Below are 210,868 nucleotides of genomic sequence, written 5' to 3' on the forward strand. Positions count from 1 at the left end.
TGTGCGAAAAAATGCAGTTAAAAAATGCATTGGTAAACTAATTTCTCCACGAGCCTGCAGCACATCTGCTGTCTTGTCTGCATCCTGACACAAAAGCACAAGCTGTGTTTTGCTTTACTTTAAATATATATCATGCAATAAATAAGTCAAAGCAAGAACAAAGTAAGGATGATGTAATAGAGTCTGACTTTTGATGCCAACAAATTGCTGATTAGGAGCGAGGTCTGTTTGTTTCTGTCTCTGTCTGATTAGAGTTTTAGGGGCTGATTAGCACCATCGCACCAAAGCGAAATAAAACACATCACAGAGCTTGGTCTTGGTCAGACGGCGCTTTAATGCCATCTGGTTTCTACCAACAGAAATTTCTCTTCAGTTTCAGGATTAGGAGAGCATTCAAAAAACACATAGCGAGATATCGTTACGAAATATAGGCTGGATCACGTGCTTCCACGTGTTTACATTATCTCGGTGTCATAAATGGAAACATTCGGTATGATTTTGAAAGTTTGGATGAAGAAATAAAACAAAGAAATTAAAATAAACAAATGAAAAGCCAGCAGTGCTGACTGATGGCCATATTGTAAATGTAAATGCAGTAAATGCACACAAGCCACATGCTTTGTCTACGGTGAAAAGTTGATCAAATTTAAGCAGCAAACTGGAAGCGCACCATAGACTCCCTGATCAATCATCCGCACATAATCTTAGCCCCTCCCAATGTGCTCACATGACTTGAAATAATACAAACATAAAAATGAATAAATACATCCAATAAAACAGAGCAGAGCCCCCTCCACCACCACCCCCACAGCAGTGCCTCTTTTCTGCTCTTTTTTGTCTTTTGCCAAACCCACAGTCAATATAAAATTACCCAGGCCACAGAGTGAGCGAGTGAGAGGGTTTGGGGGGAAAATCCACATTTTTAAAACATATGCATTTCCAGTTCCTCTTTTGTTCTGTTATTAAAAGCAGCATTTGCACCAATCACAGGGGATGCCTCCGCCCGCCGAGTCTCCGAGGCCCGCATAGCTCCACACGCTTCTACTATCTCTCACGCGAACCCATCGCTCAAACAACAAACAACCTGACAGGACACATCCTGAGCAAATATCATAATGTGGCTCAAATCAGTTTGTTCACATATTTTTATTGCAGGAGGAGTAAACAGTCAGATCCAACACTCTTCATTTCAAAGCAAAAGTATCAGTTTGAATTTAGCTAATTGTAATATTTAGGTTGAACACTGTATGCAAAGTGCTACTAGATGAGAAAGACAGTATTTCACATATTTACAACAATATATTTAACTTAACATTAGGAATTTGCACTATTAAAAATAGAAGACAGATTCAAATTAGTAAAATAAGGGTTGCTCTGACACTACAAAGTACTATTTGGTAAAAAGGAACATTTTCTGCCTTGTTGGCACATTCATCCTGCCACTGAATTCATGCTTTTACTTTTTTTTCCTTCGAATAAACCCTGCAAAAATGGTGGAGATGTGGGCACCTGTGCACGTCTATCCAGGCAGGATCTGTCCATCCTTGTTTGAAGAGGTGCTGGTGCATGTGTTTTCACAGTGAGATGGTTTCGCCAAGTTTTGTTTCAGTGCTAGCTTAAGACACATTCCTCCTCCCAATCCTCGATTATTACCAACTGAAACACGCTAGCAGGACAGGCTGGAGAAGATTTATCGCTTTTACGGCTTTTTATTTATCTGGATCAAGTCTGAAACATCAAGGAAAAGTGACAAGGAGGCGTCTGTTCCAGCAGTGAAGTTCACCGGGGCTGGGCTCCACATCTGCAGTCAAAGGCACAAGTACTGGAGCTAAAATTGGCTTGTTTTACTATTATTGTTTTAGCATGGCTTTATATGGACGCCAGATGTCATGATTAGCAGCTTTCTGTCCTGGTTCTTTTTAACCCGTAATTATCTTTTGATGTGAAATCCATTTTACACCATATGAGTCAACAGGCAGGGAAGACAAATGCTCCAAAACTTGTGCTTTTGTCTGATGTCAAGGAGCAAAAGATCAAGAGAGGCCTCTCGTTCCGAAGATGTGGTCAAATTCGGTGAGGATGAGCTCCACTGCCTGATTTTGGTAAACCATGTTCACTGCCATGTTGCCGTTATCCCGCTCTGGGCGCATCAGGGTCGGCCCGAACACAATGCCGATGTTCTGGGTGGTCATTCTGTTCGTTTCAGATTGCTCCAACACTCTGCGGGAAACGAGAGAGTGGACAGCGCAGGTTAATAACTCCTTAAATATTAAATTTTGCCGACAAAAAGGATTTGGAATCGCTTCGGCTTCTGAATTTTTAGAGACACGTGCTCAGTGATTCTAGGGATGTCATCCATTCCCACCACATTAGCTCAGACTGAAATATCCCAGCAACTAGTGGATGGACTTTACTGACTTTGGTGATCCCTGACATTTCCTTAAAACCAGCATGAGGTTGACATTTGTGGTTTTGAGTGAAAGGTCTCAACCGCTGTTGGATGGAGTAGCACTGAAGTAGCTACACATGGCACAGCTCAGGATGGGCGTGAAACATTTTGGCTGGAGTCATGATCAGATTAAAGTTTAACTAATCATCAAGTGTTATCCTGCTAAATCCCTAAACTGAGAAAGTGGACGCGGCTATAGCAGCGTTAGCACTGCTCTTGTGCTCGTGTTGGCATACATCCATTAGCATTTACTTTCACAGAGTTGCAAGCACAACTGCAGACTCGTGTCAAGTTATAGAGCAAGCATAGAGACCACAACTAACCTTCCCCTAAAGGTTCATGTTTGTGGTCACGATGTGACATCTTTATAATTTTTACTTAACTCAGGAAGTCAGCTACAAGAATCAACTTGTATATCCATCTGTCACACCTTGCTTTTGCATCTATTTTCACGTACATGCATCTGGGTTTTATAACGTGGATCTGTGCACAAAAGTGTTCTAAATCCGCTGCTTGCATCCACCTATGCTAGCGTATGTGTGTGTTACAGTGTGTGTGTGTGTGATTAGGGGGGGAACTAAGGAATGGTTAAAGCCACAGCATGAGGCATTCTTCTAAAAATGCCATTCCCACCAAGCCACAGAAGCAGCCAGCAATTGCTCAAAACTTCCACATTAAAAAGAGAGGAGGAAAAAAGGGAGAGAGGAGAGGGAAGAGGGGAAAAAAGAAGCGAGCGAGGAAGAGGGAGAAGAGAGAGAACGAGAGAGAGGTTCCAGTGGTGGCGGCGGTGGTGTTGGTATGCCTTCCAGCAGACGAACCACAAGGCTCCCATGGGACCTTCGAGGCAAGTAGGAGAGCGAGGGGGGGGGAGGGAAGAGCGAGCAGGAAGAGGGAGAACAAGGAGAAAGGGATCAAAAGAGGAGGACATAAGGAGGAAGAGGAAAGGGAGAGTGAAAAGAGAGAAAAGAGGGACAAAGAGGAAGTCAGGAAAGGTGGGTAGCGTGCCAGGAAAAGAGGAGGCGAGGGACCTGATTAAGGAGCGAGATAATAAATGAGAAACAGAGAAAGGAATGACAGCGGAGAGAAAATGAGAGAAAGACACAGAGTTGACAAATTCATGGGGCCCACCACACCCTGGCACAAATATCGTCCTCAGAACACGAACACTCACCCCTGGAGTGGAAGGAAAAACCATAGGCGGTAAAAAACACACATTTTATGTACTGTAAAAGGAACTGGCTCGCAGAACATTGTACACCATTCATCTTCCTCCAGCCTTTTCATCTTCACAGGGACCCAAAGTTAACAACAGTGTGATCCCGGTTCAGCGCTGGCATACTTTGAGAGCTGTGGCCAAAGAATCCCCGACAGAAATTTCGGAGACCAACGAGGGAAGTGCCCCCTCTTGTGGTCAGGTTTTAAAAGAAAAGGAAGATATTTTCCTTTCCTACCAGGGCATCTGGTTCATTCATTTGTCCCTAAATGCCTCGAGGAAATACCCAACATTATGAACTCTACCCATTTAAGGGCACTGGAACCATTACAGGCAATAAAAACAGGCACAGACTAAAGAAAAAAACACGAAGACATCAGTAGAATAAACACTAGACGTGGGTTATTCTCACCGTTTGAGGTGGCGGCACATGAACTGTAGCGTGTCGTGGTTTGGAGGAGGCATGTTGAGCACCAGACACTTCAAGCGATCGATTTTGTCCATATAGTCTGACATTTCTGCAACACAGAGCAAGATATGCATCAGATCAGGCCAAGTGTCATCATGCATTTTATTAGCATTTTTAGACACATCCCCCAACTGATATCATATTACGAGCATCCGCTATCTAATCGGATACACTTTATCTGCAGATCAATCCATGTGCCCACAGTCTACAAAAAGTGTCCAATGCATCGATGACAAAATGCATTTTTAAAATATTTTCCTGATCTTTAATATGCTAATGTTCTACTAAGAGGAATTACTGTAAGATGCCAGATTGTCTGCCTGCCTGTCTTTAAGCATAAGTAGAAGATAATGAGATAAAGTGCCATATCATGTAAGCGCAGGAAATCTGAACATAAGTAAAGGAAACGCAACTCTCACTGTCAGCAAATTCTCACAAAAGATAACAAATAAAGTGAAACTAATAATAAGTGTTTGCTGGAGTCGATGCAAAAAACTATTTAAGAGTCATTCTGACACATCACTGGCCTTTTTTAATTGAATATTTGTGGCTTTTTAAGATTCACATTTTAAGGAGGGAAAAAAATGTAGTGCATGTGAAAGTAAATTGTAAAATTGTTGATCGTTTTACGGCGTCTGTGACAAGTTTCCAGTTCAACTCAAACAGAGCTTCACAAAAATGCCTTTCAACACAGCTGTGTGAGAAAGTTTGAGGACGTAAAATGTAAAGATTTTTATTTATTTACACATACAGTGGGGCAAAAAAGTATTTAGTCAGCCACCGATTGTGCAAGTTCCCCCACTTAAAATGATGACAGAGGTCAGTAATTTGCCTTTACCAGGTTTGCACACACAGTAGCTGGTATTTTGGCCCATTCCTCCATGCAGATCTTCTCGAGAGCAGTGATGTTTTGGGGCTGTCGCCGAGCAACACGGACTTTCAACTCCCGCCACAGATTTTCTATGGGGTTGAGGTCTGGAGACTGGCTAGGCCACTCCAGGACTTTCAAATGCTTCTTACGGAGCCACTCCTTTGTTGCCCGGGCGGTGTGTTTTGGATCATTGTCATGTTGGAAGACCCAGCCTCGTTTCATCTTCAAAGTTCTCACTGATGGAAGGAGGTTTTGGCTCAAAATCTCACGATACATGGCCCCATTCATTCTGTCCTTAACACGGATCAGTCGTCCTGTCCCCTTGGCAGAAAAACAGCCCCATAGCATGATGTTTCCACCCCCGTGCTTCACAGTAGGTATGGTGTTCTTGGGATGCAACTCAGTATTCTTCTTCCTCCAAACACGACGAGTTGAGTTTATACCAAAAAGTTCTACTTTGGTTTCATCTGACCACATGACATTCTCCCAATCCTCTGCTGTATCATCCATGTGCTCTCTGGCAAACTTCAGACGGGCCTGGACATGCACTGGCTTCAGCAGCGGAACACGTCTGGCACTGCGGGATTTGATTCCCTGCCGTTGTAGTGTGTTACTGATGGTGACCTTTGTTACTTTGGTCCCAGCTCTCTGCAGGTCATTCACCAGGTCCCCCCGTGTGGTTCTGGGATCTTTGCTCACCGTTCTCATGATCATTTTGACCCCACGGGATGAGATCTTGCGTGGAGCCCCAGATCGAGGGAGATTATCAGTGGTCTTGTATGTCTTCCATTTTCTGATGATTGCTCCCACAGTTGATTTTTTCACACCAAGCTGCTTGCCTATTGTAGATTCACTCTTCCCAGTCTGGTGCAGGTCTACAATACTTTTCCTGGTGTCCTTCGAAAGCTCTTTGGTCTTGGCCATGGCGGAGTTTGGAGTCTGACTGTTTGAGGCTGTGGACAGGTGTCTTTTATACAGACGATGGGTTCAAACAGGTGCCATTCATACAGGTAACGAGTGGGGGACAGAAAAGCTTCTTACAGAAGACGTTACAGGTCTGTGAGAGCCAGAGATTTTCCTTGTTTGAGGTGACCAAATACTTATTTTCCACCCTAATTTACGAATAAATTCTTTACAAATCCTACCATGTGGATTCATGGATTTTTTTTTTCACATTCTGTCTCTCACAGTTGAAGTGTACCTCTGGTGCAAATTACTGACCTCTGTCATCATTTTAAGTGGGGGAACTTGCACAATCGGTGGCTGACTAAATACTTTTTTGCCCCACTGTATGTGTGTGTTTACGCAAATGCTGCATCAGTATAACGATATAACATTTTCTAAACATGGAAAGGGAGTCGAGTGAAGTGTGAAAACAAAGTGAAAACGATTTAAGATTCTAACCAAGCCTACGCTGGTTTTGACTCAGTAAGACCACAGTCGTGTTGTGTGTATTCAAAATACTACAACAGAGGAAAATAATATGTGAAATTAAAAAGTGGGCGTCCTGGTGGTCTAGACGTTTAAGAAGCTGACTGTGCAGCTGCATCGCCTGGACCATTATTACCAAGTAAAAGGCACGAAATGACAAATATCTTCCTGAGCCTAAATATATCTCACCTCAAACACGAAGCACATTAAAAATTGACTTCATGCGCACGAGGCAAAAGGTTATGAGAATCTATTTGAGTTATTTTCAAGATGGGGGTGGGCGATTCATTTTCCCAACGGAAACAGGGACTGTGGTGGAGGGCAGTCCCAGTTTTCCAGTCGTGTGGGAAAATTAACTTCACACTCCTAATCTAGAATATTTATACAGATTACAAAATAAACAGTCCGGGGCTGAAACTGGTTACTCACTGACTGTCTCCACAATGTCGGTGAAGAAGCCGTACGGCACGAGGGGCTCGGGAAGCTCGCGAAAGAAGAGTTTCAAAGCTCCCGTGATGACATGTATGTCCTCCCACTCGCTCTCGTCCAAATTCAACTTCTCCTCTGAGACAGAGAGGGAGAGGAGGAGGATGAGGAGAGATTCAGCCAGACGGGGTCAGGGGAAGTAAAGGAAAGGCGAGAGGGATACGACATACAGAGACAAAGAGTTTAAATTTAGAGTCACAATTGTCACAGGATTGGCTGACATAAGCAAAGTGTAAATTCACTTCAGCACTGAGGCGTAACATGAAGGCTTGTAGCTGCAGGAGGGAGATAGAGATGCTCTGTAAAAGTAACAAGCACAAACACACTGGCGCACAAGTACACACACACTTTAAAGGATAAAGCACACTTGTTTTTTAGACACAAGCCAGACTAATGCTTCTCATGTTGGATTATAAGAGGCACTGAAACGAATTTGAGGCTGATATTGATATACGGCAGTCAACAAATCTCTATTTTCTTATGATGTGAAACATCAGAGATGTTGCTGGGGGAGTAGAGCGCTTCACGAGCAGCTGATTCTCTGTTTCAGCCACTTGGTGGCAGCCACGGACTGTGTGAGAAGCCGCTGTACAACCTGCTGCACATTATTACATCAGAAAACTTGAAGCACAAAAGCCTAAGGGACACACATACATTAAGCAAATGGTAACACACACATCCACACAAAAAAGAGAAAAGTTTGCTGCCCGTCTGCGCCTCGGATCGGCTCTGCGCTTCAGTCTGTGGGTGAGTATTTTTGGGAGGTTCTGACTGAGGTGTTCACATTATGCAACACATAATGCACAAAAACCAAGCAGGCTGAGTAAGATGTGAAAACGGCGGTTTGCCTTGTCTGCCCGAATGTACCTTGTACCAACTCCGCTGGGAACATGTAACGGCCATCGGTAGTCACCGCTCGCTCTGCAAAAACCAACAGTTACTCAGGCAGCTTTTCCCCGTGTCTGTTATCATAAGGATGTCGTGTAGTGTGGGACAGTGACTGATTTCAAACATTATGTTACGCACTCTGAAACAAAACATCATGAGATAAATTTAGTCTTGGTTTTAAGCGACTGAAACAGATCATTTCTGCTAAAAAGGAAAAAAAAAAAACAGGCCAACTTTGATCCTCTCCTAAATTTCTTCATATTTCCCCCCCCTGTTATTACAGAACAGTTATCGTCAGTAGTTTCCCACCCTCCCCTGCATCCTTACCGTGGTTCACCAGAAAGCGCAGTTTCTGTATCACAGCCAGGTTTCCTGATACTCTGTAGATGCCGTCGGTCTCCAGACCTGCAACACACCAAACAAAGCATGCTAGACAAGGGGATCTCCACCGCTGCCTAAGATAATCAAAGTCAAAATGAAAGTATCACATGACCATGTTTTTTAAGATTCATGAGTGATAGAGATTGTGTCTTCAGTTGTGAGCCGGTCTGAGCTCACTTCATTGTTTTGCTGTTCTTGGCAGCCAAATCTTCTGCAAATCAATAATTCAGTATGCAGAGGTTATGCAGTTTGTTATGTTGCGTAAGTGGAGACGTAAGTAGAGCAGTTTTCAAAACCTTAAAAAAAAAGTCTGATCATGTGCTCATGCAAAAGCATAATCATGGATATGACCAGGCCTATGAATACATTTAAACTTCCTCTTCGCGTTTCACACCATGCTGCTCGATGAAGCAGTTACAAAGGAGTACTAATGCTCTAAGTTTCAGCTTTCCTCACACTGCTTTCAGTATTAGAAGCTGTAAAACAAGCCTGACATTTTAATCTTTCGGACATATTGATTATAAGTATCCTGCGCTGACGCTGCTATTGAGCATTTTTCTTTCTGTAAAACCATCACGTGAAATGGTTAACTGTAGCGTGACCTTTAAATAAGGCACACCGCTTCACAGTCACTCGCTAACACTTAATGTTTCATGTTGCTGGAACTGACTTCACTCAGTCACATGAAATCTAAATCTGCAGCTGGTTACTGGCTAAAGCTGGCCTGGTGAACGGGATACATTTCTAAGTTAGAAAAATATTTTTGTTATCCAGCAACTTATTTATTCAGATTAAACTATAATCCAAAACCACACATTGCTTTACAATCTGTTTTAAATATGAAGAATCAGTTAATTATGTAACCACTTAAAATAATCATCAACTGGTCCAAGCTTCTCAGATGTGAATAAATTGCTCATTATAATATCTTAGTCATCTCTGACATTCAAATGAATTCATACAGGCTTTGAAAAGTTGGTAAGATGAAGAAAAAGGTGGGTATTTTTCATCCTGCTTTAACTAGTAGTATGGCAACCTGTATACCTAACACTTGGGAAAAGATCAGATGCTCTTAATTTCATTATTATATATGATATGTGCAGAAATTATCAGTAAAGTTTGGCTTACTTTGTCCTAAAGTTTGTTCCATACCCTTAAACATAGTTAAAAGTCTTGATCTGAAAGTATTGCTCCCAAGAGATCTTTATTTATTCATCACAAACTGGTTTTTAAAGCCCTAAAACACACACATTTTCTCCCGTGTCTTAAATATTTATCGCTGCATTGTTTCTTAACAGCCTCTAAACAACTCAATTTTCTCTCATTTAGACCTTTTTCAGGCTGCCAAGCTGTCAAGATCTCTTCTGCGAATCTGAACATTTCGTGTCTGCTTTCTGTCGGGCAATCAGTGACTTTGTGTTTGGTGAGTTCTGCCAAAGAACTGTGAGGACCGTGAGCTCAGAGTTGCTGTCAAACTGCGCTCAAAACAGGGCTGAGGGTGATTTCTCATGTGTTCACTTTGAGTTGGGAATCAAATTAGCAGGAGGTGTGTTTGCAGCGACTGTACCTCTCCTTTCCACAGCTTCAGTACAAAGTCTGACGAAGCGAGGGACGGTGCTTCTCTCCCTCTCACAGAGCATCTCCAGACTGCATCCAAACACCTGATCTGAGGGCCGATGACAGGTGGACACAAACATGCTTTTTATGTCTGTTTAGACGTGTTTCTCAGATGATTGCATGCACATTTTTTTTTTCAACCAAGACATGATGTAAGAGCTCCAAGTTAATTTACTGATAAGTTTTCTGTTCACTCTGGGAGAAAACCTTCATGTTTGACTCCGTTCCCACCAGAAAAGTTAACTCAGACTGGATGATGCAATGCAACTCATGCCCTGTGCTGTATACTTGTATACTATCGTTGGACTATAGATAAATGCTGAGACTTCCTGGCTGCCTATCTCTGATGGAATTCAGTTAAAAGGCAACAGTTTCTGCTGTAAGAGCACAGCCGTGTAATATTAATAACTAAGCCAAAGAGAACATGTACTTTGTGATTCACCCTGTATACTGCTGAATAAAGGATACTTGCATTTAAATGGTCTGCGACTTCAAAAAGAAATCTCACCTTTAATGAGCCCTTTCTCCTGCAGGGCCTGTAGAGGAGGTCTCTTTAGGATCAGCTTCTTCAGCCGCGTCTTCACTCTTTTCCTCTCTGTGTTTTCCAGGTTGGACGTCGAGCGAGGGACTGCAGAAGGAGGGAAGCGGGAGGAGGAGGAAGGGAAAGAGAAGGAAGAGGAGGAGGTCAGTGTGGGGCATTCGGCTGTGGGGCAGGAAAGCAGATGAGAGGGGATGGTGGTGAGAATGAAAAGCGGGAGGGCGGGCCGACGGCGGAGGTGGGAGAGGACGGACGAGGGGATTATCTGCCAGGGAGGATGGGTGAAAATGTAAGTGGGCTGGATAGAGGAGAGGATGGAAGACAGGATGGAGGGATGCAAGAAGCCTGTGTGGAAGTTTAGAAAAAACAGGGATGATGATGATGATGGAGAGAAAGGATGTGATTAAAGTGGAGTGGGGGGCAGGGAGGGCTTTTAGATGGTGGCATCAGGGAAAGAAGCGAGGCATCAGGTGAGGATGGCTTACGAGATGGTCGCCTGTCGTCCTCGTCACCGCTTTGGTCCAGCATCTCCACGCTGCCCGCCCTCCTCAGAGAGTACAGAAGGACGTTGTCTAACGGATTCTCACGGTCCTGAAAAGCAGCCAGAGGGAGCAGTGTGTTAATGACATTACAGAGATGCACGTGCAATGTTCCCTCTAAGCTGGGCGCAGGCGCAATTGCGCACTGCTGGCACGGTCTCTGCGCACAGAAAAAAAAATCTAACCTGAATTGAAATTAAAATTAAAATTTCAACAATTCTGTTTTGCAGTGTGAGTCAGTCAGTGACTGGCTGCTCCCGTATGGGATTAGAACGATGCCACCTTATCCCATAGTCCAGCCAATGATGCGATTCACATTCGTATATACGCAGCTAATCAACGTCGTTGACAGGCTATGACAGCGTCCTTGTGTGCCGACACCGGTGTTTTAGCTGGCAAAGCGGCGTGGCTGATGTGGAGTGAAGCCACGTTAATGACAACGTGTACAACCATTGGAGATGTGAGCAGGACAGACGGAACAACTGACGGGAAAAGTGTGGACTTTATACCAGTTTTTAAATTGTGTTGATCGGCCACGTAAAACCAGAGTTATGATAAAAATATTTGCAATGTTTGGTTTTCTTCCTGAATACTGTCGTTGTTTATATTTACTGCGGGAAGAAACGGTAAAAACTGCGTTTTATAAGGAAAGCGCTCTCCACCTGTGAGCAAAGACGAAACCAAAACACCCCCACCCTTTCCTACTGGTGGAAAAATGTACCATGTCGACCAATCAAAAAATGATATGGCAACATAGCATTTAGTTTTTTAGGAAGGGGGAAGTTTTAGAAGTGACGGCGGTGTTTTGAGATGTGAGAGATTTGTGACGTTTTACGCAAATATTGTGTAGTTAGTGTGTAGTGTAGTCAATAGTTTTGTTGTGTGTCAGAACAATGAGGCGACTGCTGAATGTTACAGGTGTTACAGCAGTGATACATCTGCTGTTGTCAGGCCTGCAGGTATCAGGCTGTTGTTCTCCTTTATCTCATAGTGGACAAATTATTTTTTGGAGCGGCACAAATAATTTGTGTGGCATCAGATTTGATGCAGAGCAGCTGATTGTTCTGTAAATAGTTTGAAATGTTTATTTAAAAAACCGCACTTGGCTGCATTTTTAGGTAAACAGCTGCAAAAAACTTTGTTGTTTGCAAAACTCAGTAACTTTTTTTGAAGAAGTAACTGTATAATTAATTGCCCAACATTCATTATTATATACTGTATTTTGCAGACAGAGAGTTACAGGATTCTCTCCCAGACCACAGACTCATAATACAAGTCAGCGCTTTATAAAAATAAAATAAAATAAAATAAAATAAAATAAAAGAAGAAAGTTGTGTTTTCAAAATTGGAGTTCAAGTGATTTTTACTTCCAATAGTGTTAACATACTACACAGGTCATGAACAAGATTGCTTTTTAATTTTCATTGTAAGTGGGCTAAAGCAGTTAATTAAAAGTAGTCTAACATAAATGTAAATGCTGTAATTTGATTACTTTAATAAACCATGTAACTTGGATGGATTCGATGCTGGCGTGACCACAGTGCACACGTCTGCTGTTGCTCACAGTGGTCCAAGGGACCACTTGGAGTTTGTGTGTTCGCTCAGACACATGAAAACATTGCACATAGGTGTATTAGCCCACTTAAGTAGGTTTTAGAAAGCTCACGGAAAAATATTTACGCACCGACAAATATAGAACAGATGATTTTACTAAACGCAGAATGGAAAGTCAGTCATTGTTCAAAGGAAACAACTATGTTAGCACACATGAATCATTAAAAAAAAAAAACATTTTTTGCAGAACTTCCCGCAGTGAAGCTTTTCTACAAGACAAAGATTATTTTTAAGTGCTTTACGTAAGTCATAAAAGACCAACATTTAGAAATGGAACAGAAGTATTTAACCTCTTCAGGCATGACTTCTTTCTTGGGATACATTTTCAGTTTCTCCTATTTAAAAGTTTAAAAACTAACCATCATCTTTGAACAACAGGGTTTTTTTCCTTTAAAAACCTTGATGTCCTCATATGAGACAGAGGGTTTATTAAACAGCATAACACAAAACAACACCATTGTTTAATAAAGTAAAAAACACAGGAGGTTATTTAAAATCTTTTACAGAGTTTTACAGGTAAAATTTTCCAAATGCATGAGCAAAGTGAGCAACAGCATGCATATTGTAGCTAAAGGCAAACGACAGACATACTGACAGTAATATTTAAACCCACAGGGTTGTGTTGTCCAGCTGTGTGTGTCTGTGAGTGAATGTGTGTTTCTCACCAGCCTGTCGATGACATTCTGGATGGTGCTGTACCACTCTCTGATCAGCGAGTCCGTCTCTGACTGCAGAAGAAACTCGTTGCCTGTCACAGTCCTCAACTAACAAAACAAAACAAAACATTTGACCCATGTTAACTCCAGACACACTGTCCCACTCTCCACTGGCTTTCCCACTCATCTGTGTGAATCCACTTTAACAAAAGTTGACATGTAAGTTAATTATTTGGACGTGTTGTAGTAGCTTGACCGTAATGTTATAATTAGCTCATCAGTTTATCAGATTTCTCTTTAAAAATATTTTTACTGCTTCCTCTTCGTCAGAATGGGTCACCGAGCTGGCGAAAGAAAGCTTCCCATTCTCGCTTCCCTCACTGCTGACAGAATAGCCCCAGTGTATATTCCCAGTGTATCAGCACAAAGGAACATTTTGCTAAGGAAACCGACGTGTTTCGTTTCCAGGATCACAGAAATAAAAAAATTCTTGAGAAAGATTTTAAGAGGATGAAACCACAGGTCTGTCAAAGTTTCTTGCAGGTTTTGCAATCTTTATTTCACTTTTTGGGGGTTTTGTTTCTTACCTTGAAGACGTTCTTCTTGCTGGACAGCTCGTTGGCCCAGTGCAGTTTTGCTCCTCTTAAATCCACACTGCTCTCAGGACGACTGTTTCCCGGTTTCTGCGTATAAGAAACACATTTTTCTTTTACTCTCATGACTCAGTTGCCTGAATTGACCACTTTTTGTTTCTAAAAATTGGATTTTGTTGTGCAGCCTGTATTGCCCAACCTTCACATATAACACCTGTAACTGGTCTGCATGACCTCTTTAACTTTAACAGCACAGTGAACAAAAATATTAAAAACTGCTCTTTAACACAGGAGGCTACAACTACCAATGACTGTTAGAAAGAGCAGGCTTTTACAAGAATGGGATGAACATAAGAAAAACCAAAACATGATGGCAACTGTGGAGGCTTAAAAATCCTGGCATCTAAAGAAAACAGAAAAAATATTCATAAGTGTTGGATAACTGGGAAAAATCAATAGTAGGAGTGCTCCTGGTGTTCCCTAAACCACCGGTGCTTGTAGAAAGGAATAATGGTAAAAAGAACGAATGAATCACCAAACAATGCCATGAACAAATCCACATCCAGGCACTCAAGCCAGGTTTAGACAAGCAATAAAAGGCCTTCTTTTTGGTGGGCTAGGGACATAAAAAAAATATATACCAAGGCATCAAAAAATTTGGCCTCTATAATATCTTGTTCATCTAGTTATACAAGCTTTTTAACCCCCAGGAATACAACATATGCGTTCTTATGAAACAATAACTAATAATAGTATTAATTTTCTAAAATACTTAATTAAAGAGTCTGTCTGTGCTCTTACCCAACTAGAAGGTGTCTGTGATTTGGGGTCCTTGAAGAAAACCAAACTGTTCCCCACTAACACCACCCAGGAAGGGCTCCAATTTTTCCTGCAACCCAACAAGAATGCATGTACTCATAAGCTGGGATTCACTTAGCAAAATCATACTTGCTGAATTAATCAAAAAAAATGATTTTTTCATCTTCTCTAAGAGCCGCCTCACCTCAGTTTTCGGCCACCTTCTGCAATTTTTGTCTTGTTCAGCAGGCCCGCTTTCTCCAGCTCCTAGAAACACATTAAAAGGGTTTAAAAGCACATTAACATCTGCAGTATTCAGAGATATTTACAGTGTCACGTTGGCAGCATTGCTCAGAAAAAGCAGGAGTGGAGTAAATAAAAAAAAGAGCACAAAGAAGTGTGTGAGGGCAAGTTGAATTTTAACATTACAGCACCACAGCAGGATTTTCCTCTGTGTAATATTACAGCATCCTTTGCAAACGCATTAAACTTGGCTGTTGCATCATTCAAGAAATAGGAGGAGGGGAAATGCTTTAAAATCTCCCACTGCGGTATGGCCCCGTTTAGGGTAAAAGAACAAATTTACTGGTATTGATGAACTTACGGCTCATAAGTGTTGAATATGGTATGCGTATAAAAGCAGTGATGACCTACAAACCTAAACTTCTTCTGCAAATGAACTGTGGTAGAAAAAAAATAATACTCAAAAATTAGAATTGCTCTGTTTTATGAGAAAAATGTTAGTAAACCAAGAGAACACCTGCAAATAAGAGCACATGCACCTGATGTGTACAGGGTGCACCCCACCCCTCACACTATGATGGCTGGGATAACCTCCAGCTACCTCACATGCAGTAAAAGAAAAGGTTGATTGTCATTAAGGCAAACAAAGGAATGCGTTATGGAGAACCACTTTTTAAAAAATCAACCTGTTATTATTAGAAAATAAGCATTGCAGTTTTACGCTTTAGGAAGAATTATTTGGCTGACAGCGCTGGATTTCTTAGAGCCTCGTTGTCCTGTGAAAGCCAAAACTTCAGCGCTTGCTGCGCTGAGAGAAGCAACTAGTAGCACGTTCTCCAAGTCCTTAAAAAAATATAAATATATATATGGAAATATGCTTTCACTTCAGCTTTAAATTAACAGGTGGAGTTTTCTCACCGGTGTGCAGCCATCACTGTCCGGCGAGCTCGCAGGAGACGGAGGCTCCACAACGATGTTGGTCACATTGCGGGAGTAATCTCTGCACTGCTGGACCAGCTGAAAAACAGGAAGCAGTGGTCATCTGCTCAGCTGTCCGTTTGTGTATGTGCATATGTTTTGTGCGATAACTATTTGTTGACGGGTATCTCCGTTTCCTCTTTCTCTCTGTCAAAACACTTTATGAGCTTGTGTGGAGCGTGTGCTCGGGAGGCAAATACCTTGTTGTCGGGCAGGATCATGGACTGGGAGTGGTTGAGTTGCTGCTTGACATCATGCAGGGGTGCAGAATCATCGCACTGGGTTCTGGTGTCACTAAATGCCATCGTGCTCAGGGTGTCAGAGGAGGCGGCACGCTGCATGCTCTTCAAGGTCAAATGTTCAGGAGAGTTGTGAAAGGGTGGAACATACAACCAAAGGAAAGAGCAATTTGCTGAACTATTATTTTATTTTTTTTCACATCTGTAAATGGTGTACTTAAAGCCTCTGAGAGCTGATATACTTGTGTAGTTCTGAATAACTGAATGTGCAACCACTGTACAACAGTACAAAGGCCCTGAAGGGCTTTTCAAAGGTCAACTATGACTCTTTATTAATGCTTAGTAGTTTAAATAAAACAGAAAAACATCAGCCACACAAAGCCTGGAGTCGCAATCAGTCAGCCTGCTTCATCACACTTCTGATCTTCACTGTTCATAGGTGCTATGATAAAGATATCTCTTTATTGGGTCTTCACCTTTAAAGTTTAACCATACTGACACTGAAAGTAGTAATTCAAGTCAGCTGCAGTGGGCTTGTTTTATGGGGGGCTTTTTCGCTTTTATTTGAAGCACAGTGAAGAACAGACAGAAATGCAGGGAGAGAAACAAAGAGTTTGGACAGACATGCAGCAACGGGTGTCAGGTTAGGGTCACACGGCTGCATTTAACCCATTCAACCTGTGAGCTGGGCTGGCACCCACAGTGGCCTTGTTGACAAATATATTTTGTCAAGATAACGATTCTGATCTTTGCACTTTTCTCTGACAGAGATGCATAAAAGTCTATAAAAAGATGTAAAATAGATATTTTATTGCCATCATTTGTCCATTTGCATATCCTTCACCTCACTCTGCAGCAGCAAATTATACGGATGTATCCCAGCATCAGCTCTCTGAGAGGTTTAGCCTTTGACTCTCAGTTCTCTCTGTTGTGTTAGGTTGAGGTCAGAATTTAATTGTATATAGTTTAATCAACTGAGGAAGAACAACGTAGCAGTAGCTCTACTTGCACAACAGTGTCACATACACATTTCTATATTTACACAGCACTCCAACACAATGAGCATCCACACTGAACTTTTTACACAGATGGGGACAAATGAGTTTGCCAGAGACACAATGAGGCACAATACGTGCCTCTGCACTTAACAGACAAACTGCTGAGGCTTACAATCCCTTGTGTGTACAAAAACAACGGATGCACAAATTCACACTACTTTAACTTTTCATGCAGCAAAAGCCACAATTGAGTTTACTTCCCAATCCATGTAACCTAGTTCCAACAATCAGACTAAATATCCCTCCTAATGTTTGCCATCTCCTCATGTGGAGGATTAGCACTAAGAGCCAAATCTGCTTCTTTGCTAAGAGTAGGCCTTTAAAAGGGCTTTAAACCAAGTGCACCCACACCCCACTGTGATGCAACATGTTGCAGTAAGACCTGCTTGGGTAACAGCTTTTCTTTTTACACCAAGAATTGCTATTTCACCACCTTAATATGCATAAATGCTGATCTCTGAGAATCTAAAGAGCATAGCTGGCAATAACTTTAATATATTCTACAGTAATACAGCTCAGATGCACTTTTTGCAAATCTAATGACTTGAGTTCATTGATTTTCATGAGGAAAACACCCTCCACCAAAAGCCCTTAAAACGCTGACAAAATGCTCAGGAATATGTTAACAGTCGGGCCTGCAAAGGAAAAGCACAAGGCAAGGAAGGGCTGTCATCTAAAGGTTTCTTCTAAAGACGAAGAGTCAGGCCAAGCAGATGCTGTATGCACGCAAACCATGAAGCAGGATTTTATCTCACAAAGTGACAAAGTCGAGATGGGAGACAAAGTCACCAAAAGTTCTATGATGTCCCATTTTGTTAACCAAATGCATCCTGTTGTGCAGGGAGAGTATGTAAAGCAAGTAAAGGGCGCTTTAGTCTTTGACTTGTTTTATAATGTGAAAGTCAAGGTGAAATGCATTAGATACCCTCTGGTGAGTGCAGCAGGTAGAGAGAAGTTTTACCTGTTTCATCTGCCAGCCATTGTCAGCATTCCTCTGGTGGCTCCCAAAGAGGAAATCAGGTGACAGCTAACGAGAAACACAAGGAGAGAAAGGAACGAGATAGAGGGAGGCAAGAAGACAAAGGCGGATTAGTATAGTTACCATATGTATACATATATATTTAATTTCAAATAAAATAACAGCCCATTTTATTTTCTGCAGAGAATGATCAAATTAAGAATCAATAACAAAAATGTAAAAACTGAGAAAACTGTACTTGTCACTATTGAAGAGAGGCAACCAGCAGTTTGGGCAAATATCACACCCATGTTAAAAAACAGGATACCGATACGATCGTTCAGTTAACTGTACAAATGAACCCAGGGCAACACTCATCTAACCGCACTCAAACTATTTTCCTCTGCCCTGCTCACATCCTGCCAGATAAAACACATAAATGCTTTTTTACTATCGCTGCTCAGACGTATTTACAGGCACACGTGTCCCTGTTCATTTTACGTTAATAAGAGGCAGATATTACTCAGTAAGAGTTACACGTTAATCGTGTAGCACTCATTTAACTCAGACACAAAGGCTCCTAGATACTGAACGGGGTTCACACCGACCCAAAAAAACACAGTCAAATGTGCTTTTTGTGAGTATAACAAAATCAGAACCATCACCTCTCATTAGGATAATATGAGTAAGTGATATCGCCACAATCGACAATTGGGTAACTTCACATGAGCTGCCAAAGCTCCAACAGTAGAATGTAGAACACACAGAAAAGTAACTCACAGCGTAGGTGCTCATTCTGACTGGATGACTGTATCCAGCTGTACCGTCCGGGCCAGCTCGTGTTTCTGTGTCTTATCTGTCGAGTTAAAGCTCTCAGCGTTCTGTCCTTTCATACCGTGACGCTCTTTCGCCTGAGTGTAAAAATGTGAAAACCATTCATCTGTCCCTTGTGCCTCAGCTCATGACTACTTCCCCATTCTAGAGGGAAGCTAGCTTTATCAGGCGATACAGACAGCCTCGTTTATAACAGCTCAGACAGGAAGGTGTGTTCTCAGCTCAATATTCATACCAGGACTTTGCTAACTTTGACACAAATACAGCTGCCCAACAGTTTTTGTTTGCAAGATCAGAGTGTGGCTTTTTCAGCAAGAAGCAACAACCATGTGTAACAACTCTCCATTATATATGAAAAAGTACAAAGAGTAAAAAAGTTCACAGTTCTGTGGTTTCTTGCTAGTTCTGCATATTTGGACTTATAGCTTTATAGTATGAGTCTGACAGTTGTTTAAACATTTTACAAATTAATAAGAAATTAAAAACAGTAAGTGGAACTGTTGAAAGTGATACGTGATGTGCCTCAAGCCAAACAGACACAGTATGCAACACTATAATTACAAAAAACAGTTTCTCGCATCACGACTCATGGCATTACAAACGCAACCAGAAGCAAACAAACGAACACTGAGACGTAGCTGGACATCCACCACCCTAAATGTTTAATTAATGTTCAATAATGTTCAGTAATCTGTACTACATTTACAAGACCACATCTGACATCTGTGACATGACAGATAGTGCTGTTGAGGAGATGTTTGAGGTCTGCCTTCTGAAAACTTTGGTAACTGCTAGTTTTTATCAATAGTAATTCATCACATTTCATAAAATGTTTTGTGCAACCTGCGAAGACACAGCAAAAGAGTGTATCTGCAAAATGAAGCAGTGAAACGACCATCATCACCCTGAAACATCACCCTGGGATTTTCAAAATTCCCAGGGTGATGTCATCAAATTAACTATTTCATCTGACTCAGAGAATTCACATGAAACAACGCAGAAGCAAATCCCTACAAGCAAGACTCAGAAAATCGTCATGTGTATAATTATCTTCATCATTTACAGATTTTTGTCAAGGTAGTTAGAAAGTACTAGGGGAAAAAAAGAAAAAATACACGTAATGCTTCTGTCTTTAACAGATGAGCTGTGTTAAAAAGGCTTTTAAAAATTAAAAGACTAGACTTTTAGAATGATCTGGGCCAACAAATAATATGGGCCACTTGGCTTTTAACACCTGGGTCATAAACCTGTGCGGCATGCAGTATGCATTGACACGTGTCACGGGTGCAGTTCCTGTTGGGTTGTATATGTACCCCAGAATAAAATGTGACACATATAGGTCAACAGTATGCATCTCAAACTGACTTGAAGGGGGGGGGGGGGGGAATCACTGCTTTGATCATGTGGGTATTTTTTTGATGAGCAACATTAAATTTGAAACACTGACGCAACAGTGAGGCAACGCAACCTTTAGATGCAAAATGCTTATCTCTAATAATCTGCATCAGGCTGCTTGCCTTGCTTCACCACGTAGATGTCGTCACAGATCCAGGGAACATGTCAATTTCAGACACTGACATCTGTTGCCTAAACTGAAAAAAAAACCTTTGCTATAGACAACAAAGTTACTTCCTCATTTGAACAGTATAAATCCTCCTTGTGTGTAACATGAAGATGAAATGAATGATGCCCTGAAAGTTTTTACTCTGACGACATCTGTGAGTTCAGGAGGTGGTTTAAGGCAGATGGTAAGTTTCACTGAGTGGTTTAAATTTAGTCCTGTTTTGTAATGTTTTGGGTTGAAAACGCTTTTCTGTCTGTCTCCGTGCGGCCCTAATAGCATGTGCTCATTTGCGGCACATCAAGAGGCGTTAGCTTGTCATTGCCTTCAGAGTTGAGCCCAATGAAACACATCATTTGAGAGAAAGGGTGTGAGAGGGCATGTAATAAATAGTTAGACAGCTAACTAGATAGCCAGATATCTAGATAGACGGACAGATTTGGTCAGTAACAATGAAACAACAAGAAAGATATAATCTCCTTTTTATGACCTTGGGGGCTGCCTATGGCTGCATGTCTGCCTGCTTTAATCTGGAGCACGATGCTGATCTTGTGCATTCTGGTTGACGCATAATATATCCATGTGAGAGAGGTGAGAGCGGTGTGTATGATATACAATCCACATTCTCCGTGATTCTGCTTTTAAAAAACTAAAATTAATAAAATAATACATGATTTAAATTTGGCTGACTGTCCCTGGATAGATGTCTCACTGTGCACCTCACATTCCAGCTCTCCCTCTATTTTTGGATTTCTTCCTGGAAGTTGCTCATTTGCGATGCTCAGTGGATCACATCCACAGTATTAAAACAGCAAAGCTTTAAGTTGGATTTCCTTTTTGAAGTTTGAGACCCACTTTCTGGTCAGTAGGGCAGACCGTGGTTCCATCCATTTTCATCCACTCAAACAATTCAGATTTGCAGGGTTGCTGGAGCCTGTCCCTGCTGACACAGGCCGAGAGGCAGGGTACGTGCTGGACAGGCCACTGGTCAATTGCACATATACACCTGCATGTTTAAATAAGGGCATGCAAATTCCAAAGTTGAGGTCCATGGTCAAATCCAAAATGTACATGTGCAACTGATGAGAAATTGATTTCCAGGAAGCTTTCTAAAAATAGCAGGAGCCGAGTAACTGGGAACAAGCCGGAGATGTGCAAAACATGAAGGCATAATTGGCTAAACTTAAATCAACCCCTTCTGCTACCATAACAGGCTGTACTCCTGTCAGCTAAGAACAAGAAACTAAAACTGAGTTTGTGTAAACTCAACAATTTACATGAGCTCAGCAAATCTGGACAGTAGAGAATTGGAAAAGATTGCCTGGTGTGATGAGGCTTAATTTCTGTTGTGATATTCAGATAGTAAGGTCAGAATGTAGTATAAATATCAGCAGTGACTCATCCAGCCTTGGATCAATGATTCAGACTGGTGTCGGTGGTTGTGTAACGGGGTGGGGAATATTTTCTTAGCACACTTTTAACCCTGAAGTACCAACTGAGCACCGTTTATTGTTGTTGACCATGCCCAATGATTTATTTATTTTCTTCATTGCTCAGCATCTCAACTCACAAACCTACTCTAGGATTACAAGCAGCATCAAAGTTGTGTCACTATAAATTAAGCTAATAGGTTTTAAATGAAATGGCTTCAATATACTTGGATGTTACTGCCTCCCCAGAAGGACAGTATACTTACCCTGTGCGTTGTTCCATTTCCTGCTGCAGTAAGGGATAGTGACAGATGGCTGGTGTCCCTGGGTAACGTCTGAGGTTGTCCTGGACCGGCCTACCAAAGGGGCAAAAAAGTATATGATATGAAACAGGAAGGGCCTTTCTTAAACTACCTATTATGAATATTAGAAGATTGGCCTCCAATGTTATTATAAATACCCATTCACAGTTTTAAATAATGATAATAAAATGTAATAAAGTTGGGACCTTTTGTCAGACTGCTCTCTACGGCAAGTAGCAAATGGTATTTTCTAATTTTTATTTATTTATTTATTTATCTTTTGCTATATTTTGAAAAATAAACGTGCTGAGGATAAGATTTCACAACTGAAACTACTTAATGTAAAAATTAAACTGACAGCAAATGCTGTTTCATGCAAAGTGAAATGCTTGACTGGTTAAAGGGAAAAAACAAAGGACATTTCCAGGAAATAAGCCAATAAACAGCTGAGCAAATAATCCTCATAAACATTCTTTTTAATTTACTGCACAAAGTGAACAAACAAAAAGGTGTGTGGACTTTGTTACATTTAGACAGAGTCAGGTTCACAGTGTCATTTGGCTTCTTCTTGTTTTCTCGTGTACATTATTCCAAGCTAACCAGTTAGTTGCTGCGGCTTAATATTAAACGTGCAATTCCTCATTTCACTTTCAGAAAAAACTGCATAGTTCTGGAAAGCGTTTCTGGCACAGTTTCAGTATGAAACACACGTTTACCTGTGGAGACTCTGCATGTACTAAACAGTTTTTCACTTATAGTATTTCTACAAGAAGAGACAAGTAAACATGAATGTAACCAAAATTTTCTGCAGAGCTTGTCATGTTGAAGTTAAAGAAGTTAAAGGCAGAGTTCAACAGCACAAAGAGAGCTGCTTATTTAGTTGATTAAAGTCCAAAAACTAAAATCTGAAACAGAGGCAAGAAGACCCCAAAATGTTACAAAATCAAGGTAAATCAGGAATCAAAGAATTAACGAGAAGGAAAAAGAAACAGGTGAGTCTGATCGAGGATAATGAGACGGGAAGTAAAACGAAAAGCAAATCACAAGACATAAGTTGTGCTTTCCAAGAAGTACGTTTTATTTTGGTGACAAAATAAAACAGGAAGTAGCTGAACACTTATTTGAGACACTAAGGGCTTTGTACTGTATACCCACGCAACGTGCGTATCATAAATGAATGTAGATGAGTGATGTGTTACCAGCAGGGAAACAACCAATGGTGGGCATGCTGGGGTCATGCCACAGGGAAACACTAGCAAACAAGCAATGGAACTCACAGAATCCTAACCAAGGTACTGAGCAAGAAAATCAAATGTAACAATAAACCTATGAACCTATGTAAAATTATAATTTAAAAAAAAAGAAACAAAAAACCCTCAAAATACCCAGCACAATGCCACTGCTTCTGTATGGGGAAAAGGACTTCTGGAAAGTTTTTGGATCACAAGAAAACACCAGATAATTTTAAGTTCAATGTGACCCTTTGCCAACGAGAGAACATGCATAGTATCGATCTCTCCTGCTGTGGATGTGTGATCGCCGTGTCTTCAATGCTCTGTCTACGTAAAAAGAAAAAATGACAACCAAGCCTTTTTTTAATGAAAAGGTCCCTTTTAGTGCTGATACAGTCAAACCATTTGAGCATATAAATGAGCATTCTCTTTCATTTGTACACCCTGACCCTCTTCTATGGTCTCTCTTATGAGAAGACACTTTCATTAAACTCTGGAAACTGGATTAAGGGAGGAAGAGTGAACACTGAAGGATTTCCTGTTGAGATGGATATTTTACCTGGTTGGTATATTGACCACGGGCCCGGCGAGGAGGTTTCCAGGACCTTTCTTTGGTAATGCTGTTGACATAGTACCATCTGCCTGTGGTCGCGTCACAGTACTGCTCCCATAGGCCCAAGATCTGAAGAGGCTGCTCACCTGGAGCGGGGCTAGGTGGCTCTGGCTGTGACTGACGCTTCTCTGTCTGCTTTTCAGTATAAAGTGGAGAGTCCTGCCAGGACAGCTGGGAGAGATAAGACTCTGTTGGAACCTTTTATGTATAAATAATAACAAGGGAAAGGAGAAAAGATAAGAGGGAAGGAAGTAGAGAAAGAGAGCCAAAGTGAAAAGTGTATAAGAAGGAAAAATGTGAAATTTAAATGTAAAAGTTGCTCAGGAAGGAATAAATATTGCATTATGAAGGAACTTGAGGAACTCTGCCTCAAACCAAAACACAACCTTCACAGACATATTGTGTACAGTAGTTGAGTTTATCTGGCAGGAGGATCATATACAAGTACCACATCGCACAGGATGCTTTATGTAAGACAGAAACTGCCAAAATCTGCTAATGAAATTAAAGATTAATATGCAAAGATTTAAAATGCAAATTAATAAAAACATGAACTAAATAAATTAATCAAACGGAAAATAAAATAGTAAGAAAAAAATAGAATGTAATGTAAACGGTTCCTATGTAGCACTTTTCTACCCTGAGCACTCAAAGTACTTTATACAACTTGCCTCATTCACCCATTCATACAATCACTGTTTACTCTTGTTTTTCTACACAAGTCTTTACCATTTAACATTAATTCCATACATTAAAGGTAAAATGGTAAATTCTCAGGTTTTACATATCGTGACAAAAAATATTCAAAAATTTTCTAAATACAACCTCAGATGTAATACAAAACCTGACATGTTAGAGTGGGATTATTCTTTTAACAAAAGCTAAACTAAAATGCAGAAGTAGTGTGCACACCCTTCCCATTTTCATAGGAATTAAGAGGATAAGTCGCAGATAGGTGGTGCTAATCAGACACACTTGATTAAGTGGTCATCGGCAAGAAGGTCTGGAGCATTCTGGTGAGTGTTAAAACAATGCTACAATCTTGGTGCACGTCCCAGCAAATTGTCCCCAAAGCTCCACACTCTACAAGCCTCAGTGACGGTCGATAAAACCACAAGCCTCTGCAACAATGTCCTTCGAACAGACAAAACAAAAATTGGAGATGTCTGGTCATAATGCACATAAGTGCCACATGTAGAAAAAATCAAACACCTCATACCAGCTGTCAGCACAGTAGTGGAGGCGTGGTCATTTGGTCTTGTTTTCAAGTCACAGGACCTTCACACCTTGCAGTCACTGAGATGACATGAAAGCTTCTGAATACCAAAGCATGCTTGAGTCAAACGTGAGGCCATCTGTCCAACAACTAAATGTTCACTGAGACTGGGTCAACAGGATGATGACCCCAAGCTCACCAGCAAATTATAACAGAATGTCAGAATGTCAAAGTCAAGAGCGCAACCTGATTAAAATGCTGTGGTGAGACCTTAAGAGAGCTGTGCAAAAACGAATGCCCACAAACCTCAACAAACTGAAGCGATGCCCTAAAGAAGCGACGGCTGAAATTCCTCCAAATCATGTGAGACACTGATAAAGTCATACAGAAAACAACTACTTCAACTTACTGCTGCTAAAAGTGGTTCCACAAGCAACTGAGTCATGTTTTTTTTTTCCCCACACACTGCTTCTGTATTTTGGGTTAGTTATAAATCATGACATAGCACAATACGTCATATGTTGTTGATCATCTCAGGCTTCATTTACCTCATTTTAAGACCTGGTAAAAACATTTTTTTTTCATGATGTCTTCGTATGTAAACCTTTAAAAGAACTTAAAGAAATGAAAGAGGGTATGCTTTCTTTTTACCATGACTAGTATGAAGTTAACTGACTTTTGGAGGCATCCTTATTTAACTTTTAATGCCTAAAATGTCTGCATTTTACTCCAAATTGTTACTCAAGTATTCTTACTCAACAACTCAACTATGGCGTATGAATAAAAAATAAGTGCACAGACTGGAAACGACTAACAGCAGATTGTTGTGGCTTCAACAAAGGCAGTCAGAAATCCCATACAGAAGAGACGAGAAGAGACTGAAATCCCATATAAAGCAATAAACAGAAAAAAATTAATCCTCTTATTACAGAATAACCTGCCATTGTAATAATCTGCACTCACCCTGGCAGAGAGCACTAAAGAAGCAGTTACAAGAGAAGGAGCTCTATAAATCCACTTAAATGAATTTGAAGCACTAAAGATCATTTTTGTATCAAATATAGCTGAAGCATAATTCAGAAACTGATTGACTTACAAGCTGGTTGATCCCTGTTACGTAACACTGCCTTTCAGTTATTAACTGAAGGAGCATGGTGTGTGTGATGGGCAACGTGATGGTAGTTTACTCCAGGGGGCAGTAGTGAGCCTTTGTGTCACCCGAAGCTTCCTGTCCCACTGCTTACTTCTGTCTACCTCAGCAGATATAGCAAAACATCTTTCTTAACAAAGTCAAACAGAGCCATGTTTTACTACTGTGATCCTGTGCTGTAGCAGAAGCCTGAACATGCACATTAAATGTATTCAGCAAGTAAATGAATTCTCAAACAAGAAAATCAAGAATAAAGACAACATGAATCCAATCCCATATTCCCAAAACACTTTTTGACATTTTGTTTTGCCTTAAAATGAAAAGTAATTATATCAGACCTAATTGATTTCTCTCTCGTGTCTCCTACTTGCTTGATTTATAAACTGCACAAAAGAAAGAAAGTATACTTTATTGATCCCCGTGGGGAAATTCCTCTCTGCATTTAACCCATTCACTCAGTGAAGCAGTGGGCAGCCATTGGGCGCCTGGGGAACAGTGTGGAGGGACGGTACCTCGCTCAGGGGTACCTCAAGATCAGTTCGGTGGATTCAGTGGATCATGGGGCAACCACTCTACCTACTGAGCTATCCCTACCCCAAAAGAGCCGTTATCAGTGTTATTAATCATAAATATGTTTTGCAACCATTGTTTTTATCTATTAAAGTGAAACTGTCACACCAGTGACATCACCTGTAGTGTATATTGTTGAGCTGTTTGAACATAAGACACTGTTGTGCATCATTTCTTTCTCTCTTTCTCTTTATTTTACACCACCTCCTCATCATCATCTCTAGTTATACTCAGTGGACAAATATTAAGAGTTGGTCGCTCGCTATGACGCTATCACAAAATAACATAACCATGAAAGAGAAGTAAGCACTTGTACTAAATATATAAGGACTGACGTGTTGTAAAAATGTGCTTGGTGCAGCAACTAATTTGTGTAACATTTAAATTTTGATGGTTCGTTTCTGCGGCTGGGAAAAGTTTCGGGAAGGAAATTGTTGCAGATGTGAATTTATGAATGCAGTTAAATGTAGGAACGTGGTATAATTTGTGCACCCGCGCTTTGCTTGAACGGTCGAGTTTCTGTGGGTACAAAAGTCTAGACAGTGGATGATGCAGCTGTGCATGACTGTATGTGGTGTTCAGACTATTGCTCCTTTTCCTTTTCGGTGTTGTTGTAGATTTGCTGGTGTGTTTGGAAATCATCTTCCTATTGCATGAGCCAATTTCAGCCACATTTTAGCTGTCAGACAGAGGGCCTCACGTTTGACTCGAGCATATTTTGGTAAACAGATGAGTTCATCTTCAGCTTAGTAACTGCAAGATCCTGTGTCTGCAGAATAAACCCAAATCATCACCTCTCCACCGCCATGCTTGACACCTGCTATAAAGTGTTGGTGCTGATATGCTGCTTTTAGTTTTTACCAAATGTGGTACTGTGCATTATGGCCACCACTCCAAAGTATACTGATGCAGAAACCTTGTAGGGTTATCAGATGCAAGTTTGCAAAGCAAAGCTGCGCTAACATGTTCCTTTCTGCAGACGCCCATATTTTTCAGTCGTTTTGTAATTATATTGCCATGAAGTTCTGCTTTTTATAGGGGTGTTCACACTTGCTGATCAAGTGTATTTGGTTAGCAGCAGTTGGCTCCTACTTGCCCTGTTATTTCCTATAGAAGGAAAAAGGGCGTACTTAGTTTTTCATGGGACTGCATAGAGTGGTGTGAAAACGCTCTTTTCCACATGATTGCATGTGGTAAGTTGTATTTGACGAACAATCTCATAACAGAGTTTTGATCTTATTTTATCTCATGTGCATTATTTTTTCCAGCGTGTAGCATCATACGAAATCTCTTATTGTTGCCTCTGCTGACCCACTGCTTCTCCACGTATGCAAATGACCTCTGCTGAGCCCTGACCATAACACCATGGAACACATATAGGCTAAATGTGACAGTGAGTTTCAGCTTATGAGTCAGCATCACTTCAAAGGCTTGCAGGCACATTCCACAATTCTCTGGAAAGCCTACATACATGTGGAAAGCATTATGGCACCATATCAATGCCAATTGCTTTTGAACACCATGTACAACAATCAATCACAGTAATTATCTTGTGGTTTGTAATGAAGCAATATCTAATGCCTCAAACAAATTACCATAAAAATACTGTTTAAATAGATTTCTCGCCCCTGCAGGACAAAAAGATAAATTAAGCTGAAATTCATCATCACTGTGGCAGCACTTACAAGGAGGCCTGGCAGGAATGTGTGGTTAGAGAGTGTTTTCTGGTTGATAAACAGGGAGTTATGACCTGAATGTGGCTGCAATAATCCTGCTTACTGGTATTAAAGGCTCGAAAGAACATGGTCCTCAGAGAGTGAGAGGAATAGACACGGAGACAGACTGGCTGGAAGAGAGATTGGAGATAAAAAACAAAAAAGGGAGGACTGTCATTTCCACTGAGATCACATGTACCCACAGTTACAAGTGTCTTGTGGAAGCACGGTTCAGTCGGAGGAAAAGTCTATTTGGACAGACAGTTGGGATGCTAAGCTGTGGGAGTTTCCCACTTGCAGAAGAATAACCTTGAGTATTTGTCTCACCAACAAGGCCTTGTGTAATACCTTCTGATGTAACACTGGGAAGCTCTGGCGTCACCACAACTTGATTGCTGCTCTAGGAGGATTATTAAGGTCAAACACTAATATAAATAAAAACCAGCCACTGTTGCCGCAGCTGATCTTAATCATTATGTGGGATTCAAAAAAGACGCATTAGGATTTTTCTATTTTTATCGTCCTGTGGTATTCCTGTAGTTGTTTGCTTCTACTAATATTGAAATCATATATTTTATCAGATGAATTCAGCTAAATGAAAAAAATTCCAACAGTATAGTACAGACATCAGTAATTACCCCATACACGGGGTCAAAGTTAAAGGTGCCGATGCTGTCCTTTGCTACACTTTATCCAGCTGTCTTTAACATTGATGGAAAGAATGTAGCAGACGCAGCTATAAATCTTACAATTTGTCTTTTAATCTTTTATATTGTTGTGTTTGATTTATTCCAATTTTACTTGATTAGTCACAGCAATAGCTGGATCCTATCCCAGGGATAGGTAGGGTACACCCTAGACAGGTTGGCAGCCTGTTGCAGGGCCAAGACAGACAGAAAACCAGTCGCGCGCACATTTACCTATGACCCATTTAGAATCACCAATTAAACGGAGATATGACCTTTGCATGAGATTAAAGACTTTGCCAATGACAGGAGTTTAAAATTACATCACTTCATTCAATCTGAGTTGCATGTCATTTTCCATCATTTACCTTCACTGTTTAATCCAGAAGTATGAGGATGATAAGTGACAACTGTCCAACAGCTAGCTGTGGGCTATCAGATTTAAAGAACTGCTGCCTTTAAGTTTAACTGTTTGCTGACAGAGTGCTTGATTTATCCGTTTTGTTGCCTCGACCTTCTTTTTGGCAAACTTATACAAACGTCATGTGGACTGCTTTTCAGAAACGTACAGTGCTGTGGAAATTAAATGTCTGTCAAAGTTAAATACGTGATTTTTTTTAAACAAGCATTCATCATTTAAAAAAAAACTTGAGTAGAGGTTCAGAAGTCTGAGTAGATGAGTACCAAATGTCACCTATGACCCCGGGCCTCGGACCGGTACCGGTCCGTGAGTCGTTTGGTACCGGGCCACGAGAGTTGAGGCTCAGGTGTGAAATGTATGGTTTTCAGGGTTATTTTGTTATCGTTTTTATCGTTAACTCAGTTTTCCTGGGTCTTTCACGTGTGTTATGAATAAATCTTCATTTTTTCGGTACCGGTACTGGTTTTATTTTGTTGTATTTATCCGCGACACCTTAAAGGCCGGTCCGTGAAAATATTGTCGGGCATAAACCGGTCTGTGGCGCAAAAAAGGTTGGGGACCGCTGACCTATGATATCATTACAGGGTTGTGATCTTTGCTTTCCTGTGCTTGTCCACTGTGTATCACTCTCACAGGGCCAAAGTGTCTAAAAAACCCCAGTCAAATAAATCTAAACAAAACTACAGCAAAGGCCAAAAACTACTAATATATACTAATACAGTCAAACTTGGTGACAGAAAGATGAGAGAAAAAATCATTTCCTTTCAACACCACAAGAGCAAAAAACTAATGTTTACATCTATATTCAGGGGTGCACTTAGGTGGGCCGCAGGTGCGCATTCGCTGTCAAAATAAAAGACGCGCACCAGATAAGACGTTGCAACGCGCGTTTGCGTCCATATAAAAAGCACTGTTTTTGTCCGCTAGAGTGGGATTTTCATGGCACATTCTGCACCACATCTCTGTGTGTTCATCATTTGTTTGAAGCCAGCTCACCTCCTGCAACCACTTTTCTGAGAATACGAGCTTCTTTTGCGGTTCGGACTCCTTCTGACATTTCTTTGGAGGTGGAGGAACACCAAAGTAATTGCTTAAAGGAGCTTGCTTCTTCGACATCTTTAAGAGTTCAAAAAACTTTTGTCCTCCTCCAGAAAATCTTATGTACGCAAATGCGCGTTGCAACTTCTTATCTGGTGCGCGTCTTTTATTTTGACAGCGAATGCACACCTGCGGACCACTTATGTGCACCCCTGTCTATATTATTGATATTACCATCTTTGCTGCCAGGATTTATGAAACTGTCACTAAGTGTAAAAAAAGTGAATTTTTCAAAGAGCTTCCTAAAATACAGCACAACAGAAATCATAGCAGACAAACTAGTCGCAAATACAGTGCTGCAAAAGTCTTCGCCTTTTCTTTTTTGTTGGGTTTTTTGACTCGACCTACCTGCAGATGGTTGTTCTTGCCTGAAGCTCCTGCTACGTCCCATTGGCTACAAGACTTCTTGGGAATCCTGTGGTTTGTGCGACTGCTGAAGCCACCGCCCACCTCATCATACGGATTCTCCATCAGGTTTTCAGGCAGGTTGTTTGAGCTCTGGCTCCGGGTGATTGTGGGAACTACCCTGGAATTTGTAGGTGCTGTTTCTGCTGTGGAAGTAGCTTGAGACCCAGGGACCATAAGGTGGCCTGATGAGGAGGTGGGTGAGTTGGAAGCAAAGGTGAATCCAGAAAGGGGCAAAGTTGGGAAGTGACCTCTATCCACGCTGGTGTTGTTTTTCAGACCTTGGAAGACACTGTTGGAGTTGAGGTTTTCCATGGAGTGATAGAGGAGTTTGTTCACTGCAGGAGAAGATGAAAAAAACGAATACTTCCACATTTGTTCTAAACTTATTTGTCTGTAAGTGCAAAAGCGACACAGCCAGCTTTGTAACTAAAAAGCCTCAACCACAGGTAATTTTAGTAACTGCCTCTGACATACTTTAACTTGCACTTTACCTTGGCGCTGTTCATTATTTGTAGCTCCGGTTGCGCTGGGAGACAGCGACACTCGCGGCAGTATCCTAAAGTTGGTGTTCAGTGAGGCAGTTGCAGTCAGCCGCTGAGGGGAGGGCATGGGCGCGATAGGTACCTCGGTCACATACGTGGCAGGAACATACAGCGGCTTTGCTTTACTGGCTGCCCCGATCCTCCGCACCTGTCAGAGAACAAACAGAATTCCAAAGGCTTTCTCTCTTTTCTGCTACATAAATGCTTTCAGTCCAACCAAGCGGCAACAAACAGCTGAAGGCTGAAGGGGTTGCGGAAATGTTTAATGATACAGCTCATTTTGACATCAAGCACATGCAACGAGTATACCCGCAACTTCCTTTTTAAAAAAATAACATCCTTTTTCTCAGCCCACATCATTTAATGAGCTCAGTGGCTAAAGTGAACAATAACTGAGTAGTTTTTCCAGTGTAAGAGTTACATCTGAATAGCCAGTGTGCAGTATTTTTTCCTTTGATGTGACCGGATGTGCGTTACAGTTGTGAGTACTCTTGCCTCATAGAGAGGAGGTTCTCGGTTTGAATCATGTGGCCGGCTGGGGCTTTTCTGTGTTGAGTGTGCGTTTTCATCCGTGCTTTGAAGTCATCGTGGTGTCAGTTAAATACATGTGTACATCGTTCATTCATCGTCGGCTCACTGTTGTGTTCCAGTCTACTGCTGTATTTTATGCAACAGATGACCATTTAAATATTTAGAGCTACTTTTAAATTCACAATGTAACCCAATGTGACAAAGCATACCTTTTTTAAGAAACACACACACGGACACAACTTTGATCTTGGAGTTAAGCACCTTAAATAACTAAAGCGTGAATACAAATGAGCCGTATTTTGTAGCCCATCATCAACTGTATCTTTTTATGCACAAAAGGTAAAAACACTAAAGTTGTATCCTCCGCCATAGCTCCTCTGGCAGGCCTCCTTTCTCCTCGGCCCTCACGCTTCTGGGTTCATTTTACGAACAGAGACATCCTTCAACACGGCATACCAAGACTGATTTCTAGGTCACAGACAGGAAGATGGAGGAGAAAGGAGACATACAGGCACAAAATAGCTAAAAGGAGAAAAGTCGCTAGACTGTGGTGCAACGTTTTACATGTAAATCTATTGTAGTTGTACAATATAGGACAGGCCTGCCATTGTTGCTATTTCTTAAACTAAACAAATTTCACAATTTGGACAGAAGTCAGGATTGAATTTAACCTACAGGCAGTTTATTTTGAGGCAGTTCTAGATACACGGTGCCCACAATGTAAAGTTACTCATTAAAATTTGTTTTTACTGTAAAAATATTATTGTTATGTATATGAAAGATGGACATAGGACTATGATGCCCCCCACTGGTTTCTAAAGTTTCAACATTGGCTAGAGTGTTGTCATTCAATCCGATATCACAGGATATCACAGCAAAGAGTGTAACTGAAAAACTGGTCCACTGTGTGGATGTCATATTTTATCAGACATCTAGTTTAATCGTTTCTAGCATAAAAGGAGCCTGGAATGTCCTTCATACCCACCTTGGTCACGAGCGACTTGTTGGATTTAAATATATAATCTCTCCCTGATGGTACTGTAACGTAAGCATGCGTGTCCGTTTCACATTTAAGGCAGCCAATGCATGATATCCACACAGTGGTCCAGCGCGTCTATCACACACTTTTCCATTAAAGTGTATGCATCAGTTCATGGTTAAGGTGCATCACTAGAGACAGACATGTATGCTAATTAATGCTAAATATGTTTAATCTTTACAGGCTTGGGGAAACCTGCAGTCAGCTGAGACTGAAGAAGTCACCTGGATGAGTGACGAAACGTTTCTCCCACTGAAAATGCTACATCCAGATGAACAGAATCAACCTTTTGGGATTTACCTACCTGGATGATTGAGTATGCATCAAGACACCCCAATGTTAAGGCTTACTAAAGTTTGAAAGAATGAGTTGTAACAAAATAACCTCATGCAAATGTGTTCTATAGGACCATATAAGTGAGAGACCCAATCTGTTTCTGTATCGGGCTGTAAACATGTTTCTTTCTACTGTAAAGGAAGGAAGTCTTTGTCACTTATGTGTTGACATCCTTTTTTAGCCCTGCAACATCTTCTAAGGCTTCTAGTAAAATATGAATTTATCCTTCTCAGAAACCTACAGTATGTTGCTCTATTTATACATGTTTTTGTTTTCATGACATTTATGAGTCCACTGACGCAAAAGACAGAGAAAATGAAAAAAAAATTCTCACCTGCCACCAATCAGCGTTCGTCTTCTTCAGGAGAATGAAGCGTTCACCTTCCCGTATGCAAACCTGCCGTCCGTCTGCTCCACGGTAGCTGTAGTCATACTGGGCCTCGAGGACCACTGTACCACTGGGGACTCCACACACCGTCATCCCCCTGCTGTTCACTACAGATCCTGCAGCAGGCTGCTGATGACCAAAAGAGCGCCGCCAAGAACCAGAGAGCATGGCTTTCCCACAGTCCTGTTCAGCAAGCTTTGCTGGAAGTATGCTGATCTGTGATTTGAGTTGGGACAGTGCAGGGTAGGCAAGACAGGAGCCAGGACTTTGCCATGCTCTGAAACAGGCACATGGACAGACAAACACAGTGTGAGAGAGAGGGAGAGATTACCACAGCTGTGAGAGAACAATGTAGAAATGTCACCTGGTGCTGTGCAGGTTCAAAGAGAGCGAATCTGAATCCTTTCAGAGCTAAAAATGGAAGTCTGCATTAAGCTGTTGAAAATCACCAAGCTATAAAAAATATCTCTATTTTAGAGTTGGCAGGGTTTTTCTCTTTGTGAAATTTCTCTTTCAAGTCATCTCATCCAATTGTCTTTTCTGTTTTGCATCAATGTAAAATTTATATTTTTACATTTTGGAATTTGCATTGGTCCTTACATTAAGCAAGACTTTATTTTGATCTTTAGGCATTTATTGCATTTTTTTTATTTACTAACAACTGGCTTTTAATAATCCACCAACTGCACAAAAATAGCTCAGTGACGGCATGGATCACTGCAATAACATTCACAAATGAATAAAATAAACTTTTCTTTCCCACTTCCTATTTTGCTATATTTAGTAGACAAGCAGGAGGATGAAGTGCTGATATTTGTACACAACCACAGTGCACCACTTTTCTATTGTCCTTTCATCCTGTTAGAAGAGACCCATGTGAGTGAATAGCTCATGCGTATGGAAGATGTAAGGAGCGCAGTATACCTAAAATAGCATCTGTCTCCATCTCTCCACCTGAGCCAGCATCCCTAAGCTAAACCCTTGCTTTATGCAGCCAAGACCCGCTTACATAAGAAAACATCTAACTTTCTGCCAGACACATAGAAATACAGCCTCACACACTGACAGTAAATACACCCACCATCCCTACAAGCAAATCTGCAAACACACGAGCATGAACAGAAGGGGAACATCCCGAGCTACGTAGCAACAGTCAGACCTGCTGTACCTCACGTCACTGAGGATGGGAGAGTCCAGGGATGCTGGACAAGACGAGAAAGGAAAAGGTCTGGAAGCTGGGGATAAGCCAAATGATACAACAAGACCACATTGTTAGAGCTAGGTGAGAAAATAATAAAACCAGAGTAGTAGAGGAATGGAAGAAGCTTAACAGAGCTGTGAGTTGATGTGAGGGTGGCCAGGGATAGCTGGCTGAACCTTGATAATCCGACTGTTATTAAAGCACGGGAAAGAATATGTAACCCCCCACGGCTATAGAGAATTGCAGTAAAACCCGTCTGTAACAGCATATGGGTGGAAGAACTGCCTGCCTGGAAGACAGTCTGGCTAACACTAGCAGGAAGTGCACTGGAAGGCACACAGGAGCATTTCATCAAAATGTAATGAATCTGAATAAAAGCCATACCACGTTATGAATAGAATAGCTAAAGAGACATCGGCTAACGTCCCTTTTGCACATTAGAAAAATGGGAAGCAATTTAAATTGCGAAGTAGCTATTACGCATTGATTATCACATAAAACTATTTTGCACGCCTTCAAATTAATATTCTTTTACTATATGAAGCATTTTATGAAAAGTGCAATACAAGAGATGAGAATTGCTGAAAAATAGAGTTTTACTGTATACACAAGCTGAAAAATAAATCATAGCTGTTGTTAATATTCACTCACCGACCACTTCTTTAGGTACGCCTGTTCAACTGAAATATATGATAAGCCAATAACATGGCAGCAAAATGCATTTAAGCATACACACATGGTAAAGATGACCTCCTTAAATTTTAAATGAGGATGACGGAGGATCAGGAAGTGATTTAAAGGACTTTGAGCGTGGAAGATGGGCTGATCCGAGTGTTTCAGAAACTGCTGATTTATTGAGACCATCTCTAGTGTTTACAGAAAATGGTTAGGAAAATAGAAAATACCCAGTGAGCTACAGTTCTCTAGGTGACAATACTTTGTTGATGCCAACGGAGGATGTCCAGACTGCTTTAAGCATATAAGAAGGCAACAATAGCTCAAACACCTGCTGACTGCAACCAAAGTATGTAGAAGAGATCTTTCAGAATACACAAAATATTGAAGTTAGAAGCAGATGGGATACAGCAGCAGAAGACCACACTGGATGTAGGTTAACAAGAGGAAACTGAGGCTACAAATCATGTTGGCTTTCCTGATTGTACCAGTGGTTTAGGCTGTTGGTGGTAGTGTGATAGTGTGGGGGATATTGGGGCCCCTAATACCAACCAGTCATTGTTTAAACACCACAGTCTACCTGAGTAATTTTGATGACAAATCTGCAGCAACTGTGTGATGCTATCGCATTGATATGGACCAAGATCTCAGAGGAATGTTTGCACCTTGTTGAATCTGTGCCACAAGTAAGACAGTTTTAAGGACAAAAGGGGATCCAACCTGATACTAGAAAGATGTACCTAATAAAGTGGGCAGTGGAGAAATATTTAGAAATATGACTGCGTTTATAAATCTTTTTTAATTGTCTGGTGTTCATAGACGTCTTTGCTAGAAAAAGCAAACACTGATGCTAGAATGTATTCTGACTGGTAATGCAGTAATTTCATCTAAAAATACACCTGGGAGTAGGGCTGGGCCATATTATACCGTTCACGGTAATACCGGTATAATGTTAGGCAACGATAGGAAAATGAAATATCGCGATAGAATATGAGTAAAACGCGCATGCGCAGTGCCTTTGTGTTCATACGCACATGGCTGATTGTTGAGTGAAACAGATGAACCAGAATTGGTTTGTAAAAATGGTGCAACTTCAGTGATGTGGAACTGGTTTGGTGTTTGTCCGTCAGATACACAACAAAGCACATTTTTTTGCAGAACATGCAAGCGGCCGTTGTTATTGTTGTATTTGTCGGACTAAGATGCTCTTAAATCTGGGAGTAATCTGGGTCCTAAACTCAGTACACTTCAGGTCAAACAAACACTGCAGCATCACTGAGAGTTAACTGTCTAAATTCTTTCATCTTTAATAAAACGATCAGCATTGCTGCTTTACCAGGTGTAACAATTCAGTTTAACTTCCAGGCATCCATGAAAACAAAATTTATTACATTTAACGGAGTTAGAAGTTAGCAGGAAGCTAGCGGAAGTTAGCTCGCTAGTTTCGCTAGTTACCTAAGCATGATATAGCATGTTCTGACTGAGAGATTTCTGAAAAAATTCAAACGTACAGCTCTGCTATCACTTCCAACATAAATGAAGGCAGGAAACTAAACAGCAGTGACGTTTGTAGGGTTACTGAAGTTGGGCTAGCTGGTATATAATGATGTGCTACGTGATCGCTAGCGACACAGCTATGTTAGCATAACATAAACAGTGAAGCTGGAGGATGAACACTAAGGTTCCTCATGGTTAGAGACAAATGCAATCGCATGGCAGGATGCTGTAAACGGACCAAACGTCAGTCAGGAGAACAACTGAGATAATCCATCCACAATAGAAGGTTAGTCATTAATATACTGCAACAACATGGGAATAGAGCAGCTGCCAGAGAATTCAACATTAATGAATCAATGGTACAGAAGTGGAGGAAGCAAGAAGAATGAGTTTAATAAAGTTTGATTTATCTGACTGCTTTTTTTCGCTTAATGTGCCTTATAATCCCGTGCACCTTATGGTCCGAAAAATACGTACTGCACACTGCAGTTTAATGTTGCAAAGCACCTCTTTTTAACTTCAGTGGATATTATATATGGTTATGCCCTGGATATGTCAGCCCATTTCTACTGGAAATGCCTTTTGGTTAAACTTTCAGCAAGGAATTTGCATTTGCACTGTTACATTTTTATAAAGCTTTAATGTAGATAAAAACCAGCTTCTTGTTTAAGTGAAAATTAATGGAAGGTTGTCTTTTTGCGCTAGTAATGTTGTGGAGTATTTTGTCTCGCATCAATTATATCGTCAGTTATATCGTTATCGCAAATTTTCAAATGTATATCGTGATAAATATTTTTGGCCATATCGCCCTGCTCTACCTGGGAGTTTGTTACAGGAAATGATAGTGTACTAAAAAGTTTTTCTAACAACAAATAGAGTCATAACCTTGGTGGCTCTGAAGTTAAAACCCCCCCAAAACTTAGCTGCACTATTTAAAAGTGCAGCTAAGTTCAGGAGGGACAGAGGCAGAAGTCAGAGGCACGAGGCAAGCAAGCAAACAGGAAACAGCATGCACGCAGCAAGGTTCAACCACAGTTTGGGTCATATCCTTTCCATCTTGCCATTTGTTTTTCTGACTTGCCATATCACTGGGAGTTTTAGTTACAGTTTGTAAAATCTAACGGCCAAACAACTGCTACGTTTCATGCAAGTGCTGATGAGTTGCACTGCAGTTACACAAAACTAAGCAGAGAGTGGTAGTTGTTTTTAGGCTTAACAATCTTGCTGCACGGCTTCGGTAATGTGTAATTTGCTATTTACATAAGCCAAAATTACAACTTACCCTTGGCGTAAAAAAGAAGATAAAAACAAACAGTAATCATATAGAGGGTCCAGGATGTGCTCTTCTCCACACACAAACAGGAAGAGCTTTAATGACGCTTCTGCACACCTGTTTGCCTTTTCCTGTCTTTACTCTTTGAAATTACTAACTGATAAGAAGACATCAAAAAATAAAGTAAAGGAAAAGCAGATTAGACTATCCACACGCTGCTACAACAGAGCCTGCATGGTTTATTATACTGTGTGCAAATTAGGCTGCTACTGCAGGGTTAAAGTCCTTGGTTGTATTAATCTGGATTTCAGTATGACTCTCCCAAAGGGCGATAGCTAAGACAGTTTTCAAAGTGGAGACAAAGTATCTCAGCAAATTCTTTATAATTCCATGACTCAACATTTTAATTACCGTCACTGTGTATTATTCACATCGGCTATTTACTGAAATAATCCAAAAAAGGGTTACAATCTCAGTAGAATTTCAGAATTTTTTCACCAATAGCAAAATAAAAATATTTAAGATCTCACGTCAGCATCTACAAAAAGAAAATAAGACCAGAGTGTCTATTTGCAGGTCACATAGCAGCAGAGCGGGCACTGGCGTCATTCGCCCAAACAAAACAGTGAAGACCATATGGTGTCAGAGACAGACACAGGCACCCTGTCAAGGCTGTTGAGAGGCACGAGTGGTTTGTGCCAGGGACTGAGGGCTCAGGGATTATGACGCGGTATCAACAACCAAATATGAAGGAATTTAGGAACGAAATAAAAATAGATGAAAATAAGTGAGGAGGGAGAAAAACTCAGTGAATGCTGCATTTGTCTGTCTGCCTTTGCTTGAGTGTTTCCACTTTAACTCAGACTCTGTGTGCATGCAAGTCAAAGTGAGTTGAAGGAGTGGAAAGTATACAATTTGTGCATGCATGCGAAACAGCCAGAGAGAGGGAAAGAGAGCAGGAGAGACTCACCGTGGTCCTGAAGTAAGAGTTTGTCTACATCAACAACATCACCAGCTCACTCGATGTTCAGAGCCACACATCTGATAAGCCTTAAACATACAACGTACAATAAAAATTAAGAGGCATAACCTTTTTCCGTGTATTAAAAAAATGGACACATACTAGCAGCTCCTGCAGAAAATCAAACAGAGGCTGTCTTTATCATTCATCCATGCACAGACCATACAAAACACAGTTAATCCCATGCAGGCAATTATCCTTCCTCCACTCACTGAACCCCTGCTGACCCTCCCATCCATCATTTAGCCAGCATTTTGCCCGTGCACTGAAAGCAACGAGAATGAAAGAGACAGAAGGAGCGTGAGCTGGATGTTACTCATTCATGCAAATAAACAATACTTAAACTTGAGAAGCAGAAACATAACAAGGGGAAGAAACCATGTGAGAGTCGTTCTGCGCTGAACAAACAAAAGCAACCAGCAGTCCAGCTGATTGATTGAGCTATTGATCCAACTGGAAAGCTGGCTGGTCAACGCTTTCGCTGGACGTCAGAAATACTCTACACACCACCACACAGTCGTAAACACTGAAGCAGAGGAAAATGCATGCCTCGAAATCGTCTCAGGTTTCCTATTTAATACCTGGATAAGTTTCAGATAAGTCTAAAATGTTTCACATAGCACGCTGAACTACCAGTAAGAAGGACGTGGCGTTATACCATCAGTATGTTTCAGTCAAATCAGCAATCCGGAGAGGCCACTGGATTAAGTACTTTAGGGATTATACGCCTCCTTGGTAGCTGTGCATGTTTTAGTCAAACATTTTCCAAAACATTCATTCATATTTAAAATGACTTCTTCTGAAATGCATATCTTTTCAAAAAATACACATTTTAAAACACACACACACACACACACATGTATATGTAGTATGTATATCATATGTACATGATATATGTACACATGACATATTACACAATATGTAACTATTCGAAACCGATATATCAAGGGACACAAGATGCATCCTCCTAAAATCCAAAGAGTAAGTATCTATAGTGTCAGAACACAGTGCTTCAGTATTGCCCCTTCAGCAGAAATAACCTTGTGATATCCTTTTTGTATAACTGTCCACCATTCTCTTGCAGCTACTTGATGAATTTATGGCCACTCCTCAGTTGAAGATGATTGGGGATTTTCTTGCATGTACTGTCTGTTAATCCCGTAAAATATCTGTGGGATTCAAATGTTTTCGACAATGTTATAACCTAACCCCGGATTTCTTCTTTTGGAGCCATTAAAATGTGGATTTATAGAATCATTATGAAAGGTCCACCTCCAATTCAGCGTCAACATTTGAAGCGCAGATGGCCTGACGTTTATTTTCAGGCACTCTTTGGTATGATGCACAATTAATAGCTGAATCACCAACTGCAAGCTGCCCAGTCTCTGAAGCAGCGAGGCAATGCTAAGTATTTCCACCATCATGCTTCACAGTGGTTTGAGGTACATCTTTCAAAATCTATCTTTGGTCAGCTATGGCCAAACAACTATCTTCAAATCATCTGTTCAAAAGACACTATTCTAACAGGCATGCAGGTCCTTTACCTACAAACTGTAGCTATAGGCCTATCCAGCTAAGCCGTGCTATAGAGAAGCCATTCAAAACAAAGAGCCTCTTTTCAGTGCCGTGAAAGCAGTCACTGATAACACATTTAAATTTGCCCGATAAAGACAACATCTGTTCTTTTTATTCATGATTTGTTCTCGTTGACAGTTTTTTTGCACTTCTTCCTCTTCTTCATATGATTACCTTTAATGTTTAACCTAAGCACTGAACCAAAAAAAACAAACATCTACAAGTGATTCATTTACTGTTGCACGTGATGATGATTTTGTATGGCAGCACACCTGCAAGCAACTTTTTTGGTTTGTGTTTTTGAGGGCCCGCTACAATCGAAGGAAGCTGTAAATACATATGATCTGGAAAAGCATTGGTGTGAAGTATAAATGATGTGTTGTTTATGTTTTAAGGGATTCATGCAAACCCACATGCCATAACGCTGCAGAAAACATCCTGAGGCTACACAGTAAATGCAAACTACAATGTCATAAACGATATATTTAGACGAGAGATAACAGATATTTAAAAGCACATGAGAAGTAAGACATGGTTTTAATAATTTTCCCCAATTTTCATATCATTTCCAATAATCAATGTAATAATTGCTCCAAACAGCTCCGGCGTCTGAAAGACAAGACAGGTTTATCTCCCACGGAGACGATTTGAAATCGCTGGGCCAATCAAACTTCACCACATGGCAGGACTGGAAAGGAGTAAAGGGTGGAGAGCTTGGTGTCATATCATATCCATATTCATTCCATACGTTTGAAGTGGAAAGAAGGCGGCTTTAATAATCATGGCTACACGGTGTTCAAAGAGAGATGAGACATGAGGAAGAGGAATATAGACTGAATGAGGAACTTCAAAGGGTTTCCGCGTACACTGCCATATCTGTATACACACAGAAAACACACACTCACATGCACGTACACTGTACTGTATTTACATATAAATGTCTATAACCGAAGGCGTCGCAGGAAAATAAGACAAAAAGTTGCTGCATGTGAGACACGCAGCTCAGTAACATTAATTACCACAACAATAAGTAAAAAGTAAGTCACTGTAAGCAAACAGGGCTGCTGAATTAATAACTGTGTCAGCCAAATAACTTTTCATATCTCAGTTCTTCACAGTGTCATCACTATATGCAAACAAGCATCCAAGTTTGCCTGCTACACTGGCAGCTGGAGCTCCAACCTTTAGTCAGGTAAGTATTGCAATCAGTGAGATATTGCATTACTTCCTACATTAAAGGGCTCTGTAGCACAGCGCTGTCTTAAAATAAGCACAGGGATGCCTCAAATGTTTCCTAAAATCAGTGCTTAACCAAACCGTATGTTGCATTGCCTAAACTGCACTTTAAAACTGCTAGCATTTAATGCTTGCTTTCAGCAGTGAGCGATAAACATAATTAATGTAAAAGCTGCTTCAGCCAAAGTCAAATCAGATTTTCTGTATATTTCAAAACATGGTCTGTTTCAATGTCTTCACAATATAAACAGCAATCAATCCTTATCTTTAAACTGTCAATTCAGCAAAACACCCTCTACAGCAAAAATGAAGACAAAAGAAAAAACACCCTCTTTAATGAGCTCATTTACACATTTAGCTGGAAATCGGTCTCCTCGCTGTCTGATGAGCAGCTCTGCTGACGACAGCCACATGAAGGAATGCAGTGTATGGATGTACAGTTATAACTACTAGGGCTGATGTCTCTCTCTCCATATGAGACACATGCCTCAAGCCAAAACAGCCTTTCATCCTCGCAGAGCCATGCATTATTGATGATTAGACCAGAGAGAGACACTGAAACACACACTGTGTTTCCCAGTGTGCTGGCAGGATGACGAATCTGTGTATGAAAGCATGTATGCGCTTATATGTGACTAAACAGGTGGGCTGGATTCTTTTAATGATCAGCTGAGTAAACTGTTACTGAGCCAATCAGAAAAGCAGAAAGTGACAGCGGAGCAGCCATTGGCTCAAGCCCGCTACTGTCATTGTGACAACAACGTCTGTGACCGACTGCGATCTCCAGTGTCTCCAGTGCGTGTTATCTTTTTCTTGTTGCGCATCGCAGCATTGCATATGTGTGATGCCATCATTTCAAGGGTTTGCTGATGCAATGCTTGTGTTTACAATGAACCCTGCAGCCTGCATCGACACATAGCAAACTTCTTCAGAGACTTCACATGTATACTACTCAACTTCCCATTTCCCACATTTGAATATAAACAACAACCAGACAAACCAGTGTGCCAGTTCGGCAGAGTAGCGCATGATTGCCCAGGGGGCAGTCTTTAAAGAAAGTATCACGTTTTTTTTAATTAGCTTTTGGATTTTACAGAAGAAAACAAGGTAAAAAACACACTGCCAACACACTTCTAGCTTACGTACCAAACAAGCATGAAAATGCTTCTTATTTCAGTAAGCAGCTTACATATAAGAAACAGCACTAAATGTTTTGGAAACACTAACATCATATTTTAAAGCCAATAAAATTACACCATTCAAAACTGTCTTCATAGAATTATTTTTAATCTGATTGACAATGTTATCGCTTAATCTATGAGCACAACTTATGAGATACAGCAGCAACATTTTTCTGCAACATTTCATTTTCAAATGTAAGAAAATACGGGAAAAATAAACACAGAGACCTTCCAGTCCAAGGCGACATGTTAACCGCGCTTGATTTATCTCCTGAACATTTAAACCCAAAGATCATTTTACAGCTTTTCCTTGCTCAGAATGGACCAATGGGGAGTACATGTGTAAACATGGTGGCTACATGTTACCTTGCTTGACAAAAATAATGTTTTTGTATGTTGGTGACATTCCTTTGGCTCTGCAAAACCTCTTTGTCAGGAGTGCCAATAATTCACTTTTAAGGAGAACACATAAAAGCAGCAAATCTGCATTTGAGAAACCAGAACCAGAATATATGTTTCTGATTAAAAATGACTTGTCAAAATTGTCACTGTGAGTGGAATGACTGATTAATGTGAGGAGGGACTTTAGCACTAAAACAAATTGTGATAAGGAACTAAAGAGACTGATTTATTTTCTCGATAAAGGTTGATAAAGCAAGACATCGAGTCTGCGGAGCCCTGATTTTTGATTATTTTTTTTTTGTCTGAAGCACAACATGTGTGCCATGTGTTATTTTCTATACTTTATGAAGTAAATCAAAATAAATAATGAGCTTTTTTGGTAGGTAGTTGGTGACTATAAAAAAATTTATTATTGCTAATACTCGTATATTAAGTATCAGTTAATGACGAGCAAACAAGCTAGCCTTCTTTCACCGTATTTCCCAAACCAAATGTCATATGGAAGTCAATATTTATTATTTACAGAATAAAAAATGAATCTTCTCTGACTGGGCTGGTGAGTTGTTGCCGAGCCTGTGGGAATGTGAGGTACATTGATGTTTCTAATGAAGAGCTCTGAGCTCCATTGATCCACCGGGGATGAGAGTGAGCTGTCAAAAGCTATCAGGCAAGTCAAAGACCCACTTTTAGCTGTGTGTAGCTAAAGTGAGCACGATAGTGTTGAGGCGCAAGGAAGAGCAGCTAAACATCCCACGGCAAAGGGTATAGAGAGGAGACACACACACACACACACACACACACACAGAGGCACAGCTGTGATGCCCTCAGAGCGTTCAAGCGGTTATTTGTTTAGTAAAGGGGCATTGCACAGTTAACAATAAGGTTTACAATGTGTCAAGTGATCAGTTAAAGTGTACGACCTTCTGGTCCAATATTTAGGTTAGATTTATTTTTAAAAAAGAAAAGCAGCAAATACCAAATTTTAATCAATTTCCTTTAAGAATGGTTAAAATTATTGCTGATTATTTTTTTATCTGCAGCTTTTTAAATTAACAAGTCATCTCAGCACTAACGCAATCTTAGCACGTCTGGTTCCTGTTGTCACATTAACATCTACATGTGCATGACACAGCCTAGTGAAAGCAAAAATGACTGCATTGATACTTTAAGTACAAGCAGGATTAAATGGGATTAAAACACAGCACAAATGTGAATGTAAGCACCACTGCTATATTACACCGTAGCTGCTAGCACTGCTTTCATATAGACACTGTATAGCAGGTAAATCAGGACCTGTGCTGTTCTCCAATGGGATGCAACAATATGTATCATGAAAATGTAATGAAAAGATGCCAAAAGATGTGCGTACGGGTGGGTGAGGATAGGAAGTGAAAACAGTGGGAGGTGTGGGCGACCAATGGCATAATGTCACCATGAGCCAGCGTGATTTTGTTCTATTCAAGCAGATGAGACAAATTACTAATGACTGTATTTATGGCATGCACATACCACACACTACACTGTCACTGTAACTTAAAGAGAACCCAACTGCCACTAAAAATCCCACTATTACAGTATAAGTACAAGTAATTTATTTAAAAAAGACCGCGTGTGTGGGGGGGAGGCCAAATACACCCTGGACAGATCACATCTATATCACAGGACTTATTTACATCACATTGGTAATTCTTTAAGCTCATCAAACATAAGAATATGCTTTAATTTAAAAATAAATGAATATAGAACTTAGCAGTTTTGACTGTGTGACAGTTGGCAGACTTCACTCTTTCATCTCCGAGCAGCTGTGAGTGGTATTTATAACCTAAACAATTAATCAAAGAATAAGCAAGAAAAATGCAAACTGATTAAAGTTTAAACTACACCTGCTGCACGACTTACGTCTGATTAAACAGCTGCTCTATGTCATGTTTTCCTCTGCAAATACATTAAATTCAACATTTTCTACTTGATATAAAAAGGCTGGACAAAACAGAGGCTGGTTTCTCTCAGGGAAACAGTCAACGACCACTCTATAAAATATATTTTCCACACAAACATTTTAAGTTCAAAGCTAAAACAAGTTAATCATGGATAAAGTGCTTTATAACCAAGAGACAAACCAATAAACGAACACCAAAGAAAGAACATATGGTAGATTCGGGGGCCTTTAGGGCTGCTTTTCAGGACCAGATGTCTTCAGGAACCGGAGATAGAGAAACAGTCCGCACAGCAGAAAACACAAACGTGAGTTGAGGTCTTTCTGCACCAAATGATCTGCTACTGCAAGGACATGTATGCTCCGCATGTTGCATATAAGCAGCTATACATTTCTCACTGTGATAAAAACAGACTGCCCACAGACTTACTGAGATATTAGAGTGCAGCAAGAATACTTTGACAAGTAACATACCACAATGTGAAAGGCTCGAGTCCCTCAATCTTTTCTTTGACACTGCATCCACAGCAGTCTGTGGAGCACAGCAGTAATTAGAGTGAACTTGTAGCCCTCATCTTAATGCTGGTACGGGGGCGCTTTTAATCAGCAAAGTTGCAAGCAGAGAATAATCTTTCAGCCTGTTGTCGTCACAGGCTGGCGTAAAAGGGAGCAAATCTCCTGCTTTGCGCGGACTTAAGAATGATTATGAAAGAGCGAAAATGCAATGCATCAGTCAAAGTGTTTCCATCACACCCTGTGGTTAACCCATCCATGCACTTGTATGCACGCATGTAGTGTCAGAAGCAGGATGCAAATATTTCTGTATGAAAAGTGTCATATGTAAAGTGATGATATGAGGATTTTTTATCAGCGCGACCTTTAAAAAGATGATGAGATGGCCAACAGAGAGTCGTGGTGTCTGCACAATCGTAGTAATGAAATTAGTCAAGAAAACAGAATGAAAAATGGAGAGTGAGAAGTCAATACTGTGTGTATAAGGGGAGGGGAAAAGGAAACTTTGAAGAGTGGAAAGTGCTCTTCAGCAGGAAATGGTTGGAGGTTGAAAATCTGCTTTTGTCTTGGGCCTATAAGTTAGCCGTTTGTGGGTTTGTTTCAGTTCAGCAGTTGTAATAACTGTATATACAGCATGTGGTTTCAAAGTCTCATGTTCTGAGATGTTTGTTTTGGAAAACGTAGGCATGTAAACTATTTATAGAGGCAGAATTGACAGGGCCTGCCTACATATTTTTTTGACAACAAAGAGTAAAACTTTGTTGTCAAGGTGGAATAATTCTCATATTGTACCTACAAAATTAATGCTTGCATCCAAAATACATAAAAATGAAGCATAATCAATGTAAAGGTGCAGAAAGGAAATCAGTAAATAAATAAATAAATAAAACACATTACACAAAAATCATTTGTCTTTTGTATGTTTGAGTGGGAATGAAAGTTTCAATCTATAGCCAAATGTGGCAACAACAACTCCTACAAATGAAATTCGAACATCTCGTGGTTCAGTGTTTCCACAAATAACAGTGAATTCAAACTGGATCACAAATAGTTTTTGCAAAAATGTATAAATATTTTTGCGGAAAATGAGTTCTCTCTGCAAACAATTCAATAGTGATCAATCTTCGTGTGAGGGGCACAACTCACCTTGCAGCGACGTGATGACTGCTGAGTTATGTCTCCAGAGCGCGCTGTAGATATATAAGCACTTGCGCCTCGGTAAGTTTGCTTTGCCTCTCTTGTGGGAAGAGTAAAGATAACTTCACATCATTCGTTTAACGGGAGCAGAAGAAAGAACTCCGAGGTGCACTTTTCCTAATTAATAGTCATGCATGGACACTAAGTTACCCCTGCAGCCCATGATGATGGAGACTCCTCGCTCTTTAAGCGGATGGAAAAATAGTCTGAGCTGGACGGGTTTGGTGTTTTAAGATTGGTTACAGTGGCCCAATATGATTGTACGCGTAACCAATCAGCTCTGCTGAAAGGTGGCGATGGAAGGCACTCGTTATACTCTGCGGCGTGTTCCGTCAGAGAGCGCACAACACGAACAGTGTACTCCGCCCGGAGATGTTGATCTATTAACAAAGCGCAAGCACACCTCGTTACTGCCAAAATGACTGTTTGGGAAAGGGTTTATGGGAGGTGTAGTCAACTAAACAGGGAACTACTGCTTCTCTGAGCGGCTCGTTAAACATCCTAAAACTACATCCCCGTCATTTTTAACGGCGCCGACAGTGTTTGCATCAGCGTGGTCAGCACTCGCCGGCGAAGTTACTACTGAGCAGCGGCTTGTCTTGTTTAAAAGTGATAAAAAATAACAACCAGTCTTTAGTTTGTGTGGCAACCAACGGACAAATGAATCTGTTCGTAAGTGAAGGCAACCCGCACTGCCTGAAGGCGCTAGCAGCGTTAGAAGCGACGGGAGTGCAGTGCGGCGTCCAGTTTGTCAACCACGATGGTAAGAAAACCTAGTGAGGTTAGCATTCCTCTGTGTAATTACCTGTAATTATAACTAATAACGACAGTGTTTTGGTAAAACATGCTAGCCATTATGCAAGTTTTATGCAGGTCTGAGCTAAACTTGTCCTTTAACGGTTGTGACTGTGTACTAGCGAACTAGCTGGTTAGCCAGCCTTCTTCTGGTGGCATCTGTCTGTGAGTGACAGTCACAATGAATGTAGAGAACAATATCTGCGTCTGAGAAGCGGCTAGAATTAGCTTTACTGGAAATCACCGTTCGTTTGTCATGTTTTAGACTTGTTTGCTTGTCCAGCTTCATGTCGGGGTGTTTGTTTGTTTGTTTTTTAGCCAGTGTGCAGCTACAGCTACCGTCTGTTTGAATTAGCTTACCATTATAAAGTTAGAAGACTGTGTTGTTTTTATTAATAAAGTACATATCTATATATAAACAGTGTGAGTTTATCCTAGGTATGATTATGTTTTGTAGGATATTTCACTGTCTCAGAATTAGAAAAGCCAACAGGTAGAACACGTTTGGAGAAACATGTTTTTCTTTATTCATTGCTTTATTGTTGCTGTGAAACGGACATATTTCACCAAAGCTGACACAAGGCAGACTTAAGTGTGCCAAAATGTGATGTGGCATACATGTCCAGCACTGTTATTCCTGTTTGGTGGGTTTTGTCTACACCCAACAAAGTCACAGTTAGGAATCCAGGAAGCCAAAAAGCCTTTAGCACGGCGAAGTCAGACAGAAAAAGCAGCTGTGTACATGTTCTTCCCGTGTCCGTGGGTTCTTTCCTGGTACCCCGACTTCATTCCACAGTTGAGAGAGGTTTTAGTAGAGTATTTGGGACTCATAGTTCTGACCTATACTTGACAATAATGGCCCTTTGGAAAACTTGCTTAGGTTTAGCAGTAAGTTTTAATTTAGTATTCTGTGAAATAGTTTCTAATAAAATAGTAACAAACTCCAGCTTCATCCTAACCCCAGATGGGTGCTAATCTTGAATCACAGAGATGAATACCAAGAGCCATCTGGCATGTGACTACTCGCATATAAACTGTCTTAGAGACAGTGAAAAAAACCCACACAGTTTAAAAAGCATTTTTATACCAAATTCAAAATGTTGCTCGTTACTTCAGGTGAATGCAATAAAATATAAATGTCTGCTGTAATAATGCCGTATAAAGAACCACCATTCGTGAGCCACTATTAAAAATCTGTGCTCTGACTGAAACATGTGACTACATTTTCCGCCTAGATTTAATAAACAATATTAATCCAACTAGTCCAGGAGTATAATATTTGTTAAAAGGTTTTGTCTCTTTTTCCATTTTCCCAGAAAGGGTGGTGCCTTTCCTCAGCCGTCCAACATTGCCAGCTTTGGCCCTGCCCAGTGGACAATACCTTTTCAGTTCCAATGCCATCTGCCGGTCAGTAAACTTCACATAGGCCTTTTTGCTTGGCTCTTTATGAGTGGTAGTATACAGTTAGGTCAATAATTTGCTTGAAAAAGATGCAAAGTTTGTAGTTTGTCTTCTGTACACCCCCACAGTGGATTTTAACTTAAATAAATAAATAAATAAAATAAAGATGGCAACCAATAGAACCAAAACTATGTTTTTATGCTTTACCCATTTTAGCAGCAAGTATAAAATATATCTCTTACCATGTGTTTTGAATCCCTTAGATACCTGTTTGAAGTAAATGGACAAGAATGCAGTGAGCTTTGCGATCAATGGCTGGAATGGGAGGCCACAGTTCTTCAGGTATACTCTACATAAATAAGCAGACCTTTTAGTTTGGTGTTAATCTGCTGTGTTAAAACTATTTTCAGTTCATGCTTTTGTACGTTCTCTTGTGCAGAATCCTCTTACTGTACTTCTATAAACCTCATGGAAAAGCGGATATAAATCCATGCTGCTAAATTATTAAAACTCACGCTATCAAAAGAACAATGTACGGAAACAAGCGTTAAGCAGTCCAAGTAATTCTCTGACCTCAGTCACACTTGCTTGGTAAATTGTTATTAATCCTGTTTTGTCCTTTTTGCGCAGCCTGCATTGCAGCAGGCTCTTCACATGGCAGTGCTGCAGGGGAAGAGTTCAGAGGTGTCCAAGGTTCTCCAGGGTCCCATAAACGTCTTGGAACAAAGCTTGAGCAAAAGGAACGCACCTTATCTAACTGGGGTACAGTATGGTCTCCTGTGTATCTTCTTTTTTCAGTGCATGTTTACCTGTAATATACCCCAGTCAGGCATAACATTATGACCACTGACAGGGGAAGTGAATAACACTGATTATCTTTTCATTGTGGCAGCTGTTGGTATGTGGGATATATTAGGGAGCAAGTTCACATTTTGTTCTCAAAGTTGATGTCTTCAAAGCAGGAAAAATGCTCTTGTGGGATTTCCTTGTCTGAAGTGGTCAGTAGCTATCAACAGTGGTCCAAGGAAGGAACAGTAGTGAACCAGCAACAGGGTCATGGGCTGCACAAGTTCACGATATGTGTGGGCAGTGAAGCCGGCCCATGTGGTCCAATCCAACAAACAAGCTGCTGGTAGTGCAGATTGCTGAAAAGGTAATGCTGGTTCTGAATGAAAGGTCTCAGAATTGTCAGCATTGTTGCAGACTATGTACACCATTTCATGGAAACGGTATTCCCCAATGACTGTGGCCTTTTTCAGCTGTGGCCTCTTTTCAAGCTCTGCTACAAAGAAACGGTGGTTTCCACAGGAATGAGTTTGAGGTGTTGACTTGGCCTCCAGATTCCCCAGATCTCAATCCAATCAATCATCTGTGGAATGTGCTGCACAAACAAGTCCAACCCAAGGATGTCCTACCTCGCAACTTACACGACCTAAAGGTTTTGTTGCTTACATCTTGGTACCAGTTACCGCAGCACACCTTCAGGGGTCTAAGTGGAGTCTGTGCCTCGATTTGTCAGGGCTGCTTTGGTAGCAAAAGAGAGACCAACACAATATTAGGCAGGAGGTCATAATGCTATGACTGAAAAGTCTATTGTGTGAGTACATTTAGAAAATAAAGAAAACACATTTTCAGGCTTTTTCAATCTACAAAATATATACTTGATAGAAGTCAGTAAGTCAAAAGTTCAAAATATCTCTTAAAGTTTATCTGAGCTTGACTGAGCAACTCCATTGGGCCAGATCTGGCTCCTCTGGCAACATTTTTCTATAAAACTAAAGAAAAAGTGCCGTAAGTGCACACAGCAAGGAAGTCTTAGCTGTAGGTGTAGTACTTTTTTAGTGAGATGCAAGCACATAAAAGCTGTAAGTAGTCCCCTTCATGGTTGTTCTCTATATAGAAAGTTGCAGGTGCAAAGATGAATCCCTCTTCTCCTTTGCTTGGGGATTTCAAAACATTGTTAATTCAGAAACAGTATTTAGCAATTGCTTTAAACTAATGTTGAATTAACTGTGCTGTGTTTCAGGATTCTGTTTCCGCTGCTGATCTTGTTTTGTGGGCCGGATTCTTTCCTGTTTTATCTGATTCTTCACTAACACTGGGTAAATATGAATGCATTTTAAAATCCATTATTATTTGACATGTATTGCTGGCTATTTCCCTTTTGCTTTGCTTTATTTAACTTACTTTTTCATTCAATTTAATCTTTGAATGTTTAATTTCTGATTTCTCTTTTTCACGTATTTTACAAAATTTCACCTTCCATCTCCTGATCTCTTTTCAGGTGAACACAAGTCTTTGAAGGCTTGGTTTGACCGTGTGGCTGCTATGAACGCTTGTCAGTCTGCTGCTCAGAAAGTGCTACAGGGAAAAGGTCTGCAGGGCATGAAAAGCTATATGCAGAAGCAGCCTGCTCCTCAGAGCAGCCAGTGCAGAGAGACACAGCCATGTAATAGCAACTCTGCTGAGGTACCTGCAACAGTATATCATCGAGATAACTATTAGACTGAATGTGTTCTTACTGAGAGGCATAAATTTAGTGCCTTTCTTCCAAACAACACATTAGGTTTCTAGGAAAACTTATCATTGTTGGTTTTCATTAACCTATAGACGCATGCACTTCCACAAACATGGTTTATACTCTTTGAAAGCACAGTATTTTAAAAGTGTCAGTCAGATTTAAGAGCAAATGTTAGAACACACATTTATAGGAAGTCAGTGAATGTGTGGATAGCAGATGATGCTATAATAGCGGAGAATATGTCGTGGATAATGATTGTCTTTGTTTCCTGGTTTGATTAGGAAGAAGGAGGTGAGCGTGTTGTTTCAGAGGAGGAGATGGAAGCAGCAGCTCTCACTTGGAGTAAGGGTTTGAACACTTGCCCTCCAGCTACAAAAAAGCAACACCCCATGTAAGTTATTAATGGCACCATCATTTCACACACATGTATACTGTTAAGGCCAGCTAAAATTTAGTTCTGTTTTTTTTCCCACTAGTTTGCCTCAGGAGGGCAAGCGAAATGTCCTGGTGACCAGCGCCTTGCCCTATGTCAATAATGTTCCTCACCTGGGTAACATTATTGGCTGTGTCCTCAGTGCTGATGTCTTCTCCAGGTAGGAATTACATTTTGTAATCTGTTGGAAAAACAATCATTGTTCCTTTCAGCAAATGCAGACTTTACAAACAGTACCTGAATACACAGACATTCTTGTAGATGTGTAATGGAAAGGCCTGTGTATACTTGTTCTATGTTTTTTCACTCATCATCTTTGAGTCATAACTCTTCCACACCTTACTCCATCTGCTTCTGCTAGGTATGGCCACCTACGAGGCTGGAATATGTTGTTTGTGTGTGGCACAGATGAGTATGGCACTGCTACAGAGAACAAGGCCAGAGAGGAGGGCCTGACACCCCAACAGATCTGTGACAAGTACCACGCTGTTCACTCCAGCATCTACAAATGGTTCCAGATTGACTTTGACTATTTTGGCAGAACCACCACCGAGAAGCAGACAGAGTAAGTGAGAGGGCCTGTCCAAGGACATGGGTGAGAACAAATGAGTCTATTCTTAAATTGGTACTTTAAGACAAGGTTGTTCTTTCAAGAAACACAAGTATCTTTTACCTCCTAGGACCTGGCGTCCACATATGTGGACATCACATTTTGGGTTATTTAGACCAAAATAATAAATTTTGCTCAACAATGGCCTGATATCCACTTACGAGGACATTGTACTGCTACTGTTCTATCGGAATTTTAAACGAATATCCCCATATGTGGCTCTGATTTTTCTTAGAAACAAAAATCGGGGGGAAAAAAATCTGGTAATTCTTTTTTTACATTCATCAGGTCCCAATATGCCCAGATATCAAAGAGAAATTAAAAATGCATGCCGTGGAAGAGTTCGGGTCTTAGGAGGTTAAACAGAGAAGCCAGCAGAATATAAGATCATGTTTTTTTGACCAGAGTCCTGACATAGGCTGGATGTGGGTCTGATGAATGAAAACATTAGTGTTTCCGTATACTATAAAATTATCTAACATCGGATTAGTATAATCTTGCCCTAGATACCAGTAGTGGAAGTCTAACCATAAATTAACCATAAACCATAAACTGTACTTCTCTTAATCTCAGAGATTATACAGCATGGCTTTTAAATGTAGGTTACTACTGCCTACTTCCCAAGGCTTTACTGAATTCTGTAATTAGAAATGTCTGTAAAGGGTGGAAATATGCGTTGACCTGGCGACTCATGCATCAAAGGTTCTGCAGAGGGACTAAGTTCAAGTCCACCCCAGACCATTTCCTCCATTCGCCCTCTGTCCCTCTGTCTAGTCTCCTAAATGCACTAACAACACAAATTGTTTCTTTTTTCTGTGTGTTTAAATAATACACAGAAATGCTGAGTTGTATATTATTTTGCCAAAAGCATTTGCTTACTCATCCAAATCATTGAACTCGAGTGTTTCCAAACACTTTCATGGCCACAGGTGTGTAAAACTCGTCAGCTGGTCGTGCAGACTGCTGCTAGAAACATTTGTGAAAGGATGGGTGGCTGTCATGGGTGGGGATTTTTTTTTAATTTATTTTTTTGACAGTTTATTGCTGTGTTAATTGCTGTGTAATCAGAAACCGGTTGTATGTAATTGCCAGCTCGATTAGATTCAACTGGAGACTGGTAGCAGACTGACTCCATCTTATGGCAACATTTGGGAGGCTTAAAACGTTTTGTAGCAAAAGCATTACCAAAGAAAGATCACTTCAACTTTGTATCTATTGGATAACACAGATATTGACAAAGTTTAACTCTGAGGAGATAAATTGCAGTTAAAATGGATAAAATTCATAGTAAGTGTTATTCCAGTACTCAGCATAATGCAAAATGTCCACAATTTCAGTAATATCACGTTATGGTAACATCGTATCGTGGGATCTCTGAGTCACACCTCTGAGGCATGGCCTTTTCTTCACGAAAGATTAGTCCTAAATTCTAGTTATTGCACACTGACAAGGACTACAAAGATAAAAACTCTTGTTTTGGGACCTTAGCTTTGATAAAGTACAACATAAAAGACATCAAGCACCATGCACCAGTGCAGTGTGCTTTGAGAAATAAACAGCCCACAGATTAAAGGCTTTTGACTTGATCCATTGAAAGGAGGTTAGGCCTTAGATTTTACATTTACCAGCCCACAGCTGAATTGTCGTTTTTTTTGGGGGGGGGGGTTTGTTGTTTGTTTGATTTTTTTGTTTTAATTCTTTTTTTGCTTCATATTTTTCTTATCACTCAGTAGTATCAACCAACCATCTTCTCTTGATTTTTTTTCTTATGTATTTTTTTTTCCCTGGCCATATTTGCTGAGAAAGTTTACGTCCATTTCTAACCAACATAAAAGAGCAGCATTGATCCATGCTGGCAAAAAAACTCCCCAAACTGTGATCAGGCTTTAATAAATGATCTCAACATAAGACCGTATCGCTGTATCTAACACAGGTCATTGTCTATAATCCTAAAGAAACCCTTTTAACCATCTTGTTCCTCTGTTAATCTTTCAGGATAGCTCAAGATATTTTCTGGCGACTTCATGAGCGTGGTTTCCTAATAGAAGACACAGTGGAGCAGCTACGTTGTGAAAACTGTCAGCGATTCCTGGCTGACCGCTTTGTAGAAGGTATCTGTCCACACTGCAGTTACCCTGAAGCTCGTGGTGACCAGTGTGACAAGTGTGGACGACTCATCAATGCTGTGGACCTCAGGGTGAGTGTGGAAGAGCAGCCTGTACGTCTCATATCATTGTAGAGGGCATAACTATTGATGACTATAGAGAGAATTGTGGTGGAAGAAAGTTCTTGACAACTCACACATAATTACTATGTTTTTGTTTCTGGTAGTGTTTGTGTGTGTGGGATTCTGTCTGTGAACATGAAAGCTTGAAAATCTTTGATTGTGGTCTAAGAAGGCTTTGTAGGGGAGTGGGGTCATGTTAGCAAACGTTCACTACGTTTTTTTCTAGGTTTTCAATTACCGTAATTGTCGGGCTATAAGCCGCTACTTTTTGCACAAGCTTTGAACCCTGCGGCTTTTAGTCAGGTGCGGCTTTTCTATAGATTTTCCATGATTTTTGTGATATCGTAAGACGATTTGTTTTGTTTGTTCCGCTGTTGTACGGCACTACGTTGCCTGGCGGAAGGATCGGGGTTCAAGAGTGGTATGTTGGTCACATGTCCATCCGCCAGGCAACATAGTGCCGTACAAGTAGCGCGAAAAACAAACTTCAAAGTAGCGCTATGCGTTCAGCGGGAGTCGTGGATGACGAGCGGCGATAAACTTGCAAAAAGCAAGTTGTGCTCAACTCCACCGGTGGATTCTGACAGCGTGGAAAAGTGTGCAAACATCCACGATCACCAACGGATTTCGAAGGGCTGGACTGCTGCATGATGAAGAGGAGGACACCGCCACGGCCCTTCAGAGGGTGTTCGACTCCGACACTGACAATGACAATGAGGATTATCTTTGGTTTTGAAAGTGACAACGAAGGAAAGAAGCTGAGAGTGGATGACGTAGCCATCCTGAGCCTGTTCGTATCCGACACTGGAGAAGAGGACTTTGGTGGTTTTAGTGCGCAGGAAGATGGTGGTGAATGACTGACTTTTCTTCTTGTTAAAGCCGTGTCACTGCACCTGAGCCTAAAAGGTAGTCTGAATCTATTTTTCTGGTGTGCTGTAGGTTACTGTTATGTACTACATTTGTTACTCATTTATGAAGCACAGCACATGTGCAAATATGTACCCATAACTTGATTTTCAAAATATTAATAAAAGGGGTGTGTCTCCAAACAGCCATCTCTTTCCTGACAATTCGCTTTGTGCATATTCTCTTACATATGATAAGTCAATATTGAAACACCTGCGGCTTTTGGTCAGGTGCGGCTAATGTATGTACAAAACAGGATTTTCCCCTGATTTTAGCTTGTGCGGCTAATATTCAGGTGCGCTTTGTAGTCCGGGAAATACGGTATTTATTTGTCAAAAACTGACAACAAAAAGATTTTTCTGTGGAACGTAACTTCAAATTATTCGCGGAAAATTCGCCTATTCAACAACTATTTTTTTCTGGCAAAAACATGACGATAACTAAATAAAAACGAATGGATGAAGAAAAAAAAAAGAAAAAAAAAAAAGAAAATTCGCCTATTCGAAAAATTTTTTTTTTTGATTTTTTCTTTGTAGAGCACATCTAAAACATTTTTTTTTATAAATTTTATTTTCAGTCTCATCTAAAACATTTGAATTATTTTCACTTTATTTTTATGACCAAATACATTTTTTTTTTATGATTTTTTTTTTTAAGTGATAGTTTAAGTCATATTTGGAGTTTCAATTATTAAAATAGGTAAATAAGTGTTTTTAGAAGGGGTCTAGAGGGGAATTTCAGCTATTAGCAGACGTTTGTGAATACTGGGGATCAACTGTATGAGGACTCTAAATATCACAATACTTTGGACCTCTGATCTCTTCTTCAAGGTCAAAGAAAGTCAAACTTTCATAAACTGTCTTTTGTCTTTAAAACTATTTAAAAATTCTACTGCCTTTGTTCATATTGGCAACATTTGGAAAGGATACTGGTATATGGGCATTATATATGTCATCATTCTTACAGCACCTAAGAAGCCTCACATTTATATTTATATGTATACATTTTTGCAAATACTTTAACAAATTGATATAGTAATTTTTGTCCTTTTATAGTCAGAGTTTGGATTCATTTGAGTAACGTTAGTGCTAAGGATTTGTGCGATATTGTGTTGGGAACTAAAAATATGATATAATGATGTAAACTGTTTCTGGTTTTCTTTTGTTTTTACTCATTGCTAATATGAAAATATAAATATTAATGGAAAAATAATCTCCTAGTACTTCGGGAATGTACTTGGAGATTATAGTACCCTTTCTAAAATATGCCAGTATGCATCACTTGTGTTTCTGGGCTTTTTAGATTGCCGCTGGAGAACGCATATTATGCCTCTGTTACAATATTTATTTTCCCCTGTGGTAGAAAACTGTAAATCTAGAAGACTTTCTAGAGTTGTTAATGTACTGCTGCGTTCACACTCATAAAATTATTTTTGTAAAATTAAATTGGTAAATTCAGAGTAAAAATTCTTGTCAAATGTTGCTATAATCAATGATTATCGGTGTTGGCCGTGTTTTCTTCCAGGAACCTCAATGTAAGGTCTGTAGGCAGACTCCAGTCATCCGCTCCTCTAAGCATCTTTTCCTGGACCTGCCAAAGGTATGATTTTCACACTTCATTGAATGCCCTGAGCCGTCCATTCTCAGTTCATACAGTGCTTCTTTGGTCACAGGGATGGAGGCAAAGTAATCCAGTTTAGTAAGTTTAAGGTATCATTGAAAGACAGCTTGTGGAAAGCAGTTATCCCTGCGGTAATGTTATTATATAAACAGCTTTAGTCTTTCAAAAGCTGTGCTTTAGAGTTAAGACACTGGGTGTATTTTGTCAGCATTTTCATTCTCCTCTTTCTCCTGTGCAGCTGGAAAGTCAGTTGGAGCAGTGGCTGGAGAAGTCAACCAGCACAGGAGATTGGACAGCAAATGCCAAACAGATCACTCGCTCCTGGCTAAGAGATGGACTCAAACCTCGCTGCATCACCAGAGACCTGCAGTGGGGAACACCAGTACCTCACGCTGACTTTAAAGAGAAGGTCTGCTTCTATTTAAAAGGAAATGGTTACATCACAGATCTCGTTTTCTTGATGTTTAGTTTGGTATTTCTGCAGACTTTGAAAACATGCTTAATCCAATCAATTTTTTCTCTTTGACTTCATATCTAAAGTCGTGTTTTTAACAACTAAAATGACTTTGTGCTTCATAACCTCGTCACAAAAGCTGCAGTGACTGAAATATAATACATAATATCAATATGTAATATCAGATTTTTTTAGGTTTGGCTTATCAAAACATATTAATAACTTTTAGCACACACTTCTGGAACTTTTTTTTTTCTTGCACACAAATACTCCAAGGATGCCATTTCTGATCAGGTCTCTGTGCATCCTTAGAATTCATTCTTTCAATTTTTTTTCTATTTTTCCTTTTGTCATCATTATTAGTTTCTGTAACAAAACAGAAAATTTGGACTCTTATCATTTGGTACTCGCTTTCTGTCTTTGTAGGTGTTCTACGTGTGGTTTGATGCCCCCATTGGTTATCTGTCCATTACGGCCAACTACACCAACGAATGGGAAAAGTGGTGGAAGAATCCCCATCAGGTACCACCCCCCTAGCCCAGACCCCAACAAATGTCAAAATTCATGAGCCGTAGACAGTACTGATGCACAAGCTTGGCACAGATTTTTGTCCCCTTTTCCACAGTGAATGGATCTAATAGCTTTTTTTACTCCCCCATCTGGTCTTTTTCATTAGAACGTGGTGTATTTCCTAGCTCCATATAACTCTGATGTGCAACAGAGAAGGACATTAGCGTTTAGTTTTACTCCCACGGCTATCATTTGTACACAAGAGATTGTGGTGAAGGATATATACGGCTGATCAAGATTTGCCCTATGAGATGTAATGCACAACATGTTCAGTCTTAATATAGTTTTCTAGATCATTTTTATTTAAGGATCGCCCTTTGTGTTCTAGTTTTGTTTTTTTTGTTTTTTTTAAAGAGGAACCATTTAACATTTATTTTAACCTTACACACAGTTAATTACATATCTAGCACAAGCGTCAAACAGGAAGCAAGTACTCTTTAGTTAGCTTCTTCATTTGCATGTCTGCTCAATGGACCTAAAATCTGATAGCTAATCAAAGTCAGGCATTTGCTCACATAAGCATCACTATCTTCTTCACTCACTGGCTCATCTCTCCATCTAAAACTCTGGGATTGATCCCGTTTTATGAGTGTGTGATGCTCTGTATTTGCAGAAGGAGAGAGAGAGAGGCAGAGAGGGGGGTTGGGGATAGCAGATAAGTCCTCTTTGAACTGGATGATCTCATGATGATCTAATATGATGTCACCCTCACAGTGCACTGTATTTTCTTTGCCACCAGGTGGAGCTGTACAACTTCATGGCCAAAGACAATGTGCCTTTTCACAGTGTGGTGTTCCCCTGCTCTCTACTGGGAGCCCAGGACAACTACACTCTTGTCAACCACCTCATTGCCACAGGTAAGCACTTATTATAACTGACTGATTTCGCCGGCTGATTAAGTATTTGTGTGATTTTGGTTTTCTCAGCAGATGCTTGAAGTTGTTTTAAAACACATGAATGAAACATGGGTGCAGTGTTACTGGATGGGTAATTATGCGTTTTGGTCAAAGCTTTGGGTTTTGACAGTAACCTGTGCTGTAACTTTCACTCAGAATATCTGAATTATGAGGACACAAAGTTCTCCAAGAGCCGCGGTGTGGGTGTGTTTGGAGACATGGCGAAGGACACCGGTATCCCTTCTGATGTGTGGAGATTCTACCTCCTGTATGTGCGTCCAGAGGGACAGGATTCAGCTTTCTCCTGGGCAGACATGGCTCTGAAGAACAACTCTGAACTGCTCAACAACCTGGGCAATTTCATCAACAGGTTGGTAAAAGCCAAGATGTTTTAAAGGGACTTCCTGCTCTTTTTTATGTTTTACAAATAAAATGTACTTTAGAGAAATTTAAGAATCTGAAAATGGTCAGTAAACCTAACAAACTCGAACCAGTCTCATGTTAGGTTATTACATACAAATACTTGTTTTTCTGGGTCTTTTTTTTTTAAGCTGTCTCTTATAATGTTATTAGTTCATCTCAACCACTAGCGATATAAAAAATGGGGCAGTCTACATCCTCAAGTTGCTCACAGTCTCTGCAGAAGTTTCACTCAGAAAGTAAATATGCAATAAAACTGTCATCCAGTCCAATTAACAACGAACTTTTCAGATTGTTGTACTTTAACTATTACAAGAGATTCACCCAGTTTTCCAAATTTGTTTGGGATGGCGTAATTTAGCCCCAATTACATCGCCTCAAATGATTTTTAAAAGATCAGGGTTAAATCCCACATCAAAGATTTTTCTCAGCAGCTTTTTTTTCCCAAAGTACCTTGATCTTCAAAATTGGTCTCGGGCAGCAATGCTGATCCCTAATTGGTTCGAAAATATCTTGTAGATTGCAACCAGCCTAAGGTGTTGGAGGAGTAAGTGTTCTGCTTCAGAAAAGAAGTTCTGTCCTGCCTGGATCCAACCCCTGAATCACAACATCATTAGTGACAGTGGGTCCATCTTAGACACGCATACAAATTTATAGAAGACTTTGTACCATGTAAATGCTGTTTATTAAAAATATTTTGATGCCAATTAACAAACAAATATGGCTAAATGCCCATATTTACTAGCAAAAATACTGCTGTAGACTCACTCATTTTACCAGTAATAATATTTTTCTTTATTCCCCCTGAATGAAAACCCTTAGGACACACAAAGTTTCTGTTCACACATCAGAATCTCAGTTCATTGTAAATTTGACATTCTTGTCAAAGCATTTTGGTCTCGCAGACCTTCCTCAGAGGCTAAGAGACGTGTAAAATATAGAACAGTGTGTTGCATCAGCCACGACAAAAACTTTCTCACCACGAACGTCCTCCTGATGCGCACATAAGACTCATATCAAAAATGACATGTTCCAGACACAGCTACAGTTTAGAAGCAAACAAGGAACTGAGAAGCGACTCCACGCAGTGCACTGTTGTGTTGGTTTAAATAAGGAGAGCATTGCAATTACATATGGCAACAAAATCTATAATTTATAAACAATTAGCAAGTCTAGCAACCTGCCCTTCCCTCGTTTTGCTCTCGCACCCCCTCCCCAAGTCTCTCGCTTCGTCTCTCTTCATTCCAGCATTTTCCTCTGACCCCTGTTGATTATCTGCTTTGTAAAAAGCCTCCTCTCGCTTTCTTCTCCAGAGCCGGCATGTTTGTCACCAAGTTCTTTGAGGGCTGTGTGCCTGTGATGGAGCTACAGGAGGAAGATAAGAAGCTTCTGGCTCTGGTGAGCTGGGAGCTGCAGCAGTACATCCAGCTCATGGACAAAATCAAGTAAGAATCACATAGCAGTGACAAGCAACAGCAGTGGGGTGATGTTAGCATTTAGACAGAAACATGCCAGCTTAATTAAAATGACCTTTTTAGAGCTGCTGTTGTCTTGAATTTGTTTTACACAGTGATTTAAAACTCAAAAATGTACAAATAAATTATCAAATAATTTTCTGAACTACTAGTTAAATTGTCAATTATATCACAAGCTGAAACTTTATGTGAGTAGACTGGGCCTCGAGTATTGATGAAAATCGTCCTGCTGTCATTGTCGCGCTCTTAATGATCGATATGATATGTCACAGAATCCGCGATGCGCTGAAACACATCCTGAATATCTCTCGTCACGGCAATCAGTACATTCAGGTCAATGAACCCTGGAAGAAGATCAAGGGAGGAGATTCAGAAAGGTGAGGCCTGTACCTGGATTTGTGTTACATTTTATTAGTCACAAATTTTTATTTTATAATAAAACAGAGACGGGAAAATGACTTTTTTTTTAATAGTAAACATCTCTGTTTAGAGGAGAAATTAATTTGATTTATCTCAGACAAAATGTCTTAAATTGAATTTTTTGTAGAAAAAATGTATTTAAGATCTAATTTCTGTCCATTTTGACCTATAGATGTCGACTTACTTATCCTCTGTTTGCAGGCAGCGTGCAGGCACGGTGACTGGTGTGTCTGTGAATATTGCGTGCTTGCTGTCGGTGATGCTCTCCCCGTATATGCCAGCGGTCAGCCAAACAATCAGGGATCAACTCAACGCCCCTCCATCTTGCATCAACACCATGTTAGAAGGCAATGGCACCTTTGTATGTTCCCTGAGTGCAGGCCACCGGATTGGCGCGGTGAGTACAACCGCGACACGTATTACACACAGGTTGTACATGTGTAGACACAGGAACGTATCTGTTAATGCTGGGTGATACAATGAGGATGCAACAGTGTGTCAACTGAGCAGAACAATAGAATAATAAAGAATAATAGCCTAGGCTGTGTTTGGAGGCCTCAGCCTTCGAGCAAGCAGCAAGTTTCTCTCAGGCCACTTGTCCCTTCAGGTATAATTGTGGTGATCTGTTTGTGCCTACTGAGGCTCAAGTCCAACACTACTGCTATAATGATTTGCAGTTGTTGTCCTCGGATAAGTATCTGGACGCTTACATGTACACAAATATTCTCATTTGTTTGAAGTGTAACGCTATTCACCGTGTGGTGGTCGGCATCACGGAAACGCTGCCGATTTCTCATACATAGTTATGTACTTACTTACTTGCATAATCCTCTTTGTTCACTGATGAGCACAGAGCCTCCAGGTTAAATTTTCAGATATACTGTCCTTAGGCTGGATCGACGATTGCAAACTTTTGAAAATTCCTGCATATATTTTTAATTTTTACCTTTTTATTGCCTCTGCCAACTCGTTTTTCCCAGGTCAGTCCGTTATTCCAGAAACTGGAGGCGGATCAGATTGAAGCTTTGAAGAAGAAATTTGGTGGACAGCAGGTATTTGATGTTTATGGTACCTAATGGTCTGTGCATGAGTTCATTCGGGTCTCGTAGTAATATAGGTTCAACATATTAATTAATAATGAAATAAGAAAGAATTGATAATCTAAATCTGTTCACTGGTGTCTGTGAGACTGTCATAAAAAATAATTTGTACTTAATTGAGCTGCCCGCTTTTTAAAACACGATATAGCGCAAACACACCGCAAATGTTTAAATTATGTATTAAGCATCAGTCATATAGATAAAAAATAATCCCTTTCTAAACCCTCTTGCCTCTAGCTTGAAGACGAACCACCTAAGAAGAAGGTATTGAGTGGTATTTGTTTGTGAAGAGTCAGTCCACAGTAGTTCTCGAGTGTCAGCGCTGATTTACCGCATGCCTTCACTAACACTAGCTGCTAATTTCACATCCTCAAATTTTGTATTTTTACTCATCATCTCGTGTCTCCTGTGATTCATTGTCCATTCATTGACTCATACGATCCCACTTGCATTTTGAGTGATGAGTAGTGTTGTTTGAAATGAAGTAATTACTGTGTAGAAATAATCCTCAAAATGCCTTCGATTCAAACATCTTCTCTCCGTTTCCACCTTCAGACAACAGTTCGTAACGCTGCCAGCGCTCAGTCTGTTGCTGTGCCAGCTCCTGCTGTAGCTGTTGAGGTGGGGACGGTGAACCAAGTGGACCCGGAGAAAGCCAAGCAGCTCACCCAGGCTGTGGCGGAGCAGGTGAGAGCGCCGGCCGCCTTAAATACGCTGCTGATCTAAGAAAAGCCAATGCGGTTCTTCCATGTTAAGCGGCGTTGTAATCAGTATTTTTGAATAATTTGAAATAAAAATTGAATGTAGCGTTTTATTCTTCATTTTTTTTGATAACTGGATAACAAAGCGTACTGTATTTTCCGCAAAAGAACAAAAACGTCTAACATTCCGGAAGTAACGCACATACACCAAACATTTGTTGCACATGCTGAATTTATTCGTTAAGTATAAAATCTGTTATTTCTTTTTTGAAAATTTTTTTGTAATTTGTAGATTTCTAAAAAAAAAATTATAATAGAATTTTTTTTTTCATATGTTACAAGATACTTTCAGTCACGATTGTTGCTGTCAAATATTTGGAAATTCGTTTAGGGCGACGTCCTTCTGCAGACAAAAACGCACATTTGCAAAACTACAAATCGTTGCTTTTGTGATTTCATTCTGAAATTCTCAACAACTGTTTAATTTTACTCATCACAGGGGGAGAAGGTCCGAGCACTCAAAGCCCAGAAAGCAGAGAAGGCCGTGATCACAGCAGAGGTGGCCAAACTGTTGGACCTTAAGAAACAGCTAGCCCTGGCTGAGGGGAAGAACCCTGAGCCTGCACCTCAAAAGGGCAAGAAGAAGTGAAATTTAAAAAGGGAAAGAAAAAAGGATGGAGGTTAGTCTAAGTATGGGTCGAGGTATGATAGTGGAGAACGGGAATAAGATGTACACAGAGAGAGAGAGCAAGATGGGTATTAGCTTAAGGCAAAGCCGTGACAGGATCTAAGACAATGTGGTATTGGCACTGAGGACTAATGAAATGCTGGATTGGCCGACGGGGAAATGAAAACCGACAAAGAGAGAGTCAAATGAATACAGCTACAGAATGGAGGGATTTTTTCCAAATCCCTACACCAAAAGAAACTGATTTTATACTCTCCCTGTGATAAAGTCAGCATACGATATTAGTGTTGGAAGGTGTGTTGTGCATCTAAAGATGTTTTTATATATATATAAATCCTCTGGAAATTTGTTTTGCTACGAATACCATTTTTTTAGATCCATAAAATAAAATGATTAACTTCAGAAAAAAAATGTCTGTACTCTCCACCTTTCTCATTTACCACACACACACAAAGAGCACAGATCCTTAAGACAAATAATCACAGACACAGAAAAATATTCTAGTTTTCTTGTTTATTGCAAATTGAGTGTGTTACAACGCAGGATAAAATGAATGGTATGGTAAAATACATAGATTTAATGCCATCAGTGACAAAAGCCATGCATGCAGTATTCTACAATTAACAATTTAAGTGACTACAATGAGAAAATAACAGCGGATATGTTGGTATATTACAGTACAAGCCTTTACAGTACAATTGTATATATTACAGCATTATATAAAAATAGTAAATAAGGGTAGAAGAGCTCTTAATAATTCTACCCCAAATTCCCATAATAGAAAAGGTCAGCTTAGAAAGTAGAGCCGGTTCCTACTTGCTTTATCTAAATACACATACACACAAGCCATGGGTTATACAAAAGTAAGAAAATGATGTCTTTTTTTTTTTTTCCTCCCCCCACAAATAAAAAGCATTCTCTCATACTCACACTGCACTGGGCACTTTCAGACTTTTCCTGAGCTCCTAAACTCTCCACAAATTGGGGCAAATAATCTCTGCTAGCCAGATTGCAGCCCTTAAAGTAGGAGTTACAATTTATTGCAAAATGGTGGGAAGATCTATCAGTGAAATGCTCTTTAAATGAAGTTCCTTTCTGTCCTACATGCAACTCAAAATATGGATCTCATTAGGCATTCCTCAAAATGACATTCATTAAAACCTCTGCATGATTTGCACTTAAGAGCCGTCTGTTCTCCTTCATACATGCTGTGTCTTTCGAAAAGCCGCAATGCTGTTGCAGCCCCTTTTCTCTCTGTACCCTTTCATGTCTTGACTTTATCACTTTCCTTCTTCTTGCAATCTTTATCTGTCTTTTACAAGAAACAAAATCCTCACTTATAAAAATTTATCTTTGGTTTCCATTCTTCTAAGAGGCATTTCATGACCACCCTGTTACACCTTTCCCCACCACTGCTTGTTCGAATTCTGTAGGACCTGACATATTTTATTCCCGTCTTCCTTCACCACCTCCCTCTCATTTTCTGGTGTTGACTAGTCTCTCGATAAGGGCTCTTCGTGTCCTCTGTACCTCCTCTCCCAGCCTTTCGATTTCTGCTTTAAGACGCTCGTTCTGCTCTGTCAGCTCCTGTACCTTACTCTCGTTCTCCTGCTCTCTTTCTTTGCGACTCTTTTTGGTAGATGAGTAGGATGAGCGCTGCGAGGAGGAAACAAAAGAGGACAAGGCACCGTTGGCCCTCTCGCTGGTGGTCCTCTTGCGTTTTCCCAAACGGGAGGATGGGTAAACAGAGGGAGAAGACACAGGCGAAGAGGGAGAAGAACAAATTTGAGATGGTGACTGGGAGGCTGAAGAGGAGCAAGATGGCGAATCGGGGACACAAGGCAGTTCCTCCTCGCTGGCTGAGGGAGATGCAGGATGGACATTAGCCTGGTGGTGCTGGTGGTGGTAATAATAGCCACCGCTGATCACTGCTCCACTCGCATCCACCATTCCCACTCCTCCATCACTCAGCAACTCGAAGAACTCGGGAGGCAGCAAGTCACTGCCACCTCCTGCCGAGCCATCTCCACTTCTCCCACCCTCAGCCTCCACCTGCCGTTCTTCTGTAACAGCTGGACTCATGCAGGAGGAGGAGGAAGAGGAGGATGACGACGAGTTGTGATGCAGGGTCTGGGTGCTGTGGATCTCCTCTGTGGTCCTCTGGACACCGTCACCCCATGTCTGGCTGCCATCAGTCAGCCACGTCAGAGAGCAACTTTCTAGGACATCCATGAACTCTGGCTCCTTCTGGAAGCACAAAATGTAAATGTCAAAACCTGTCGAGAGTAAAAAGTGCAAGTAAATTAAACGTCGTCTGGCACACGAGTGAAAATTTTCACAAAAATTAAAATAAAAGAAAACAGAAAAAAAAGTGCAATGAACAAAGACTCACATTCATCATGGGTATGATACCATTTCATTTTTCAAACTACTGACCTCGGTGCATGTAGGGGCTCGTGCCAGTTTTGCCCCTCCTGTGTCAGAGCCCAGAATATCCTGCAGGTCCTCATACCACGCCTCCAACTCTGCACCATACAACGGCCCCACACCAGGGGGGTACGGCGGGGGCAGGTGTAGCCACTCGGCAGTCATCTCGCCAATCAGTCGCAACGCACAGATACTCGGCCACACAGTTCACACTGGACCTGAGAGGGGAGGGGAGGGGAGGGGAGGGGAGGGGAGGGGGGGTGAAAGGGAAAAGTGCAAAGCAGCTGCAGGTTAGATGACTGACATTGTGTTCAATTTAAAAATAACTGTAATTAGATATGTAGTCCGAGTACACAGGGATTTAGGATGGTCTGTCTCAAAACTGAATACTATAGTCAGGCTTTGTCTACTCAATAATTAATCAAGTTTAAATAAAACAGAGTAACACAGAGAAAAATGCATTATTGCACCAAAAAAATGAAATCAATTTAGGATGCCGTAATTCCACAATTAAATGGATGGAAAAATAAAAAAGATCACGTCGAAATCTTAAAAGATGGAATGAATGTTAAATATTACCTTTAGAAAGCCTCCTTTAATCAAGTCTGGCAATTTGTTGGAGATAGCTTGTCCCAATAATTCTGCAAAGAAACATACATATTTAGTAGGTTAGTAAGAAAAAGAATAGTGTTTTTCCCCCCCTTACTGATTGAAATTGCTGAGATTTCAAAATCAAAATAGAGATTTGGCGAACACCGAGCCTGCTGTGAGTGGAAACAAAAAGGTGCCCGAAACGCCACTGGTTTAACTGATGAAATAATAAAGAAGAAGAAAGAAGGCAAAATTCCCGTCACATAATTATTGTAAACAAAGACCAAGGTGCTCTCCACTGCGCCCCCTGCTTTTGACGGTCCTCAAAACACGCCGGAGTCGATAAACAAGTGGTTAAAACGCCGAGGAAACTCAGGAGTCCAGCTCTGACTGTCTGCTCTGCTTACAGTCGTCTTAAAGACCAGTACACAAAAGCCATCACAATGACTGAGTTTTGTCATAAAAAGGTTTTTTAATGTGTAAAGAGAAAAAATAAAATACTTTGACTTAGGCAGTGATATAAAATGTGAGCGGTAAAAAATACAAATAAAGAAACCCTGTTTAGCTTCCTCCTGTTAAACGTCAGATGTGAACGCAAACGTACACGCGTTAAAACTGTGGTGACCAAAACGCGTGACATTTTTCCTTTTTAACAGTGTTTTATAATAACATGCGTATATACGTTTTTCCTGTTTTAGTTACATGACCACTGTACGCCAAGACAATTACGTCATGGAAACCCAAGTCCAGCCGGGGGAATGGGCGAAACAAAAGGAGACGTAGAGAGAAAAGAGAAAAGCAAAGAGTGGGATGGGTGGAAAGGAAAAGTAACGAAAACAGCTGCTCATTCAGCGGTGAACGTTTCACCCTAAACGGGACTGTCAAAGCGCAAAAAACAAAAATTAAACACGTCCAATTTCATGTCGACAGCTCCACCAATTACTGTCAGACGTTACGGCGCAGTATAGACTCTGTTATAAACGCTCACAATCAATGACAACTGAAATTTAAAGCGGTGCATGCCTTTGGTGCTACATTCGCGGAATTGTGTCGGGGCGTTCGGCACAGTCGGCTGCCAAAACATCGAAACTTCCTCGGCACAAGTCCGTGAGAGCTTGACAACTTGGAAAACGAAGCGGACAACACCTAAAAACAACTCGAATAAAATTATGGTCGATTAAAGCAACTGTTATTCTAAAAATGGCTCTGAAATATCGGCCAAAAAACATGCACAGTGCTTTTTTCGTTTTCCACTACACCGATGGAGCACTCCGAGAGTGTGTGAAGTCGCCGTTAGTTGTTCACTGAAAGATTAAAAACAGCAGAACTGCTAACAGGAACATCCGCTTACCCTTTTTCTTTTATTCGCTCGCCTTCTCGACTGTCTTGAATTCGAATGTAGATATTTTAGTAAAAATTGGTGATAGCTCATGTTAACCATTGTTCAGTCTTGACGGCTGAATGTGATTTTACGGAAACTCCCGGCGGCGTTTATATTGTGGGAGACGCCAACCGAACTATGCATGGGAAGGTAATTTCGGCGCAACCTAACCAGAGCGACGAAACCTGACATTCCCGTGGACCAATAAGAAGAGCAGAGTTAACATCTTTTCCTTGGTGACATCCAATAGAGTGACCCGAAAACAGCTCGGGGCGGGGGAAATCTGCGGGTTAGCTGGTTGTTCACACTAGCGTGTATAGTTTGTGCGAGCAGCAATTGTGATGCAGTCATAAGACGGCCAGGACGAATTTGGGGCGTATGGGAGTCACATGAAAGGAATGATGCAATGCTTGGCAACCAATTTCTAGCTGGGGATAACACCAGCAGAATCAGAACATGTTTTATTAAACAGTGTTGGCTCTAACAAAAATCTAAAAATATACATATATGCATGGATCTAATGTCGAAGAATTGTTTGTTTCCGGAACACAAAAGCTGAATCGATTTCCCCCCCTCTACTAATTGTTTTATCGTGAATTTTTTTTTAAAAATCTGTTTTCTATCCAATCCGTTTAGCGCTTACTTGCTCCCGTGACGTGTTCATTTATTGTGTTGCCATCCGCGTGCGTTTACCTGACTTTTGATTCCATGTGTTTGTGTAAAGTTTGTCCGTGGCACCGGCAGTCGCCGCACACCTGCCTTGTTTTGGTTTGGGTTTTTTTGTTTTGTTTTGTTTTTTTACCCCCGTGGCATGTCCGAGGGGGACAAAAACCCACCTGCCCCCACCCAGACTAACGTCGAAATAACGCGTTTTTTGGAGGCCATGTGTTAGGTGTTTGTCAGGTAATATTTGCAGCATAGCACACACTTGCACTCTTGCTCGTATTCTCAGCCATTTCATACCGCGCGCTCTGCTGCTGCTGCTCCGCGCGAGATATGAAAACACATGCCCGGCCGGTGGAGCGTCTGTGGCGCGAGCCCGCGGAGCTGGGTGTGATCCAGCCGCAGACTAATGCTCCCGTGTTTTAATCTGGCAATGATGAAATTTATCAGTTCTTTGCTAAAAGAAATTCTGGTTTTGTAGGTATGTTACTTATATATACTTGTATAACAAAAACATCTCTCTCTCTCTCTCTCTCTCTCTCTCTCTCTCTCTCTCTCTCTATATATATATATATATATATATATATATATATATATATATATATATATATATACACACACACAAAATATATTTGTCGCATATATATAGTAAAACATCGGGTGCTTGTTGACATATTTGTGTAACTTGCACTTACAGAACAACATAAGTTCCTGGGGTGTCACTCTTCACATGTAAACATCCTCTTACAGTATACTGTAAACTTAATAATATGAATATCGTAGCGTTTCACCTCTACCTGGACCTATATAACATATTTTTTAGATATTAATAACACATGAAAGTTGTTTACATAATTTATAAAAGTCTAGTTAAACTCCCACAGACTAAAATACAGATAATAAACCACCTGCATAAATATTTGTTGTGGGTTAAAGTTCAACGAGGTCATCGCCTCAGACGCACGGGGAGCCATGCTTCACTGTCCTGCGGTAGTCACAATGTTGGATCGTCGACATTAAAGAAGGTAAACAACAATAACAACAGCAACAATAAAAAAAAAATACAATTAAAAGTGGCGGAATCAAATCTGGTTTCATCATGTTTATGCTCTCGATGCGGTTTCTTTAACCTGCTCCTGACACTTTCTGCCCCAACCTTAGACTCTCAGTCAGCACACGCAAACTGTTTTCCATGCACGGTGCAACGTGCACGCCTCAACATGCACAGCCCCATAGCAACAGCGCCAAGTAGCGAATAGAAAGCTCAAATACTGTCTCTAGGACCCGGGTTAAAGCGCTGCAGGAAGCACCGTGAACACGTCACGACTTGAGTGGCTGTTGCTGAGTAGTTGAGCATACTTTCGCTACACCCCTCCCTCTCCACCCATGCCGTCTGTTTATTTTGTCAGTCCCGTCGTCTGTGTTGTAGTCATTATAAAACACTGTTTACAACCCCAAATCTAGGTTGCATATTTTTTAGACTGTTATTACGCTCTAATGACGATGACCCCTGCTTTCTAATCGATTGTCACCTTTTTAAAAAATATATATAATTTCAAAAAGTAAAAAATAAAACAAAGATAAAGACTGGTATAGACAATGCATTTGTTTTTCTGTTCCTTTTCATGCTCTGAGGTAACAGAGTGTAAACAATTCCTGCAGAGTCTAAATTGTCTGCTTGTGTGGATCAGCTTTTGGAGATGTTGGCTGAATATGTTTTTGCCTTCTTTTTTTAAAAACTATTTCTGTGAAACCAACATAATAACAACACAATTGTGTTTCACAGTTCACACAAAATAAAGCAAGAAACAGCCCGGTAAAGTAATATTATGTTTATATTTATTTATTAGAAATATGACAAGTGAAAGAACCCAGCCTTTACGGGGTTATCGATGCAGAAAATATGGTTCTTTGTTGTGCTGCCACACAGATTTAAAAGAAGCCTTTGTGCTTGAAATGTAATAAACAATCAGCAAGGACAGCAAAATAAGGTAAATGAAATTAAAGGGACAGTGGTTGTTATCTCTTGAAAATAAACTCTTGACTTTTGTTTTACAGGCAGAAAGAGTCTGGGGAATTTTCCAGCCACTATACCACGCTCCCCTCTTTCTGTCCTATGCCCTTGGTCAAGACTCCACACCCAGTTCCTCCCGACAAACACACACACACGCACACACACACACACACACACACACACACACACACCAGCTGTCGGAATCCCTCTGAACTGAGACCAACTGATACAGTTGTTAACAAGTGCTGGTGATACAGTAAATCCCTTTTTTGTATCCTGCCTTGCTCTTTCTCATGGTGTGTTTTAACTGTTTTCTTGGTCACCCTGACAACAAACAGAGAGACCTTCTTGTAAAGTGTAAAATGCATTAATCAAATCCTAAATTAGTACACAATAATCAGTGGTTCTTAGACAAACATACACTGGTTATACTTTTTAAGGCAAATTTTGCCAACAGATATATATATTTTTTTAGCTTTGTCATTAAGCTTCGAGGCCTCTTTAGTTACTACATTCATCTCTCTTGTCAATGCTCATCTCAGCTGAGACCAATAATGCAATTCTCTATTGTGTGCTGATGCCCATTAATCAACTAATTTGCAGTTTTCCCCTCAGGAACTTTCCCCATCTATCATTTCATTTATAAATACAGGACAGCCAGCATTCACGCGAAGCAGCAAACTATCTCAGAGCTCTTAAAGTTTGAAATGATTTCAGCACTCAATCACAGTTCGTCCAGATTCATCAGCTATGCATCACATCTGCCTGGTGAGATTTGTGTGTTCGGAGCTTTGGGATGACTTCGCAGACAATCTTGTTAGCGTGTTTAGCCCTGCTTACCTCTGAGCCTCACCCATCTGTACCCCGTCTTCAAGCCTCATTGTGCCGCACGACTGTAAAACCCGTAAAAGCTCTTCTCCACTCACCTCTTCTCTCCTTCAAACCCATTCAGGTTTTTGGACTTCTTTTATTAATTGTTCTATTTGTTATTTCTGAGGTGGAAGTAACAGGGTGGTAAATTAAATTAAATTAAAATTTCACGATTATATCGAAAATCTTTACAGCACGGCAGAGCTGTTATTATCTACATGCATTATTCTGGATTTCTTCATTCATATGTCAAAGATAAAAGAGAAATTGAAAAAAAGGGATAAAAACAATAACAACAACAAAAAGCTAAAGCGAAAGACTGTAGCGCATTAAACTTTAAACGCCTGTCTGAACAGGTGGGTATTCTGGCAGCGAAACACACACTCCAGGCTCTTACACCATCCTTTTCTTCCTCTCATTCTAGTTTTTCCCATATCAGCACCAGAAACAGAGATTTTAGAGCAATTGGTGCTCCCTTCTGCCTCCTCTGTGTTCAGCTGCTCTGTGCTGCCAGAGGACTTTAATATTTACTTTGTCCAGTAGAGTAAAAGCTTCTGGTGCTGACATTCAGTATTTAAGCAGCTACATTTATACTGCAGAGACAATATTTATTGTTTGTGCTTTTTGGATTTAAACCTTTCTCTTAAAATGTATTTAATCATTCCTTAAATTTCCACATTAAAAGATAATACAGCTGTTCAATAAATACTTTGTGCTCTTGCTAAATAGTCAGTTTGTGATTGTGTTAAAGTGTCTCTTAACAGATGGGGCTGAGCTGACCCAATCTAGCGCACCCGAAATAGAAGGACAAATGTGGTATAACATGATATACAGTACACTGTACGTCTCTGTGCTCATCTGTGGCATTCCCTTCTAAGTTGGATCTGTGGAACTAATTCCCTGAAACTTACACTTGATACGTCTTGTCCGAGCAGGCAGCTCTCCCACATGTAAGGGAAACTGGTAAGCTGGAGTCCACAGTCAGCACATAACTCTTTGGAATAAAAGGACAGATGTAATATAGGCTGAGAGACACAGACATAATAATCAGCTAAAGTAAAGAAATGATCCACAGGCTTGGTAACAGAGGCTTTATCAAACGTCGTATCTAATTCAGGGTCAGGTTTAAGTACACGAGTCCAAAAATGGAGCGCATGTCAAAGGCATGAAACCTAACTTCTGGCTGCGTGTTTCTTTTGGGGCAATGTTCGTAGCTCAGTAAACTATTAATCCACTTGCGAGAGGCTCGCTGTTACCTAACTCGCAGGGGCTGATGTATCTGAATGACTCACCACAAGCACCTGATCCTCGCCCTGCTGTATGCTATCTGTCGGCCTTTGTCACTAATCCCATCACTTGACTTCAGACAGGAGCCAGCTTTTTGAATAAATGCTTTTTACACACGCACAACTACTAGATGGATTTGAGACTGACCTTAAATTCATTTAGTGGCTCCTGTTTTTACTTGTCAAAAGGCAGCGTACAGAAATAATCCTTTTACATTTAGGTTTCTACTCGACTGGGTGCTTTCTGTTCCTGCTTTAACTTTGCTGTTTGCCTTTATTCTAGTGCAACAGTTTCTACAATACTTAACCTTTTAATTTTTTTTAAAATAACTGTCCTGTGAAGTTTTGTAATACTGCCCTGTTATGACAAGCAGAATGCTATGAGAGACAGGGAGGGACATGAAGTAAAGGTCAAATAACATAACGATTTGTAATGAAACACGGTTTTGTGTTAAATAACTCTTAAGTTTTTTTCCTTTTTTTCCCCACCAACTTAACCCCAACTAGTTAAAAATATCAAGTTACGATTTACGAAATTAGAAAGTAAACGTGAGCAAGTAGAATGTATTTCTATAAATCCCATTTACACAGCTTTCGGTGCTGTACAAAGCATGTACATTTATACATACATACTTATATGAATATGAAAATTAGAAGCAGCAAGCAGAGACATGCTGACGACAACAACAAACAGAGAAAAGCAGGAGACAAACAGAGTTACAGGCCACAGAATGAGGGTGGATTTAGAGTCTAGACCTAAAAATCAGAGTTGGGGTATGTGTAATAAAATATGGGAAGCTTAATTAGAAACAAATATGTCAAAGTGGGTGACTAATCTGCTTTTATGGGTTTATTTGGCCTCGTCCTAGGATTCTGTTTGGGCTTGATGCTATGCTGCCACCCAGTGGTCATACATATTGAGCACAACCACAAATGAAGACTTTATTTTGACAGGTCAGTTTAGAATTCAATTAGCCATCTGTGAGTCTCCTACAGCTTCTTATTAAAAGCATAACACCAACAGCTAATTACTGATGACCAGGATCTTTTTGTTTAAAGGGTGGACAACATTTGATCATCAGTATTTCACAAAACTTAGTTTTTCAGACAGGAAGCTAGGTCAATAATTACATGTTTAAAAAATAAAAGGAATGAAAGGAGGCGGGCCTTACAGCACTTTGTTTTATTGATCAGTTTCCATGACCACAGATGAACAATACAGTGAACTTGTAGGCAATGACAAAGCAGATTAAAAGTTTGTCTGTGGTGTCTGCTGTCTCAGTCATAATAATATAGTTACAAGCGACTGAGCGTGAAGAAACAATAAGGTACACAGGCATATTTACAAGCTGTCCTTCGGTGACACGGCCCTGATGCTCGCACATACGTGCTTCAGCTACAACAACTTAGGACAATAGATCTTTATTTCTACACCGCTTTACACCGTTTTTCTTTTCATCCATTTCATTTTACCAAAAATTGCATGAAGGTCCAAAAGGAATGGTAGAATTTTCTAATCTAATAATTATAAAAACAACCCGGTCTCTAAAACTCTGCCACCGTTTATTTTGAAAGCTTCTTCATCCTCTGGTCTAGTGCAGCAAAGTTCTCCTCTATAGCCACAAGATTTTCCTTCATCGTTTGCTGAACCTGGTAAAAAAAGAAGAAGAATTAGAGAGAATGCTAACTCCAGAAGTGCGTGCGAGAGACTGATGGGACGGGGAGAGAGGATGTAAGGAAAAAGCTAAATAATCGGTAAGAGAAAAGAAATGAAGGTGCTTAAATATGGAAACCTTTGCCATAATTCAAACAAAATACCAATCAGGTGCAGCCCTGTTAAACATTCATATACCTGAGTCATGTAGGAAAAGTGCTAATGATGATAAGGTTGGGCGATATGTAAAAATTTTCCAATAGACGATACATGATATATTCACGCAGGTGACTTTTTGATGGGCGGAGCAATGTAATATTTTACATTCTTTTCTTGTTTGGTTCAGAATTAATATAGCTACTTTTTGGATTAGTCATTTATTTATATGTGTTCGCTGGAAGAGACATTTTGATTTTTAACTTACTTTTTGTTTAATTTTGGATTTGTTGCTTGGTTTAGTGTGTAAGACAAACACTGGAACGGCCTGTAAACACGGTTAGAGTGGAAAAAAAAGAAGACAGTTTCTCTTTGTTTCCCTCCCCACCGTTTTGGGGTTTTGTTTTTTTTTTTAATCTAAATAAAATGTTTTTGTTTTTTCTGAACATGGGCTACCATCTTTCTTTCTGTTATGAGTTTGAGTAAATGAATCGCTGCATTTGTTTGCAGCTGGAAGAGGGAGCTGTTAAAACACTGCTATTATTTCTTCTATTGACTGCTTCTCTTAACTTCAACCAACATTATTAGCAAACTCACTCATGGGCAAATAAATACATAACATTGCTCTTGTAAAAATGATCGGTGAAAGACTCAGCCTATCGTCGATATATTCGTCCGATCGCCCAACCTTCACTGATGACAATTATTATTAGACAATATTGTTTCAGAAGGCTACACAAAAACCAAAAACAAACATTTCAGTGTTGATAAGAAACTGAAATGTCAGACTTAACTAGCCTCTGTGACACCAAAACATTGTAAAGAAAAACAAAATACATTTTACTGGATTGAGGCACTGGTTGGTCCCTCCTGCCAGAAGCCTTGAACTGTGAAAGCACAGACTGATTATTGCCTGAGAGGCTTTACAGAGCTTCTGTCCTCGTAATGGGAAGCTGTAGTTTGTTAGATTGTTACTTCTAGCTGTGAAAAGCTGCCTCGGCTGTGCACTCTGAAGGGTATTAGAGGACACTTTTTCCACTCATTCACTACACATACAAAGAGGTTACGGCCAAGTGTTTGAACATGTCAAGTTTTTCTTTCACACCAAATCTAACATTTTCATCTGCTATTGTGAAAAAGTGGTTCACAAAGTTTCTACCAATTACTGCAGAAACGTTCGTTTCTATAAAACGACAGCAACTGTATAACTGCTGGCGTCTTTTTATATCGAACTGTGACACATTTCTGCTGGCCAGTGCCAAGTTTACCATGGCTGCAGTGGCTCATTCAAGCTGACCGTTTAAGTGGATAAAACTGCTGAGTTCTACTCTCCCTGCAGCGCTTAGAAATTATTTATGTTGCTACAATTGTTCAACAGGTCTATGAACTTCTCACCTGTGTTAGCAGGGTATTATTGTCCTTCAGGGAGTTGTTGATCATCTGCTGAGTGGTATCCAGGTGTGTCAGCAGCTGGCCAAACTGCATGGCTGTGAGATAGAGGGTTGAAGTGAAAAGGGAGAATTAGATAAAGGACAGGAAGTAAGTAATCCTTAAATTCAAAACATCTGCTAAAAAATGAAATGTCTTTGTTGTCAGCTGAAGGAGAAGGGCAAAGGAATTGATGCAAACCTAATCTAACAGTGATGAACGGCAGCTTGAAAGATTAAACTAAGTATTTTCTTTTTCAAGTTTTCCTTTATTGGTAAAGAAAGATCAGAAGAAAAAAGGTGCAGCTAAGCTCTGTCGAGCAAAGAAGCTGCAATGTGTGACAGATCGGTGCAGAGAGAGGCTGGATGATAAATGACCTCCTTCAGCTCTCAGAACTGAATTATCAATATAATCTATTAATGCCAAGGTTCCGCTTTCATGTGCTAAATAATAAAAAGATGATAATGTGATATATATAATATCATGCATCTCTGTTACCCCAAGGGGGTGTTTAGCAGTATTGCAAGATTTAGTTTAATTCCGTTACCATTTTGAGTCTCCCCTCTCAGTGATTTTTTGCCCTTTGTTATAATAGAACGGCACGGTTTAGGCTAATTCCATTATCTATTTGAATCCCGTTTTCCCTTAGTTTCATCTTATGTCTCGCTCTCAGACGTTTCCACAGTGGATGCAAATGTTACTCTCCAACACATATGCTGCCTGGAACGTGATCTGGGTTCACACCCTGTTATGTTCTGTGGCAACACCCAACATATTTTCAGCCTTTAACGCCACATCCCATCCCCGCTAACCTACATACATTCTCTCCTTGAACTCTCATGGGTGTCATTTCAAGGTTCGTCTCCCCTTACATAAAGGAAGAGCACATAAATTATCCATGTTTCCATTGTGATCCTTACCGGGGGGAAATTTGCCCCAAGAGCAACATTATTACAATATTGGCCAATTACTGGCACACACTAACCAAGTACATTCATCTAATGTTAGAGTTTTAATAAGCTCCTACACCCCTGAAACACCTCAGCACCTTCTGCATTTCATGGTTTTGTGTGAATGGACGGAGCAGTTTCAGTTCCTGCGTGTTACCTTGCTCATGGAGCTCCTTCACAGCAACGAGCCTCTGCACCACCTGAGGTATGGAAGTGGACATGGCATCCCACTTCTGCACCACATCATACAACTTTGACACCTGGCAGATAAAAAAAAAACCAAAACACATTTAATGATTTTTATAGAAGCTGTCAGATGGTCAAATACAATATTTTTCTAAAACACCAATATACCTAACACAAACCAACCATTTATACCGTTATTCATAGAAATTATATAATTAGCATAGCCTGCCCTCTGCTGGTCAACTACATATACAACACGTGAATGCATGAAATCTGTTAGTCAGATCCTGAATCGATTCATTATTTAGAAAGAACAAACTAAAAACAAACTATTCAATTACACTTTGGTTTGGCTCTTATGAATGTTTGGCTATGAATGTGGGCAGTTTGAAATATCAGCATTAAGCTGAAATTGTATAAACAATATTCTTCCCACTTGTTACCAGACTTTTGTAAATATACACTTATTGGAACGAGAACCTTAACACTGATGAAAACATTTCAGCTCTAATGATTGCAAATGTCTGTCCAGAAGAAACATTTACTGAAACAGCCTCAAAGTAGACAAATCACATGCGGTCAGTTTGAGCCTGGAAGTTGTAAAGAAACAGATCTGCAATTATTACAGCCTTTATTCGATACTGAAGGTGGTCAGGGGTCACTAACCTTGTTTTGTGTTTCAGCGTCTTCAATCGCTGCCTTGTGTTTAGCAATCTCATTCATCTTCCCGAGGACACTCTGCAGGAGAGAAAAAACACATTATACGTATACGGTAATCTATTCTAATTTTGCAAGAGGTACCACTCAGGGGCAACTAGTGTTTCACTGCAAACTATGTCACAAGTAACCCAACATCATGGTCACTGTGGCATATTTTAAAACTAAAGATATTTATCAGCTGAGCAACAAAGTAGCCAAACATTAAGGCACAAACTATAAAAGCACCGACTCAAAGCTGGACCGACCTAAGCTTTGTGTAATACCCTCCATTCTGAACGTTCTCCTTAGGTTTCAGGTATATGTTGTTCTTAAAAAGCAAGCAGTGACCTAAAGACATCCTCAGAGTGACTTTTTGGGCCACAAAGGAACTGCAGCTGGGCCGCAGTTTGAAATTACTTACAAGTATGTACAGTTACATATTTATATTAATTTAATTACATAAAAACTGAATGAAAACTGGTGCTAGGCGGTGGTTAGTTTGTGATATTACTCTTTATTCTGGGCAAAAACTGAATGCTCTTGTATTGAAGTTTGTGTCCCAGTGGCAGGTGGGCTACACTGGCCTTAACAATATGCATATGACCGGATTAGCATTAGGAATTTAAAGCCAACCATTTGTTGCTATTTTTTTTAAATACAATTTTCAAAGAAATACATAATTTTCTGCTATATTTTGATTAGACTGAAGATTTAAGACAAATTTAAATTCCGGTTGGATTTTATAGTTTTTAAGTGGGCTGCAGCGCTCTTGATTTTGTGAATAACTGCTATAGAGAAATGGGATGAGTTCTTGCAGAAAAGCAAAATGTTTTTTAGTTTTTGTTAGATACAAAAGCTACAGTCCAGATGCCCCTCCAACTGACACATCCAGGCCTGCTTCTGTACTAAACGCAATGGATGAAACTCAAAAGAGAGCAAAATATATACAAAAACCAAAACCCACTACCCTTTCAAACCAAAATGCATCTAGGAAAAAAAACTGATGTACGAATGTAATCAAGATGCAACTGTCTTGTCACTTCATATGGAAAGGCTGCCTCCTCCTAACACTGTGCTGTAATGCTGTACGGGGAGTAATCACCTGCAGTCTTGCCTCCACTTGATCCAGAGTAGCAGAGTCCAGAGCACTGACCCTTGCCTGCAGGAGCTCTATGGTGTCCTGATACAAAGGAGGACAAGTTTATATATAAGATCAAGCACAAAACTTTAGGTTTTTGTTCCTCCTACTGGCACAGCAGCAATAAACAAACTTGAAGGAACTGATGTCACCTTTGAAGTATGACCCAGTTCTCTGGCTGCACATCAGATACCCAGAGTTTTGAATAGAGAGACAAACTCCACAGTGTGTTCTTACCATCAAACTGGTTCCTTGAGCACCAGCACTCAGAGGTCCCTATAAAGTAAATGTGAAGAGGGAAAAATGCATTTTAACAAGAAACAACAAAGCCACCGCTTGAATTTACATAAATCAAGTGGAATATTTTATTTTACTTGAAAACAGAAGCAAGAAAATTCTGTTGTGAGTGTGACATAGAGACAGGCACACAGAATTAGTGCGAATGAGAGCAAAGACCCATGAAGACAATGTGTGTGTGTGTGTGTGTGTTTGAGAGAGAGAGAGAGACAGCGGGACTGTGTGTGTACCTGCTTGTCTGATCCTGAGCCAACAGCCATCTCCAGCTCAGCTAGACGCTTCTCCACTTCCGCCATCTACAGAGACGGAACAGGGCAACACATGGCTGGCAGTGACAACAAGCATCCCACAAGAGACACACAAACACCCACATGTATGCCTTCCTCCTTTTGTCCTGCTTATTGTCATCTAGTATTCTGACATTCCACTCAGAAGAACAGAAACAAAGCAGGCCGAGGAGACCATACAGCCTCATTTTATGTGTGCATTCATCACAGACATTTATCCACCTCTCTTTCCTCTTTACCTTGGCAGACTCATTAAATTTCTCCTGCTCTGGTCTGCTGTGTAACTCGTAGAGTACCACTCCATCTGGGCCCTTAGTTAATGCTGTCGGCTTGCAGTCTCCTGCAGAGCTGCCACGGCTGCCCTTAGCGGCTTCCAGCTGGGTGAGCAGACGCCTATGAGAAGGGAAGAAAGACACAAAGGGATAATATGTTCACCATTGTTACCAACCCCATGTGCTGCCATGAGTGTGGTCCTCCCTCCCTCTCAATCCTTTAAGTCAGTGTTATTAACTGCAAGTGAAGGTTTGTGAAGGTGTTTTCCTCACTTTCTCTCATTTGTGTTTTCCCCTTTTAAGCCCACGGCTTCCTTTGCTTATGCTCAGTTGGGCGCTGGCATTTTTCAAAGATTTCTGTGTTCTTTTAGTTAATTTCCCTCCCTCAATCATCTGTCACTTAGTTGTGTTGTGCTCCTGGTAGCTATGCCCTTTGAGATCAGCAACATTTATGTGTACAATTAATCTTATTTCCTTACTACTCCATCTCATTATATCTGGTTAAAGCTTGGAAAATCCAATTCCCATATCAATCACTCTTATTCTCTCCATTTCTCCAGAGCACCCTCTTTCTTCCCAAGCATTTCAGTTTCTCAGATCACAGTGCTGGCACGATCTAACAGACTGTGGTGTTAAGTTTCAGGTTCCAGGTGCTTGCCCTCGTTTGTGCTTCATTGTCTTGTTAACTCCAGCCAACTCACCTGGCCAGTGCGCCATCTGGGTCAGCCAGGTTGATGTGTGCCTGTGGTCCAAGCAGTGAGTCGAGATGGGCTGAAACCAGCTGCTGTTTGAGCTGGGCTGCCTGCTGGGCCAGCACCACTGGAGTGAGGCGCTCCTCTGCATTACTTTCCTTTGTGGCAGCCTGGACGCAGAGAGACACATACATCTTTGATGCCAGGTAATACAATCTGTGTGTAGTGCAGTATCAAACACTAATATTTTTGCATTATTATTTGATCATATAATATTTTTGGATTAGCTTTTGTAAATAAAGGCATATGGATCTACTTCTAGACCATATTGCTCGCTAACCAATCAAAAATACAGAATTGCAAATAAAACTTAATGTGAACAATACAGAAACATTTACTGCAATGAGCATGAACAGTTGTCAAATTCAAATTCAAATTCAAATTTTATTTGTCACGTACACAGTCATACACAGTACGATATGTAGTGAAATGCTTGGACAACTGCTCGTGACCTAAAGAAAACAAAAAAGGAAAAGGCTATGAATAAGATAGGAAATAAATATGAAAAATTAAAAAGGGTAAATTTAACTAAGAAGGAATAAAATATAAATTAAGGTTAAAAATGAAATAACTGTACAACACAAATTAGAATGAAGGGTAAATTAACTGGGAAGAATAAGATAAAATATATAAATTAAAGTTGAAAATAAAATAACTGTACAACAAAATACACAATATAGAACTATATAAGAATGTATGAAGAAATCTAAATATAAATAAATATATACACAATAACAGCAGCTGTACAAGTATTAACCGGAAATGAAGAATGTAGTGACCAGTGTTGTGCAAAAAAACAATGTGTGCAAAAACAATGTCCAGAAAGTCCAGTGTGTGTGTAAGAACCATATGTGTGGGTCAGTACTGTGTGGTGGTGTGATTGAGAGACCGTATCGCCTGTGGGAAGAAGCTCCTCCTCAGTCTCTCTGTGTTGGTCTTCAGGGAGCGGAATCGCTTTCCTGACCTCAGCAGAGAGAACAGTCTGTTGTTGGGATGGCTGAGGTCCTTCACGATCTTCCTGGCCTTGGTCCAGCACCGCCTGCTGTAGATTGAGTGCAGGTCAGGGAGCTCGGAGCAGATGGTGCGCTCAGCTGACCGCACAACCCTCTGTAGAGCTCGTCTGTCCTGCATGGTGCTGTTCCCGAACCAGGTTAAGATGTTTCCCGCCAGGATGCTCTCTATGGTGCACGAGTAAAAGTTCCTGAGCACCTTGGAGGGCAGTTGGAAGTCTCTCAAGCGTCTGAGGTGGTAGAGACGCTGTCGGGCCTTTTTCACCACGGTGTTGATGTGACAGGACCATGACAGGTCCTGCGTGATGTGAACTCCGAGGTATTTGAAGCTGTCCACTCTCTCCACTGGGCACTCGTTGATGACGGGGGTCTGGTAGTTCCTCTCCTGCTTAGTGCTGAAGTCCACTATCAGCTCCTTTGTCTTACTGACGTTTAGAAGGAGGTTGTTCCTCTGGCACCAGTTCTCCAGATTCCTAATCTCCTTCAGGTAGGCCGTCTCGTTGTTATCAGAGATCAGGCCCACCACGACGGTGTCGTCAGCAAACTTGATGATGGTGGTGGAGCTGGTAGTGGCCACACAGTCATATGTGTACAAAGAGTACAGCAGGGGGCTCAGAACACACCCCTGGGGGGCTCCAGTGCTGAGAGTGGTGGAGGCTGAGACATGTCCGCCCATCCTTACTGCCTGTGGTCTGCCAGTTAGGAAGTTGGAGATCCACTGACACATAGATGAGCTGAGTCCCAGATGCTCCAGCTTGGTGGTGAGTGTGGAGGGAATTATGGTGTTAAATGCAGAGCTGTAGTCTATGAAGAGCATTTTAACATAATTCCCCCTTCTAGTGTCCAAGTGAGTGAGTGATGTGTGGAGGAGATGAGAGATGGCATCGTCTGTGGAACGATTTGGACGGTAAGCGAACTGTAGTGGGTCCAGTGTGTCTGGTAGTGAAGAAATGATGAAGTCTCTGACCAGGCGTTCAAAGCACTTCATCACTACTGAGGTGAGGGCTACAGGGCGATAGTCATTGAGAGAAGCAGGGTGGGGTCTCTTCGGGACAGGAACAATGATGGACCCTTTGAAGCATGTGGGGATCACCGACTGAGATAAAGAGATGTTGAATATCTCAGTGAACACAGGAGCTAGCTGGTATGCGCAGTCTCTTAGGATACGACCTGGGATGCCGTCTGGTCCTGCTGCTCTCTGGTGTTCACTCTTTTGAAGGCTCTCCTTACTTCATGGTCGGAGATGACGAGCACGTTTCCGGTGCTGGCAGTATCTTCCTGTCTGCAGCCGTTAGCGCCGCTAACACTAGCATTGTTGGAGACCAGAGGAACAACCTCCTTCTAAACGTCAGTAAGACAAAGGAGCTGATAGTGGACTTCAGCACTAAGCAGGAGAGGAACTACCAGACCCCCGTCATCAACGAGTGCCCAGTGGAGAGAGTGGACAGCTTCAAATACCTCGGAGTTCACATCACGCAGGACCTGTCATGGTCCTGTCACATCAACACCGTGGTGAAAAAGGCCCGACAGCGTCTCTACCACCTCAGACGCTTGAGAGACTTCCAACTGCCCTCCAAGGTGCTCAGGAACTTTTACTCGTGCACCATAGAGAGCATCCTGGCGGGAAACATCTTAACCTGGTTCGGGAACAGCACCATGCAGGACAGACGAGCTCTACAGAGGGTTGTGCGGTCAGCTGAGCGCACCATCTGCTCCGAGCTCCCTGACCTGCACTCAATCTACAGCAGGCGGTGCTGGACCAAGGCCAGGAAGATCGTGAAGGACCTCAGCCATCCCAACAACAGACTGTTCTCTCTGCTGAGGTCAGGAAAGCGATTCCGCTCCCTGAAGACCAACACAGAGAGACTGAGGAGGAGCTTCTTCCCACAGGCGACACGGTCTCTCAATCACACCACCACACAGTACTGACCCACACATATGGTTCTTACACACACACTGGACTTTCTGGACATTGTTTTTGCACAACACTGGTCACTATATTCTTCATTTCCGGTTAATACTTGTACAGCTGCTGTTATTGTGTATATATTTATTTATATTTAGATTTCTTCATACATTCTTATATAGTTCTATATTGTGTATTGTGTATTTTGTTGTACAGTTATTTTATTTTCAACTTTAATTTATATATTTATCTTTATCTTATTCTTCCCAGTTAAATTTACCCTTCATTCTAATTTGTGTTGTACAGTTATTTCATTTTTAACCTTAATTTATATTTTATTCCTTCTTAGTTAAATTTACCCTTTTTAATTTTTCATATTTATTTCCTATCTTATTCATAGCCTTTTCCTTTTTTGTTTTCTTTAGGTCACGAGCAGTTGTCCAAGCATTTCACTACATATCGTACTGTGTATGACTGTGTACATGACAAATAAAATTTGAATTTGAATTTGACCTTAGCTGCAGCCTCGAAGCGAGCATAGAAAGTGTTCAGCTCGTCTGCCAGAGTCACGGCCGCGTTCGTCATACCGGTTGTTGGTGCTTTATAGTCCGTTATTGTCCTTAGTCCCCGCCACAGGCTCCTAGAGTCACTCTGTTGGAGTTGTGACTCTAGTTTCCTCCCGTAGCGCTGCTTCGCCTCTTTCACCGCCCTCCGCACGTTATATGACGCGGCTTTGTACGGGTCCATGTCCTCCGTTGTGAGTCCCGTGTTGTAGGCAGCGGTGCGGGATCTCAGAGCGTTGCGGATGGTTTTATCCACCCACGGCTTCTGGTTGGGAAACGTTGTGATAGTCTTTGTCTCCACGGTATCATGCGCTAGTTTCCCGATGAATCCCACAACCGCTTCCGTAAACACGTTGACGTCATCGTCGGAGCTGTTTCTGAACATGCCCCAGTCTGCGTCATCGAGTGCGTCATGTAACGCGGCCACCGATTGATCCGTCCAGCACGCGACCTTCCTCTGAACCGGAACTTCCTGTTTCAGCCTTTGTTTATATTTTGGCATGAGGAAGATGGCGGCGTGATCAGATTTGCCAAACGGAGGGCGGGATTGTGCCTTGTAGCCGTCCTTGACCGTAGTGTAGCAGTGGTCCAGTGTCCTTTCACCCCTGGTGGGGCAGGTGATGTGTTGATAAAAGTTCGGCGCTGCGCGTTTGAGGTTGGCGCTATTAAAGTCCCCCCTCACAATAAGCGCAGCATCCCGGTGTTGTGTCTGGTGCTGTGTGAGTGCCTCATGCAGCTCGCATAAGGCGGTGACCGTGTCCGCTTGTGGTGGAATATAAACGGCACTTACAATGACCGATGTAAATTCCCGAGGTAGATAAAAAGGACGACACATGATGGACAGTAGTTCCAGATTTGGTGTGCAGGAGCGTGTGAGAGGAACAACGTTCGCACTGTTGCACCAGTTGTTGTTCACCATTAAACACACGCCGCCTCCCCTGTCTGTCTCCATTGTCAAGTTTGCTGACGACACTGTTGTTGTGGGCCTGATCTCTGACAACATCGAGAAGGCCTCCCTGGAGGAGATTATGAACCTGGAGACCTGGTGACAGGAAATTAACCCCCTCCTAAATGTCAGCAAGACTAAGGAGCTGATCGTGGACTTCACTACAAAGCAGGCGAGGAATTATAAGCCCCTCATCATCAGTGGCACGCCAGTGGAGAGAGTGGATAGTTTACGGTATCTGGGTGTCCACATCACTCAGGACCTGTCATGGTCCTGCCACATTAACACTCTGGTTAAGAAAGCCCACCAGTGTCTCTTCTTCCTCAGAAGACTTAGAGACTTCCACCTGCTGCTGAGGGTGCTCAAGAACTTTTACTCCTGCACCATCGAGAGCGTCTTGATGGGAAACATCTGCACCTAGTTTGGGAACAGCACCAAGCAGGACAGACAAGACCTGCAAAGAGTGGTGCGTTCAGCCGAACGCATCATTCGATCAGAGCTTCCTGACCTGCTGTCCATCTACACCAAGCGGTGCAAGACCAAAGCTAGGAAGATTATGATGGACTAGGGCTGGGCTATATCATACCGGTAATACCGGTGTAATTTTGGGCAACGATAGGAAAATGACATATTGCGATAGAATATGGGTAAAACGCGCATGCGCAGTGCCTATGTTTACATATACACATGGCGGCGACGCAGAATGAGTAGAGCGAAAGTGGATCGTTAAATGAAACAGATGAACCAGAACTGGTTTGTAGAAATGCTGCAACTTCACTGGTGTGGAACTGGTTTAGCTTTCGTCCGTCAGATACACAACAAAGCACTATTTTTGGTAGAGCATGCTAGCGGGCCGTCGTTATTACCGTGTTGTTTGGAAAATACGGCACACTTAAAATCAAACCTTTGATTTTTCTGAAAATCGACAGTGCCCCTTATAATCCCGTGTGCCTTATGTATGAATATGTATGGTTGTGTGTGCGACAAATAAAATTTAAATTTGAGGGTGAGCCATTTCTTGCACGATGACAGGAAGGAAACTTTGTTAATCAACATTGTTGGTTGTAATCTAGCAAATTTTCACAGTGTGCTTTAGCTTTAGTGCATTGTTACGCCCCTCTGCAGCCCCTAATCTCCTCAGTGTGTTCAGCTGGTGCTAATTGGCCACACCTAGTCAGGTGTTGATAAAAGCATACCTGAGGCAGGCTTTCAGGAAGCTCACTAGTCTTTGCCTTGGTGGCACCAGCCAGTTTAGCCAACCTGCTATGCCATTTTAAGATGAACCCTCTTCTCACTAACACTCAGGTATTCATCAGATTAGGCTTTGGATTAGATTTGCTGAAATTGTTCCAACTCAATGGTTGATCTTCCCTTCAATAAATGCAATACTAAATGATCTATGAGCAATGTGGAGGAAGGCTACTAACATTAAAATACAGGTAGAAGAATGATCATCCCTCACACGCTCTTTTGGACGTGTGTACACGTCTGTTGCTTGCAGGTTACCTGGATGGTGTCCACCTCCTGCGTGAGTTCCTGGATCTCATTCACTAGGCGCTGATACTTCTGCTGAGGCGTCTCCTTCACTCCACAGCCCTCTCCAAGCTAAGCCACAGAGCAGAGAAACTGAATGAATATTACTCAATATACAAAAGAGCTGAGAGAAATGATCACACCACTAGCATCACATGCTCTCTGACTTTTATCAGAAATGACAAACACAAGAGTGAACAAAATAAAAAGTCTTTTTGTGAGAACAAAGTAATGTTCTTCTGCTGAACAGAATATACTCACAATCTCAAATTCTCCTGACTCATAGCCAACTCTTCTGCTTTTACTGATTCTGTCTGAAAAGTCTGGAAAAAGAAAGGACAAATATGTTGAGAGAGAAAGTGACAAACACGACATTAAAAGCTGAAACTGATGTTTCTAAGAATGCAAATCTATTTGTTATAGCACAAACTGAAGGAATAAAATATTTTAATTTGTTTTACATGTATTTATTGATGTTTGTTTTCTTTACACTAAAGAAGAAATTTATCTTATACAACAATTAAATACAAATGACAGCAGATGAAAATTTTAAAGACAGGGCAGCCAAAGAAGCACTGAGAATAAATGACAAAGCAAAGGAATGTGTGTCATTTACTTTTCTTTTTTTTATTACTTTTGCCAATTTTAGCAATATGTTAACTTTATAGGCTTTAATTCAATGAACCAATTAATAATCTCGTAACTAACTGAAGCCAAAGCAGCTCTTCTTCATTCTGTACCTTAACGAGGTAGATATGTTAGCAACAGACTAAAGTAACACTTTGTTTTTTGTCTACAAATGTGACATGATAATTCACTAATTTCCAGTCAAGTCTGTACATTTTTAATACCAGCCACAAATATATAATTTCATTTTAATAAAGGATAAATACTTTCTTAAAACACATGGATGTTGTAATTTGTAACTCAACTCAGGAGTAAATTGGTGCATTTGACAGACACAATGGATGTAAAATGTAATAAAGAAACATGTGACCTAATGCAATGATGTGGTATACCACCACATATTTTGTTATTCAACTTAATACGTCGTTATTAAATTAAAAGTGAGAAACTGACCAAGTCCCTTGGTGCTGACATGCTTGTCTTTGAACTTGTCATAAGCAGCATTGGGGTTGACCACAATCCTCTCCACGCTGTCACTGCAAAGCTCCTCCTGCCATTGAAAAACCAGGAAATAAAGTCAGCTGAACATCAACAAACTCACACAGTTATATTAGCCGTACTGAATCAGTGAGCCAAAAGACTCAAAGCCCCAGGTACACTTAAAATACATTGAAAGGTTGGTAAATTTGGACAGGAAACCTTGGTCTGATCACTGCCCAAAAATATGATTACCGTATTTTCCGCACTATAAGGCACACTTAAAATCCTTTAATTTTCTCAAAAATCGACAGTGCGCCTTATAAACCAGTGAGCCTTATGTATGAATTCTGGTTGTGCTTACTGAGCTCGAAACGATTTTATGTGGTACACGGCGCTCAAAAATCGGTCAAAAAATGTTTTAGTACGACTTTGGTAAGCTACGAAGCTGCAACACTTAATGGATTGTCTGAGCATTACGGCTACTGTAGTCAGGAGCCTCGAGGAGAAATCTGGGTCCAAAACTGTGTCCGCTTCAGGTACAACAGTCAAACGAACACTGCGGCATCACTGAGAGTTAAAACTGTTTAAATTCTTTAATCTTTAATAAACTGATCAGCGTTGTTGCTTTATCAGGTGTAACAATTAAGTTTAACATCCAGGCATCCATGAAAACAGAATTTATTAAATTTAATGGAGTTAGACGTTAGCAGGAAGTTAGCTTGCTAGTTTCAACCTAAACATATAGCATGTTCTGACTGAGAGATTTCTGAAAAAATTCAAACGTACAGCTCTGCTATCACTTCCAACATAAATGAAGACAGAAAACTAAACAGCAGTGACTTTTGTAGGGTTACTGAAGTTGGACTAGCTGGTAGATAATGATGTGCTACGTGATTGCTAGCGACACAGCTATGGGTGTTGTGCTAATGCTAACTTTTTTCCACTCGATAAAAGCTAACATGAGGGTTCCCGATGGTTAGGGACAAATGCAGTCGCATGGCAGGATGCTGTAAACAGACCAAACTTCAGTCAGTAGAACAACTGAGATAATCCATCAACCGCAATGAGAGGTTAATCATTAACATACTGCAACAACATGGGAATAGAGCAGCTGCCAGAGAATTCAACATTAATGAATCAATGTTACGGAAGTGGAGTAAGGAAGAAGAATGCGTTGAGTAAAGTTTGACATATCTGACTGTTTTGTTTCGCTTAATGCGCCTTATAGTCCGGTGTGCCTTATGGTCCGAAACATACGGTAAGATCATGAATTATGTGTATTATTGTCAACCAAGTCCAGACACCCATAGAAATTAAAACCCATTTTAACCATGAATCATCAGAATCTGCAAGAGTTTCACATCCATTATTTGGTCCAGCTTTTACACAACCAGATAATTTCAAGATCATTCATAGTTTCAGCAAAGACTGGTTGTAGTGTCATCTTTACAAACAAATATGTCATCCGTGTGCTACAGGTTTACTATGATAAAACGATGTGGAGTGAATGGAAAAGGCAGAACCACAGCTGGAAGTAACTAACACTTTCTTTTCTAAATGACAGGTTTTGATTAGTGATTGGAAATACCATGGATCATTTGATCAAAACTTTTTAGTGATCAATTATGATGAACCACATGCAATGGGTCGAATTAAAACAGTGCTGACACAAACACAAAGGTGCTATGAGTGGGCTCACAAACATCAGGATAAAAAGAGACAAAACCTTAGACAAGTTACACATATGACATGATGGAGGAGGAGGAGGAAGAGGAGAGTTAGTCAGGCTCTTACCAGCTCCTTGGGTTTCCAAAGAGTTAGAGAAAATAACAGAAGAGCAGAGGGAGAGAAAAAAAAATAGGGGGGAGAGAGAGAGAGACAACACAGATTAATGTGGTTATCACATGCCATGCACACAACAGGAACAGTTGGCCAAGGTCGGGGAAAGATAAGAAAGAAAGCAGTGTTCTGAGAGTAGCTGCCAAACACCCTGGAGACACTTTGCTCACACAGTTTATGATGGTCTCAGAGTTCTTTCCGTCTTTCCCAATTCACCGTGATAATGTGGTCCTTTAATACCACCAAGTTTCTCTCCCTCATGATACCTTTTATAGTAATGAAGAGCCTGGTGTTTCAAAACATTAATTATGATTCAGAATGGAGGGTGAGGATGTCTAAAACAAGTCAAACCCCCAAATGCATGTATCCTCAGCTCATTAAACTGGAGTAAGTTCTTAGTTAGTCACATGCAGTTTATCCTAAATGAATCTGCTAACCTAAAACAAAGCACATGGTGAACTATATCAAAGTTAGAGCCCCAGTACAGTGTGTGATTTACAATGTTTTAGTTCAACTAAAGTCTGCAAATCAATTCATCAGAAAAAAAAAAATATAGCATCAAATTGGAGATTACCTAATTCGACAGATTTTTCTTGGAAGCTGGCTATGGCACTACACAATTAGTATGTAGTTTGCCAAAAGGGAAGAATTTTATAATGACAGCAGCAAAGAAGCAGTCATCTCAATGTTGATCTGTGTTACATGCCGCATACATTCCATTAGTCAGTATTAGTACAGATGCTAATTTGCTGCACCCCTAGGTGAAATTATGTATAAACCAGTGGCCAACACAACCACATTGTTTTTGCCTAAGGTAACCAAAAAGGATGGTGACAGAACAAAAACAAGCTTATGGAGCTATGGCTAAGAAACCACTTTTGTGGAGCACACAATGCTAGAGCCATTTCCAAAGCTTCATTTTTGTCTGGCTACATTACTACAACATGAGAACAACATAGGTGTAACGCGCACTTGACATATTTCTGCTTATTTTATGTAAAGCACAACAAACTATTCTCAATAGGCATTCACGAGTCTCATTATTGATCATTTAAAAGGTCTACTGCAGACTGTGAGTGACTTTCTTTTATATCCATTTTGCTCAATGAACCTGTAAGAAGTTATCACGCATTGTAAAGAGGCCGTTAAAATGTCCAGTTAGTCAGAACAGTGGAGTTAGCCAAGAAGCAATTATTAGAACATGACAGCAGGTTAAAAAGAGAAATCCCTAGAACAAATAAACACATTTATTCTGCCGAAAGCTTCACGCTCACACAGGCACACAATTGAACCCTCACTGCTTTGTCAAAGCATGAAAGAGTAAATCAGTTCTGCTGAATAACCACCAACACCATTATCCCTTAGAAATTTTTAAAAGAGCAGCAAGAATAGGAGGAAAAGAATCAATTCCTTCCACTTCACAACAATCAAAAAGGGTTGAATTACACTGCACAAAGAGAGTCGCTGATCTATTTCTCATATCATTCCAATCATTAGAGGCAGAAATAGTGACTATGGGAATTTAAAAAAACAAAAACATGCATTAAAAAAAAGCATTAAGCTCACTGAGAGAAAAATTGAGCCAGTCTTACTTGTACAAACTAGGGTCCCAGGAGGGTGGGGGAAGAGTCAAAACAAGGGCAAGGGAATAGGAAGAGCAAACATGAAAACATGGAAGGAAAATGCCAATTAGCATTCTCTCAGCTGGTCTGAAAAAATAGCCCAGACATGGTTAAAACCAAAGTCAGACCAGCTCACCAAGAGCTGTCCTGATAAACAAGCCTGAACTCTTGCAGTCACAAGAGTTCGATCACTATTGATGACAGCAAAAGAGATTTCTAAGACAACGGCAGTGCCTGAATGTTTGGTTTGCTGATATGCTTGAAGTGTCTGAATCCAATTTTAAAATGCTTCTACTGACATTTTTGTTTTTATTATGCACTTGTGCCTTAGTTCTGTCAACATATTAAAATAATTTAAAAAAGAAACATACATAACAGGGACAATGTGTGGAAGTCAGCTGTATGTATTGTATAAAATATGAACAAAGTTCACTACTTCAACTCTATATTTTAAACAAGAGCATCAACAACGGGGTATTTGTACACGTCTTACAAATAGTATTTCACTCGCCCTGCAGAGTTGGTAAGGACAGGAAAGGCACAGGGACAGATTATTTACATGCATAGTACCGCTGACATATCCGCCCTTTGCCATGTAATTTATACAGTAAAAGTGAGAAGCTGTTATTCCGTACTGTCAATCATAAACCTACGTGTAAACACTTGTTAGCTAGTTAGCTGAATGTGCAGAAAATTAAAGAACAGGGAACTTGGGGGGAAAAGGCGCCCACTTACCGACTCAAACTGAGCCTGGTCATCCTCAGGAAGGTCACCGGTTTCATACACGTCCGGCTCGTTAAACGCCTGTGCAAACAATTAGATAAACAAAATAAGGAACAGTTAGACATCCCGGTTATTACAGCTTGCCTGGCCAACGCCCCGGCCCATTCAACAACAACTATCTCCTAACCCTTGCTTCTGGTGTTCCGTAGCACAACTCGGGGAATTAGCTGAAAAATAAAGCAACTACGGGATTACAACTGTAAATGCCAGCTGCGCGGTGAGTGAAAACAAAAAGCAGACAACGAAATAAACGGCAGAGATGTTAGCTAACTTAGCTGTCAAAGCCTGGAGATAGCACTGCCAGTTAGCAGTATCTGTCTGCTAGCGTTAGCCACTTACAATTCCTGGCAAATTTGCGTATTTGGGATCAGCCATGGTCACCGGGAGGGAAAAAAGAAGACCAACGAATCACAACAGAATGTAATGAAACGTGCAAATTATCGCTGGATAGAGTCTGACTATGACAAAAGCTAACGATGGATGAGCCAGCAGTCTCCCAGCCGGCGGAGCTTTCCAAGCCGATGTGGTCACTAGCTTGATGTGACGGCGTGTGCCCTTGATTTGTGTACAGGCACCGGCAGGTGGACTGTCGTGCGACTGCTGCGTCAATTGAAAAGAGTTCGCCGGCTTACCGAAGACAATAAAACAATCATACCCGAAAACGAACACCGCTTTCACGCATGCGCGCCTTTTATCCAATAAGACTCAATAAGGCTTTGGTCTTTTTATTTTATTTTCCTATTAAACGCGATATTAGCTGTCGCATGCATTATCTTAAATTCTTCAATAACATTTTTTTTATTAGTTTTAAATAAAACATGTAACTGTGTTGTAACATAATGCCGTCACATGATGGCGCCAAAGAGTTGTTTTTTGGTATTTGTTTTTAAGAACAACTTGATCAATGGGTTCAAAGATCCTCGATCAACACGCCTCGATTAATAGGATGATTCACGATCAGGAAAAGAACAAAGTTGTCGTGTTTTCCCCCTACATGTTATTAAATTATAAACACACATCTTATATTATGTCGTTGCAGCTTCTCCCTAAAAGCTGTAATACTTGCTGTGGTCGATCTGTCAACAACTTATGAATAACCCTGATGTGCAATATTCTTCTGCTCAAATCGACATGTTTGAAAATAATATTTATAATTTACGTCATATACTTATGTACATTTCACAATATGTAACTAACTCATTTACAGTGCATATGCAGTGGATGCTCCTTTACAAGTGCAGTCGGTATAGCCGACTTTAAGAAATTAATGCACACAGAAAGATGCTCACTCATCATGAGGGGTAATTGGCTTGCTAAGACAGCTGTATACATTCCCGCTTAGCTCTTGAATATCTTATAGAAATCTTTAAAAAAAAACCCTCTGATGATGATGTCTGGGTTGTTTCGATTTTCATGAATTTTAATAAGCATACCAAAAAAGTCTGTTGCAAGCCTGAAGGCACGGAGTTTGAAAGACATGTCCATTTACCAATCGGGGTCTGATACAAGACACGTGCACTGCGGTAACTCCCCCCAAAATAACATCTCACCCGTTTACTGATATATGCGAATCTGATTATTCTGACTTTTTGTTTTGTGTCAAAGGCTTCTCATTAACTTCACAGTGCACTGCTTAAGACTGGAAAGCCTCTGGGGGGAAATTACGAACCCTCTAGTTCCCACATGACTACCCTCTCATGCAAAACAGCATTGCCATGACGACCAGACTGGTGCAGCCCTAGACCCGCTCCTTACAAACTACTGTTTTCAGAAATGCCTCCGTAAATGCCAGAAATACTTCGTGCTTTTGCAACAGCTGCTGCATCTGAAACATTGAAGAAGTTTCCACGGAGGCTAATTCATGTATATATGACAGAGTTGGAGCGCTCCTCCCTGCTCCTCGGTCCCTCTGCCCGCGGTGCTGATGAGAGAGGATTTGAGTCGCTACCACGCCCCGCCCACAGTGAGAGAGCAGGGCTGACAGTGATGCAAGGCATGCCTCTGAGAAGCCTGCAGCCTATCCAGACCGACCGGACCAGTTTGGACTCTACTCCCCATTTACAACTCTCCATATGTTCTCCGCCGCCGAGATGCAGCTCAGCTTTGATTTGAGGGCAATTTAGTAAACACCCAGGAGCTGCTTCTGTTTTGCTTTTATTTTACATTTCTTTTAATATTTTGCAACCCCAAACTCCAAATGCTTCGCCTGCCAGTCTCGCTTTGCATGTGGCTATATCCGGTGGTTCCAGTTTGCGTGCAGGTGCTTTAGGAGAAAAGGTTGCACAGGGGCTTTTTTTTTTTTTTTTTAAATCAGGCTATTATTTTTGTTTTTAAACTCCTCTTTATCTCTTTGGAAGCTAAACCACAAATTTTATTTTCACAATGGCCGATGCGAACGGTGAATGCAATATCAAGGTGTTATGTCGATTTCGTCCACTGAACCAGTCCGAAATTATCCGCGGAGATAAGTTCATCCCAATATTTCAAGGAGAAGACACTGTCATCCTCGGGGTAAGTTTTTTTCCCCCACCTTCCTTTCATTCTGCCACATCTCCGTGCACTTGATGAACGCTAGGGGTTACACTTATCATCTTACTCACACATCTGATAGGCAAGCGGCCAGACTGAAGACTGGAAGCTTAGAGGCTTCTGACAGGGATCAAACTAAGTATAGCCTCTGTCAATAATATCGATACTGCGATTAGCCTGCAGCATTAACCAAGTGTGTGATGCTGCTGTTAGTGGGAAACAAGGCTTTCCAAAATCTGTCATTAGCCTAAGCCCAAGATCAAAATGATGAAGAGCCATTCCCCAGCATCACCTTTCTTCAGGATTACTAAACTCCACAAAGCAGAGCGCTTTGCCAGCCTTGTGATTAAAACCATTTTCAGAAATGCCTCTAAATCTTGACCCCACCTTTGTAATCCAAAGCAAGTTCATTATTTGCTCCTTCTCCTGTATTGATCTGCTGACATTTGGTGTGTTTCCCCTCTCAGAAAAATTTTGCAGTACTGATTGATCTCCTTGTTTATGCTTCTTGTAGTCAGCTGTTAAGAGCACTGTTGAATGATCAGGTGGTGCAACCCTAATGAGAGCCTTAATTATGATCTGGGGTTGATTCTGTTCAGTGAATGGATTTTGTTTCAAGACAAACTTAATAGAAGCTGATGATTACTGTCATGGCTTTGGAGTAGCAATATAATGAACCAAAGCATAAAATATTTATTTGACTTATGGATTTGTATGTAAGGGTGTGTTTACTATTGCGACTGGGATCCCTCCACCACTGACAGCTTTGCACAATCGCTGGCATGCACGAGGAAAATTAGAGTCTTCTAAATGCGATTGGTCTTTTTGTGTAGAGCACATCTGGACTGAGGCTATCATGCACAAACATACACACACATAGATGCATAAATGCACGCCTATAATTAAATATGGACACAGACATTCATTTTTCACTCCTAACACCCACATTCTAGTGGAGCACACTCTCCACCAGAATGCACACGTGAACAGACACACAGAGATGGAGAGAGTGAAATCCACACCCATTTGGCCTGAAGGTTGACTTTAAGTGCCAGAAAATCCCTGTCTGCCCACTCTGTTGCCACACACACACAAATACATATACACATGGATTAAAATGCAAGACATCTTTATTAGGGTTGACATCCTGGCACGTCTTTCTTGCGGGAATGTCTTTCTTTCTGGGTTGCAGCAGCAGGACATCTCGAGAAGAACGAATGCTTGTTATCACATAATTTTGATGCTGTTTGATGATGGCAGGTTGGCATTATAGCAGCTTGAAATCATATAATTCAAGCATCAGACTTGACAACTGTATTTAAATTAAGGCTGGGCGATACGGCTTAAAATCCATATCACGATATAATTTGAAGCACGTGCGGTAACGATATATATCACGATATATTCTTTTCTTCGGTATAACATATTTTCCACACTATAAGGCACACTTAAAAACCTTTAATTTTCTCAAAAATCGAGAGTGTGCCTTATGTATGAATTCTGGTTGTGCTTACTGACCTCGAACCGATCTTGGCGTGCAGAAATCTGTTAAAAAATGTACAACTTTGGTAAGCCGCACTGCTTGATGGATTGTCAGAGCATTACGGCTGCTGTGGTGAGGAGCTTCGCGGAGTAATCTGGGTCCAAAACTCCATCGACTTCAGGTCCCAAAGTCAAACGAACACTGAGAGTTAAAAATGGTCTAAATTATTTCATCTTTAATAAAATCATCAGCGTTGCTGCTTTACCAGGTGCAACAATTAAGTTTAACATCCATGCATCCATGAAAACAGAATTTATTAAATTTAATGGAGTTACAAGTTAACAGGAAGTTAGCTCGCTAGTTTCCACCTAAACATGACATATCACAGGGGCGTCGAACTCCAGGCCTCAAGGGCCGGTGTCCTGCAGGTTTTAGCTCTCACCCTGGGTCAACACACCTGAATCAAACGATTAGTTCATTACCAGGCCTCTGGAGAACTTCAAGACCTTTAAATCAGCTGTCTTGTATCAAGGTTACATCTAAAACCTGCAGGACACCGGCCCTTGAGGCCTGGAGTTCGACACCTGTAACATACCATGTTCTGACAGAGAGATTTTTGAAACTAATTAAAACGTACAGCTCTGCTACCACATCCAACATAAATGAAGACAGAAAACTAAACAGCAGTGGCGTTTGCAGGGTTACTGAAGTTGGACTACCTGGTATATAATGTTGTGCTACGTGATTGCTAGCGACACAGCTATGTTAGCATAACATTAGCACAGTAAAGCTGGAGGATGAACGCCAATTTTTTTTCCACTCAATAAAAGTTAACGTGAGGGACTCTGGTGGTTAGGGACAAATGCAATCGTATAGCAGGATGCTATACACGGGGCAAACGTCAGTCAGGAGAACAACTGAGATTAGGGTTGCCAACCGCCCCTTAAAAAACGGAATCATCCCGTATTTAGAAACAAAAGTACACGTCCCGTATTGAGCTAATAAGGGACGCACTTTGTCCCGTAATACAGTGAGAATCAAAAGTAGTCTATAAATGTTAATGGAATTAACGCTTTGTTTGAAAACATAATTCCCAGCCCCTCTCCTGCTTTGTGACCAATGAGCTGACAGCACACTTATGACAATTCGAGTATGACAATTCAGATTACCGCTTATATCATTGGTCGAGGAAAGGTCGCTTGCTGAGAAAATACCGGAAGACAACAGATGACCACAACAAGAAGCATGGCCAACAGGGAAACAAACGCCGACACTGCGGTGCAAGTCTCGGACAACAGTACACCTAAAGCTGGGCAGACACTGTGCGATTTTTTCAGTCGCGTTATTCAGCTCCTGCTCAAACTGCACGATTGACTCACAGGGGTTAGAAGTTGGTAGGTCACGATGCAGGTCTCACACTATACCGCCCGATGCTCTGATGCGACCTGAGTGCGCACACTGTGCCTCCATAAAATGAAGGTTATAACAGAAATTCTGTCGCTCGCTCGCTCTCTCTGTCTTTCACTCACACAGACACACCACCACCATCAACTTTGCTAAATTGCTAATGAAAAACATTGATCGGGCAGCTGTGATTGAGCAACAGTGTAAATCCAACTATTTTCACGGTTGTTGTGGTCGTGATAATTTTGTGAGGCCACATCGAAAAGGCTCGGATGAGCTTTCCAAAGTTCTACAAGTTGTGCCTCCATCGCTTGTGTCCAGATCACACGCTGCACAGCCGTGCTGCGCCGTCTTTTTCACCGATGTTTACGTGTTTGCGCATGAGCAGTGTGAGCGGCTGTGGTGACACCCTCACGAGCGATTGATGATCGGGAGCTGCTCGAGTTGTTAATCGCTTCTCGTTACCCCACGTATACTACACGATGCACGATGAAGGCCAAAATCGGGCCGATCACCAAATCGGTCGCACGACTCAAAAATCGTCTCAAAATGGGCCAAAAATCGCACAGTGTAAGCCCAGCATTAGAGCAGCAATGTTTGTTCCCCTCAGAGAAAGAAAAAAAAAGGCTGCAAAAGTACAGGGAGGAATGGGAAAAGGAAAACACCTGGCTGGGAAAGTGCACGACAAACACCTATAAAGCGCACTGCACTGTGTGCCGGCGCACTTTTTCCATAGGCATGCTTCTAATGGTGGGCACATGAAGAACATGAGAGGCGTGAAAGCTCGGGGAACCCTTAACCAATTTTTTGTCCACCAGGCCACGGCAGAAGCAGATATGGTATGTAAACATTGGGGTTAATATGGGCATGTGCAGTGAATATCAGCGCTATGTGGCCAGAAGTGTGATAATATAATTTATTTTGTGTAATAAACAACTGCAAGGATAGATGATTACAACAAATAGATGACTAATATGTAAAAGTAATACATAGATTAATAATGATGATGAGTTAAGATGTGTAATCATGGGAACAAGCGGGTTTACAAACAGGAGCAGCTGATTAGCATTAGAAAAGCTGAAATAATACCTCAACTGAAGCCAATTGTACTAAATGCACTATATAATAATAATAATAATAATAATAATAATAATGGATACTTTATTGATCCCCATGGGGAAATTACTTGTTTTTCTCTGCATTTGACCCATTCACTCAGTGAAGCAGTGGGCAGCCCACTAAGCAGGCGCCCGGGGAATGTGCACAGTTACAAGAATATTTTTCGTTCTATTGCTTTCTATTAATTTATATAATTTTACGTTAAGCAGGACAGAGTTCTTTTAAAGAAAGATTTACTTATATTCTCAAAAGCTAAGCATGACAGGCTTCTGTTTAAGAAAGAGACCTGTTTTATTCTGTTAATGTTGTCATTTTGAGCTAAAAATAAATGGCTAAATGATCATTTGTTTCCCATATGGTCATATCACAAAGAATATGCATCTGCTTAAATCAAATTCAAGTCAAATGGTTAAAAAATATTTTCACACACAAAAACAAGAGCTACCACACTGGGAAGGGTGAAGACAACTGGGTTGCCCGGCCCTGGCCACGAGGTGTCCCTTATTTATTTTTCAGGGAGTTGGCAACCCTAACTGAGATTATTCATCCACAATACGAGGTTAGTTATTAATATACTGCAACAACATGGGAATAGAGCAGCTGCGAGAGAATTCAACATTAATGTATCAATGTTACGGAAGTGGAGGAAGCGCAGTTTTTGGATTTCCCCATATTTCAAAAGTGCTTCATGTCTTTGCTGTGACTGTCGCCCGGCATAATTTGCAGATGATAATGGTTGTAGCCGCTGCAATGCTTTCGACCAAAACAGGCGCAGCTTGATGACATCATCAACATACGCTATCGCGATAGAGCGGTATAGTCAAAATCTCTATCGTTGGCCAAATTTATATCGTTTCTATCGTATATCGTCTATATCGCCCACCCCTAATTTAAATGTGTTTGGGTTGGGTTGGAAGACAGCAGAATAATAAACACATAATTCAGATGTTAATTCAGATGATGAAGAAATGTGAAAGGCCATGTTTTGGTTTTAAAATTCACAAAATGTGTTAAATGACTGTATGTCTTTTGAAATGAAAGGGCAGTACTTTAGCTCCATTTAGGCTACTTAATATTGAAAAGAAGCAACGCATGCTTCTTATTAGTATATAGATGGCAAAGGTTGAAAAAAAGGTTTGAGGAAATGAGGTAACATCATGTTGCCCACTTAAGTTGAACTGTACTCCGTCACTATGGTGAGAGCCTGCTGTTGTTCCAGTATTTGTGGCAGAACAGTGCAGTTTTCTGCCTATATTTCCTCTCATTTCATGCACCAACCGCCCCTCAATTGCAGTCAGTACACCATGTGTGAAGTTTTCATCTTTGTGAATGTAATGCATGAATGTAAGTGGCTTTTGGTGCATAAATGCTTTCAGTGTGTGCGCTGTCCCTCTAGTATCTCAGAAGAAGCTGTTAAAAAAAGTACATGTCTCCTGTGAGCTGAAATGCCCCGGCCGTCAGATTGCATCAGGATTTAAAATATCAGGACGACAGGAAAGCAGACCTGCTGCGAGAACCCTGTAGTGACAGCTAAGCACCCACATTTTGTCGGCTGATAAAAACAATTCGCATCTGGGCAGTGGTGATGACCCTTCATTTGTCTGTTCGAGGATGACTCCTTCCCACAACTTGTTAACTGACAGAGGCAATGATTTAGGCTGTAGAGTGATGGTTTGACTGCACCTGGATGGCAGACAAGGGGGGACCCGGAGAGATTTAAAAATTGAAGGAGATGGCCTGTCGGTACACTGTGAATTGATATAGTAGGGAACATCTCTGGCACTTTCAAACAGTTTGTGTTGGTGAAGTGCAGAAAAAACTTCTGTGCAAAGGAACAAACAACGAAAGACTCAAGGATCAAATTTGATATCGGTTTTAATGATGAGAACTTTGACACGTTCACATCAGTGTGCACAGTGCACACTGATGAAGCAGTAAGAAATGAAAAAAGAAGTTTTCATCGATTCATTTGAACCGAAGCAGGACTCTGTAGCTTATGAACTGTTCACTTCAAGCAAGAAAAAAGTGTTTTTGTTTCTCATCAAACATCAGCTTATCTTTCATAAATGATGTTTGGCTTCTGCTGTTAAAGTTGTTGAAACCACTGGCTGTGTGACAGTAATAATTATTCTATGCTAATTGTGTCTGCGTGCAGCTAGGTGTTGGGCAAGATGCCTTTCACCTTGAGAACTCGGGGCTTTAATTGAACCTTGTGTTTGATGGCTTCCCTGCTGTTATAGAAGATATAGGCCCATCCGTTTGACATCAGAAGCGAGGAATCGGTGTAATTTATCTGAAGTGTGGTGCAGCAGCAGAACAGGAGTGCAGTGTGTTTCTTTGATTGTGTTGTTTGTCTCACTAACACAGGCAGAGAGAGTTTAAAAGCTGAAAGAGTGCAGAGCAAAGTGGCTAAATAAAACCTAAAACTAGCAGAAGAACAATGCGATCATTTATCACAGATCATACATCAAAACTCCAGTCAGCCTTCTTATCAGTTCCTCAAAGCACTTTCAGACATTATCATCATCAGGCTAATTTTGATAACAACGGCAGTATGGCACATTATCTTCTCTGTGTGACCCCAAAATGAATGTGTTTATTATTCATAGTCTTTTATTGTCTTTTTTTTCACCGTCAGATTTGCAGCCACCTGTGGAGCTAAGCATCACTCTGTGGCTGGGTGACAGTAATAATCACTCTGGCTGTACTGCCCCAACGAATGGTCTTTGTGTTTGCTCCACAGTGGAGTGACACAGCTGTCTCGAGTATTTCACTGCCTGCAATAATGCAGCATCAGAAAGGCCAGATTGTCCCTCCTAATCTGTTAGTCAAAAAAAACTGTGACGGTGAATCACGCTTTCAGGTCTATGAATAAATAAATGATGGTTGCAGCCTCGGGGGCGAAAAGACATGGAATTTTTTCTTTCTTGCTGTCCAGTAGTAACAGGCATACTAAAATTGTATCATATTCATAGCAGGAGCAGCGTGTGATAAGAAGTTCTGAATTAAGATGCTTATGAAAAATGTTAGAACTATTATAAGCATGCCACATTTGTCAAATTACTGTAATTATTACTGTAATTATTGTTATTGTAATGTAACGGTGAAGCTTTAAGATCATTTATAGGTTATGAAAGTGATCTCAGTAAGTCACATGATTGGGTCTCACAATAGTTTCACCTGAAACCTCTGCTGATAACGACCCACACCCTTTTTCACACCTTGGCTCATGTGATTAGCGCATGAGCCAAGGGGGGCATTAAAAATATGGTTTGGTAAACCAAAAACACAATTTCCAGTTTTATTATGCTGTAGTCACATATAGGTAACTTGGAAAATGCGATTAAAGTTGATATCACTGAAAATAGGTACATATGAAAACCAAGAAAGATTTTCAAATCCACAATAATCTGTTTAATTAATTGATTGATTGATTGACTGGAAGTCCCAACCATTGCTTTAAAGATTCTCAGCAGCTCAAGATTCACTCTCCCAGAATGGAGTTAACTTTAAGAGCAAACCTGTGTAGGAAAGACAAATAAGTATTAGATTGTGTAAGAGTGTAAACTGCTGCCTGTCTCTATCTCTCTGATCTGTCCAGCTTTTCTGCAACCCTATTACATTGTTACCAACACAGGACAGTGTTGCCAGTGGGGGCCATCACCATCTTGGTTTTTGGAGATATAAGTGAATATATTTGGAGAGGGTAGAGTGACTGGAGAACGGTAAATCAACTGATTCTTATATAGCGCTTTTCTACTCTAGTGCTTTATACAACACAAGCACTCTCTTCTATGCTTTGTAAGTGCATTCTGCATAACATGTACACACATGGATGGATGGATGCATTGGAGAGCATCTTGGGGTTTTTATGTTGCCCTTTTAGTTCTTTTTAGTGATAAAATTGTTTTAAAATCACCACTATCCAAGAATTCACCAGAGTAGATCATTTTTTGGATGGGCATCTGTTGCAGACAGATTTTTTCACATTTATTTTTTGTGGAGCCAGCACCCAGTGATACTCAGTTGAATTGGATCTCAAGGAGCTTCTGCTTTGGCTTCACTTTTTTATACCCAGCGGCTGTGTTCATCTTCTAGAGTCTGCGGGATAAGCACTATCACTTTCATTCCCTTTGTCCAGAAACGAAAATATTTTCCATTTTGTTTGCTTTCCTTGTGATTATTTTTAGCCGAACGCTGAGTTTAACTTGAGGGGGTAAGAGAGGATGAAAGAACGTATCAACAAAGATTATTAGGTCCTTTCCCATTTCTAAGTATTACAACGAAGCCAGAGGAAAAGCCTCCACCATGGATCTACCCTTCAGTGTCTCACAAACTAGAGGTCATTGTGTTTCCATACCTGTGGGCCTGTTTTATCACGGTCCGTTGCTTTCCAACATTAGAGTTACATTTTAATGAGCCGGCCTCGCAGTGCAGGTCCACACTGATTTAGATTGAACCAAAGTACAGCAAATAACAAGAAACATTTCAAACACTCATTATATCAAGTTTCGAAGTTTCGTAGCACCACGCTGACCTCCATGTCATCATTACATGGAGCAGAGTGACCTTTGCTTTTTTTGTTGACCGTAACAGATGAATGAAAAGCAATGTGGCTCTCTGCCCCCGTGTTAGTAAAACCAAGTAATATGTGTGGACTAAACAACTATTGATTTTCTATTTTTTGCACAGCATTTATATATCCCATGGATTATTCTTCCATGGCTGCTGTTCCCTTAAGTGTTTTACAAGACTTCTATAGAAATTGCAGTGGCTGCTGTATTCATAACAGTGAGCAACACCTTGTTTACATTTTTGGGAAGAATAGCGGATTAGAGGTCTTATAACAGTCTTAGAGAGCTCACAGAGAGCGCGTACCCTGCACTTCAGCTCTCAGATGTCATGTGGGCACATGAGGTAGCTTTTACTTTTTCTGCTACTAATAAATTAAGGTCAAATGGTGTGCTGCTGCAGAGAATAGATGTAACATGGTTAAAAACTAGCTGATTATTAACCAGCAGCTTCTTAGTTGGTGGGATGGCTGTGATTCTGATTTCTGATGGGCTCTTTTTCTTTAATCTCATCTGTGAGCCGATCCTCCCGCCTTCTCCTGTCCTTTTCTTCATTAGGCGCCAAGGTAGAAAAGATGCAGGGGAAACAGCTGCTGTTGAAACAAACTGTTGACAGAGCATGTCGGGCGCCGTGTAAAGTCATCTACCTGTCTTGTACCTGTTATTTATAGCTCCAGCAGAACCATTTCTTCTCAAGGATATTTTTTCGCATTACCGTTAACTGTCTGGAAACCAAGCAGAATCACAAGTGGTGATCTAAGGCGTGCTCTTCCTTCGCTCGCACACTTTGGCACTCTAATTCTATCAGCGCAGAGCTCACACCCTTTCCAATTAGCAGTGTGATGGGACTGCTGTGCGGGGTCAAGATCTGGACTCTTTTCTCCATGTTGGATATCGGTGCGAAAGCAGCCACCTCTTGGGATTAGACCTCGTCTGCTTCTTCCCTCTCTCGTTCTTTCTGTCATTCTCTTTCACAATAAATGCTTCACAGTATTTTTCTCTGTCTGGCTGGATTTCATGGTGTAATGATTCCGCTGCTCATTTCCTCATGACTCAGCAGCAGTTTAAAGAAGAGAGAAAAAAAGCTCAGCTCATCTGTCATCTCATTCATTTTGGCAGATGCTTCTAGCAGGTTTTAATAGCGTCAAGAGGGGAAGCTCCCGTCAGTCAGGAGCCAAAATATTAAGGGATCTGTTGACTTTGGCGGAGTTTACGTCCCTTTATCCCTCCTAGAAATGTGAGGAGGTACAAAATGATAAAAGGGCTCATTGAGATCTATTTTGCTTTCCTCAATAAAGAAATCAACATTTAAATCATCACCGTATTAAAGCTAACTTGTGCAATTTTATAATGTCAAGGATCAAAACTATCTACCCCATACCAATAAAGACTCTCAGCACGCCTTAATACTAACATCACACTGACATCAATTCAGTCAGCAGCCACACTGAACAGGATATTAACTCCAGTTCCTTCAGCTCGTCTTTATTTTTACTCAGTGTGCATGTGTGTCAGGGTTAGATAAGCTCTTCCAGTTCGTCAACACTTTCCTCATGATTCCTCTGCCTTTGTGACACAAGTGGGTTGTGACTACCAAGCTTTTAGCTCTGGGGAGTGTTAATGGAGCGTCCTCTTCTCATTAGCCACGGCCATGCCCAGGATGCTGCCCAGGCCGCGTGTCTGCCCTCAGTGTATGCGAGCAGTACCTCGTAAACCAGCTGCACATGCTCGTGCACGTGTCGGGACATGCTAGCACCCCTGGTGTTTTGTTGTCTTGGGAATAGGAAAGCAAGGAAATCCCAAGGAGAGAAAAGGAATATCCCAGCCATCCAATGCCCAACACTTTGTTTCCTTTGGTTAAACACGGCACAGTTAATCGAACTGACATTTAAGAATGCTGACATGTACTCCAGCATTTTTTTTTATTATTTCCCAGGAGAGCCATGCTTTAAAGCACATTTTCCTTTTCTGTGGATAATCTAATTTATCCCGATTTTAGTAATTAATTTAAACTACATCACATAAAAGAGACTTGGAAAATCTTGGCAAACATAAATATCAGGCTTATTTTAATCTTTGAATGGCCAAGGATTGGCCCCAGCTCAGACTTTAAAAAGCATTTCTCTCCAGGCTAAAGCAGCACGATGCGATTTTTGTTTTGGCTTCCAGCAGGTACGTCGATAATCATATCAAACTTTTTTATTTATTTTGGTTTGCTCTTTTACCTTACCTCTTTTGTCTCCTGGAGTTTCTCATTAATTCCATTTTATGCAAAATCTTAATAAAGTCGCTTTTTTTCTTCCTGGAGGCCTTTATTATCCAAATTACCTCGCTGCATGTTGCTGTCATTAGTTGTGGCAGAATTACAGTGAAAATCACCATAACCATGTTGTTTTTACAGGAAATTTAAATCATTGCTCAGTCCTAGTTTGATTCAGTCTAATTGCTTGCAGCAGAAGCTGATTGAAATGTGTGCTACTTTTCTGAATCTTCTTCGTGGTCTAATTTTTTATTCGTTCTCGGCCACATTAATGGGCCTTATACCAGTGGTGTGGTGCAGAGCTGTGGCTGGTTGGTGGGGTACTGTGAGTGTCTTCCTTTGAAACGTGCTGTATGGAGGATCAGTCACAGTGTCGAGGCTCACATTTAATCTAGACTGTGGCCCTGTACCACACAAACCCTCTATTTTAATTTGGCCTAGAGTTGTAAGCTGGTTGCGTTATCGTTACATTGGAGCATTACTTCTTGGCTAAAATCAACCAGTAAAGTTGGCTCGAAGGTTTGTGTACTAATTGAATTAGTCGTAGAGAAGGACCAATGGCTCAGTTGAAAGATTGCTTTCTATAAACCACTTTTTGGGTGACATATTTTTCACCTTTCAAAACGTTTCATATATTCCTTTTAAAAAACGTGATAAACTGATGCGCTGTCTGCTCCCGTAGTGTTAGAAGGTGCTGCGTGAATTACTTTACACATTTTAAGTTATATTGGCACTTTGGCACAGGGCGTTTTAAGGTAAAGTTGCTGCCTGAAAAGAAAAACACACACATTTCTTCAGCATTAAATGCTAAATGTGTTTGGCTTTTCCCCCAGTGTGCTGAAGTGCTGTAGACAGAGACAAAGCTGCTGTCACGAGTAATCCTGTATCCTGTGTGAATTAATTTTGATTGCATTAACTTGTACGCAGGTAGAGCTGAAAGGAAGAGACTGCTGGCTGAAAAGGAGATAACAAGTGTGAGGCCGCAAGACCTTAGATATGCCTTTTGACATCAAATATTCCCTTTGAGAGGGAGGACAGCTATTAGCTGGGCGCTCACACTGTCTCGGGCTGTGACTGAAAATCTTTGCTTCAGGCTGACGCGGCTGATCTCGCTTCGTGTCAGACAACTCAGTTCTTCCTCAAGGCTCATTTCTGTTTTCTAGGATTTTTATAATTCTACAACATCAATAAATGGAAAATGTGTGAAGGCAGGGGGGCCAATCAAATGTGACATTGCAGGCAAGCGCTGGAGCCGTCAGTGTCACATAGACGAGGAGGCATCTTTGTCATCTCTGCCAAGTGTTTCCTTTCTTCTCCTTGCTCCTTACCCCCTCTCCTTCTGAAACCTTTTCTCCTTTGTCTCTCTGCACTGTTTGCAGTATCTGAACAAAATTTAATTTTCTGTGTGCTTTGCACTTACAGAATGCTGAGGGCTCTCCTCAGTGTGTGCTTGAGCTTTTTTTATGCTCAATAAAGAGAATACGGTTGAATTATTTGAAGTTTCTGGAATCATAAAGGCAACATGATGCACAGCAAAAACAAATAAAGCCTCTCATGAAACAACATAATTAAGTGTTATCAGGTGGGACGTTTGTGTTTTCTAAACAACACAAAAAGGGATTCAAGAACTTTGTCAACATTTAATTGACAAAATTGTTTTCTAGAGGCTTTTGTTTTTTATTGCATGCTCTTCATCAGTAGAACTGCTAATGATAATTTACCCTTTTCACTTTAAGCGTAATAGCCTGATATTTGGTGAAACATGCTTGTTTGCCTTCTTGCAAAGGGTGAGATGACAAGAGAAATGCCATGCTAATGTCCTTATGATGTTCTATATTAATCTTAGCTTAGATTAGCCATGAACACCACAGACAAGGCACAAATAAGCACATTATGAAAAAGACATTTGAAGTGTTTCTCAAAGCTCGGTCATATAATTTCCTATTTGTAGATCCTATTTACACCAATAAACCGGGAATATTGTGTGTAGTACCTTCTCACACAGTACATGGGGCATTAGAAACTCTAATATGGTTGTGACACATCATGTTCAGGCCGGGTGCAATGAACCAGCCACGCTGCTGCATAGACTGAATTATTAGGCGGCCAACTAGCTTGAGAGCATGAACAAATATTTGAGTTAATCTATGTCATCAAGTGACGTGAAGCTAAAACCAGCTAAATCAGGGTTAGAAATATGAGGCGTTTCTTGGAAAATCTGCCCCACGTGTTAGAAATCAGAGTCCCTGCTTCCTTCCAGGCCATGTGAGGAATTACTGTTTAGGTAAATGCTATTCCCACTTTCACTCACTTGTTAAAATTTGGAATAAATTAGCTTTCAACATAAACTGCAAGTCATATCAAAGATTATGATATAGTAAGTCCATAAGCGCATTAGGAGGAATGTTTAGTAAGGTTATAAATCACGTAAGAAGTAGGGTACTTTTTCCACAGACTCATAAAAGACTTATAACCACTGGTGCTGCCTCCTGCTGGTCATTTAAAAGCACTTTTTAATGTGCTTTCACTTTGACTTGACTATTCAGACCTGGAGGGTGGATGCATCTGTTATGTGTGTGTTATCTCTACAATCAAGTGTGTACCAAGCAGAAGAAGGCTCGGCTGTGGTGAGTGTTTCAAGTGTGTGACTTTCCCGGAATATGAAGAACAGGATGAAATATTTGCTTTTGGCATTTTATTGCCTTTATCAATCTATCATTTCTGCTCATTTCTTTTCTGGCTGTCGTTGAAGTTCATCCGTCATGGCTTGCATTATAACAACCAATTAGTCTGTCTCCATTTCCTCATTTTGAAGTCACTCCAAGTCTTTCAATTTCTAACTTCGCTTTTTGTCCACTGGGAAGCTGCTGCTCCCGTTTTCTGGTCTGAGTCCCGGCGAACAAAGCCCAGTCTTTCCTTCCCATCTCCACTCCTCTGTCTCCCGTTTCCTTCATTCATCTTGATAAATTATGCAGAGTATCTCACTTTGATTCAGGAATAATTGCTCCACTTCTATCCGTGGATCTTTTATAAGCAACTTGATGTAGGAAAATAACTGATTAGAAGTGTGTTAACAAAGTAATGTTGGGTGGTAAACCTCAGTTCCCCGAGCTAGCGATTAAGTGAAATTGCTACAAAAATGGCTCTGATGAGTACAAGATAGCTGAAAAAACAAAAAAATGAAGAAGAAGAAGAATACAACGCCACCACTGCATCTCTGCATCCAGACTTCACTACTGTACATGTGAACCTCACAGCCACTTTGCCCTCGAGGCACTATGCCAGTCGACTCTGCGAGTTGTCAGCCCAGTGAATTAGGGAAAACAGCAGTGATAGATAATATTGTGTGACTGGAGCTTTTGCAGTTGTGAGGGGTTTTCTGTTGTCGAGAAAAACGCTAATGATGCTGTTATCTGGGGCTTGAAGCCTGATTAGCCTGAAGAATGGTGCAGACATTGGCAGCTTGAGCTGCTACTCTCTCCTGTCATTCTCACTGTGCCTGTTTTCGCATTTCTGTGGGGAGAGAGAGGAAGGTTGATGAATTTGTGGGTAAGACTGATGCAAAGACTGACAGAGACCAAGATAAACTCTCACTTTGATTAGTGGAAATAGGACTTCCTTTGCCTCTGCCTCCTCTCTGCCCCCAGTCAAGCCTACACAGGAAGACCAAACATCTACAAACGAGCCAAAAAATGATCTCAATGTGTTGGAGAAGGAGAAACACATACACGGCCCAATTTTTCCATCATCTCCTCCAGCTCTTTCTGTCAATTTTTTACTAATGTCTCTCCTGGTTAGTGGAAGGGAAATGCACCCTGTGTTGGAAAACATTATTCCCTCATTGCGAATGTTGGCAGTCACTAAATATTCAGCACAAGCAGAAGGTGTTATTTCCAGAATTAGCCTTTTCTTGCAGAAAGGTTGCTGTTTCTTTGAAATGCTCCTCACCAGAAACATAAAGGTCAAGTGACAGACCTCCATAAAGCAGTTTCCCATCAAATGACCTTGTGTGACCAAGCAAGTAATGCGTGTTGTCTGCCAGGAGCAAAGGTGGATGTAGCGTTGGGTAATTACGGAGCTGAAAAACCTCTCAGGGAAGAAGTGGATGTTAGGCACGATGCAGTGAAGCGTGTTACTTTCTCACGGTGAAGCGCTCTGTGCAGACTTTCTCATAGCAGCTGCTATTGTTGGTTTTGTAGCCGTGACTGAGTTGCTGTAACCTCGGCTGTGATTTCTCCTTAAAACGAAGCCCTGCAGAGTTTACTGTAATCAAAGTATTAGCTGTGGGCGGTTATCTTTTCAACTCTGTCGTTTTTAGCCTTTTTAACATGTGGCAAAGGGATTTGGTGCATTACTACTGTCTGTTGTCAGTAATTGAATAGCTGCAAAATTTAAACCACCTATCTAATATTGTGCTCGTCCTCCAAGTGCTGCCAGATCAGCTCTTTATTGGCTGCTTGGGAGTTGAGGAATAAAAACTTTAAACACAACTCCAAACATATTAGAAGTTTCAAGGTTAACTTGGTAATTTTGCCACCACTCCCTTGTCTTTAGACCCTCTGCAGGTTTTATGTGGATATACGTAGGACCGTGCATGAATAGATTCCCTTTCAGTTAGGTTTGCTTGACTATGATACAATTCAGTGTCGTAGTTTTGTAGACAAATACGTGGGCCAAAAAGTTAAACATGTGTAAAAAGCATCTTTGACTCTGCTTTTCCTTTTCAAATCCTGGAAAAATGATTACATCACCATTTTTGTTCATTCAGCTTTATGATCTGGAAACTGTAAATGATTTAATTGAAATAGTTTGAAGCACGTTTTACAAAGCCAGAGTGTTCAGCTGTTTAGCGAATAGAGTCTGAGTCATATCTGTGATTTGTTTATCTGATATAAAATTTATAAAGAAAATATAAAGTTGAATGAACATCCTCAGTGTTGTTTTTCTGCTTTCTTTACTTGCTGCTTCATAATTTTGTGCATCTGCCAGATGGCTCTGGTTATGGTATAGTACGGATTTATCTGTGAAAACATCTGCTGTAGAAGAAGGGTTTGACAGTTCTATTGGTTTATCAGCATCGGGAGCCAGTTTCAGGTTGCCATTTAAAGCTGCTTTAGGGGGATGCTCATTTACATGGAAATTCCACGTTTTTCTTTTGGCTGGAACATATTGTTCTTCATCTTGTTGTTTGCACAAGGAGTTAGGAAAAGAGACTGACATATGCATGAGAATCAAAAACCATGTATGATATATATTTGAATGAATTCAAATTGAATCACGGATATGGATTCTTGGTCTGAAATGTGAGGCCAGTGTGGAAGTGCCTTTCTGACCAGTACGCAGCTACTTCTCATGTTGCAAAAAAAAATTAGATTGTGCAGAAATCTAGCAGAATTTATTATTTGTACATGCATTTACCTAGTGAGATGCATGTATTGTCACTGCCAATAGTTTTAAGCCTTTTTCCAACACAGCACAATTTTGATTTTATAAATTGTGGTCTAAATTATGCTAAAATAAGCACTAAAGCAGAGTTTGGCTAATTTTTGACTGGCAGGTTGCTTTTGTGTGAGCGAGTGGCGCCCTCGGTTCCTTAGTCAGATGCATCAGCTCACTTGTCATATCTGGTTTTAGAAAACAAGATGGCTTTAAATGCTCAAAACAGTCCATAAACTGATGGTTGATGGCAACACGGTTGCTATGTTTCTTTCTTTTTTTACATAAATATGATTGTGTGATCCCTGCCAAGCCCTCAGGTTGCTCTACAGGGTCCTAAACTCTGCCCCCCTCACATAATAATCTAAATTTGTCACTGACTGCTGCAGCCCTGTATTTCTCATTTCTTTGTCTTTTTAATGTATATTCTTTCATTTCCTCTTGTTCTTGTTGTCTGTTCTGCACCTCCTGGGTTTGTCGTTTTCTATTTTGATTGTATTTCTCTCTCTGTCCTTTTTGCTGATTATATAGCTTGATTTTACTACTTTATTTTCTGCTCTCTGATTATTGTCTCCTTGCACAGCTCGGTCTTGTAATTAATTGTCCATTCTTTGCCCGCTGGGGAAAAGTCTCACAGTTTCTGTTTTTTATTGCGGTTTTTGAACCTTTGTGTAACTCTCTCTTTGTCTGCGTCTTGGTGTTCCTCTCTCTCTCTCACTCTCGCAGCCCACTGCCTCTTTGTTTCCTGGCAGACAGCAGCAGATTGCAGGCTGGATAGGCCATGTGGGTGTTTAGCATGGCACACAGAGCTGAGGGCCATAGACAATGTCTGCATGTACAAATTTAATTGGATATATTATTTGCACGCATGCACATGCACACAAACACACACACTCACATATGCACACAGTATGATTCCCACGCTTGCATTTTTAACAGCGTCCACTCACGAAATTGAAAAGACATATGTTAGACTCTGCACTGAGGCAAACAAGCAGATGTAACAATACCTAACTGGACCAACAGGCCTGACAGAAAGATGGACGTGTAGATAGAAAGCTTACAGAATGTCTTGTATGCCGGTGCTATTATCACATTCATGCAGCACAGGAGCAGATTAGTGTTTTAGTGGAGACAGCATAACAAATGATGGGCAAAGGGCTGTTTTTTACCCAGCTTACATAACAGATTCATTTTATTCATCCCGATGAAGACCACATCATGACTCCTCTCCCTTCCCCTGTGCCTCCCTCCATAGTATTTAGCATGTGTGTAGTATATTATAAATGGCTCATTCGGAAGAGAGTCGGGGTTAATCAGTTCTGATGTGGAGCTTGTTTGTACCTGCAGCTGTGATTACAGCACAACAGCTCAGCTTATTGAGAAGTAGAATAGAAATAAAAAATTGAAGCTTGTGTTTTGCCAAAGTGTTCCTGCAGTCTGTCACTAATAAAAGATAAAAGTGTAAAGTGGGAGGTCATTGCTGAAACACTCTGTTATTGTTACTCTGCAGTAATTCAGCGTGATTTTCACTGACCGTTGTTGGGGAGTGGCACAAATTGTATTTTTTTCTCCTCTAGTGCGACAACTTTAAAAAAATATATAGATTGAACAGAGTTCAATCTCTTGGCAGGTTGAAATAATACGTTTTATATAACCTCTATAAATTGTGTCAATATACTAGATTGGCCTAAGGGTTTTTGCTTATGGTGTTTATTTTTTGATTTATTTATAATTTTTCTTTTTATTGAAGTGGATTATTTTAATGCACGCCGCAGTGCCAGCTTCATGTCACACCATAGCAACACTGAAAAGGATCACAAGCTGTTGTATAAAAAAAACACCCTACACATTTTCATTGTGATAAACCCATCCATCCATCCAGCCACCCATCCGCAGCAGCAGAAGGCTAAGGAGAGTATTCCAGACGTCCCGATGACCTTATAACCACAGCTCCTGCAAGCAGTGTGGGTCTTGACCATGACTCATTTGTCCCCAGCCTCTCCCAGGATGCAAAAGAAATAATGCTGGACATGGGAGTTTAAGACCTTTCGTTCACAGGCTTCTGCCAGATGTTCACTTTTTGTTTGGCTTTGCTGTCCGTGAGCCTTCTCTTCACCATCTGGTCCAACTTACAACTAGGTGGTGGTCACTTAATACCTCCACTCCTTTCTTCATCTGAGTGTCCAAGACAAAAAAGTAAATCACTGTTTTTCGACCTAAGCAAATACACGTAAGAGCCACCTTATATGCAAACATGGTGTTTGTAAAGGCCAGCCCATGCCTAGCATAGAAGTCCAATAATGAACCAACACTCTGCTTTAGATCACTATGCAGTTCCTTTCCAAGAAAATGGAAAAACGCCACAATGATGATGCACAGCCGGGGGCTTGTAAGTGTCCCCACACCAGCATGGGCCAGTCTTGAAAAGGAGAGACCTGCTTTTCTCCAGAATCCTGGAGAAAAACTAGATATCACTGTGTGCACCGGTGCACACAATGATATCTAGTCCCATCCTGCGCTAGCTCAGGTCCTCGTTGAAGAGGTGACATTCCGCATCTCAAAAATGAGTCTGCAATCCTGAGGGTCCACAGGTCCAGGCCCCTTCCTTTTCCTGTCCCCATGGGCACTGGACCCACAGGGTTGCAAATCCATGTTATTTTTTGTGCCTGACCAAACCCCATGAGCACAGGCCTGGTAGTGATTGTGCTAAACCGTGTAAATAAAACTGAAATGCAAAACTACTGCACTGTCTAGTTGTTTGTCAAGGCAAAGATTCAGATTCTGTCTTTAAATGTCTTTTTAAAAAAGTAAGTGGGAGAGAATCAGAGCAGAGGTAAAAACCACACAGCATCATCTACATTAGCTCCAGCTACCTTAGAAACATCCACTTTTTTCCAGCTTCCTTAATCAAAAGAATATTTCATTGTAAGCAAAATATCATAACTTATATGTCTTATAGACTACTTAATTAAGTTAACAAGCTTCAAGCATTTTTTCTTCTGTGGTGGTGCAGTTTAATCTAACATTTCATTATTCATCATCACTTCCCTTTAATTCTTTAGCGATCATTAAAAATGACATAAATTCGTCGACCTATCCTTTTTGCTTTATTTTTTTCTCTTTTCTTTCCACCGGCCAAAGCAGAATACATAAATAGATATGACAAATAAATAAAATTTCATCTTAATGGAACTTTAAAACCAAATAATAAATGTGCTCAAAAGCCCAAAAAGAAAAACCATAAATTGTGAGTCAGTGAGCCATGCATCTTTGACAGAACTTATTACTCAAGCCACTGTAAACTGGAGCGCTGTGGGGTTTCGAGTTTATCTTGCTGTCCCATTTGGAACCTTCAGGAACAATGGGGCCCATCTGTAAAATTTTGGCGAAATTATTGTTGTATTTTATTCACAGTTGCTGATAGTACGGATAGTATGGATCACCGGGGTTTTTCTGATACAGCAATAATCATAGTTTAGATCATCCTCACAGGTCATATGCAATTTATGCAAAGGGCAGACATACATTCTTTATAGATCGTCTACCACTAAAACACATTTACATGATATGCAGGTTTGCAGCCATCCAGGTCATGGTGATCTAAGGAGTTGGAAAGAAAAGCAATAATTTACACGATCAATCGAAACAAACAAACGAAACAATAACCTGCAAGTTTCTGCTTGTGTTTTTCAGCTTTATTGCCACATCCTTGGTACGTGTCTTCTCCTTACAGTGAAGGTATGCCGTATTTGTGGGTGGTAGAGAAGGTCCTCGAGGCAATCAGCTGCTGTGAATCTTGTATACATATATAGTATATGCACCACGCACAGAAGCACAAGTGGGTCTGTTAGCAGTCAGGCATGCTTTTTGAAGGAGGCAAGACAGCTCCCAGTCACTGGATTTACATCAGCGCTTGCTCAAAGTAGAATAAACCCCGATCTTATTGACCACTTCAAGTGGTGTGTGTTACTAAATGTCCTGCACTGGGAAGATGAATCAATCCATTTAGCTGAACACTGAATGTCTTCACTTTCAGTCCAGACATGTGCGTTGAATTAGCTCATGTCTTCCCGTCTATGGGTAGTCGCAGGCTGGTCACCATGTTGACTTATTTAGCCCCACTGATGGTTCAGTCAGAGAAACAGGCTCTTCTTCCTTGCAGTCTTTATGCATTTTTTTTTAATTCTCCTTTTCTCAAATGCTGATTTCAGGTCATCTGCTGTCTTTCACTTTTTCTACACTGCCACTCGTTTTCTCTACGCCTCCACTCCATTTCTTCTCTCATCTCCATCACTTTGCTCTTGAAGTCCTTGAACGCTGCCTCTAATAGCCTTACCTCAGACGTGGTCTCTTTCTGTCTCTCTGTCTCTCTGGGTCAAACAACCTTTTGCTCAAAGCTCTACTCTACGCTGCGGTGCACTCATTCGAAACAACCACTGCCTCCATCAAATATACTCAGGATGCATATTGCACTAATCAAAAAGAGACAGATGGGCCTCTTAATGTGATATACACCCTGCTATTTCAGCCTACACACAGATGGACAGAGCATCCATAAACCATGTTCACTCTGCGTATAGGAAATATTGATGTGGCACTGCTTTATAGTGGCAATATGGGTTTACATAAATGTTTTAGTGAAAAACATGATGTGTCTCCGTCACGTGCGCTCTGCTTCGCAAAGTTCCCAAGATGCATTTTACAGCACATCACAGAGGAGGATGAGGTGCTGAGTATGATCTAAAGCGCGCTCTAAACTGTCTTTGTCATAGCTGACTGTGTTTGTGTTGGCCTCCACAGGGGAAGGCGTATGTGTTTGACCGAGTCTTCCCAACTAACAGCACACAGGAGCAGGTCTACAGCACCTGTGCCAAGCAGATAGTCAAAGGTGAGTCACATACATGGTTCTGTGGGGTTTTTTGTCTCCATGACGTATGAGTGACACAACAGCTGAGGGAAAAAACGACAGAGCACCTTGAATTACCATAATCGTGATATCCATGTTGGTGGTGTCACTTCACACTGAAAATTCACTGGTGCATCCATTAGCACCTCCCTTACAAGATGCAAGAAAAAACTATTTCCATGACATGATGTAGTCACACGGCCTGCATGTAGGAGCATCACAATGCGCTGATTAATGACATGCATGCTTATCATTGCGCAGAAGGACCGGCATATCCAAGGGGCATATAGTTCAAACAAAACCATTACCTTCAACTTTTGAATCTTTTTTTCTTTCCCTTCCTTCTGTCTGCATCTCTTTATGTCTGTCTGCCTCTTTTTTCCCTGTTAGGGGCTCATTTTTCTCCCACCTTCAAAGTGAGTGTGGAACTCCATTGAACTAGTTCTAGATGGGGCATGAAAAAGATTGATTGGGCATGCAAGATTACTTGTAGGTGAGATTACCATGCAGGCTGAGAAAAAAAGAAATAAAAAGGCAGGATTGCTTTCACTGCGAGGTTGAAAAAAAATTCAAGGCAGGCAGTTAACGAAAGGAAGGCATGCGATAAGAAGTTAGATTTGAAATGCGTCAGGGGGAAAAGGTAACAGAGGGGGCAAGCTTGGTGAGAGCAAAGAGGTTTGGAAACCATATCCATATTTACACTTTCTCAGTTTTCTCATCTTACAGTGTCTTTTTTTGCCCTTTTCGTTGTTTTTTTCTTCACACTTGTGCCGTCGGGTTCTTTGCCCTTTTCAGTGTCTTTGTCTCAGACTCGTGCTGACTCTTCTCTTCTGTGTTTCCCTTTGTGAAGGTCTCTGTAGTTTAGCAATCTAGTGTCCCGCTGCCTTCATTTCCTTTCAATAACACATTCTTTAGTGTTTGCTTTTTTTTGTGCCACACTTCTGCGTTGTTCTCACTATGGTCAGCGTGGAAACAAAGGAAGACATGAACGAGAAGAGGCAGCAACACATGAAAACAGGAGAGAAAGAGGGTTCTGCATGGTTACAGCTGAGAGCCTTTGTGATGTGTCTGTGGTCAGCTGACCAGTGGCTGCTGGACTTCTGGGATGATATGTTTTTCTTTATCCATGTTTGACTTTTATCGCAGAGGTTTATTGGCCTCTGTCAGCACTATAACATCCAAGGGTGTATTTCTTTATAACCTCAGCTGGAGTGGAGGCGTTCTGCTATGGCTTCCACTAAGAAAAAGGGAAATATATCTGTATTTGCTCTGTATTTCGCTGACTGCCTCCTGGTGACATTAATGCTGCAGGAAGTTGTTGTTTATTGTGTGTAGCCACAGAGGTCATTCGGCACCTAACCAAGCTTAAATACCACGTACCCCACAGAGCCAACAGGCTTATGAGGCTCAGATCAATCTACCTTTGCAAAGGTCAAACATATTTGTATTTCTCTGGGAACTTCCTGTCTGGTTGTTTTTGTATGCCGTTTAATTTCTGTCGCGATAAAACACGTTCACAAACAATTTTATCATTTTATTTTTTCATTCACTGCTACTCACACTGTAGAAACCTTGTGCACAGATTTAACAAATGTGGGTGAAGCAGTGAGAAGCCCAGAGCACAAAGCGCCGCCAAAGCTTACAGAGTTTCTGCTTGCTGAATGCTGGAGGGCAAACTGGCTCTTTTAGGCAACTCTGCTTCAAGGTTGAATTCAAATCAATCCGACTTTTTTCACGGCTGAAACAACAGGCCCTCTTATAATTGGTAAGAGGGCCTGTTGATAAGGGTATAATTAGTTTAACTGGTATGCAATCACACAACCTCTTTGACTGACACCTTGAGGTGCACAGAGTTGGCAGGTTTATTTAGATTTTAGCAAATTCAGTGTGATAATCTTACTATTAAAGGGGACCTACCATGTTTCTTTCCACATTCATATTTTCATTTCTGGACTCTATTAGAGTAGCTTTTCATAATTCATCGCTCAAAAATAATCCTTTTTTATTTTACAAAGGGTCTTGGTGACTCCTCTCCGTTCATCCACCATCTGAAAAAAGCCTTTTAGGATGACTCGCTTCATATCAACTCCTGACAGCCAGATCTTTGTATCTGAGATGACCATATTACAGAGTCTCCCTCTCTGACATCATGTAGAACTGAGAATAGAAAACCTAACAGTTTAAAACAGTGTTTAGAGCAGTGTAAAGCCTGGCACACAGACACTAATGTCCACATGAAAAACGAAGTAAAAATACTAAACTATATGTCACAAACCAGTCGTGTGGTCATGTGAGCATAAAGGTGATGCACATAGTGACGCCAATTAAGAATTTGAATTAATTAGGCCTTTATGTCTTTCAGACATGTAATTGGTTTGTGTCATCTGGATTCATTAGATAAATAAAGATGGATATTATCTGCATAGCACTGAAAATATATGCAGTTTTTTTGCCTAAGGGAACTCCATGATAAACTTTTGTAAGGGAAGAAAAGGCCTCATTTACGTGAACAAATTAGAATCGATTGATGAGATTCAAACCCCTGCACTTTATTTTCTTCAAGATCAACAGTTTGTTATAGTCTCTGTATTAAAATGTTCAACAGTATCAAGTGCACTGAGGTCTAACAGGACACAGAGATGAGTCCACTGTCAGCGGTCGTAGGAAGTGCCTCTGACAGTGTGACATTGTAACTAGTAACTAGTGCTGTTGATGAATTCTGAAACCTAATTGAACCTTTTCAGATAGATCATTCATCTGCAAATGGCCATGCAGCTGTTTGCAGGTGCTCTTTTAAGAATTTTTAATATAAGAAGCGGTGACCCAAAAACGCAGATGAGTGACTTAGGGGATGGGGGGAGGGGCACAAAAGCTGAGCTCCACGGCTTTTATAGGGCACTGGCACACTGGGCCCAGGTGTTCCCGATGTTGCTGACAATGAACAAACCGTGGTAGCGGGCAGGGTGAATGGACCTGGGGTGGAGAGGGTCCTCACAATACAGCTCCCTTTCTTTGTGTACAACAGTATACACTTCCAACCACCAGTAGATTACTTTGGCACTGAGGATTTGAAGGGTAAGCCAGGCATAACAGGCTGCTATCATTTTTTGGTTTCCACATATGTGACTCAGGATAGAAATTTATATCTGTTTATATTTTTGCACCTGTTCTCTCCTGCCATTCTTTATTTTCACACTCTTTACCTATTTTCTTTTCCCCCCTTGCGTCCTTCTCTAACGTGCTTTTGTTTCTTCTTCCTCGCTTCAGATGTACTGGGAGGATACAATGGGACTATCTTTGCCTATGGGCAGACTTCCTCAGGAAAGACACACACCATGGAGGTACAGTGCTGCTAAAAAATTCAAAAGGTAGCCCTCGCAATGTGGCACGTGCGAGCACAGAGATACACGCACATTTTCCTCCTTTTTAAACACCGTCTCCTCCTCTGCCTGTCCTGACTTTATGTCTGCCTCCGTCATGGCCATCATTCTCTATCTTTCTTTCTCAGCCTCATGTGGAAACTAACCTTCTTTACAACTCTCTGTGGGAAACAACCCTGTTCGCTTTCAAGTCAAAAGCCTCGCTGCTCTCCTTTCTTTTACTGTTCTATCGACTTTATTCATCCCAGGGTCTGCATTTATCCTGCTCTTCACTTACATGTCTCTGTCTCATTTCAATCCTCCTTTAGGGGAACCTTCATGATCACCAGGGAATGGGGATAATACCGCGGATTGCTGAGGACATTTTTGAACATATATTTGCCATGGATGAGAATCTTGAATTCCACATAAAGGTTGGTGTGGATTCTGACGTTTGTGTGTTCAAGTTTGCATTTTTACCACCTTCTTCTTCTTTCTTTCTTTTTTTTTACGTTTGCTGTTAGATGGAATATATTCAGTAGAAATACAACTTGAAGCTCTGATGTAATCCTCACATGGATGGGTTGAGTGGAATCAGCCAAGCATCAATAAATCATGATAAATAAACCATGATCATCCCACAGCATTTTCCCTTTTACATCACGGTCTTATAATAGAGGATAATACCTCATCAGAGCCACAGCAGATTATTGCAGCATTTTGTATTTGCACAGTGAGCACCTATCATCCTCCTCATTTATCTGCATTGAATTCTCTTTCTGTGTCCCTGGTAAAATATTTGCTATCAAATGTTTTTTGTCTTTGCTGCAGGTCTCCTACTTTGAGATCTACATGGATAAAATCCGGGACCTGCTGGATGGTATATAACTGAAATACAGCTCAATTTTGTTAATGCTTCGTAGTTTTCTGTGTCACAACACAGATTTAAAAGCTGTCTGCTCACACACAGATGAATCATGTTTAACCGTTGACATTTTAAGACCTTATTACTTAAAGTGTTTGAACCCTATGCAAACTGACAGGCACATCTATAGCGATGAGCCACAGCATTAAATTTACTTGCCTCTTTCTGAATGAGATGGATATGTGACCTCTGAGGGTGTCCTGCAGCGTGTGGCACTGGGATACAAGCAGAAGAACTTTCAGGCCCTCTGGGCTGGTCGACCTCAGTGGTTGGGACTTATTCCAATGCATCCTGCAGCTGCTTGATCGGATTGGGATTTGGGGAGCTTGGGAGCTGGTCAATACCATGGGCTCTTTATCATGTTCCTCCAGCCATTTCTAAGCAGTTCTTGTTGTAAGCTGTGGAAATGTGGTGGTGGTAAATTGGTGTGAGACAACGATTAGTTGGGTGGTATTTATCAAAGCAATAATAAAGTGAATCTCAGGAACCAAGGTGTCCTAAATTATCAAGGAGATAATCTGTGCCAGGGTTTTTAATCTTATGGCTAATCACTTTATATTTATGTTTAAGATATTATTCGGTTGTTGTCTCCCATAGGAGAAAATCATCCTGGGACAGGCAACTACTGCATCACGGAAACAGACAAAAAGAAAATATTACAACAAAAACCCTTAATGGGCACATTTTTTAGTAAATACAGATGTAATTATAATAAATACCAGTAGAAAAATAATAATAAAAGAGTTACCTCAAAGGCTCCCAACTTCTCTCTGTCCTACACAGTAAAAAAAGAAAGAAAAACAGAAAATATTCTGTGACTTTTCTGCCTGTATTATCATTTTTATTATCTTTTTTGAGTGAATTAATAAGGGAAATTTTTGAGAAGCTAAAAAAAGAAGGCAACTGGACTTCTTTCGGTTTGTGATGTGTTTTCTGTGTTTTTTTTTTTTCAGAGTACTTGAGTTTTTCATTACTCAGTTTAACTGAGTGAGGGTCCACTGAGTGCTTATAGCACAAAGTGACCCTAGATCTCCTAACAGAGGTCAGCTAAAATCCTGTTAGCTGAACAGTGGACCGTATTAAAAATGTCTTGGGGAGTGAGGAGAGTTGTACCCGTGATTTCTCCTGATGTTTTAACTACATAAAAATGTTGAGGTTTACACTTACAGTCTTAGGTTTCAAAACCAGCTGATAATGCTACAACATAAGATGGACTTTGCAGTACTAATGCTGCAAACACTAAATGGCAATGGCAAATGGCCTGCATTTGTATAGCGCTTTTCTAGTCCATAGGACCCCAAAGCGCTTTACACTACATTCAGTCATTCACCCAGTCACACACACATTCACACACTGGCGATAGCAAGCTTTATTATCACGCCCTCCCCTCCTCGCTTTTCATGGCCTTTTAATTTAAAAAAGCGTAAAATTAAACTGATCTGTGAAGTTAAATTGAAAAAGTAAACAACCTCACTGGCTTCCTTTATATCTTCGCTTTGTTCTATTTTCTGTATACACCCAGAGTCAACTCAGCATTTCGGCTCATAGTCTTATCACCCATATACAACCCGTGTAAAATGATGGAGAGGCCAGGATAGAGGGGTGTGATTACATCTTTAATGGAGCCAGAGACAGTGGTGAAAGCCTCCATCTGTATGCAGGGGAGTCCACAGTGCCTGTGGAACATTTAGGCTCTGAACAAAAAGAGTCAACAACAAGCCAGATGAATGGAGGCAGGAGAATAACAACCTATGGGGGGAAATGGCTGTAGGATGAAACCACACAAGCACACACTAACAGTCTCAAGGGAGAAAACGGCCTCCACAATCTGGTGAAATTTAATTACCGACATGATAAGACTTTCAAATGTGCAGTGACTAATGCAGGAATTTGGGCCAGTAAGTGCCCTTGCCAAAAATTGGTATTTTGTTCATTGACACTATCAGAGGCACGTGCTTAACCTCTCACTTTGACTTTATACAAAAAATAAGGCTTCAGTTCTTTTGAAAATATTCATAGCCAGGCCCTCGAGTATTTTTTCACGCTGCACACAGTGGATAGAGGCTGACTCACAAATATGAAGGGAACATAGTCAGGTCTCATTATAGTTGTGCTGAAAGGAAGAACACTTCCATGCAGATGCTTATTTGCACAAACACACACATGGGCAAACATTTACACTCATGAACACACACGCTCAATCCTCTAGGTAATAAAAAAAATGACATCTTCCATTTTTTTCTCCTAACACAGTGACAAAGACGAATCTGTCAGTGCACGAAGACAAACACAGAGTTCCTTATGTAAAGGTGAGTCACCTACAGACGCGATTCAGTTTGCATTTTTCTCTATTATAAAGATGCTGTTTTTGTTGTTTATGAGTATAAGAATAGATCAGCGTGAGAAGATTGACATGTCTGAGACTGACAGCCAGTAGCTTGCTAGTTTTCTCAGTTCTGGCTTAATAAAATGATAAGAAAATAAAGTTATCTGCACACCTAGGGCTTGTTAAGGTTCAAAATTGAGGAAGGAGAATACAAACCACCCTCTTTTACTGAGACACTTTTGCAGTTACAACCAGACATGACTAATCTCTCCTCTAAATAAATCTAACTAATGTGTGTGTATGTGTTGACCTCACATGCTCTTTGTGTCACCTCTTCACCTACTGTCTGTGTCTCGTCCTCAAATGCTCTTTCTCAGTTCACCTGTTGCACTTCTGACCTTTCACTAGACCAGAAGCTCACTGAGACTATGTGTATGTCTTCTACTAAATAAATGTTTTAACCAAGAACTTCTACTAAAACCTTAATATGAAATGACCTGATATATAAGTGTTTTGTAAGCATGTACTGCAATTCCTTCTATGTTCTAGTTTTCCCTCAGCATGGATCATCTAGACACTCTCACTAGATGAAGCTTAAGACCATTAATGAACCTGAACATCAACTCAAATAAGCACAGATATGCATTGTGTATAAAATAGTCATAACTGCTTAAGGCCTTCTTAAAGCTATCTGTTACATTGTTAAAGCCTCGTCTTAGCCTGCTGCTCAAAATAACTTCCACTTCTGCAAAACTCTCCAAGCCTGTTTCCTGTCCTGTTACTTTTAGCCTTTCTGAAAGACACACTGTTCAACCCCTGAATGCAATATAAACTCCAGATTATATTATTAATGCAATGGTAATGATGACAATTATTTAACAATAGCAGTAAAATAATTTCCCTGCTCCACAGGCTCTATAATGCATCATCACACTTAACTTTACTGTGTTTGTGGAAATGACTGCGCTCTGGTTGATCTCGCTCAAAACCTGGAGGCTGTCAACATGGCAAACCCTCAAAAAAAGAGGGAAAAACAGACAAATAGAATTTTTATGTAGGTACAGAGGAACAACACTGACTCTTTCTACTGTTTCCTGACATGATTGAGAGTGTTATCGATGTTCTCATCTAAGCTGTCTTAGTCCAAGTTAAAGAAACCACAATTATTAATTCTGGCTCTGCACTCATGATGATCTGTTGTATGTTTAGCTAATATTTGTGCATATTACTGAACGTATATTTGATTTCCTGCTTCACTAAGGGCTGCACTGAGCGCTTTGTCACAAGTCCCGAGGAGGTGATGGATGTGATAGATGAGGGGAAGGCCAACCGTCACGTTGCTGTCACCAGTGAGTCACACTGTTGATCTTCCTGATGTTGTGACACTCACTCCGTCAGACACTTTATGTCAGACTTTTTTTCCCCCTTCAAAGTTTCAAGATTAATGTGCAAAGGGGAGAAATGCATGGCGAGGTATGAAGTGAAGACTTGAACTTGAACTAAATTGAGTGAACTTTTGTTTGTTCTTTAGACATGAATGAGCATAGTTCCCGCAGTCACAGCATCTTCCTCATTAACATCAAACAAGAAAACGTGGAGACTGAGCAGAAGCTGAGTGGGAAGTTATATCTGGTTGACCTAGCTGGCAGTGAGAAGGTAGGAAGAATGGGGATTTTTCTTTCAAAAACATTAAAAGGAGGGATATAAACTCCAGACGTTTGCTGTTGACAGGGGTTTGAAACACTGGGGGCTTTGAAATGGTGTTTTCAGACATCAAAGAAGCAGATAAACAATGCATTAAAGCAACTAAACCTGAATCTTTATTGCTTTGGATTGCTCTGATTTTTAAAAATTCCACTTTATAAAAAAATTCAGAGGCCGAGAGCTGATTCCTAATCTGTAGGGTTGTTTCAGTCTGTCGCAGATGCATTATCAGGGTTACTGTTTATTCTGAAAAATAACAAGTGCTAAATGGAGCTTTCAGACAAGATAAACATCAAACTGATGGGAACCAAAGAACAACAAATTCATTCCACTTTTAAAGGTCTTCTAGGTGAAATCTGAGTCAGCTCAGCCCCATCACACCATCTATAAAACAATCTATCACTGGGACATAGTTCAAACGCTGGAAAGCAAATAGAAAATACATTAGAGGCACCGCTAAACCTGGCCCTTGGCTCCTTGTGTTGATAGTATTGGTAGAAAACTTAGAGCGTTAGATTGCAGTAGAGTCTGGATAGATGTTGATGTCTGTGGTTTGTAGCTGATAAGTGCTGATAGTGCATCTGTAAGTTGTCTTGGTCCTCCCTGGGGCTCAATAAGTAAAAGGTTCTACTCCAGCAGCTTTTTAGGCTTTGGTACAAAACGTTATTGACTGGGCTGAACAGGAGCCTGACGTATGGTCCACAGAAGGCTTTGATAGGACGACTTGCTCTCCTCTGTAATTAAGCTCCTCATTATTTTGCCGTAAATAATTGCATCCCATGGCGATTATGACAGAATAACGTGTGCCTTTCCTTTCAAAGTGTGGAAATCGTCTGGGCTTGTCAGTGTTCCTGTCTGTTAGCAATTAGCTGTGCATGCACAAATTCTTCATTCTGATGCTGTGGAAGTGCTTTTTATTGCAGTTTTATTGCAAGACAGATTTCTAATAATTATTTCTGTGTATTTCTTTAAAATAACAGTTACATTTAAACAAATTTACTCATATTTGATTTTTTTTATTATTGCAAATTTGATTTTCTACAGTTTGTGGAGCTGCATGCTGCCATTTGACATTTTTGCCATGCAAAATGTCAATTATTGCAACAATTCACTGAAACAAATTAACTGAAAATGCACAGAGTGAACCCTCTCACTGCTAAATTACACCACAGTGTCAGTGCCACCAGGAAAATAAACATAATTTCCCTGCTGATAATGTTCTTTACGGACTAATTCCTCCTGTCTGCGGGTGTATGTGTGTCAGGTCAGTAAGACAGGCGCCGAGGGAGCGGTGCTGGATGAGGCTAAGAACATCAACAAGTCTCTGTCGGCCCTGGGGAACGTCATCTCAGCGCTGGCTGAAGGAACGGTACGGTGGAGATTTGTTCCGAGGTCTATCATTAGCTTCATGTTGTTTAAACATTTTTTCCCCCAAACCTGGGTTCAGGCTGCAGTGAATTAGCTGAAAGTATTAGATTAAAACAACCTAAATTTCACAAATTAGGTAATTAGTTTAGTAGCTAGTCAAGGCCAAATTACACACTACAATAAATCTGCTGTGTGTATCTGAAGATAGCTCTACAGGATGGGCCATTTATATGGATACACCGTAATAACATGGGAATGGTTGGTGATATTAAAGTCCTGTTTGTGGCACATTAGTATATGTGAGGGGGCAAACTCCTCAAGATGGGTGGTGACCATGGTGGCCATTTAGAAGTCGGCCATCTTGGATACAACTTTTGTTTTTTCAATAGGAAGAGGGCCATGTGACACATCAAACTTATTGGTAATGTCACAAGAAAAACAATGGTGTGCTTGGTTTCAACGTAACTTTATTCTTTCATGAGTTATTTACAAGTTTGCCTTTGTTCACAGCCATTGACATGTCGAAGAGGTTAACACGTGAGGAGCAGATCGAAATTGTGTTGATATCTGGTGAACGCAGTAACCGGGTCATTGCAGCAGATTTCAATGCAAGACACCCTACGAGACCACCCATCTCCCATGCCGCAGTTAGCAAACTGCTTGCTAAGTTTTGTGAAACTGGTTCAGTGTTGGATTTGCCAGAATGTGGACGCAAGAAAACTGTCACTGATGAAGAAACATCAGTGGCTGTCCTAGCTTCATTCAGCAACACAGCGTAGCACTCGCCGCATGTCCCTGGAGAGTGGCATTAGTCGAACATCCCTTCGGCGGATATTAGCTACTCACAAATGGCACCCTTACAAACTCCAGCTACTGCAGCATCTCAGCGAGGATGACCCAGATCGGCGTACAGAATTTGCAGAATGGGCAAAACAAAAATTGGAACAGGACCCTCAGTTCACGCAGAAGATTTTGTTCAGTGATGAGGCAAACTTTTATGTGAATGGTGAAGTTAACAAACAAAATAACAGCTATTGGTCTGACACTAACCCACATTGGATGGATCCCTTCAAGACTGTTGGAACAACAAAAGCGATGGTTTGGTGTGGTATATGGGGCACAACGATAGTGGGTCCATTCTTCATCAAAGGAAACCTCAAGGCCACTGAATATTTGAAATTGCTACATGATGATGTGTTTCCTCTCTATTCACTGAAGCTGGCACATTCCCTAAGTTTTTCCAGCAAGATGGTGCACCACCACATTATGGGTGCCAGGTCCGAGCATTCCTAGATGAACAGTTTCCTGGAAAGTGGATTGGTCGTCGTGGGCCAGTTGAATGGCCCCCAAGGTCTCCCGATCTGACCCCCTTAGACTTTTATCTTTGGGGTCATCTGAAGCTAATTGTCTATGGTGTGAAGATACGAGATGTGCAGCACCTGAAACTACGGATACTGGAGCCTGTGCTGGCATTTCTCCTGCGGTGTTGCTATCAGTGTGTGAAGAGTGGGAGAAGAGGGTTGCATTGACAATCCAACACAATGGGCAGCACACTGAACACATTTTATAAGTGGTCAGAAACTTGTAAATAACTCATGAAAGAATAAAGTTACGTTGAAACCAAGCACACTATTGTTTTTCTTGTGACATTACCAATAAGTTTGATGTGTCACATGGCCCTCTTCCTATTGAAAAAACAAAAGTTGTAGCCAAGATGGCCGACTTCTAAATGGCCACCATGGTCACCGCCCATCTTGAGGAGTTTGCCCCTCACATATACTAATGTGCCACAAACAGGACTTTAATATCACCAACCATTCCCATGTTATTATGGTGTATCCATATAAATGGCCCACCCTGTACATCCAATATAAAGGAATAGCACGCTTTGACATTTTAGGAAAAGCATTAGTTAGATTAGCAGTTTTGTATTCATACTGCAAATACTATCAGCATCTGGCTAGCTAAGCTTGAGATTAAAACTAGGAACAAGCTGATATGGCTATGTCCAAATGGGTCATAAGCACAAGTTTTAGCGAAACCTATGTATTTATTATTATTGTGTCACTGCCACATTCTACTTTTTAAAGTACTCCCAAACCCCAGCTGTGTAACATGTGAGATGCAGTTACACTGAAGTATTTGCCGCTGGAAATCACAGCAGTGCACCTTGAATGAAATCCACACTGTTGTCTTGCAGCTGGGTTGGATGAATGCTTGTAGAAACATGCTAGCTTGTTAGCAGATATCCGTCCCTCCTCACCCATAATTCCCACCGCTGCTACAGCTGGTAATACAATCCAGTCTACCCACTCCTTTAAAGCTCTGTCGTTATAATTAAAAAAACTCCCCGTCTTGTGTTATTATACGCCTCTGAAGGCTTTAAAGAAACAAGCTGAAAAGGCTTAGGGAACTCTTGGTAAACTTAAAGGAAAGGCTCTCAGGCTGTAAATGCCTCAGAAATCTGTTAGAAATGCTGCTGCTATTCAGTCTTCTGAGCAAGGACAAAGTCTTTTTGAAAACATTTCAAGTGTTAAAAAGGTTATACTGTCAATTATCTACCAGAGAGAGAGAGAAATCACCTTTTCCTTTGTTTTCTCCCGATGAAAACAACACATATTTTTAGTTTTTCAAAGACAGACGTCACGTCTGTCTTGCAGCAATTCAGTATTTCCTTCAGCTTTTCAATCCTCTCGTTTGTCTTTTTCACTGCCCGTTGCTATCTTTAATCCTCTTTCTTCGCTTCTTTTTATCTCTTTGTAGAAATCCCATGTGCCATACCGTGACAGTAAAATGACTCGCATCCTACAGGACTCGCTGGGCGGGAACTGCCGCACCACCATGTTTATCTGTTGCTCTCCCTCTAGCTACAACGATACAGAGACCAAATCCACCTTGATGTTTGGCCAACGGTAACGTTCTTCCATGCTAAGTAGCTATGAACGTCTGCGCTGCGAAACACAGCACACATTTGCGTCTCTCTCAGCTGCAGTCGCGGGGATGTTTTTGCTGAAATGTGCTCACCTCAGATATGCTGTTCACATATTACTTCCTCTAACTTTTCCTTTGACGAAGTTGCTTTAGAAGCAGGCTATTTTTTTGTAGTTTGGGTCTTGTTTGTTCAAAATCTGTTTTACCCCACTCTTCAGATAGGTAAGCTGCATTCATGGAGTCTGATTTGGTTTGCTTGCCAGATTTCCTCTCTTTACTTGCTGTCGACTTAAAAAAAAACCACAGATTGAAAAGAAAGATCCTGAAAAGGCTTTTTTGTGGACATCCAGCCTTTCCCCCCTACCAATGAATTGAGACTGACATTGGAGTGTTGGTTGAAATAAATAATGTATTACAGAGCAAAGGCAGTTAGAGAATTCACAATGGATGTTTGAATGTAAAGATTTGGTCTCTTTTCTCTTTTGTCAGAAGCACTAGCTGTACAGTGCCAACAATTATCTATTTTAAAGATTAATAGAATGTATAAGAAATACTGTAAAACGACATTAAATACATCTGCCCTGTAGAATTCAGCATATTTTCTCAGAAAAGCCTTTGAATGGACATAAAAGTCAACAGTATTAGGTCTGCAATCCTAGCTTAAGCTCATTATTGTTGTTATTGTTGTTTCATTCATTATTAAAAGTACAGGTTTTATGGGTGGACTGTGTATTTATGCAGAGCATAAATAAGTCATGACCACTTTGTTCAGCATTCAGAACATATGCCACCTGATGTTTGATTTTCAGCATTTCCCTATCCAAACAACATGTTATCTATATTCTGATGTGATGAGACTCTGGATAACACCGTTTGTCTGACTAATGTCAGGGAATAATTGAATACAGACAGTGTTTTCTCACTGTAGTGTGAAATGAAGGGAAAGCCACTGAGTGCTGCAGGTGTTTCAGTGTAACTGTTTCAGCTGTAAAACCACATATTTTTGTTGTATGGCACTGTGCAAAAGTCTTGAACCACCCTCTCGTTTCTTCATATTTTCCTTCCAAGGAGCCAGACTTTCAGCATTTTTGTAAAAGTGATCTTGAACAATAGTTCTCTGGGTTTTCTGAAGGTCTTTCAAAGTTTTTCTTGGACATTTCCTATTTTTTAATCCAGTCCTTGAACTCGGTCATTTTCAGGGGAATGTTTTTTTAAGGGTTTTCCTTTTTTTTTTTTTTCAAGTGAAGTAAAAAAAGGAAATAGTAGGTCAAAAAAACCACCTACAGCAGATGACCAGTATCCAAAAGTAATGTCCTCAAGAAATGGGGAGGAAAAAAACTAGCAAAGATCTGACACAGGGCCTGAGAGAAGCATCTGGCCCTTCAGTTGATCTGTCCACTCTTCACCAAAACCTCATCAAAATAGTGTTAGTGTAAGGGCAGCTGTCATTTCTAAGGAAAGGAAACAGGGGGAAGAGGCTGATGTATGCCAAATTACAAAGAGCTGGACTAAAAACCACTGGCAACAGGTCTAAAGGAGTGTTTTTTATGTATGTCAGTATTTCCAGTGGAGTGAGGTACAACAGTGAGTATCTACAGACATCTGTAAACACTCTGTCATGTGTTGGAGGTTAATTTCAGCGAGTGGTGTAGAGGATCTTACCGGTATTGATTAAATTATGAATGCAGAAAAGTGCCATCAGATTTTGATCCACCATGCAGTGCCACCTGGAAAGCATCTGATTAGCAGCACCTTCATTTTTCAGCATGGCAATGATTCCAAACACACTGCCAGTGCAGTACAAGTATACCTGTGGAAAACTATCAGTCATGGACTGGCCTCCCCAGAGCCCGGACCTCAACATTACTGAAGCAATGTGGGATCATCTCGGCAGAGAATGGAACAAAAAGCAGAAACATCCAAAGTAGAGCTTTGGGATGTCCTTCAAAAAGCCCGGAGAACTATTTCTGAAGACTACTTGAAGGAATTACGAGAGCTGCCTCGAAGACGTCAAAGCAAATACTGACCTTCAAGTTCATTAATTAAACAAACATAATTGTTTGTTTGCAGTGATTATGTTTCAGTCACTACAAAAACAAAATCTAAAGCAAGACTTTTTTGTGAATTATTTATCCTCCCATAAATACTCTACCTTATATGATAAGTGCTGTATATTTGATGTGAATATGCTTCAGGGGGGTTGATACATTTTTATATTTTAAATTCCTTCCTCTTCATCATATCCCTTTTAACCAAAGTTGGAAGAAACCCAATTTGCATACCAGTTAATGAGATGGAAACATATTTTCATCAAGCAGCTGCGACTGGAAACTGTTTTGACAGTTTCTCTGTTCTCTTCTGTTGTCTTGCACTTTCCTTTTCCTCTCTCTCTTATCTATATATTTCCCTCTTACCCTCCCCTCATACTGTTTCCTTTCCTTTCTGTCTTCCCTCCCTCACTGTATCCCTCCAATTAGAGCCAAGACCATTAGGAATACTGTATCAGTGAACCTGGAGCTCACAGCAGAGCAGTGGAAGAAGAAGTATGAAAAGGAGAAGGAAAAGAACAGGTCAATGAAGGAAACTATTCAAAGACTCGAGGCAGAGCTGAATTGCTGGAGGAACGGTAATACTTGCACTGATATAAAAAACACTTAACATCATCTTCCCTCAAGAGACGGTAAAAATAGTTTCCTGTGCATTTTGAGTTTATCAGTGAGAACCATGAAATGCATATATTTTCAACTGCGCTAATGCCAGGGACTGTGTGGGGATGTTTGCTGGTTGAGCCTCTTTGTTCGAGACTAGTGAACGGATTGCACTGAACATGTTCATGGTCTCAAGAGAATTAATTCCTTTCCCACTAATATCAGTTGCAGTTTGTGTTTAGTTCTAATTAGCAAATGTTAGTATTATAAAAGGTGAAAATAGGATGGTAGAAATGTAATAAAACATGCAAAGCGCCAGCGCGGTGAGCATTTAGCTCAAAGCATCACAGAACTGCAAGCGTGGCTGCAGACGTCTTAAATTACTCCTATAAAAGAAACAAAAAGAGTGAAAATTGAGTGCTGGTTTAAGCAAATGATTGTAGATCTTGATCTTTAATCTTTTTTTTTAAAGATTAACTGCCTGCCATACAGTAAAAAGAACGATGCTGTTAAAAGATGAAAAGCTTGTGCTCGAGAGAGATGATACTCCGGCTCAGAAAACACTACTTTTCTGAAAAGTAGAGCCACTGCAGTGCATGTCCTTATCCCAGTCCCTTTTCATGCATGGAGGAGTATTCACTGACAGGAATGAAAATTTCACCAGCCCGCAGGCTTTATTTTGCAGTCTACGCAAGTGCAGATTTAACCTCATTTGATATCATCTGAATACCTGCCAGGGCAGATATGGGACAAGGGGAGCCAAACAAACGTGCTGGACTTGTGCCCAAAACGCTTAAAAATCCCTCCTTGGTTATTTTTATTCCATATTATTCAGAATTTTACACTTTGCATAATTGGATTCCCCCTGCACTGTATTGAAGGCAAGACATGATTCAGGCCTTATGATTTATGAAACCTTATGCATTAGTAATCTTCACAGAAGCGAGAGCTAATCACATCTACAGAAAAGTCATAACTTACACTGGTCTTCTCACATGTCACGCACTCACTCATAACTGTTTCAGTTTGCAGACAAAAAAACACAAGTATACGAAGCATCGTAGGCACACACTTTTCCTGTTAATTACACTTGCACATGCGTCTCTTTTGTTAGACGAGGTCTTTTCAAATGTCAGCGCTCTCAGTGCTAGCGATCGGTTGACATTCAACTTGTGTAATGAATCTTTTCCGATGTTTTTCTCCTAAAGATCATTCCCTCGGAGCCTGACCTGAATTTTAAAAATGTTGCAACAAGGATTTATCGATCACCTCTTAGTGAAAATAATTTCTTTCATTCCTTCACCCCATTCTCCTTCACACACATAATCTTTTCCTCGACTGTCTTCCAGTCTCCCACGCAATTCAGTGCTTTTAATTTCCTAATTAATCATTTTGACAACATCGTCGCGCTCACTCCCCCCTCACTGCCCCCCATGTTGTTACCCACCTCAGGGCAGGAGCTCCTTGAGAAAGATGCTATTGACCTCCATCTTGTCCCGCATGCCCACAGACAGGAACGCTTGTCTCACACAATAAATTTCATTCAATTGCAGAGCAGGAACTCCTGTGGTGTGCAGTAGAGAGACACACACATGCAGGTCTTTGTCACATTTAATTTTGTGGCTACTTTTATTGATTAGTACACCGTCAAGTCAACAGGTGGAGCTCAAAGTGTCAGCTGGGTACATTGTGAGATTACTTTGAGCATATTAGAGTTAGAATCACTCCAGTTCTTTATTTAATCACTCCTCTACTTTAGAGCTACCTATCGTGCTTTTAATTAGTCAGATGAGTGCTGTAGTGAAGCCTTGCAGAGGCAGACGTAGTTAGCTTCTGAAATCAGTCAGCAGTAACAAAGTCTCTTCTTTCAACTGCATCAAGATGTTTACACATACATGTCGGAGAAAAGTGGTCACTGCAACACAGAATCTGCAATCTAGTTCAAAAGGAACTCATTCTTTCTTAATTTATGTCTGTTTTTTAACCCTAAAAAATACAAGCACTGGACACTTTACTAGGTACACCCCTCCCCTTTTGCCTTGAGATGACTTAATTATTCATTGCATAGATTCTACAAGTTGCTCGAATCATTCATCAAAGGTTTTGGTCCATATTGACATGATGTCGTCACACACTTGGTGCAGGTTTGGCAGCTGCACATACATGATGTGAATCTCTCGTTCCACTACCTCTTAAAGGTGCTCTGTCGGATCGAGATCTGGCAAATGTGGAGGTCAATTGAGCATAGTGAACTCATTGTGATGTCCAAGAAGTCAGTTTGTGACACGGTACATTATTCTGCTGGAAGCATCCATCAGATGATCGATGCACCGTGGTCATAAAGGGTCAGCAACAATACTCAGGTAGGCTCTGAATGATGCTCAATTTGTAGTAGGCGAAAAATATCCGACCATATCACCACGACCAGCCTGAACAGTTGATACAAGACAGGATGGATTCATGCCTTCATGTTGTTTCCACCATTTCTGACCCTACCGTCTATCACGCTCGTCGGACTGCCAATGTTTTTCCAATCTTCTACTTAAGCCTGTGTAAACTGTAACCTCGGTTTCCTGCAGTGGTGTGGTCTTCTGCTGCTGTAGCTCATCTGCTTCGAGGTTCAAATGCTCTTCTGCATAGTCTGGGATGCATGGGTGCATTTCCACATAGAGAACCTCTGCTTTCTTATTTTTCAGACCATCCAATGTGGGATGGAAAAATGCACTCTGAAAACACCCAGATTAGCCTGTTTGGCACCGACAACTCTACGCTGAGATGCTGCTGTGTGATTGGCTGACTGAAAAACTGTGACAAAAAGCAGTTAAACAGGTGTACCTAACAAAGTGGACAGTGATTGTAATCACTGGACATACTTTACAGCTTTTCTGTCTTTCCATATAAAGTAAACTGTGTTCAGTAATTCATTATGTGACAGGATCATATCTAATAACATAAGAATCCCACTATTTGTTAAATGAACAGACTGAAGTCTTTCACCTAACCTTCTGCTCTCACTGTTTATAAAGACATGTCATAAACCTCTTAATACTTCCAATGGAGGGCACTAGGCTTGCAGGCAGACATTTTACCGTCCCCTCCACGAGGTGTAGAGTTTGCGTAATTATTTCTCTCACAAGCCAACTGACACTTTGATAATATGTCTGTTGTGTATATATTGTATTTTGCACTGCTGTTCAATCAGATTATATGGTAAAGAACACTCATTTTTGGCACACTGCATGCATTGTGCTTAGGGGCACTTACTAAACTAAGGATTAACCTTCTAATCACATTTTATGCATTAATCCTTACAGTAGGATTTGCAGGAGAGAGCAGCACATTTTCAAAACCTGAGAAAAAATCTTCCCTTGTGTATAGGTGAGGATGCTGCTGTGCCGGGGCAGCTGTGTGAAGGATCTGAGGATGCCCCCCTGGTTCTTCCAGAATCTGAGGAGTCAGTTCTTGACGTATGCAGCCCCTGCACTCCTTGCACCCCCTGCACCCCCTGCTCTATTGCCTCCTCCATTGTGGTTCATATCTCTGAGGAGGAGAGGCAAAAGTACGAGGAGGAGATTCGCAAGCTCTACAAACAGCTAGACGATAAGGTAATGAACGAACAGTGCACGAGGATGGTTTGTGCACGGACGTAGAGCTCCTCACACACCACGGCTGCGTTTTCTGTAATGTTATGCACACATTAATTCAAAGACTGTGTCATGCATACATTATTTATGTTAATGAGTTCAGGATCATACACATAGTAGTGAGTAATGTAGCAAACACAGAGGAAGTAGTAACTCTGAAACGTGTTAAAGCTTTAAATTATTTAAGACTTCTGCGTACACACGCGGTTTTATAATGTGTCATTTTACTTTTTCATTACTAGATTTTTCCTTTAAATATGCAGAAGCATATACTGACATGTTTTCCTGTACATGCCCTGCTGTGTGAATGCACACACTGCCCTGTGTATTCATGTATCCCTGGGGATGCATATATTTTATTTTGTCTCTGCTGATGTGGTACAGTTATAACAGACCTGATGCATGATATTCTATATGTTAAATGTATTCGTGGATACAAATGTATACATAGCAGATACCTGGGATTTTTCTTTTATTGCACTCAGTCGCGGTGTACCTCGGATGTCCCATCATCTCGCATGGCGTGTGCGAGCTGCTGCAGATCACTATGTGACATATATATATTATTGTTTTTCTCTGGTAGCACTGACCCCGCAGCTTCTGTAGAGCCAAGCATTAAAAATCCTCCTCCTCTTCTTATGACCCCGGCTCTTTAACCTTTTGGTTTTTTGGTGTTATAGTTTTGCATTATTGATCTGAGTATTTTTGAGTGTTTAGTTTGTGTTATAACTTAGTGTTAGGTCTCATTTCCTGTTTTATTTTGATAATTGCTTGCCTCTAGTGTATTGTGTTTAGTTTTACTTCTCTTTCTGTCTTTAACTATTGTCACCTGCACCTGCTGTGTCCACTTTCCTAATTGCCCAAAAAGTGCTGTCTTACCCTGAGTCTTTGTCTCAGCATCTGTTAATGTTCTCTGCTTGTCTTCAGATAGTTTTTAGAGTTTGTTTAGTCTCCCAGTGGATTTTGTGCTTTTCATTAGCTGGAAAAAAAATCCAGCATTGTCACGGTTCGGCATGGCAAACCGTGGGAGGTGTGGGGAAGGAGGACCCAGGCGCGGTGCTCTATGTACAAACAGTGCGTTTATTTACAGTGTATGGTACAAACAACAATAAATCCCCGTGCTTTCCCTGACTCCCGTGTCGTGTCTCTCCGTGAATAGTCCGTGTCTCAGTGCTCTCCGCTCCCGTGTCTCAGCACCCCTCGTGCTGTCTGGCGCTCCACACTTCTCCTGGGGGACACAATAGACGCAGCCGTCAGGACACATATAACCGCGGGCATACACACACTAACTCAGTTCAACTGGATGACTAACGTGGAGTCTCATGGAATGATCCCGCGTCGGTGGGAGCTCCAAGACTCTCCTAAGTAGCTCCCCCGACGAGCCCTGATCAGCGGCAGGTGTGTAGCTTCAGGTGTGGCCAGTCCCCTAGCAGGGCCACACACACCAGGCCTGAAGGCACCTGTAAACCAGTGTACATACACACCTGCACCCATATACACACACACACACACACACACACACACACACACACACACACACACACACTCACATCTACAAGCATGGAGAAGAGCAGCAGCAACACCAAAAATACATAAAATATCACCAGTCCATGACTGCCCAGGGATCCTGGGTCGCACAGACCCAGGGCCCTGACAAGCATGGTTTTGTTCTCCATCTCTGCATTTTGGTCTGCAAAGCACGATGTTTTCTTTAGATTATCAAACACCTGAAGAATCACAGATTACAGTATTAGTAGTTTCTACTGTTACCATTGGTAACATATTGGTAACATATGTAGTGTAACTAATACTGTCCTCCAGGATCTTGTTTCTGTGGCAAACAGCTTATATCTACAGTGTGTTTGTGTCTTTGTTGGACTTATTTTCTGGCTGCTAACAACAACCTGCTCAGGAGGAGAGCTCACCTCCTTGTTAGAGGGGAAGCTGTGGAGCCTCCGACCACAGTCAAACACCTTGGACTGCATATGTCCAATAACCTTACATGAACTACAAGTACTGCAGTATTATTAAGAAAGCTCATCAATGGCTGTTTGTTATGAGGAGCCTGAAGGCTGGCCTTGGAGCTTGCATATGCTCATCTGACTCATAATCTGCACATATAAGATAAAGTAATTACACGTCTGGCTTGTAACCTAGATGGAGCCTTGTCTCTGATCTCTACTTTTCTTTGCAGGTGTCTGAAGGTATGCAGTGTTCTTAGAATTAAAACATGCTCATTACTTTAGCCCGTATTTTTTTCCAGTGAGACAGAAATCAGGGCTTTGGGGCATTTTTCTTATTTAATTACTTTTTTAAAAGAAGACACCTCACCACCTCTGGGAATTAGAGAGAATGAAAGTTTAAGGCACTTTGATGGTCATTTATATATGGGCACTGGTCTCACTCTGACTTTTTTTATGCTGATGAAGCCACTCTCTTTCTTTTGTCGGGTTACTGATCGATCATTTTGCCCATATAATTGCTGATGCCGTTCCCTTTTTGTCATAAATCAGGCCTTCGTTTTCTAAAATGTGCGCACAGTGGCAGATCCAGTTATGGTGAAAAAAAGATGTATGGGTATCCGGTCCAACATGCAGCTGTCGTCTATTGTAAGTTTAAAGCATATAGTTGTGAATGGAAACTGAACACATAATACGACTGTGGGTGTGTGTGTCTTTCCCACTAAAGGATGACGAGATCAACCACCAGAGCCAGATGGTGGAGAAGCTGAAGGAGCAGATGCTCGACCAGGAGGAGGTAAAGGATCTTGGTTTTATTTCCTTTCATCAGTTTGGTTAAACAGCTCACGGTGGGCTGCAGTGTCTTTGAATGTGGAAATGAAAACTGCACTGTGAATAGAAGTCAGCTGTGAGACATTTATTATCCTGCCCGTGAGATTACTGACAGAAAAAATCCTTTCAGGTGCCAAAAAGCACTTGAAGAAATTAAACTGTCATTGTTTAATTGTGAGTGTATCACTGTTGCTGTGTTCTACATGCTAGCAGTGGTTTAATCTAGAATAGAATTAAGTGGCTGAACAGCGCAGAAAAGAATCGATGAAAAGACTGAAGAATGACTGAAGCTTGTTAAGTATTCGTTTTAGAAATTGCTCCCTAACTTTTACACGGGGAACGATTGTTGTTTTTTTTGCTGACATGACTGAACACTGCTGCTGACAAATAAACATGCTCTCTAGGGATTTGATCTATAATTGGCACTTTATCACATAAATATCTGCTGCAAGTAAGTAAATCAGTACTTGTAGGAAGAACAGCAATTAAAAGACTCCATTAAAACCCAATTAAGAGACGTATTTGCAGCGTGTTTTCATAGGAGAGGCTAAACTGTTGAGGAAGAGAACCTAAAAAAGGCTTTGGGATGAAAAGGACTTAATTCATTCAATCATTTCCCAAATGGTCCTGCTGCGGGCTGAACTGACACAGTCCTAACTACCCAACCGTGGTTTGTTTATAGTAACGCAAAGTTACATTCATTTATCTAAATAAAAGCCGTATGCTGCAGTGCAAATATGCCGGCACTCCAAGCGGAGAACATCTACATTTAATGGCTTCCATTCAGTGAAATGACCCACAGTGGGCTGCAGCAGTGCAGCAAACAGCATGGTGGCACAAAAGCCATCTCTCAATCTTTAAATTATTCTTTTGTACAGTTGCTTGAATATTGTGTGACAGGGTTTGTGCAGACATTTAGCTCTTTATGCCAGAAAACAGGATAACTCTGTTAAGACCCAGCAGCTCTGCTCTGTAAATAATGAAGCGAGCGCTCAGCAGGGAAGTTTCACCGTTCCACTTTTAAAATAGTTTTTTCTCTATTTACAGTTTGCAATAAGTCGAATGTCTTTGCCCCTCAGCTTCTCGCATCGTCCAGAGGTGACAGTGAGAAGGTGCAGTCGGAGCTCGGCAGGCTGCAGGCCGAGAATGAATCCGCAAAGGCCGAAGTAAAAGAGGTTCTTCAGGCCCTGGAGGAGCTGGCGGTCAACTATGACCAGAAAAGCTTAGAAGTCGAGGAGAAGAGCATGCAGAACAAGCTCCTGGCTGAGGAGCTTTCAAAGAAAATGGTGGGTCTGACTTCCAGGAAGCTTTTTGAATAAATCTTTTAGCAACAAAGTTCTGTGGCTAAAATAAAGAAATAGATCATGGACAGATGTTGTGCTTTGGTGTGTTTACAAGGAAGCAAACTGCAAAAAAAAAGTAGAAAAGGAACTCTCTGTAATAAAATCATTTCTTCATTTAAGCCTCCATCTTACAATATGCTGAGCTACTGGTTCAAAATGCAATTAGTGAGATAAGTAAAATTAAAGCTGCATGTAACGAAGATAAGGAGAAAATTCTGATGAATGGTGCCACCAGTGGTCATGGTGGCAGTGCGCCCCAGGGTGGCTGTGGCTACAACGTAGCTTGCCATCACCAGTGTGTGTGAATGTGTGTGTGAATGGGTGAATGACTGGATATGTAAAGCGCTTTGGGGTCCTTAGGGACTAGTAAAGCGCTATACAAACACAGGCCATTTACCATTTACCATGAAGATAACAAAGAAAAAGTGAAGTATTGGGATTTCTTTTGTTTTCTTTCCCTTTTTTTTGCTGGTTCAATGTCGTGCACTATGACTCTCCACAGAGAGCACAGCTCTGACTTTGCTTGATTAAATGTATTTTTCACAGAAAAGACATCCAGCCTTTCTGGATCGAGACCTTCCAGTGACTGTGTTTTCAGTAGTCATGGTCTGAAAAAGTCTTGCTTTTGTGTGATGGGAGCTTTCTGTTTTTACGTTTTTTTCTCTCTTCTCACTGGTTGGATGTGGGTGGGGTTCAGCCACACATAATGTCTCATATTTCTATGAACCCGTCAGATAGGTAGGCTATTTTTTGACTCTGAGTCAAACCACACCTACACAGTCCTGCTGAAGAAGCGACATTGACTGTTAAACTGCTAATAAATATACATAAAGACAGAGAAGGAGAAACAACATTTGTAGCACATTAGCATCTCTTCATTGGATTCCTGTTAAACTGAACTACACTCTCGTACAAGGTCTTGAATAATCAGACACCATCTTATTTTAAAACCCTCATGGTACCATTTCACACCAGTAGATTCTCTCACTTTCAGACTGGTTTACTTGTTGTTCCAGGAGTATTTAAAAGTAGAATGTGAGGCAGACCCTTCAGATTTGTAACCAACTACCAGTTTAGATTCAGGAGTGTTGGAGACAGACTCCATCTCTACTTTTAAGATCAGGCTTCAAACTTTCCTTTTTGCTAAAGCATATAGTTAGGCCTGGATCAGGTGACCCTGGATCCTCCCTTAGTTACGCTGCAATAGGTGTAGACTGCTGGGGGATTCCCATGATGCACTGAGTGTTTTGTCTTCACTCACCATGTGCCTACACACCTCTCTGTATTTAATCTTTAGTTATTATTAATGTCTGTCTCTCCTCACCCCAACTGGGTTCTTCCTGTAAAAAAGGAAGTGTCTCCTTCCTGGTGCCAACTCTTGAGCCACGGGCGATCGTGGCTCAAGAGTTGGCAGTTTGTCTTGTAATCAGAAGGTTGCCGGTTCGAGCCCCGGCTCCGACACTCTCGGTTGTTGTGTCCTTGGGGAAGACACTTCACCCATTGCGTACTGGTGGTGGTCAGAGGGGCCGATGGTGCCAGTGTCTGTCAGTGCGCCCCAGGGCAGCTGTGGCTACAATATAGCTGCCATCACCAATGTGTGGAGGACTGAATGTAGTGTAAAGCGCTATACAAATACAGGCTATTTACCATTCCCACTGTTGCTAAGTGCTTTGTCATAGTGGAGTCATCTGATTGTTGGAGTGTTATCTCTGTATCATTGTACGTCTTTATTTTACAATATAAACCACCTTCTGGGGACTATTGTTGTGATTTGACACTATATAAATATTTAAAATACTCTTACTCAAAGTAGCAATTTTCCCATAAATTTTGTAATGTTTACTGCCTTATTCTATATATATCTGATTATATTTACAATTTGGGTAACTGTTAAAGTATTGCAGTAACTATCAAAGCCTGGTTGCAGTATATCCCTGATGCACACAACGTTGTCTGGTAGAAGAAAACTTACAGTGATAATTTACAGGCAGGTTTTTTCAGTTACATCGAGGGCTTTGAATAATTTCTTACCATATAGATGGATGTTTATTACCTATTAAATATTAAACAATACGTGTGTCATGTGGAAGTGTGCCTCACAGTTGAAAGAAAGTGTTACAGAGAGTTGAGCAGAATGAGTCGAGGAGATGAGCGTGCAGAACAAGCTCCTGGCTGAGGAGCTTTCAAAGAAAATGGTGGGTCTGACTTCCAGGAGGCTTTTTGAATAAATCTTTTAGCAACATAAAGCACATTATTTAAATAAGCCCAGCCTCTGTATTAATTGTCCTTCTGCAGCACAAATAAAGTGAATAATAGATAAAAGTCAGAAGGAGACCACTGGCAGAGCTGGTCAGAGCTTTGTGCAGTTCCTGACTTATTCAGTGATTTAAGTGACCATATTTGACCTTCTTATTAAATCCTCTTCAATATTTCATCAGTGTGTTTCAGTCTGCTGCACGTGTCCTTCTGTCTTTTCCTGTCTATCTCAGGAGCAGAAGCTGATTGAGCATCTGACAACAGAACCACCATTTAGACTGCTAAACCTGCCTGAAGCCCTCATTTCTCCTCAATAGCCTCTATAGCCTCTCCAGTCTGCTCTGCTCTGACCTGTCTGATCCTGCACAGAGAGTGTCTGAGACTTTGACAAGATATGAAACTAAATACAAATAAGATTTCAGTGCTGGTAAATGCAGGTGGTGCTATAAGAGAAAAGAAATCCCCTCATCAAAATCTTTTGGAAATGTTTCTCAGTCTTGAACTTTTAGGCACGTCGGTCTTTCCAGTTGTTACAGTAGAAATGGGAAAAGCTCTGGGAATACTGAAGCACATTCATCATGGCCGTCATCCCCGCAGCTGCCTTCATCTTTGTTTTTAGTGGGAACTTGTCGCTTCTTCTGCAGGTGTCCGTGCCATCGCTCACCATCACTGCCATTGATCGGCTACTTTAAACACCATAATTCATCCATCTGGCCATTGAAACCCATTTCTTATCAACATGATTAAGCCCATTCATCACGTCAATGAACCAACTCTATTCATCATCCCATGTTTTACTTGTTTATATAAGAATCAGTTTCAGCTCATTATTACCTTAGTTTATCTTAAGATGACATTGTGACATGAGAAGTGACCGGGAAGACTGTAACAGAGCTTGAAGTGAATCACAGAGATGAAGATGGAAGAGCTGATTAAGGAGTATTTAAGAAGGTGGCTAATGGTGCTTTGAAATGACTGATGAACTGGGGAGCAAGAACATAAAACGTGCCATGAAAAATTGCTCAAGTAGAATATTTCACTGGTGACAGATGAGCCACTCATAAAATGAAACCCCATAAACAAGTCGGTATGCTTTCAGATTTCTTCGTTGGAACAACACCTTTATGGAAAGTCTTCCTCTTCTTCATCTCCTTCTTCTTCTACCTGTTCTTTCTTGTCATCATCATCTTCTTCATCTTGTTTAGGGTCATAGGTCATTCAGTCTACTACCCAACTCTTGGTCTCACATGTGTGAGTAGGAGAAATGTCTTTAATGTTATGTTGTCAAACCTGACTGAGATCAAATGGTTTCATTGTGCTGCAGCACATTTGCCCTCCAGCCCTGGTTAGAATCTGCTTGCTGTGCAGAATGGAAAATAATAAAGTAAACTCCACCGTGTACTCTCTCAGATGTTATTGAGCGCAGATGCCATCCACTCCTCTTCATGCAGTTTATTGATTTATAATTTGGTGGCTACTATGTTATGCTCCTGCAGCCATGTGTGTTTGCAGATTCAGGGAATCTAATCACCACTTCTCAGAGTCTGCCCTACACAATTTCTGTCTTTTTTCGTATTTGCATGTACCTTCTGGAGTTTCTCGCCTTAGCACAACGGCTCTCCCTAACACCTCTTATCTGCTTGACTCCGCCCTCCCCAGGCTCATCTCATGGCTTTAGAGGCAGAGCTGTCCCGTATCCAGGAAGTGAGCAGCCACCAAAGAAAACGCATTGCTGAGATTCTTAATGGGCTCATGAGGGACCTGAGTGAATTTAGCACGATCGTTGAAAACAAGGACATCAAGTTGGTGAGTGGTACAGACGTGGATAGAGTGCATTTTTGTGATGAAAGCGACAACTGTGGTGTAGGTAAAATGAGAAAGATGATTCTCATGTCAAAGCAAGAAAATATACAGCTAAATTTAAGTATCAGTGTAGAAAAGGAACTCAGAGAAATTCAAAAGAAGACCCGAAAGCACAAACAAAAGCAGGGTTTAGTGTTGAGCTTATTTAGACTTGTCGGAGTCTAGTCAAGCGCAAAGCCTGAGGACAACATAGTCCAAAGAAAAACAACTCAAAAAGCAGCCGCAGGAAACATGAGAGAAAACGCTGGCAGTAAATTTTGGAGATGAACACAGATGGACTGATGATGGCTAACAACGAGAAAAACCAGAGTAAAAATACCCCGAACATTGTGACCACTGACAGGTGAAGTGAATAACACTGATTATCTCTTCATCATGGCACCTGTTAGTGGGTGGGATATATTAAGGAACCAGGGAACATTTTGCTTTCAGAGATGATGTGTTAAGGGGGGGGGCTATTGTGAGGATATTAGCAAGTTGTGATGGTTAGAAGACTGGGTCAGAGAGTCTCCCAAATTGCAACTCATGTGTGATGTTTCTGGTCTGCAGTGGTCAGTATCCATCAAAAGTGGTCCAAGTCGTGGGCGGCCAAGGCTTCCTGGTGCTGACCCATGTGGTCGAGTCCAACAGATGAGCTCAATTTGCTGAAAACATTAATGCTATTTATTTTTTTAAAAGTTAATGTTGATTCTGATAGATAGTCAGAATGTTATGCTTGATCGGTGCACATAAGTAATTAACCACATGAGAAATTAATGAGGGATGACCAAACAATCTCAAATGGCTGGAAGGAAATAAAGAAAGCAAGTAAAACCAAGAGAGACAGTAAATACCAACAAAGTGAAATGCAAAGCATCTTCTGGCATAAAGCCGTGACAAAGCGCTCTGGTAGATCTGCCAAAAAGGAGACAATTACATTTAAAAAAACTTACATATATATATGTGTGCGTGTGCATGTGTGTGCATATGAATATTTTCTGTTTGCTGATAAAGTGTCATTTTTCAGGCATTTCTCTTTAACTTGATTGGTTTGGCATCCATGTAAATTTATGCTCTGAATGAGCATTTAAAATAAATATCTGTGTTTATAGACGTGACTTAAATCAACAGCTTTACATTATTCAATATAGTCAGTATACTACTCGCATATGCAGAATGTCGTGTATGCACATCCGCTATCATCTGCAGTGCTTAGATTGATGTGTATACATTTTCCTCCACACTTCATTTCGGAGCTTCTGAGTTGCTACATCTGCTAAATGAGACCATTAACCTAATGGCTGTGCATACAAAATGCCAGAGTGTTTCTAAGATGCTTCCCTTTCCACTGATTTAACGCCCATGCTGTGTTTAAACAGTCCCCACTCAATCCTGATCAAGCATCTACTAGACTGATTTTTTCTTTTTATTTAACTGTCTCCTCGCACTCATTCGTCTCCAGCCTGTGGAGATCACCGGAGCGATCGAGGAAGAGTTCACAGTGGCTCGCCTCTACATTAATAAGATAAAGTCAGAGGTGAAGTCCATGGTGAAGCGCTGTCGCCACCTGGAGAACCTACAAACCGAGTGTCACCGCAAGATGGAGGAGACGGGCAGAGAACTGTCTTCATGTCACCTTCTCATTTCACAGGTAAGATTGCAAACTGACGGATACATGTGTTGTTGTTGGGTACCAAATCGATTGAATTGAACTGAATTATTAAATCTAGATGAACTGTAGAAACTAAAATAAAATGATATGGGGGTACAAATGTTTGTTCATCTGGTACTAGACAGAAATACTGGTGATACTGATACTGAAACATTATCAATTAACACTTCAAAAGGCTCACCGGCTTGGGCAGGTGACCCATGTGTCTTAAAGCCCTGGTTTCAAATCTAGCCTGAGCCATTTGCTGCATGTCTTTTCCCAGTTTTCCTGTCATAATAAAGGCTGAAAAGCTTTAAAACACAGTGTAGCTACTCCCAACATCTTAACATGACCCAACTCTTTGTGGGGTGGATTTTTCTTTTTGCTTTGGACATTTTTAGTCTGCACAGGGTCATAATTCTCAAATAATTGCATGTTTTATATTCTGTGTTCATGTAGTGGCCTGAAGCCACGGTTCAAATTTCGCTAACTGTGGTATTTAAACTACACTCCCCGGTGACAAGAGATCATAAATATTCAGTGAACAAAAAGTAAAAGTGCATTTTATCCTTGATGTAAAGTGTCCTCGTGGGTAGAGGTCTTTGCTCGTCACTAAAATTTTTGCATATGATGTTCTGACTTTCAGCACGAAGTGAAGATTCGCTCTCTAACAGAGTACATGCAGAACGTGGAGCTGAGGAAGAGACAGCTGGAGGACAGCTATGATTCTCTGACTGCGGAGCTGGCTAAACTCCAAGCTCAAGGTACATTTGTTATAGCCCACACTAGTGAAGCAGCGCAAGTATCTAAGCTGGTACGTTTACTCTTTTCTGATTACTTTTTTTAAATAAAGCTCATTAGCCAAACATTTTTTTTTTTCAAATAAACTTGATTTGCCTTTTTGAATTATCATATCGTTCAATCATACGTATTCAACCATGTGGAAGTACACTTTAGAAGTTGTGTTTTTAATGATTAGATATCACTGGTGTGGTGTGTAGTAGTACAGTTAATAATGTTTGTTTCAGTCACATCTGCTGACATTTGCATTTGTATGTTGAAGTATTGGGGAGATGAAGAGTCTCCTCTGATACCTCCATCTGGGTTTAAAGATGTATGCGTATGCAGGTTGTAGGTAAAAAGGTATTTTTTGTAAATTACAGTCCATTTACTGTGAACTAAACTAGGAGAGGGCAGAGCACAGAACACGAACATGTAACATACGTGTCATTGGGGTTATTTTGTTTTACTTGAAACAAAGAGTTTTTAAGATATGAATTTGACTTGGATTATAAATCAGAAGTAAAACCTCTGAAATGTGTCTGGAGGTTGAAATAATTCTGTAGTAAAAAATGCATCTTTAGTTGGAAATATTGGGCAAATTGGCACATTTCGAAATTTTGAAAATTCAAGTGGTTAACAGGATTTTTTGAAATTCATGGCTCTAGAGGGAAAACCAATTTTGACACTATCCACATTTGAAAGATTGTTTCAGTTTTCTGCTGCACTATACAGTGACTCCATCAATTTCCTTTAAATGCTTATCAAATTCAAAGTCGCTGAGGTGTTGGAGGTTCTCAGATTTCAGATAATAAGGTCAGCATTTTTACAAATGTGAGCCAAAGGATCAAGCTTTAAACTGTTTTTTCTACTGATGGTTACACCTGATGATGGTATGGTATGGTAATTTTGTGACCACATTGCTGCCTGTGAACACAGAAGCACCACCCACCTGTGGTTCCAACCTTCTGTTTGTTAGAGGCAGCCAGTCAGAAGAAAGTCAACTTGAAGGGAGCGTGGCCATAAGAGGAGATGAGGCAAACTCCTTATTTCAGACAGAGGTTGATCTAAGATAATACAGCGGTGATAATAACGACTATTTTAAACATGTTCAGTTGTGTGCATAAAAAACAATACAGAGTAAGAAATCAGCATAATAGGTAAGCATTTTACTCATTTTAGTTTAGTATATTAGAGTTGGTGATTGATCATGATCTAATGCAGTGGAGAAACACAGATTTTGATGATGATGAAAGTGACAATATAAACAGCAGCATCGTATTTTTGTCTGCACTAAAATGGTAATATAACTGGTCAGTGAGCAGCCACCATCTACAGAGATAAGTATCACTAAATACACTGCAAAAATTGGCTAAATATAAGGAAAAAATATGTAATTTGAGAAAATCCAGACTATAATCAAGTAAAATAATAAAATAACACTGAAGGAAATTGCCATCCCGGGTTTCCTCCGTGGCGTGAGCGATAAGCAGAGTTTTGTCCTTTCCTTCTAAGATTCCTAATTATTTAAAGTAACACTCAGGTATGCCATTCAGCGTGTTAGTACGAGCTCGGGAGCAGCTTGGGAGAACAAGAAAACAGAGACTGCTTTAGGTTGCCTTCCCAATCGACTCAAAGGTTTATTTGATACACAGCAGTTTATATAGAGGAAAAAAAGGTTCGTGTGTCAGCTTTCCCAGTTCAAACCGGTACAGACCAAATAAGGAAACGTCTTCCTGCCTTGTGAGCAAAGAAGTATCCTGTGTGTAGTTTATCAGTTCAGCTATAATTTATGATCATCCCAGCAAAATACACAGAATACAGAGTTCTTTCATTAGTGAATTCTGAAACAAACCACCTGGCCTTTAACGAGCCTTTTTCTAAGAGATAAGGAAGGGAGGATGGGAGTAAGGAAGTGGTCTCGTCTCTGTGGTGTTTTCGACCTTGGGGTACCAGCCTGTGAGTCTTACACATTAATTCTTGGGTCACAGAGAAAGAGAAAAACAACTAGTATATAGGCCTTATTGAGTAACAGTTTTCCTGTATAAAACAATCTTCTGTAAATGCTAACCGTGGTATCAAAATATCATAACAGTTCTCCCCTTTTATCATGAAATGATAACATAGTATAAAGACAGAATGTAATAACATAATATAAAGACAAATCATAAATGTGAAACAAATCATAAATGTAACTAGTCCTTTGAGGAAGCTTAATATCAAAAATTCCGAGAGCGTATACATGGTATCACACAACAGACAATAATCATCAAAAACATGCTGCAACGGTTACAAAGGCTACAATTAGTTCCTTCCATCTCCCAAACGTGTCCTGCAGCCACTTATGTAGCCACTGACCGTGACCTGCATTGGCAATTAGTTCTATCTGCAATGCTTCAAGTTTATTCATAGCTTGTGTGAATGAACCGTTAGGAGCGGTATTATTGGGAATGAAAGTACAGCATACATCAGCGGTTACTAGACCACAGGTACCGGTCCAATTAACAGGTAAAGCTAATCTAAGAGTATTATTGCACATCCAATAAGCATGTGGGATTGGTCTGGTCAGGCGCGTGACCATGTGTGATTTAACTAACTCCCCCCAGTCAGTGTCATTTAATACACCGTCTGGGGGAACAATGATCGAGTCTCTGCTCGAACTTGAACTGTGTGTGTGTTCCTCCAGATATGATAAAACTTCAGCCATAGAGACAGCTAGCCATGTCTCATTACAGCGTGCACCTGGGGAGTCAGAGAAGAATGTATAGTTATCCTTTGTATAATCTATGTGTGTGTCTGGGCCAGTTAACTTTAGTCTGCGCAGACATATCATACTAGTATTAAAATGGAGAGGGATCTGTCCTAAGGGCAGTGAGGGCTTTAACCTATTCTTAGGGCGTTTCATTTGGGCGCAGGTCCCTGCGGTGTCATTAGATAACTTCAATAATTCGCCTAATGGAGTCTCAGGGTTAGTTGGTGTGTGTGTGTGTCTAAGTAAGCAGTCGAGAGGGCTCAGAGTCAACTGTAAAGCGTCTTTAAGGAGAGCATTATCTCCGCCGATTTCCTCTAGTCCCTCAGTGAGGGGGAAACCGGATATGGGGTATCCTACTATTACCTGTTCTGGATTAGCCTTTGAACAGACATAACAGTTACTGTTTCCTAAATCACGAGCGGCTGTTCTGGCATTTTCATACCAGGCGTTAGCTCCTGTTCTAGAGGGTGCATAAAATGGTTTATTAGTGGCGTTTATGTTGTCATTTACTGATTTTAGGGAGCGTGAGGAGTGCATTAAGTAGGTGTCTTGCAAAATGGAGCATGAGGTATAGTCAGCAAAATATGACCTGCAGAAATGTGAACATGGTTGCAGTCTACAATACAACATAGCAAAGAAAAATCCTAAGGTTAATGCGATAAGTATGATAAATAACCTAAATATATAAGAAAAACAGTTCTTCAGTCGTCTCCTGGCCTGGTCCCAGGTTCGAGAGACATTGAATAAGCGTCGTATGATGACAATGGGCATTTCATTTTCTCCATTATCAGGATGGAATGAGTCTGGCTTTATCAGGTTAGACATCATGTGGTACTTTTGGCTTTCTGTTCCTGCTGGATGTTTGAGTACCTTGTTGTTGTTCTTTCAGACGTTGTGTGTTAATCAGTGATTGCGTGTGTGTATGTAACTTTTGGATCCGGGCGCTGGCTCGCCTGAGATGTTATCTACCCGTGTGTGTTTATTTGCTCTAGTTCCGGGCGCTGGCTCGCCGGAGATGTCATCTGCTTGATCCGACGCCTGAGATGGTCCGATTGGGCTGGTCTTAACCCTGCTGGCATGAATCCACTGAGGTTGTCCGTCTGTGAGGATGCTGGTTCTTCGTCACTGCCAGTACAGTCTGGGGCTGGAACACGCGCGGCCTCCCAGAGTGTCCTTGGTTTTAGTGGCTTCTCCAACATGCGTCTCCTTGTCTCCACTGGTGGAACTGTGGAGGGGAAAGGCTGAGAGAGACAAACTTTCTGATAGTTATTATTCAGTTTTTCTACCAGGTTGTGAACATCAGTGGACAATGCAATATACATCACCTTCTACTAGCGGTGCCCCTCTGGAAGCTGACCATGGTGTTGGAAATAGTCTTATTTCAAATGGAAATAATTTGGTTACTGTAGATTGAGTCATTCTAATCTCACACAGGACTTGAGTAAGTAATTTGACCCTGGTCATTAAAGTTTTAGCACACTTTTGAATTACTTCTGATGTGAATGAAGATCCTCTATCACTGTTAATCTGGTGAGGTATTCCGAATCTGGGTATTATTTCATTGCTCAACTTTTGACAGACTACTTCTGCAGTTTCTTTTGATGTTGGATAAGCTTCTACTCATTTACTAAATTGATCCACTATTACCAGTAAGTACTTGATGCTTCCTTGTGCTGGCATATGTGTGAAATCAATTTGTAATGTATGAAATGGAAAATCTGGTTGTGGTAAATGCTGATGTTTCGCTTTTGAGCTACCTACATTAGTTCGTGCACATGTTAGACAGGTTGCTAATATGCTTTTTACTGCATGCAATGTTTTCTCAATTACAAATCTTAATTTTATTGCCCCTATTACCCCTCTTTGTCCGACATGACTCACACCGTGAAAATGTCGGGCAAGGACTGGCATCAGGGAAGATGGGAGGGCAATCAAACCCTTAAGATTTTGTATAAGCCATCTCTGTCATCTAAGGTACAGTCATTATTCTCCCAATAGGTGTAATCACATGCAGAGGCTTGCTCTTGTATGAATTTTAAATCAACATTTGTGTCTAAATAGTCTGGGAGTGTAACAAGTGGCAGCTGTAGGGGCACAGATAATACTTCCTGCGGAGGTGGGAGCTGTGATGCAGCTGCAGCCTTGGCTGTCACGTCTGCTAAGGCATTACCTGTTGCTTCGTCTGTGTCAGCTGTACTGTGTCCTTTCGTTTTTACAACTGCAACGGCCGATGGCAGCTGTATAGCCTGAAAAAGTCTTTGAACAAAATCAGAATTTAGCAATTTATTTTCCATCAGCAGATCTAAATCCTCTCTGTCTCCACAATGTGCCAAAGTCATGCACAACGCCAAATGCATAGCGGCTGTCTGCGCAAATTGTCACATGCTTATCCAAATGTAGCTCACAGGCGCGTATTAAAGCCATGAGCTCTGCTTTTTGTGCTGAGTGAAATGGTAATGAGTGAGCCTCTAGTATGATGTCAGGCACTGTTACCACTGAATAGCCACAAAGAAATGAGTTGTCATTCGGCCTTGAACAGGACCCGTCCACATAAACCGTGGCTGAGTCTGGGATAGGTGTTTGCTCTAAATCTGGACGTGGTGCTGTGGATTCCTGTATACGTGTCATGCAGTCATGAACGTCAAGCCTGTCTGAGCCATCCTGTCGGTCAGAAGAACATAGCATAGGATCAATAAATGTGCTGGCGAATCAGGTGTGCTGCTCGCTTTTATAGTGAGATTTGCATATGTTGTTTAGTTATGTTTGCTACAATGGTCGTGACCTGGTGATTGGTGTGTAGAATAGTGTCATGTGAGAGTGTGAGCTTCTCGCAGTCCCTTATCATGATAGAGCAAGCTGCTACTGCCCTCAGGCAGGCCGGCATTCCTGAACAATTCAGGCAGCACCTTTGAGTGGCGGAGGTCAGCACTCCCTGTAATGCATTGAAAGAGGCAGTCATTTCTGTGGACCACAGTATTCGAGGAGGCTTGTCTTTTTTACAACAGTCACGCAGAATGTGGTCATGAAAAGAACAGTCTGGTATCCACTGTCTGCAATAGTTCACCATGCCCAGGAAGGACAACATGTCCTTCTGTGTAGTGGGACGAGGGACGGAGGTCACAGCTTTGACCCTGTCTGCAGTCATGGAACGTTTTCCGTGAGACAGTGTGAATCCCAAATATTGAACAGAAGTCTGACAGTACTGCATTTTCTTTGCTGATGCTTTGTGGCCAGTCTTTTGGAGGTGCTGGAGAAGCATGTGTGTAGCAGTTTGACACAGTTTTTCACTTTCAGCACAGAGGAGGAGGTCATCCACATGTGGATCAGGGTGCAGCCCTGGAGGAGTGAAGCACCATTGAGAAAGCAGCAGAGCTGTCCATCATGCCTTGGGGCAAACGAGTCCAAGTGTACTGCTTATTTCTATGTGTGAATGCAAATAACGGCTGTGTGTCTTACTGAGAAAAAGGAGCGGAGCATAAATCCACCACGGTAAAGTGTGTATGCAAAGCATGTCAATATGCTGTGAACATCTGAAACGAGAGGTGGCAGAGGAATGTTGACTGCATTAATTTGCCTTAAGTCTTGTATGAAACGCCATACGCCAGGTTTGTTAGGCTTTGGCACAGGATTGACAGGAGTAATATATCGAGATACTGTAGGCTTTATTACTCCTGTAGTCTCTAAATCTCCTATCATGACATCTAGGGCTGCGGCTTTTTCCGTGGAAATGGGATGTTGCTTGACATATACTGGCTTGTTGTGTTTTAATAGGTGTACGTGATAAAGTGTACAGTCAATAAATCCTATATCATTCTCACTTTTAGACCACAATGTCATATTCTGGTATTCAGCTGGCAATGTAACTGCAGAAATAGTACAGTGGATAGGTTAGGTTAGATCTATGTGACGACATGGTGTAGTTATGTCATAACCTATGTCTGAGTTATGTAACAAAATCACTGTTTGACCTTCACTTGTGTGAGCAGTTATCATGTTGTTGAAAAGTGTGAGAGAAACAAAAGTGTGGCTCCCAGTCATGGGATTACCTGTTAGTGGCGTCTGTACACGTTTTTTTGGCACAGTGTGTGACATAGAGTACCGGACAAAAAGGATGTTGAGTTCATTCTCTGCTGAGGGTCCAGCTGACACAGAGGATGTTCCTTCTCCATCATGTCGGTACATAGGGCAGAGAAAACATAAGCTGTTATCAGTGTCAGCAAACATTTCACCCTTTATGTTAAATGAAATACACAAATTCATTTTTGCTTTGGGTGTCTGCGGCTGCTGGAAAACTGAGCTAAATTTGCACCTCTAGCTTGTCCAACAGTGCATAAAGCGTTTTATGAATACTAGGATAGATTCATCAGGCTTCTGTTTACACATAGTTACTGCATTTAAGTCAATTTTGTCTCTGGACATTGTTAGCAGGAATTTCTTTAGATTCTTAAAGAAATCGGCGACTTTGTCATTATTTACCCTCCTTTTGTCCATAGCGGTAACATTTGATGCATCACGTCGCGGCATTCTATCATATTTTCTACAGGACTTTTTAAGCAGACTACTTTTCTTATCACAAATGATATTCAACATTTCTACTGACCTGGTTTCTGGCGATAATCGTTCGGGATAAGGCTCCGGAAATAAATTAGAATGCATTGAACTTCTTAAGTTGTAAACAAAGTCAGTCACATAAGCACTCCCGCATGTTCTGGATACGTGATCATGGACGTCTTCACCGATTCGCGGACGTAGGTTACACGTAACCGGAAATGGGAGGCGCACTGAGCCGTTATTTGAGACTTTATTTTGTATTTTATTAATTTTTGGTTTTACAGGTACTTTAGATTTTTTATCGGACCTGTCTGTGGTCTTTGAATAATTCTGACTCATGTTCAGTGATTTCCAGAGGGGTTTACACGCTTGAAGGATTTATGTTAGTATTTTCGCTGCGGCACAGCTGAGGTTACTTTAAATTTATTGCTAGCAATTTTTTGTTTGTGTGAGCAACTCTCACTTAGCGAGCAACTTCTCGCTTAACGAGCAACTTCTCGTAAAACAACAGGCAACTTCCTGTGTCTTTCTGCTTTTAATTTACTGCTTTTAACCCTTGTATGGTAATCGGGTCTGTGAGACCCGTTCAACTTCTCCCTGTGTCACTCTTTGGTGAGCAACTTCTCACTTAACGAGAAGTATTTAAGACAACAGGCAACTTCCTGTGTCACTCTTTCTGAGTGAGCAACTTAAACAAAATTAAAATATTCAAGACAACAGGCAACTTCCTGTGTCCACCAACACCACACAAGGGTTAATTTACTTTATTCGGGGACTGAGGAAGTCAGTCAGTGTATCTCTCTGGATCACTAAGTGAAACTTCGTCAGCATATCCCGTTTTTTTATGGATCGATCACTGAGAGAGGTATAATAGGTCTTTATATAAATATGAAAGACGCATATTTACCTTCTGTCAGTCATCCCACTTCTGACACCAAAATTGAAGGAAATTGCCATCCCGGGTTTCCTCCGTGGCGTGAGCGATAAGCAGAGTTTTGTCCTTTCCTTCTAAGATTCCTAATTATTTAAAGTAACACTCAGGTATGCCATTCAGCGTGTTAGTACGAGCTCGGGAGCAGCTTGGGAGAACAAGAAAACAGAGACTGCTTTAGGTTGCCTTCCCAATCGACTCAAAGGTTTATTTGATACACAGCAGTTTATATAGAGGAAAAAAAGGTTCGTGTGTCAGCTTTCCCAGTTCAAACCGGTACAGACCAAATAAGGAAACGTCTTCCTGCCTTGTGAGCAAAGAAGTATCCTGTGTGTAGTTTATCAGTTCAGCTATAATTTATGATCATCCCAGCAAAATACACAGAATACAGAGTTCTTTCATTAGTGAATTCTGAAACAAACCACCTGGCCTTTAACGAGCCTTTTTCTAAGAGATAAGGAAGGGAGGATGGGAGTAAGGAAGTGGTCTCGTCTCTGTGGTGTTTTCGACCTTGGGGTACCAGCCTGTGAGTCTTACACATTAATTCTTGGGTCACAGAGAAAGAGAAAAACAACTAGTATATAGGCCTTATTGAGTAACAGTTTTCCTGTATAAAACAATCTTCTGTAAATGCTAACCGTGGTATCAAAATATCATAACAGTAAGATTTCTTGAAATGAGAAAAAAAATGTCTAAACTTTAGTCAAGTGAGAAATCTCTTAAAAGAAGTGTTGACACACTCATAACAAGTGCTTCATAAACCTTTGGCGTTGCTTCATTCTCACTTTGAGAGAAATGATCTTAGAACAAGAGCAACTGAACAAGATGCTTCTTCTGGTCAATAGTCTGTCATAGGGCTAACAAACACGATCAATTTAGAATCAGCAATTAACTTCACTTGAATAACTTTGGACTGTGGGGGGAGAACCCACAGGATACCAGCACCTTCATGCTGTTAGGGTTTGTACAACAAAAGTCTAAGTGTGTGAACTGTTACTGGGAGGGCTTGTAAAATGATTTCACAGCTAAAAAATGCTTTTAAGATACAGTGCTGTGATCGCAGCCATTCCCCAACTCTCTGTGAATGGTACTCATTGATCAAAGACCATTGATTAATGGGATTTCATCAGTGGTTGTTGATCAATGGTCATGAAAATGTGCATATTAATGATCGAGGAACTGACCTCACAGCCCAATGTTCATTCAGTGGTGCTAGCTTCAATCATTGTATTGTTTATAAAGTTGGGGAAACCTGCAGTCAGCTGACACTGAAGAAGTCACTTGGATGAGTAACGAAACGTTTCTCCCGCTGAAAACGCTACGTCCAGATAAACAGAATCAACCTTTTGGGACGTCTAAGATACAATATCATCTCAAATAGTGTCTTGGTGATATAAATGAGCCTAATATGCAGGGAAAGTAACTAGTTTTAGGGTTTATAAACTAAATAAGAAATAACAGACATATATTCTCAAAAGAAGATCTTATTCGTTGTGCTCTTGCTAGTATTTCACTCTCAAAACAAAATCAAAAAGACTTTTTGGGTGGATATAAGATTGTGAGACTTGGTCAGTTAGACAAGTTTTGGAGTCTAAGTGTACGAGCACATGTTGCTGAAATACTCGGTGGAGTTGAGAATTTGAGGCCAGTCAATATTAGTTCAATTTGGCAAGTGTAGTATGTGGGTACTCCTTTTTATAATAGATTGCTCTAGGCTCAAGTTAAAATGTTTTACCTACGAGAGCAAAATAGCAAACTGGGAGCAAAGATTTTAGTATTCATTCAGACTCTTTGGTGAAGAAAATTTCAATATGGTCCGACCAGAAAAATGACAGATTTACACTCAATAAATAGAGCCAAACACAAGTTTCCAGGAGTGAAGCCAATCTTTACTGTCAGCAAAACAGGTCTTTTCTCAATATAAACTCAAATGAAGTAAATGCAAGAGAGTTTTCTTCTAATAAATGCATATTTTTCATTAACAAATATCCTAAAGTGATACGTGGTGACGCTGTCATTTCGGGACTGACTGCAAAGTAAGTAGATTAATCCACTACTGATGAGAAATGCCGGAGTTAAATATAATGTCAGTGCTCTGACTCAGTCAAGCCAAATAACTTCAGGACAAAGTAAATAGTGAGAAGACAGAAAATATGTTGCTGCATTTTAGTGTCTCTGGGCTAGAAATGGGAGGAAGTAGCTTCAGGTTGCTATCTTTAATAGAGCTTCAGTTGCTGCCAGAGGCCTTTTTGTCCTGTCAAGCAAAAGAAAAACAAGAACACAAAAAAGCTTAAGCTCCCAAACATTTCACAACACCAGCACTAATAGATTGATTTTACATTTGAAACTCGTGCATGGTCCAGCTGTAGATACTCCCACAGTACACTGACGCAATTCCCAAATAAGGCCAAAGGCAGTGTAAGTCACTCTTCCCATGGAGTCTCACAGAATGGCATTAAATAACCAGTGGAATTAAGGGCAGGGAAATCAATTTTAGTCCTGCTCAGCAGTCGAGTCAGACGGTCCTCAAGCCATAACACAAGCAGATTAACACAAAGTGCTGCAGGTCACGTTGATCGCACGGTGTGGTCTGAGGTAGAGCGCTCGGTAATTTCATCATCAGACACCAGGAACAGCAGTGAGTCAATATCAGATCTGCATGACACAATAGATGTCATTTGCAGATAGATATTATCACACCCGAGACATCACTTAGATCACGCTGCCTTCGCTGTCAACATGAAGTGGTGATACTGCTGTGCTGTCAAAGTCAGGTCACCATCATCAACATCTGTGCGCGCCGCTTTTATCTGCTCCTCTTACCGCCATCCTCTCGCTCTTTCTCTGTGTGTGTGCTTATTTCAGAGAGCATGTCACAAGTGACCAGGGGGGAGAATCACACGTCTGCCCAGAACTCCTGTGATATAAAGGTAACCATGACTACAGTGAGAGCAACTTGATGTAATGACCTTTTCTCGCACCCTCTCAGCCAACTGCAGGTGTGCGTGTGCAGGGTGTGTGTTTGCCTGTGACTGCACGTGTAGTTGGACTCAAGTGTGTAAATGACTGTAGGAATGATTTAATAAACTAAAGAAATTGTTTCATATATTCAGAAATTTGCTTTCAACCCCTTTTATTGGTAGTGTTGATAAGAAGATGACAATTCGATGTCTGTACAATCATTCAGACACTGCAGCTTTCAACTCATTGCCTTAGTTTAGAATAAAGACGCAATCATAGCAAGCTCGGCAAGGAAATGATAACTCACTGCCCTCTGGAACAGCTATAGTTTGTTAGGTAGTGGCTGCACAGATTATTGATTGTCATTCTGGCCCCTAGAAGCATTTTACATCATTCACAATCATCGAGTGGTAATATGAAAAGCAGATATCGGCATATGAATGTGACGAATCTGTAGGCAATGGGCATTATTTCTAGTACTGGAAGCTGTTTGCTTTTTGTTTGTGGTCAGTTTGTAGTCCAAATACCAGTGACCAATCACAACCAAGGCCTAGGCAAAAGAGGGAATGCAAAACAACGAATAAAAAGCAGTCAGAGGAACATCCAATGATGTTTTAGTCTTGCATCTTAATGTAAATCTATCTACATGTGTCCTGAACAATTAACTGCAAACAGCAAAACAGGAAGTCTCAAATATCAGATGGTTACAGGAAGCATGGCCACAGGACAGCCACAGAGTATCCTCACATTCAGCCGTCAAACTATTAACCCTTGTATGGTGTTCGGGTCTGTGAGACCCGTGTTCAGTTTTTTTCAAAAGAAAAATTAAACAATTAATTATTTTTTCACGTGTAAATGTGTTGTGTCTTTCCACTCACTCCACTTGATTATAACTGATTTATTTATAACATTTTATATAAAAGAAAAACGAGAAGCACATTAATTCATAAATGTGATCTAACAAAGGTAAAGGGAAAAAATTAACCATGTTTGCTGTTCATATGTCTTGTAATTGGGATGAAGTAAACATCTGTTGAGTAATTTAACATAAAATTGTTTGATAGTGTTAATTTGGAAAGCCAAAACTCTAGCGGGTCCACCAGACCCATGAACACTGGCTGAGTAACAAAAATACGAACACCACACAAGGGTTAAGTGACTGAAAACCACAAAGATTCATAATGACTTGATCAAAATGAGATTTGCCTAAAAAGCAGCACATCTTTTCAAGGTCAAAAGATTTGACAGAAATGAAGGATGAAATTCCAGCGATGCCAAATTCCCAAATAAAAGTAAACAGATGTAGTTTTCAGCTGCCAGACACTTTTAAACAGCTGGTGTTGTTTGTTGTTTTCATTATCTGCTTGTATTTGTGGATGTGTTCGTGAGAGCATCGAGAGCACACGAGTGTGAGCGTTCCTGTGTGTGTCACGCTCCACTTTCAGTAGCCGAGTCTCACAGTCCCGTCAGTGGTAGTGTATGGACAGCGTGGGGTGTGTAAGTTTGTGTTTAATGCCCGTGTGGTTTGGCATGTCCACATGTGCACCGGTGCGTGTAATTTTCTTCTCGTTATTTAGTCACTTTGTTCTCCTCTGACTCCCGTGTTACGATACTCGATCTGTCTCTTCCCCCCTTCTGTCGCCAATACCCCAGAGGGCTCTGGAGCAGCAGATGGAGTCACACCGTGAGGTGCACAGCAAACAACTGGGCCGCCTGCGAGACGAGATCAATGAGAAGCAAAAGATCATCGATGACTTAACTGAGTGAGTACTTCACCGTAAATTCTTTACTTTTCAAAACCAAGACTCAGTTTTTGGAAATCTGTAACTTGTGCAAGAGTTTGAAAAGAAAAGTATTTTAAGTTAAAGAATCAAATCGTTCCAGCAGAAAAATCACAAGGATGCTATAGAAAAATATTTCTTTCAGTCGTTGAGACCGTGGCACTGCGGAAATATAGGCCATGAATGTTTTCTAAGGGAGACAACTTACCGTACCACAGCAACACAGCTGCATGCTCAAATTTGAAATTCAATTTTACCCTCATAAGTGGTTTGTAAACGCTCAAACTGGGAATACATGTTTTCAGTATCTCTCAAACCTTCAACACGGTCTAAGCCCCAATGTTCAGACTGGCTGAAATGAAAACGTGTGGGTGGTTTACATGGTCAGGAAGCTGCAGAGCCAAGCTGCTACAACCCCAATGCGAGGAGCCACTGGCCTGGTTTGGCCTAAATGAAAACCTATCCCTTCAGGTACCTTGTTCTGATGATGTACTACACCAAGCGTGGCCATCTGGGAGGAGACCACTGGGCAGACCCTCTCTAGGGACTAAAGTACATTTTCCAGCTGGCCTGGGAGTATCTGTTAACACCCAAGGAGCAGCTGCAGAGAATTTCAGTTTGAACAGACATTTGGTGCTGCTCTGCTTATCCTGCTCACACAGCCTGATTTGGATAAGCAGCTTTAAAATAGATCGGAAGGATGGATGTCGGTGAGGTGGAACGCATATAAAACAGGAGCAGGGATGCCCTCCGGATCCTTTAAAGAGAATGTCAAAAAGTAGGTATACATTAAATGGTAGTGCAGATTGCAAGGATCACACGCAAATGCAAGTGTTTACAGGTGTGCACCCTTTTTTTGGTAAGTGCCACTGAAAAATATGTTGTGTCCATACTCTAATGGGGCATTTCAATGCTCTAGTTGTGACCTAATTACACACTTGGGCTACTTAAGTGCCCCTCTGCTCTGCCAAAATGCCTGTCTGGCAAGTACAGCCATGATTTGAATTAGGGGCAAAAATAAATCCTTACACTGCATGCACTAATGGTGCTTCTTCATCATTTTTGCTCCTGTGCACACCACTGAGCTGGAGCCATATGCCTGGGACTGGAACAGACAGCTCTTTTCTCATGTGACAGAAAGGTTTTGTAAGGATACCCTAATTAAATAAAATCAGAAGGAAACCAGTTAAAAGCAGCTAAGAACACTTAAAGGCATACTATGTGGGATTTTTGTAAAGTATGCACGTGATCATCACCGGTGACTCACTGGAAGTGTTTGCTAGAGATGATTAAACAAAAAAAAGTTGTTGGGCATCAATCTTTGGGGTGTGGGTGTGTGGCTCAGAGAAAATAATAGCATGAAGCTTGTGGCAATAGGAGTCAATAAAAACTTAATGACCAGGTAGCATCCCACCCCAATCTTCCCCGAGCATTTTGCAAATGTATTTATTTTTTATTTTAGAACTACTGTGGAGCAATCAGAAAATACAAATGTGTCCTTTCTTATTCATTCTTTTTTTTTCTCATCAGTGCATCTCACTCTTCAATCTCCAGCTCACTCGCTGTTCTCTCTGCCTTAGAAACAAAACTAACCTCCATTTTTTTTAATTCCATTCCTCCAAAAATCCCAAGGGTTGTGCTTATGTTGCTAATATCTACATCCCTGTGTTTTTGTAATATAAAAAGATAATATATAAAAGATGTCACGACTGAGTCACTTAACACCTTTTTTCAGTTGTAACCAGAGGCAGCAGCTGGAGCTAGAACAACTGCACAGTGACTTTGAACGTCTCAGAAGCCGAGAGCATCACAAGAGCCGGCAGCTGGAGGAATTGACGTGAGTTGCTGCTTTACTGTCCTGGCCGGCTTTCAAACACTTCACCATATGGAGGCCTGGGGGCGAGCTGAGCTGCCTCTTTTGATTTGCGTCTTCCATTTCTCTCTGTCATTTGTCTTCCTTTTGTCTATTTATTTTCCTCACGCTCGGAAGCTCTGACTGAATTCTATTTACAGTATCTTACTCTTCTGCTGTTAACTCTTTCTTAGCCTGCTCCTCTCTTGGTCCTTTTCTTCCTGTCTGACTCTCTTTGCATCTCCATTATGGACTTTCAGAATAAGGTGGCAGCTGGCAGCTAATAGGCCTCTTTCTACTCTGACCTTTGCAGCATATTGCATCAGATGGCAGATGGATAACAGCCCATGAGTGGGGCAGGCATTATGTGCTGCCTTTGTTCTCTATTCATGAATTATTCTGGCAAGAATTTGGTAATCGTTTGGATAAAGAGAAGTTCAGTTTGACTCTTCTATGCGTCTGTGTCTGAGCATTTATCTGTCTGTCTATAGATTCCTCCATGAACGACACGAACAATCAAAACAGGATCTGAAAGGCCTGGAGGAAACTGTTGTAAGTTAATAAATTCTGTCACGATTCAATGACTCAGTCCTCTCGAACTGCTTTAACTGCACTATTTTCTCTGTTCCTTTATTCACACTGCAGGCTCGTGAGCTCCACACCCTGCACAACCTCCGCAAGCTTTTCGTTCAAGACCTCACAACTCGAGTTAGAAAAGTAAGAGACATAACTAAACCCTTTTACTCAACACATAGAAACAGGTGGTTCTGCCTAGAGTTACGGTGACATTTTCTATTCTATTTTCTATTTCATCTCCTTTTTTAATCGACAGAGTGCACAGATGGAGCCTGATGATACTGGCGGATACATCACCCAGAAACAAAAGATTTCCTTTCTTGAAAACAACCTGGACCAGCTTACAAAGGTTCACAAACAGGTAACAGCACACAGCTCCTACAAAACTTTAATTTATAGTGACAGAAACAGGAAACATTTGACCTGTCCACACCTAGTTTGAAAATTAAGACCAATGACCAGGTTCCCTTTGACCAGGGGGCCTGATTTCCCCTCTGCAGGGTTGCAGCAGTAAATCAAAAAATGTCTACGATGAATATGTGCGGCGGACAAAGAGGCACAGACAAATTCAAATACAGAGCTGTGTGCACTGTTTGTCATTTCTCTCCTGTGGGCAAAAGAAACGCTAGCACGATCGATCATCTCACTACACCAAGTTCACATGAAAGTCTCCTTGAAAACAGAGCAGCAGGATTTGTTAACCCCCCCTCTGTCTCCAGGGAAAGGACGCCTCACTGTATAAAACAGTAAGACTTGAACACTCCTGATGCAGGTGCAAACAGGCATTCTCGGTTTTTTCTCCGCACTCTGGCTTCCACACAAACTCTGAAAACCAACCTTGCTCTCAGAAAGTCATAAACATACGCACACACCTCATATTTTTAATATTCCTAAATGGACTACCGCCGTGGACTAAGTGTTGGATGTGCTGAATGTTCTGCAGGCTGGCAGATTGGTGAAAGCTGCAGTGCAGCAGTTTGTCAGGCAGAAAACCAATCCTAAAGTGGCTGCTGGGAGACTCCATCCCATCCACCACCTGCTGATACTGTGGGAATGGAAGGTGAAAGTCATGGTCATAAATCAGCAGTAAAGTGATAATGCTTGCAAATGGGCAGTGGCCACTACACCAAAGCTGCAAGTTTCTCTGCCGCTGCACAGATTTAATCATCTCTGTCTGTCCGTCAACTGTAAAAACTGAGCAATCGTCACTAAACTATCTCGCCAGCAAACAAACTAACGCCAACAAGCCACAGGTGAATATCCCAAACACATCAATGCTTTGGCTGCTAGATAACTTTGCCCATTGTGAAAAAATCTCAGCTATAGTGCTCATTATCTCTGCAGGGTATGGATTAGTTTGCATGATCACACAGAAGCAGACCGTCAGTGTTTAGGTGCTCACTTATTAACTTTTGCGTTTAGAGGAAACATGCAGCATGAGGCAGATTTAAATCATTGCATCCTCGTGTTGATTTAGCTTCATAAATAATAACTTCAGAAATATAGGCACATTATAATATTAACTGACAAGTGCAGATATGGATTTTCTAGGCCAAGGCTGATATATATGAATATTTAATACAAGGTATGGCCACCTCTGGAATGATGCAAGAAGCCACCTGTCTGTGCATGGACTGCACAGGTGTCTGGATCAGTTATCAGGAGCTGCTCTCTGTTCCTGGTTGAGTACAGTGGCATCGACCCTCCATGTCCCAGTTGTGTTTTTTAGGAGTCACACTGAGACTAAATGCTTGGACGGGGAATTTCTGGATATATACTACTGATCCAGAAAGACCTGCAGTACTCTGGCAGTGTGGGGTCAGACAATATCCTGCTGAAAGTGCTGCAGGGGTGGGGTGCTACTGTAAGAACGGCACAACTGCAAGTTAGAGCAACTCGTCTCGGTATTACTGTTCATGCACATTTTCACCAAGTGAAAATCAGATCACAGATTGCCTCATGTGTCATGGACATCCAAAGATCCAACAACAGCTCCGACACTCATATCAGCATCTAGCAACTATGTTCCTTTAAATATACCCAGTTTAAAAGATCCATTACACCCATGGATTTAATACATGTTTAGGGAAATCATAATGATGATTATCATAATGTCACGCAACTGTTTACAGCATCTGCTCATCAAAGCTGCACAATATTCAAGAGGATTGTGAGTCTATTCTTCCCTTCTATGCTTAGGCTAATTCATATTCTCATGATGTTTTGAGGCTCTGCTGAGATCTGAGGTGTAGAGGAACAGCTGCCATGCTGGTCCCCTCTAAAATACCTTGAAACATTCATTGATTCATTTTTCTGTTTGTGTTCAGGCCCATTATTTTAATTCAAAACAGAAACTTAAATGGAGATGATTCAACAGAGTTGTCCTACTTTTTCCCGGTTGTAGATTTCTGATAGACTGGCTCTGTGTTCAGGAGAGTTCAGACTGAAGTAGTGCTCTTTACAACACTGGTACAATTGTGGGCTGTCTCTTCCTGGTACAATTTTCAGGTTACACTTGATGTTTCTCTGTTCCACCCCACTGCACCCATTTGACCCTAGCTGATCTGAAATGGACGTTATGGTCACACACTTCCTATGCTCCACTTTTTGTACTCTGCACTATATTCTTAGTAAAAAAAAATTCTTAGATTGCAAAACATATGAGCAACTCTTTGGGGGGGGGCAATGGTTCAGGAAGTAAAATGGGTCATCTACCAATTAGCAGCCAGTGGACTGATCCCCTGCTCCTTTAGTCTGCTTATAAAGTATCCTTGGGCAAGATACTGAACCCTGAGCTGCCCTGGTGCATTCATCAGAGTGTGAGTGTGTGAGAGTGGAGGCCTGTAGCAAGAAAGTGCTTTGAATCATAGAAAATGTATAACTGTCTTTCTGTAGTTATAGCTTGTTTTTTGCACATGTCGGATTTGTGTTACAGCTGGTACGTGACAATGCAGATCTGCGCTGTGAGCTTCCAAAACTGGAGAAACGTCTTCGGTCTACAGCTGAGCGAGTTAAGGCGCTCGAGGGTGCGCTGAAGGAGGCAAAAGAAGGAGCCATGAAGGACCGCCATCGCTACCAACAGGAAGTGGAGCGAATCAAAGATGTGATGAGGGCCCGCGCTCCCTTCCGCCGACCCCATGCTGCGCTCATCGGTAACGTATACAAGTTGCTCACAGATTCAAAATAACAGCCGCAGTCTGCTAGAAATTACATGACAGTGCTGCATGTGTCATTTCTGTAAAAGCTTTGCGATTGCTTTAACACTGCAGTATCTTTTAATCTGTAGGTAGCTGTAAAATGCATCCAATCATTTAGTCTGCAGCAAATTCACAGCCACTGCATCGTTTCATAACAGTTCAGAGACACATATGAAAGCTGTTTCTCAGTAATTGGGCAGCACAGCACCTGAAAAACATTGAATTTAAATCAACCGATTCATCAGAACATGTCGGTTAATCCACTCAAATGTGGTAAATCTAAAAGTCAGTCTAATTTTCTTTTTATGATGTGATGTATAAGCCCCAAATTCAACAATAAAATAAGGAGGGAAAATGCATGCAAAGCCCATGCCACTTCCTTTGGCTGCACTGTAGGAAGGATATAGTATGTATATCCTCTCCAGCACTACATGTGTGATGTTGTACATGTAGACACCGTTGTGCGTTTCATCTCCCTCCCATCAGATCGCTTCCTTTGTAATGCAGCATGTGAGAAAAATCGTTCAGCATTGTGCAGCCATTCTTTTCACGTCCCTGTTGAGATTTTCCCACAAGCAGCATCCATTGTGTGCTTTGCCCTCTCTGCTCTACTCATCTGTTGTCTCCTTCCTACATTCCTCTTAACATATCACCACATTTTCACAACCTGCATGATCGAGCTGATGCCCTTTTCTTCCTCTTCCAATCTTGTTTCATATTCAGGAAGCAAACATGCATGTAACTGAATTCTCCTGCTGTGGAACGCACAGATATGCAAAGGACTGTTTACGTTGCACCGAAATGAGAAAAGAATTTACTTAAACAAAACAAAAAGCTGTCGAGAGAGTTTTTGCATGAAAGAATGTAACAGTTGGTGGAACATTGGGCTTCTAAGGATTTACGCGGTAGGCATATTCTCCTGAAAGAAATGCGAAACATTAGAATAACAGTGTAATTCAGTCTGATCACTAGCTTGCTACTTCAACTCAGATGCATGTGCTGCTGTAATGAGAAAATGAGCTATTGATTTAAATGAGCGCTTTCAGCATAATGATTTTCATTCGAGGATTAAAGCACAGCAAACAAGACTATCTGTGATATTTCGCTTTACATTAATATATTTTCAGTGTTGGGCTTTAAGCATCCTGTAGGGCAAATTAAATATGTCTGGCTTTAATGGATGAGTGAATCAATCAATACATTGTTCTCTGTTATCACTTACAGCCAAGCCTGTACGCCCTGGCCACTACCCAGTCTGCTCTCCCACCAACCCCTTCTTTATCCGAGGCTTCAGCGATCAGCCCATTGCCTTCTGCAACGCTGTTTTCCACAGCAGGAACCAAGCAGCCCCTGCTGCTGCTGCTGCTGCTCCTGCTGCTACCTCTGCTCCTTCCTCTCCTATATCTGTTTCTCCTACTTCTCCCTCAACACCAGAGAGTGAGCCCAGGCTACCTGAGTCCAACTCCAATCAGAACAGCCCTGCCAAACACCTCGACTTCCAAAATAATGATGCACATGACAGCAATGTTCAAAACAATATGTGAGTAAAACAGCTGTTTTGGCGATTTTAGTCACTTTTTGTGGTTCTTACCATATTTCACCTTCTTGACTTTAATTAATAATCGGTATAATATAACTTTAACTAAGCCACACTTTCTGGCTCTCTCTGGTTTTATATGAGATCGTAATGAGGGGCAATACCTGTATGCCACTTAATGTTGTCTGGAACTTTCTTGAGTTTGCGTCAAGAGTGTTTACTAACCTTTTTATCTGACCCACAGACCAGTCAGACTTACAAAAAAGCTTCTTTCTCAATGTCTTTCATTTGAGTCATTTAGTGACTGATATCACCAGTTAATCCAATATGTTTACATAATAATTGGGTTTGTACTGTTAGCCTGCACTTTGTCCTTATTTTCTATTTTATTTATAATCTTTTAATCCATTAGGATTAACTCAGTGACTCAACCAATTCACTGGACAATTATATCCACGCTCTTTGGTTCTGTCCACCAGTTCAGAAGTTTTGGCGCGAGATATGTGAAGACTTATCGAAGTGTCTGAAATGTAACATTCCAACTTCCCCCTTAGTGTGTTTGTTGGGCAGCTTAGATAATGTCACTTCAGAAAAGAATATCGCCCATATGGTTTTCACTGCCCTATGCATAGCCAAGAAAACAGTCCTCATGAACTGGAAAAATAAAAATAATCTTAATTCTAACCAATATAGAAATTATCTATTAGATTACATTAGTCTTGATACAGCCTCTGCCACCACATCAGATCAATTGCTCTGGGCTCCTTTGATCAGCTCCATCACCTAGTGGGGGTGGGGGGTCATAGTTTGGTCCCGCCTTCACTGTTGTGATTGGTGTGGGGGTAGGGACAGGCTTAGGGCGTCGGGGGGTTCCCCGGAGGCATCTTCCTTGGGGGGCTCAACCCGGGGTAGCAGTCATGTCCGGTTAGGGGCTCTGTTGGCTCTCCGGTGACTGTTTCCTCGCGGCTGCGTGCAGCGGGGCTAGGGGAGGGTCTGTGCTGACGGACGTGGGTTACTGACCTGGTAGCCTGGCTGCCCCTGGGTGGGTCCGGGATGGGCGTGAGGTTCTGGGGGCGCTCCGTCTCTGGGCTGGGACCCGGACCGGGCCTCGGGGGCTTGGGTCCTGGTTGGTGTGTTGCCGGGGTTGTGGGCGGGTGGGTGCATGGGGGCCCAGCCCTGGAGCAGGGTGCCGCCGGTGCGTCGAGCCACCTGGGGGGCTCTTCAACTGGTGGGGGAGATTGTCACATCTTGCAGGAGCTTTCCTCTCCTCAGGAGCTGCCTCTGCAGGAGGGGGAGATACAGGAGAGGTGGAGGAAGATCTCAGCCTGGGTGTTTATTGTCTTATGTAGTCTGGAAGATGAGTGGATGGTGGGGTGGGTGCAGTTTTCTCTGTGGTGGGGTTGGGTGGACTGTCCCGGGCTCTGTGGGGCCGGGCGGCGCTGCTGCACTGGGCCCGGTCTGGATGGGCCTGGGCCCCCTTTCCCTGGCGGGTCGCGGAGTATGGGGGTGCCTACTGGGGTCAGCGGGGGAGCTGGCCCCAGGGAGGGGTCACCTGCCCCTCCCTTCCTTCCCTCCCCATCTCCAGCTGCCTCCCTCTTCCCGCTCCACCACAACCACCCACACATGCAGGGCCTTGGAGTAGGGGTATGTCACCAGGGTGCAGAGGAGGCTACCCCCCCCCCCCCCCCCCCTGTCCCCTTCTGGCTGCCTCTGCCTCAATTTTATCCCACAACTTAGACATTCACATTACTCACACTCTCATTACACATACATATAGGATCTTGGGGGTGGGCACGATACACGGAGTCCAAAGTACCATCAGGGTGTACACCCCACCCCTGGCATCGTTGCCCACCTCTCAATTTTAAATACACGTAGACATTGAGGGCTAGCAGGAGGGACCATGCGCTTACCTGCTGCTCTCTGGCAGGTAGCTCCAAGCCCTCCTGGGTTTTAAATGCACCTTAGAACACACATGCATCAACATTACAATGAGCGGGTGGAGGGAGGTTTGGAGTCTTCTCTCACCCCCGTTCTCTGCGACCTGCTGGAGCAGGGGGGCTAGGAGGAGGAGTTGGCCGTCCGACTGCGGTCTGGAGTGTGGAGCCTTCCTGCTGCTGCGGAGTCGGGGCGGTCTGCCTCCTCCCACCGCAGGGAAAAGGGAAACACCACCTGGGTCTGGGTGCAGTTCCCCCCTCCAGGGGCGGGGGCACCTAGACCCGGTTTGTAGAGTACGCTTGGGGAGTGTGATCGTGTGTACAACGTCTCTTTATGTCTGTCTCCACGTTGGTTGAGTGTGGAGTAAGTGCATATGAGAGCATGAGGGTGGGAATGGATGTTTGTATCTGTGTGTGCCTGTATGTCTGTGTCTATATGTCAGGTTGGGTGTCAGGCGCCACCTCTCTGGGGACATCTCAGGCCCTCCAAGGTTTGGAGGCCTATCTCCCCCTACCACCACTTCCCCTGCCAGTGGCGGACCCCCTCAGACATCGGTGCGTTGGTGGTTCTTTGTGTCCGGGGATGGGCGTCCAGGTACACACCGGCTCACTCCTTGGCGGCCGCTTATCGGGGCCTGGAGCCTGGGGCTCGCTCGGGCCACTTCGGAGGTGGGGTGCCCCCGGCCTCTCGGCCTGGGGCTCGGTCACTCAGGCGCAGCTGGCTGCCGGCGGAGCTCACGAGTGCGTCACTGCAACTCCCCCTGGCTTCTGCTCCGCGGCTGCTGAGTGAGCCCTCATCTGGGACTCTCCTCAGCTCTTTCTGGGACAGTGGCGCAGCTGCCCCTCTGTTGGTCTTCCTTGGTCTGTTGTGTTCTGGGGGCCTCTGGATCTCCTCCACACCTGCTTCACGCCCTGGAGGACGGGGCTGTGGCCCCCCCACACCCTCTAGCAGATCATTACATGAAGGAACCTTTTAAAAAACAAAAAACAAGCGCGTCCATGCTCACAGGTGTACACACGGGTGATCACACCCACAAACTACACCCTTTTTGGCTCCTACCTCAAAGCACACTGTGTTCTGTTGATCTTATGTGCTGCACAATAATGTTTAACATTTAGTATTTACTGTCATATTCCCATATATCATTGTGATGTTGTTTATTCTATTACTCTTGTTCTCTTCTGCTTGCTTTCTTTTTTCTTTCTCAGCAGGTGATCCAGGTGATTGATATATGCATTTTTTTTCTCTGCCCGTTCTGTTGGTTTTTGTCTTTTGCCCTTCTCCCCCGTCCCTCTTCTCAGCTGTTTCTCTTTCCCTCTTTCTTTCTCCCCTTCTTTCCCCCAGTCAAGTCTGTCCCGTATTCAGCAAGTGAAAATAAAATAAACAATAAAAGGTGAATCAAATGGACCATTACGGCAAGGCTAGGATGGTCAGTTTGGTAAAGTAAATCCGTTGGGCATCTTTCTTTGCCTTTAGACAACAATTCTGATGCAAAAGAGCCAAACGGGACAGGCCAAAAAAAAAAAAAAAAAAAAAAGGATTAACTCAGTGAATTAGGTTGTTTGAATGGATTTGTTTATCCTTACTCCTGCCTAAACATTTCCAACATGTATTTGCCTTTTGAACATTATTTAGCTTTTTTAAATCTCTGCCTTATTCGTGTCTTTAACATAACTTGATTGATTGTAAAAGTTGAGCTGTTCTTCGTAGCCATAGTTGGCTTTCTTATTTATTTCATTATGGTTTCAACTGCTGTCTCCAGTCAAGGATGACGTTTGTCTCTTAGTTAGAGTGATGTGAAAACCCTTCACATTTTGATACATGCCAATACTATCAATGAGGTAAACAGTTTGAAAGTCAATTTTTGATATGACCACCGTTCCTCTTTGACAGAGCCTGAAACCTCTTAGGCAGCTTTCTTGTGATTTCTGTAAGTTGTCTTCAGGAATAGTTTGCCAGGCTTCTTGAGGAACATTCAAAGCCTTTCTTTGGATGTTTCTGCCTTTTGTTCCTTTTGCTGTTAAGGTGACCCACACTTCATTAATGTTGCTGTCCAGGCTCGGGGGGGCCAGTCGATGACTGATTTATTGGTTCATTGTGTGTTTTTCTCTCTTTTTTAAAATATCCATGTATGCTTTTTTTTTTTATTTCAAATCACTGTCGCGCTGAAAAACAAAACTGACTGAAAATGGAGAAAAAGAGACTAATGTCCAAAAGAATATTGTTTGAAAGACTTTCAGACAAGCTGTGGACCTGTTGCTCAGGATAACTCGACCTGATATCATGTAACAGACACACTGGTGCATGCTTTGCCACGATACATGGGCTAAGACCTTTGCACAGTACTACAAATGAGTTCTGTCTGTTGCTGTTCTAAATGCATATAGTCTGCACTCTGCTTGTGAAGCAGTCAAAAGTCTTCAAGTTCATAAAGTTTTCATGTTTACTTCAGCTGTTTCATGTAATGAAAAGTCTCGATTATAGCTCGAGATTTTAAAAGATAACTTTCACGTAATGTTGACACGTGCTTGTGTTTCTGCTGTTTCAGGCCTCCGGCTGAATCAGAAAGCCAAGCAGACAACGCTTCTGAAATACTCGATTCAGAAAACGGTGAGCCCTGTTCAGATAAAGCCTGTAAAAAGTAATGAGAATTTTTATAATCGCAATCAGCAGAGGTAAATGGATTTATTTTTATGACTGTTTTTTTTTAAGTGATTGTCATTATGCCATCATATAAACCATTAGGTTTGAATGTTGCTTTATATACTCTTCCAGATTGCTGGCTGTTAAAGCAGTGATTGCCCTGCTGCTGTCATAAACCTTTCTTTTTGTTCATATTACGTTTGTGTAATGAAGTTGTAGTCAGTAGATTTAACTCTCACTCTGAGCCAGTGGGAAGTGAAGTCAGGGATTTCTTCTCCTTCTGCATAGAGTGATATTAGCAGGATACAGATGATCGTTTTTGTAAAACTTCAATGAAAAATGTGCAGTGAACTGCTCCCGCTGCTCGAGGTTTTTGTTTGAGGCAAAAGCTTTTTGTGTCTGTGGGTGTGTGTGAGTGTGCGCGCTTGTCTGCACCCGTCGGCGACAGACTCTGGAGGAGATGGATTAGGCTTGCTGTGTCATTACTCAGATAGAGACAGGTAACCGACAGACAGGCTGCGACGCCCACCTCAGCTTCTGACCCAGTGATGACAGTTGTTGAGTTGTGTAACAACACCACACCTCTTTGATTCTCAAGGAATATCAATAAAAGTCAGAAACAGGGTTTGTGCCAATAAATCAGTCTGCTGCTACAATATGAGCTTTTAATTAAATATCACAGATCACTACTGATTTTCACTACCTGTTTGAACCCTTAAAGGATTTAATCAGGCTTAGTTCAAGTCTGGTTTCCCATTATTATTTCTTCTGTCAACAATGCTGTGGAAGAAATGTCAATATTTTGCTCTTTTTGTCTGTAAATTTCTGATTTTTTCAGCTGTTTTTTATTCATTCAGATTTATTTCTTATTTTCCTTCATACTAGGCAAACGTCTACTGTAATTATCATGTAATCAGACTTTTGAAGCCATATTTCTTCTGGTTCATCACTACTTTTTACCGTTGTTATTCTCAGTGTCATGAATTTCAGTGAGTTATGAAGAAATGCACATCTCAAAGATCAGCAGCCTCTTATTTCTTATTTATAGCATGTTTAAATTTAACATTCACAGTTACAGTGTCTACATGTGCAACATCACACATGACAGGATAAGGATTTTTATTAACTGTCACAATATTTTTTTCTACTTAAGGGATTAAACTGAACAGGCCTCATAATCCAGTCAAGCGTGAGGTCCCATGATTGCATCCATCTCATCAAATTGTGCACAAATTAAATAAAGTTGCTTCTGTGCATAAATTAAATAAAGTTGCTTCTGTGCATAACAATGGATAAATCCACAGAGGCTTGCTAAAAACTGAGAAGCAACTGAAGTGTCTTGTTATGTTTTGTCAATACGTTGTCATGCAGAAAGGCCAAGTGGATGTTTGGTGAAATGAATCTCTGTCACAGTAATTCAGGTAGAATGCCAGCCTCCGAGGGTTGAGTTAATAGAGTCGCTGCTGGGGCTGAATTCAGTTCATCAGGTTCTGCAGGATATAAAAATGATCCAGGAACCAGTATTAAAACCAGACCCAATTTCCCAAGAAAGTGTTGTTGGTTTTCTGCTAATAAAAGTCCTTGGGATGGTTGTACTTTAATGCAAGGACACCTTAGATGGGAAACACGAGGCACTTATGGTCAAATGGCAGTGTTTGCCACTGTTTATTGGTCATTCGTTCAAGCAACATTAAATGTGTTTATGTCCTGTAGAGATGTTACACAATGAAAACTCTTCAGGTGCAGGTGAAAGTTACAAAACCTATAAGTGACAGTCAGTATTTGTGTTACCATGGCATCAGTCTTTCTGGTAACTTTAATGATATGTTAGTAGAAAATAACTTAATGACCCTGCCCGTAATCATTCCCTAAGCATGAAGCTTTGGGCAGCTAAACCTGTGCTGGTGCTGCTTTTCCATCCTTGCCTTACTGATGGGGTTGCCAGATCAGTAAAGTGCTTGTAAAATGTGTTAGTCATTCAAATGTGAGATATTGGCGTCTAATACAATACATTATGCAGCTGCTTGTTCCAAGGCCGTCTAACTTCACTTTCACATTAGGCTGTTTTAATTGAACTTACGTGTCTGTTACAAACCCACTTTTCCTCCCTCACTTCACACGCCACCAACCTTGTCACTGTGCACCTGCCTGCCTCCTTATGCACTCTTTCTGTCCACAGGAAACACCACAGATATCAATGACAACAGGTAAGACCTGAGCACTCTTTTGAAATAACGGCAAAGCACCTGCTGGTGTCTGTCGCTGACTTACTGGAGGGTAGAAATATTGGTTGTAACTAGCTGTCTTTTAATTTCAGTGACTAATTAAGTTAATGCAGCTAGTAGCAGTAAATAATGGTAGAAGCATACATCACAAACTGTGCTGCCACATTTGTCTTGCACACACTGATCACACTTCTGTTCGTAGAATGAGGACTGTAAAAGCATTGATTTGACTCTTTCTGCCATTTCTTTCTGCATCACTGCTGCCCCCTTGTTGCTGTCACTGCTGCTGCTGCTGCTGTGGATGATGCTGCAACGACATGTGGTTCTGCTCTATCTGTCTTAGCATGTGTCTGAATGTGAATTCTGTATCCAGAACTGATGTGTGTGACAATCAGGACCCAGCTAAACTCTACAGTCTGCAGCCAGAGGCTTCAGCCAGCTAATAGTCCTGAGCAGGTAAGAAAGCAGAATGGGGAAGATATTTATGGAGAAGATACACTATTAACAATTCATAACCATTCAAATTGGTCATTATTTATAATGGTTATGAATTCTGGTTGTAGGAGTACGCTGTGAATTTCTCGCCAAGAGCCCCAACAGACTAGAATCAGCACTGATAGTAGGATGCATAGAAGCGTGTTAGATAATGCCCGAGAATGGACATTTTCCTCAGTTCATCGTGCTGTAGTAAAATGCGATTACAATTGATGTATTGGGTCATGAGGTCTTATGAATCAGCACTATTTCTTTAAGGCTGCTTGGCTTCAGCTCTTTGGTGCTTTGTGGGCAGCTGTAACAATGTGAGAAACCTGGGTGAGTTTTTATTTTAAGAGTGTGAGACACTTTGCACAAAAATACCTAACAGACATGATCTGTATGCACCTTCCTTTAAAAATACTTCCTTTAAAAATACTTCCTTTAAAAATACTTCACTGTTGACAGTGAATTGACCTTATTTAGGAATGCATATTTAATTTAAACTGCAATCATGTTAAGACTAATAATGTCCAATATGCTATATATTCCTCCACTCTAAGTAATGCAATGAAGATGAGGGGACGTTATTCTAACTTTTCAAGTCCTTTCAGCTGGAGTAAAGTTTGCAAGCGAGTAAATACAAGTCTTCCACAAAGCTGCTGAATTTTATGCGCTGTTAAATCTAAATCGTGCCCCAGAGTACACTGTGCAGTTCTCAAATAAAAGTAACTCCTTAGTAAAGACACCAGGTATAAAATGACTCGAGACATGTTCCTTCTGGCATTGATGGCATGACTCACTGGCTGCTGTCTCCTGTTTTCTGCAATCCTTTGCTTTCACCATTTCTCTCAAATGTATCTGTCGCTCTTATTCACTATTTCTGTCTATGTCTGTCTCTCTCTCTCTCCAGGCAGACGTTTTTTCTGAGGCCTCTGTAAATCTGCATGCAGCTGATCACTGTCCTCCCAGACTCCCCTTCCTCTCGCATCCTCCTCACCTGCTGTAAACAGACCTCCTGTGTCTTTTTTAGGCACCCTGCTTGTTTTCTTCGATCCTTTCTCGTTTCTGTATTATGACTTGTGGGGTGTAACAGTTTGACAAGCACTGCATCTCAAATGCCTGACCTGGCAACCTACACCTGTGATGCTGCTGCACCCCCTCCCCCATGACTTGAAATATGAAGGGACCACAAATAGAAAGGTGGGGAAGAGAAAGTGCCGTGTGGTAGGTTTCCACTAGGTTGTGCTGTTTGTCTCAGTGAAAGACTCAGTGAGGGATGTCGGCATTGAGCATTATGATTATTATTAGAACTATCATCAGTGTCATTGATAAACATATGGAAAATCTAAAAGACAAAAAATACTAACAACATGAAAACAGTTTGATCCTTGTGATCACTTTTCTGATATTTATACTTTTCACTGCATGTTGATTTTCAATGTTGGTTGTCAGCATTTTTCAAAAAATATGTATTAAAGAGGAAGAACACTAGTGAAGCAACAATAAACATGTTAAAGTCCCAAAACCAGAATAGAAGATAAGCATCGAGATGTGTGCGCTGTTAGTACCAAATCTCATTAGAAGAACAAAAGCCAACAATGCTCCAAGCTGTCTATCAGAAATCTGTGACCTCCGCAGCCTGTCTGTGGCTCTCAGTAAACAGTCAAAAACAGGTCGTGCCTATATTGTGTCATTTTTCAAAGTGAGTTTCAAAGTAATTCCCCCAAAATGTTTGAGGACTGCTCTTTTTAGCAAATGTTAGTCAGTGTACTTGTTAAGGACTATGTTCAGTCATGGATATAAACACATTTGGTGCTCCGGTGAGCATTTACCGCAGCAGGATGATGTATGCAGGACTTACTAAAAATACTCCACGGTTCATAGTGATCAGGAAAAATGTTAGAAAAGTGTGAGAGTGTGGCTCAGTGATGAGTTTTTGCACAGCACATGAGAAAAAGATATGAGTATTCTTAGTAAATCTACCGACGCCAGCAAACTACACTCACTGGCCACTTTATTAGATATACCTGTTCAACTGCTCATTAAACTAATGCAATGAAGCATCGAGGCAGTTCTTCAGGCAAAAGTGGACCTAACAAAGTGTCCCTTGAGTTTAAAATACTCATATACACATATACTGTGGATGATAGTTGGCCAGGGCTTAATATAGACAATAAACGTATGAGACTCCATAAGACTCTTTAAGGCACAAGTTTGTGCTTTATCAGCCTCAGAGGACACATTGTAGCAAGTTTTAGCTGTGAGCAGAAAGCAAAGACAAAAGCAAATGAAGACAGATTGTTTTGTAAAGACTCATCGTGTAGTTGTAAAGGCAACTTTACGCTGTAAATTATCCCTTAAAACTGCCTGTCAGGGATTGTGCGTGAAATATTTAGTCACTGTCATGTTATGCAAGAGCATGGCAGAGTGGAAAAAGTGTGTAGCAACTATTTTTATACTAGCTGGAAAGAAATATATTATTTATTGTTTGCTCTACTTCAAATATTTACTGGCTATTTATCTCTAATTTATAACGGTTTTCGAGTGAAGCATTATCATTTTGTTTTGATGTGCAACTGTATTATTTTTATAGTCCCTGTAGTGAATCATAAAGATTTGAGATTTCTGCAGTTTTGTGTGAGAGCCGCCGTTCCAAGAAACGTTTAACAAAATGACTAATCTTACGGTTCTTTGCTGAACCACCTCAGAGTGAAACCAAAGCCCCGACTGTAGTGAGTCACTTAAATAGGATCTTATTCTGTGCGAGCTCTAAGCTCTGCTGGAGACATGAAGCAAGGGTTACTCCAGGTTATCAAGAGCTGATACAATCCTGTCTTATCCTGCTGACTCACACACACACATGCGCACATGGATGTAGCACCTCATCAGCCAGTGAGATATTTGACCTTTGACCCCTAAGTACAGATAATGTATCAGTCCTGTAATGATTGGGTGTAGTCTGAGTTCACTCGCACACTGACCGTCAGTAGCTCCTCGCCACCCGTCACATTCACTCTGTGCACCTCCTGATCAGACAGTCAGGATGGAAGGGTCAAGGGTGACAGTGGACATTGAGCTTTGCGTGTTTGTGTGCAGATAAAAGCTGTCTCTCATTAGCAGAGTTTTGCACCTGCTTCTAACCAAAATGGACCAGTAATGTGTATCAAAGCAGTCTACAGGTTAGTGTGCATGAACAACATATTTGTCTTTAAGTGGACGAAGGAAGCACACACAGCACACTTCCTGTGCTGTGTGGTTGCTCAGATACGTCTACTTCACCCTGTAATAGTGTTTTTCTGCAATGTTATAACAAACATAGACTGTATATAAAAGATGGACATAGTCACCACATCACCCAGTGGTTTGTAAAGTTCTGCCATGAAGTCTTGAACTGAGCTTGTTGGCCTTCTCTGTGTTTTTGCTCGTAGTCTGGTTTCAAGAGTTGATGCCCCTGCTCTAAAGTATCCCCAGCTTTCTCTTTCTTTTTGATTCTAATCAGAACTATAATTGATAAAATGAACAACATATCGTATTTGATAAGAACTGAAGTGTGAGAGTTAAGAGTTATCAATAAGAGTTATCAGGAAAGTGTTTACTGAGGTAATGGAGGGAGGGAACTGAGGGTCGCTTTCACATCAGAGTGTATAGACCTCTACATAATGTGACATTTTATTGAACCCTGAGGAGTCAGACAGACTGCAGGTTTGATCCACTCCGGCTTCACTTTTCAGACTCTGCAGCTATGTCCTCCTTTCATATTCAGTATATGATGAAAAACATAAGGATTTATCTACGTGATATGGTTTAGTACCATTACCTAACCTGCTTATGCTTTAATGGGTCAGGCGGGTGGGGTGTGGTGCTAAGGTTACCAGTCAACACACAGAGACGGGCTCACATCCACACCTTTAGACAATTAGGTCACCAATTAACCCAGCTTATGAATGTCTTTTAATATCCTAATTTTAACTAACTGGCACCATAAAGTATTTAATTACTATACTACTATATTTTTTACGGTTGTCCCTCTTTAACACAAAGATGTTACTTGTAACAGATAATTATTATTACAGGACTGAGGTTGAGTGAAATGTGTGTAGCATTCTAATTATTATTACATCCCTTTAATTGCCCTTTAAATCTGAGTATTTTTTTCATCATCTGTCTTTTTAAAAGGTAATAAAAGGCCACTGAACTTTTGAAGTTGTGTGTGTTTACATAACCTATAGAAACCGCGAGCTGAACATAAATGGCCTTTCTCGTCAGCACGCTGTCGCTGAAAACAGCCTCCTGCACTGTGGTTGCTCATCAAACTGGGAGTGTCTGCGTTTATTTTATTTTTAAAAAACAATTGTTCTGTTTGTCTTAAAGTAATTGTAACAAATCTAAAAAAATATTCCGACAAGATCAAAGAATTGTGATACTGTATCCTGAACATGCAGAAAGAGGACTGCAGGAATGGCCGAGCGGTTAAAAAAAGACAGAGGCGAAGTGTCTGTGTTTATTTGTACAACAGTGTGTTGTTTTGTTTGTTTATGGCGTGTGATTTAGTGCATGAACTACTCTCTTCTGTAGCTGCTGAGAAACAGCGCTGTTATTTCATGAACTCACCTTTCAATAAATATGATGCTGTGCACAGAGGATTACCACACGCTCTTGTCATTATTCTTCTTTAATGTTATTTGTAAAAGCCAAATAAAACATTATAACGTCAGTAACCTCTGCAGCTCGCAGCCCAGGAGAGAAGCAGGAGAGATAAAGCAGCTTTAAAAACAGCTGCACCAGTGAGGTCAGTGGGACCTCACAACAAATCCCCAGCAAAATACTGGAATTAACATTACCTTGACCCCTCAATAAAGTCTTGTAAAATGTGAGCTTATTAAATTATTATTAAAAATGTACATTATAATGATGTTATGTTATAATGATTTTCTGCCATTTTGTTCAAACTATATTTATCTAGTGTAATCGTAGCGCTGTCAAAGTTCAATATTTTGATTTTTGAAACGAGGACACCAAACAAACCGTACAGTTTGTTCGAGAACACGTTTTCAATTTAACAGTTTCACATCAAGTTGAACGAGCACAAAGTTTGGGGGGATTGTTTTAAATCAAAATAAATCATTCTAACCTTGTATGTATTTATTTGAAAATAGTATTTATAAAGAGTTTGTTTTTCTTTACTCCTGCTGTGCTTCGTACCAGAAAGTAATTTTGTACATGTATCATTAGTTTAAACCGAGAGATACATTTCATATAAATGGACAAATACATTAATACAGTACATATATCTTTGTGTCCTGGGTTTGAATTCACCAGCAACAAACTGACAGCCCTCAGGTTATACACCGCGACTCTGACATGGATGACTGGATGGACAGACAGACAGCATTCCTCTGGAAATGTTTTGAGCTTTGAACAAATATTTATTTCCACAATGTACAATTCTCTCAAGTTCACCAGTTACTCCTGAAACACACACACTTTTGCCCAGTTCATTCATTATCTACTCTAAAGTGGAAACATTGTTTCCACACACAGCTGTGCTTTAACAATAAGCAACACGCTTTTCCAAATAAGAGCATATTTGTAGATGCTAAATAGACCTGTGATATTTACTATTTTGGTTTGAAGTTTGACCCAGATTATATACCTTTAACGTAGTGCACAAAATACATGATATGAATGAAATTTGTATTAAGTACCTTGGATAAGTGAGACATTAGGGCACAGTCCAGTGTTGTGCATGACCTCATGAGTCCAGCCAAGGAGGTAAAGTTTGATTGGGCAATGGATTCCCTGGGCCAGGAGCCATGAGGGTAAAGTGCATCAGGAGGGGACACAGATCATAAGACTTGCATCATACTTAACAGTCAGTGTCAGTGGAAACTGACTGAAACAGAGGCTCCATCCTGTGCACTGCTGAGTGGACCTGAACTTAAAACACTGTGAGTACACATCTAATGCATATTTATAGATCATGTCACATCTACCCGACACAGTGATGTCTGACATTTGACACTTGTATTATTTAAACGAATGATAAATCTGCAGTTTCTGCTGTGGGCAATTTTTAAATTAGTAGGAAACGCTCGACATGAGTGTTGTAGCCAACACTGAACATTAAAGAAGATCAGAGGTCTTGAAGCATCGTGCTGGATATAAATTTTATATAATGATGGCAGAACTGAGTTATTGAGTTCAAGGGTTCTTCTGTGAATGGGCTATTAAACCGATGCATGTACCTCTAACCACACAGGCAGTTTTTCATGTAGGTAAAAGTAGGTCATGAACCCAAATATGATTTTTAAAACAGCTTCTATGAGTAATGTTTTCGTAACAGATCATAGATTTTGCTGAAAATCTATTAGTACTGGCTGCTCATGAAATTAAGTGAAGCATCAGTTTAGCATTTTGACAAAGGGAGACAAAGTTCATCAATACAACAAATCAAAAGGAAAGTAACAGCTGCTCGGGCTCAAGTAGAAAAGAGGTCAAGCCAATAAATATTTTCTTAAACATGACATAGACTCATTAATAATCTTAGAGTTGTTACAATAAGGATGATTTGCTTTAAAAACCCCATATGACTGTGTCTGCAGCTGCACAGCGTCTAATCTGAATTTCTTTTTGACGCGTATCTGTTTAATGGAGGAATGACCAGAATGTATGGGTCACTAATGAGGTCAATGACTGTTTTTTACCCCACAATGCAACCTCTCTGCTGTAGCTTATCTCTTATAACCTGCAGTGGAGACGCGGATCTTTATCATTTGTTTAGATTGTTTAGCTTGAACTGCAGTGACTTGTGGCTTGTTGTGGAAAACCACTGTGGGTAACCACTGTTCCACAACACCGAGCTTACAGGTGCCTTTATCCGGACAAGCAGTTCACTTTTTCAGTTTTGGATTCACACGATTGGTTTCACTACACCGGCACTGAGGCTCATCAGGAATGATAATAATCTCTGACATGAGGCAACCAGCCAGCAACGAGCCAGTGACCTGATGTAATTTTTCAATTTATCGTGGAAGATCCTCTCACGTTATTAAACTTTAACAAAAAGCTAAAGCCAGGTTGAATCTCGTGGCAATTGTGGCAGCTGCTGCACTGCTGCTGGTAGGCTGAAACACACAGGTAAACAGTAAAGTACTGGCAGCTAGACTCATTAAACTCTCTTACTTAATGGAAACAGTTTTTTCTCCACTAAAATAAAAATATGCGTTGTATCGAATATAAACTTTAACCTCCTAAGACCCGAACTCTTCCACGGCATGCATTTTTAATTTCTCTTTGATACTTGGTCACATTGGGGCCCGATGAATGTAAACCACCTTATTACCTTACCTTATTTTTGTTTTTAAGAAAAATAAGAGCCACATATGAGGATATTCGTTTAAAATTTTGATACAACAGTAGCAGTATAACGTCCTCGTAAGTGGATATCAGGCCCTTGTAGAGCAAAATTGAGTATTTTGGTCTAAATAACCCAAAAATGTGATGTCCACATATGTGGACGCCAGGTCCTAGGAGGTTAATAGTGAGTCTTATTTTAATTTTGCATTTATTGCTGTGAATTCAGTCTTTCGTGAACTACGACAAGGTAATTCCCTCTTCTACTTGCAGTTTACCGATATAGAAATACTTCAAGTTGAAAAATTGCTCCTGAGGTCTTTACCTTTAACGCTTCTTAGCCACACAGACACTGGAAACATCACACATCCACAACATTCAAAGTGAAAACACAAAATAATAACATATACCCATCATAACACTAATTCTAAATGAAGGATTTAAACTTAAACATTCATGTGTGTCTTACTAATGTGCAAAACTATACCAGTAAAAGTTGCTTACTGTTTATAGGCTGTTCTCCACAAAGCATTTACAACATTTGGCGCGTCACAAGTTTGCAAAGAATGATATATTAATGCACACAGCTTATTTTAGTTTAACATAAATGCGTTACAGTTATACTCACCACAATTCACCTAGAAGATTTCGGCATGAGCTATACACATGCAATAAATAAAAGCATTACATCACTCACTTTGACAGGCATCAGTACGACAGCACGTGCATTCATTGAAAACAGACTAACCTCCAGTCGTGAGGGTAGCCATGACGACCAAGGAGGCCGATAGCAGGGTGTATAATCGGAAGATCAAGCCCCGACAGTCATCTGACAACTCAAGCTCTGGTATGGACAAAATACTGTTTTATACTGTAAGCTGATCTTTCAGTTCTGTCTATTTTTACACAGTTTTAGGTGAAAGATATATTCAGTATATTTAAAAGTTTAGCGAACGATGTGAGAAACATCTGTTCTTCTCTCTGCAGCTGGCAATCATGATAAGGTGGTGGAAGAAGATGCGAGGCAGTGGGAACGATGTACTGAGGTATTTCATCACTGTTTCTTTAAACGGTGGATGAAAGTAGGAAAGTGGTTTACAAAGGCAACACAGTTACTGAAACGTGATTCGAAAGAAATTATTTTTTCCTCTTGTAGAAGATCAAAATAAAAGTCATGGAGCAGGTCCAGGATCAGCTCAATGAAATTCTAGACAGAGTTCTGACTGAGTCCGTCCAGTCCCTCTCCAACACCCAATCAACAGTAAATGGAAAGACAAAAAATATAAGCTCATCCAGGTAAGAATGAGACACAAATTGGTCTGTTGGTCACCATATTTTTTTATGCTAATCACTGAAGTGTGTGACTGTTTTTCTGTTTATGCTTTGTGTCAGATCTCAGAGAATGGATGATGGCAAAGTGTTTATGGCCAGGGCGTCACTGCTGGAGTGAGTATAAAAGATGTGAAAACACCCAAATTAAATCAGAGTTGGGTTTAACACAAGGGTTTAACATCTACAGATTGTCAGTGTACATAGTTTTCAAATAGAAAATTCTAATTTAATTGGATATATGCATGGTTTATGCATTTTATTAGGTTATTCAACTGCTCGTTAATGGATTTATTTGATCAGCGCATCAAATGCACATTTAGGCATGTAGATATGGACAAGGTGACCTGCTGAAGTTCAAAGTGAACACAAGAATGAGAAAAAAAAATGATTTAGGTGACTTTTAACGTGGCATGGTTGTTTATGCCAGACAGGCTGGTCTGAATGAAGCTGTTGACTTACTGGGATTTTCCCACACACATCTCGATGGTTCCCAGAGAATGGGTCAAAAAAGCAGATGGGCTTACAGGAGCAGAAAGTTCACTTGGGCTCCTGATCATACCGGACATACAGACTGAACAATGGAGACTGAAAAAACGTTGCCTAAATCTAAAGTTTAAATATATGCTGCTATATTCAGATGGTCAGAATTTGGTGTAAACGACATGAAGAATGTATTCATCCCGTTTGTGTCTATGGGTCAGGCTGGTGATGCTTTGATGATGGGGGGTATAATTTTGGCACACCTTGGGCCCCTTAGTACCAAGTGGCCATCATTTAAATGTGACAGCCTACCTACGCATCATTACTGACCCTCTCCATCCCTTTATGACTGTCTACTCATCTACTGATGGCTGCTTCCAGCAGCATAAACATGAGCCATCTGTACTCAAATGTCCTGCACAGTCACATGCCATCTCAATCCGAGAGCACCTTTGGTTTGTGATGGAACATGAGATTTACCTCATGCATCAGATAAGTCTGATGCTGTCGCTTCAATATGGCCTTAAATCTCTGAGGAACGTCCCCGGTACCTTCATGAATCGGCGACACAAAAGGGAGTCCAACCCAGAGCTAGCAAGGCGCACCCAATCAAACTGCAAACTTAGATGGGACTAGCACGTTTTTGTAAACCTTTACAATATTCACAGCAGAGTTCGCACAGATTTATCAAACATGGGGCCATTTTATTGATTTTGTTGTGTATTTATTTGTGTCTTTCCTCTTCTTTCTCAGCGAACTGTTCGAGATCAGCCACATCCGGACCATTTACCACATGTTCATAGCTGTTCTCATCATTTTCTTTTTGAGCACTCTGGCTGTTGACTACATCGATCAGGGCAGGTCAGTGGGACACGTGGATGTGTGTGTGTGTGTGTGTGGTACTGCCATGTGTCAAACTCTTTAACCCTGAACCAAATCTAACAGAAACTCAATTAATCCAAGACTTCCTGTTCTCTTATCTCCCGCCTTCCTTGCCCCTCTGCTCATCTGGTAGCAGAAAGATAACGAATCAACTCCTCTGAGTATTTCTTCTCTTGCTTTGGGCAGTGTCGTAATGATTTGGTTTTTGTTTGCAGTTGCAAATGTTCCTCATTTGAGCTAGTGCCAGTGGGCAACTCTGCTGTGTGCAAATGATTTGATCCATTCAGCTTCAGTTAACAGTGAATTTTTATTTACATGCGCTAAATAATGGTACACAAATAATACTATCACACTTGTGACACTGTTCTTTAAAAAAAAAGACACAGCTGTAAGTGTGTGTTTAAAATCTATTAATATCATCACTGGAGGGGCCTTTTGGATGAAAGAATGTCAGAGGAAAAATATTCAATGGCGTTCACGATTCGAGCAATGAAAAGAAAACCCAGCTGTGTTTGAATACAATCAAAGTGGTTTCCAATACATAATAAATAATGAATATGATTTGTGTTTTGTTCTTTATTTCTTTATTTGTTGGTTTTCAATCCCAGGTTAGTGTTGGAGTTTGACCTGCTGTTCTACGCCTTTGGGAAGCTGGGGACGGTCACTGTAGCCTGGGCCATCATGTTTTCTTACACCCTGAGCGTTCCCTATTACACCTTGCTGTTTTGGGGCTCTTTGTACCACAAAGTCCCCTCCAAGATGGGGCTGTGTCTGGGGATGGGGCTGATCCTGTATCTCATACAGACCTGCATACTTGGAGTCTTCCCCATCTATGTTGTTGTGCACCACCAGTTGCCACCTGCATCGCGGTTTATTGTGATACTGGAACAGGTGAGTCTGTCACATGTGCAGCCGCTCATTTTTTCATTTACTGCATATTCAGTGTAAAGAGCTACTTTGTGTCCAAATGCAACAGAAAAAAAAGATTATTGGTAATGACCTGTGCTAGAAACACACTGTATCATAGATAACATTACACACATATTCATTGGCAATCATAGGTAATCCAAATTGTAGAAGCAGTAATTCACTGCCCTCAGCTGGAACATTGTGATAAAGATAGCCTGCTAGCCAGAGATGGGAGCTTTCCAACTGGAAAGTCACCAAAGGAGAAAGCATCTCTGGCAGCAGATCTCACTGCAGCCAGCATTTGAACATCACAAACCCATACACTAATACCTCCTCATCCTCTTTATCACATCGGCCCCGGCCTCCAAAATCAGTCTTAGCACTAAAATCATTTTAGCTCTGTTTGATGGAGTGAGATAATCTCGGTGCTTAGATGCTTCTGGGAAACCCGGCCATGATCCTCATCTGACTGAGTCCAATCAGTCTTTTTTGTATTTACATGATGTTCATGGCATTTTAAAACTGCTGAGTTTGATGCAGAAATTAAATATTCAAACTCCCTGAATTGCCCCAAAATGCGGTTCACTGCTGCTTTATGATGCTCCCTGCTCTACGCAGATTGATTGTGCATCATCTCTGAACTGCAGTTTATGACAAATTAAGCCAAGTTCTGCAACTGTGCTGCTCTCTGTCCCACCATGCTGCACTGCTTCATGTTTGATGGGAGTGCACATAAATCATGAGTCAACAACAAAAGAGAAACAAAAAAGAAAAAAAGAGATGTGAGTATCTGGATGTTTCATTTCGGGCAGCTTGTCAGTTCTTGGAGTGAAGACAAACATCTACAGTAGAAGCAGCTAATACTGATACACTGTCTCCCTTCACGTAATAACTGTATCCATTTTCTCCAGATTCGATTCCTGATGAAAACCTACTCGTTCTTAAGAGAAACGGCTCCTGTTATCATGAAGAATGCTCCAAAGGAAGGTATTGTATTGAAGTCCGGTGTATTTTCTCTCCGGGCGCTATCATTACTCACAGTGACACTCCCGGAAATAAGGGGGAAAAATGACTTAAGCAGAACTCTGCAGGTTACCTATGTAATAACTTTAAAACTAACAATGAATCTGCAGCTAGAGATGCTCTTGTACAGGTCTGTTAGTGGGAGATAAAAATATGAAACATGAGGGGAGACCAAGAGCAAAAACATGAATACTTAAAACAAATGCCCCCTGGAGAAAACTGTAGTCCTGACTTAAGTAGTAAAACTGACATAAAATCGAAATGGAAGTTAAGATCATTTCTTCACACAGAAGGTCCGTTAAATACATTTTTTATAGAGCAGGGCTGTAATACAAGTGTTTAAAGGACGCCACACTAGCTGGAACAAACTACAGCAAACCATTTAGTAAAACTGATGAGTCTTTAAGGCAGATAATTTGGTATAATGGCTTAATGATTCAGCGACAACCCGAGTGTTGTTTAATTTTTAAAGATGGCCCCTTGTTTACAGGTTCTTGCATTAAAGGCACAGTGAAGCTGTGAAATTAAATGAATAATGAATGACTCAACAAGACTTTAATGTGAAGCCACTTTTAAAATAACTTAAAGGTTTTGGACACAAACATGATGGCCACACTAACAGCGTTGTCTTTGTCTTTTCAGGAGAAAATCACAGATTCCCAACATTTTCCAGCTATTTGTACTTCCTCTTCTGTCCAACGCTCATTTACAGGGAATCATACCCTCGGTAGGATATATTAACCCCTCATTTTGGCTGGTTATTTATGCTCTTCTGTTCTAGTAATTATCAAAAATATCTATGTCCAGTTTTCATTAAAACTGGAGGTTCTGTCATGTGACACAAACTCACAAAGCCAGCAGTGACTTTCTTTTTTATTCATTACAGCATCAAATCCCATCTCTCAGAATCTATAGCTCAGCAGCTACAAACATAAATCTAACGACGGCTGAAAAACAACAAGATGCAGTTACAAGCAGTCGTGTTGATCTGAGATTAGATGCATTGTGGAATCCCTAATCTGGACTGCGACACTAGAGACAAATTCAGGCAACATGAAAACTGATAAAAATTTGAGAACAGAGCACACATTAAGAATAATCTTGCATCTGAAATTTATGAAATGTCCGTTTGTTGCAGAAATCGCCACATACGATGGAACTATGTTGGCATTACTCTTGGCATGGTGAGATAAAATGTTGCTTTCCTATTTATAATTCAGCCCTTTTGCTTTGAATATCTAACAAAAGACTTGGTAGTGTCTGCTGACCTAAAAAGAAGTTTTACTTCTGTATACTGAAATAATCTGAAGTAATAATATATCCCTGATCGCAGTTATCGCTAAGCCATTTCCACATTTGTACTTCTGATTCTCGTGTGTGTTCTCCGTTTCATTTCCTCTTTTATGGGATGTTCTCGAACCTCTTTGATGTTCCCTTTGCAGATTTTGGGGTGCCTGTTCTACGGCTACTTTATCCTGGTGCGTCTCTGCATGCCGGTCTTTAGAACCCAGACCAACGTGCCTTTCAGTAAACGAACAATGGTTTTGGCTATTTTTCACTCTATATTACCAGGTATGTCCTCTTATTCAAAGAGTCCTCAGCTGTACACACACAAACTCAACGTGGCCTTTTTTCCTCCCTTTTTTCCCCACTTACAGCGTTAGAAAGAAGCTGTGTGCAGGTTAAAGTTCATCTCTGACTCTGATTGTGACATCATTTATGTTTATAACATCCATTATCTCTCATGCGTGTGAGTCAGCACTGGTTAATATTTTACTAAGCCTGCAATGTAGGAAAGGACTCCAGAGTGTCGTTAAGACAGTGATAAGATGAAAGATGCTAACATGAATCTGATACAAGTAATCAAAGGCTGAAATGTTTATGACTCCCTTTGAGTGAAGAGCGAGTTAGTGCAATAGCATCTGTGCCAAGTTACAATTCCTCTGAGAAAACTGGGGGCAATGCCCAAAATAAAATCGCTCCATGCAATTCTCTCCGTCTGTGTGTGTGTGTGTTGCAGGAATAATGCTCCTCCTGCTGTGTTTCTTTGCCTTCCTGCACTGCTGGCTCAACCTCTTCGGGGAGCTCCTGCGTTTTGCTGACAGAATGTTCTATAAGGTGTGCGGCTGATTTTTGTGGACACTTTAATTGGTCCAGTGGTCCTTTCCTGTTTCTGTGCTGTAGACTCATTATTTTCTGAAATGCTTACTTTTACAGACAAGCAAATTCTGATTAATGACAAGTGAAATGGCAGCAGGGTGACCTGCTGGTCCCCAAACAGTTTTACTTTTCCATCGCTGAATCCTGTTGATTTATATAGCTCTTGAGCAAGAGCTGAAAATACTTGCTTATAGTGGTTGGCCACTTTCACTTCCACAAATCTTATTCGCTTATGGCACTCTAAGTACGCCTGAGAGTTTGAATGAATTTAGCTATAAAAGATACCAAGGCACTTGGGGGAATGTGGGGCAGGATTTTACCAGAAAACGTCTGTGTGGTTGTGAGTGAGACTTTTCTTCACTCTTATGTATTTTCGTCATAATCATACTCTAAGGTTAGCCATGGGGCTTTTTGTAGGTTTGTGCAAAAAATGGATGTAAGACAGCGAGACAGTGTTTTGCAAATTTCATTTTTGTTTTAAAAATGCTAAATAATCTTGAAAAGATTCTAGTGTGTGTATTTTATGTTAATTACAGGAGTTGATTCACCTAATTTACAATGTGGCTACAAATTGTTCTTAACCTTTAAACCTCTTATCTGCCCTAGATGCATGTCTGTGATGGCACTTTATTGGTTTAATAATGTTCAAATGACACTGCTTGTCAGCTGAAACAGTTGGGACAAACGTGCATAGACTGTATATAAATGATGGCCATGCCACTGTGCCAACACCCATTAGATAGTGAAGTGCTGTTTTGAATCCTTGGGTTGAGCATTTTGGACTTTTCCTATCTTGTTATTTCATAACTGGTAATGACAAGTCTGACTTAGACACTGAGTACACTGCACATGACTCACAAGGAAGCCACACCCTAAAGCATACCCTCTTTTGTCAACAACTCTAAATCCGACTATAAATGACAGAATGAGCAGCATGGTGTATTAAATCAAACAATATAACCGTTAGATTGTGTTTAAGAAGTCACATTTTTTATAGTCAGTTTGCAACCAGTTGAGTCGCCTCCTGCTGGTCATTGAAAAGAATGCATGCATTGGCTTTGTTTTTCTCACATCTGAAATTTACGTGCAGCTTTTATAGAAAGGTGTCGCACACAATCAGAGATTGCACCGAGGTGTCTGTTTAAACTGATGAAGATTAAACCAGTATACCCACCCAGGAACTTGATGCACTGTGCAGAACTGCATTGCTTTCACCTCCAAGACCCATTTACAAATCCTTAGTTGTAGGGTTTGGTATACACTAAGATGTTTTAATAATAGCGAATCTCTCATCAGTAGAAATAGATGATCAATAATAAACATTCACTCCTATTCAGCCCTTTTTCTTGATGTTTTTATTCTGATGAGTGACTCATCCTCTGTTGTTTTTTCAGGACTGGTGGAACTCTACGTCTTTTGCTAACTATTACCGTACCTGGAACATAGTGGTTCATGACTGGCTGTATTACTATGGCTACAGGGACTTTCTTTGGGTGAGCAGAGTACTAATACTGCAGACTAACACATGTATATTGAACAAAACAAATCCCATAACTCTGTTGGTTTCGTCTCTGTTTATAAACCAGCATGTGTGTGGCAATTTAACTGTTGTTAAGTCAGTCTGACCCCTGAACTTTTAGCCAAATCCTCTTTCTGTTCACTCTCCAATCCCTGCAGCTGTCAAATAGGAAATTCCGAACTGCTGCCATGCTTTCGGTTTTCATAGTCTCTGCCGTCGTTCACGAGTATGCTTTGGCCATGGGGTTCGGCTTCTTCTACCCAGTCATGTTCTTGCTCTTTGCCGTCTTTGGAGGTGAGGGGTGTGTTTATTATTCATGGGACAGTTGTTAGCGCAGCATAAGTAACTTGTGTGCTGACCCAGCTACAGAAATTCATTCATTTGCCTAAAAGCCTTTTAAAGGGAGAAAAACACAGACACATTTTTCATGTCTACATTATTACCGCTGATAAAAGCACTGTATTTGAGATGCCTATCCATAGCTTGTTAAAAATATGTAAACGGCTTTTGCTTTGAAGAGTGTGCCTTCAAACTTTCGAGTTAAATTCTTCAATTATTCACAAAAACACTGTAAAAAGTCTGTTTTTATAGGATTCTCACTCAATGTTTTGGTTTCTTCTCTCTGCGTGTCCTTGTCCCTTTATCGACCTCCTGCTCTCTCAATAACAGATACAAAGAAAGAACCGAAAGCCCATTAACAAATCCCCTTTCCCATCTTCTCTTAGTGGCATTCAACTTCACCATGACCGACAAGCGACAGAGCCCTGTCTGCAACATCATCATGTGGGTGTGTCTCTTCATCGGTCAGGGTGTGCAGGTGTGCCTGTACTGCCAGGAGTGGTACGCCCAGATATACTGCCCACGGACAGGAGTACGTACTCCCACGTTTGACCGAGATCTCTGTTTGTAAAGTTTTTCCTTTATATGTAGAAAATGCCTTTTCTCCTCTCCTCTATAAATAGTTTCTTCATATCATTTAATAGAATCACATAGAAAGCAATCCTAAAAAAGCCATTTTCCCACAATGTCTTACTGGGCTTACGCACAATCTCAAAATACAATCAGCCAGCTCTTCAGAAAGAAGCCATACACAAGTACATTTTATAGCATCAAATGTGGGTCACAAAAGATGCTTTCAGTCAGTTATCTTACTTTACTTCTCTGGATACAGAAGCACAAATTTTGCTAAAATCCATAAAAATTGACAGAAAAAGAGATGAGTGACCTCTTTTTTGCAGAAGAATTATGAAGAAATGTGTACTCATGCTAGGAGAATTCACCTCTGAGAGACTTCTTATTGAGTTTGAAGGCATGAAAACAGTTTTATCCCAAACTGCACAAGTAGTGAAGGTTTGTGCAGATCTATTCTGATTTAAAGTTGTGGGTTTCAAATTAAACACCAAGTTATTTTTTTGTAGATGTCATTAGACTGACTTTGACCCCTGCTTTAGATGACCCCTAAATGGAAAATAGGTCAACGGGTGAACAAACTTCAGGCGAGAATGAAAAAACTCATGTACACAAGCACATTACGCAACTACTGCTGGATGTCACACAGACGTCAGCAGCAAAATGAGAGTGGTAACAAACAGCCTCTTCCACTCATTCATTATCTTGACTTAATTGTCTGTTCTCATCCACAGTGATTCATATATTCATTACCGTCCTGCAGACTACATGCATTTGTGTAAACACGTGTACACGTAATCCCGTGCTGCAGATTCACGTGTGTTGAGCAGCAGATGTGAATAAAAGTGTGACATGTTTTTAACACTTTAAAAGTTGCCTTCTGACACCAAGAGTCTGATGAAGTCAGAGATGTAAAGGATTTGCTTGACAGATGGGCTCAGTGCTTACCACACTAGGAACAACTGTATGTCCGTGTATCCCCAGAGGAGGAATCCTCTAAAGCCAGTGGAATAATTCACACACACAATAGCTTAACACAGATAACATCTGTCTACAAATAGAAGTGCTCTGCACAATGAGATTGTAACTTGAGAGAAATGGATGTTAAATCTACTAATAATTTAATAAAATGATTAAAGTTACTAGAAGGAGAAGGAGGAGAAGTGAGGCATGTATATTTGGCCCAATTCTTTTCCTTTTTCTCAACAGAATAGCTTCTGGGAGCTGGTGATGCCTCGATCTTGGTCCTGCAGCTCCCAGAGATGAGGCCATCCCTCTCGCAGGCAGGAGGAATAAATGATGAAGTCTGAAAGTCTGAAAATGAAGATGTAGCTCTGCAAGGCCTGATGGACTGAGTGTGGAAGAGAGCAAGGTTTTCTGTTATCAGTGCGTAAAAGATTTATTGCAGTCAGGATGTTGTGTCACTGAACTATTTCAGGTTTTATTTGTGCAGGTGGTATTTTTATCACTAATATTCATTAAAATGGGCTGTAACCGAGCATGTAGAACATATAGATCAGCGGTCCCCAACCTTTTTTGCGCCACGGACCGGTTTATGCCCAACAATATTTTCCCGGACCGGCCTTTAAGGTGTCGCGGAAAAATACAACAAAATAAAACTAGTACCGGTACTGAAAAATAGAAGATTTATTTATAACACACGTGAAAAGACCCAGGAAAACGGAGTTAACGATAAAAACGCTAACAAAATAACGCTGAAAACTGATAAAAACCACACATTTCACACCTGAGCCTCAACTCTCACGGACCGGTACCAAACGACTCACGGACCGGTGCCGGTCCGAGGCCCGGGGGTTGGGGACCGCTGATATAGAACATCATACCATCTGATAACAACGGCACATAATACAACATGGTAGTTCAGTGAGATTTAGACTTTTGATAGGTGGAGCTAGCCCAGCTGTTTCCCATTTTATATGAGAAGTCAGCTTAGTCATATACACAGTACTGTAGAGGAGAAAAAAGTACTGTACGAAGCCATACAATATCTTAATAAATAATATTTTTAAGCATTAAATAAATTTAAATATGGTATTAACAAGGCCTTATAGGCTTCAGGTTTATTACAGTTAGAATATTTAATTGCATTTCTTGCTCAGCTTATTTTTATTCCAGACAAAACACTTTTGTTCTTTTTGTTATTGTAGATTTTTATATGAGTTTTCTGTTTGTAGGACTGAAAAAAACTTAAAAGTGACAGAAAACTTTAAACAGGCTTTGACAAACACCGGGCACCTGGCCTGCAGTGTGTGTGCGCTGCGTGTTTAATCCTGCCTCGGTTGACATTCAGCTGCCAGGGATTGGCTGGGAAAGCAGGTATCTTAACCAGCCAACCACAGGCTGCACAGCATCTTATCAGTATGCTACAAAGCCTCTGTTTGCCTGCCTGCAACGTCATCCAGGAAGAAGAGGATTACCATTGGTACAGTGTTTGCATTAATGATGTAATGCTCTGTAAACTGATATACTGTAATACCAACGGGGCTCATGGAGGCAAATGCAGAACAGATAGTTTTAGAGTCAGTGTCAAAGCAGAAATGAATGGATTTAGTACATTAAATTTTATGTTTGAAAATTAAATTTGTTTGCATTTTCTTTATTTAAAAAAAAATCTGCATATTGTTTTTTTTTTTTTTTTTTTTTTTTTAATCTCCAGCTTTCATTATCAGGAAATATCTATACATACCTCATTGCCAATAATGAGTCTCTATCTTCTGCACACTGCATATGAATCCAAAAGGGAATAACGCTTTGCAGAAATAAAGATAAAAAAGTGAAATCTCTTGTTATTTAGCCACATAATGTCATGGAAACTGGAAAAGCTTTTTATATAAATTAAGCAGAAATGGAACAGCTGGTAATTCATTTGGTAAATCTTCGTTTTACAATAGGACTTCTATGATTGGGAGAAATATAAACTTTTTCATCTGCTAAAAGCTTCACGGTGTTCACTTGAACAGCAACAGTACAGCCGTGAGCCTTGAAAACAAAAAAACAAAAAAAAAAAAAAAAAAAAAAAAGGGCTTAAAGAGGCTAAAATGTTCAATAATCTGAGGGAAACGGCGAGGATGTTACATTTTCTGTAGGTTTTCACAAAGTTTGATCCCACTTACACATACTCACAGCATTATTATACACCCAACAGCCACAGCGTGAAAAACCACCTCCCCTCAGAGTGTGCAGGTCTCCCTCCTGTTACCCAAACTGATCCCTCTGATGACGGACAGACTCTCAGGGGTGTCCTGTGGTGTCTGGATACAGGATATTGATGTTGGATCCTTTCAGTACTCTTGCTTGTGTTTCGCGAGCAGGCCCTGCAGTGCAGGCTCATTGTGTGATGCTTGGTTTGCAAGTGTTTATTCCATTAGTGCATGTTGAAAGAGCTTCCAGATAAATGCCAGAACATACTGTAGCACGAGAAGTAACTTTTTTTTTTTTACCTTACCCGCAATATTTTAAACCCCTGACAGGCTATGTGTTCAAAAATATTATTTTTAGTTCCAGTTTTAGTGTCTATTTTCTCCCTATAGTGCTCAACTTAGACCCATGTTACTACACTGCATGCAATTCTCTTTTTCTGTCATTAAATTATGAATTTCTCACAAGATACAAATTATGAAAACTCATTACTCATCACTAAAAATATGTAAATCCTGTAACAAACTTTAAAACAGTCTGCACTGCACAAGGCTTACACTAATCCTCTGCTTGCGTGGCAATGCAAAAACTGCACCAAGTACAAGAAATCTAATGGTTTTCATACTGTCGATGGAAAATATGCTCTACTAGCTCACTTTGTCAGAGAAATGTGATTATTTTCTTCTCTGCAGAATGTTGTCCAATAACTCGGATGGATCCAGTTGCATCCATTTCCAAGCTGTCTGCAGAAAACAGATGTTTGTTAAGCAGCAGAAAATAAAGCACAAGGTGACCCAGAGTGGTTTATTGGTCGTACCAACTGGCAGGTCTGCCAAAGCACCATAAGTAACAAATTGAGCAAAAGAAAAACAGCCTTCGTATATTTAAAAGGCAGTAAGACGCATTCAGGATCTGTGGTATTAAAGCAGAGTAGACAATCCAAACAAAACATAACACCTCCATCAAAGGGTTTAATACAACTGCCGACAAAAACACAACTGATACAGAAGTTCTGATACTCTGCACGCGATGCGCATCAGCGCTTACAGCTGGCGGTAATTCTCAGGGAACACAGATTGAAATGAATCGAGTGTGAGTCAAGCGACTGTCAAACACAGGGTGGGGGAAGGGCAGCAGGACACTGCAGCCATAAACAGGGATTAGAGACGAACACGCAGATACTCACTTTCTCTCATTTGAAATACCAGCCAGCAAACGCTACCCTGTGCTGCTAGGATGTGCACGTGCATGTGTGTGCGTGTGAATGTAGCCGTGTGGTGGGCGGGTATGTGGGGGAACAAATCAGCTTTGAGCACTTGATCTGGAACAAAGTGGCTCAGGAAGCAAGCAGAGCTGTGATTTTATTCCCTGATGTTTGTGACCAACATTTATAATCAGGGTTTCAGGGAGATCTAGAGACTCCAACAAAGACAGAACGTCGAGATAAAGTGAGAAAGCAAAGCTCAGGGTAATCAAATTTAGAAATGTCAAACAACTAGTCATTTTAATGAGAGAGCCACAAGTATAACTAATGTTGCTTTCCTCTCCTTTTCGCTGAATATATATCTATCCTTAAATGATCGCACAGTACAGGCCCGCTTGCACGACCAAACTATTTTTTAAGTGTTACTTTCAACGGGAAGAGGAGGATAGATTTCACCCGTTTTAAGTGTGCAGACACTGTAAATCTTTGTGGGTTAGCAGCTATAGTCATAATAAGTGTTGGCAGCAGGCATGTATGGCCTGAACCACACGATAACAATGATGACGGTTATAGTGAGTTTTTACTACACTGTCTCGTCATATGACTGCACTGCTTGGAAAAAGTTTTCACCTCAGGGATGAGACTCCTAAAAGACGTTACGCAACACAACAGTTTTCCTGTTACCCGCCATAACGCGGGGGTTATTTGTCACAGTATAGTTTTCTATCTCAGTCACTTAACAGGAGCTTAGGAGCCATTAATCCCACAAAAAGAAAGAAAAACAGCAACGAAATAACTTCAGCTGGAAGAAAATCAAGTAAAAACATTCCAGCCCTGCTTTTTCTCCAAGTGCTTTAAAAAAGCAGAGTAGTCTGCTGCACAGAATCTTAAAACACAGGTGCTTGCCAAATAAAAATGGTGCAACGGCACAATCTTAACGCATTAAGAAAATAAAACAGCTAAACTCCACAGAGTATTTACACATTTCAGCCCAGTGCATTGTGGGTATATCTTCTGTCTTCTCTTTGTCAAATCTATACAAATCTGTCAGCCTAAGAGAAAACTCAAGTATGAAGTACTCAGTCGGACAGCGTCAGAAAGTCCCCAGCCAGCAGCTTCCTTATTAAGTAACAGACAAAGACTTTGTTTACACGCAGAGCGCTGCTGGAACATCCCTGCTCGTATTAACTTTCCAGAGGCTAAACTGCTCCCACCAGCAATCCGATGACTGTCTGCGGCAGCGCCTTAACCATGCATGTACATTTAGACATTGTTAGCTTTTGTGTAAAAAGAAGAACATGCACTCTGAGGAAGGAATAACTGGAACAGTATCAAAAACAAATCCCGGAAACACAGAACGGTCTTTGTTGGTGGGGAACTTGCACCATGAGTCGATAGACAGTGACCTTAATACGCAGCATCACAGAAAGCATCTGATGAGTTAAGTAGCATGTGGTTCAATCCTGCTGTAACAATATGTTGGGGGCAAGTTGGCTCAAAAGAAATAACACGCTTGAGACTGCAGTGCAACTGTGGCGGCAGAAGCCTAGCGCACTGTGCTTATCAAGAAAATATGTTTCAGATATAAAAATACAAGAAAGTATAAAACTGAATTTTTTTGGCATTGATCGTTAAACATGTAGGTCAGAACACAGAAAGACAACCAACGAGGTGACGAAAGTCATTTTCTACTTCGTTTTTTTTCTTCTTGAAGTTACTTTATGGGCCATTTCTTCCAAGACTTTGTGAACAATCAGATTACAGACGGCGCCGGACGCCTACTTTCGAGCGCGCTGCCTCGCCAGGCGCTTCATGAAGCAGCAAGTTACCGCTGCGATGATGACGATGCCGACAAACAAGGCTGAAGAGACGCCAACCACCAAAGGGATGAGGAGGAGGTCAGCAGCTGAGGAGAACAGGAAATGAGAGAGAGCAGTGCGGTGATATAATCTGATGTGGATGAATATTGGAGAGCTATGAAAAAAATGAGCTTTATTTAAATCAAAACAAAAAGGTGGGTCGATGTTTTAGCCGACGTGGATAATATAAGAACATTAATCTCCTGCTTTGATTAATCAGATAATTGACATTTGAATAAAAGAGAAAGGAAAATCATTTCTAAAATGCCAAGTTAATGGACTGTGCCACTGAAACCACGCCGCTCTGGTGATTCAGTTAACAGCTGCATTAAGTCACAATGGCCTAAAAATGCTCTGGCAAACAGAAAAAGGTCCTCAACTAACCCAAAAATATCGTGCTTGTGCTTTTGACTAATATTCTATATCATTATACATAGTAAGACACCTGATTTGTCAAACAATACATGCACCAAAGATACAGTGAAGATTTTTTTCCCCCATCCAGCCACCTGCATATGTACAGTAGCAGAGGATAAACATGCAGAAAGATTAATGTGTAATCTCCTCCAACTGGGATTCCTCTACCAGCACAGCAAGACCTCTATTTAAGCCCACGCTTGCTTTATTCTACATACACCACATATTTTTCCCTTAAACAAGGGTAGGTGGTTCAACCATTAGCTGAAATTAATTGTTGCTGTCAAGGATTCAGATCTTAGGTGTGTGTACAGTTTAAGATGTAAATACAGAGAAGCAAGCTCTGAGTTTGCTACGGAGATCAGGGAAAGTATCAAGGGTGAAATCAATCCAGACAAAAAGCCATCCTCTGGCCAACCTCCAGTTTGGGACCAAAGGTTTCCTATTTGACCCTTTCCTTGATTTTAGCTCAATCAGGAGCTGCTCAGCTCCCACCGTGCTCACTTTGGCCTGCACAATGAAGCAAGTTCAACATACACAGGTTAGCTATTCCTTATGGGGCTTCAATTACCCTTACAGTGGCAATCAGGCTACATGCACGTTTGCCTGTAAGATGCAGAGCTTACACATCAGAAAGGTAAAACTACAATTTGTTTTACAAAGTATGTAGTAATAAGACCCATAATACAGATTACTATTATTACATTATTAATATTAATTTAGATTATTAGATTAACACTTACCTCTGGCATATAAGTAAACATTGACTGCATTTGACTCTGCTTTGGCTCCTGTTCTGTACCAGCCTCCATGCGGGTCCTGTCCCCACGCCTCAGCATGACAGGCATACATGCCCTGATCATCCTTCGTTGCCATGTGAACCCTGAGTCTGTAGCTATTAACTGACAGGCGGTCGATGCTAATCTCGCTATGGTTGATGTAGATATTTGAAACACCGTTGTACATTAGGGAAGCTATCAGCTTGGGTTCTGGTGGAGCAGGAGGTTTTAGCATCACAGTGTCAGGTGCCTTCTTGATAACTGGTTCAGGGATTGCCCAGCGCAGCCAGTGCACCTGAACCTGGGCGGGACCTGTGGTGGTCACGGTGGTGTTGCAGATTAGCGTGACCGTGCTGCCTCTTTTCAGTAAAGGGCCACGAGGGAGCTGAGCCACGGCTGTAACCAGGACATCTGTGGAAGAAAGAGGAAAAACATTTTATAGAAGACAAACTAAGCAAAGTTAAAGAATGACTGTAGGAGCAGACGGAAGTTTAGCCAACATGCTGTTAAATAAAAAGAAAATCACACACAGCTGAAGAAAACCAAACTGGCTTATTAAAAGAATTTCAGTAAAAGTGATGCATATAGAATGAAATCTATAACACAGCAGAGAACTATGAATATTTTACAAATTTTAAAAATACATTAGAAACTTAGAGAGATATCAGTGAAGCTGGGAAAGAGATTTTAGTATACGGTTGCAGATTTCAACAGCAGAGTGCAGCCAAATGGCCCACATCCCAGAGCTCCAGGCCACCAAGACACTCAATAAATCTGCAAATTTAAATCATTTCTCCGTTTAAAACAATACAGCAGTTCCTGAAAAGTCAATATGATAAACAACAGAACGAACGAGACTAAAAGCCTTCACCCAGGGACGTGAATGCTTGTACCAAACTCCATGTCAGTCCGTGGTGACAAACAAGGATTAGAAATTTCAAAAGTGACCAAATTTGAAAAGTCAGTGAGACTACAGGAAATGACATGCAGCATTCATCCTGAATGTCTGGAGCAACGTGGAAACCCTGCTGCTAGCGTGGTTGCAAATATTGGATGTGATCGACCGGACATTAATCAGCCTTTTGAGCGAGTAATTGTGCAGTGAGTTCATAGCCAGCGAGAGGTACGGCATATGTCTGGCCTCCTGCGCGCTACACCGAGGCAGCTCCCACGCATGAACCACAGCAAGGGTTTCCAGTCCTGAGCAAACATCTGAAGCAGATTACCTCATAGCCTTCCCAGCACCGTCCACAGTTCATGTGTGACTATGGCTTAAACTGGAGCATTCCAGTAATCTCAGCCCATGTGTGACTGCAGAGTCTCACCTTTTGTCTTCAGGTTGACGGTGACTCCCTCCGACCGCTGGGTGAGTGTTGCGGGCACAGACTGTCCGGGGTTTCTTCTTCCGGCGTACACACTCACCACGCACCGATACACCCCTGAGTCGGCAGGCTGAGCTGAGAAGAGCTTCAGAGAGTACTTTCCCTCTGCTGCTTTCTCCATAGACCCGCCACTAGCTCTGCTGAGGTCATCCCCCCAGCTCACAATGCCATTCGGGGTCATCTGGGCCACCTCCACCTTAACAGATATCAAGATGCGCCAGGAGGGGTTAGACTAGAAACACCTGAAAATATTTCACATTTACCTGTCGATGGTTGAGAGGAACACATACGTACTTCATTTACATTTTGACTCAAACTTTGGTCTAAGAACGTTTGGTCTGAAAACGTTAACAGAATAACAAGATTACCTCGACTCCTCCGGCCCCGACTGAATCGCTGCTTGTGGATCCCCTTTTCATCCACTGAACCAGCAGGCCTGAGTTGACTTCAGGCGGCAGCCCCAAAATCTCACAGGTCAGGATGAGAGGGGAACCGATCTGCAGAGTAACCTCCCCTGTGGGCGAGGATGTTACACGCAGCGACTCGGCTGGAGAGAGGACGAGACAGAGTTTAAGTACCAGTAAATCTTCTTGGTGGATGGCTGCAAACAGCATTTAATCTGGACTACAACAGGAAAAATGTACTGCAGGTATCACCTCTGCTGAAAGGCTAGTGTAGCTTCTTTTGTACCGCACATATTTAATGGCCGGGACAAAATCGATATCACCTATCAAGTGTGTCGAAATAAAACAAGCAAAAAAAAGACTTAAACCTAACGTGACTACAACAGTACTTAAAAAATAAAATATTACAATACTAACAGTAACCACTTTAACAATACTTCTACCTGTGCAGGTAATAGAGTGTAAGGGTTGGATGAGTGTAGGCGCAGGCTGAGTTCATCTGCTGCTGTTTTTTTTTTTAGGAGATTTGTTTGTGTGATTTATTTTGTTTATTTGAAACATGAAAACATATCAAATGTTGCCATGAAAAAAATAGTTTTTGATTTTGAATTTAATGGCAGCAACATGTCTCAAGAAAAGCTGGAAAAGTAAGTGCAACTAAGAAGAAGCAGCTGGAGAAACATTTTGTTAACTAATTAAGCTGATTGGCAACAAGTCAGTAACATGACTGGGTGTAAAAAGAGCATCTTAGAGGCAGAGTTTCTCAGAAGTAAAGATGGTCAGAGGGTCACAGATCTGCAGAAGATGCACTACATAATGTCATCATAAGATTAAAAGAATCCAGAGAAATCTCTGTGTGCAAAGCAAGAGGATGAAAATCATCAAATATTGGATGTCTGTGGTCTTTGGGCCCTCGGGCAGCACCAGATTAAAAACAGGCACGAGTCTGTCCCCAGAAACACTTCCATGAATCGCTGTCTGTGAACACAGCTCACTGTGCCATCCACACATGCAGGTTAAAACTATCCATCTCTGATGGTATGGAAGTGCATTATGGACCCATCAATGCTGAAGGGTATACACAGCTTTTACAGCAACGTGTTCTCCCATCCAGATGGGAGGGCCTTCAATACTGACCTCCTTCAGCTATTACAACAGTATGGGTGGGAAATGGCCTGGCTGCAGTCCACACCTCTCATCGACTGAAAAGTCCAGCAGCTGCTCTGCTCAGTTCAAACATTCAATTTGTTTTCTATGTTCAACTGTGAATAAAATATCTTAGTGAGGTTTTCGAATTGGTCTATATTATTTTTATTTACATTTTACACAGCGTCACAACCTTTGGGGAACCTGGGGCTGTATATAGATGCTGTATCAACGGTGGCAAATGTAGCATTGTGAAAACACTGGTTGATTTTAAGTACTGGAGAACAAAACACCACTATGAAAGTTCCCTTTCTCGTGTTTGAAGTATTTCTTGGTTAACTAGTGATCCCAGAGCCCCATTGTGCAAGCTTTTCTCCAATCCTATCACTGGTCATAAGATGAGGATCTAGCATGTGTTTGCAAGACGTCATTTTATATCTCGCAATCAAAATTGCGAGATTTTTGCGAGTGTGTGCTGGGTTGGTGTGGGTGGGGCCAGCTCACGAACCCATAAATCGCCTGCTGCCGCACTTTTTGTTCCGTTCTTAAATACTGTCCAACACTGTATCGTGTACATATGCATGAAAGAAAAGTGGGTATTTATGTGCACGTACATAAGCCACTGTCACACAGTATTTATTGTAACATTTTAAATAATCTACTGCACTCAACAACTGAAGAGCCTTTAACTGAAATAGCGCAGTACAAAACATGTGAGTATAAGCCGCTTGTGTGTGCAAAGCCTCTTCTAACCACAAAACTTCTCTACACTAACGATGCTTCTCAATAATAGACATCCATGTCAACAAAAGGAGATGCGTCAGCCTATTGTATTAGTTAGACAATAGAGGCCAGAACACACAAAACCAAATGGCGCTCGTCAGTGAGTGCCAGTGTAACAAATAAACAATGCATGCATTGATGAGCTCTGATGAGCTTTAACTCAACCAATTATTTTTCCTGAAGAAACACAATGTGACCCATTTTTTTAAAAGGAGCAAAAAATATTCTCCATATTTTTCTATTAGAAAACTTACAAAACATGCATCATTGCAGCGCATTAGAGATGTGCTCGAGGGAGGACCGACAGACACACCTGTGCTCTTTTTCAAGGAATCCAGCCCAGAAAAGCCAATGTGAGAACAAGAGATTACTTAATCCTCTTAATCTACAAAAGCGCCTCAGAATTTAAAATGAGCCAAACAGCAAAGCGACAGGCAGCCTTCTATTAACCTTTTAAATCCACCTGAAAAATCAACAAGATGAATGAGTTAGGCTGAAAAATGCAAAAACTAAAAAAAAAAAAAAAGAAATGGCCAAATGTAAGAATTGCTTACCTTCTCGATCTTGCAATATGACAATAAAAGCTATTAAAATACTGATTCGAAGATATTCTTCACTGGCCAGAAAGTAATGGGATAATGGATTACTCAAAAGTCTTCAGTTACAGCCGTAATTATTGGAATCCATTGTCCCAGGAAAAAGCTAAACTGTGAGATTGTTGCAAACAGTGCAACAAACTGCATACAAATGTGCATCCTGCTATTTAATCAGCTGCTTATCCAGCTAGTCAGCAAACTAATCACCCAGCAAGCTAGACATCCAGTGAATAACTAAGACAAACACCCAGAGCCTGGGATCTGGACAGGGCCCAGTTTACCCAAAGGCCCTGCAAGCCCAGGCTGACTGACACCACTTCCATGGCAACAACAAAAACACAATCAAGAGGCTCAAACTTACCAGCAGAAACACGACTTTGTCTTATTGCTCCTGCTTTGCTTTTATTCTCCAGTTTGTTCTGCAGTGTAATTTATGATTAAATAAACAACCTGCTGTGCGGCTTTATTACCAGCTTTACAGCTTCTGTTGTTTCAACAACGAGCTGCAGTTCAATATGTTTGTTGCGACCTTGGGACTTGCCACAGGCTATCACAGCTTTGTCAAACGGCAGCACAGCTACTGGGGCAGTTTCTGAGTTACACTGACCTAGTTGCTGAACGGTCAAGTTGCCAATATCCAGCGTCCTCTGTGCGATCTTCTGCCACGATCGATTGGGGTCCAGAATCCACTGTGAGGCCTCGCAGAAATACGAGCCGCTGTCATCTGGCTGCACCGCTGTCATCTTCATCACGTACACACCCTGCCCGCCCTCGCCGTTTCTTTTCTCCAGCGTGATCTCCCCGTCATCGTAGCGTTTCTTGTAGAAACGTCCGGGAACGACCCCGAGAAGCTTGTCAATGGAGATAATCTCTCTGACGGTGCTGACCTCTTCTCCGGCCCCACTGGGCGATCCCTCTGCACCACCACGCTTCCCAAATGTGATGGACAGATGGGTGAGCTGCTCTGATTGGATGCTGGCCGAGCACGTCAGGGTTAACGAAGCCCCCTCTGACACAGGTTGGCCGGTGAGTGAGCGTGAATAGCTGATCTGAAGCGTGTCAGGGATCACTGTGGGTGTACAGAGACAGACAATCATATTACACAGAGCACTGCAGGAGACATATGGGAGGAGAAAATATGTCAAATTCAATTTCTAATGCCTGTGTAGTGTTTAGATGCATCTATGTTTAGAGCAATAAAGTGAATCATGAAATGTATCTGCTAAGAGTGACTCCAGGCCTTTTACCTCCACCTTGGCTTTGGGCACTTGGTTTGCCAAAGGAAGAGAGGATTAGTGAGCTATTGCTAAGATAGTCTGCTGCAAAACTAACAGGTGGCAAACTCAGTAGAACACGAGGAAGATGACTCATAAAAAAAATAACTGAATGGAGTAAAATAACCCAAATTACTTTGGTAGATAAATCATGGTATAAGTGCAAAGAATTCAGGGAGAAATAGAAACAGAAAAGAAAAAGACAAACTCCAGATGGTGAGAAGAAAGAATTACTTAGGATTCCTAAAGTTGCACTTAATCACTAAACATGACATCCTCTCTGCTGGAGTAGCACCGAGCAGCCGATGTAAGCTTCTCATACAGTTTGTTCTCCACTTCTGAAGACATCACAGCTAAACTATGACTGGCATAAATTCAACAGTTCTACTCACTGATATAAGTTCAACACCAAAACTAGTCTTTCTTTAGAGAACAGCAGACAGAAACGTGTTTTCTACAAACTAAGAACACTTTCTCTGAACAATATATACCCACATTTTTAATCTATCTAATTAAACTTTATTAAATAAGGTTTAAATCTGCAATTGCTGACATTTCCAGTTGTGTCCAGTTCAGTCTCAAGCCCCGACTTTTTAAAACAGTTTTTCCCTAAAATGATGAGACGCTGTCCCGTTAAGGGTTAAGCCATTTTATTCACGCGCAACGTTTTCATGTTTCATTTATCTATTTATGTTTTGTTTTTGATGACTTTTTAACTCAAAGACATCAGACTGTGTCTGTCCTTTGAACGATTGTGGTTTGGGAACTATAAATGGATAAATATTCAGCTGTAATACATTTACAAATGATTAAACTCCTGGTCAAAACTCCACTACATTTACAAAAAGCTGCAATTCAATCACAGTCCACACAGCCAAAACATGAAGGTTGTCAGCATCAAATTCCACCGTCTTGGTCGCATCCACAGACGTGTGGATGTGCTGAGTGGGGTTTTCCCTCAGTAAGACATTTTTCCAAGCGTAGTTTCGAGAGATATTTGCAGACTGTGAAGTTGCGACAAACACTGGAAATATTGGAAAGTTCAGTTGTTAATGATTCCCTGCTTGGATTCTTTTCATGTGCTGCATCACAAAGGTTTCACTTTCTATAGACTTCATGACTTCCTGGTTTCGGGAACCAGACCAGGCCTGGATATGTTCATATTCTTTATACAAACATAATAAAATTGCATGGAAAGGCGGAAAGGAAAGAATGAACTGATCTACAATGCATGACTCATCTTATTCCTGTGGACCAAAAACCTCCAGTGTTGCCCAAAATTATTGCCACTGTAAACTTTTGTGGCTACACCAACAACATGGGCAAGTATAAGCCTAACAAATGCAGTGTGTGTGACATCTCTGATAGGAAACAATGAGCTTTGGGACAGACATTTGTTGACAGTGACAGGAGTATATCAGGTATAATAACGGCAGCTTTTTATATACCTGTAAGAACTTTGAGTCAGCTCATGTCTTACCTTTGACAGCTACTGTGGCACTGTAGTTCCCTTGATAGGAGCTGTCTGTGCTGGGAGTATAGCACTCATATTTCCCTTGGTCATCAGGCCGGAGCCTTTGGATGATCAGCCGGACCTTGTCCCCTGAATCCCGCTCCACTCTTACCTCCCCACTCGTCACACGTGCCTGGAACGGGGCGTAAGGGAAACCCTTGTCCCTGGTGGACACGACTCCCATCTGCCTTCCGGCAGCATCGTCCCTAAACAAAAACCACTCAAAGTCTTGTGTACGTGAGCCTTCATATCCTGACACAGCACAGGGCAGGGAGAGAGGGAAGCCAGCGACACGGTAGAGGGGTCCAGCAGGGACAGCAACATGACGGCACAGAGCATGCTGGAGCACTGGAAAAGAAAAACACAACAGAATGGGGAAAAATGGCACATCTGGTGAGTGTGAAAGACCGGAAACAGAAACGGTGTCAAACCGTCGTGGCGTGTTTGGTACATGGACTCAGTGATCGATATCCTGAGCTGATGGCTGGCTAACAGCGAATCAATACTTTAAACAGCTGCAGAGAAGAAACACTCGTGCTGGCGCTCTGGGTGAGCTTCCTCAAAACAGAAAAACATGCTCAACAAATAAAATAATCTCAGTGAGCTCCTTAATATTGTTAGGCCATAGTATTATACACAGAGATTTCTACATTCACAGTAAATTTGATAGTGGCTGTATTATATTTATGGTTTGTAAGTATAAAGAATGGAATGGATATTAGAAAAATCTGAAATGAAACATGCAAGGTCAAAGAAACGGGTCATGATGCATAAAACAGCTGCAACTCTACTTTCTATCAATCAACTAACAACAAACACATATTTGAGCATTTCATTTCCAAATACAGTGACAGAAATATGATTATATGTGATGAATATAACACCCTGGACAGGTTGCTAGTCTGTCACACCTATGGCCGATTTACCCAACCCCACTAACCCCACTGCATTCCATGTCTTTGGACTTTAAGAGGAAGTCGGAGAGAACGTGCCAACTCCACACAGAAGGCCAGATGCTGGAATCAAACCCAAGACCTTCTTACTGTGTGTGCTAACGCCGCAACACCAGACTCTGATCTGCAGAACTGACCTTTATCTTCTTCAAATAAAAACTGGGTAATTGGCTTTCATGCTTAGTAGTTCTGCAATTGGGACTAACTTCTGCCTATTACAGGGATCAACTGTAAGTACTGTATTTGCAAAACAGTGCTGTTGTCAAGGTGCGCAAGCAAATTTTTTGAGAGTAAATCAAAGGCATTTAGCAAATGGCGAAGGAATAAGCTAAAGCTGGAATTGTAAACTAGAAGTCACAGTGAAATTGAGGGAGGACACCTTACTCAAGGCTAAAGTAAACCTAAAAATGAGTAAAGCTCCTTCCACGTCATCCTTGAGTGCCCGAGGAGTGACAGCTGCCAGCTTCAGGGTTGCAGTATCACTGTATTTCTGAGTCTCTGGGTCTGGCTTCCCATAAATTCCCAGAACCACAATGAAACGGGGTTAAACACAAACTCTTTTTTTTTAAGACACATGCCCTGAAACTTGTCACACGATGACCTTTATCTCTTATTTTTGGTACTTTCCAAAATATTAATTACTGACACAGAGTCTAATTTTGAGATGAGATAACGCTGCTGATTTTAACACGAACTTTCACACAAAATACAGTTAGTTGATGACAAATGTAGGTTGCAAATAAATGTTTCATTAAACAAAGTTTTGCTTGCTTTTAGAATGAGACACCAGCTGGTAAGTCTCACACTATCTACACAAATGTCATGTGAGTTAATTACACAAATGCAGGTTTCAAACAGTAGCAGGATCCATGCACGGGCCTCCAAAGCAGCACGGAGCTCCACATTGCAGAACATTTTAGCCCCTATATGAAACATAACTCACTGGTTTTGGAGTGACATTTGCCAGTTGTTGACAACTTGTTAGACAGATAATCAATTCATCAAAATTTCATTAGTAGCTTGCTGAGACATTGATTGTTGCAGACAGCCACCGGAAAGATAACATAACTTTTTTTTTTTTGAGGAACAATAATTCAGGTTCAGAACATTTTAAACCAAGAAAAGAAATACAAAAACAGAGGTGATAAGCACCTTTACTATTCAGTAAACAAGTTCATTTTTCATTTGGTGCCTAAAAGCCAAAGAGAATCAGCATCATCAGAAAATCCAAATGTGATGCAACCAAAAACACACCCACACAGTGACACTGAACAAAAGCTCCCCGACAGCTAACACAGCCTCTTGACTCACTGAAACTGAATGATGACTACCTGAACAACTAGAAATACGAGACAAGTGCGTTCGGGCACTTTTGGTCTGTGTGCGCTCGCGAGTGTCCAAAAACAAGCCGTGCCTTCTCACAGAGCTACACTCCAGTACAACACGCCCACAGATAATGACATGGGAGACTAGAGGCTTAAGCGGATCAAGTCCTAATTAACAATGGGCTCGGGCTGATAGGACTGGGGGGACTCCGCAGCTTGTCATGATGCTCAGTACTGTCTGGATTACTGTCTGCGCAACAACGGGGCCCCTGAGTTTCTAATCAAGACCCCCACATAGAAACGCATGTTAAAACACAAACCTGTGACTAATACGGATCTCTCCCAGAGGCAGCCTGCCCGTCCAGTTTTTAAATGTGATAATTGGACTTATGACTAATGTGATGGAGATAAAAACTGTGTCATCCATATGCTGTTCTCCCTCTGTGGTCAAACTGTACAACTGACGTATAAATCTAAAAGCATTTGCAGTTTATTTCCCCAATGCACATCCAATGAGTCATTACTTTAAGTATCACAAATTTGTCTGATACTTTTATAAAACAATATCTCTGCAAGAAACACCTCAACTACAACGCTTCCGTGTTAAAATAGTGCATCTTAAATTTCACAAGGAACAGTAGTATGTCCACAGGAAGGACAGAAACCATAGAAACTCGCAGTTACACAAATCTCCAGCAACTACTGAGCATTACTATGGAGTATATACCGTAAAATATTATTATATAGTCATTATTTCCGTCTCCTACTCAACTCAACCTTTCCTAAGGACTTCCTGGAAGCCACACCCGCACACCCTAAGAGTTCTGTCTGATAGTAGACTTTCCTGGTATGTTTTTTTCTGCATTTGAACTTCAGGTATGAGGGGAAAAAGGATTTCCAGCGCTTAGGAATGTTTCAAAGATAAAGCAAACTAACAAGAACATGGTGAACCAAATCATGAAAATTAAGCCACCTGCTGTAAAGAATATGCAAATAAACAGTGTATTCGGTCACCGTGCAATCACGCAAATGTACCACCATGTGACAGATGGTCAGAGAGGTACGGATGAACTCACCCCAGTGCAGAAACAAGAAAAACGCCGCTTTCATCGAAGCCATCATGGTCCTCATCTCCCCCCCTGATGTCCAGATGGATTACGTAGAGTCAGAATTCCCTCTCCGTGTTCCTCTGCTCGTTTAACGCCGATCATAATTCATCACCGCCGCCGAGACCAGCTGTGATCGCAGTATTTGCGAGAGGAAGGAAAAACAAATGGGAATGCATAACAATGTAGCGATACACTGATTACACACACGCACACGCAGACACATGCGCAGGGGAGAGTCACCGCCGTCACCTAAGAACAAGCCCGAAGGATATTAGTGCATATATAAATATGCAAAACGTGATTACCTTTTCTTCGTGCACCGCCACATCTCCATCAACAAGCCGTCTGCTCCATAATATGTCGGCCGCTTTCAGATTATACCGCCTCAAAAAACATGCAGACCAGTCCAGGCGCGGAGTGGCTGGCATCACGGGTGGGGAGGGGGGAGGCTGGTGTGTGTGAGCGTCTGTGTTTGTAACAAAGGGGGAGGAGCATGCATGGAACAGAGGCGAGCTGGTGTCATTGGTCAAGAAGGTGACGGTGACATTTTGAACCAATGATAACAAAGGGTGCAGAAAAGGCGGTGAGACGAGGCACTACCACAAGGTGGCGCCAGATGAAAACACTAACAGTCCGACTGCTAGAAAGTTCAGGTGGGTCAATAATGCCTTACAAACTAGAGAAGTGCGGCTATTAAGAATAAAAGAAAGTGTTCGTTATAAACAGGAAGTCACAATGAAAAAATAAACCAATGACTGTAGAAAACAAGAAAACGTCTTTACATTTTTACTGAAATGACAAAACAGAAAGATTTTATTCTGAATGTTTTTTGTTTTGTGAAACAAAACATTCAGAATAAAGCTGCAAACACAGAAAACAATCAGACTCCTGTCTTCTTTATTTAGTTGTTATTTCCAACAGGGTAATTAAAGCTGGATAAGATAAGCCTAGGTTATTACCCAGTGCATCTTAAAGGTTTAGTTGTTAATTAGTGGAGCAGTTGAGCAGTATTTATAATTTTCTATTGGACATATTGTTCACTGTCTCCATATTAACATGTTTGTTCCAAAATGTTTGTGCACTGTTCATTCAGTTCATTATCAACACTGCATTTTTAGCACTATCAATACAAAGAAGAGCTATTTTCATGTGTTTCTGCATGGTAACTATGTTAGACCTAATCCATATTTTATTAAAGCATGCCCATCAGACTGCACTGTTCCAGTTTTTGCATTTATTTTTAAGGTTGCCATGCATAAATATTACAGAATAATCATAAGTGCTAGAGAATTTTATTAACTTTATGAAAAGGCGTGTAGCGTACAGCAGCCTTTTGTTTTTTCATGCACATTTTTATGCATCATTTGGACTTGTTTTATATCTGAAAATGTGCACTAATGCACATGGGAAATATTAAAAAAACAATCAGTCATCTTTATTGGAAGGATTGCTGGTACATTTCTTTTTCAGGAGGCTAAACATGGTGTGTGCAGTGCTCTATAAGCTTGTTATTTAAATAAATGTATAACCACCTACACAGAATGCATTTAAAGCAGTTCACTACATGATTCCTACAGTATAGATTGCTAGACCACTCTTCCCTATGTCAATAGCTGTAGACATATGATACCTGCATGTGACACCAGCATAGGGTGTTATTTTAAGAATGGCATCAATGCTTGTAGCAAATACATTTGTTTTGCAGCAGAATAAAACATTCTGTGAAAGATTAAAAAAAAAAAAAAAAGGATCCTAAAATGGCTTGAACAACATGATTGATGCCCATTAGAACCGTTGATAAATGGTAGATTACAATATTTCAAGCTAACCTTTGTTTTTGGTTTTCAGTATCAGGGTAGCTTCACTCTCAGGCATTCACCAGATTTAAATGGAAGGGAACTCTTTGTGCTCTTTAATATCGATGAGTGCATCACATCAAACAGAGAAGGAAATGAAGAGAGATGTCTGAGAAGAGAAGAAGAAAGAAAAGAATTATCTTAGGCAAATGGTACAAAACCCTTTCCAAGCCGATGATGCTTGGAAAGGGTCTTGTACCATTTGCCATCATGGCTTATATCATTAGGAAGTTTAAGAAGTTCAGACCATGACCAAACTAACTGGGCATAGAAGCAACACAAAAAATGACCACGGATTGGACACAAAGACAGATGGAGTTTTCATAAACTCGAGGCAAAATGCTTTTCCTTGGACAGATGAATGAAAGTCTTAGTTACAGGTCATGACTCCTCCGAGTGGATAAAGACCCTAATCATACATCTACAAGCATCCAAGAATGAAATGG

General features: G+C 41.0%; 7 protein-coding genes and 1 long non-coding RNA gene across 17 annotated transcripts; 3 read left to right on the top strand and 5 right to left on the bottom strand.

Annotated features, from left to right (window-relative positions):
• Positions 1-1,127: 1,127 nt before the first annotated feature.
• On the bottom strand, positions 1,128-48,004 carry arhgap9 (Rho GTPase activating protein 9). Of its 5 annotated transcripts, XM_085407533.1 has the most exons (22): positions 47,748-48,004; positions 39,708-39,787; positions 34,038-34,368; positions 31,747-31,945; positions 31,196-31,590; positions 23,938-24,189; positions 22,111-22,200; positions 18,023-18,088; positions 15,965-16,108; positions 15,705-15,803; positions 14,749-14,810; positions 14,547-14,634; positions 13,740-13,835; positions 13,162-13,260; positions 10,829-10,934; positions 10,314-10,433; positions 9,756-9,854; positions 8,135-8,212; positions 7,787-7,840; positions 6,863-6,997; positions 4,075-4,180; positions 1,128-2,220 (listed from the first exon to the last, which is right to left on the bottom strand). In XM_085407533.1, the coding sequence occupies exons 3-22, from the start codon at positions 34,257-34,259 to the stop codon at positions 2,034-2,036; spliced, it is 2,697 nt and encodes an 898-aa protein (XP_085263659.1). In that variant the 5' UTR covers positions 34,260-34,368; positions 39,708-39,787; positions 47,748-48,004; the 3' UTR covers positions 1,128-2,033. The 5 variants fall into 5 exon arrangements, with proteins under 5 accessions (XP_085263659.1, XP_085263660.1, XP_085263658.1 ...); XM_085407534.1 differs by lacking the exon at positions 39,708-39,787 and having other exon boundaries at positions 23,938-24,162; XM_085407532.1 differs by lacking the exon at positions 39,708-39,787.
• A 297-nt stretch (positions 48,005-48,301) lies between these two features.
• mars1 (methionyl-tRNA synthetase 1) lies at positions 48,302-65,370 on the top strand. 2 transcript variants are annotated; one of them, XM_085407538.1, is made up of 22 exons: positions 48,302-48,561; positions 49,910-50,000; positions 50,258-50,336; positions 50,625-50,756; positions 52,021-52,096; positions 52,279-52,463; positions 52,797-52,906; positions 52,992-53,108; positions 53,310-53,513; positions 55,554-55,755; positions 58,216-58,290; positions 58,550-58,720; positions 59,192-59,287; positions 60,075-60,192; positions 60,388-60,601; positions 61,965-62,096; positions 62,399-62,503; positions 62,748-62,943; positions 63,527-63,598; positions 63,884-63,910; positions 64,202-64,333; positions 64,847-65,370. In XM_085407538.1, exons 1-22 carry the CDS (start codon positions 48,459-48,461, stop codon positions 64,994-64,996), a joined length of 2,787 nt encoding a protein of 928 aa, XP_085263664.1. In that variant the 5' UTR covers positions 48,302-48,458; the 3' UTR covers positions 64,997-65,370. The 2 variants fall into 2 exon arrangements, with proteins under 2 accessions (XP_085263664.1, XP_085263665.1); XM_085407539.1 differs by lacking the exon at positions 63,884-63,910 and having other exon boundaries at positions 48,303-48,561.
• Positions 65,371-65,502: 132 nt separating this feature from the next.
• ddit3 (DNA-damage-inducible transcript 3) lies at positions 65,503-69,560 on the bottom strand. Of its 3 annotated transcripts, none has more exons than XM_085407541.1 (4): positions 69,405-69,560; positions 68,042-68,103; positions 67,472-67,680; positions 65,503-67,279 (listed from the first exon to the last, which is right to left on the bottom strand). In XM_085407541.1, exons 3-4 carry the CDS (start codon positions 67,625-67,627, stop codon positions 66,512-66,514), a joined length of 924 nt encoding a protein of 307 aa, XP_085263667.1. In that variant the 5' UTR covers positions 67,628-67,680; positions 68,042-68,103; positions 69,405-69,560; the 3' UTR covers positions 65,503-66,511. The 3 variants fall into 3 exon arrangements, with proteins under 3 accessions (XP_085263667.1, XP_085263666.1, XP_085263668.1); XM_085407540.1 differs by having other exon boundaries at positions 65,503-67,282; XM_085407542.1 differs by lacking the exons at positions 68,042-68,103; positions 69,405-69,560 and having other exon boundaries at positions 65,503-67,311; positions 67,472-67,614.
• A 5,875-nt stretch (positions 69,561-75,435) lies between these two features.
• Positions 75,436-94,001, bottom strand: dctn2 (dynactin 2 (p50)). The gene is made up of 14 exons (XM_085407543.1): positions 93,735-94,001; positions 93,348-93,416; positions 89,125-89,221; positions 88,306-88,367; positions 88,018-88,116; positions 82,036-82,196; positions 81,302-81,455; positions 81,006-81,071; positions 80,716-80,754; positions 80,443-80,520; positions 79,308-79,379; positions 78,613-78,715; positions 77,473-77,564; positions 75,436-75,917 (listed from the first exon to the last, which is right to left on the bottom strand). The coding sequence occupies exons 1-14, from the start codon at positions 93,768-93,770 to the stop codon at positions 75,831-75,833; spliced, it is 1,215 nt and encodes a 404-aa protein (XP_085263669.1). The 5' UTR covers positions 93,771-94,001; the 3' UTR covers positions 75,436-75,830.
• A 1,383-nt stretch (positions 94,002-95,384) lies between these two features.
• kif5ab (kinesin family member 5A, b) lies at positions 95,385-178,730 on the top strand. Its single transcript, XM_085407544.1, has 29 exons — positions 95,385-95,906; positions 117,001-117,088; positions 120,374-120,447; positions 120,795-120,899; positions 121,297-121,345; positions 123,644-123,699; positions 124,978-125,065; positions 125,248-125,372; positions 126,685-126,789; positions 129,552-129,700; positions 132,197-132,345; positions 135,746-135,972; positions 138,700-138,768; positions 139,883-140,089; positions 144,062-144,208; positions 145,707-145,895; positions 146,542-146,659; positions 157,775-157,839; positions 159,524-159,633; positions 161,387-161,488; positions 161,995-162,055; positions 162,149-162,220; positions 162,336-162,440; positions 165,015-165,231; positions 166,501-166,816; positions 171,300-171,361; positions 173,574-173,601; positions 173,993-174,075; positions 175,007-178,730. Exons 1-28 carry the CDS (start codon positions 95,778-95,780, stop codon positions 174,060-174,062), a joined length of 3,282 nt encoding a protein of 1,093 aa, XP_085263670.1. The 5' UTR covers positions 95,385-95,777; the 3' UTR covers positions 174,063-174,075; positions 175,007-178,730.
• Positions 148,291-155,567, bottom strand: LOC146670555 (uncharacterized). 3 transcript variants are annotated; one of them, XR_014911803.1, is made up of 4 exons: positions 154,674-155,567; positions 154,028-154,605; positions 153,474-153,587; positions 148,291-152,763 (listed from the first exon to the last, which is right to left on the bottom strand). It is a non-coding gene; the product is annotated as an uncharacterized LOC146670555 (long non-coding RNA). The 3 variants fall into 3 exon arrangements; XR_014911802.1 differs by having other exon boundaries at positions 154,028-155,567; XR_014911801.1 differs by lacking the exons at positions 154,028-154,605; positions 154,674-155,567 and having other exon boundaries at positions 153,474-154,021.
• Positions 178,731-179,962: 1,232 nt separating the features above from the next.
• soat2 (sterol O-acyltransferase 2) lies at positions 179,963-194,079 on the top strand. The gene is made up of 16 exons (XM_085407546.1): positions 179,963-180,044; positions 182,155-182,296; positions 182,437-182,495; positions 182,606-182,745; positions 182,842-182,895; positions 184,015-184,122; positions 184,752-185,034; positions 185,964-186,039; positions 186,718-186,802; positions 187,214-187,259; positions 187,518-187,647; positions 188,096-188,193; positions 189,630-189,728; positions 189,913-190,048; positions 190,480-190,625; positions 191,873-194,079. Exons 2-16 carry the CDS (start codon positions 182,218-182,220, stop codon positions 191,927-191,929), a joined length of 1,596 nt encoding a protein of 531 aa, XP_085263672.1. The 5' UTR covers positions 179,963-180,044; positions 182,155-182,217; the 3' UTR covers positions 191,930-194,079.
• Positions 194,080-194,612: 533 nt separating this feature from the next.
• igsf8 (immunoglobulin superfamily, member 8) lies at positions 194,613-209,030 on the bottom strand. The gene is made up of 8 exons (XM_085407545.1): positions 208,872-209,030; positions 208,534-208,693; positions 205,147-205,527; positions 203,000-203,461; positions 199,832-200,010; positions 199,407-199,659; positions 198,046-198,492; positions 194,613-196,932 (listed from the first exon to the last, which is right to left on the bottom strand). Exons 2-8 carry the CDS (start codon positions 208,586-208,588, stop codon positions 196,805-196,807), a joined length of 1,905 nt encoding a protein of 634 aa, XP_085263671.1. The 5' UTR covers positions 208,589-208,693; positions 208,872-209,030; the 3' UTR covers positions 194,613-196,804.
• Between the last annotated feature and the right edge of the window lie 1,838 nt (positions 209,031-210,868).

The sequence above is a fragment of the Rhamphochromis longiceps genome, linkage group LG5, assembly GCF_057381845.1.
Source record: "Rhamphochromis longiceps isolate RC_006_pf linkage group LG5, R_longiceps_female_GT1.1, whole genome shotgun sequence".
NCBI lineage: Eukaryota > Metazoa > Chordata > Actinopteri > Cichliformes > Cichlidae > Rhamphochromis > Rhamphochromis longiceps.

What these genes read in the sequence shown, in the direction of transcription:
- kif5ab (XM_085407544.1), top strand. Translation starts at nt 95,778, where the DNA reads ATGGCCGATGCGAACGGTGAATGCAATATCAAGGTGTTATGTCGATTT. An exon ending in AAGGCCTGGAGGAAACTGTT is followed by an intron (nt 162,056 to 162,148) that starts GTAAGTTAATAA and finishes TTCACACTGCAG; the next exon opens with GCTCGTGAGCTCCACACCCT. An exon ending in ACCCCATGCTGCGCTCATCG is followed by an intron (nt 165,232 to 166,500) that starts GTAACGTATACA and finishes TATCACTTACAG; the next exon opens with CCAAGCCTGTACGCCCTGGC.
- dctn2 (XM_085407543.1), bottom strand. Translation starts at nt 93,770, where the DNA reads ATGGCTGATCCCAAATACGCAAATTTGCCAGGAATT. An exon ending in AGGAGGTGGACACCATCCAG is followed by an intron (nt 82,197 to 88,017) that starts GTAACCTGCAAG and finishes CTCTGCGTCCAG; the next exon opens with GCTGCCACAAAGGAAAGTAA. An exon ending in GCTCAGGATCAGACAAGCAG is followed by an intron (nt 80,755 to 81,005) that starts GTACACACACAG and finishes TTTACTTTATAG; the next exon opens with GGACCTCTGAGTGCTGGTGC.
- igsf8 (XM_085407545.1), bottom strand. Translation starts at nt 208,588, where the DNA reads ATGAGGACCATGATGGCTTCGATGAAAGCGGCGTTTTTCTTGTTTCTG. An exon ending in TTTCTTGTTTCTGCACTGGG is followed by an intron (nt 205,528 to 208,533) that starts GTGAGTTCATCC and finishes TTTCTTTTCCAG; the next exon opens with TGCTCCAGCATGCTCTGTGC. An exon ending in TGTTTACTTATATGCCAGAG is followed by an intron (nt 196,933 to 198,045) that starts GTAAGTGTTAAT and finishes TGTTCTCCTCAG; the next exon opens with CTGCTGACCTCCTCCTCATC.
- soat2 (XM_085407546.1), top strand. Translation starts at nt 182,218, where the DNA reads ATGACGACCAAGGAGGCCGATAGCAGGGTGTATAATCGGAAGATCAAG. An exon ending in CTGACAGAATGTTCTATAAG is followed by an intron (nt 188,194 to 189,629) that starts GTGTGCGGCTGA and finishes TTGTTTTTTCAG; the next exon opens with GACTGGTGGAACTCTACGTC. An exon ending in GCTACAGGGACTTTCTTTGG is followed by an intron (nt 189,729 to 189,912) that starts GTGAGCAGAGTA and finishes CAATCCCTGCAG; the next exon opens with CTGTCAAATAGGAAATTCCG.
- ddit3 (XM_085407540.1), bottom strand. Translation starts at nt 67,627, where the DNA reads ATGACTGCCGAGTGGCTACACCTGCCCCCGCCGTACCCCCCTGGTGTG. An exon ending in GAGCCCCTACATGCACCGAG is followed by an intron (nt 67,283 to 67,471) that starts GTCAGTAGTTTG and finishes TTGTGCTTCCAG; the next exon opens with AAGGAGCCAGAGTTCATGGA.
- arhgap9 (XM_085407532.1), bottom strand. Translation starts at nt 34,259, where the DNA reads ATGCTCTCTGGTTCTTGGCGGCGCTCTTTTGGTCATCAGCAGCCTGCT. An exon ending in TGATCCTGCCCGACAACAAG is followed by an intron (nt 15,804 to 15,964) that starts GTATTTGCCTCC and finishes CCTGTTTTTCAG; the next exon opens with CTGGTCCAGCAGTGCAGAGA. An exon ending in GAAGGTGGCCGAAAACTGAG is followed by an intron (nt 14,635 to 14,748) that starts GTGAGGCGGCTC and finishes GTTGGGTTGCAG; the next exon opens with GAAAAATTGGAGCCCTTCCT.
- mars1 (XM_085407538.1), top strand. Translation starts at nt 48,459, where the DNA reads ATGAATCTGTTCGTAAGTGAAGGCAACCCGCACTGCCTGAAGGCGCTA. An exon ending in TGATTCTTCACTAACACTGG is followed by an intron (nt 52,097 to 52,278) that starts GTAAATATGAAT and finishes ATCTCTTTTCAG; the next exon opens with GTGAACACAAGTCTTTGAAG. An exon ending in TTTTCCTGGACCTGCCAAAG is followed by an intron (nt 58,291 to 58,549) that starts GTATGATTTTCA and finishes TCTCCTGTGCAG; the next exon opens with CTGGAAAGTCAGTTGGAGCA.